General features: G+C 34.6%; 3 protein-coding genes and 2 pseudogenes across 10 annotated transcripts; 3 read left to right on the forward strand and 2 right to left on the reverse strand.

Moving 5' to 3' along the window:
* Positions 1-27,531: 27,531 nt before the first annotated feature.
* Positions 27,532-62,995, reverse strand: LOC113176017 (zinc finger X-chromosomal protein-like). 8 transcript variants are annotated; one of them, XM_077794180.1, is made up of 10 exons: positions 62,882-62,995; positions 60,606-60,754; positions 49,456-49,479; positions 44,736-44,824; positions 39,106-39,663; positions 34,284-34,433; positions 32,715-32,858; positions 32,255-32,407; positions 31,756-31,896; positions 27,532-28,846 (listed from the first exon to the last, which is right to left on the reverse strand). In XM_077794180.1, exons 4-10 carry the CDS (start codon positions 44,794-44,796, stop codon positions 27,663-27,665), a joined length of 2,391 nt encoding a protein of 796 aa, XP_077650306.1. In that variant the 5' UTR covers positions 44,797-44,824; positions 49,456-49,479; positions 60,606-60,754; positions 62,882-62,995; the 3' UTR covers positions 27,532-27,662. The 8 variants fall into 8 exon arrangements, with proteins under 8 accessions (XP_077650306.1, XP_026236190.2, XP_026236189.2 ...); XM_026380405.2 differs by lacking the exon at positions 49,456-49,479 and having other exon boundaries at positions 60,606-60,728; XM_026380404.2 differs by lacking the exon at positions 49,456-49,479.
* A 12,386-nt stretch (positions 62,996-75,381) lies between these two features.
* On the forward strand, positions 75,382-76,894 carry LOC113176019 (dnaJ homolog subfamily C member 2 pseudogene; annotated as a pseudogene).
* A 10,026-nt stretch (positions 76,895-86,920) lies between these two features.
* On the reverse strand, positions 86,921-181,721 carry LOC113176014 (eukaryotic translation initiation factor 2 subunit 3, X-linked-like). The gene is given in 15 exon segments (XM_077794245.1): positions 86,921-87,442; positions 91,628-91,800; positions 101,032-101,201; positions 103,515-103,541; positions 103,544-103,649; positions 104,002-104,096; positions 104,204-104,338; positions 105,355-105,513; positions 107,836-107,930; positions 112,904-113,025; positions 113,115-113,242; positions 114,240-114,303; positions 114,930-115,040; positions 152,669-152,783; positions 181,549-181,721. Coding segments are annotated over 15 exon segments (1,737 nt in total). The 3' UTR covers positions 86,921-87,378.
* LOC113176020 (eukaryotic translation initiation factor 1A, X-chromosomal-like) lies at positions 114,952-233,841 on the forward strand. The gene is made up of 10 exons (XM_026380412.2): positions 114,952-115,297; positions 116,837-116,884; positions 176,620-176,689; positions 217,962-218,231; positions 221,990-222,073; positions 223,141-223,244; positions 224,667-224,717; positions 228,111-228,192; positions 230,487-230,578; positions 232,774-233,841. Exons 4-10 carry the CDS (start codon positions 218,216-218,218, stop codon positions 232,777-232,779), a joined length of 435 nt encoding a protein of 144 aa, XP_026236197.1. The 5' UTR covers positions 114,952-115,297; positions 116,837-116,884; positions 176,620-176,689; positions 217,962-218,215; the 3' UTR covers positions 232,780-233,841.
* LOC113176015 (small ribosomal subunit protein eS4, X isoform-like) lies at positions 208,198-208,929 on the forward strand (annotated as a pseudogene).
* Positions 233,842-288,358: the final 54,517 nt, after the last annotated feature.

Consider the following 288,358-nt stretch of genomic DNA (forward strand, 5'->3'; position numbering starts at 1 on the left):
GTATTATGTGTGCAAACTTGTGTTTTGTGTTTTATGTTTGTATGTATGTATGTCCACATATGAAAAAATGGATCATGAAAAAATGGATCCAAATATTTTTTTTCTTATTCACGTTATTTAAATGGTTTAATTTAAATTGGGTAAACAGCTGTAGAGGATTGTTTCAATATGTGAATAAACAAGGAGTTTAACAGATCTTTTTGTTTACTTTCACCTTTCCTTTTCATTATATTTAATAATTCTATTCAGGATAATGTAAATTGCTCAGAAAATTGTTTTATTTTAGTGCCTGCTGGAATATTTCATATTTTTTTCTTTAGCCATTATTGCCAGAATTCCTGTCTTCATCTCAGGGCTGGTGAAGACAAAACAATCTACAGCTTCAGCAACAGCTATCACTGAACTGCTTGCAGAACTTACCTGGACTATGTATCACCTGTATGCATTGTGAACTATCTGTTGGTGCAGCGACTTGTGGTAGTGTTGGGGTATTTTTGCTGATGGTGTCATCGGTGGTGTTACAATTTTTCCCAAAGGAGTCATCAATTGGCTTTGTGTATCCTCCTCCCTTCTGCTTGTGATGGTTGTTCAGCTAAAATTTGGGAGCCAACAGAGGTGAGGGAAAGAACCTCACCTCCCCCTCCCCACAGCTGGAACAAAGGCCTATACATAGGTGTGGCTGCATGCTGGACTGGTAGTCAATGATGGGTAAGATCCAATTGCAATGGTGCCAACCTAAGACAGGAGGCTAATGCCTTGAGGTCAGCTCATGTGATGACGGGAAGAACCATATGTAGAATTGGACAACCTAAGGCAGGCACAGTCCCTAAGCCACATGCTTGTTGTTTAAACAGAGAGGGGGAAGATGTTGAGAGCCACAGCCAAAGGGGCCCCAGCAAACTTCCAGCTGCTAGCTGATGATTGGCTCACAGCGGCCCCAGCAAACTTCTAGCTGCCAACTAATTGGTTCCTCTGTGGTGATGCTCATTGGGGAACTTTTCAGACTGGAACTCCCCTGCCCTTTCAGACCACAGAGCTGCTCATTGGGGAAGTTTTTTTTGGTTCTGCCCATGCGACCCAGCCAATCAGCGTCAAGAACAGGAGGAGTGGGGGAGGTTGAGAGGCTTGTGGGAAGCCAGTGGTGGCAGTTGGGCTCTGAGGGAATTGCTGAAGAGCTCCTATGGTGTGCCATGTGTGTTCTAAAAATAAAGTTCATTTCTGCTTGATAAATGGCTTGTGATTTATGCCCAGCCAGACTGTGGCACATCTTCCTGAATTAGACATACTGGCGAACATCTATACTGACCATGGTTTTCCCCTCTAATATTAGGGACCTCCTAGTGCTGTAAGGAAAATGGATGATCTTTCTTGCTGCTTCGAGCTGAGGGGGGGGGGGGCAATATGCAGTGAGGCAAGCAGTTTGGAGTCCCATTTTTGAAATTGAGTGGGTCAAAGAGTCCAGGGTAAAAATCTGGTTTAGGAAAAAATAGGTTGTAAATTCACCTGAGAGAAACAAAAAGACATGAGTACTGAAACAAGATTAATACAAAATAGCAGTTGTAGCATCTTAAACCTGTCTGTGAATATTATGAAATTGATAAGTATTCTACCAGGAAGTGTAACACCTGAGAAATTGTCCCCATAACAAGGCCTAACAAAGTCTAAGAAGGTGCCTTTTAAGAGAACATAAATCTTTAACATTTTCAGAGTTATCAAGAACTTTTAGTTAAATTAGTTAATGTCATCTGATTTTTGTAAAATATCTTTATTTTAATGACCTCTATGTTCAGTAGACATCTCTTTGTTACTTAGGACTAGATAATTAGACTATCAAACACTGATTAAGTCTACCAGTGTAGGAGGTTAGGAAGATCTGTAGACCTCAAACGGACTAAAAACTTCTTGTTCTGGCAGGTTCTATTAATAGTTATCAGGCATTCCTGCCTAAGGAATCTTTTCTGTTGTCACCAGTCTTATTTATTTTGGGGAGGGTGCCAACACAAATTTACATCTTATGTAACATTAAGGTAACTGTTTTTTGTTTGTTTTCTTTGTTTTTGTTTTAATGTCTAGGAATGGCTGTGTTTTTGATTTTACTGTTTTTTTTTTTTTTGCTAGGTGTTTAAGATCAAGGTGGTCAAACTGACCTTGTTCTATCTGTTAGTGTCAGCTCAATTCTCTTTGGGTACACTCTTGAGCAGCATTTTAGTTCTTCTAGTGTCATCTGCGTTAGGATGGGTCAAGGTCTTGCTGACCATGTGGCTTTCCTTGGAAGCATCACACATGTCTCCCCTTTCAATGATCCTCCTCTATTGCAGCATGCACACTCATTGGCTTTCTCTTTTCCAGTCATGTCATTAATCTCCCTTATCAGGAGTTTTAAAAGAGTTGTAAAGCTCTTTGCCTCTTCCCTGGATTCAGGCTGACTCAGAGGACAGGAGCCAAATATTGATTTCCATGGACCCTTTATTTTAACCTAAATTTTTAACCCCTGGCCTTAAACATCTAGCAAGTCAGTCTTATCAGTCTTAAACTAAGAGTTCTGGGCTTCAACTTTAATATTTATAACTCTACAGTTATTTTTTTTCCTAAGCTGTACATAACATCATACTTTCATTATACTTATTTATGTGATGTTGAGATTGAACCCAGTGTCTTACACATATAAGGCAAGCACTCTAATGCTGAGTCATAATGCCAGCTTTTTTATAGTTAATCTAATTTCTTTTAATTATTATCTGCCTATAGATGGTGGCTTAATAGCTCAAATTAATTTAAGTTATGTTTTCTTGATGTATTACTTCTGCAAATTTTAATGGCATCAGTTATAAGGAAAATACAAAGTGAAATTAACAAGAGTAAAAACATATTTAACTTGTATATAATCTTGAACTTTGGCTGAGTTATGCATTATATCTCCCATTTGAGATCACAGTAATCTTTACAATAAAGTTAATCTTTGAATATAAGATTACTTTAAATCAACTGAAGTCTGGCCTATTTTGAAGTCATTTGACATGCTGTAAGGTAGGAGGCAGAGCCTTATCTCAGGTAAGGCAGGGCTCTTCACAAATCTTAGGTAAAGTGTTGTAGTTCTGAAGCTGATTTTTGTCTTCTTTTTAGATATCATCTTATAAAGTTTACATATATTGCTTCATGAGTCTGCATGAATGTTTGTTAACTCAGTATGATATTACATCAAAAACATGAATCAAGAAAAAGCTGAGGGTTTTTAACTTTTCTTTCATGTGGAAAAGTGGCAAAATGTTTTATAATATTAACCTTTAAAACAGATCAGACTCTTATCTTTTAATATACCTTTAAATTATTTTCATATCCCAGTTTAAAAGGAAACATAAGGTTTGGTTACAATATATCAAATTATATAAATACATTTCCAATAAAATCTGTTATCCTTGTAAGTTTAAAATTACCATTACAGACAACTTTAGTTTGGAGAACACCAGTTAGATAAAATGTTCTTTTAAATTTAAATTTGTTCTTTTAAATATGTTCATATGAAAGATGAACATATTTAATGTGTATAGAAGAGTAATGTACCACAATTTCATTGATGTTTTTATAGTAACCAAGTTGAGCTTTTAAAGAAAAATGTAAACTCTGTAATGTAGTACAATACTTTAAAGTAAAGTATGTGTGACCAGTGTGAATCTGCAATATGTATATAGGGTAAAAATTAAAGTTCATAATCCGCTTGAATCAAAAGTATGAAATATGATATGTCAAAAACTTTGTAATGTTTTGAACAACCAATAAAAAATTAAAAATAAAAAAATAAAAATAAAATAATATTTGCTGTTTAACCACAGTTGTAAAAAACCTTAAGGTATGTATGTATGTATATGTATATATATATCTTTTAATATTTATCTTTTATTTATAGACCTTTATTATTACTTAATTAGACCAGTTTATTGTTTACTTAGATGTATCATAATTATACTTTATCACAAAATTAGTTTTTTTTTAAACCTGGAAACATTTTTTTACTAAATATATTTTTATATTTAGAAACTTTAATAACTTTAATCTATTGATCTTTCTTTCTTTTATACTTTGAAATAACCCCAAAGGAAGGTCTCCAGTGGGATCGAGAGTTTTGTCCTGCCTCCAGGCACAGAACAGATGAGGCCTCCACAGGCAGGCCTCCAGTGCTGTGGAGGCTTCCAGTGGGACAGAGATGATGTCTCATTCTGCCCCCAGGTACAGAACAGATAATATCACACAGGGAGACCTCCAGTGGGACAGAGATAATGTTTCTTCCTGCTCCCAGGCACAGATGAGGCCCCACAAAGAGGCCTCAAGACAGTGATGACATGTAAATGACTGTGTCCAATCTGACCTTGTTCCCAGAGGAATAGATTCACCAGGTCTGACAGGCTGGCAGAAGGTTTCTCAGAGCCTTCTAGGATGGATTGGAATTTCCCTCAGAGCGAGGCTGAGGAACATCTCTCAGGAGCACCCCTGCCCCCATACTCCAGGACTGAGGTCCAAAGGCCAATCATCAGAAGCAAATTTGGCATGGGGGTAGGAAAGAGAGGAATCTTGGACAAGCCCCCAACTGTTTTAGTTAAAGCATCATCCTGGGGTTTCATAATTGACTTCCAGACCACACATGTATAATCAAATCAAGCCTTTATGGAAGCACATTGGTGCTGACTAAGCAGAACATAAAACTGTTCCCTTGTTCAGCCCCAAACAATTTCATGGGTGCTTTTTTATAAGTCTGAAAACCACAAAAGGGACATTTGGGGGTCTAGCCAATGCAAGAAAGCCAAGTTATAGAAGCAGGAGCGTGCAGTCAGGTGGCAGGAAGCTTAACTAATCACAATTAGCCCAGTCACCCCAGTTACAGAAACAGAGCTCCTAGTTATAGAAAAATGACCCATTAGGTAGTTTCATGTTCTTTAGGGTTTCTATAGCAAAAGAAAAAGAACAACTTGCCCCAGTCATGACCTTTCTATTTGGCATGATTGTTTTACAAAATGGAGTTACTTTTGCTTTACTATCACACTAGTAATCAAAGGGCAGTGAACCTGTTCCTATGTCAAAATAAGTTGTAGTATGCCAGGTAGTTCTTTAAAACTTTAAGAGCAAAAATATACTTTCATCAAAACTATAAATATAATTTATAGACTTAGTTTTCTCAATTGCATATACTTCTAATTTTTCAAAAAATTTAACTAGATCCATTTCCCAATACAGACATAAAACAAAACAAATTTAAAGATATAAACTCATGTTAATTGTGTCATATTATCAGAACCAACTAAAACTGGTGACAAAAAGCAACAAAAACCCTTAGAACACTTTAAAACTTAAATCATATTTCTCAATAAACCAGCTCTCTGATCAAATTTCCTTCTGGCCAGTTACCAAATATCCAACTCCCCCACTATCTGGTGGCAACAGCTTGGCACAGTGACCACTGAGCCAAGAAAATTAGAAAATATAAAATGAGGGGGAAAACATATTAAATACGCCTAAAAAATAGAGGGAGATATATAGCACTGTAGATAAAATTATTCAAAATTACTCAGTGTGACCACTGAGCCAAGAAAATTAGAAAATATAAAATGAGGGGGAAAACATATTAAATACGCCTAAAAAATAGAGGGAAATATATAGCACTGTAGATAAAATTATTCAAATTTACTGTTTCTACTTAACAAACTACAAAAGGAGAGAATATTAAAGATAGACAAAATAGAAGAGTGTAATAAATGAGCAGAAATTGGAAAATTGAGAAAAAATTGTATAAAGTAAATAAAATAAAAACTGATTCATTCAGTAGATAATTAACTTACTAAATCTCTGTAATTCTGATGAATTTTAAGACATATCTTATTGTAAGAATTCAAGACACGACATAACTGTTTCTATAACTAGGAGCTTGTTTCTACAAGCTCTGAAAATACTATAAGGACAATAAAAATAGTGTCAATACCTTTATAAGAATGTTTTTGAGAACATTCATAGACTTGGTTGTTCCACAGAGACCTCAAACTACCACAATGTACCCAAATGAAATAGATAACTCAACTGATCTCTAGATGTTAAAGATATTGAATTCATTATTCATTATTTATCATTTCAAAACAGAAATCACTGGGTCCAGACAATTAAACTGGTTAGTTTTGCCAGACAATTAAAAATAACACTCCAGATTCCAAGTTCTCACCTCATTGAAATACTGCATCTCAGGGAGTGTAAGAGGACTCCTATACAACTGATTTCCACAAAATACTAGTGCTGTGATCCCTGCACAGGGCTCAAAGCCTTAGCATTTCAGTAGGACTCTGGACCCCTAACACCTTAAACCCAAAGTCCAAAGTTCCAGCCCATGCACAGCTCTCAAGCAGCTTAGCAGAATCACCTATCAGCTCCAGAAGAACAGTGGAATTGCCCGGCTCCCCACACTCCCCATACCTCACCAGACACCGGAGTGCTGGAAGCAGACTGACTCCATCTTGGATAACCTTTCTCCCCATATTTGGTGGGAGCAGCTCTCAGATCGAATCTCCATTTGGCCAGATACCAGGTATCCAACTTCCCCCAACCCAGTGGCAATAACTTGGCAAAGTGACCACTGTACAAAAAGCATCTCTCAGATGGGGAGGTGTGCAGTGCAACCAGGGTGACACCCACCTGGTGTGAGCCTGGGTGTGAGAGTTCCCACAGGTGGGAATAGTTAAGTAAGAGGGGATAGGACTGAAGTTTGAAGCCTAACAGAGAACAGAAGCTGAGAAATCTCTAGGCAGGAGAGTAAGACAATACCAGGTGCTCAAGTCAGAAGAGTAGACCCCAAAAGAGACCTGTGAGGTACAGTCTCCCTGCAGGAACTAATGGGTGGCCAGATGCCCTACTCTAGGACCAGTATTCCCATCCATGGTTACCTCCACCATCCAGACACCAGCTTAAAACAGACAATCCCATTTATTGGATGAGATAAGAAGCAGAAAAGATACAGATCTCTAAAATTAGCAACAAACTTGGTGTCTTTCTTCAAGCTTTTTTTCTTTCTTTTTTTTTCTTTTTCTTTCTCTAAATTTTACTATTTTAACATTCTGTACATTTCTAAATATATCTCTATTTGTTTTATGTACTCTACTATCTTCCCATGTACTTGTCTACCCTAAATTACTTCTTGTCTATTCTTTTGTTACTAACCCTTTTCATTAGATTTCTCTTTCACATTTCCTAAGATATATTAACTACAAACCCTCACAACTTTCTTCCTTAGGATTTCATTCTATGATCACTCCCAGTTCATGGTCCACCATCAGAAACTGTAAATCTTTCTACAAAACTACTGATGATATTTTAGATAGCAATTGAATCCAACATCTTTGCCCATTGAGACTAAAGTGTGAATGTCTTAACAACAAAGGTAATATATTGATCATAGGTAATATATTGTGGATACTGGGATTAGTTAACATTGTCCTGCCCCACAAAAGAGAGATCTTGGAACCTACAAAAGCACTACAAATATATAGGGTAAAAACAGTAACACCCTAGATGCACAGAGCTGAAAAGGAAGATACACAAGCAACATGAAGAGACAAGGCAACAGAGTATCGCAAACAAATCAAAACACCTCATAATAATGAGAATCATTGGCAGGCACAGCAGAAAAAAAAAATGACAGAGAAAGAGTTCAGGATATGCCGCAGTCTGGCTGGGCACAAAATCACGAGTCACTCAAGCAGGAACAAACTTTTATTTCCAAAACTCCCGCGAATGCCACGCACGCGGCCTTCTCCCCGGACACACTACACCAACAGGAAATTCCTCCTCTGGAATTCCCTCCTACCGCACTTCCCCAACCAATGGGAACTCTCTGGGAGTCCCATAAGAGCTCCAAAGTAGCAGGCTGAGGCGCACAGCAGGGGTCTAATCTCCAATTGAATGCACTTCTTAACATAATCATTATCATCTCAATGGCTTCCTGGCATCACCTTTCAACCAAAAATGCAATGCATCATTCCTACTTGGCTATGGCTCTCAGCAAGGATATACATGGTTAAAATGTTCTGTGAACTCAAGGAAGATGTAAGAGAGCAAATATAAGCAGTGAAAGATTACTTTGACAAGGAGCTACATAAATGAATCCAAGAAGCAAAAGATGACCTCAACACAGAGAGATTCTAAACAAACAAACAAACAAACAAACAAATCAGAACAGTTCCACACTAAGGCACATTATAATAAAAATGCCCAATATGCAGAATGAGGAGAGAATTTTAAAAGCTATGAGAGAAAGGAATCAGATTTCATATAGGAAAAACCAATTAGTATAATAGCAGATTTTTCAACAGAGACCGTGAAAGTTGGAACATCCTGGAAAGACGAGTATCAAACTCTTGAAAGAAAAATGGTGCCAACCTAGAATCATGTATCCAGCAAAATGAAGCCTTAGATTTGAAGATAAAATAAAAGCTTTCCACAATAAACAAAAGTTAACAGAATTTATAGCTAGAAACCTAGCAACAGAATTCATCTTTGACAAAATATTCCATGAAGAGGAAACAAAAAAACAATAAAAAACAGCAGAGGGATTTGAAAATCTAATCAAAGAAAAAAAAATCAAGTCAAGTTAAAAAACAAAACTAAACAAATATGGCTGAGAATACACACCATGGCTCAATAATAACCCTGAGTGTTAATGGCTTAAACTCAACAATCAAAAGACAGAGGCTAGTAGACTGGATTAAAAAAAAAAAAGACCCAACAATATGCTGCCTTCAGGAGATTCATCTGATAGGAAAAGACATAACACAGACTGAAGATGAAAGCCTGGGAAAAATTCATACCACTCACATGGACTGCGGAAGCAATCAGGGGTTTCCATCCTCATATTAAATTAAGAAGACTTCAAGCCAAAGTTAATCAAAAGGTATAAAGATGGACACTGCATACTTCTTAAAGGAACAAGACATAAATATACCAACAAGACATAAATATATATGTCCCAAACAATGGTGCCACTATGTTCATCAAATTCTTCTCATGTTCAAGAGTCAAATTGACTACAACACAATAATCTTGGGAAACTTTAACAGGCCTCTTTCACCACTGGACAGATTTTCCACACAAAAGTTGAATAAGAAACTATAGAACTCAATAATACAATCAATAATTATACTTAACTGACATATATAGAATATTTCAACTTGCATCAAGTGGATACACTTTCTCCTTCTTAAAATAGGCCATAACATATGCCACAAAGCACAAAGTCCACAAATAAATGACCTCACACTATCCCTCAAAGCCCTAGAAAAAGAACAAATCAGCAGCAAAAGCAGTAGAAGGCAAGAAATAATTAAAATTAGAGTTAGACTCAATAAAATTAAAACAAAAGAAACAATTGAAAAATTGACAAGGCAAAAAGTTGGTTCTTTGAAAAAAAATAAACAAATTGACAGACCTTTAGCCACTCTAATGAAGAGAAGAAGAGAGAAAACTCAACTTACCAACATACCTGATGAAAGAGGTAATACCACAACAGACACTACAAAAATATAGAAGATAATTAAAAATTATTTATAAAACTTGTACTCCAATAAAATAAAAGACATTGAAGACATCAAAAAATTTTCTAAGTCATAGAATTTGCCCAGATTGAATCATAAAGATATACACAATTTAAACAGACCAATATTAACTGATAAAACAGAAGATGCCATAAGAAGCTTACCAACCAAAAAAAGCTCAGTACCGATGGATACACAGCTGAGTTCTACAGAACCTTTAAAGAAGAAAACCAATACTCTACAATTTATTTCAGGAAATAGAAAAAGAGGCAGCACTTCCAAACTCATACTATGAGGTCATTTATCACCCTGATTCCAAAACCACGCAATGACACATCAAATAAAGAAAACTTCAGACTAAAATCTCTAATGAATATAGGTGCAAAAATTCTCAATAAAATTATAGCAAATTTATTACAAACACATATCAAAAAGATTGTGCTCCATGATCAAGTGGAATTCATGCCAGGAATGCAAGGTTGGTTCAACATACAAAAATCAATAAATGTAATTCATCACATCAGTAGACTCAGATAAGAATCATGATGATCTCAATAGATGCAGGAAAAGCATTTGACAAAATACTGCACCCTTTCATGTTTAAAGCACTAGAAAAAGTAGGGATAACAGGAACACATCTCAACATCCTAAATGCTGTCTATGCTAAGCCTCAGGCCAATATTATTCTAAATGGAGAAAAATTAAAGGCATTCTCTCTAAAAACTGGAACCAGTCAGGGATGCCTTATTTACCACTTCTATTCAACATAGTTCTTGAATCACTGGCCAGAGCAATTAGATACACAAAAAAATTTAAAGGGATATGTATAGAAAAAGAAGAACTTAAATTAACACTATTTGCTGATGATATAATTTAAACCTTGGAGACCCAAAAAGCTTCAGCAGAAAACTTCTAGAACTAGTAAATGAATTCAGCAAAGGAGCAGGATATAAAATCAACACCCATAATCAAAGGCATTTCTGTATATCAGCGACAAATCCTCTGAGAAGGAAATGAGAAAAACTACCCGCCACAGTCTGGCTGGGCACAATTTTACGAGCCACTTTTCAAGCAGAAACGAATTTTATTTTTAGAACACACACTCCGCACCACAGGAGCTCTTCAGGAATTCCCTCAGAGACCAACTGCCACCACCAGCTTCCCATAAGCCTTTCAAACCCCGATTTCTCCTGCTCTTGAGGCAGATTGGTTGGGTCTCGTGGGCGGAGCCAAAAGAGTCCCCAAATGAGCAGCTCCGTGGTCTGAAAGGGCAGGGAAACAGCCCAATGAGCATCACCACAGAGGAGCCAATCGGCTGGCAGTTGGAAGTTTGCTGGGGCCACGGTGAGCCAATCAGCTAGAAGTTTGCTGGGGCCTCTTTGGCTGTGGCTCTCAACAACTATCCCATTTACAATAACCTCAAAAATTAAGATACCTGTGAATCAATAAAAGAGATGAAACATCTATACAATGAAAACCACATAAGCCTAACAAAAGAAATCAAAGAAGACCTTAGAAAATGGAAGGATCTATCTTGCTCTTGTATAGGCAGAATCAGTATGAGCAAAATGACAATACTACCAAAAGCACCATACAGATTTAATGCAGTTCTGATTAAAATCCCAATGGCATGACCATATGCTATGCTACAGAACAACAGTAACAAAAACAGCATGGAATTGGCACCAAAGAGACTGGTAGACCTCTACAGAATAGAGGACATGGAGACTAACCCACAAAATTACAATTATCTTAGATAAAGTTGACAAAAACATACATTGGAGAAAAGATAGCCTCTTCAAAAAATGGTGCTGGGAAAATAGGAAATTCACATGCAACAAAATGAAACTTAACCCCTATGTCTCACCATGCAGAAAACTCTACTCAAAGTAGATCAAGGACCTAAGAATTAAACCAGAAACTCAATCTAGTATAAGAAAAAGTAGGCCCTAATCTACCTCATGTGGGATTAGGCCCCAACTTCCTTAATAAGACTTCTATAGTGCAAGAATTAAAACCAAGAATTAATAAATGGGATGGATTCAAACTAAAAGGTTTATTCTCGGCTCAAGTAACAATCTGTGAGGTGAACAGAGAGCCTACATCCTCAGTGCAAATTTTTACCCCTGACATATCAGATAGAGTACTACTCTCTAGGGTATATAAAGAACTCAAAAAGCCAAGCACCAAAAAAACAAATAACCCAATCAACAAATGGGCCAAGGACCTGAACAGACACTTCTCAGAAGAGAATATACACTCAATCAACAAATATGTGAAAATGTTCATCATCTCTAGCAATTAGAGAAATTGTTCTCTAAGATATCCTCTTACTCCAGTCAGAATGGCAGCTCTTATGAAGAAAAATAACAATAAGTGTTGTCGAGGATGTGGGGAAAAAGGTACACTTATACATTGCTGGTGGGTCTGTGAATTGGTACAGCCAATATAGAAAGCAGTATACAGGTTCCTTGGAAATCTGGGAATGGAACCATCATTTGACCCATCTATCCCTCTCCTCTGTCTATATTCAAAAGGCATAAAAACAACATACTCCAGGGACACAGCCACATCAGTGTTTATAGCAGCACAATTCACAATAGTTAAACTGTGAAGCCAATCCATATGCCCTTCAATGGATGAATGGATTAAAAAATATGGCATATTTTCACAATGGGATTTTACTTAGCAATAAAAGAGAATAAAATCATGGCATTTGCATGTAAATGGATGGCATTGGCAAAGACATGCAAAGTAAAGCTAGTAGATCGAAAAAAAAACAAAAAAAAAAAACTAATGCTGAATACAAGGAGGCTGATCCATAGTGGGATAGGGAGGGTGAGCATGGGATGAATTCTAGATAGGGAATATGGGTGGGAGGGAAAAGGAGGGTACAGGGGATTAGCAAGGATGGTGAAAATGTGATAGACATCATTATCCAAAGTACATGAATGAAGACACAAACTGGTGTCAACATAATTTATATGCAGAGAAATAAAAAATTGTGCTATGTAATAAGAATTGTAATTGTATTACTGTTATTTATTTTTTAAAAATATTTTATTTAAAAAATAAAAATAGTCAATTTTATACAATGTCTTTGAAAATACTTTTCACTTATTTTTGAGGTTAGTATAAACTTCATCAAAATAATATAGATGTTATAATTAACTCTCATTAGGAACATATATAAAATATTTAATAATTATTATTAGCTAATTAAATCCAGAATCACAGCAAAATAATAATGTACTATAACCAAATGCAGTTAATGCTAAAAATGCCAATTGGCTTTTTTTGATTAATGAAACTCACTATCTAAACAGTCGAAAGAAACCATACTCTGTAGGAAAAACCCTTCCTGCTTCTTACATATACTTTTTCTGCAATCTTAGCACTTGAATATAACTCTGCAAGAGAGTATATCTCAAATAGGAAGCTACAAAACTTTACTGAGTCAGGCTTGCTGTTTTAGTAACAACTTTCTTATGAGAAATCATCTTGATCATATGAAAAATACCTCAACTCTTCTAGGACAAACTTTTAGACTTAGAACCTCCTATTACTTAAATCTTCTTTTACCTCAACACCAACAGTTAAGAAAAAAAATCAGCATTCTTGAAGGGACATCTCATGTTCAAACTATAGCATCAGTGAACATAAAATTGAAACCTTGACACTGAGTTTATGTGTCAGTTGGTCATAAGATGTTAGAAATAGAGAAAAAAATATTGGCAGGAACTTCTTTCCTATCTGTGTTGGAAAATATGTGGGTGAGATTATTATTCTAATGAAATAACCTATTTGCTTTAGAACAATGTACTAATGTACTAAGCACTAACCAAGTTTTGATTATCCTGTGTTGCTTCTGAGGCTATGAATTGGGCCACTGGATAATTTGCTAAAATGATAAGTTCCAATGTATTTTTTTCTTATATATGTGACTTAGTTATTATCCATTTGTACTTTCAGTCTTTCAGTGTCAGGTATGACTTAAACATTACAATATGGAACTGTTAACTAAATTTCTACCCTGGGAAAAACATTAAAAGTATTCATGTTTAGGCAGATAATACCATAATTCTATAGGTTTAAAGAGAATCAGGAAGCATGAATAAGTTGGATGATTTTGGCTAGATTTTGAGTTTCCATGAAATATAGTTGTTTCATTCTAGAGGTGGAACGAAACAATTAGAAATCACAAGGGCAGCCTATAGTAGTCTACGTAGAATAGTGGTTAGTGGCATTTGCCTTCCAATGAGCAGTCTGAAGTCAGTGATTCTGAAATTTATCCTGTGTCAGAACCATCAAAAAGTTGTTTAAATATTTAATTACATTCTTTTTAAGCCAACAAATTATTCAAAGGAAATAATGATATGACTCCCACAATACCTAACACAGGTGAAAAAGAGGTCCCTAAATGTATCCCAGATATCTCTGTTTCTTTTAGTTTATGGTTCAATAGAACTAAACCTTCAGCTTCTGTGCTGCCTGCAGAGCAAATGGTACCAAGAGTGGTTTCTTTTTCTTTTTTGACCCAAGTATCACAATAATTTTGTATTAAGTATCCCATTATAGGTTATAATGCAAATTATGTTATTCTGAATTGAAATAATAAGATCTATAAATATCTCTCCAGAATGCATTGTTCCATTCTTTTTTAATTCTTTCTTTCTTTCTTTTTTTTTTTTTTTAGGGCTTAACTCTTCATACTTAAATAGAAAAAAGCAATAACTCCTTAATTACTACATTGCAATTTAACTTCCAAAGAATTTTCACATTATATGTCATGTGAGGGAGGTAAGACTGACAAATCCATTCTACATATTTCGTGTTCCTAGACTTGTAAAATCAACTGATGTTAAAAACGTAAACATTAACCCAAACTCTAATATTCTGAATCAGAAACTCTGAGAATCAATGCATGTAATCTGGCTTTCAACCAACTCCTTAAATCAACGATGAAAGACTTGTTAAAACACAAGTAGGAAATTTAAGAGGATCGATTAGAAGAAGGCTACATTTTCAGCTGCTCCCTGAAATGAACAATCAAGCAGTCAGAGTACTGCTTTGCTATAAAGTGAGTGAAAGAGGGATTCCCCTGAAATTCAATATCAGACAGTTTCTTAGAGATTCAGACTTTGGGATTTTGGGATTCATTAAACAAAGAACAAGAAAGAATACACTAGAGCCAAATTGGTTGTAATAGCAATGCTACTTTATCACAGAGAGCAGGGAAAACATGCAAGGAGTAACACAATAAATTTGGAACAGAATAATATGTATGTCAGAAAAGCAGCCTGAACTTAGTTTGTCCTAAGACTGAACAGAAAATTAAGTGTTTAGAGAGTGCTCTATGTTTCTCAACTGACAGAGAATTGAGGCCTGAATCTTGAGAAGGCCACGTTGCAACTTGCTGCTGAGAGCACCAGGAAGTCACAGCAAACATTACCATGCTTTCTCAGTAATCACCTACTCTGTGGCCCAAGGTATATCTGACAGGATATGAGTGAAATAGTTACAAAGAAGATTGTACACAGGGGAACTCAGACAACACAAAAAGGCGAATGCAAATAATTTTCCTTTTGAGTTTGGTGTCTCATGTAGCCAGCTAAAGAGGGTTGACAATCTGAACATGCAGGCATGAATACACTGAGTCTAAACCTGGAAAGATTGAGTTCCCAGGCAGCAGAGTATGGAGAGGATTCATTTTTCCCACCTTGCAAGTAAAATTCTTGGGAGATTCCAAGATCCAAATTACTGTACAGGTTGAAATCTGTGAAGACCTCATCATTCCTTTGAAAATGGGACCTAGCAGTGTGTTTACCTCCAGAGTAGACACCACCCAACAAAGTCCCTAATACCTGATTAGACCTAATCTCCAAACGACCAAAACTGTCATAGAAATCTGAAGCATACTCATCCTGGTATGTGAAGACAAAATTTGATAGTACCTCCCATTCCATCCTATGCCATATAGCAAGAAGGAAAGTTCAGAGATATTTCAGTCAGATTTACTTTTAAGTCATTCCAGTTGGCAGCTTAGTGAGCAACCCAAAAAGATGTGTTAAGAAATCCCTATACTTGCTCTTTTTCCCACAGTACATAGATTAAGAAGAAATGGAATGGACAGTAAAACCTTAGATAGTGACCATTCATCATCATCAACAGTTTGAACACCTTGGAGAGAAGAGGTTTTTCATTTTGGATTAAGATTTTTCCCCCCTATGGTGATGATTGGTTCATGGAAGTATGTATATGTGAACATATACAATTTTTTTTCATTTTTAACATTTTAAAAATGATAATTATCTTTGTCATTTTAGGGTTTGAGTTTTTGGTTTTTTTGTCTCTCCTTTCTTCTTGCACTGACAGTCACATTCTGTTTTCTCTTTCTGTTTTGCTATACTTTTTCCTTCTTTCTTTTATAACCATCACTCACTACATCTCTTTTAAATTCTATGTTCACATTTTCAACATTCTAAACTTTCTTCCACCTTCTTTTCAAAGCTTCCTCTAACTCTATTGTTAACATTTTTCAGAACTATTTTGTTTACCTAAATCCTGTCCCCACTATCCATGTTGTTATTAATACTGCAGATGACACACTGGACAACTGTTGTTTAATGCTAGATCTGAGTTCCTGGTTATTGATTCATTTTGCTTTGGCAAGTGAAGACCTCATCATTGCTGTGAAAATATTAGTATTATCATTTTCTGGTACTTAGTATTGCATGTCAAAGCAGGAACCGGGTATTTATTTTAATGCTGCATATTGTTTGCATCAGTTGTTTCTATTGCTTACTGCCTTCTTTCTAGTGATGTGCTGAGAATCTATAGGGACACTACAGATTCACAGGGTAGAGGCTATATTGCTGAACTACATCCAGCCAGATGGCACAACTTCTCTCTACAAAAACTAACCACACTAAACTTCAGCCATACTTTGATACAAAGAGGACAAAAGCCAAAAATCCCAAATTAATCATGAGGCTCCAAGTAGCAATGGCTGGGGGCCAAAAGGTTCCACTCATGGTCCTTTATACCAATAACACAAACAGAATTAACACAAAGGCTGTGGATACTATGACAAGTTTGCACATAGATCACTTTAGGTCACTTTGGTAAGGAAAGGCTTTGCCTCAAGAAGGCCCATACAGAAGTATGGAAAAGAAATCCCGCCCCCCCCCCCACAAAGTTCCATTTTATATGCAATGTTATCAGAGAGGATTTTCATTTCTTGTCATTTAAACTTCTTATGCTTAATTCACACTTGATTTTTGAGTATTCTAGTGACTTATATTTTTCAGTTTTCTGCATAATATTTTTCACTGCTTATTTTGTATTGTTTAGTGGTTATAAATTCTTTTAACATCTGCTTTTGATAGAGGGTTTTATTTTGTCTTTAGTTCAGAAAGATAGTTTTGCTGAATATTCTTTGGCATCCATTATCTTTCAAAGTTCATATATATTATTCCCATCCAGTCAAGACTTTCAGGGTCTAGTTTGAGAAATCAGTTAAATTCCTAATTTAGCTACTATATTTTTCTTGTAGTTTTTGAAAAGCCTGCACATTCCTTTTTCATTTGCATTTCAGTGCCTCTTTCTATACCACTAATCATGAGATTTAGCTTTTTAATGTTATGCGAGATTTCTTGATTATTCTAGTCAGGGTCTCTGGATTTTTAAAATTGTTGACCTCATATTCATTATGTAGTTGATTGGCATGACCTGTGAATCAATCTTCAAAGGGAGGCAACCTATTGATCAAAATTTTCCAATGAATTTTTAATTTAATGACTATTTCCAGTTTTGTTTAAGTACTAGGATTGACTTCAGGGGCACTTAATTACTGAGCCACATTCCCAGTCCTATTTTACTTTTGAGACTGGGTCTTGCCAAGTTTAGGCCCTTACTAAATTGAGGGGGCTGGCTCTGAATTTGTAATCTTTCCACCTCAGCCTCCAGAGCCATTAGACACTGCGTGCCTGGCTTTAGTTCTTTTCATAATCTACCTCTTCATTGTTATGAGCCCTTTCTCCCTGTATTTTTAAAATTAATTTCTTATATCTTCTTTTAGATCACTGCTTATATTTAAATTTTTGTTTCTAGTTGTAGATGAATACAGTCTTATTTTACTTATTTTATGTGGTGCTGAGGATGGAATTCAGCACCTAATACATGCTAGGCAAGCATTCTACCCCTGAGCCACAACTCCAATCCTTGATCACTGTATATTTTAAGTATGCAACTTCTAGGTTTTTTTTTTTTTTTTTTCCCCAGACATTCCTCATTAGTATATCTGTATCAGTGTTTTAAGTGTTGTGGGCTCTTTGGGGTAGTTTGTTCTTTGTCTACACATCTGCTGGGATAATTATTACTTGGTAAGGTTTTTAATGTTTCATTCTCTTAATAACCCTGGGTTTATGCATATTCAAACAATGCTAATTTCACTAAATGTATTTCCTTCTCTGTTCTCAGAACCATATCACTTTAAGAAAAGACATAAACCCCATTTACCACAATCACTTCAGAGTACATCAGCATACTAATCAACCTGGAGAAAAAAAAACTTGTTTATAATGTTCTCCAGTTGTAAATTTAAAATATTCTGGAATAGATTTAAACTAGTTATTAAAGATCATTAATCAGACAAAACAGAAAATAATACCAACCAGGGCAAAAAGAAAAAAAAAAAGATGAATGGGGAGAAGAAATCTGAGATAGCAACAGGTAATGCAAGAGGAAAAACATAAAAATCTTAGCTATGAAAACAGAACAATTCCATTAAATAATGTTTAAAAACATTAGAAAAAATACAATCAGATAGGTTAAGGGCATAATAAAATTCTATGGCAATAACTAATAAGTTAAAATGAAGAATAATATAAGATCCAAATGAGCTTTAGAGCTATTTATGGTCTCTCTGACAATACCAAGGGGAATAACAACAACACAAAATTTTTCCAACCTTCTTGGTTTGCATTTAGATGCCATCAGTCTTCATGTTTGGATCCTGCTAGGGATGCTTAGGCATAGAAGTTATTTCCCTGGCGGCTATGTATTTCTCATCAGCCTGATCATCAGTCAAGAAGTTGAAATTTCAGGGTTGAAGGGTGCTATGTTGGTCTGTTAGATCTTTCTGGGTGCAAAAGCATAGGATGCAGGAGCTGGTGTTCTGACTGCGGTGGGTAGCTGTGCAACTGCTCCCCTCCACAGGGTACTCTTTAAAGTAGTATAGAACTTGGTAGCTGTTTTGCAAACAGAGGACCTAATCTGAGCTCTTATTCACAATTACAGGCACTGCTCCACTGTACTGTGATTCCCTCAGGATAGTGGTTTGTAAGCACCTTGCTCCCTTATGAAACTTCAAGGTCTGCAAATGCAGTCTATATATGGGCCTTCTGTAATATATAAATTGTCCTGGCTGGTATAGTTCTCACCCATTAATAAAGTAGAAAAATGTTCTTTCCCTCTTTCCTAACCCTAACTCCTTCCCACTAACCCTGCCTATTTCTAAGTATAGAGAGAAGAAATTCTGATTCATATTTTCTGCTCTGGTAACCAAACTGCAAGTCCAATCAAATCTTGAACTGGGCAATATTGAGTTTTACAGTGTTAACTCTTCTATTGATGTTTCCTACTAACTTTTCTTTCTCTGCTTCTTCCTGGTCATGAAAGAATTAAAGGGTGCTATCTAAATGTGTTTCATCATCTTTAGGGCTCTCATCTGCATACATAATACCAGAAATAGAAATATATATTTAGCAGAAAATCAGGACATAGACAAATTTAACATCATTAGTTACCTTCATGTAATTTACACGTACAGATTGCTTCTAACAACAGCAAAACCCACATTTTTCTTAAGAACATATAGAAAATTCATCAAGACAGACATATTTTGTGACATAAAATATTTTTAAAGTTACAAAGAACAGAAATCAGAATGTAACTCCTCTATTAGGCCAAATGAAATTAAGCTAGAAATTAGTAACAGAGCTCACAGAAATTCTTAAAACATATAAAGACTGAAGATCTACAAGCCTAAAAATGGTAAATGGGCCAGAAGAAACATCAGGAGATATTTTTAGATATTCAAATTAAATGAAAATAAAAGCACACATTATCAAAATGTGTAGCATTCATTTTCTTCAGGAAGAAAAGATCACAGGGATTTCCATCATTAAATGAATACAGTAGAAAAAATATCTAAAAATAATAGTTGGAATTTTTTATCTTAAGAAAATAAGAATAAATTAAATTCAAATTAAGCAGATTACAAATAAAAATCAGAATACAAATCAATGAAATTAAAAACCAGCAACTAGTGGAGAAAACCAATGATAATAAGTTGTTTCTCTGAAAGATCAATAAAATTATCAAATCCCTAGTTAAGTTAACTGACAAGAGAATGAGAGATTAATAATAAAAAAATGAAAAGGAACATCATTATAGATCTTGTTAACTTTAAAAGAATAATAAAGCAATACTCTAAAAAACTCTTATCTAGAAACTAGACAACTTTAATGAAATTGACAAAGTCCTCAAAAGACAAAATCTGCCAAACTGCGTGTTAATGGAAAAATAGTCTAATAAACTCATCTACAGCATTAGTCTAATTACTAAAGCCAAATATAACTATAACACAATCTGTCTCATAACATATACAAAATCCTCAGGAAAATATTAGCAAGTTGAATTCAAAGAACTAAAAAAATTACACACAATGACCAAGTGAGATTAATCACAGGTATGCAGATTGGTTCAATATTAGAAAAAGCATCTGACAAAAATCTAAGAATCCTTCATGATAGAAATTCTCAGTAAACAAGAAATAGAGAAAATCTTCTTTAAATTGATAGGGAATACCCACAATACTTAATGGTGCAAAATCTGAAGCATTCCCACTAATATTAGAAACAAGGCAAGTCTGCCTCTCATAAAGTATGTACTTTATGAACATCACCCTGGAAGCCCTAGCTAATGCAATCTCTCACACACATGCACCGTGTGTCCAAAAAAAAAAAAAAAAAAAAAAAGAAAATTACCTAGAAAAATTCATCTTTAATAAAAAATGTGAAATACTTTCCCAGCTTAACAAAAGTTGAGTGAGTCTATTACCATAATATCTGCTTCACAATAACTGATAGAAGTTGAAATCAAAGAACAACAGATAGCAACAGGAAATCCTATGAAGATATAAAGATATCCAGTAAAGGGCTATGAATATATTTCACAGGAAGAGCACTTGCCTCCTATGTACTTTGACCCAGGTGAGATCTTTCTTTTTATTTCCCCTAAGTTAGATCCTGATCACCACAAAAACAAAACAAAATAGAGCTCCTATAAAAGTAAAAATATAGGAAAACAATGATTGGACATAATATAATTTTGTGCTTAAAACTGGTAATTCTAATATAAGATTTAGGCAAGAAAAAGTAAAATTTCAGCTAATTGGTAAAAAAAAAATATGAAGGTAATGCAATAGATAATGAAGTGGGAAGGTTGATGAAGATTACAGATTTTATATTTAACTGAAGTTAAGTTGTATTAGTTTAAAGTAGAATGTTGTAAAACTTGAAATGCTTCATTCATGCCTGGCATGGTGGCACATGTTCTATAATGAAAGCAACTTGGGAGGCTGAGGAAGGAGGATCTTGAGTTCAAACCCAGACTCAGCAACCTAGCCAGGCACTAAGCAACTCTGGAGACTCTGTCACTAAATAAAATACCAAAAAAAGGGCTGGAAATTTGGTTAAATACCCCCGGGGTTAAATCTCCAGTACCAAAATAAAAACAAAACAAATTTCATTCACAAAGAAAATACTCAATATACACAATAATAATAAAGCATGTCACTACACACACAAATACACAAATAAAGAGACTGCATGAATGACAATAGAGTTTAACTATATGGTGACCACAAGATAATCATCACATTTAAAGAAATATACAAACTAAAAATAAAAAAGTGAAAGAGACAATCCTTGCAAAACATAACCAAAAGAGCAGGAATGATAACAACAGGCAAAATAGAGTACACACACACACAAAAAAAAAAAAAAAAAAAAAAAAATGAGAATTATATATTTTCCAATCAGATAAAAAATTAAAAATATTCCTGCATCAAATGTAAGAGCTCCTAAAGAAATGAAAAAATATTAAGAGAATTATAAGAGAGGTAGGCATAGTGGCATACATATATAATAACCAGCAATCTGGGAGACTGAGGCAGGAGGATAAGTACAAAGGTCAGTCTCAGCAACTCAGCAAGGGCCTTAGCAACTCGATTACACCCTGTCTCAATACAAAACAAAAATGGATGAAGATGTGGCTCAGAGGTTAAATACCTCTGGACTCAATACCAAGTACAGGAAAAGAAAAAAGGGGAAAAAAGAAAGTTGAGGATGTAGATGCATGGTAATATGTCCCTGGTTCCATCTGCAGTACTTGCTAAAACAAAACAAGGTATTCCTACAACCATCACCTGAAGAATTGAAGAAATAGCAACACAAAGAGCATATTTGGAGGCTGGGTTACATAGTTCAGTTAGTAAGTGCTTGTATGCACAAGGTCCTGAGTTTAGTCCCTAGCAACACACAAACACACACACACACACACACACACAGTAGTGAAGTTCAGTAGTCCATTTCAAGAATATATACAAAAGCCAGAAAGAAGATCTGAAGAAACAAAAGACATCAAAAATACTAGAAACGAGTTGGATATAAGACATATATAAAGAAAACATTTCATACAGCATTATCCACAAAATATTTTTCTAAAGTACACATGGAACATTTTTTGGACAACATATTTGGTCCCAAATGAGTCGTAATTAAGTGTCTTACCAAATTAAATAAATAAATAAATAAATAATGCAACTAGAAACTGTAACAGAAAGTCCACAGTATGTTAAATAAATGTACTGAAGAGTATACCTTACATAATCAATGCACTTCAGAAGCCAGAGTAAGGCTTGGAGGATAGCTCTGTGCTAGTTATAAATGTCTAACATATACCAGAAGGCTGTGGGTTTGATACATACCACTGTAAAAACACCACCAACCAAAGAATCACAGCAAAATTAGTAACACCTTGGGACAAATAAAACAAAACACAGGTCACATTACACTTGAAAAGTGGCATACAGATCAAGTTTATATGCAAATATGTAAATCCACAACGAAGTACAGAAACCAACAATCTAATTTAATTTACACTTCAAAGAACTAGAACAAGAAATAAACTCAAACTAGCAGAAAGGAGGATAAAATAAAGATCAAACATAAAACGGATAAAAGCAGAAAAAGCAAGAAAATATAGTTGATTTACTAAAAATATTTTTCAAAAATGAAAAATTCTTATTTAAATCAACTTTTAACTGTGTAGATTAGTTTTTTAAATTCCAGAAAAGACAAAAGACAAAATTAAAATAAAAAATTAAACATTTTACCAGTATCACATAAGTAGAACAAAGAGTAACGAATAAATTAGAATGAATAAATTGAAACAATCTATCAAAAGCTAATAATGAAGAAATAGAGAATTAAGATAAGCTAAAACTTAGTTAAGAGGTTCAATCAGTAATCACAGATCTCTTACAGAGAAAAATCCAGGATTAGCAGGCTTTGCTAGAGATTTCTACCAAATATTTTTTAAAAAGAATATAAACATGAATCCTTCTGAAAATATTCCAAAATATTAGAGGCACACTTGAGTTCTTATTCTGAAGCCTGTACTAAAACCTGGAAGAGACACACACACACACACACAAAAGACCAGTCATGTATCCTTATACTGAACAAACAAAAACCCACCACACAAAAATGACCAACCAAATAAGTAAATAATATTTCAACAAAACATTAGCAAACTTCAAGAACAGATCAACCTTAGTATCTTATAAGTCATTAACAGAAAATGAACAAAAAAAGAAAGGCATGATCATCTAAACTAACATGGGAAAAGTTTTTGGTTAAGATTTAACACCCTATAAAAAACACTAAGTCAAAAGCAACTTCAAAACAACAAAAGTCACATTTTTACAAAACATTGCCTAGTATCAAATTTATGATGAAAGTCTGAAATCTTATTCACTAATATCAGGAATAAGGATATTAAATGATATAAGCTAGATAAAGAAAAAAACAAAACAAAAACAAAACAAAAAAAAAAAACAACCACAAATGATTCTACTTGGATGAAAGTTACCAGGACCTGAGGGGACTCCAGTAATGTTATTATTATGGGTGTAGTTCCAGCTTTGCTGGAGATCTTATTTCACAATGATATGAGTATGCTTTAATTACTAAATTGTATGCACTGAAGAAGGATTAAAATGGTAAATTTTAGCTAGGCATGATGGTGCACACCTGCCATCCCAGCCTAGTTTGTGTGAGACTAAGTTCAATTCCCAGTACTACAAGAGGAAATGATTGTTTAAATTTCCCTTTGCAACCACCCTTTTCTTGATATAATAAAACCAACCAATCAACCAAACAACCAACCAGATTTCTGGGCCTACAGTGATTTCTTATTCAGAAGGGACAGAGTAGGTAGGTTCAAGATTTTATACTCTGAACTAGTTTCTAGGTTATAAAAATTTTAATACCACGGTAACATTGGCAATCTCTGGCTCCCACTTCAAAAAGTTACTGCTTTCAAGAATTATACTTTAAAAAACTGACCAATGATATGTCCTTTTTATACAAGTCTTAAAATCTGTAGAAGATAAAAAAGAAACAGACAAAATAATAAGTTGGAAATCATAAATCAGACTGAGAGTGTTAGGTATATTAATATGTATTATTACCATGGTCTTTTCTAACTTCTTGCTCTTGTCAACATAGACATTCATGTTCTCTTACCATTCAATTTAAAATTAGTACTTCAATTATTATGCAAATTTATTCCTACAAAGTGGAGGAATTGTAATACAATCTTTACTTCTAGAGTAAAAAAAAAATTACATTGTGTCATCCAAACTAAAAGGCAGTAGCAAAGCATTGTGAATATTTTTAATATATCACTGACTGTATTTTAAGATATTAACTTTATGTTACATAAATTTTACCTCAAAAATAAGTCCAAGTGTCTCAATCTTTTTTACTTGTTTTTGACTCCTGGTCTAGATATTGATATTTACTATGACAAGCATTTAAAACTATATTTTCATATAGCATATTAAAAATCTTACTAAGGCCTACAAATTGAGCACAAAGGAACAAGGCACAAATGAGATATTCTACAACAGGGTCTTTTTGCTACAGAGATGTTAGTAATAATCACTGATTCAACAGATTCATAAAATTATACCAAGTGTCTTACCAAATTACATTCATACTGAAATAAACTAAAAATGTTCTCAAAAACCCCTTAATAAGAGGAAAATTTATCTCAGAAAAGGGAGATGCTAAAACATGAGTTTTAAGAACAAGTTCCTCATATGGCTTAGTAGTTACTAACCACTCTATCACTTGTAAATTAATAGGATCATCAGTTTTGTATCTAAGTAACAAAAAAATTGAAAACAATTAATAAACATCCTGCATTCCAATACTGGTAAACAGAAAAAGATTAAACTTACCAAAATTGCACACATATTTTCCTCAATAAAAAGTTTTAGTTTAGTACTGATATCAAATACACTAAACATTTATTAACAAGAAAATATTCTCCTTTTTATTTGCTTGTTATTCTCAAGTACACATTTACAATATTGTCACATTTTCTTTTTATGAATTTCTTAAGTATTTTACAATGTGTACTGAGGAAGACATATAATAATTTTTAATAGGCAATTTCATGAAACAATAACTTATGTTGTTGTAAAACTTTGTACCATTTTAGAACATTTAACTGAAACATCAACTTTTTTAGCTTTGCTATCAAATTTAAGAATTAAAACCAGCCTGTAACTAATAACAATATATACCAGTAAGTACAATTTCATGTTTTCTTCATACAAATATATTTTATCATATTCACGTGAACAAAGTATTATTACCTTTTAAAGGTTTCAACATTGTGTTTTAAAAAACAAAAATATGTACGACTCCAGACTATATGAGAAATATGATGTAAAATGTTGTGTTCTTTATCTTTCAGTTTATTTAAAAAACATAAATAACCTAGTTATGTGTATTAATTTTTTATGAAAGTTTTTAAATTCCTAAGTTTAAATTTTCATTTAAATATTTCCTTTTATATTATTTCAGGAAAGTCAAATTCAAAGGAGATTTAAAAGGTTAAGATTCTCACATACCCCAAAAAATAGGGTTTTCAAAAACAGTATAATGGCTAACACTAAAATTGAGTGGAACTATATGTAGAGAAGAAAGAAGGCATAAGAGATTCCAAAATCCATTTCATGGCTTCAGCTGGCATTAAGCTTAAATTCTTAGGGGACTAAAGAATTTGAAATAACAAACATTTATAATCCTATAGATGTAATTTCTGAATGTGGAATGACAAAGAAAGGTGAAAGTTACATCCAGATGGTAACAATGGAATGAAACACCATAATGAAGCCAGGAGGCAGCTTATCAAATGGGGAAAATTTCTTCTCGTCTTCCACAAGGTGCCACTAATGTGTCAACAGCTGACTTAAGGAACCTACATACTACTTTTGTTCTTCAAAATTCATATTAACCAAATTCTAATTAACGGAATTAATTATTACACATGTGCATAAATGTCACTGACTGCCAAAAAAATATATCAACTAAAAACCAAACCTGAAAGAACTGGTGATATCGAAAGGCAACAGATTTTCAATATATACTTAAAATACTTTTTATCTTCTAGTCATTGAAGTCAACATATATTATAAATCTTCAAGACGGCCAACCAAGAAATAAAAAAGCAGGAGGAACTTACAAACTCTTAAGTTGCAATCAGCATTCTCTTATACTACTTCCTCTTGGTCCTACTTTCCTTGCAAAGGGATTGTGAGAAAAAACTAAAATATATATATCTGGATTAACCTTTGAGAAAAAATTTAAGTCTGAAATTTATGATTTGAAAATACTCTATCTAAAAAGACCTTAACTTCCATTTTTTGATTACTGAAGTTAAATAAATACCTTCAGTTTTACTAATGTTCTTATTTTCCCCTTCTAATTCTTTAGCCAAATTTAGTTTCTCTGAATAGCAAGAATTAAAAATGATCTCAATACAACCCTAAATCTTTCATGTTATTATAAATTTAGCAGTTTTCATCACAGATGTAAATTTGGGAATTTTTGCATAAAAGCAATAAGTATCTAAAATTTAGGGTACATTACACACCAAGTTGCAAAAAATTGTAAGGGCCACAATTTACCTCTAAAATACTGCACAATTCAGGCTGCACCAAGTCTCATTTGTAGAACAGGACCATTACAAAACAAAATAGCAAGAAGAAAAGAAACAAGTTAACAAGGCTATGTAAAATTCTTTTGTAAGATTTTTTCCAAAACTTCTTTATGCTGCAAAAAAGATATAAACACTACGAAAAATAAAAGGTCAAAGGTTTCTTGGGAAGCACTTTCTGCCTACTAAGCAAAATAAAAATTAAACAAACCTAAATCAGTGTTCCACAATCAGCAATGCTAGCAGCTCAAATAAAATGTTTCATTGTCAAGTAATCTGAAATGATTTCCATATCACACTAAGAAAGGATAATAGAATAGACTCTCCCACTTTCATCAGCAGATGTCTCTAATGTGAAAAATATGTGTGAAAACCAATGAGTCAGAATCATTATTACATTTAGAGTTACCATCTTAAATTATTTTGTCTTAGCAGAGTACCTTCACGGTGAATAAGGTAAACAAATGAACAGTAAATATTTGAATACTGAAAATCAGTATTGAATTAAGGATCACTTTTTAAAAAGCAACTTGTTTGTTGCCACCTTTCCTCATTTATTAAATAAACTGAACAGAATTCAGAACACTCTAATGAATAAAATGTAAGGAAAAATAGAAGCAAAAATCATGTTTGTACGTAGCATAAATCAATGTATATGGTATTGTATGAGAACAAGAATGATAGACTTTAAAATGGTTTTCCTGTTACATGACCAACATCTGTAGAAAGTCTGTGAACTTATTAGGACAGGCTAACTTCTTTGTGATGTCGCATTATGTGCTGGTTCTTTTCCGAAGGTCTTCGGAAACCTTTCTTGCAGTACTCACAACGATGAGGATAGTCTTTTGTATGAATGGAAATAACATGCCGTTTAAAGCCTGAGGCATCCGTAGTGCTATACTCACAGTACTCACACTGATAGACTTTCCGGCCACTGTGTGTCTTCATATGCTTTTTAAGCTCATTCTGTTGCCTAAATCCCTTTCTACATCTCTTACACCTAAATGGAAGGTCCTTTGTATGAACTGACAGAATATGGCGACTTAGTACAAATGGATCTGCAATTTTAAAGTCACAATGTCTACACTGGTGCATTTTTTTACCCTTGTGGGCAGCCACATGTTTCTTGAGTTCTGAAGGCCTGTGAAAGCCTTTATCACACATGTCACACTTATGGGGATAGTCCTTTGTGTGAACTGAAATTATGTGTCGCTTCAAATCACTTGAATTTGAACTCTTGTGGTCACAATGCAAACATTGGTGTGTTTTGCTTTCTTGATGGATAAGAGCATGTTGCTGCACCTCTTTGGTATCTGAGAAAGTCAGAAGACAAATATCACACCTGAACAGCATCTCTTTACTATGTTTAGTTTTTACGTGCGTTTTTAAGTTAGAAGAGTCTGCAGATCTATATTCACAATACTGGCATTGGTATGGTTTCTCCCCAGTATGAATCCGCATATGTTTTTTGAGCTCTGATGGATGACGAAAACCTTTACCGCATTCCACACAAATATGAGGAAAACTCTTGCTGTGGACTGCCAAAAGATGACGGTTCAATAATCCTTGTTCAGCTGTCTCATATTCACAGAATTTACACTTATGTATTTTGTTGTTTCCTTTTTCCTTATGCACCATTTTGTGAGTAAACAAAGCCCCAGTGTGAGAGAAATGCTTTCCACACTCATCACACTCAATGACTTTCTCTACCTTGTTGGTCAATTTGTGGCTTTCCAGGTGATTATGTAAACTTATCTTTTTGTTGGTAGTGTAATCACAGTCAGTACAGCAATACTTCTTCTTGGCAATGTGTTCAGGATGGTTTTTCATGTGTCTTTTCAAAAAACCTCTTGATTTAAACTTCTTCCCACAAATCATGCAAGGGTAGACAGTCAAGGGATGTCCATCAGGACCAATAATTATTGCTAAGGGAAAAAAATAAAATAAAAGAACATAAGAGATCAAAATCTATCTGTTGTATTTTCTTCAAAACATTAAGTGTTTTCTGAATATTACTGGGCATGGACTCCTACCCTTATGGACATTTCTTTCATTGCTCTTCTACATTAGAAACATTGCAACCTTACAATAATGAGAATGTGGTTTGCTTCTTTATGACCATACTAATCCTAATCCTTCCAGTTTAAAAAATGAACAGATAAATTAAGTAGTGATAAAACTACATCAACTTATAAAGAAATCTGTTAAAAAAGTCATTCATGAATAAAGTTTAGCATTTTTAAATTTATTACAATAGGTGATTAAAACCAGAAATAGTTAATCACAGAGACATATCCCCAGCTCTTTTTGAGATAATGTTTTGTTAAATAGCAAAGTTAAACAGCAAAGACCTTGAACTTGTGATCCTCCTACCTCAACCTCATGAGTGGCTGCCAGTAACCAATCTTTAAAACTTTTCTTTAGGCTGATTCCTCTGGAGCTGCCAGTGGGAGTGCTGCCGCCGCTGTTTATTACAGCTGCTAAAGCAGCTGCAGCCCCTGTTCCTGGGCATCCCTCCTGGGCCCTCAACCTCCCGCTCCGCACGAGCAGCAGTGGAGAGGGGTGTCAGGATGAATGTAGGCACAGCACACAACGAAGTGAACCCCAATATGCAGGTGATGAACAGCCGTGGCATCTGGCTCTCCTATGTGCTCGCCATTGGGCTTCTTCATGTCGTGCTGCTGAGCATCGTCTTCGTGAGAGTACCTGTTGTCTGGACCCTCACCAACCTCATCCACAACATGGGCATGTACATCTTCCTGCACACAGTGAAAGGGACACCCTTCGAGACCCCAGACCAGGGCAAAGTGAGGCTGTTAACCCACTGGGAGCAGATGGACTATGGGGTCCAGTTCATGGCTTCTTGGAAGTTCTTCACCATCACACACATTGTGCTATACTTCCTAACCACCTTCTACACCAAGTACCACCAGATCCATTTCATCCTCAACACTGTGTCTCTGATGAGCGTTGTCATCCCTAAGCTGCCCCAGCTCAATGGAGTCCACATTTTTGGCATCAACAAGTACGGAGGGTGCAGCCCCTTTCCCAGCCTGGGGTGGTAGGTGTTTGCTGTGATGCTGAAGACAAGGAGCCTCTGGACTCTGACGGAGATGGGGATCACTCCTCTGGGCCTAGTTCCCCCCTTGATTCCCCAGTAGCCGACTTGGAGTAGCTTGTAGTGGGTTGGGGTGGGCCCCTGGGCTCTAACCCATTCTAATTTTTTGATTCTTTCCTTTTGCCTTTTGAATAGACTCTATGGGGTGGTCATGGAAGGGGCTGGGCTCCCCGGCTGAACATGGACCTAGATCTCCAGCGTTGGGACAGGAGGCAAGGGAGAAATCCCTGCTTGCTTGTTTACCCTCAGGCAGCCAAAGCACTTTAACGCCTGTGAGGGAGCAGAGGAAGGTACAGCTTTTGGACTGTTTCATTTTGGTTCTTCAGGCTATAGGACGACAATGTATTTTTGTACTTATGGAAACAAGTGTGTGACAGTACCTCACCCCTCTGGGTAGAATGCTGTCTGATCCTAGTCCCAGGCTTTTGGTGGCTCCCCTGCACCCCACTCTGGGTGCTGGGTGGGAACGGGGAGTGTGAGAGGGGAGGTGGTGGTGGGGGGCATACATGGCCTGGTTCTGGAGGCAAAGGGCGAGGGCCCTGCCATCTGATCCCAGTGGAGTTGGAGAGAGGGCAGTGGTGGGTAAGGGTGGGGTAGTAAGCCGAGTCTTAAAAGAATGGGCCTCAGCAGTAGCGGACATGTGTTGTAAAAGGGGAGTGGGCAGAAGCTAGTCCCACCTCCTTCTTACGCAGAGAATGGTCTTGGGGAGAGGTAAGGGAAGTGGCTGGGGGTTTGAAACTCCTGGACTGGTGTGAGGGGCGGGCTTGGGTGGAAGAGGCTGTCATTGTTAGCACAGGTACAGTTTGACACTGACCTCTGTGTGGTGTGAAGGTGTGAGGAAGCTGCAGCAAAAACAGGGGACAGTGGGGCCCTTCCATAGTCCTTCACCTTATGACCTCCCTGTTCAGACTGGTGCCAGGCAGGGCCTTTTGAGGGAAGGTACTCATGGGGTTCTAAAACCACCTCCACTTGGTGGTGGGCTAAAGAGTCAGGCAGGGTGGTGGCTGCAGCCACTGTCTCAGTCCAAGGAGGGAGACAAGAGGGGCTGGCTAGAGAGTAGGCACCTTCTCCTCTCCCCAGTCCTACTGGGAGCATGTTACATTGAAAAGGTTTGAGTCCCCAAGCCCTCTGCTGGGGGGCCTGAGGGAGGAGGAGAGTTCACTCATTCTGTTTTCTGCCTCCTATCCCATCCTCACCCCACACATCACAGGGAACTTTCACCTTAAATCTTTCTAAGCAAAGTGTGAATAGGATTTTTACTCCCTTTGTACAGTATTCTGAGAAACGCAAATAAAGGGCAATATGTTCCTGTTAAAACAAAAACTTTTCTTTAAACATTAAAATTGGTATACAAAATAATATAGCAAAGAATAGCAAAGAGGTTGACATCTTCCCTCCTCCTTTAAGCTGACTATCATTCATATTTGTTCACTTAAAGTTAACTAACATAGTTATGATTTATTTTCACTTATGGTAAATCGCCTGAAACTCTAATTAATTTTCCTTGATATCTGGTCCACAGACTGTTCTTTTATCTAAGGAAAAATTCATGAAAATAATTTGAGTTTTGAAATTATATTTTCAAATTCAATACACAATAGCTTCATGTAGCTGAGCAGCTAATATGGCATTATGACACTCCTGTGGATAAATACTATTTTCCTCTGAGAGCTGCCCAGCAGAGTTTGCTATACTGTGGAATTCATGTGCTCCCACCTGTTTGGTACTGCTTGGAATCAGGTCTTCTCCTTTTCTTTGGTTTTTGTTTAGCTAGTCTGCTAAGGCCAGCAGACTCATCTATGTGCAAGAGGGCACTTGCTGTGCCATTCCGGTTTTCAATTCCATCAGAATTATTACCTAACAATGAGCATTAAAAAACAACATTATAAAGTACTGTGAACTACAAAGAATTTGGAAAAAAAATGATTTAATTATAATGAAAATTAAGTCATGATGCTTAAGAATTAAAGAGATTTGCCATTTCAGGAAATAGTTTTCTGGCCAAGTTTTAAGCAAGACCACAGCATTTTTCCAACAGACTCCCTCTGTTGTCTTCCAAATTATGAAATAATAAGCCATATAAAATAAAGCAATCTGAAAGTTATGAACTTTTCATATGCATGAAATCATAATACCATTAATTCATATTTCTGAAATCTTAACCACAGAATCCATTTCTCATTGTACAAATATTAAAGAACCATTCAATCCTTACCATAAGCTGCTGCCCATGCAATTGGCATGAAGGCTTTCATTTCACTGTCATCTATCTGCTGTTCATGCACAGCAGCAGCTGCTGCTGTAACAGCAGCATCTTCTTCTCCTACAATCACTTCCATATAAACCTCATCAGTGATCTCAGCAACATCTAAATACAAATTAATAAAAATGTTTTATGAGTTTCAACTCATACATGAACAACATATTAGCAGTTTAAATACAGCAGTGAATATTCAACAAATATTGATTGAACATTCCGTGGATTTCACCGTATTTTATTTAAAGCAACAATCTAAGCATACATTAAGAAACACTAATATGATGTTTGGGTTAATGTTAGCATAATAAATTTCTTTAAGTATTGCTGATCAAATACTGGTTGCATTAAAAACAAAACAAAAAAAAAAACCTTTAGAAACATAAAATTACTTCCCACAAAAAGGCCACCTGCTTACTTAAATCTTCATCTTCTTGTTGGGAGTCATTGACAGTCATATAAACCATCTTTTCCCTAGGAACACGAATGGTGCTGTTCTGATCAAGAAGTTCAACTTCATGATCATTTTCAGGCTCACTCTCCACAATGTCTACTGTTCCACCTATTAAGATAAAGACAGCTCCAAGAATTTATTTGAATCCTCATTTGAACAGGCTCTTTTTATATTTTTATGTAACATTAAAATATGTATCTTAACATTTTTCATAGAACAAAAAAAAAAAATACCCACTCCTAAAATAAAAAATAGAGCAATTTTAAACCAAAAAAAACAATGCTGGAAGCATCCTAATACCGGACTTCTAATTATGCTACAGAGTTAATTATACTGCTAAAAGCTGTTTGGTACTGGCATTAAAAAAAAGACAAAGAGCACTGGCACAGAACAGAAAACACAGAGACAAACACACCCATCAAAAGTCATCTGATCCTTGACAAAGGTATCAAATATATACACAGGAGAAAAGACATCCTGTTTGATGTCTGGTGATGGGACAACTGATTTATCCCTACGTATAAGAATGAAAGTAGATCCTGATCTCTCAACTTGCAGAGAAAACTAATCAAAATGGATGAAAGAGCTCAGAATTAGACAAAAACTATTTAACTGCTACAAGAAAATGTAAGTCAAAACTTCAGTTTTTAAGCACAATGACATTCTCAATAGGAATCTTAAAGCTCAAAAAATAATAAATGGTATGATATCAAATTAAAATGCTTCTTCATAGCAAAGGAAACAATTAGAAATGTGAAGAGAGAACTTAAAGCATGGGAAAAAAAAATCTTTGCAAACTACTCTTTTGACAGAGGATTACCATAGTATGCTGACACAAAAAGCTTTACACCAAAAAACTAGATCAAATAATCTAATTAGTATATAGGCAAATGAATTAAACAGACACCTCTCAAGAGAAGAAATACAAATTAACCAACAAATATATTTTAAAAATTTCAATAACATTAGCAAATAGGAAAATGCAAATCAAATCACATGAAGGGACTGGGATTGTGGCTTAGTTGGTAGAGTGCTCAGCCAGGTATCCAATAAGAGATGAGTGAATAAAGAAAAAGTGATACGCATACACAATGGCTTTTTACTTGGCCACAAAGAAAAATGAACTATGACATTTGTAGGAAAATGGATGGAACCTGAGACCAATACATTATGTGGAATAAGTCCAACTCAGAAGGTTAAGGGTCATATATGCAGAAGCTACAGATGACTGAGGAAAAAAATAAGTGAGGATACATCTCATAAAAATCAAAGGAAATCAGTAGAGGGAGTGATCATTGAATAGCACATGGAATGAGAGGGGGAAAATACTGGTGAGTGATACTCGCCAAATTACATTTTTAAATTGTGTGCATGTATGAATATTTAACAATATATTCTATCAATATATACAATATAAAGCACCAATAAAAAATGTGGGGAAAAAGTCTTAAAAAGTATCTTCAAAAAAGATTTCAAATTGTCTTAGTTTTAAATAAAACCACTATGCTGAAGAATCTGAAGCCTTCCTCTTACCTAAGTCATCCTCACCAGGGTCAGCTTTAAAAATGTATACCTTGATGACTTCAGGGCAAGTGCCTTCTACTTTACAAGAATCAATATCTGACTCTGCATTCGTATTCACAGCAGTGGAACCATTATGTTCTATTTTGCCAGCATCATCCACTACAGAGGGAAAAATATATCACAAACAATTAACAATATGCTTACATAAAATATTGCCATTTTTGTACAAATAAAATATAATCTGATTCACGTAAATGTAAATGATTTTAGCTAGACAAGTATTAGAAGCAATGAATACATTTTAAATGACTTCTAGGAGTGGAATAAAATATTAAAAGTATTTCTTATAAATCCAACTTCTGGAATTCACAAACCTTAGTAAACACAGTACCATCTTATACATTCACTACTTCTGAATACAACAAAACATTTAAAAATCAAAATATGATTATCAGAAAGATACATTGCCAGATACAAAGTGAAGAATGTATCTATAATGACTGAACTAAAGCTGTGGTGATAGCAAAGATTAAAATTCAGTCTTATTTTCAACGGTGGCTTATGAACACAGAAGACAAATTTTGGAAGCTTTGAAATATTCTTTCAAATTCCCCATCATGGTCTTTTTTGGGAGAGGGGTTTGTTCTTTCTTTTTTTTTGGAATTGCTAAATGAACCTAGGGCTCTGCGAGTACAAGGCACAACTCTGCTGCTGAGGTATAGGGCAGCTTCCCCTATATCACAGCTCCCCCATCACTATCTTAAGAAGCACAACTAAATTCTATTATCAAAATTCTTACATAGCTTACATTACAGATGAACTTATTCTGAAAATTGACTGAAAAGCATAACTACAGTGACACTTAATTTTAAATTTCTTACTCATTAGGAATAAAAGACCACATGCAAACAATATATTGAATTTTTTCTTTACTAATTTTTTCCCCTACTAATATGATAAAATCTAACTACTTCAGTTTAAATGCAAAAATAGACCTAAAAATACTGAGCCACTAAAAAATTAAGATTTGGTGGTGGTGGATTTTCTGACACACTAACAATACTTATATTTGCAAACCCCATTTTAGCACACATTTGGTAACAATACTGAAATATCGCTTAGGAATATACTAGTTAAATTTTTTGTACAATTTAAAATTTAATGTGTATATGTTTATGCTGAAATTGTACTCTCTAGTGCAAACTCCTAGCCATGTGAGACCAGAAGTAGACTCAGATGTGGAGTTATGGACAATATGTTTTGTAAAATACTACAGTATAAAAAAGAACTGGACCAATGTCAGAGTCCTAGAAATCTTATAATTTTAAGAAGGAAAAGAAAATTCACAAAGGAACCCATGAAGAGAGAGCTGGAGAGGTTGACAGAAGGGTGGGAAAGAAGTTAGAAACCTTGAAGTCTTATTTAAACCTACGTAATAACAGAGCACAAATAGAAATCAAAGAAGAATATACAAGTTAAGGAAACTGTAAATGACCAGGCATCAGAATGTTCTTGAAGACAAGTAGCATACAGAAGCCATATGGAGGTTATTAAAAAAGGTAAGGTGTAAATATTTTATAATTTTTTTCCCAGGAGATTATATATATTTCCCTCCAAGACTAGGAAAGGAACCCAGAGCTTCTTCCAAACTGGGCAAATATTCTACCTCTGATCCATACCTCCACTCCCATAATTCTAGTTCTAAAAAGAAGAAGAAAGAAGTGTGACTAGAATAGGTTATAGGGTCAAGACAATTTAGTAAACTATTGCTCTTTGGGGAAAATATAAAGGCTGATTTAGTGGATGTGGTAAAATTTCGAGGTAAAAATTTTAAAGGAAATTGGAGAAGGTCAAATTAGAGCAAACATAAAGGAAAAAAAAGACTTTATTCTTTTGAGACTAAAGGTCAGAAAGTACATATAAATGAAAATATAACCAAGTTATTTTTGAGGGAATAGCAGTATAAGAATTTGAAATGCAGAAAGCAGGAAAACAGTTTTAACAACATGTATACAACAAGAAGCAAAGGCTAACCGAGTAGGTAAGTGAGGGAGAAAAAGTTTTCTTGAAGTTAAAAAAAAAAAAAAAAAAATCAGCCTTTCTGATTACAAATAAAACATATTACAAATAAAACCTTTAGGTATCCCTCAACCCTCAACTTGTAAACTATCAAAATGCAAATAGTCTTATTACTATGTTTTATAAAAATAATTCGAGGGCAGAAAACAGGAATCACATCCTAATTATGATTGATATGTACCAGGTTTTTTTACTTTTTCTAAGTTAAATATATTTATGCAATCAACTAAAGTTATTTTTCTCGAAGATCTGAAATTCCAAAGTGAGATAGCCAAAATAAATCTAATTTCTCCAGATATCTCATTTCTGAATAATATTAATGCATATGAAGCTGGTCTTTCTTTCAAACTTTATAAACAATGACTGTTAAGAGGTACTACAAAATCAAATTTCTTATATTTACAAGGTCAGGATGGGTGGATGTGCTTATAAAGTTAAAAAGTTTCCAAGTAACTTGAAAATATCTTTTGCAAATCAAAAGTATCTAATAATTTTGGGACCTGAAAAAATGCCAAATATGTAACCAGTAGCCTGAAGTAGAGATCTTTCTGGTAAGTTCTTTTTTAGTATGTAAACATATTTCAAATATAAAACTTACCTGAGGATGACCAAAGCTATTCTAAGAGAAAAAATAAAATTCACAATAAAAATTGCACTTTGAAAAGGTATAGCCCACTAAATATAAAATTATTCTACATATATTTGACTAAAAATAAAATTGTGAGGTGGCCAGTTACTACTCAAAAATGATAATTTTAATAATTCTTATAAAGCTGAATTACACATTTAATTTTTTAATTTCTAAAAAAAACCCCTGTCTTTTAAAAAAAATACAGAAAGCAAAAACTAGAAATTTAGAGGTAGGCCATTACAAAAGAGATGTTAGTTCTAGAAATTAAAGTGGCTTATAACAACTACCTGTACATGACATTTAATAACTACTTTAGTTTTCTAAATATTTCAGTTCACTGTTGAGATATGTGAGATAAAACTTGGGGTGGTGTGTGATCTCTGTAGAGTTAATAAGCTGCTAAGTAAGGGGGAGTAGACAGAGGATTGTCTTTAGAAGTAAGCTTTATTGGGTTAAGTTTAACTTTACTGGGTGATTACATCACTTCTCTGCTTCTGTAGAAAATAAATCACAATTTTACTGAAAAAAAAAAGAGTTGGATTTGCATTCAAACTGCATATTTTCTAAGTTAATATCCTAACCATTAAATATTTTCCATTTTAGTCTTCTAATGAATGACAGGGATTGTCTCCTCATTTTATTTACATTATCTCTGAAAATCATATTTTTGCTAAGGATTAAGAAGTTATTAATGTTTATTTACTACCACCCACCCCAGGAAAATAGTTAATTATCTAATTTCTCTCTTCTGAAGCTCTGAAGCTTAGTCTGTCCTACTGTTTAGTACATATACATTAGTGCTTCTTTTCTCATAAAGTTAAAAAACAAGCAAAACCCAAAATTCCTACAGGAGCACAACTAAAAATGTATTTCAGTGAAAACTTGTCTTGCCTTGAGTACTCTTTCCTTGATATGACATTCTTATGTAAGGAACTATTTTTAAAAAGAAATTGAAGTGAACTCAAATTTAGACAACTTGAACACTGAAAGAAATAACACTATTTAGACATTACACTATGCATAATACAAACAGTAGAAAAAAAATGAGTTGTTTAAAAAAAAAAACAATATACATTATGGACTGATTTAAAATAATGTTTAAAAAAGTAGGTCTCATGCTGGGCATGGTGGCCCACACCTGTAATTCCAGCAGCTCAGGAGGCTGATGCAGGAAGACTGCAAGATGAAAATGAAAGCCAGCTTTAGCAAGTTAGCAAGGCCCCAAGAAATTCAATGAGACCCTGTCTCTAAATAAAAATAAAAAACAAGGGCTGGCCAGGATGTGGCTCAGAGGTGAGTGTCCCTGGGTTTAATCCCTGGTACCAAAAAAAAAAAAAAAAAAAAAAAAAAAAGAAAAAAGGGTAGTATAGAAAATCCCTTTCAAATTTCAAAACAAAACAAAAACCTTTAACCTACACACATGTAAACTAAGAAGTTCAGTAAATCAAAGATGTCACATCCAGTATTGATTACACTTTGGTAAACAAAAATAGAAATTCTTAAAAGCAGCTAAACCAGATAACAGTTATTATATAATATTTCAATAATAATAATAATAGCTGACTTCTCTCAGAATTGAACTTTAAAAAAAATTGAAAAAAATAGCAGGAGTAAAATTAAGACACTTTACTGATGATCAAACCATAGTAATTGAAACTATAAATATTTGCTTAGAGACAGACAACTGTTTACATCAAGGCTACTTGAGACTAATTCTCAGTTCTCATTTGACTTGCCCTGGAAACTTAAGGCAAAAAATACTTTATTCTCATTCCTGAACACAAATTAATATATGCAATTCCTTTCTGAAGTAATGCAGGTAGGTTTATCAAGATTTATCTTAATTTTACAGAAGTTTAAGTGAAAAACCTTCAACTATTATGTAATGAGGGAAAGCATACTTTTAAAAACACCTTTGAATCTGGGCTTGGTGGTGCACACCCATTACCTCAGCTGCTCACAAACCTGAGGCAGGATGATCAAAAGGAAACTTAGCGAGATTCTATGTCAAAAAGGGATGGGGATATAGTTCAGTGCTTGCCTAGCATGTGAGGCCCAGGATTCGATCCTTAGTACCAGAAACAAAAACACCTCTGATAGTCAGCATACACCAAGACTTACAGGAAATCATAAGGTAATCCTCACAGTTGCTTTTGTCATCATCCTGGTGGTCCACAGGAATTCCATTGGCATCTATGACTGCTTCAGAGGCACAATCTGCTACAAATACTTCTGAAACTAAGTTAGTCGTCAGAGGATCAGTGACAATTTCTGCTTCCACTTCACTATCATGAACCACATGTTCAACGTGTCCAACATTGGACATGTGTATAGATTCACTTGTCAAGACGTGTTCTGGCATGGGCATTGAGGTTGAAGTAATCTCAGATGGTAAAATGTCATCGGGAACTGTGCAATGTGCTAAAGAAACTTCTCCGGTTACATCTGAATCAAGTACTTGCTCAGGAATGATGACACTGTCAGATACATCAGCTTCCTCTAAAATATCTGAGCACTGAACATCCTCTATAACAACATCTTCAATGACATCTTGGATTACAACAGAGTCTTGTACATCAGGAACAAAGTTATGCACAGTTATGTCTGAATTAGAAACAAAAACAGTTTCTTGTACTTCCACAACAATTTGATCACCATCCATGTGTGTAGAATTAGTTCCTTAAGAATAAAAATTAAGACAATAAATTTCAGGTGAATAGGTAGGATTAAAAGTCAAATAATTTTTACTAGAAAACAGTCTACCTTCTCTGTGTTCCTCAAACACTAAAATAAACTAAAGAAATTAAGAAGGGATCTATTTCTAATTCATATAACGAGTAAAAATTAATCCAACATTTTTTTTAGAATATAAACATGAGAAATTCCCCATGCCACTGAACCAAAATCTTTTAAGAGATGACTATAATATATACAAGTAGTACAAATCAAAAAATAAATATACCACTGTTCTTCATTATGTTTCCCTTCCACTGCTTCTTTTCTCAACAGATAAAAATTTTCTTCTTTTTACACACACACACATTTTTTTTGTTTACTTTTATTTCTTCTATTCTACAATTTCTCCAGTTTGTTCTTCTACAACATACTATCAGTATCTATTTGGCAACGACAAAACAACACTTTGAATCTAAGCTTTACAAAACAATCATAGTAGGAGTGAAAAGTGAGATAGATCACGAAGCAAGAGAGACAACTGAGAATAAAACTGGTTGGACAAATAAATGAACACAAGTGCAGCTGCCTAGAGATAGTAGAGGTGAGAATAGCTGGGATGGGGCCTACCCCAATTTCGTCAGTTACTGTTTCCATCTTGCCTATTCTCCTATATTCCAGACCAAAAATCCCAGAGTAGTTCCTCAGAAGATAAAATCCTTATATCCATTCTGTAGTTAAGAAGGTAGAAGAGCAAGCCATTGAAAGCCCACAAAGATCAAATGACTTAACCATGATCACAAAATTTGCATAGCATATGCAGCTCAATAAATATTATTCTTTATAAATTCCACAAGTAGAAGTCATATCTTTACCAAATAATGTAACAATAATTATAAAATACACAATACAAAATACTGGGTATTATGGCTCCTAGTCCAGAGAAAGGCAAACATAGGAGACTTGCATGTGAAATACTCAGATGATTGGCACTTTGGGTTTTAACTCAGATTAGGACTGAGTCCAAGCAAGGGCCTAAATGAAAAATTCTGTCAAAGGCAATGGCATCCAAGAAACACAAAGCTTCTACCATCAGATTGCTGCCCTGACACATAGATCAAAGATCAGTATGTCCAAAACCCAATAGGTTATATGAAGTTTTCAAAGTTAGTTAATGCACACTTAAATTATATATATATATATATATATATATATATGTTATAATAATGAAAAATGTTTGCTTTTATTTCTATAAAATTTTTACAAAATGTTTTTTTAATGGTATGAAGCAACAGATCAACGTTATCTCCATTCTGTAGACACAAATGTGAAAGCATTAAGTGGCAAGTAAGTATACTAGCAACAGTCTAAATCAGAGGATAGGGTTATAAAACTAAGTTTTGTGATGAGAGCAAGTACACAAATGAGGACAATAGTACCTGCCATGCGTATCTCACAGTACTGTGGTCATAACTAAATTAAATGGGAATGTATAGAGGTGTCCTGAAAACTGTAATGAGTTTTGTAATCATTATTATGAAATTAAAAATGTAAGTTTTGATATATTAAGCGCCATACTAAAAAATAAACAAATAGTCTAAGTGTTAACCACCTGGACTAAAAATGGCATAGTCCTTTAAACCCTACCTCTTAGTCCAAGTTCCAGGTCTGCATGGGGATAAACTAAGCTATCAAATTAACTGTGAGGTTTTTCTCTAAAGAACATAGTCTCTTTTTTAGGAAAATTAAAAGTCAATGTATTTAACATGTGGGAAGAACACACAAATGTTTGATGAGTAAAAAGAAGACAACAAAAAGAATAGTCCTCAAAATATATCCATATTCCAGTCCTAGATACTGTATATGGTAAAAAAAAAATTCTGCTGTATATTTTAAAGAAATAATCATAACCTTTACCAAACTGAATTATCAAGTGTGAATTAAAAGACTATGCCAAATTGTTTAAGACGCACACATACAGAGAATATAGAAAGTATATTAAAAATCCCTAGGTTTCTTGGTAAAGTAGTACTGTTTTAATATACAAACATAAACCACTTATGATTCAATTAATAAAATCATTAAAACCACAAAGTACGAACAATAAAATCTAGTATGCAACAATTTAAATGTTACATATTCAGAATGCTTGTTAATCTGAAACTATGAACACATTTTGGGGAAAGTCAGAAAAAGTCCATCTACATAGTGTGTAGTCTCCTTTTGGGAATATATAAAACTCAAAAATTGTAGAAGTAGGAACAATTAAAAACAAAGGATCAAAAATTATTTACTGGCAACAAAGAAGAAAGAAATGATATGACCCAATGCCCAAACCAAGAGTGAAGAAAATAGTTCCAACACTACAGATGAAGAGTGAAAAAGCAAAGCCTGGGTTATGTTGTAGCAACTGGTTAACTGGCATAAAGAAAAGGTGGTGTGAATAGTAGATTTTTCTCATTACCCCATCAAATCAACCTGACTTCCTCCTACAAAAATTGTTCACAATATAGCACTAAATCCTACTTTAAACATCACAGCTGTGTCTCAGATCTCATAGACTACCAGTGTAGCTCAGTTCATAAACTAAAATTGACTATTCTGGATAATTTGAGCCCAATCTGATAAAATAAATTGCTTTTAAAAGCAGAGAACTTTACACAAGTGGAATCAGAAAACTGAAGGAGAAGAGTAAGTCAGAGGGATTTCTAAGTATGGGAAAAAACAAATTTGCTATTGCTGAAGTTGCAATACGGAAATCATTAAGAAACACAGGCAGACACAAGAATCAAAGACCTACATTTCAACTGACAGCTATCATAAGAAAATGCCTTCAGTCAACAACCAAAATTAGTTAGAAATTCATCCTCAGAGAACTTGAAAGGAACCTGACTATGTTGACACTTGATTTCAGTCCCATGAAAAAAAAAAAGTAGATGATCCAGCAGGCCTTCATGGAATTCTGACCTACAGAAACTATGAGAAAGTTAATACTGTGTATCAAATGACTATGTTTGTTGGGGCTGGGATTGTTTGTGGCTCAGTGGCAGAGCGCTCACCTAGTATGTGCGAAGCCCTTGATGCCATCCTCAGCACTACAAATAAATAAATAAATAAATAAATAAATAAATAAATAAAGTGGAGGTACTGTGTCCAACTACAATTGAAAAACAAATATTTAAAATAAACATCACACACACACACACACACACACAAGCTTCATTCTTTTGAACATGAATGCTAACAACCAATAGAATCTAGAAGAAAGAATGGATCAAAGTATAGAAATCCTACAGGAACTCAGAATCTGTGTATACTATATTTCCCTATATAAACTCAGAGCAGAAATCTAGTCTTTGAAAAACTGTTTGTAAGGTCTCAAAAGGAAGGGAGAACCAGCTTACTAAAGAGCACAGAAAGAAGTACAAAGATCTTTATTCTGTAATGGCAGACCTTAGAGCAAAATTTTGTCCTATAATTTTATGTCAAGTATAATTTTAAACAATAAACTCAGATATTTAACTCAGGAAATTTCAGCAAAATGTTGAAGATGTGGCCTTGTTTCTTCCTGCTGTTTATAATAAAATTCAAAAAGAAATATTAATTGTGGAGGGCGCCATTAAATAAAGTCAACAGAACTCAACAATTTGGGCAATTCTCTCAGCTTATACAGGTGGGAGAGGTAAAGAGAGAAATTTCATATTAAGATGTGTTTTTAGAAAAAAGATGTTTTATACAGACATTAAACTAATTTAAAAATCATTGTAGATAAGCCTCTTTCTTAATGCAAAAAATATCCATGACACACAAGAACATTTTATTCCAACAGCAATACTGCTACCTACTATTGAAAGGAACAGAGAAAGTACAGTATGAAGACTACAGGATTCCCAAAATTTCAGGGACAGAAAACAGTGTGGAAAAATTATTTGACTACAGTGCCTGCTATATTTGATGAAAAAAATAAATCAGATTCAGAAGGAGCCACAGTCTATAAAAAACTATTATCAGGCCTAGAAATACAGAAGGTGATAAGGCAGATTTCAAAATTTCTTTATGCTGATGACTCCCATTTTACCTTCCATTTCACCCAGTTTGCCTCAAACATCCTAATCTGTCTTATCACTGTATGTCAGAAATAGTTCTTTATAAAACTTTAGTTCTATAGGTCAACAAATGAAGTGGAACTGCATCCTACATGTTTTACTTAATAACTGATGCTGGTTTTGATGTTATTAGATACTTAGCACTTATCTTATTTTGGATTCTATTTTCAAAATAGGAACCCTGGAAAAAGGTCAATGTATTTAACATCTGGGAAGAACACAAAAGTTTGATGAGTAGAAAGGAAACAACAAATAGAACAGTCCCCAAAATATGTCCATATCCCAGTCCTAGATACTGTATATGTTATGTGATATGGTAAAAGAAATTCTGCAGATCTGACTAAGGACATGAACCTAAGATTGGGAGATTATTTTAATGGCTCCAATCTAATCATCTGCACAGTTTTCTGGCTAGAATTAAGGTGATGTGATATATGGACAGACCAGAAAGATTCAAAGTGTAAAAGAAAATATAATCACTATTGCTTAAGTGAGCCACACACAGAGTACAAGAAGGAATAAGGACAGCCTTTAAGAGCAAAAACTTATCCTGGCTGATATACTGTATGGAGGAAGAAATAGGTATCTCTCCCTTATGACAAAAATTAATTTGGTCCAAAGTATACTTCTATTATGCAGAATTCTGATATATATATATATATATATATATATATATGCTTTGTTTTAGTTTAGCGAAACTGTAAAAAATGTACTACTTACTAAGGAAATAAAATTAACACACTTAGAACACTTTTTAACAGTACCTAGAACAACTGGGAAAATTAGAAAAAACTGAAGTTAACAATAATATTTTAATACAGACAGCATAACAAAACTGAGTTGGCTATGAGACTTTGGAAGGATTACAGGGTATAAGAGTATGAATCAATATCAGATTATTTGGGAATTCACCCTCATGACAAATAACTCTAAACCTGGGAGATGAGAAATAGAACAACCCAATATTTATACCTATTCCATCAAAAAATGAGTTTGGTTCTTGGGGTTGCAATTCAAATTCATCTTCATCCATGGCCTTTAATGCTCATTAGTCCCAGCTCCTAAACCAAGGAACAAAGTATACCCAACATTAATTTTTTGTATCACATGTTTTTTGTTTCACATGGTATTTACATTTAGAAATGTCCAAATTATTTGATTTATCAATAATCTATCAAGACAAAAGAAAAAGACACAAAACATTCTAGAGATATATACACCAACTATAGAACAAGGGCAGCTCAAACAGGTGAGAATGTTTTGGGTTTTCAAAATTTATTTTAATTGTGATGTTACATAAAATATACAAAACTTAAGTTTAATGAGTTCTTACATGAATTACTGAGAATATACAGAACATTTCTTACATACACACACACATACACACACACACACACATATACACACAGAGGCCCTGTTGCCTGCAGCAACCCAAGGATTAAGAATCAACACATTTTATGACTATTGAAGTAATTGCTATAAAACTTCATTACATGTTTAAATGTAATAGAATCTCCAATCTTGTGATCACTAAATTATAAAATGGAAATTTAAACTTCCCATTAATTATAAATATTTGAGATCTTTGTAGCCAATGATGTCTCTTAAAATGACCTTCTGATTACAGATGTGTATATATATATATATATATATATATGAATATGTATTATTGTATTTTTGTAATTTATTCTTAAGGTTAAATTTGAAACGGTACCAGCTATAAGGTAGTAAAAATGAATTCACATTTGAGCATAATAAGCTCAAGAGGCTTATCTATAAAAAAAAATGTAGAGAATCAGATGTGACTACATTACTATTGCTGTCCTTGGGAGGGCTTGCTCGCAAATGAGGGGCTCCTTCAAGGTTTAGATAAAGTAACAGTGGACATGCTTGAAAACGAGATGTTTGCTGTCCCTGGGAGAGTCTGCTCGCAAACGAGAGGCTTCTTCAAGGTTTAGATGGGTAACAACAGACATGCTTGAAAACGAGGTGTCTGCTGACCTTGGGAGAACTTGCCTGCAAATGGGATGTTCTGCCAAGTGGGCTAGGAGGGCGCTGAGAAAAATTTTTTATCTGTTCAAAACAAAGAGCAGAGCTCAGCATACTCCAGGCCGAAAGTAGATTAGCCATGAGAAGCGGGTCACTTCTGATTAGAAAGTAAAACTTCTGTGTGCTATGTTTAATTAGCTGAAAGACCTGATTTATTGATGTTGGAAGGCTAGGCAGCCTTCCAGTCTTTGTTCATAATACTATAAAAAGATTGCTTGTACACAATAAAGGACTTTTTTTCTGCTGCTACTTTGCTTGCTCTGCTTCTTCTTCTTTGTTTTCCCATGCTGACCTGCAAGTGAATTACTGCAACAATTGGCGTAGTCGGCAGGATCCAGCACTGAAAGGGTAAGCACCCCGGGTTAAGAAAACGAAAGGGGGACTTTCGGGATTAAAAAAATATATATATATTGAAAGGTAGCGCCCCAGGTTGAAAGAAACTTTAGGGGGACTTTCAGAACTAACAAATATTGAAAGGTAGCGCACCCCAGGTTGAAAGAAACTTTAGGGGGACTTTCAGAACTAACAAGTATTGAAAGGTAGCGCCCCAGGTTGAAAGAAACTTTAGGGGGACTTTCAGAACTAACATGGGATACTCCCCGTCCTTAAAGAAACAAGATGTGGAGTTACTACAAGGATTATTATATTCCATAGGTGTGAAAACATCTAATAAGAGACTCAAGGAGTTATTTAAATTATAGAATGCCATTGTCACTGGTTCCAGTATCAAACTAAGGTCCAGTTAAATTTGGGGGAATAGAAATTGGTTCAAAAAGAGCTCTGTAAGCAGCATCAGGCTGGGAATGTTATTTCTTTGAAGATTTGGACATTGTGTAGCGCTATTACTCAAGCATTACAATTATTAGAAAGCAATAATAAAAAGGGCTCTCTTTGTGAAAGACAAGTTAATACATCAGAATCTGATAATAGGTTAACAAAACGGAGCCCTAAGAAAATATTTGTGATACTATAGATGACACAATTAAAAAAGCAAAGGTCCTCTCTTAAACCTACTGCTCCTTTTAATGCTTCTGTCTTTCCAATGACATAGTATAGAGTTGATGTGTGTAGAGAACAACAATGTTTTTCATTTCCTCTTACTATGACACATGATGATGATGATGATCTTGCAGCTCCTCCTGGTTGTTTTGTTGATCCACAACATTTGTTTCCTATAACTAGACAACAAAACCTTCAAAATCCCCTATGATTGATGTTCACTATACTGCAGTGGAATGCAAGTTTATAAAGGATTTAAAAGCTACAGCCTTTCTATATGGCCCTCAGTCTCCTTTTGTGTTAGATATGTTAGAAAATTTGGGAACTTCTAAATTACTTATTCCTTTGGATTGGGAGGCATTAGCCAAAACAGTTTTGGAGGGATCTCAGTGGTTACAATTGAGAAGTTGATGGGAAGATGAGGCACAAAAACAAGCTGGAGAGAGTGAAATTCAAAATTCCCGGACCTATGGAGGATAAGTTAATGGGGAAAAGTAATTACCGTGCCTTTAGAGACAGGCTCAATATACAGATTCAGATCTTCAACAAGTTTGACAGGTTTTCTTAAGAGCTTAGAGATGTGTTGATACCCGCTGGTCAGGCACAACCTTCCTTTACTAAATCTATACAAGGGGCTACTGAAACTTACACTGACTTTCTTGCAAGACCGCTCATACTTTTGTTATGAAGGCAATGGGTCAAGATCAAATAACAAAGGTATTATTTAGAAACATTAACATTTGAAAGTGCAAATCCTAAATGTAAGCATATTTTGGGGCCATTAAAAGGGCAAAATGCCTCATTGAATAAATATGTGAGAGCTTGTGCTGGAGTGGGAGGAATTGAATATCAAGGTTTCTGTTTTTGCTGCAGCCATGGCTGGAGCCCTTAAACCCAATAAATCAGGAACTTGTTTCTATCGTGGAAAAGCAGGTCATTTTAAAAGGGATTGTAAAAAATAAAATAAAATATATAAGTAAATTTTATGATACTTTGTAATTACTGGCCGGTCATTTTTCTAGGACTCTTACTTTTTCCTAGATTCTGTATTTTTTGAGCTCATAATTTTGACCCTACAGACCTAAGTTAATGTTTTTCTGATCAGTTCTATTTTTGATCAACTGTGGAATATTTAAACATTACAATGAAAATTTCACCTAAAATAGCTACAAGGCCTTTATTGTGTTATGTGTACACATTTGTATTATATGTTGTATGTCTGTTTGTGTGTATGTCCATATGTCATGTACATGATATAAAGATTGATATATGTAAAGAGCGCTCATAAAAATTAAAAAAAAATGGATCCAAATGTTTTTAATTTACTAATTTAAATGGTTCAATTTAAATTGGGTAAACAAAAAATAAGATGTCTTTAACATGTTAATGACTGATGTGCTTTGGTTCTAGGACTTTTCTTCAACAACAACAACAAAAAATGGCTAACACAGTTCATTATACTTGTCTAATGTTTTAATAAAATAAATAAATTAATTAGACATAAGATTATTTGTTTATAAATATTTGTTAAATATCTGATTGATTTACAAGGTTAATATGCTAAATGTTAAATATACCATTAAATGCTTTTAACTCCTTAAATTACATTAGATAATATTATTAATAATTTTTTAAGTTGGTAAATAATATAAATAAATAAATAAATGGTTCTTTATCATCCCTAATATTTAGACACTATATTTTCACAATATGGTAAACTAATGTGATTAATTGTGTACTACAAATAACAAAATATCTCTTATTAAAATGGAATAATTTGCCTAAATTCAAAAATTCACAAGGATTATTTCAAAATATAAATAAAAAAGAGGTTAAAAAAAATTAAAAGGTTCTAGATATGGATTTAATAAAAAAAAATGTGTTTCTGGAAGTAAGTAAATAAAAGGATTTAAACAAGTGATAAAGAAGGTCTATGTATGTTGGCTATATAGTTTTAAGTAAGTGATAAAGAAGGTCTGTGTACATTGGCTATATATGTAAATTTTTAAACAAATAATCTTGAAAAAATTAAGGATTATACAGATATGGTTAAAAAACAACTGTTATTTTGCAATATTCTAATATGTTATTTCTTTAAGAGATAAACTTAATTAATATAAAAACATCAATAGTAATTATGGTACTATACTCTTCTTTGTATATTAAATGTGTTCATATTTTCCAGGTATACAAGTCATTAAGATAAAAGCTTTAAAAAAAAAATTATATCAAGCTGGTGTTCTCCAAAAGGTTGCATGGTAATTTTAGGTTTATAAGAATAACATATTGGAGATTTATTTATATCCTTTAATGTTCTATAACTAGGCCTATTATCAATAAGATATATAAAGTTTTATGTTACTTTTTACACTGAGGTACAATTTAAATGTAATTTTTAAGTTAATGAGAGCCTTATCTACATAAAGGTTAATATTATAAAACACAAAAACATTTTTCTATTTTTCTAAAAAAAGCTAAATCTTTCAGCCTTTCTTTATTTCATGTTTTAGATGTGTTATCATATTGTGTTAGTTTTTACTCAAATAAACAATTTTTTATATAAAATTTATAATATAATATTTAAAAAAATAATAAACTTTAAAACTACAACACTTTACTTAAATTTATAAAGAGCCCTACTTACCTAAGTTAAGACTCTATGTCCCTTCTGAATACATGTAAAAAATAACAACAAAAATAGTAGGCCAAATTTCAGTATATTTTACTCATATTAGAGCACATTCTACACTGCCAGGACCATTAACTAGAAAAAATCAAAATATTGATTAACTATTATTCCCCTTACAAAAAGCTCATCTAAAACATGCTTTACATCATACAAACACTGAAGGACTTTATAATAAATACAAAATAACTGTTCATCATGTGTTTCTTTTAATATTCCTTACTGTCCTCCTGGTGTTAATCCAAGGGGACTCCATCCTAATGCCCTTTAACAAATGGATGTTGTTATAATTCAGTCATTTGGACAACTAAGATATGTACATCATACTATTGACACTAATACTCATTTTCTATGGGCCACAGTTTATCTTAAAAAAGAAAAAAGCTGATGCAATCATTTCTCATTTATTATCTTGTTTTGCTATCATGGGAATTCCTTTAGAACTTAAACTGACAATGCACCTGCATATACCTCACAAAAATTACATTCATTTTTACAAAAGTATGACATTACACATATATTTGGCATACCTTGTAATAGTCAAGGTCAAGCTATTATAGAAACGACAAATCATACGTTAAGAAAAAATATATTAAAAATAAAAAGGGGGGATATGGCTATGGCTTATATACCTCAAAATATACTTCATAAAACTTTACTAAGTTTAAATTTTTTAAATGTCTGGTCAACTTCCAAGGTTCCTGCAGCCCAGCAGCATTTCTCTACATTTAAATCTCAGCCATTATTTCTAAAAATTGGAAATACCTATGTGGAACAGGGATGAAAATAAAGAATGGATTTCTAGGTTGTTGCACCACATGGGAAGGGGGTTTGCTCTTATTTCTGCAGGTAAAACACCTTTCTGGGTACCTTCAAGACTATCAAATTGCAGAATAAGTGACCCATTTGTCAGACAATTTCAGGAGCTGGCAATGCAGAGAAGTTCTACAATGGCAACGAGAACAGCGGACCCCCCCAACATGGGGACAGATAAAAAAGTTGACTCAAGAAGCTGAAAAAAAACTTCAAAAGACAAATCAACCTTTAAATCCTGTTAATCTTTTATTAGCTATGCTTACAGTTATTAATTGCCAGGTAAGTATAGTTTCTGCTCATTCTTTTGCTTATTGGGCCTATGTTCCTAACCCTCCTTTGGTGCGCAGTGTTTCCTGGGGAAAACCTGAAGTTCGTGTATGTACTAATAATACTAATTTTCCCCCTAATGTATGTGGCGGAATTAAAAATATTCCATTCTATAAAAATCTGTATAATATTTCAAATATAACTGTAGCCGTTGAAGGAGTCCCATTGTGTATAGGGGCTCGTTCTTTCTGTTTGCCTCTTAAAGCACATAACAACTCTTTCCTATAATAGTTGGGGAGTTAATTATCATAGTTACCCTACTGCTGTTTTTACTGTCATGATATCTTCCCGAGGATTTAATACCTCTAGTATGTATGTTAATCAATCATGACTATCATCTGAAGAATGTTTTGTCAGAACTCATCTTCCTTTATGTTCAGCTAAATATTTTGAAACCTTTTTAACTCATTTAAAGTGGGAATAATGCCGTGATCATCACCCTAAAACAGTAGTCAGATATCAAAATATCACTATAGTAGATTGGAGTCCTGATCATTCTAAATTTATAGAAAGTTGGTCAAATCGTACTTTAAGATGGCATCAACATAATGAGACAATTAAAATGCAACATTATGCTTTGGTCCCTCCAATGTTACAGCATATAAAGTTTCCCAATATTCAAGGGGATATATGGAAATTATGGGCAGTATCTAGGAAACTCATTGTATGGACTGGAAATTTCACGTTGGATGTATCCCGTTCCTCTCCTTTTGAAGTACATCTACATAATAATCTGACTTATTTTGCTTTTACATGTGTTAAATTCCCTTATTCTCTTATGATTGGAAACTGCGAATGGAATGTAACTTGGGGAACAATATCATGTATAGACTGCTATCTTACTCAATGTGTAAATAGAACTAATTGGGAATTAATAGAAATTAGTAATTATTCTTTAGTCATTGTTAAAGCTCGCACAGAATTGTGGGTACCTGTTAAGTTGACTCATCCTTGCTCTGATTCATTGTCTATTACTCATTTGTACAATGCTGTTCAAGTTTTGTTATATTGCTCTCTACAATTAATAGGAATAGTTATAGCTTCATTCCTTACAGTTGCTTCTGTAACTGCCACTGCTACGATAGCTAGTGTTGCTTTGCATCAAGACATTCAAACTGCAAATTTCATGAGAACATGGCATCAAGATGCTCATTTAATATGACAACAACAAAAGGACTTAAACTCTCAATTAGCTACAGATGTGATCAATTTACAACATACTGTTTCCTGGCTTGGCAATCTAGTGACTATCTTGGCTACCAGAACTGTGATTGGAATTCTTCTCATATTTGTGTGACTCCTATGCCATGTAATACCAGTGATTCCTGGGAAACTGTTAAAAGATGATTAAATGGACATCAAAATTTAACTTTAGAAATTATGAATTTGAAAAAGACTATTATGGACACCTTTAGTAAGACATTACCTGAACTAACAGGATCTGACATTTTACAAAAATTGTCTTCAAGTATTGCTAATTTAAATCCTTTAAGTCATTTTTCTACCTTGTTGTCAGCTTCTTTAGGTAACACTGTAATAATTCTTGTTTTGTGTTTTGTTTTGTATATAGTCTTCCAATGCTGGAAAAATCGAAGGCAATTGAAACATGATACATCCCTTATCGCTTCTGCTATGGCTCATTTACAAAAACAAAAGGAGGGAAATGTAGAGAATCAGATGTGACTGCATTACTATTGCTGTCCTTGGGAGGGCTTGCTTGCAATTGAGGGGCTCCTTCAAGGTTTAGATAAAGTAACAGTGGACATGCTTGAAAACGAGATGTTTGCTGTCCCTGGGAGAGTCTGCTCGCAAACGAGAGGCTTCTTCAAGGTTTAGATGGGTAACAACAGACATGCTTGAAAAGGAGATGTCTGCTGACCTTGGGAGAACTTGCCTGCAAATGGGATGTTCTGCCAAGTGGGCTAGGAGGGTGCTGAGAAAAATTTTTTATCTGTTCAAAACAAAGAGCAGAGCTCAGCATACTCCAGGCCGAAAGTAGATTAGCCATGAGAAGCGGGTCACTTCTGATTAGAAAGTAAAACTTCTGTGTGCTATGTTTAATTAGCTGAAAGACCTGATTTATTGATGTTGGAAGGCTAGGCAGCCTTCCAGTCTTTGTTCATAATACTATAAAAAGATTGCTTGTACACAATAAAGGACTTTTTTTCTGCTGCTACTTTGCTTGCTCTGCTTCTTCTTCTTTGTTTTCCCATGCTGACCTGCAAGTGAATTACTGCAACAAAAAAAGTGCTCAAAACAAAGTTCTGCTTTTTTAAAATATATGAACTTAACAAATGAAATTAAAGAACTTTATAATGTCATTTTCCAAACTTGGCTTAGGCTCAGAAAAAAAAAAAAAAGAGTAAATAAAAATAATGACAAAGAACCTGCATACTTCCTTTGAAGTGATCTATAATTTCTTTTACCTTTGTTTTAAGTACAGAACACACACAACCCTCCTAATTGATTTTCTTAGCTCTTATTTCCTAATTCACTTTTAACTGTGCTACTATATGTAGCTTTATTAACCTTTATTATTTTTGCTGACAATAGTACATAGAACATCATCTCAAAATCACTTCCCTCCTCAAATTATAAAATTCATGACTACAGGGAACAGAAATTAAAATCATCAGCTTCCTGCAAAAAAGTCATAGTTGAAGAATTTGCAGTTCTAAGAAAAATAAGGCATAGAGAAATCTAAGAAATACATTAAATTATTCTTCCATCATTACTGGGCATGGTGATAGAATCCTATAATTCTACTACTTGGGACTTAGGGTGACCATGTCTCAAAACAAAAATAAAAGGGCTAGAAATGTAGCCCTGAGTTCAATCCCTAGTTCTTGGGTGAAAGGCAGGCGACCTCTGCTTTTCAAAACAGCAAAAACATAATTCTAAGTTAAAAGTATAATTATATATATTTTTTTGGAAAACAAGAAAATAATATATTTAAAATTTACAATTTTATAGCTCTTGATCTGTTCCATACTATCTCCTGGGAATACTACAATAAACTACTTCTTTGCCACATTAATTTTTGAAAAGTATACGCTTTTTAAAATTTTATGTGAAATCACTTGTTTGGATTCTGGCTTCCTCAATTAACATTATTACTTTCCAATCCTTCAAACACAAATTTATCCTATATGCTAGGAAAAAATATACACTTAAGCTACTTAAAACTATTGCTAACAGAATTTCTCTTTTTTAAATGAGAGAAATATTATTATGTTGCTCAGGATGGTCTTGAACTAATCAACCTCCTGAACAGCTGGAACTGTAAGCATATACCACCTTGCCTAACTTATAACAGAATTTGGCACATGAGGAAATTATGGTACAAAGCTAAGATGAATAACTGTAAGCATTTATTTTGCAGTCACTAATACATACAGGGAGCAAAGCTAAGGATTCAAGTAACTTGTTAAATTAAGAAGCCAAAAAACAAACCTGGCCCTTTAGTGGGATAAGGTATTAAGAAGAGAGGAAAAAACCTAAAACCTAGTCAACTAGCCAAAGGAGAAAAACTGAACAATATAAATATGAATTCTGAAACAAACAAACAAAAAAAATCATAATTATTTTAAAATGAAACTACTTGTAATAGAATGTATAATCTATGCCAGTATAGGGTAAAAAAAATTAATTTAACAGATCTATTTGGAAACATTAAGTTACTAGTATTAAATCAAAGAGATAAGACTTCACCAATCCTAGTAAAAACTATTTTGAGAAAATTACACTATGTAACCCTTTCAAACAACTTCAAGCCTAAATGGTTTCCTGGGAATTTTTTGCTGCTGCTGTTCAGGTCATTTTAAATCTATAAGAAATCCTAGAGCATTAAAATAAATAAATAGATTTTTTAAAAATTCAGAATTATTTTACACTATTCCAATATGCTAATATTAAGAGTGCTCACAATTTCTTCTATAAAACCAATTATCATTAAAAAGCAAAACATCAAATTTATTCATATCAATCCCAAACTTATTATTTATCAAACCCAAGCCAAGTGCTTGCAAATGTCAACCATTATTTAAAGCAAGAACACAGATCTTGATAAAGTAATATTTTTCAGTAAGAGAAGGAAGAAGGCAATAGACCATATTCAGAGAGGAAACCTAATGACATTCTCAATACATGATGAAAAGCTGGAATTCAACACCTTTTTTTGACAAACACAAAACAATCACTCTATGGCTAAATAATGTGTTCTTAATATAGTAAAAAATATGAGTATGTGTGTATACATATATAAATAGAATCTCATATTAAAATCACTGCCTAATCAACACTATGTCATCATTTAGAATTTTTATCTTACATATGCTATAGTTCTTAAATTTATAGAGTTTAAAATAATCATTCTAACAGAAAGAAAAATGTAACGGAAGAAATTGATGTAGGAAATTGATAAACTTCATTTAACTCATGTGATTACTCTGGGCTCACATTTCTACTCAAAAGCTGTATAACCTTTGTTTCTTTCTAACAATAGTCCTCTGAACAATGAGATCGCCAGTGATGAAGCATGCTTAATAAACATATGTAGAATCTGCTTTCAAGTAAAAGAATATCATGATTCTGATAATCCTGTTTGATGAAAAATATTGTTTTACTTATCCCATTCTCTCCTACCATTCAACTAGGACTACACAAATGTATGCTAAGGAGCTTCTTTTCAAAGTCAGGAATAGGCAATAAATGGACACTCAATGTGGACACTCAATTATCCAATTCTTTTGTAAGCAATAAATTCAATCAAACCAGACTCTGGTTACTCTGAAATTTATTACAACCTTCTGAGGTCAAATTATTCTATCTGATCTTCAGATTGGATAGTAGGCATTACCAACATGTAGTGATAGTAATGGCTGCAATTCTGTCGATAACAATTTTGTTGATAACAAAATAACAAAATTTTGTTGATAACAAAATGATCAATTCACATGACACATTAGCAAACTGTCGGATAAGATCTAATTCATTTGAACTGATGTCAAAATGAACAATTCATTAGTACTATGAACAGTGATAATGCATCAAGACCACTACCTAGGTGTCATTGTTCTTTCAGTTGTGAAATATATTCTGATTTTAAGAGGTATGTATTATTGTCTTGTTATTTTTCAGTAAGATTGCATAATTAGTAGAATTTCTATCACAAACTATAAGAAATGGTGGTTATAACATTTTGAAATTGCTATGCACAATGGCAAAAATACAAAATACAGTCAACAAAGGCTACACAGTGAAATTCAAATTCTGTTCCACCACTTAGATGTTTCAACTGTTTATAAGTTCCTAGCTTACAGATTCACATATTAAAAAAACAAAACACAAAAACTTATCATGGGGAATTGATATACAAATGTTAATATATTAATAAAATCTTAGAATTGAACACATATTGTTATGATAACAATCTTGAAGGTGATGAAAACTGATGTTATGGAAATACAAATAAAAGACTTATTGATTGGGAGGACAGCTGAGTAGGCATGGGTTTAACGTACAGCATAGGGGGAATGGGGACAACAGGACAATGTTTATCAAACCTTTGTTCTACATGGCTAAATACTGAGACCAAAACCAACGTAAAATACACATAAGAGAATCTGATACACCCCATGAGTTGAATTTTATTACTAGTATGGAAAAAGACTTAACTAAAAAGGTTAGAATACTACCCAAATTTTTAGGTTAATGTTCTTAAAAAAAAGTTGTTAAAAAAATTAAATTCTTGTCAATGATATAGAGCCTCATATACAATTTAGTAGGAACTAAGTACAAGGACCGTGAACCATAGCTTGGCCAGCATGAATGAAGCCCTGGATTTCAGCCAATCAAAAGAAAACACATTTATAGGAAGAAAAAAAACAAAAACAAAAACAAAAAACAGACTGTTTATAACTTTGTGGTAGAAAAAGAATTTCTTAAAATTAGAAGCTATAAAAAAAATTAGACATTTCTCTGAATTGTCTTATTCAATAAAACACCCTAAAAACAAGGATAAAGAAAGCCACAGACTAAAAAGATTCCTACAATGTAATCAGTAAATCATTTTTATGCGGAACATAAGAACAATATAATAAATTAACAAACCAAGGGCATATTGGGTCAAGAATAGTTTTGTATAAATATTTATTGAAAAAGCAAAAGACTGAATATACAGGGGCAAGAAGGGCAGGTGGCAAAGTTCAATCTCAACAGTAATCTAACACATGTAACATTCTATCCCTCCAAATTTGGAAAAAACTAAAATTTGTGGCAATGATATAAAGACTCATTTACACAATTTAGTAGGAACTAAGTACAAGCATTATGAAAATGATTTAACAATTCACAGAAAAGTTGACATTAGAAATATACTACAAGAGATGAATTCCACTTGAATCGAGAGGAAAATTACGTATAAAGATGTTCACAGAAGCACTGCTTCAGAGTTGCATACAACCAACCCAATTGAACCTAACAGATTAAACAAACCACATAATATTTATGAACCTGAATAAAACATTAATAGATTAGTGATCTCTCAATTTTTTTCACCTCGGGGCTCTATAAATTTGAAAAACTTAAGAACTCCAGAGTCTCTTGCTTTTTAATTTTTTTAAAATTTGTACTTTTAGTTATACACTACAGCAGAATGTATTTTGACATATCATACAACACTGGTTGTATTTTCTTATATGACCACAGGAAAGATATGCTGGATTCATTCTTCTGTCTTTCCTATTTCCCCTCACCTTCATTCCCCTTTGTCTCCCCTCATCTTCATTCCCCTTTGTCTAATCCAGTGACTTCTCCTCCCCAATTCCCTTTCCTGTTTATTTTGACATAGCATCCACATATCAAAGAGAACATTTAGTCACTGGTTTTTGGGGGACTGGCTTATTTCACTTAACATGATTGTCTCCAGCTCCATTTATCTACTTGCAGATGCCATAACTCCATTTTTGATTAGGGCCGAATAATATTCCATTGTGTATATTTATTACATTTTCTTTATCCATTCATCTGTTGGAGGGCACTTAGGTTGGTTCCATAGTATAGCTATGGGGAACTAAACTATAAAATTGATATGACCACCTCACTTTATCCAACTATGCTATCTCTAAGTTATACTATCATTATTTATTTACCATTAAAAAAATTTAAGCTAAATAATTTTAAAAGATTTATTATTTTTTTCACTTAAAACTAATAAATCACAAAATGAAAGCATAAAACAATATTTATAATGAAAATTTTTTGAAATTAAAAAATTAACTTTATTGCAAATCTCTCTTTTATTTTGGAAAGGAGCATAGGGTGGCGGGGGGTACTGTAGACTGAACTCAGGGATGGATGCTCTCCTGCCTCAGCCTCCAGAGCTGTTAGAATTATAGGTGTACAGTAGGAATCCCAGGTCTGTTTAACATCTTCCTAAGTCAGATGGACTCCTTATTTCCTTCTGTCATTGAGTTTTTGAAAAGTCATTTATCATATAGTCTCAGCAAAACTGCACTGTACACTATATTCAAGGAAGTATCAAAATAAGAAAGGTAAATAACTTTTTAGTATTTTTATGAAAAGTGTGCTGCTCAGACACACTCAGTGACAGCTTCCCAGGGATCCAAATCACATTTCAAGAACAAACTAGATCCATGTCAGTGAAGTAAAAATAATATATAAAATGACATGTACAATATCAACTTTATAGAACATTAAAATACAAATTGTCTTGGGCATACATGGGAATATACTGGTCTGAGGAAAAACAGAAACGGGAAGTAATAAGGCAGCTCTTTAATTGGATCTGCAGGACATTATTTCTTTTAAAAGAAGAGGTAAGAAGTAAATATCAAACAAAATGTTATACTTTGTTACATCAGAGTAGCCGCTTTTCAACATCTTTAAGGTAATATAATTTAAATATTTAGTATATTATTAGTTACTTTAATTTTTAGAATATTTTTAAAATCTTTTTTAAGTTCTTGTTTCAAATATTCCTTTTAATAACCAGGTTTTAAGGCTGGGATGTAGGCAGGTGCAGAGTATTTTACCTAGCATGTCAAAGGACCTATGCTCTTTCTTCACACACACACACACACACACACACACACACACACACAAGATAGGCTTCCAATGTATTATTTACACATCATATCTTATAGCTCTAAGGCACCTATATTGTTAAAACGTTGCTTTGAAAAATAATTTTGTTCCTTTAAGAATGGGCTGCTCACATTCCTGTCTACTGAGATGAAGACATGGTAGAGAAAATAATGTTCCTGAGTTCTGTGATTTGATCATGTGTGGACATAAAATGGATATGATACGTCTTAATATTTATACTATTTAGAACATAGTATCTGACTAGTCAAGGAAGACCCACTCAAACTCCATATATATTTCTCAATTCAAATTATTCAAGTATATTTTCATAAATAATGTTCATGGGCCGAATCATTCTGCTAGAGATACAAAGAGGAATAAATAATTAGGATTTTCAAAGTTTAGGGAAGACCTCAAAAAATACTGGATTATAACAGACTTAATGCTAAAACAATATCTAAATTATTCTATAAGAACAAGCCTGAAAAATTCAGAGTTTAGAGTAGAAACAGATGAAGCACACAGCTGTTTTAGGAACTCTGATGTAAAAGTACTTTTAATGAATATTACTGGGCACATGCCATTTGTAAAATAAATTTGGTATCAGTCAATGGTGCTGTCAATGAGGTAGGGAAGGCAATGTTCAGTAAATAACTTCAGATGCTAAATAAAAGGGTAAAAATGACAACGCACAAAGTAAAGAATGGGAGAACTAGTAACATGAATTAGGATATAAATTTCCTACTTTCATATAGAAGTACACTACTAGTCAAACTCCATATCAAGCATAATCACAAGAGTGGGATCCTAATTAGAATAAATTATATTCCATCTTTGTATTTCAAAATATACTCTTCCGTCAGGTATGCCTAAAATTAACAAATAATAATAATAAAAAAGGGTGTGTGTGTGTGTGTGTGTGTGTGTGTGTGCGCGCGCGTGTGGGGAGAATGGAAAGACTGAAAATAACAGGATAAAGGATTCATTCTCAAGGGATATCCTTCGTTTAAATTGTAAGACCACAGCAGGCAGACAAAACACACAAGGCTTGTGAAGTACGCATTTTTTTGATACTCAAATTAACAACTGTTGAACTGTTTCACAATTTTTGAATTCTATAATTTGGAAAAAAGTGGGACAAAAAAAAAGTATTGGTAGAAGTAAATAGAAACATAAGATTTTTGTTAGGTAAGTATATCTAACAAATGGCAGTAGGACATCACAAATAACAAATGACAAAAGGCATAGAAGAACATAACAGAAAAAAGTAAACTTCAACAGAGGGCAATTTCCCTTCAGCTAAAGGAGCAGAGAGAAAACAGGAATCTAGGTAGAATAAAGGAAAAGCATAAAGTAGAAGGGATCAAGTATTTACATTAGATGTCAGTCATTTCAGTTTGATTAAAGAAAAAAATGTTAGGAATAAGATACTTCAAAGATCTTGAATCAGAAATTTTAGTTTCTAGCATGCACAAATACAAACAATATTAGTGAAAAATAATCTGCATTTTATTTTCTTTTTGTGGTGCTGGGGATTGAACCCAGGGCCTTGTGTATGCCAGGAAAGCACTCTACCAATTGAGCTATATCAGCTCTACACTGCATTTATTAAAATAAGAAAGGAGCACTTGAAAAACACATGAATTTTAAAAACCAACACCTCGCTGGTCCTAAATAACGTCAATAAGGTATTCCACCACTTATTCCAATTATTAAGCTCACCACTTAGGCAAAAAAAAAAACAAAACAAAAAAAAAAACAAACAAACAAACAAAAAAAAAAACCAAACCTATGTTTGTAAACAATTAAATAAAAGTCCAACTATTTCTGATAAAACTCCATTAAAGTTTTACACTTACCTGTCATCTTACGATTGAGTTTAATTTAACCTTAATCTCGGAAATCCACTGTTGCTGCACTGGAACATCTTTTTGCTGCTGTACTGTGCAAAATATAATTCTATCTTCTTTACAGTTCTTTAGCTGTTAAGATATAAAAGCAACTACTTCTACAGTCAACAAACAGAATGCATTAGCAAATTGCTTTAAGACTTCTGCAATGCACTGCTTCTTCTCAACTGTGATTGTTATAATACACCTGAGTATCTCCAGATTCCATCAGTATGCTCATGAAGCATCACTTCTTTGATCTCTTAGTCTAGAAAAATTGAAAACTTGGTTTCCATATCATAAAATTACAGGAAAAAAAAAAGTGTTTTATGTGTTTCCTTGCCCATCTGCATCTAGTACTTTCCTAAGTTAAAGCATCAGATTTGAGGCTTCAGGAATAATAAAAAAGTTATTCTTTTCATATAACCACTTCCGTTAGGACAAGGTTTGCCTGAGAATACTGAAAGCTTACGAAGTTCAGATATTACTTTTCCAACCTGTTCTTAATCTTAAATATTGTTGTAGTTTTTGAACCAGGGTAAATGAAGTTTTGCTTACTATTTTGAGTGCAAAACTTATGAGCAAATGGACATTTGGTGTGAGACTTGAGGATGGACAAGCAGCAGCAACCCAGGAGATTGTATAAAAAGACACATTCTTAACAATTTTTTAAGTAGAGAAAAAACAAGTCAATTTAGTACTAACTCTCATAATTCCTCAACTTTGAAACTGTTCTAGCCACTTGAGCCAGAACTGCTAATAATTACTGTTCAGGTGTGCTACCATTCTGCTACTTTCACAATCACAAGCTTTTCTGGTGGGAAATGTCACCACTTTCCAATCTATATCATGAGGTTTGGCCAAACTAAGATTGCTTAAGACTTTCACTGTTGTAATATTTCTTTTCCTTCTCCAAACTCTGCCTAACAAATCTTACTTATTCTTCAATAAACTTATCAAAACGCCATTGTCCATTTAAAACCTTTCTCCGGTGATTCAAATGGAAACCTCCTCCTCCTCTAAACACCCAACAAGAACTTTCTGCACTCAAGTCTGCAGTGTAAGAACCTTTCTTTTCAATCTTCTATCAACTAACACTGGGCTTTGAGTGTCCAGCGAAACAAAATATTACGCAATCAAAAGTATTTGAGGAGTTAAGACTTTTTAACTAAATATAATACCATTTCAGGCACAGCAAATCACATTTATACATTTAGTTGTCCAATAAGCAAATGTGCCTCTTCTCCAATCTTTTCTAAGCAAAAAAGTAAACTGTACATAAGATTACAAATTATTTAAATACAGTTGTTGGAAAAAGGCTTTACTCCTTTGCTTTCGTGCTGTACAACTTGCCCTTTTCTTCTACAGATCATGACCACCAAACTTTATTTTTTAATATATTCGAAATGCCACTAAAGAGGAAATCCACCTTCTCTATGTCACTCTAATGCTCATTTATGGTTTTACTTTGTGGGGTTTACTGCTGACACCGACCCAAGAACTAAGGTGGCTACATGTGAGACTGGAAAGCCTCTGGAACTTGGGGCAAAGAGCTAACTTGGGCAGAGTAATAGCAGACTGCAGCTGCTCAGCAGAAATGCACTGGAGGCGGGAGGAAGGCTACTGTGCGCCAGAAACCCCACCGCTCAAGAACGCAGCAAGTGTTGAGGGCACAGAAAAGAGCGAGCACGCCCCTGCGTGCGCACACGTCTTCGCACAGGGAATCCGGGGCTATGAGCCAGCAGCCGCAGCCTGCTCTTCCACAACCTAAAGACTATAGCGGAATTTTCTTCCCAGACACCTCCTTCAAGATGGCGCGCCTCCAACCCCTCAACTTGCCCAGTCGTTCCGCGCTGAAGGCCCGAGCCGCCGCCATCTTGCCCCCTCCCCCGCGATATTTACATTGCGAAATCCGCCCAGCCAGTCCGCGGCCTTTACTCCAGGCCTACACCCCTCGCCTCCCAGCCAGGCCTAGTCCCCATGCGGTGCCCGTGGTCCGCAGTAGTGCCCACCAGAGATCCTTTGAACACCGGGCAGCCCCTCCCCAACCTACAACCACTTAAGAGCGCGTCTCCGCTGCCGCTAGGGACAACCAGGAATTGCGGCCTCCGCGTGGCCTGCTCGGGGCCGCGCGCCATTCCGCCCGGCCTAGAGCCTAAGGGCGATTTGCGGGCCGCCGACCAGGCCAGTACCGGGCCGCCACGCGTGCACTAGGCCCCACGGCCAAGGCAACACCCGAGACTCACCAGACCGGCGTACAAGCAATCAGGGACGGTGGCGGGTGCTTCACGACGGCCTTTCTCTAGAGCACTGGGCCGGGCTCTGGCTGCTGGGAAGGGCGGAGGGAGGAGGAGGGGCCGAGCTCGGAGCTGACAAAAAGCGGCCCAGCTACCCGGCTCGGGCCGCCGTCAGCACGTCACGTCACCGCCAGGGAGAGAGACCCAGGAAAATGCGGAAGGGTATATGGACCCCTCCTCCGCCCGGTGGGTCCCACAGGCGCTTCGCGACCCGGGAGCCCAGCAGCCTCGCCGCGGCGAGGTCTCTGGAGGCCTAAGTCACAACGTTCTTTCCCTCTTCCGCGCTCCCTCCCGCTTGCAGCGCGGCACGCGCCCTGGCCTCGACCGCCCATAAAGTCCACGCGGGGGGTCCGCTGAAACCGCGGTATTGCTGGCGATCTAGGCAATCCCCCACCATATCCGTGGTCCGGGGCCTCTCGCCAAAGACTTACCGCTCTGAGCTCCAGTCCTGGCGGCTGTTGCCAGCTTGAATTGTTTGCTGGCCCTCAGACCCATGTTTCCTTCATCCGAGTTCCCTGCCTTCCCTTAAAACTGTTATTAAATTCTTTTTTTTTTTTTTTTTTTTTTGTAAACTACAAGGTTTTCTTAGAAAAAGTCTGGGGAAAGTTGATCAGAAAACAGTGATCAATTCCAAAATCATGTATTTTGTGTTGTAACTTTCAATTTTTCAGGCGCACACTGGAATCCAAACTATTAAAGTTACTAGTAGAAACTTACAACACTGACTTTTAGACAACATCTTGATTTTTGCACTTCACTATAAATCTAAATGTTAGAAAAAGACATTCAAACAACATAAAAATAGGGCCAATAGCATACAGGCGCAAAATATGAATGTAAAGACATGCGTTTTAGTTTTCTACCATACCTTTTTTCAAAATTGGAATTCGTATCCTTACCTTCAGTCATCTTAAAATCATGAAACGTTTTAGAAAAGGAAGCCAACATACTTGAAAAAAAAAAAAAAACTGACATAATTTTCAAAGCACTACTTTGATTTCCCCCCCCAAATTGTAAATATCTTTAGGGAAAATTCTTTCAAACTGAGAATATGTATCACTGAAAGATGATACTTTTCAAATAACTAGTATTCAAGTATTTTCAAAGATCTACTCTTTTTTGGGGGGTGGGTAGGATGGGGATTACTGGGGATTGAACTCAGGGGCACTTGACCATTGAGCTATGTGCCCAGCCCTATTTTGCATTTTATTTGGAAACAGGGTCTTGCAGAGTTGCTTAGTACTGAGACTGGCTTTGAACTCAGGATCCTCCTGCCTCAGCCACTGGAGCCACTGCTCCTGGCCTGAAGATCTACATTTAATGATATAGTGCAATCTCACATAATTCATTAAATTTTAGGAATCCATTCAACAAAAAAAACACAAACACTGTTAAGTTTCTTGTCAGCCCCCTCATGATTATTAGACCATTAAATGATCATTTCTGTAAAGCACCTAGAAACAAAGAAAAGGGTATGGCTTCCTAATTTAAAAGAACAGGAATAGTTCAGACAAGTGATACTTTTTTACAAAGCTTGTGACACACTTTTTTTTTTTTTTTTTTAACCTAAGTCTTGAAAAAGAAGAGATCTTCATTTCAACACAATCTATACATGGGTTATATCCCATTCCTATGTAGCTTTTTCTTTTGGCATCAGGGATTGAAATCAGGAGGGGTGCTGCCACATTCCCAGGCCTTTTTATTTTATTTAGGAAGAGGTTCTCCTTGAAGTGCCTTAGGGCCTTGTTAAATTGCTTGAAGCTAGCTTCTGTCTTAGCCTCATGAGCTGCTGGGATTACAGCTGGTGCCACCATTGTGTTGCTCTGTGTGTATGTGTGTTAATTTGGATTCTTCAACCCAAGGCTTCACACATGGTAGGCAAGTGCTCTACCACTTATACCACCACACAAGACAGCCTAGCTACCTGTGTTTTAAAGAACATTACTGACCTTTAATTTTTTTTTCCAGTGCTAAGCATAAAACCAGGGCCTTGTGCATCTGTATTGATTTCACTGGTAATTGCCTTAGTATTATGAAAGGTGTATAGAATTTATGGAATACATAAGTACCACATGTATACTTGGTGCTTGCCTTGAATCCCATAGAAAGCTAGTTGTGGTAGTGCACGCTTATAATCCCAGCTACTCAGGATGCTGAAGCAGGAGGATTACAAATTGAGGCCAGCCGGGACAATTAGTGGGACCATGTCTCGAAACATTTTTTTTTTTAAACATTATTTATCAAAAATGTGAATATGGTTAAAAGGGACCTAGAATATGGCTAAGTGGTATGGTTAGTATTTGTCTAGAATGCCTGAGGTCCTGGGTTATGGTTAGCATTTGTCTAGAATGCCTGAGGTCCTGGGTTCAATCCTTTATGTAAGGATGAAAAAAAAAATGAATCAAAGAGTGGAAACTTTCTAAAGTGTTTTGTTGTTAAACACAATGAAGAAAGATTTAAACGGGGAGCAGAAGCAGAACATTATAAAATATATATTCAAAGTATATATTTTGAATGCAAAATACCTAACTGCAAAACAAGATGAATTTTTATGTACTTCATGCACATATCTAATGTGTCAGATTATAAACATACTCTGTATTAAGTAGAAATGAAGATTTTGATACTGTTTTAAAGTAACATTACTTGAGTTTTTTTTCCAGAACATGATGGGGGAAATGGTTTTTCTTCTTCACATTACTGAAGGAAAAGAAATTAGTTCTGAAGAAACATACTTCAGTATATGAAATTCATTCTGTTATACACCAAAATTTGACAACATATGAGTTTGTGAGGGCTGCCATAACAATACTCCTGGGTGGCTCAAATGAGAAATTTATTTTCTTTCTCACAATACTAAATGCCAGAAGTCCTTTCTTCCTTGATCTCTCTCTCTACTTTGTTGTAGGAACAAGCCTTCCCACTCTTATTACTTTAATTACTTTGTTATAAACTTCCAAAGAGGACACACTCTAAGTTTACTGGGTTCCAGATGCCACTTGTCTTTGCAGTTTGCCACTCAGTGCATGGGAGGACAGGCATTTCAGTGTATAATATTTTACTCTGGCTCCCTCAAATTCAAGTCCTTTCTCACATGAAAAAATACATTCAGGGCTGGGGATGCAGCTCAAGCAGTAGCGCACTCGCCTGGCATGCGTGCGGCCCGGGTTTGATCCTCAGCACCACATACCAACAAAGATGTTGTGTCCGCCGAGAGCTAATAAATCTTAAAAATTAAAAAAAAAATACGTTCAGTCTATTAGTCCTGAAAAGTCTTTACTCATTATCATAACTCTTAATTTAAAATTCTTATCTAAACCAAGTATGTGTAAATTACTATCCATCCTGAAGTAAATTTAATCTGCAGCAGGCAAAATGGAAAAGTTAGTTTTCCAGGATGCAGTAGCAGTACAGATATACAATAGATACTCTCATTCCTAAGGGGCAAATCAGAAAGAAAGAATTCTTGGGTACCATCTAGATCCAAAATCTACCACAACAGTATTAAAACTAAAATTTTGTCTCTGATTTAAGATTACCTCTTACTTACTTTGGGTCATCTTAAAGAATCTCAAAGATCTGATTTATTTATTTTTTCCTTTTTGTGTATGAGTCAATTCAAAATATCAATGTTTCAAATGGTGTGCTAACTGGATCTATAAATTAGAATCTTGTATATTTTGCAAATTAGTAGCCAGCCACACTCTTGATGTTACTTCAAGTACACAGTTTCCCTTACTATTTAAAGTTTAGAATTTGCTTAAATGAGCTACAATTTTCCAATTCTTAAAGTTCCAGGTCTTTAACAATTTTGACCTCATTTTATCTGCTTTCTGATATTTTACTTTATACAGCAAAAAGAACCTAAGCTTCAACTTCAAAGTATTGTTTGGAAATTTTTTTTCAGCTTATATCCAAGTACATCACACATCACTTCTATCAGAAAACACTAGAACACAAATCAGTAAAGATCTTCACTAAAATTTAACAAGAATTGCTTTTCTTGCAGTGCTTAATAACAGGTTCCTCATGACATCTAAGAAATTCACCAGAAGCTCCTTTAACATCCACTTGTCTACAAGCACTCTCTTTAATAATTTAGGCTTTTCCTGTTGTATGTGGAAGGATGAGTATATAAAATATCTCTCACTATGAATAGAAGTCAAGCTTTTGAAAGTAACTGGTGAATGCTGGGTTATGCTGTCTCTTTCATGTAACCATTTGCTTTCCACTTCTTAATATTGGAGCAAATTTCTAATTTGTTCTTTCATAGAGGACTTCAGTGTTTACATCACCAGCTCTTTAGTTAAAGGGTCTGCATTGACAGATTCAACCCATCAGACTTGAAAAAATTTGAAACAAAAATTCTATCTCTACTAAACAGTATAGATAGAGTACAGGCTTTTTTCTTGTTACTATTCCCTAAATAACAAAGCTGAACAATTGTTTACAGATTAACAGTATTAGGTATAGTAAGTACACTAGAGATAACAGGATAGGATATGTATGGATTTATGCAAATATTGTATTATTTTATACAAGGGACTTAAACATCTGCCGATTTGGGTATCCCCAGGGAACCCTGGAACAAATCTGCTGAAAACAACTTTTCTTATTTTTTGAACACTGCTTTCTGTATATCTATTGCAAACTGTATTTATATTTAGGCAAGGATGTTTCTATGTCTGTAGTCTAGCATACAATCAGTATTTCCCTACATAATTTATGTTTTATTATAGCTTAAAGTTGTTACATGTAAATTTCACAAGATATCCTAATGAACTGGAACACCTCAATGGCTTTATAGATATATTTGAGATAATTAGTAACTTAATCCTTCCTATTGGGTATGTTTCTCTGGAGACCAATAATACAGATTTTTGGTTAACAAGAAGTGAGGTCCAGGCAGGTACAGTGGCACATGCCTGCAATCTTAGTGGCTCAGGAGGTAAGGCAGGGGGATCCAGAGTTCAAAGGCAACCTCAATAAAAGCGAGGCACTAAGCATCTCGGTTGAGACCCTGTCTCTAAATAAAATACAAAATAGGGCTGGGGGTGAGGCTTAATGTCGAGTGCTCCTAAGTTCAATCCCTGGCACCCACATTCCCAAAAAGTGAGGTTCAGCTTAATAAATACTTAAAAAAAAATGTAAAGGCCCGCTTCAGAAGGCTGCTTGGGTGAAGATCAGGAGTTTTAAAATGCTGATGGAAAAAGCCTACATTGCCTATAGAGGGGCACTGGCAGAAATATGGATGTTTAAAGATGTTTCTGGTGAATTCTTGGATGTATCTGAAGAATGAATCATTGGATACTAAAGTAAAAGTGTAATAAACCTGGTTAAAAACTGGCAAAGAACTAGTGAATTTGTTATCAGCTGAAGAGATTTGAGAACTGCAGCCTAGCTACTTTTCTTACAGTAAGTGAAAAGACAAAGACAAAACTTAAAACAAAAAAAAATTTGGAAATAAATTCTAATTTTATTATTTTTTGATAATGTTAATATCTTCATGAATATTACCAATGTATTTAATTAGTTACATTACCCAATATCTTATGATTTCATGAATGAGCTAATTTTCCTTACATATTTTCTCATAATTCTAGTTATTGAACATTCTTAAATGTTAGAGCCCTTGCCTGGTATATATGAGGTCTTGGGTACCACTCTGACCATCTCAAACAAAATAATATTTTATTATTTCTGCACCTTTATTCACATTTTTCTATTTGAGATACTTCTGTTTTCTTTTAGTTCTTGTTCCATGGATTTTTTTTACAAATCTTGGAGCCTGTTTCACCAAAACACTTGACATAAAGTACTTGGGTAACAAACCCAATTTCCTCTTCTTAAGGAAAACATTTATCTTTTTTTTTTTTTTGTGAACGAGGCATACTTGTTTCTTGTTATGCATCAAATTTTTGTAGGTGTGACAAGTACCTAACAAAAATAATTTAGAAGAGGAAAGACTTATTCTGGCTTCATTTTGGAAGTTTATTAAAGTCTATTCTTAACTGGCTCATTTGCTCTGGACATGATATGAGGCAGATAATGGTAGGGAAAAAACTGCTCAATTCATGGCAGCAGGGAAACAGAGGAAGAGACAAAGGGACAAGACTTAGTACCCCAAAGCATGCTCTTAGTGAAATATATCCTCCATCCATGTTCAACCTGCCTATAGTTTGAATCTCATTCCAGGAGCACATTCATTTATCATTACAAGAAAGAATAAATAAATATTAAGGATTAGGCCAGGTGCAGTGACACATGTGTCAGCCATTTAGAAAGCTGAAGCATAAGGATCACCTTAGTCCTCAAGTTCCTGGTCAGCCTAAGCAACAGTCAAGTCTTCTCTCATGAGTAAATAAATAAAACAGTAAGGAGGCATAAAATAATGAAAACTAAATACAATTAAAGAAATTAAAAGGTACTATTTTAAAAGAATATACAAAGTAGACTAACTGCTTTCACTTCAAATATTAGTAGGGCTCATATAAGAAATACAGGAAAACAAAACAAAGATGACACAGATTCAAAACCCCACAGTGAATATTTTAAATTTCTTTATGTTTTTATATTCAAAATTGGCCATTATAAAAATTGAAACAAAGTAAACTTATTAAGTAGAATCAAGCAGAAATATGAGAAATTAAAAAATCAAAAGACTAGGCTGGGGTTGTGACATGGTGGTAGAGTGCTTGCCTTGCATGTGTGGATTTGATCCTCATTACCACATAAAAATAAATAAATATAAAAAGGGTGTTGTGTCCATCTATTACTAAAAACAAAAACAAAAAAAAATCAAGAAAATAGCAACTTTAATTTAAGTTTGAGTATGCCAACCAATTCATTAAAAGCGCTGTTGTCCTTAATGTGAGAACTAGCTCTACCATTCATATGGTAAAAATAAAAAAAATAAATAAATAAAATAGAAACTGTCATATATAACTATGAAAAAAATCATAAATTTAAACAAAGTAACAGAACAACAATTAGAATTATGAACATAAAATTAACTTCAAAAAAAATAAGATACATGAGTAGATTAAAGAAAAAAGTTTATGATTTTCTCAATTTAACATTCATTCCTAATAAAAACTTGTAGTGAAATAGGAACAAAGAGAAAACTTTTCCTTATATTTATTTTTTTAAAAAAATCTAAAAGCTCAGTGGCATAGCTTATAAATTCAATCCAGTACTAAAAGAAAAATTAAAAATACGCCCTAAAATTTTTTTGTTCAAAAAAAATTTAAAACCTATATAAATGGGAAGCCATCCTGTGCTTATGGGCTTAAAAATTAATATTAACACTGTAATGCAGTCTACGTATCCTTAATGTAAAAATCAGAAACTTAAAATCTAAAATTTTCAACACAGACATGAAACTTTAAGTGTAAAATCCTACAATGCACCACCCCTGAAGGGTCAAAATCACAATGATGGACTAAAAATAATGTATAAAATTAGTTTTAGGCTGTGTGTGTGTGTGTGTATAAAATAAATTTCATATCTAGACTTGAGTCCCATATCTAAAATACATTATGAATATTCAACCAATTTCAACACTTCAAACTTTCATATAAAGTTTCATATGAAAAAAATGACTCCTGAAAATAGAATTATCAAATGATAAAATTTAATAATCCTATTTTTGGATACTACTATGGTTCAAACATTTGTCTCCCAGAATACATGTGTTGAAATCTCAATTTCCAAGGTCATACGTTAATGGTATTTGGAGGCAGGACCTTTGGAAGATGATGTCTTAAGCGCTCTGCTCTCCTTAATATATTAATTGATTTTTATGTGAATTTGTTGTAAGAGAAGTTTTCTCTCATTTGTTCTGGTTGGCTGTGATACCCTCCACCATGCCAATTTTGGCAAGAAGGCCTTTACCACACGCTGAACAGATTCTGGCACCATGTCTTTCGATTTCCTACTGTTTTCATTAACAAGAGCTAAATAAACCTCCATTCTCTACTTAGCCTCAGAATTTTATTACAGCAATAAAAAATAAACTGAGAGGCTGGGGTTGTGGCTCAGCAGTAGATGCTCGTCCAGCACGTGTGAGGCCCTGGGTTTGATCCTCAGTATCACATTAAAAATAAGTAGATAAATAAATAAATAATACATAAATAAAGGGGCATGGAGTCCAAATACAACTAAAAAAGTAAAAAAGAAAAAAGAAAGAAATGCATATACCCCAAAACAGAGTACAGAGATATTTCCATCCTATGTCCACAGCAGCACTAGTCAGAATAACCAAGAGGTAGAAGTACTTAAATGTCCCTTGATGAATAAACAGAAAGAAAATTTATACCCTATTTGTAATAGGATATCAATTATATTTATATTTAAATATATATATTTGGATTCATTTATATCAATTATCTGTAGATGTCAAATTTATAGAAACAAAAACAGAAGAATGGTTACCGGCACTTAGAAAAGAAGAAATGGGGACTTGTTTAATGGTCATAATTAAAAATATAGAGACTGCAAAATGTGAAAAGAGGCAGATGAACTTGGAAGCTTGGAATTGAATGATAGTAATGCAATGAACACTAGTAAATAACTAAGGGTGCCCATTTATTTAATAAGACTAACTGGAAACCCAGATTTCATCCCTCCATCTGTGCCAAGACATTTCTCTTATCTTCTACTTTTCTATACCACATTATGTAATACTTCTCCTCCTTGCTATCATGGTGTCATGCTGGCTCCTGCCAGCAATAACAAATTGTCTTATCGCCTTTACTTCCACAGGGTCTCTAGAAGCAACCAAAGAAGCTGAACTTCCATGCTGACTCAAGGGTAATGAAAGGTCCTGCCCTCCCTCTCTGTGGTGTCAATGAAGGCTAAATAAAAGTAAGTAAATAATAAAACTCAAATTCAAATAATATAAATCTAAATATAATAAAAAAGAACAAAATAACAAATGAAAATAAATCAGCCTTCCATCAAAGGATTTACTGATAAAATCTGAACTTTTTATTTATACTGATAAAACCTGAACTTTTATCAGTACGACTGAATGGTAGCACGGCACCACTCCACAGCACTTCCACTATGGTATCAGTGAAGACATGGAGATTGGACTTATATTCCCAAACAGTGGTAACAAGGCATTCACCATCTCAGTATCAATGAAAGGCACCAGTGACTAATTCCTTACCAGGTAAAAATCAACCTTCTTCTTCCTACTCAAGTTTTACTAGGAAACCACTAAAATAGAAAATTCACAATGTTTTGATATTTTCTGTGTATCTTATATTACCATATCATATATTCCACTTGTCCAGATTTCCAATAAAAGTAATTGCATAAAAAATAAAGGCAATATTCAACTCTAATAAATAATCAACAAATCTAATGTTAAGACACAGGTTGCATTTAATAGATTTTTAGGTAGATATAACAAATATTCACACTTGAAATAAACCTTCAGAAATAAAAGATTTTGTATTAAGTATCCATAGAACGAAACTAAATTTTAGTGCTAAAAAAAAAATATAATAGGAAAATAAAACAATAGTGAGACAATGGAAGAATTGGCATAAAGCCCAAGTTTAAAGATCACACACACACACACACACACACACACACACACACACACACATCACATAGTTTGAGAAAAAGTGGAGTGAAAAATGAAAGGGAACAAAAATATCCAATATTTAAGTTGTTAAGATATTAGAATACAAGAAAGAGAAAAGTATTTGAAGAAATGATGACTATAATTTCCCCAAATCTGACGCAATCATAAACTTTTAAAGAAACTCAAATTCAAATAATATAAATCTAAAGAAGTCCACACTAAAACACATGGTTAAGTGTCTCAAAGTTAAAGAAAAATTATTTAAAGCAGTTTAAGAAAAACAACAATTTAAAAAGCAGGTTATTCTTCACAAATTGAAAAAGAATGAAGTGATACAACACTGCAAATTGGATAAGGTTCACAATATCTAAATAGTGGTGGCTAGCACTTACCTCCACAAAGAAGAACCAAAGTTTAGGAGTTTACATACATTTTGAGGTAAATGACCATGAAGAGCATTGGAAATCAGCAGGAGAGAGACTGGAATCTTATAATAAGATGCAACTAGGATGACAGCATAGAAAGAGAACTAAAAATACCCCATCATCTATCACTCTGGCTCTCAGCCAGGGAAGGAGTTTCCCCTTTTTTATAAGATTGAACATAAGAATACCTGCAAACTCTACCAAGTGAGGATTCTGCCAATTATTGGAGAGTTTCACATTCCTCAAAGGCATGCAGCTCATTTCCAGGAGTAACCTGGAATTGGAACAATATCTTAACTTTGGGAATGGATCTCATATTATTTCCTAGCAAATCCCTAGGCTGTTACAGGCAAGAGTTATCATGAAAGTATGCTATTGTCCAAACTGATACTGCTCTAGGGTCTGAAACCCCTTCAGGTCTACTATATTGGCTCAGAGAATTACAACTCTGTGAACTCAGCATAACATAACTACTGACCCCAGTACTACTGGGCGTCTGCACTGCAGGTGACAGACATTATGACAGGTAAGACATGACCTTGAGAGTCAGATCAGGGTACTTGTATTTTGAGATCAAAGGCATGGCCAGTGATACGTGGACTAGCCAACATTAGGACAGCAGATAGCTACCAACATGTTCCTTATTTAGGCATTTGTTGCTGAAAGGACTGAGTGAATGCCACATTTCCGATTGCTGTACTGTATACAATTGAATGCCAGATAGTCTAGATGTCCAGCTACAAACACTGCCTCTTAAAGGGCAGAGGAGGAAAACCCTGGTCCCAGCTAAAACCCCAGCTCCTTCAGCTCCTGAAGAGATATGGAAGAACACCATGATTCCAAATCTCATCCAATTTTCTTAATATATCTGAACTCATGATGCTGACAGGGTTAAGAAAGGGATTCTCTATTTCCTATAACCACCACTCTCCAAGGAACATTTAAGCCAGCACCAGTACTTAATCTGAGGGCAGATGTGGTGAGCCGTTTCTGTGTACTGTGGCTGCCATTACAAGATGGCGCTGGCTCCGCTGTAGTCTGTGACAAACAACTCCTTATCAGAATGAGTTGGCACGCTGTGACTTGGCACCCTATGAGAAAAGTCCACGTGGCAGTTGTGCATTGGGGCTTTATCTGCTTTATTAAGGCTGGGGCACACGGGAGTAGTAGTAGTGGCAGTATGAGTAGTGGCAGTAGGAGTAGTAGTAGTAGTAGTAGTATTAGTAATAATAGTAGAGAGAGAAACAAGCTAAAAGACATGTCAAAACAAGGGCCTGAATAAACTGCTGAAAGAAGATTCCTGAGTTGCATCTTCCTTGCGGGCAAGGGGTCGCGACAGGCAGATGTTTCAAATTCCTTACTATCACAGGCTCTTTACCACTTCCAATAGTCTGTGCTATAACAAAGCTTGCATCAACAGGAACAGAAAAAAAAACCTTCATCATCAAGACAGGGAAACTATTACCACTGCTGAGAGCTTCACACCTGACTGAGCTGCTAGAATTCTGAACAATGAATAGCATGCAAAGACAGTGGGTCTTTGCCAGTATAATATGCACTGTGTCTCAGTCATTAATTACAGTTTAAAAAACTTTCAAAAAACTACTAAAAAGCCCAAACTGAACTAATATCTCCATATACATCTTCAGGAAAAAGATACTATGAAGGCCACCCTGTAAGTGGTAGATAAATGAAACACCAGTGTGAAAATGCTAATTCAGGAGTCTAATAAAGAACTTTATCCAGAATAACATAGTAACTCTCTAGAACATATTCCAAAGAAATGGACAAAATGCCTGACAAAGAAGTTCAAAATTGATTATGAAGCAGCTCAATGAGATTCAAGAAAATCCAGAGAGTTGAATGAAGACAGAATAACAATACATAAGAAATTAAGCAAAAACAACAGGATCTCGAAAAACAACTAAACAGAAATCTTAGAAATGAGCTTACAAATAAGTCAATAAAGCCACAATGGACAACTTCAACAACAGACTTAATCAAACAGAACATACATTTAAAACTGAAAACAAAACTTTTGAGCGTCGCAAATGGTCAGGGCACTGCCATCACCCATGCTCTGACCTCTGTCTCTGCACTCTGTCAAGTTGAACCTGTAGGAAGATAGTTTGAAGTTTTTATTAAGAGGAGAACCAGAAATGTTTCTGCCTCTTTTCAGGAACTGAGGATAAGAAGGAGTTACCATAGGAATCAGTAGATGAGGAATTGCATTGGAAGATTTCCCATGCTGAAAACACTTGATCTGAAAGAATGGAAGAACCAAGATCATTATGCAGTGCTTGGACTTGGCCATGTAAGATACAAAGCTACACAGAGACAGATCAAAGCAGCTCCAAAATGTTCTGCTCTCCACTATAGAGAATGGATATTGAGGTCAGAGGAGAGAAAGCAATGGTCTTAAAACATCACCCACACAAATGGAAACCAGAGGGTGAACCAATAAAAGAAGGAGACAAGGATTACTTCACTTGTATATCTAAAGCTTAGGAAATGTTATCTGATCCAGTGAAAAGACAAGCATTTAACAGTGTAGATTCTACTTTTGGTAACTCAGTTCCTTCTAAAAGTGAAGCAAAGGATAATTTCTTTGAAGTGTTTCCTCCAGTGTTTGAAAGGAATTTCAGATGGTCAAATAAAAAAAAAAATGTCCCTAAACTTGGTGATATGAATTCATCATTTGAAGATGTAGATGCATTTTATTCTTTCTGGTATAATTTTGACTCTTGGAGAGAATTTTCTTATTAGATGAAAAAGAAAAACAGAAGGCAGAATGTCATGATGAGTGAAGATGGATTGAAAAGCAGAATAGAGCAACAAGGGCACAAAGAAAAAAAGAAGAAATGAACAGAATAAGAACATTAGTTGACAATGCCTATAGCTGTGATCCAAGGATAAAAAAAGTTAAGGAAGAATAAAAAGCCAAGAAAGAAACAGAAAAGAAAGCAAAAGCAGAAGTCAAATGGAAGGAACAAGAAGCTAAAGAAAAACAAAGTCAAGCTGAATTAGAAGTGGCTCGGATTGCTAAGGAGAAAGAAGAGGAGGAAGTTAGACAGCAAGCAATATGGGCAAAGAAGGAAAAAGATATCCAGAAAAAAAGCTATTAAAAAAGAGAGGCAAAAACTTCGTAACTCATTCAAGACCTGGAATCACTTTTTCAGATAATGAGGCAGAATGGGATAAAATGATGAAAGAAGTGGAAAAACTTGTGATCGCCTTGAACTAGCAAGCTTACAGTGCTTGAATGAAACACTCACATCATCTACAAAAGAAGTAGGAAAGGCTGCTCTGGAAAAACAGAAGAAATAAATGAACAATTTAGAAAAGAAAGAGAGGAAGCTGAGGCTCATATGCGACAAGCATCGGAAAATGCAGAGAAATCAACTGGTGGAAGTGGAAGTAGCAGTAAAAATTGGTCAGAAGATGATCTGCAATTGCTAATTAAAACTGAATATCTTCCCTGCTGGAACAATTCAAGATGGGAAGTTATTGCTAATTATATGAACATACATTCCTCTTCTGGCATCAAAAAAAAAAAAATGCCAAAGATGTTACTGGCAAAGCAAATAGTCTTCAGAAACTTGACCCTCATCAAAAAGGTGACATAAACAAAAAAGTTTTTAATAAATTTAAAAAAGAACAAGGAGTGGTACCTCAAGCAGATAATGCAACACCTTCAGAATGATTTGAAGTTCCCTGCACAGATTTCAACCCTTGGACAGCAGAAGAACAGAAGCTTTCGCAAGAAGCTTTGAAAAACATACCCAGTCAATACACCTAAAAGATGGGAAAAAAAACAGCAGAAGCAGTTCCTGGCAGGACAAAGAAGGACTGCATGAAACAAATAAAGAGCTCGTCGATATGGTAAAAGCAAAGAAAGCTGTTCAAGAGCAAAGGTTAAATGCAAGTAGAGTCAAGAAATGACATAATGACAATCTTTATTGTGTGCATTTTTATAATATAACTGAAAATACTATATAAATTTTCATTTTAAAAATTATATTTATTGTATCAAAGTTCTCCTTCCAAAATAATTTTTCAGAGCACAAAGATCAACCATTAAAATGATCATCAGGGCCTTATTCTTGTATGATGCAGTATTTGTTTCAAATTTCCAAATTCATTTTTGTATTTTCCTTTAAGGATCAGTAGTTTAAAACTTGCAAATTCTTAGTTTTATAAATATATGTTTAAAATAAAAAAAAAGAAACATGACTTTTCAAGAACCTAGTCAAACAATGAGTGAATGAAGGTGGCATTCAAAATCTTCGGGTTACCATTGAATGATCAACTAGTGGCATTTTTAGAATACACAAAAGAAATGCATTCAACATAGAAAAGCTGTTCAATGCATTAGTAACTGAAAATTTCTGCATTCTTGGAAAAGTTAACTTTTTTTTTTTCTTGGAAGTCCCAAACAGACACAGCAGGAATGATTTTTATTATGATATATTTCAGTTATACTGCCAAAAGTATAAGACAAAAAAGAATTCTGAAATATCAAAGAGAAAAATGCCAAGTAACATTCAAGGAAACTCCCATTAAGTTAATAATAAATAAATATCTTAACAGATATTGTGTAAGGCCAGGAGAAAATAAAATCACAAATTCCTGAAATTTTAACTGCTAATCAGGAATACTATAGCTATTAAGGCTATCTTTCAAAAATGGGTAATAACTCCTGACTTTCTAAGTCAAAGAACCATTAAAGGTATTTGTCACTAACAGATGAGCTTTGCAAATGAAGCTAAAGGGAATTCTATATTAAAAGATAGGGCGGGGGATGTGGCTCAAGCAGTAGGGTGCTTACCTGGCATGCGTGGGGTGCTGGGTTTGATCCTCAGCACCACATAAAAATAAAATAAAGATGTTGTGTCCACTGAAAACTAAAAAATAAATATTAAAAATTCTCTCTGTCTCTCTCATTTTTTTAAAAAAAAGTAAAAGATAACTATCATTATAAAATCCTATGTCAGTATTAGTGGTACTAGAGGAACTGACACACACACACAAGAATCAATCTTCTCAAAGTAGTGAAATATCAAACTTCAATGAAGAATAAAAAAGAACAAATATTTAAACCAATCAGATAAATGTGAACATGACAAATTCAATAAAAACGTACCAATAATAATCCTGAATGTAAATGGACTAAAATTCTCCAATTAAAAAATTCAGCCTGGCAGAAATGAGTTTAAAAGGTGCATGGGTGTACATATCTATGTTAATAAAATATATTATTGCAATAGAAATAGTTTTTTAAATAAATATTTACTTTTTAGTTGTAGTTGGAAACAATATCTTTTATTTTATTTATTTTTACATGGTGCTGAGTCAAAAACCCAGGACCTCGGGCTTGCTAGAGTTGACAACCCCAGACCTAGAAGCAAGTTTTTGGAAAGATAAAAACTAACAAATCTTTAGCTACAAAAACCGAGCAAACAGCTTGTGTGATGGTACACACATGTAATCCCCACAGTGGTTAAGGAGGCTGAGGCAGGAGGATCCTGAGTTCAAAGTCACCTTTAGCAACTTAGTAAGGCTAAACCATAAAATTTTGTTAAAGTTAACAGATTGGCAGTATGTATTAAGGATGAAGCCAAGTACACCATTCCATGAGTGGGTTTCCAAAACAAGAGCAAGTGGATAGAACTGAGAATTACCATGCTAAACTATATAAGCCAGTCCCAAGAAGTCAAGGTTGAATGTTTTCTCTGACATGGGCTAATCCAAAAGTAATAAGGACTAACTTAAAAAAAATTATATTCCATCCTTTTATAATCATTCCAAAATGAATCTAATATATAATAAAAGAACTGATAAAAAAACAACAACACTGTCATCAATATAAGTAAACTGACAGTAAAGGGATGGATTCTGCAGAGAAGATAGAGAGAATAAGAGAAAGAACAGAGATGGAAAAAGAACATTATCAATCAGCATGCATGGATCAAATGCAATTTTCCCTTATTTACCTGCCTCCCCCAAACCTTCCCAACCTCTAGTAATCACTATGCTTTATTCAGGTTGTCTTTTTAGTTTTCACATATATCAGGCAAACAACAGACAACAACAACAAAAAGGAGCAGAATGTTAATAATACAAGATAAAGTTGAATTCAGAACAAAATTAACAGAGAAAAGAGAAAACAAAAAATTATAGAGGTCAATCCTCTAAATGTGTATGTACTGAACAACAAAGTTTTAAAGTTAATTAAGAAAACAGTAAAAGAACAGTAAAGAAAAATAGGCAAAAAATACTTTTAGATCGAAAATAAGAGATGAGTATTCTAAATATTCTTTTCAGGTAGGTTAAAAATTCTCATGTTCATAGATACAATATAGGCTTCTCCTGGTGACTACCACAAAGGGTGAAGATACAGCCAATTTAAGCCAGTATAAGTGCACCATCTAAGACATGAGCCAAGGTAAGCAGCTCCACATCCTAATAAAGACAGAGAAAAATTGCACAACAAGTTACACAGGGTGGGGAAGAAGGAGAGGTTCTCAGGGACAAACAAAGAAGATCAAGTGTTACAGGAAACCAATCGCATGAAAGCTAAAAAAGACAGTAAAATGCCTTTAATGAATATCCTGACCATCATAAAATGATTATGAATCCACTGAATAAATAGCAAAACAGGACTGGTTTACTGACACCTGACTGTCAACAGACAACATAAGGTCCATGATTCTATTCTGGTTGCTTGTAGTAAGATCTTCCGCAAATTCTTTCAAGAGTTAATAGAAAAACCTTTGGTGAGATAGACGCTGCTAGTATAGAACGTTTCTCATTTACTGAGATCAAAAGTATAGCATAATTGAGGACCCACAAAAACTGACGAAGGATATACAGAAAGTAAGAGAGTTTCTACAAATACTACAAACTATCAAACTTCTTTACATTAAGAGATAAAGTTAATTAGCTCCACTGGAGGAAAATAATGAAAACTTCAAGTGCTATCAGATCACAGATTTGCCTCCTAAGGACTTAAACCCTATTGAAACTAAGGGCAAGATTGCCAAAGGCTCAGAGTAGAAGAGGAAGTAACAGAGTGGTAGAAGTAGCTTCTGCCAAACAAAGGAAAGTGCTAGAAGAACAGAAGTTCCTCTAGTGATTCCAGTAGCACTATTAATAGATCTTACCAGTAAGTACCTGCCAAAATAATGGGAAAGGGCTGATTAAAGAAGATAGCAATGCATTACTGCCAACTTTATAAAAATTACAAGTGAGAAAACTAAATGAAATAGACAAGTTCCACAAAGCCATAATTATTATAATAAGCTTAAGAAAAAAATGGGACATTTAAATATTCCTAAATATACCTAGTGGGGTGTTTTCCAAAACCAATAAACAAGTCTTCAATTCTCTGGACACCAAATGATGTTCAAAAATTCAATTTAAGTTTACCATTGTCAAACTCCACAGACTTACATATGCCCACTTAAGACACCAGTTTTAAATCCAGGGCCACTGTAGACTAACAGACTGGCCATAAATTGGTTTTCTACTACTCTTCAAATCCAGTCATTTGCTAGAACAGTCATAACACAACCCAAGAAAATAAACAGCTTTGCTGATTTACTAAGAAATACAATTACAGGACAGCCAAATGAAGGAGACACATAGGATAAAGTATTGCAGGCCTGGGATTGGCACAGGGTTTGCATTCTTGTTTCTGGGCATTTTGCTTTCCCAGGCAGTCCTCCTGGAAGTTTTCCAAGAAAATCCAGCAATCTTTACAAAACTGGAAGCTTTCAAGGTTCCATTTTTTAAGAGTTTTTATAGAGTTCAAATTCTAATCTTCTAATCCCAAAGGTCAACGAGGGGGTGAAAATACTAGCCCTCTAATGACTTGGTCCTTTGGTAACTAACCCCATTAATGACTCTCTAGAAGTCCCAACCAACTTATTAACATAAATTAAGAGGAGCCTACCAATTGAGAAGACCGAGGCAGGAAAATTATCATATCTGAAGCCAGTTAGGATAAGGAAGACCCTGTCTCAAAATTACAAGTAACTCTTACAAATATGAATATGAATCTAAAATACTAGCAATTGGAATCTAGTATCATTTTTAAAAACGCATTATACAGACCTAGTGGGATAAAAGACTAAGCTAAACTGTGTTCACTTCCCCTGATTTATTTGTGGAAGCCTTTGCCTACAACCCCCTCTATCAATAGGCCCATCTTTGAATGACTGTCCTTTAAATATTTAAGTTAAAAAGCTATTAAGCATTCCTTTATCCAGTCAGTATCCTTACAAAGAAAGAACAGGAATGTGCCCACACAGAAAAAGACATTCTAACACGGCAAGATAGCTATCTGCAAATCAAGAAACCTTATGAAAAATCTGACACCTTAAACCTGAATTTTTTTGCTTTAAGAAAATACACGTATGAGGAATTTTGTTGTGAAATAACCAACAAAATAATAAATCCCAAATTGATTAATGTACATCTGAAGAATATAATAAAAATCAAAAGCCACATATTCATGTAAATGGAAGTAGAAACACAGTCAAAAGCTAACACCCATTCATGATTAAAAATATACAACAATAAAGAAAAATCTCTATTAATATGTAATGGCAAAAGACTGGACACTTCCCTTCTAATATTAAATTAGGAAAAAAATATTCTTGAACTTCTATCAACATTGTTTTGGAAATTCTAGGCAAATGGGTGAAAAATAATCAAGCAGACAAAAGTGAAATTTAAAAAAATCTAGATTTCAAAGAATGATGTAAATACATTTAAAAAATCTTACATACAGAAGAGCATAAAGAATCCACTAAATTTCTTATCATAAACAATAACCAATAAACAAGTTCAGAAAGAATAAGAGTTAAATATTTTAAAAATCTAGGGTATTAGATGAAATGAGATATAGGCATGAATAGTGGTAATGGCTATATAACATTATAAATAATTTAAAAGTATTAAACTGTGCAACTGAAAATGGTTAAAATGGGATCTGGGAATGTGGTTCAGTGAAAAACTACTTGCCTAACATACACGAGGTGGTATGTTCAATTCCCAATAGAAAAAGAGTACACACACACACACGCCAAAAAAAAAAAAAAAAAAAAAAAAAAAGGTTAAGATGGCAAATTGTTACTTGAATTTACTACAATTAAAAAAACAAAATAGAAAAAATATATGTCTGTGCATTAGCAATAGATGAATTTCAACATCAAAAGTAACCAAGTAATTTTAGTTAAAACAAACACTGGAAACAACCCAAAACCCACCCTCCTAAAAGTACAAAAACATATGCACTACACGTCTTTTTTTAAAAAAAAATCTTAAAAGATGTAAATATTCTATCTTCATGGATGAGAAAGCAACATTGTTTTAAATGCCAATACTAATTGACCTAACAGATTAAACACAATAATCCCTGATTCCTGCGACAAAAATATTTTAAAATTTATAAGTAATTGCCAGGACTCAAAGGAAATCTTGAAAACAACAAAAGTGAATAAATACTCATGACTATGCATTTGTAAAGAAGTCTTATATATTACTACAAATAATCAACAAAATAATAATGAACAAAAACAAAAATAGGTAAATCAAACATATCCAAATAAAAAACATTGTATTTTGAAGAAAACTATCAAGAAAATGAAAGCAAATCACAGAATGGGAAAAGACATTTGCAAATCAAAACATGTGCATAAGACTTTATCAAATGATATCTTCTAATTCGATACTAAACACATTTTATATAGGCAATGGAATAGCAGTTTTTCCAAAGAAAACATACTAATAACCAAAAGGCAAATTAAGAATGCAGCGTATTGCACAAATAAAAAACTCCATGACATTACTGTTAATCAAGAAAATACAATCAGAATCACAATGGGTTTATAACTTCACACCCACAAAGCAACTAGAATGAAGATAATAAACAAATGCTAAAAAACTCAAAAAGAAATCAGTGTTCTCAAAACTTCTGGAGTGTAAAATAGTACATTTAAGGAGTGTAACATAGATATACTTGCTTTGAAAAGTCTGGTAAATCTTCAAACAATTAAAAGTACTTACCATATGCCCAGGCAATTTGTTTTTTAAAAAGTAAAAACAATCCGAATTTCCTTCAACTGGTGAATAAACAAGTAGTATGTCCATTCAACGAAATATTAGGTCATTAAAAGAAAATGCAAATTACTAAAATTAGGTCAATAATGAAATGATGACAGTCAATGACATCAAAGGGAGAATGAAAGAATAAAATCAACAATTATACCAAATAATTCACAATTTTTCATGAAATAAACACATTTTTGGAAGATACTAAACAAATTCAAACATTTCCAAAAAAGAACAGAAAATGATGAAGAGAGCTAGGAAGGAAAGAAAGAAGGAAGAATAAACACAAATTACCAGGCTTAGTTAATATCTTCTTGAATGAAATAATACTATATTCTACAAGCTCATTCAAAATATTGAAAAGGAAAGTATGGCTCAATTCATATTAATTACCAAGTCAGAGTAATTCTCATACCAAAATAAACTAAAATGATAAAAATGGCAAACTATAGACTAATATTTTAAAAATAAGATATGCACTCAAAACGATATACACTAAGGTTTATTCCAGGAATGAAGCACTAGATTAACATTAATAGAATCAATTGAAATTAATTTTTAATACATCATGGTATATTAAAAACTCAAAATAGCAAAAAGCAAACAATTTAAATTCAGCCAATATTTTTTTTTTATTTACCAACAAGATTACTGATCCTTCTTCCAATATTTAACTTTCTGTATTCTAGTTGTTTTGGGTTTACTTTTTCGAACCCGGGGGCACTTAACCACTGAGCTACATCCTCAATCCTTTTAACTTTTTAAGATACGGTCTTGCTAAATTGCTGAAGATGTCGTTGAACTTATGCCCACGTCTCCTGGATGACTAGAATTACAGGCATGTGCCACCTTGTTAATGAAAGGGTAGATTTGTATATTTGGTTTCTGCATCCAAACTGAACCAACCAACAGATTGAAGATACTTTAAAAAAAAAAGTTGCAAATATACCGAACACAATTTTATTATGTTCATTATTCCCTAAACACAACAAAAATGACTATTTACAAATGCATTCACATTGTAGTAGTAAACAAGAGATGATTTAAAAATATATAGATGGGGATACACTGGCTATATGGAAACCATATGGTGTATCAAATAAGTGAACATTCTCAGATTTTTCTGCATATGTGTAGGGCAAGGGTGTGTTTACCAGAACCAATTCTTTGAAGATCCGGGGGGGTAAACTATAATTCAAATACTACATGTAGATTCAGTATTCCATTTACAAAGGTACATTTTTAGGAAGAAGATGTTTATAAGACTCCAACCTTTGGACAACTTAAGAATAATTAATATATTTTTACAAACCACAGGTATGGATACAGCCATGCTGCAGATAAGGTTGTTTTTTTTTTTGTAAAAGAACATAAGTGTTAACTAGACTTTAGGTACACAGAGAATATAACAAGCATTTTTAAAATATCTTAATTACTTAATATGGACAGAGGAAGGTTAAATACTTCGCATCTCTGCAGTTACACCTCCCAGATAAAAAAAAATCTGTAGTATTTGAAATTTATGTATTTATTAACATTTAAACACAAAACCTGTTATTTATTTTTTACTTCTGAGTTAAAATTCAGTCAGTTACCTTTTAGCTTCAGCTGCCTTGCTTCCTTCCACCTCAGCCTTAAACACTGGTTATTCCTACACCAGAAGCTGGTCATTAATGACAAAAGAGGAATTATCTTCCAAAGCAAGTTTTTACATTTGCAAAAGGAATAAATATATTTAAAAATATGCCCATACTTTAAAATCACTTCCTTCCAAACAACACCCTTCCTCAAGACTTGGAATGCTATCTAGTCATAAGTAAATCTGAGAATAATTTTATTCTCTAGTACCCCATAAACTTCAATTCTATGAGTTTTTATATTTTTGTTGCTGCTGTTGCAGTACTGGCGATAGAAACCAGGGCACTCAATCACTGAGCTATATAACAAAAACCAGAATTAAGTTCTATATAAAAACTAACTGTTATTAGAGAGGAAAGAATATTTTTAAAGGCTCTACCTGTTTGTCTCTACTGTAATCTAAAAAGAACAATTAAAATTAAGTAATTAATATATTGGGGAAAAATGATTTTATTGTAACAAGTACTATGTAAAATATAGTATAAAATGTGGTAGCAAATCTGTAGGCATATTGCTGGCAAAGAACCAATAATACATCACAGGCTACTCCCCAGTTATGCTACAACAAAACTTCATAAAATACTTTTATCCATTATATTACAGGCACATATGAATGTATATTTTCTCTTATCTTCTGCAGAAATAGAAGCCTGAAATGATATAATAGATGGTATGTAAAACTGACTGTAAAAAGGCCAAAGAATGAAAAAAATATACATATGTGCCAGGGAGATGCTAACTAAAATTGTGCTAGTGTAGATACATTCACAGCAGTAAGCTAATAGTAACCCAAAACATTAATATTGGATATTTATTTCATAAAGACATATTTTGTCAATTTATTTTTACAGCCTCAACATATGTAAAAACTAAGACACCCCCCACCAAAGAAAAAACAACACCACACCCCCGTCATAAAGGAATACTCCCAATAATAAAAACCACAAAAAAGAAAAAAAAAAGAATGAAAAGCTTTTAAGGAGTACAAAACTCACTATTTAAATATAAACCAATACAGCCAACACTGGAAAAATGTTAACTTTATGGTTGAAGGTGATTGCTGAGGTTTGAATAATAGTTTTCTTACTAATGAGGTGAGGCAAACTTCCTATCTAATTTGGCTTCAATTTCTTCAATGTAAAATGTAGGAAATAAACCTGCTGGGTCTTTTAGACAAATTACTATACGTAAGTAACTCAGAATAGTGCCAACCATAAAAAAAATAAGTATTCACTTTACTTAACAGCAGAGAGAGTATTTTCTGGGACAGACTGGATTACATGAGTTTTTTATTAAAGTATAATTAATAAGTGAAAATAGTATTTGTGGTGTAAAACAAGGCTTTGATATAAGTGTACATATAAAGTGATTCAATTATACACATTTTCTGTGTGTGTTTGTGTTAGTACAGAAAACTGAAACCAGAGGCCTTCCACCACTGAGCTATGTATGTTCCAGCCCTTTTTTATTTTATTTTTTTATTTTGAGACAACCATCTCAAACTTGTGATCATTCTGTTACAGCTTACTGAGTTGCTGGGATAGTCTTGCACCACCATGTTCATATTAAAAGAAAAGAATTCTTACTATGAATTTTATAGAAGAACTCCTGTGGCCGTGAAGCCTCTGAAATCAAAGGTCTGAATGCATTTGTCTGTCATCCTTAAGATTTTTCACAATATAATCAATATTATAAAATATTCCTATAACCCATTAAATCTATAATATCACAAGCACAAGTTTTCTAAACAATTATTACTGACTAGTTGGATAACCAATGAACTTTTAGGTTTAAAAATGGAATTAACAAAGCACTTGTAATACTGCTTATTTAAAAATATCAATATTTTGCCTTCTAATGGCTTTTTTCCCCAATTTCATTAATTTTAAATGGTTATATGGAAAAAAAAAACCCTACTTCCTTCTTGTTAGCAGAAACATTCTAAGCATATCAATTTAATAAGATTATGACATTATACTAAGGTTAAACATGAACTTATTTAGAAGTATTTTTTGTAATAGTATTTCCAACAGGGAAGAACTGTTGGGGATTAGTAGTAATAAAAAAGAAAAAAATTGAGGGCATCAAGAAACAGGATGAAGAAAGCTGTCATCAGCTCCCTGAAAGCAGACTTCCAGAAAGCTTGGCCAATGTAAATCAGATATCAGGCTCAAAAATTTTTTTTTTATTTGAACCACTCTTATGGAGGTAAAAATAGAGCCAGTGTTCAAGAACACATCTTTTAAAACTTCTACTGGTGCAGTAGTCCTTGAATCCTGGCAATACTCAAACATGAATCATGAGAAATTAAGAAGAAAAACTTTATTTGAAGCAAGTTTACTTACATGTGACACAGCAAAACCTGGCTGTACTAACCAATTTCATTTCAAAGCTGCATTGACATATAAATCTGAAAATGACTGGCAGTAATCAACTTCTACTAAAATGTAGATTACGTCCATTAACATACCAATTTTTATATTTATTAGAGACTAGAGACCCTGCTATTTAAGTGGCATATATTTAGATTTCCTAACAAAAATGAAAATAACCTGACAGCTTCTAAAATAATGAGATGTGAAATAAATTTCCTAGTTTTTGCTTTAAAATGTACCCGTAGGTTGTTTAGAAAATTCTGGTTTCATCAAAACATATTATTTAACTGTAATTCTTCATTCATCATCTATTGTTGGCTTGATGGTCACTCCTCTTGTTATTTGACCCCAACCAATTAAACTGCAAAATGAAAATAAAAGAAATCATAAATCTTAAATCGATCCTATTAGCATTACCATCTAATTGTGACATAACTGTTTTTTGTTTTTTCTTTTTGTCTAATTCTAAATTTAAACTTGCACTTACAAAATCTTCTTGGAAAAGAAATATTCCCCCTATCTCCTTAGGTTCTTAGACCATTACAGATGGGTCCTGTGAGCATAAAAAAGGAGAATGGCAAGTTTCTACAACATTTGTGCCTAAAACAATATACCCACCAATTCAGAGTAGCAAAGAAAAATTCTGAAAGTCTCTTTAGGGAACCACAGAAATACACCAAACACCTCAGCCCAATCTAATAAGGTATATCAATATTTATTCTTTTCTCTTGAAATATGCCAAGTGCTTTGACAACACCTAAAAAGGTTCTAATGATCTTAAGGAAAAATAAAGAAATAGAAGATCATGTAGATCACAAAGAGATTATTCTTAATAGTAAAGGAACACCCTACCATCCTTGATACCATAGTCTGCTCTTGTCCATGCTGGTCTGTTTTTAGTAAAACCAGGTATCAGTTAAAAGCTACAATTCTAAAAACCAAGAAGAAAGTCAGAACTATGAGACTTTCCTAGACTCAAGGACCTGGTTTCCCTAGTAGAAACACCAAATAAGCAATAGTATAATGACTAAAGTAGATCTGTGGGAAATCTATAAAGATCTCTAGTAAGAAGTGAATGATAAGCTAAGAAAAAAATACACCAAAAATAGGAAATTTCATGGCATTTTGTTCACCTTTGCCCAACTACTTCCCAGAAACAATTCTGAGCAATGAAAGTCAATGAATTCCTAATTCCTTTCATAGGATGGAAGAAAAAGAGTCAAACTTCAAAGATTTGGGGCCTAGAGGTAAAGATTACAGAAACAGAAATCTACTACAACAGCTAAATCCAAAGCATCAGCAAGGTCAAACTCTGGTGGAAAATAAAAATATTTAAAAAGGGACATATAGCTGGGCATGTGGTACATGCCTGCATTCCAACTACTTGGGAAGCTGGGGACAGAACAAGTTCATGGTCACCCTGAGTAATATAAGGAGATCTCTGTATCAAAAGAAAAAAAAAAAAAAAGCCAGCCACAAGAGGGCTGGCTGAAATTAATATCTCAGTGGTAGAACATTCACCCAGGATGCAATAGCCCTGTTTTGTATACCTAGCACCACTATCAAAATTTTTTAAAAGTTGCCACATATGTGGTAAAATTAATTGGGAAAAAGCATACATACAAGCCCAAGAAAAACGATGTCTAAAAAGACCTTTAGTCTTCTTTTTGGTATGATTAATGAAGGTCATTCCAGGCATACAGTCTATGAAGACTAGCAAAGACAGTTGATTTTTCAAATGTCCACTTTATAAACATCTCAAGAAAAACCCATTCCAATGACCACAATACATCTCCAAAAACAAAACCCAAAGAACACAGACATCACATTTAACCAAACACAAAATAAACTAGAAAACAATATGTAAATAAAATGTTAATATAAAAACACAGACATTATGAAGAACTAGAAGATAATTCACAGATAAAAATATAATGGCTAAATTGAAATATTTACTACAGGAACTCAATGGTAAAAGTCAATAGAAAGAATCAACAACTTGAAACATTTGATATGAAATGATCAAAGAGCATAGATTTAAAAAAAAAAAGAGTAGAACTCATTTGAATAAAAAATATTTTCAAATTCACCAAACATAAACACATGGGCATACAAGTTAAAAAAAGGTCAAAGAATTCTACATGAAAGACTCAGATCCATGTCAAAACAAATGATTATTATTGCCTGTATTAATAAACAACATATTGAAAACAATAAGAAAAATACAATTCATCATCTAAAAGTGATCCTAAATAAGACTATCAGTGTATTTCTCAGAATAAATCAGAAGTAATAGTATATGATATGTATTAAAAGAAAACTAAGAATTCCACATCTGATAAAGTTGACATTCAAAAATGAAGAGATTAAAATTTTCCAGATAAAAACCAAAGAAAATTCACTAAACACTAGATCTGTCTTTCAAAAAATGCTTAATGGGAGTCCTTCAAACAAAAGACATCAGGATAACTTGAAGTCATATGAAATATGAGTTCTCTAATAAAGAACTTCTATGTAGTATAAAAGCCAATAAAATTAAGAGCTTGTTTTTAAAAAATGTTTTCAGGGTTTGAAAATCCAAAGTATAATTATAAATTTATGTTAATAGATCTACTGTATAAAAGATTTAAAATTAAAGATATCAGTAAACACTAGGGTTTTGGGATCAAACTGGTACATACCCACAAAGGAATGCAAATACATCAAAAGGTTTAACAACAAAAAGACAATGAAATTAAAAATGAGAAAAAAGCTGGAAAATATTTTACAATATTTTAGTACTTTTAAAATTTCTTTGTAGTAAAACACTTAAAATCTATGTATTAAAACACTTAAAAGAACTGTGTGAATGGATTGAAAAACAGAAATTCATACTTTTTAAAATAAAAGAGTCACTTTAGATCTAAAAACACACAGATTATGGTTAAAACAGGGTAACTAAAAAACTCACAAATACATAAAAAATAACTTCTTAAAAAATGGATGAAAAAAGGAATTAATAAAAATTATGAGACAAGAGAAAAATTAAAACAATACCAAATACCAAAACTTATAGGCAACTTCTATTAAAAATGGTATATACTTCTTTAAAAAATTAACAACAGAATTAAAATCTAGCAATTCCACTCCTGGATGAATACAGCAGAAGAACTTAGAGCATAATCTTGGAAGAAATATTTATACAATACATTTATTGTTGAGAGCCACAGCCAAAGGGGCCCCAGCAAACTTCCAGCTGCCAGCAAACTTCCAGCTGCCGGCTGATGATTGGCTCACATTGGCCCCAGCAACATCTAGCTGATTGGCTCCTCTGTGGAGCTGCTCATTGGGCTGTTTCCCTGCCCTTCAGACTGCCAGCTGATGATTGGCTCACAGTGGCCCCAGCAACATCTAGCTGATTGGCTCCTATGCGGTGATGTTCATTGGGCTGTTTCCCTGCCCTTCAGACTGCCAGCTGATGATTGGCTCACAGCGGCCCCAGCAACATCTAGCTGATTGGCTCCTCCACGGAGCTGCTCATTGGGCTGTTTCCCCGCCTTTCAGACCATGGAGCTGCTCATTGGGGGACTTCTTTGGCTCCGCCCACGTGACCCAGCCAATCGGCCTCAAGAGCAGGAGGATTGTGGGAGGTGGAGAGGCTGGGGTGTGGGTGAGAGGCTTGTGGAAGCCAGTGGTGGCGGTTGGGCTCTGAGGGTTTTTCCTGAGGAGCTGTTTTGTTTGGCGTTTGTAGTTCTAAAAATAAAGTTGGTTTCTTTTGACAAGTGGCTCCTGAATTGTGCCCGGCCTGACTTCGGCAATTTATAGCAGTACAATTTACAATAGCCTTAATAGATGCATATGTAGTGTTTGTTGACACATAAATAGGCAAAATATATACAATAATAAATTATTATTCAACTTTAAAAAGGAAAGAAATTCTGACCTACACTACAGCATGGGTAAACCTTGAGGACACTATTCTAAAAGAAATAAGCCAACCATTAAAATATAAATACTGGGTTGGGGTTGTAGCTCATTGGTATAGTGCTTGCCCTGCTTATAGAAAGCACTGGGTTCGATTCTCAGAACCACATAAAAATAAAATAAAAGTATTATGTCCATTCACAACTAAAAAATTTAAATTTATATATTTTCACACACACATACACGCACATACGCATACATATACACTCCATATATGCTACATGACTTAGAGGAAGTAATCAGTATGCTCAAATTAATACACCAACAATGGGGTTGCCAGATGGGGAAAGTAAAGTGATTGTTTAATGACAGATTTGCACTTCTGAAAAATTTAAAAATATTTCTAAAGATAGATGACAAAGATGGAATACACAATAATATAAATAAAATTATTTCAATGAATAATTAAAAATGGTTTAAAAGATTGATATAGTACATATCCAAATATGTAGCTAAAAGTTAAGTCATAAGAACTGCTCAATAACATCAGGAACGTGTGTGTGTGAACATTATCAAAAACAAAGTCCCACAAGAAAATATGCTGATTTTTTGCAACTAAACAGTTGCAAATTCACAGACTTACCGCCAGTGTTTCTCAAATCTTCGGCTAAGGGCAATTTTTTCTCCTACTTCTGTGCACACAGGAATAGTGAGAACTATTTTACCCAAATCAGCCTTAACTGCACTAACTCTTTCTCCTGTAGACATGGATCCTATGTTCACCATAAGCACGTCATTCCTGTACAGCTTCTGTACCTAAAAAAAAAGAAAGAAAGAAGAAAAAAAAAGTTATCATTATTATACTAGAAAAAGAAAATAATTCTGAACAAATTTCAGTATAATGAGATTTGAAGTACATGAATTGTACTGTATCAAAACAAAGCTCTCTGCAGAATTCAACTCAAAGATCTACTTGTAAAATAAGCTATTAAAAATAAAGAATCTAAGCCTGGCACAATGGCCTAAGTCTGTGAGTCCCAGCAGCTCAGGAACCTGAGGCAGGAGAATTGTCAGTTCAAAGCCAGTCTCAGCAAAAGCAAGGTGCAAAGCAATTCAATGAGACCCTATCTCTAATTAAAATACAAAATAGGGCTAGGGATGGGGCTCAGAAATCAAGTGCCCCTGAGTTTAACCCCTGACAACCTCTCCCCAAAAAGAACAAAGAATCTATAAAATTCTAAAGAAATCGTATGACAAAGGTTACAAATTTCTTGACATAATAAGATATGAGTATTACTACAGTTAAGTGAGTTCTAGAGATTAATTTCAACTCATGTTAAAACTTTTTGAGACTCTATAAAATTGGTTAACACATATCATTTAGGTAAAATATCAGTTGCTATTTTAATAGCTTTGTTAACATGGACAACTTAATACTTGAGTTCAGATCAATGTGGTTTTTTATCATTTTATTAGTTCTTTTTAGTTATACCTAATTTTAGAATTCATTTGATATTATAAAAGATGAAATATTATTTTTCTAATTCAGTCTCTAGTTCTCCTTCCCTCTTTCCTCACCCTTTCCCCTTCTCTCTATTCTACTGGTCTTTCTGCTATTTGCTTAGTTGTGTTTTGTTTTGTTTTTTAGGTAATCTCTATGGATTGAAGGATTTACTATAGTGTATGTAGACATGCACATAGAAAAGTTAGGTTGGATTCTCTTCACTGTTCTTCCTAGTCCAATCCCAACTCCTTTACCTCAAAATCATCTCCATTAAATCCACTGATTTTTTAAATTATACAAATTCCATAACTTCATTTTCTTTACAGCTGAGTAATATTTTTGTTGTGTACATATATTTTCTTTATCCTCAGTTGTTGAAAAGCACCTAGGTTGATTTCATAATTTGTTTTTTATAAATTTCACTGCTAAAAATAAACATTGATGTGACTGCTTCACTGTAATATGCAGATTTTAATCCTTTGCATATATACCCGAAGTGGGACAGCTGGGTCTTCTGGTGGTTCCATTCTTAGACTTTTGAGCAATTTCCACTTTCCAGAGAAGTCCACTAACAAGCAGAACCACCAACAATGTGTAAATGGACCTTTCCCCCCATATTCTCACCAATACTTCGTATTATTTGTGTCCTTAATAACTGATGAAATCTCAAGGTAGTTTTTGATTTTTTAACATTTTGCTAAATAAACTTTTTTTTTCTTATAATTTGATTTTTCATAATTTTCATAATTAGAATTACTGAGTTCAATCTCCAGGACAAATAATCAAACCAAAATATACACAATAAAAATAAGTCTAGTAGAAACTGAGGAAACATTAAAAATATGTCCTTTTATTCCACTGGTATCAATTTCTTGCCTCATTGGATTTTTATAATTCTAATTTCCCCTTAACATGCAAAGAATTTAATAACTACATATGTATAGAATTTATATGACAAAGAGAAAAGTACATTCATTTTAAGGTTACCAACAGTGGCAAAAAGATAAAGTTTTAAGTATCTGGCAAATGTCGGTATGATCAAGGGGGAAAAAAGATAATGAAACTTAATAATAGTAATGAGATAGAAGGGAGACTTACTTTAAAAGTTTTGGTGCTGAATATATATAGGTCAATGGGTAGAATAATTGTCTAGCATTCCTGATACATAACAAGTCAAGGAATAAAAAAGGTCTAATATAAAAAAAAGGAAATACAGAATTCAATGCTTATCTTCTCTCACTATTTCTGTACTCAATATTATTATATTTATTTTTATAAAGTATATACAGTGCTTACTTTTAATATTCTCTATGAACAAATCTTAGGAAAAGTATAAAACATAACATAAATATTTTCTCTCTTTTCAAAACGCTTTTATTTGAACCCACATACAGTGGCACTTGTCTGTTACCCTAGCAACTTGAGAGATTGAGGGGGCAGGAGGATCATAAGTTCCAAGTCAGCCTAAGCAACTTAGCAAGACCTTCTCAAACTAAAATAAAAAAGTTCTGGGGATGTAGTACAGTGGGTTCAATTCCCAGTAGCACACAAGAACACAAATTTCTACCACGCGGCCTGTGCAATGGTTTCATTAATGAGGTTCTAGGCATAAAGTTAGTTAGAAGAAATTGAAATAAAACACACAGCAGACTCAGTTACCTTATTTCTATTGCTAGGTCCGAGACGGCTCCCCTCTCTGGTTCGCTCCTCTAGCCGCCCAGCAGGGCAGCAAGGATTACTCAGGGCTAGCAGGAGAGAGAGAGTGAACACGCCGGGGACTAGCCTTTTATTGGGGAACAAGAGATTCAGGGGAGAATTCCATCCAATGAAGGTTGAGTGGGGGGCTGCATTCCAAGCTCAGGGTCAGTGATTGGGTCCCCAGGGTCAGTGGTCAGGCACACCCCCACACAGATGGGCTCTCTCATCAGGAAAGGGCCGGGAAAACTTCGACACAGCCAAAGTGCCTCAGACCCTTAATGGGAGCTACCCAATCACGTGTTAGAATGGCTTCCCACATATCGCCCCTTTATTTTCTTAACAATGAGGCGGTGGTTCACTCTGGAGTTTCTGGATTCTTGATTGGAAGAATCGCCATCCTATGATTACAATACAAAAGAGAATTAACAGCAAAGAGAATAATCCAATAATGTACCAAGCGGAGTGTTTAAGAATATTTCCAGGGTTGAATCCATTTAATTCCTTCAATATTTGGTTAGCCAAAGAAGAAGGATCTGAAAAATCAGCTCTATTATTTTGAATGCCTTGGATATGGTGATGAAGTTCCAGAATATCCAAGCTATTATTACTATTTTGCCAAATACCTAACAAATGGTTTTTAACCTTCTCCCAATCCCAGAGAGAAGCATTGTACTTGGCAGCTGTAACACACACATACTTATAATTAGCATGGCATTTAAGCCTCTCCTTAAATTTTAAGGCTGAAAGTTCATTACCTATGTCTATAACAGTCGCCTCTAAGGCGTTTAATTTAGTCTCAATCCTTTCATCAATATTTACTTGATTACGCAGAGCCTTGGAAGTATTTTGAGCTAAATTATTAAGAAATTTTGCATGCTGAATATTTTGAGACAATGTCAGAGACACAGAGACAGTTGAGGCAATAAATGAGACCAGTGCTAAGACACCAACAATTATGACTCCAATAGCATGTTTAGATCTTGTTAGCTGGGCATGAATTTGCTGCAAGACTTGTAAACCAGCATCAGCATACCATGGCTCTGAAATATTAGCAGGTAATAAAATGAAAGAGGGCTGATGAAGTATCAGCACTCCTTTTCCTCCATTATACCTAGTAATACAATTGGTTAGGTTGCATTTATTACAAGTAACAACATATCTGTCATCCATCCATTTAACTTTTACATTTCCAATAATTAAAACATAAGGAGATTGGACACAAGCTCTTAAGCCATAGCAAGATCCCACTTTACAGCTCTTGCCGACAAATTTTGGTAAAGGTTTATATGTAAAATGTAAATATTCTGAGGCAGCGATTAAATGCCAAATATCTTTTTGAACACCTCCTTCACTATAAGTCAAAATATTACTAACAAATCCTGCAGGTGTCATAGCACAATTTTTTCGTAATTGTCTCATCAGTTTTTGGAGACCATTCTAAAATATACCCTCTATCTTTAGACACCTTATGTCGTACAGGAAAGGCATTTACACAATCCATCCATTTAGGAAAGGTGCCGATCTCAATTGTAAAACTGTTTGGACAGTGGGGTATCGGAGGAGGTTTGGCAGAAATGACTGGCTTGTTATGGGAAAATCCCATCTTAATTACTGATCTAGTATTAGGTTTTAAGTCCCCATAAATAGAATTATTTGTCAGTCTAGGTTTACCAATCGCTGTCTTTTCTTCAAATGATACTTTCAGACAGCCAGCATGTTTATCATGTGACCAACACAAAGGTAATTGGGCACTGTAGCCAGAATAATTAAATCTAGTCACATGATTGGGAGTAATATGAGTATCTGTAAATCCTCCCATCATGAATGAGTCATTAGTAAATACTGGAATAGATTCTCCAGTCCACACAGCTGGGTGTACCAGGGGTGGATCTGGGAAATATGTCCAATAAGTGTCTACTTGATTCCCCTTTACCTGACAGCCCAGTAGGGCAATTACTGTGGCTACCATCAAGACTGGGGTCCTGTTTTTTCCTAGGCGTCGAAGTATTCGGGAAGCCTGGGTTGTTAACTTCTTCACATCTTTCCACGAAATCACCTTTTCGGCTGGTTCAATCTGGTCTTTCTTCATCTTTTTCCGAAATCTCCTCCTTCTGGGTAGTGGCTCCTCTGGGTCGATCCTCAGTCGCTTGAATCTGGGTTCTATCTCTTCCATGTCTGATAGCACGATCAGGCACCCAAATAGGACGGAAAGCACCTTCTGGGAAGATACAAGCATGGCCTTTGCCTTGCATTATCACTGGGTCTGGACCCTTCCACTGACCAGTCTGTAAATCTTTCCACAAAACTCTGCCTAAAGAGCCTGTTACTGAGGGAGACATTTGCCTCTCAGCAGCAGTGTGACCTTCTGAGTCACAGTTTAAAAAATTTAAAACAAACAAGGCATGATTAAGGCTATTTTGGGGAGTCACAATCCTATTCCCCCCTTTTAATTTTTGTAATTGAAGCTTAATAGATAAATGAGCTCATTCCACAATGGCTTGACCTTGGGGGTTATAAGGAATCCCTGTTTTATGATTAATTTTAAACTCTTGACAAAATTGTTGAAAAGAAGAGCTTACGTAAGCTGGAGCATTATCTGTTTTAATCTGCATAGGGCACCCTAAAACGGAAAAAGCTGCTAAGCAATGAGAAATTACATGTTGAGTATTTTCCTTAGTACGTGCTGTGGCAAAAATAAATCTAGAATAAGTGTCCACTATGACTTGCATATAACATTGCTTACCAAATTGAGGAATATGAGTTACATCCACTTGCCATATTTGATTTGGTTTTAATCCACGGGGATTTACCCCTGATGGCAGAGATGGAGTGTGAATAACACACTTAGGGCACTGGCTTACAATCTGACGAGCTTGTTCTTTGGTAATATTAAATTTTTTATGTAAGCTAGAAGCATTTTGATGATGCAAGGAATGGGAAGCTAGTGCACAGTCATATAAAGACATCTGCTGACAAAAAGCTACTAATTTATCAATTTTGTCATTACCTGAAACTAGAGGTAGAGGAAGACTAGTATGGGCACGTATGTGTCCTATGAAACATGGGTACTTTCGCATTAGCACTGTCTTTTGTAAATTATGAAATAATTCAAATAACTCCTGTGATGAAGTATACCCAATAACTGAGGTTTCAATATTTTTGGTAACTCCGACTGCATATAAGCTGTCAGAATAAATATTAATAGGCTCATTTGAAAAGTAATCTAAGGCACAGATCAGAGCTTGAAGCTCTGCTCTTTGGGCAGAAGTATAAGAAGTTTGTATCACCTCTGTGTGAACACGACTGAAAAAACCTGCTTTACCTGAGTTGGAACCATCTGTTAATACCGATAAAGCTCCCTCTATTGGATGAGCTCGTACAATTTTTGGAAAGATAAGTGACATTAATGATGCAAATTGTACAATCTTATCACGAGGATAATGGCTATCTATCTGGCAAGGAAAATCAGCAAAAGCTATCTGCCATGAGCTAGAAGTTTGAAAAAGCCAATTAGTCTGTTGGACAGAAAATTGAATAATTATGATATCAGGCTCAGATCCAATTAATTGTAAAATCCTAGTTCTACCTTTAATTATTAATTGAGCTATAGAATCATGAAAAGGAACTAATGTTTTTTGAGGGGAGTGGGATAAATAAATCTACTCAATAACTCCTAATCTTTGCCATATGGCTCCTGTTGGGGTATGCTCAGTTGGGAATATTAATAAATACACTATTTCTTTAGGATCTATTCTAGTAAGCTGTGCATTTTTAATTGCAACTTCAACTTTTCTTAAGGCTGCCTTAGCTTCCAAAGTTAGCTGGCGTGGAGAGGTTGGAGAGGATTTCCTTGTAATATCTGAAATAAAGGACTTAACTCAGAAGTACTTAGTTTTAAGGATGGCCTCAGCCAATTAATATGTCCTAATAGTTTTTGAAAATCATTAAGGGTATGTAACTCTTTAACTCTTATCTGAAGATTTTGAGGACGGATTGTACGTCCTTGAATTATCTGACCTAGATATTAAAAAGGAGATACCTTTTGAATTTTTTGAGGAGCTATACATAAACCCATTGCTGTAAGCGAAGTCTCTAACTGAGTAAAAATTTCTGAAAGTACCTGTGGATCAGCATGAGCCAATAATATATCATCCATAAAATGAATAATATATGCATCAGGAAAACTATTTCTAATGGGATTTATCGCCTGGTCAACGTATTTTTGGCACAGTGTAGGACTATTATGCATTCCCTGAGGAAGAACCTTCCAGCAATATCTTTTAACAGGTTCCTTAAAATTAATTGCTGGGACAGTGAAAGCAAATCTTTCACAATCTTCAGGATGTAACCTTATAGAGAAAAATCAGTCTTTTAAATCTATTACCATCAAGCTATAATCTAAAGAAATGGCTGTGGGGGAGGGAAGTCCTGGCTGTAAGGATCCCATAGGCTGAATTGCATGATTTATTGCCCTTAAATCCTGTAGTAATCTCCAATTTCCTGACTTTTTCTTAATAACAAAAATAGGTGTGTTCCAAGGACTAAGCGTTGGTTCAATATGACCAGCCTGAAGTTGTTCCTCAACTAATCTGTGAATTATTTTAAGCTTTTCTCCTGAGATGGGCCACTGAGAAATCCATATAGGCTCCTATGTGAGCCACTTAATTTTTTCAGCTGTCTTAGGGATCGGGGAAGTACTCAGGGCCCCCTAGTAAAAATTTTGGTTTGGAGCATTTACTAATCTTTGTCGTGGAGACTGGCTTGTAAACAGATATTCTTCCTGAAAGGTCTCCTTATCATCTCCAGGAAAATACCTCTGGTTAACTTCCTCAAATGACCTTATAGAATTTGGAGTAACTAATAATAATCCCATTTTGGCTAAAATATCTCTTCCCCATAGGTTAGCTGGTAAAGACTCTAACACATAAGGCTTAAATACTCCACTGTTCCCATCGGAATCTTCCCAACGGAGATAGTTGGCACTTTGAGCAGGCTGTGAAACCTGTCCTATTCCCTCTAGGTTAGCTGGTGCTACATGCAAAGGCCAGTTCCTAGGCCAAAATCGATCAGACAGTACCGAGATATCAGCTCCTGTGTCTATTATCCCTAGAAAATTTTTATTATTAATTCTAAGTTTTAATAAAGGGCATTCTTGCTGTAGTAACTGTGATCAGTATACTCTGTCCGGCTGTTTAGAAACTGAATCTACCAGCAGGTGCCTTTCTGAGACACAAGGCAATAATATTAATTGGGCAAAAGTATCCTTTGGGGTGAGCCTTAGGGCATAATTTGATTTTACAGTAACATATAACTGTCCTTTAAATTTTGAATCTATCACACCAGGTATCACCTCGATGGCTTCCTTTAAATTATTATGTCCCCAAATTAAACCTACAGTATTATCAGGAAGCGGCCCGAAAATCCCAGTAGGGATTTGTTCTGGCCCCATTTCAGGATTTAATTCAACTGTCTTTGAAGGTCCTAAGAAAACTGTTTGTGATCTCTGTCCTGATAAAAATCGCGGGCTGCTCTGGTCAGTGCCAGTGACGTCACACTCTGCGACCTCCCTTGGAATTCCCCGTATTGTTGCTCGGCTCCCGCTAGGAGGAAATGATGGTGGTGAGAAGGCGGGCTGATCCGTGCCATCTGAATCTTCCACATGGGGCTGTGAGTTTAAGTTCACATTTCTAACCTTTGGCTTGGCCCTTAGTGCCTTTGTTTTTAAATGGCTTAAGGGAAAGGGAATTAACTTAGCCTCAGGCTGATTCTCCATTTGAATAGACCTAACAGCTCCTTGAATGCCTTTTAAAAGGTCCTCAGGGGGCCTTGTACTCTGGCCCATATATTCAAAAAGACAAACTTCTAGAGCCGTCCATGTTTTCTGTATATTTTCTATGCCTCCAGGTAGTTCATTAGAAAGACAAACTCTCTGTAACCTTCCTAATTTCTCCCAAGTAAGTAAATTTGGAGACTCCTGTTCACAAAACCAAGGACAATATTCACCTACAATCTTTAAGAATTGTAATAACTGAGTTTTCTTTATCTGTTTTCCTTTCTGATTAATTGTACTGTCTAAAATAGTCAGGTACATTTCCTTATCCGTAGAAGTTGAATTTCCCATTTTAATTAATTTAATGTCTCTTTCCTTCAATAACTCTAGGTACTTTTGTGACCCAAATGTCACTTCTTTCTTTATCTTTATTCTTTTCCTTATCTTTATAGCACGCTCCTACTCAGTCTAACTAATCTAGAATGCCCCCCTCTTGGGCGCCAATTCTACTACCATGCGGCCTGCGCAATGGTTTCATTAATGAGGTTCTAGGCATAAAGTTAGTTAGAAGAGATTGAAATAAAACACACAGACTCAGTTACCTTATTTCTATTGCTAGGTCCGAGACAGCTCCCCTCTCTGGTTCCCATCTCTAACCGCCCGGCAAGGCAGGAAGGATTACTCAGGGCTAGCAGGAGAGAGAGAGTGAACACGCCGGGGACTAGCCTTTTATTGGGGAACAAGAGATTCAGGGGAGAATTCCATCCAATGAAGGTTGAGGGGGGGCTGCACTCCAAGGTCAGGGTCAGTGATTGGGTCCCCGGGGTAGGTGGTCAGGCATACCCCCACACAGATGGGCTCTCTCATCAGGAAAGGGTCAGGAAAACTTCGACACAGCCAAAGTGCCTCAGAGCCTTAACGGGAGCCACCAATCACGTGTTAGAATGGCTTCCCACACAAATTAATTTAAAAAGCAAGAATTTTTTACTTGATTTAAAACTGATTACCTTACAAAATTTTAAAAGCTAACACCATACTTTGTGTTTTGAAATAGAAATTTATAAAAAGTACTCACCTTTGCTGCTTTTTTGTCTCCTTCTGTACGCACACCTAGTAGCCATCTAAGTAGAAAGTGGGAAATTTCCAGTTCTGTAAATATCTCAGGTAATGCTACAACTGCACCAAGTACCTGACCCACCATTCTGTCAGCTCGACACAAGGTTGGGTCAATTTTGGTTCCAACTCCTAATAACGATATAAGATTCCACATATTCCTAAACTTTGTTTATTAAGATAACTCCAAAGCTAAAGTTAGTCAAACAAGGACAGCACGGGTTTCATATAACAGCTACATTTTGCTTATACCATCCAACAGCTGCACAATTAAATTTCTCCTCTATCTAAAAAGTCAGATAATTGACAAAATTTTTCCTAAATATTTAATAACCAAGAGTTTCTGATATAAGCTGAGGCAAATAAAACCTGGTTAATCAAAGTAAATTTTACAAAGTAAAATGTAATCAGTAAAGACTTTAAGATAAAAAGTTCATAATGACTAATTTTCAGAAATAATAGTGACATTTTTAAACACTGGTTGGTAGATAAGCAAGGACTGTCACTACACTATTTTATTGTATGTTATCATGCGTTTCAGTAATAGAAAATTAGATTATAAAATTCCCAGAACTTGTATTTAACCATTCATATACATACATACACAGAGAACTCTTCTGTAAGAGCTCAATAGAGAAATAGCCAGGCACAGTGCCACATGCTTATAATCCCTGTGGCTCGGGAGTCTGAGGTAGGAGCATCAAGAGTTCAAAGCCAGCCTTAGCAAAAGCAATGTGCTAATAAGCAACTTAGTTTGATGCTGACTCTAAAGCATCTATGAAATAAAGTTCTGCAAAATGTCAAAGACTCCAGAAATTCTCTTTTCCATAAAAAGTAAAGGAAAAACTGACAAAAATGTGAGATAAACTTTTGAAACTCTGAAAATTAAGCAAAGGCTTTGAGGCAATGTGACAAATGTTCATTAAAACAAAGAGTCATACTAGTTAGAATAGTGAGTTCTGTGACATTAAGATATCCATGAGGGGTTTGAAAAACTGGCATTTTTCTGCAATCCAGAAGGTCAAATGAATGGGTAAGAATGTCATATGATTAGGCACAACCCAAGTAAACCGTAAGCCCTCACCACTAGCTAACCTTAAGGTTGTGTTGGAAATAGACTAACTAAGGCATATGTTAATTGCCTGGTTTAGTGTTGCAAGCTTGCTCCAATGTTAACAAGGACTGAGAAATGCAATAACAAAATGCAATAACAATAAACCATCCAGGAGGGGGCAGAATCTCATATGCGGCCACTGAACTCTATTATTTCACGTATCTTCAATAGAAAATTATCTGAGACCTGCAAGGCAGGAAATATGGTACAAGCTATTTTTAAAATATTTTACCATGCAGATATACAAATGTTAGAATTACTAGGCAAAAGACTTTAAGTCAACATTTGACTTAAAAAAAGTTTGAAACACCAAGCATAAGGAAGATGTTTCACCAAACATACAACACTAAGAGTCTAAGAGCACAAGACAATCAAATAGGTATTCTAGAATTCAAGAGTATAAAAATAAAAAAATTGGCCAGAGTAACTCAATAGCAGATATAAGCAGTAATAAGAATCATCGACCTTAAACGTAGTAAGTTATCGAGTCTTACAAACAGAAGAAAAATGAACAGAACCTCAGAGATCTGTCAATTATACCAATTTAAGTAAAATGAGTTATAGAGGGAAAAGACAATGACAAAAAGAATATTAAGAAGTCATACATAAAAATATTCAGAGTAGAAAAAGGAAAAAAATCTACAAGTTAGAGATTCAACAAACCATAAGCTGAATAAAGAGATTCACAATAAGACACATCATAATGAAATCACTGAAAGCAAGAGAAATGTAATGATTATGCACAGGGGTTCTTTAAGATTAATAGCTAATTTCTCATGAGAAAACAGAAACCAAAATACTACCATAAGAGGTCTCCATAGTTGAGATGCATAAAAATAACTAAAACATTTGGAACAAAAGCCAAATTTCTTTTCATCTAACTTTTTTCTTTAATCCAATGATAAAAAAATAAAAACTCTCTCAGAAAATCTTGCCTTTCCTGAATAATGCTAGTGCTCTAAAGAGAAAAAAACTAAAAACTCCCTAAATTGTTCTCTTCTACAAAGGAGAAGTTATCTCTTAAGTAAAATCCAGCATAAATGACTTCATACAATATACAATATTTCAGCCTGATTCTTTGTAATAATATACATAATAAGCAGCTAAATACCGCGCAGATAATAGTGAAAATTTTAAGTTCTACACATAAAACCCAAATATACTCTTTATGAATACTTACTTTAGAAACATAATATCATGTAATCTAAAATCAAAACTTAAACAATGTGTATTAGGAGTTAAAATTTCTAATTACACAGATGACATATCCTCTTGGATAAAATGACACAAAGCCACTAGTAAAAGTTTATCAATGAAAGAAAAGTTCTTACCAATAAGACCCCCCGGAAGAGCATATTGTGTTCAGCAAAAAGTGAAACAATTTTGGAAAAGATTGGTTCACACATGAGTTTTCCTTCACTATCTTTGGAAATAATACCAGGTCTGACTTCTATCTCCTGGCTCACCTGAAACAGAAGTTGTTGACACATATGGGTAAAAGAATAATTATTTAAATGTATAGTTCCAATAGATAGATAACTAAACTAAAAAGCACTGCTATTCCCAAGAATGTTTTCAAATATCACAACAAAAAGAATAAAAATCCAAACAGTTTATTTTTAAAGCTACAACCACTCAATACACTAATTACCTACAGGAAATATACATGTTAAATATAAGACTTGCTATATTCAAAAAACAATAGTAAACAATACATTTTTCTGGAGAGGAAAAAAAAAAGAAAATTTTTTAGATTTCCTTTTGCCACTATCATTTTCTGGTTAAGAAGAAATAAAAAATTTAGAATTCAGTGTTTACCTTTAACACTCCTTTTAAAATACTACCACCAGCTACACCCCCTTTAAGGTCATCAACCTCACAGCCAGGTTTATTAACATCAAAAGACCTAAGCACTGAGGAAGAGAAAGGAAAACTATTAAATTTCATTCTTCACATAAAAAACAGCCAATAATGTAGAAAAACTAAGTCAATAATTAAAAGACAAGAGATAAATTCTTACCAATAAGCCGAGGTTCTGAAGTAAAGTCTCTTGGAGGCACTGGAATTTTCTTTACTATATACTCACAGACAACTTCAATATTATATTTCAGCTGAGCAGAAATTGGAATAATAGGAGCTCCTTCAGCTACTGTACCTACATGATAAATTCAAATAGAACGAAAGTTGTCAGTTTAACAGAATCCATTCTACATTATGTATTATATAAAACAACTATTAAGTTTATAAAAATAAACATCCCAACATTCAAGTAAGCAAAAATAAAAACAGTTATGTTGTTTAGAAAATCTATGACATTGTTTTTCCATCTAAGAAAAGAAATCATTTTATAATCATTTGATAGCAAGTTCTATCAATATAAATAAGCAGATAGAAGAGATTAAAAAAATATGTCCATTACCAGCAAAGAAATGTAGCCAACTGAAAAAATGGAATCCAAGTTAAAACATTCGGCCTCTCTCAAAACAGATGTGACCTGTGCCTTGTGCTTCTTGAAGATAATCATGACGTTTTCTGACTGAACTATCCTTCTATAGTTCTGCGGCTGACAACCCCAGATTTTAGTAGCTTATCCCCCAGGAAAGACAAAATTATAAATACTCTGCTTATCAGATTATTGGCACATACAATATGTGCCAATACTACTACTTACATGTCACACAGGATAATAAATGAAATGGAAAATACACAATGAGATTTTAGAAACATAATGAAGTATTTTATTTACCACATAATAGGGTAAAAGACTTTTTTCATAAGTAATAAGAATAAGAAATCAAATGTGAGAAACACATCACAGATTCCCGAAAGTAAGGGGGAAGGAGGGAGAAAGAACACTATATAAAGATTAAAGATATCACTGTCAATTCCAATTTTTGAACACATAATCATTGAAAATCAGTGGTGTAAAAAAAAAAGAATGTTTGTTTAAATAATAAAAACAATAATAAATAATAATTTAATAATAAAACAATAATTGAATAATAAAAAATTTTTAATAATAAAATGGGAATGTTTGTATAAATTATTTCTAACTAAAATATCAGGTTGCTATAAGCAACAAAGGTTTTAAGTACTAAGAAGAGAACACAGATGTTCCAACCATTAATTAATACTGGATAATCCATTATATTACAATACCAGGATTCTTACCTTGAACAAATGCAAGGATCTGTTCATACTGTTCTTTAGCTTGACTTTCTTTTACCAAATCAATTTTATTTTGCAGAATCAATATATGTTTCAGCTTCATAATTTCTATGGCAGCTAGGTGTTCAGAAGTCTGAGGTTGAGGACAAGATTCATTACCAGCTAAATGGATGACAAAAAAAAATTTAAACAAAGATAGACAGGATGAATAATAAGAATTAACTGGTATCTAACAGACCTTCACTTGCCCAATTCAAGACCTGTTTTGGTATGCTGTTTAAATTCTTTGCCTTATTTCTTCTGATCCTCCCAGTCTTTTAACTTCCACTTCTAGTAATGACTGCGATCTGCCGCAAGCCCTCGTCAGCAAAGGAAACACGACACAGGATTCTTCCTTCAGCAGTTTATTCAGGCCTTTGTTTTGACATGTCTTTTAGCTTGTTTCTCTCTCTTCTCCCGTGTGCCCCAGACTTAATAATGCAGATAAAGCCCCAATGCACAACTGCCATGTGGACTTTTCTCATAGGGTGCCAAGTCACAGTGTGCCAACTCATTCTGATAAGGAGTTGTTTGTCACAGACTACAGCGGAAACCAGCGACATCTTGTAATGGCGGCCACAGTTCACAGAAACGGCTCACCACAGCGATCCGGGCCTCAAGTTTACCTTCTTAGGGTTTACAGATAGCTTTTGCTCAGTCAAAACATATATTCTGACTTTAATTAGTATTTGGAATATTGTGATCCATTCTACTTTAGGATAGATGATCACTACCATCAGTTTAAACCTTATAAAATCTTTCCTTAAAATACAACTTTTGGGGGGAAACAGGTAGTACCAGAGATTGAACTCAGTCAGGGGGACTCCACCTCTAAGCCCCATCCCCAGCCCTATTTTATATTTTATTTAGGAACAGGGTCTCACTGAGTTGCTTAGCACCTTGCTTTGGCTGATACTGGCTTTGAACTCATGATGCCCTTGCCTCAGATTCGTGAGCAACTGGGATTACAGGTGTGCATCAACACACCTGGCTCAAAACAACTTTAACCAAGAAAATACTTCAAAAGTAATTGAATTTCACTTCTAAAATTAGTTAAAAAGGCTCTGACTTCTGACTTAAAGTAGAAGCTATGATAGGCAAGGAAAAAACAACATGGAAAACGAAAGTACAAGTAATCTTAAAAGCAGATTCAGTTCCAAACAAGTCTTGATATCTCTGAGTGTATGCCTCACTGGTATGCACTCCTTAACCACAGAAACAGATTAAATATTTGTGGTTCCTATTTGTGAGATATTTTGTTACACAGCAATAGAGAGCAGATAGAGCTATTCATTAACAAAAATGGAAAGAAGAAAAAAGAAGTTCAAAAGCAACCACTAATAATTTGTAATAAAATATAGTTTTGTTTTGTAAACTGAAGATCATCTTTCCCAAGTAGCTGTGTTCATTTTCCTGGTACAATATCTGAGATCATGCTTGTAGAAGTCTATTCTTATTTGACCTCTCCCCAAATAGACCTGACCTACCTATGCCTTGTGTTTCTTGAGGTAATCATTATGTCATCTCTATCTGAAGTATCCTTATTTAATCTTGGGATTGAACATACCAAATTTTAGGCTGAGGCTTCCAAGCTATGTGAAGGCTGGCCATGCCAGAAAGAACAACTACGTGATTCAGTGATCAATCACATGATTAGTCATCATTTCTACATAACAGGAAGTCCCACTAAAAAAAATCTAATTAGATAAAGTATATCAATTAGGTTGACAGTATTTTCATATGGAATGTTATAAAAAGAAAACCACATAAGCCTCACATTTAGAACTCTTTTAGATTCTGCCTTATGTGTCTCTTTCCTTGGTTGAATCCTTTTCCTGTAACAAACCAAACTGAATAAAACTGACAGTGAGTAGCATGATTCTTTTAACAAACTTAAGGGTGGTTTTAAGAATCCCCTCAATTTTCAGGTAATTCAAGAGTGAAAGCAACCTTGTGTGGGGCAGTATAGTGCATTCTAACTTTGCATGTGGCTAAATTCCACATAGCCCTCCACAACATTCACAAAGAAAGCACATCCTAAGCCTTGAAAATCTATCTTGACAGCTCTTGTTAGCATTTCACATGAATGAGACTGGAATCTAAATAAACCATTATTCAAGATAAAGTACACAACACACTGAGACAAATAAGCCAACACATACTTTAAAAAAAAAAAGTCTACATAAAAAAATGTACAACCTCATGTCTACTTGTAGATAAAAAAAAAAAAATGCACCACTGATTTCAATATTTTTTTTTTCCTTTTACATACCATGCTTCTTATTTTAAGATAATTAAGGGACATGGTCATGATTTTGGAAAATTAGCTATAAAAATCTCTATTTATGTCACTTTAAGTTCCCCAAGTCCTCAGTTTTCCTTTAATTATTCCATCTCAGGCTGACCACACTTTTTTTTTCTCCAGATTAATCCTGATATATTTACCTGTCAACAGAAGAGCTGCATCCATTACTGCTGCACCATTGAGCATAGTAGCCATCAAAATATCATGACCAGGACAGTCAACAAAGGAAACATGCCTAACAATTGAGACATAATAACCATCTTTTAGACAATTGAAAGACAGAAGTCAGACTTTTTAGATTTACTTTGTTTTAAAAGTAATGAATATTGCTACAAAGTGGCTAAAAAAACCTGGTATTTACACAATTTTGAAATTACAGTTGAAATTAAACTGAAGATCACTGCAAAGCAGATACAACTATGTGCACACATAACTTTTTTTAAAAACTAGGTTCTGATATGCTTAGGTACACTCTCAAATTCAAAACAAAGATGACAGAATATACAACACAGACGTAGTTAACATTTTTTGAACATTTAAACCTAATGAATTATAAAAACTATTTTATTTGCCATCTATGTAAGTTCACCAGGTTTCCTGTCATTTTCCAATTGAAATGTTTCTAACAGTTCCATGTATCTTTTACTTCCTCACTAGACATGTGATTTACAATTATTATGAAAGTGGTAGCTTGTCTTTTGAGCTCTATAAAATGCAATTTTTATTTTTGATAAAATATATCCAATCATCTTCATTTGTGATGTGTACTCTAGAAACTTTTCACCGCGCCCTAAGACTATCCACCATAGTTTCCCTTGAAACGTTTAGTTATATCTAACCCATTTGAGAAAGTACTCAAAAAATGTATATTTTGAAATTAAGCCATTGCTTTTTAGTAAACTTGGAGACTGGTCCAGGACCCAGATCCATCACCTGTAAAATATAAAAATTAGAGGATGCTGAGGATGCTGAAGTCCCTAATATAAAATGGAGAAGAATATTTACATATACATTCCTTACATATACTAATAATCTCTAGACTACTTGCAATACCTAGAAAAATGTAAATGTTATTTAAATAGTTGTTATACTGTACATTTTAGGATATATAGATGAGAAGAAAGTCTGTACATATTCCCTAACTTTTTTCCCCTGGAAGTTTTTGATCTGCAGTTGGTCTGAAGAGATGTAAAACCCTTAGACATTTAAGATCATTCACACTAAAAAAATCTGAACAAAAATATTGAGTATATTCAAAGAATACAGAGAGAGAGAGAGAGAGAGAGAGAGAGAGAGAGAGAGAGAGAGACAGAGCGCATTAAAATGTAAAGTTTAAAAGTAGGCTCTTTTCTGGTTATAAACAATAATTTTTAATCATCTACTGAAGTATTTTTGTACCTCTTTCAAAGATCAGTCAAACACCTGTGTGGTCTCTTTTACATTCTAAATTCTGTTCCACCAATCCTTACCTTCAGTACAATCTTGAGCACTACAGTTACATTTTTTACATCAGAAAGACCAATTCTTCATATTTTATTCTAATTAATTCCTAATTATTTTAGCTATTCTAGTTTGCTTCACTTTCAAAATAAACTTCACAATATTCTTAAGAAAAAAATTAATAAAATTCTGACAGGAATCATACAAATGCTTCTACATAAATTTGAATACCATCAACAACCTCCATTTTTTTGTTACTCAAGTCACGAATACAGTCTGTTTAATTTATGTCTGTTTAATTTTTATCAATTTTAAAATATATTATATAATTTTTAGACCATTTGCACAATGATGCTGGATGATTATTTCTTTTTATTTTTCCCATGTTAGTCAAGATGATGATAGCTTCTCAAGAAAATTTGGTTAAGAATTCTCTGTTTTTAAGAGCTTTAATGTCTATCTTTTGGTGGTAATTTTTATAGTTCAAGTTTTCTGTGTTCCACATCTCCACGTTTTCACGTTTTTTGAGATTTTAAAAGAAGTCATTTTTAAATTTTTCAGAACATGTATTTGTTGCTAATAAACACACATAAAGGCAAATTTTTATTGCTCTTATATTTCACACTTTCAAAAATAAATTTTTTGCAGCAAACACTTTATAATTTTCTATATAATCATCATCTGGAAAAGTTTTTTCAATCAGCATGCTCTACATTTCCTTTGCTTGCCTTATACAAAACATAGAGCACTGTGCATAACACAAATAGGGCAGATATTCTTGTATTTCCTTTAGAAACAACATTCAGTATTTCAACATTTGAAGTCCTGAAGTTTTGCTGTAGAGGTTATCAAGTAGAAGAAACTCCTCCTTATTCCCCATTATCAGCATGTTTTACAAGAATTTCTGCATAAACATTTTATTATGCAATTTATAAGAAAGGTATTTCTTTCTTTCCTTCTTTTTTGATACTCAGGATTGAACCCAGGGACACTTTTCATTAAACTGCAGCCCAAGCCCCTTTTTATTCTGAGACAAGGGCCTTGCAAAGTTACTGAGGCTGGCCTTCAACTTACCTTTTAAGTTGCTGGGATTACTGGCATGTGCCACCAGACTTAGGAAGATGTTTCTTTAGTCTACTGTAATGCTACATTAACAATGAATGATTTTCAGACAATCAATCTTGCATACCTGGAAAAAAAACCCTACTTGATCATATCATGTACTTCTTTTTATAGTACCAAATTTTACAGGCTAATATCTATAAATTTTGGTGTTGATATATATGGTTACTTGAGCAGCAGTATCTTTTTGGGTGGCGGGGAGCATACTGGTCTAGACTTCTTATCAAAGTGATAGTGGCTTCTCAAAAGGTTAGTAAATGTGTTCTTCTACTAAACTTTAGGTTGATAAAGAATGAATCCATTCACCTATAATAATTAATTGTGTAGAATTTTTTCAGTAGTCCCTGTTTTCCTTTAGATGTTAGCTAATGTTTCAATCTTCACAACTCTAACTTGTTTTCCAATTGTTATTTGCTTAAACTCTATCAATTTTGAAACAAAACACCTTTTAGTTCTATTAACATTTTCCAATGTTTACAATTTGTACATTATCACAAAACAGGAATCTTATTACAAACTAAATATAATACAATTATATAAGAATATGGTTACATTAATATTAACTAATAAACTCCAGATTATGATTGTCAATATATTTTGGTGCACTTTTTTAACTTAGCTGAAATATTTTTCAGAATCAAATACTGAGTCTTAATAGGCTAATATTATTGTATTCTTTCTGCTTGCTTTGTGTTAATTTGTTTTTCTTTTTATAAACTTGTTCTTTCGAACTGGAAGATCAGATTATAAATTTTAGGTTTTATTGTTTAAGTAAGCTTTTTAATTTCCTCCTAAGAAGGTTTTGCTGTGCACAACAAATTCTGATATTCTGTATTTTCATCTAGTTCAATATCACTGATGATTACGAAAATGCAAATTAAGATGACACTGAGGTATCAATAATTAAAAGTAACCTCAATCCCTTACTGGGTAGCAATGTAAATGGTACAGATATTCCAGAAAAGTATGAGATATGTTTTCAAAACACTAAACATATACTAATCATACAACTCATTACATTACATATGTAAGTATATGTCGCACAAAATGAAAATTTACATCTCCGAAAAACTTATACCCAATTGTTCTTAGCAGTCTTTTAATAGCACAAATCTGGAAACAACTAAAAAAAATCTACAATAGTTCAGCTATATCTCTGTGGCAGACTACTATTTAACAAGAATAAAATAGTGAAAAATGACAGCAACCAGGGTAGGTGTCCAGGACATTTTATAGAATGAAATGAATAGAAAGGCAATACCAAAAGGTAACAACTATACAATATATGTAATATTTCTGAAACAACAAATGCATAGCTAAGTAACACATTAGTAAAGGAGTAGGTATAGCAAGGGAGAATTGTATGTCTATAAATGAGTAACAAAGAGACCTCTTGGTGGTACAATAGTTCTATATCTGAAAGCAGTGGTAATTTTTAAGTATAAACGTGGTAGTAAAATAATGTATGTCTAAACATACATACATTATGCCAATATCAGGACTCTGATATCAATGGGATAAAAACTTTCCATTAACTCTTTAACTTCACATAAATTTTAACTATTTCAATTTTAAAACTATAAAACAGAGTCCTTCTTAGAAAATGAAAGTATTATATGTTCAAAGATATGTAATTTTAGGTGAATATACTTTTAATAAAAAATATATAAAGCAACATTAAAAATGTGTAGATTTGAGCAATTTTGGTTCAATTTTTGGAACTTTTCTAAAAAAAGCTTAAGATGTTTTTGGAATGCTTCCACGGGGAAAAACTGTGATGAACTGAAGTACAGTAAGCTGCTATTTTAAAACAATAAAACTGTTAATAGAATGAGAAGAGTAATCCAAAAACAATTTGGCAAAGATCTCCAGCACCTTGAAAACCTAAATGAATTTTGAACATAACAAAGGGCAACACAGAAATTTAAAACTAAACAAACTAAGTACACTGTGCACTCAGAACTTGTGTTTAAAAACTGTGTTTGTATAATCATGATCTATACTTTCCTAAGGTGAGACTTATGCTTACATATCACATATAGACATCAGTGTTCTCTTATGAAGAATGAGGATAGGGTATAAATGCAATTACAATCCCCAAAGGCATAGAAAAACAAGTCAATATGCTAAAAAGAAGTAAGACTGGAGACAGAGTTCAATGTTAGAGCACTTGCCTAGTATGTGAAAGCTGCCCCCACCCAAGAAAGAAAGAAAATAAGAGGAAAGGAGGGAAGAAAAAGGGAACAAGAGTTAAGAAGAAAAAACAGAACTTATTAAGAGTATGTGTTTACTGTTCTACAGGAGAAAAAACAAAAACAAAAAAAAACAACATCTAAAACAAAAGAAACCTGGAAAAAGACACCATCAAATCTAATGAATTATTTCTTGTTATGTGATAATACTTCAGAGAATTTGCATTTTTTTTAGTTTATTTGGATTTAAATAATTAACTTTGCACATTAGAAAAAAATTTTTTAATTAATAACTAATGTATACTCTATTTCTTGGCCAAAAATAATGTTGTTCAAGATTTCTCATCTCATTTTGTCAGCTGCATCAGCATAAGTTTAATTTTCAATAGGAGTTAAGCTCCACTATTTCAACAAGTACAGGAAATGAAAAGCTCTTGAGCATAAAAATCATCACCTGACTAGTCTGAAGTTTCCCTTGGTCCCTGGAATATCTGTAGGAAACTCATCAGGTGTACTACTTCCACAAGATCTATAACATTCTAGCCAAAGACAACTTGAGTGGTCAAGTTCATAAATCTGAAAGTTTCAAAGAAAACAGTAAAATTGGTCAACTGTATAATTACAACTAAAGTAAAATGTTTCTCTTTCCACAGAATAATATACACCTTGGCATTAGCATATCCAAGCTTGATGGTAATATTCCTTTCCAGTTCATTTTTGAACCTCACAGTGTGAACACCAGAAATAGCTTTTACAACTATAGATTTCCCATGAGCAACATGACCAATTGTTCCTATGTAAAACAAAAAATATTTAGGCACCTATTACACCAAAATTTCAATAGGATAATCAAAGGTTACAACATAACATAAATCTGTAGTTAACAGTGATTTCACTCTTCCCTTCCACATATTCTCTTTTCTTAATCAATCGTGTTTCAAACATGACTGAAAAACTTAATCTGAATAACTTATTTAAAAAACATATCCATTGTTTACCTATACATTTTAATTTATGTAAGAAAAGATTGCCTTTTTTTAAAATACTCAATGAAATGTATGTAAAATTTTATACACTAAGAAACATTACAGTATTTCCAAAATGTAGTAATAACTATGATGGTCCTAGATTAAAAAACAAAACGAAACAAAAAAAACCCCTCAAATTCTGGGAAACTGAAAATAATCTGTTTAATAACAAACAATGCTGCTAAGAGTAGTATGTTTTCACTTATCACTTTCTAATAATTGAGTCTTATCCTGGTTTTCACTCAATTTTACTTTTCTTATAAAGCACCCAGGATATCATTAGGAAAAGCACTACTGAATTTAAAAGCCTATTTATTCATCAAGCCGTCCTGTTATTTTTCCCCAAACATTATTTTAATAATACTGTGAGCAAACATTCTCACTTCTTAAACAGTTCCTATGTTTGTGTATGGCACACTGCTTTTTCTTGTACCCGTGTTGTTCCACAATAGCTACGTGTTTGTTTTTCTTGTTCCACTACGGATTAGGCCATGAAGACTGAATTCAGGGCCTCAGCTCGCTAGTCAAGCATTCTTACACTGAGATACATCTCAGAATCCAACTGTGCAAGACAAGAATGGAGGGAGGGCATTCTTTACATTTCCCAAGACAAAGGTACTTCGTATATAAAGGCTCAAATGTACTCATTAAATATCTGAATCATTCTACAAAAATAATTTAATCATACTAAATTTTCCTACCAGAAAGCACTCAACTCAGGACTTTCAGAAGTGTAGAATCTACGTAATAAATTGTTCTTACCTATATTGATCGTGGGTTGTCTGCTGATAACTTCATGTGAAAGTGGAGTCAATTTGGTAACGTCCTACAATAAAACATCATGTTAAACCAATGTCCAGAAATCAAATCAGGACTTTTTTTTAAACTTCAGGTTTGGTTTCTACAGCACTACTGCAATCCATACTGTCAAACAACAACAACAACAACAACAACAACAAAACAAAACAAAACAAAAACAGCCTTTCATGTAAAAACAGTCTTTATTTCAGCGAAAGAACTTAGGAATGGAGAGGTAAAGTTCTTCCTGTTTTCGAAACGGACAATGCAAACTGTCACTATAGATCGCAAACTTTAGTAATACTGAAAAAAAAAAAACTCCTTTATATATCTTTATTAAAGTTGAAAAGCTTAATACGTTTAACACACGATTCCTTCCCGGACCTTCGGAGCTCAGAATTCTCAATAAGTGTCATGAATCACTCCGAATTTCGAAGTGTCATGAACCATATCCTAAACCAGACTCCCAGGACTACATAAGGTGCACCAGGCGGCGCCATCAGGGACTATGGTGCATGGTTACACCGCTCCCTCCTAACCCATGTTTCCAACAGCAGACAGTGCCTCGCCCCAACTCCTTCTTCATTTCCCAGCCCACTGTGAATTCCCAAGGGGGGGGGGTGGGAAATCCCGAGGGGGTGGGAAATCCCTCACCAACGTGGCGAGATCCTGCCGAGAAAGGTGCGGCTGCCCCAGAGTCACTCCAACCTCGCCACCCGTCAGATCGCCCCGAGAAGAAGGAAATTGCTCTGTTGCCGCCTGAGACTACGCAGGCCCCTTTAGTGGGGCGGGGAAGTAGATGTGGGAAAGGCCTAGGCTTGGACAAACGCAAGACAAGTTCAACCGTGGCCTCGCTACCCACTCTTTGTCCAGCTTGTATTTACAGATAACCTACAAGGATGTCCTTTTTTTTTTTTTTTTTACGATGCAAAGATTCAGGATCTAGTTGTACAGACTACAAGACTTTTTAGATATTTGTTAAGGCAACACTAAGGGCAGTCCCATAAAAGGCCCCTTGTGAGGTGAGTAATGCAACGGGACATGCGCAGTGGCAAGGGAAAAAGCTGTTTCTTTCCTATTGAGTGGGTGGAAAGAATCTCCCAGAATCTGGAAATCTTTGCCAGGGTGTGAGAATGGAGAGGAGTGCTACAGATATATTTGTCTATTTGAGCAGTTTGTATAGTTTAATAACGCAAGACAGGCGTGGGGACGCTATGTGCTGAGCTAGCCACGCTCAAGTGCCCCTTAATCCCTGGCCTGAGTTGGGGAAGGCGGGCTTTTGGGGATGTTAGCGACAGGATTAAGTTCCTAGTTTATTTTCAGGGAGCCTAAAAGCGGAGGACTGCGGCCTCAATGATCCATGGAGCTACTACACAATGCCTTCAATGGACAGAAGTTAGTTAGAAGATTTTTGTAAAAAAACACTTAAGAAATGACCTCTTAAAGTTAATATAAGCCAGTAAATCTGTATTTTCTTATTTGTGCGTGATTTTGAAAGTAATCTTCCCACATTAAGTTTAAAGAGGCGAAATTATGGTTGAAGAATATGGTTATATACTTGCAGGGTTTTTTGTTTTTTTTTTGTTTTTTTTTTTTAAAGGATATTGGTATTCTGCACATTTTCTATTGAGTTGTAAAAAGCAAATGACAAATCTGGGACTAACCTACGCACGTATTAATTTTTTTTTAATACTTAAAATTCACTTAAGTAGATTTTCATTTTACAGTTGGATTGAATTTTACAGATTAATTTGTCGAACTTACTGGTATTTGTAACTGCTATATTGCCTTACTCAACGCCTTGGTGTGATATCACAATGGGCAGAAGGTGAAACCTATGCAGTGAAGGAGGAGAAATAAGGAATGTCCTCATCTCTGCCCTTTTCAGTGCTTTATTCACTCAAGTCACTCAATTTTACTTTATAGGTCTTAGTCAAGAAAACAAAAATCCTTAATGATAGGCCCTGCAATAGGCATAATTCACAGAAAAAAAATTCTAGGTTAATTAATTTACAGCAAATAATTCTAGATTAATTAATTCTAAGCACTGCAAATACAATCATGACAGGCTAATAACAGACATTCCCTCTGAGCCAAGTTCAAATGTCAGATCAAAAGTCTCAAGTCTTAGGCTTTAAGTCCAGCAGATGCACACTCATTCAGACCAAGGTGATAAGGTCAGGAACCAAGGCAGGCTTCTCCTGGTATGGAGCTGATAGCTAGCTGAGGAGGCAATCCTAGGGAAAAGTCAGGGCTCTTACCAGTATCAAGATGTATAGAGTTTGAGAAAGGTGAGGATGATGGAGAGGATCAGCAATGGATGACAAGTGATGGGATGTGAGTCCAGGTCCTCATCAGGCTCTCCAGCTTGTGTGCCTCAGTATTGGCTGGCTAAATATCTGTTCATTTGCTCATTATTTATATGAAAATTTGGGGCTTTTGATCCCCTTTCAATCCTTATCAGCTCCCACCAGATTTCTCAGTGACATTATTTATCCTGGGGTTAAATCGTCTGGTCTGGTGGTCCCCACCCTAATCTTTTGGCCTTATCCTCTTTTTAGGTAAGGACAGCCTACCAGAGACTTCAATCTGAGCTTCTCAGAGTGGGGGTAAGTGACTTGTTTGTGTCTGAGGGCCATACAAGAGGGCTCTATTAAGTGTGCCTAGTTAGACTGAAGGTTTCAAACTGGAGTTTTTAAAATGGAGTTGCTTAGGCTCAGACCTAAGGCCACCCTTACATATGCCTAACGCTCTCATGTGAGAAATAGAAAGTCAGATCAACCATTTCCAAAATATAGTAAGGGGACTTTAAATATAATCCAGGGGAAATTTCCCACCAGAGGAGAATAAAGGGGGGGGGGGATTAAAAGTATATTTCTTTAAATAACCCAATAGTATATAATAAAACCTAGGTTACATTCAGAAGTTTATGCACTCCCTACATCTCAGCTAATGAAGAATCAGGGAAAGGATCTTGTTCTCTAAGAAATAAAACTGGTTGTGCACACTCTGAGAATTCCTAAACACAAATGACCGAGCCTTGGAACACAGTCAGTAAAGTCACATTTTATACTGTTCAGTTGTGCTTGGGCAGGTGAGCTTTTGTTTCTCACAGTCATGAAGTCAGTGCTGTTTGTTACTGTTGTCACTCTGTTAGTGAACTTTCTGAAATTCAGGTATTATTTGAATCAGGCCTCAACCAAGATGTTCTTGTGTGAAACTCCTTCTGGAAGTTGTTGAAAATAGTTTTTGTTTGTTTTTATTTTTTGATTTTAACTTATTTATTTTCTAGTCATAAATATGTGGTTATGGTTAGAATATGAGTGAAGATTAAAAAATGCTTGAGTCAGCCAAAACTGGTTAGAATCCTAAGTTTCTTTTATATCCTGTATCAATAAATGTCTCTGGAAAGATCACTGTTAGGAACATAGTTTTGAAGCCAGTAAATTGCCACAAACCTTAGATCATTCATCTTTAACCACTCTGAAGACCTAAAAGTGTAGTTCTTGGAACAGAAATTACTCAAATCTTTTAAAATCCCCTTTTCACCATATAAATAGTATGTTTAAAACCTTGCAGTACTTCAACTCCCCTCAATTCTAAGATACCACCACAGTGTGTGCCTGTATGTATACGGTACATCCTCACACACCTGAACTTGATTTCTTTGTTAATTTGTAGTATAGTATTGCGTTTAATTTCACAGAGTACACAGATTACTTTATTTGAATGTTATTATTTTGTTTAAAATAGTCTACATCATTTTAAAGTAAAAACAAGCAGTTTGATTGAAACATTGGCTTATTCATTTACTAATAGTTGATGTGTAGTTATTAATAGTGTTTTTCTGGGTTTTAGAATGCTCCTTAATCATCACATGTCAAAAATCTGATTTCTTTTATGCTTAATTTGTGGTAATCTCTGTAGCTGACTAGTCTAATATATCCCAAATGTTTAGATCTTCAACCCTGATCTTTTTTTATGAGAGCATTATAGTTATACATAGTAATTGGGTTTAGTTTTACAAAATCATACATGAAAGAAATTTTATTTCAATATTCTTTGTGCTCCCTTCCCATCCTTTCTTTTCTACACCATTCTCTTTCATCAATTAATAATTTTTTCCTAATTTACTTTTAATTCCTACCTTCTACTTTTCACACATATGAATGTGAAATTCTCATGGTAAATTTAGATATGCATAAAATAGGGTTTTGTTAAATTTATTTCATACTTCCATCCCCTTTTAAGCCTTTTCCATTTTTCTTATTCTCCTGTTTTTTTTACTCCTGACTTTCCCCCATGTATTTAGGATAGTTGACCCCCTGACACAACTCCATTGTCATCTTTTCTTTAATTTGCTCTGGCTTTCACATTTTAAATAAAACATTTGACCCTTGATTTTCTGAGTCTGGCTTTTAAAAAAATTTTAGCATGATGTTCTCTATTTCTGTTTATTTACTGGAATATGCCATAATTTCATTCTTTTTTATGGCTGAGATATACTCCATTGTTTGTATATATTTTCTTCATTCATTCATCTTTGACAGACATTTGGACTGACTTTATGATTTAATTATTGTTAATTGTGTTTCTGTGAATGTTGAAGTGGCAAATTGCTGTAGCATGCTGATTTTAGTTCTATTGGATAGTACCAAGGGGTGATATAGCTGGGTCTTAAAGTAGTTTGTTGAGAGCCACAGCCAAAGGGGCCCCAGCAAACTTCCAGCTGCCAGCAAACTTCCAGCTGCCGGCTGATGATTGGCTCACAGTGGCCCCAGCAACGTCTAGCTGATTGGCTCCTCTGCAGTCATGTTCACTGGGCTGTTTCCCTGCCCTTCAGACTACGGAACTGCTCATTGGGGGACTTCTTTGGCTCCGCCCACGCGACCTAGCCAATCGGCCTCAAGAGCAGGAGGATTGTGGGAGGTGGTGGTTGGTGTGTGGGAGAGGCTTGTGGAAGCCGGTGGTGGCAGTTGGGCTCTGAGGGTTTTTCCTGAGGAGCTGTTTTGTTTGGCGTTTGTAGTTTTAAAAATAAAGTTGGTTTCTTTTGACAAGTGGCTCCTGAATTGTGCCCAGTCAGACTGCGGCATTAGTTCCATTCCTAGTTTTGAGAAATCTCCATGCTGCTTTCTGTAGTCATTGTAGTAACTTGTAATGTCATTAACATTGCATGAGTGTACGTTTTGGTAGAATTTTTAGAGTCATATAAAAGTAAGCTTTAAGCACTGATCTCATATATTTCCTAAGACTACCCATACAAACATTTCCACTATCTAAACCTTGTGTTTCAGAGGCACATTGCTGAGCATTGTTTTTATTTCTTTCTCCCAATTTATATGTTATAATTTCAATATAGAGATTATTAACATTTAGTCTTATAGATTACAGTCTATTAATTCTTGATACTTTTATTTGTTTTAATAATTGATTCAGTCCTATTTCTCATTTGCTTAACTTCCTTCTAATGATATCTATTTACTCATGAGTTCTAGAGTTTTTTATCTTTTTTCTTTTATTGTTACATTTTAAAAGCATTTTTGAGTGTGTCAGCTTGTTGTTCATGAATTCATTTTGTTTCTGCTCATTTTGGAAAGATTTTGTTTTTTATTTAATTCTGAAAGATAGCATTGATGGGAATAAAAATTTTGTCTGAAAGTCATGTTCAATATTACATACCCTCCTGCATTTTAAAAGTTAGTGCTCATAAATAAAATATAATATTACTTGATGCACTTTGAAATGGGACTGATATTTTTCTCTTGAGGTATTTAAAATTCTATCTTTTTTAAAAGGCAATTATGTTTCATAGGGCAATTCTTTTGTGGTTTTGTCAATGTGGGGTTCTGAGTGCCTCCTACATCTTGATATCCATCTTATTCTCAAAATGTGGGAAAATATCTATTGTTATTTCTCTGAATAGATAATGTAGGCCCTTACCTGCATACCACAATCTTCTTTGATTCCAATGATTCTTACATTTTATCTTTGATGTTTCTTTTATTTCTTCTGGACTCTGATTATGATTATTTATTTTCTTTGATAAGTACAACAAATTTGTGATCCAACATGTAGAGTCTGTCTTCTGCACAGTCTACTCTATTGAAGAAATTTTCAACAGATTTTTTAAAAAATATATTTATGTTTTTAGGTGTAAATGGACACAGCACATGCCTTTGTTTTTATGTGGTGCTGAGGATCGAACCCAGGTCCTGCCCGTGTTAGGTGTTCACTCTACCATGGAGCCACAATCCCAGCCCCAATCAACAGATTTTTTTAATTTGATTTATTATGCCTTCATACCCAAAATCTGATTTCTTTTCTGTATCTGTATCTCTATATTAAACTTTTCATCTGTATCCTGTATTGACTTGCATTATCTTTATTTTTAATTGGTTCTTTTTAGTTATACATAACAGTGATGAATTGATGGACTATATTTTATTCTAATTAGGACTCCACTCTTCTGTATCACTGTGAAGTATTCATATATGAACATAGATTCATTTCACTCTTTCCTTTACCTATGCTCCCTCCCTTCCCTTCATTTCTATTTGTTTAATCCAATGAACTCTTCTTTTTTCCTGCTGTCCCTTGTTGTAGGTTAGCTACCATGTATCAGAGAGAGCATTATATATTTGGTTTTTTTCAGATTGGCTTATTTGCATGACAATTTCCAGACCTGTCCATTTACTAGAAAATGTCATGTAGTCATTCTTATTTATGGCTGAGTAATGAATGCACTGCCACCAAGCATGATTTTAAAAAATGCTCTCAGATTTTCAACATCATCATTTCTAGTCACTGAGGTAAGGGTGGTATCCAGAAAATAATTTGAAATACATTGTCCATCTAAAGCAAAGCTTTAGTAATAGCTAGAGCCCCTGAAAGGAAAATCAGGTATACCTGCTTAAATCAGGTAAGAAAAAGACTGTCAAGTCTGAAAAATCAAGCTATCAGCCAGTCAGAATGGAAATGTTGCTTCTATAGATGCTAAAATTCCAGTTAACTTATCAACTTTGCTTAAAGTCTCTGCCCAAAAGTACATGACATTTCCTTTATAAAAACATTGTTTTGGTAGAATTTTTAGAGTCATATAAAAGTAAGCTTTAAGCACTGATCTCATATATTTCCTAAGACTACCCATACAAACATTTCCACTATCTAAACCTTGTGTTTCAGAGGCACATTTATGAGAACTCATAAACATACACAGACAAGCCAAAACTACCAAAATCTAAGAGTTCATGCTTGATTCTGCATATTCTGAAGATATTGAAAAAAATTTGTAATGACATGTAGAGGCCATTTTAATACACAGAATAAATTACCTTGTTCTTAAATCTTCTGCACTTATTTGCTACTCTCTTGCCCTCCATTACTGGAAACTACTAATGTTTCTTTATATGTATCATTCTTTACCTTTTCAGATGTCATGTAATCAAAATGTCATGTAAACTTCCTTTTCAGAATGGTTTCTTTCACATAATATATTGCATAATATAAAGGACAGCAGAATAAAATAGACATTATTGCTGTGGGTATATACATGACTTCATGACCAATGTGATTCTGCAACCTGTACACTCAGAAAAATGAGAAATTATATCCCATCTGATTCAAATGTATGATATGTCAAGATCATTATACTGTCATGTGTAACTAATTAAAACAAATAAAAAATGGAAAAAAGAAGCAAGAATCAATTTGGGAAAAAAAAGCCAATCTGAGTCATGGAATACACATATTGCTGTCATAGGATTCTTGCATCTTATTACTCTTGTAGCATTCTTTTACTTATACCATCAATTAGCATGCTCTTCATATTTAAATCAGGTTATGATAAAATTAGTGGCTGTTTACAATGAAAAATTGTTGTGTCACTTTGTTAAAAGTTGTAAAAATTAATGGAGAATAAAAGTTTGATTAAAAAACAAATTTAAATTGTCAGTGTCCAAAATAGGGAGGAATATTGGCACGGTGATTTGACTTATATGAAACTGGAGGAGCATGGGAATGTGAAAGAGGTAGCTGTGGTTGAAAGAATCAGGGAAAGGCGTAATGTTACTACACTAGAGATTTGTGGTAGGATGTCCTCCTGGGTATTTTTCACCCAAATCCACCCTCTGATCTCCCCTTGAGTCTTTACTATCTTCTTTTTTAATATTTATTTTTTAGTTTTAGGTGGACACACATTTTATTTTACATTTATGTGGTGCTGAGGATTGAACCCAGTGCCTCCTTTATGCTAAGCAAGTGCTCTACCACTGAGCCACAACCCCTACCCCCTTTTACTACCTTCTTTATCTTTTTTGAGCTTTGATGTTTGCATTTTTCCACATTTTATATTGGTGCATTATAATTGTACATATTGATGAGATTTGTTATTACATATTTGTACATGCATACACTGTAATAACATAATTTTGCCATTATCACTCCTCAGAACTTCTCCCCTACTCCCAACCTTATCTATGCCCCTCCCCACAAAAAGCCTTTATTCTTTTTCTCTACAGATTTTCCTTTAATTTTTAGAACAACCAATTTTCCTTCTTTTTCCTCTCTACCTTTCACATATGAAGAAAAACATTCAACTCTTAACCTTGTGAGTTTGACTTAATTCTCTTAATATGATGTTCTCTAATTTCATCCATTTTCCTAAAAAATAATATAATTTCATTTTTCTTTATGCTGAATAAAACACTATTGTTGATATATACCACATTTTCTTTGTCAATTTAAGAATTTATGGACATCTAGGTAGATTTCATAGTTTGGCTGTTGTCATTTGTGCTGCTATGAACTTGGGTATGCATGTTTCACTTTAGTAAGATGAACTTAATTCTTCATGGTGTACACCAAGAAGTGGTATAGTTAGGTCATATGGTGGTTCCATGCCTGAGTCCTTTGAGAAGCCTCTAAACTGATTTTCATAGTGCTTGAACTAATTTACAGTCCTATCAACATTTATTATTTCCAGGATCTATTATTTTTTATATTCTGAATATCTGCCCTTCTGCCTAATGTGAGATAAATTTTCAGTGTAGTTATTATTTTTATCTAACTATTAATGATGTAGAATATTTTAAAAATATATTTGTTGGCCATTTGTATTTTTTAAGAAGTATCTGTCTAGTTCCTTTGCCCATTTAATGATTATTTAACTTTTTTTGGTGTAAAGTTTTTGAGTTCTTTAATAGTATAGATATTAATCTCTGTCAGAAAAGTAGGTAGCAAAGATATTCTTACATTGTATGGGTTCTCTCTTCACATACTTAATGGTTTCCTTTACTGTGCAGAAGCTTTTGATGCTGTCCTATTTATTATCTCTTGGCATATTTCCTGAGCTTTAGAGATTCTATTGAAAAAGACATTGTGCCTAAAAACTATCTGTTGACTCTACATTATCTTCTAGGAGTTTCATAGTTTCTGGTCTAATTCCATAGCTACATTTTTTTGATAAGAGATTAATATCCAGAATATATATAAAAAACTCAAAAAAAAAAACACTTTACACTAAAAAAGAAAAGAAACCAAATAAATAAATAGTGGAGGGTTTAATTTTTTATTTTTTTAAAAATACTCTTGATATTAACCCTCTGTGACATGAATAGCTAGCAAAGATTTTTTTCACATTCTTTCAGTTTTGTCTTCATTCTGTTCATTGATTTCTTGGCTATGAAGAAGCTTTTAAATTTGAGGTAATCTCATTTGTTGATTATTGCTGCTACTTCATGAAATAGCGGAGACACATTCAGGAACAGCTTACACTAATACCTAGAAATATTTCTTACATATTCCTCTCTGGTAGTTTCTGAGTTTTATTTATGTCTAATTTCAAATTCTATATTTCAATATGATTTTTTAGCATTAATTGTTGAATAGATTGTCTTTCACATCAGATATGCCTGGTTCCTTGTAAAGAATCAAGTGGTTGTTTATATGTGAGACTGTTTCTAGGTCCAAAATGATATCTGTCTTTCTGTTTTTATGCCAATATTATGCTGTTTGTACTATAGTGGCACTATAGTATATTTTAAAATCAGCATATTTTAAATTAAGATCATTTTTATGGTCAAGATTGCTTTGTCTATTTGAGGTCTTTTGTGCTTACATATGAATATTAGAATATTTTTCTAGTTACGTGAAGAATGTTACTAATATTTTGAAGCAATGGATCTGTAGATCAGTATCAGTGAAATAGTCATTTTGAGTGTACTACTTCTCCCAATCTGTCAACATAAGAGGCATTTCCATCTTCTAATGTCTCCTTCAATTTTTTTCTTCAATTTTTTTTAACTTTTTTTTTTTTTGAGAGAGAGAGAGAGAGAGAGAGAGAATATTTAATATTTGTTTTTTAGTTTTTTGGCGGACACAACATCTTTCTTTTGTATGTGGTGCTGGGGATCGAACCCGCGCCACACGCATGCCAGGCGAGCACGCTACTACTTGAGCCATATCCCCAGCCCTTCTTCAATGTTTTATAATTTTTCACTGTAGAGGTTTTTAACCTCTTTGATAAGGTTTATGGTATTTTATTTTTTTCTGGTATTCTAAAATGTGAATTTGTAAAGTTTTTTCTTTGTCAGTGAGTTCATTTTTGGTGTATAGGAAAGCTTACTGATATTTTATATTGATTTCATATTTTACTTCTTTGTTGAACTTATCAATAGTAACAGACTTTTGGTGGACTAGTAAGAGTTTACAAGTTAAAGCACTATATCACCTACAAATAGATAAAATTTTATTTCCCCTTTTTCTATTTTTATCGCTTTTCTTTTCTTTCTTTTTTTTTTTTTTACCTGATTACTATCAGGTTTCCAGTACTGTATTGAATTAGTGATGACAGGGGGCATTAATCTCATTACTGATCTTATAGATAATGTTTTCAGTTTTTTTTTTTTTTCTTTTCAGTATGTTATGGGACAGGCTGTATGGGAAATGACCAAATAGACTCTATTTTACCTGAGACTCCATATCATTTAAGAAATGCTTTCCCCAAGGGGGAGCCCCACCTCTGTACTCATTAATAGTTACCTAGCATAACAAATGTTACATGGAACACAAAACAGCAATTCTTATTCGATGTAAAATTGTTCTTTGGGGTCAATTTTTCTTGAGAAATGTACCTTGTCAGAAATTGTCTAGGCATTAGTAACCATTCTCTAACACGTACTGAAGTAGGATTATTTTGATCCCCTTCGCTTCTGCTTTATTGCTGCTATGCCAATCTGGAAAGCCCCATGGGAAATACCAATATGCCCATTGCATTGTCTCGCTAGCTGCTGAATTCAACTTCTGTACCTGTTGCTTGCAGCTATGTTGACCTGGATATGGTTTTGCCTTTAAATATCTTAAAATGTAGAGGCGTGAGGTTATTCCTTGCAGAAACAGTTATGGGTCCTATGGGGAACAGTCACCAGCCAGCTGGCTAAATAAAGACTTCTCGATTTGGACAAAACTCCTGAAAGTTAAGTGGTGTGTGTGTGTGTGTGTGTGTGTTTGATTTATAATTTTTTTCTGTGTGGTTTTACTTAAGGCTGAATACAGAGAATACCAAAAAATCAGCACTTATTAGGAAACATTAATTTTAAAAAGTGTAATGTATTTACATATATTAACCTCTTGCATATACTTAGATTTACAAATGTAAATTCATTCTGAATATACTTTGAATTTGAGTTCTTTTTCTTTTTATAATTACACCAAGTATGTTTAATTTTCTTTGTATCTAACCTAAAAGCAAGACTCTTGTAAGCTGATCCTAAAACAGTAAATTAGGAATTTATAACAATACTTTAAGGAAAGATAAAGCCATGTGAAAGAAAAAGGCTTCAATACCAGATAAAAGAGAAAATATAAAGAAACAAAAAAAAAAAATCACAGAAGTACCAATTCTACTCTGTTACTTCTAATTCCAGCAACAATTCAACTAGCAATATCTTAGATGCTGTTCTAGAAAATAAAATAATTCATTCTTTCACTACAATTTTTAGACTTCACTCAATGAACAATTATTTAGCAATCAGATTCATTTGTAATAACCTAAGAAATAATTTATACCTACAAAACAATAAGAAAAGAGCCCTTGAAACACACTGCTGAAAGCTGCAATACAGTTTGTGGGCCAGATTTCAATGTACACAATGTTTCCAATCAAAAAGAGTTTTTAATATTCTGTACTGTTTGAATCATGGCTGAGGCATACTCCATAACTGAGGCATACTTCAACCATTCCTATCATCAGAGAATTGTAGATGTAGATGAGACCATGACAAAATGTATGACAGTTCTCTAAATAGCACTGCACGTTAAGTAATTATGATGCAACTGTGACAACACAAATTACAGAACTGTGATTTTTCACTGAAACAGAACTTCAGAATTCTAGTGATAGTTATATATTAAAATTAATTTTCCCTGAAAATTATTTAGTAGAAAATGATTTCTGGCTGCATTTTTGGTCAATAGGATACTTCTAAGATGTACACAAGGGGAAATTAGAAAATAAGTAAATTTAAACTAAATTTTTACAGGTACTAACAAGCAAAGCAATTAACTATAAATCAGAATAACCTTAAAGCAAAGATTTAAATCAGTCAGTTTTGTAGAAAACAGCTTATTTTAAAAGTTTTGTGTTGTCTTAATTTTTAAATTTTGTTTTAATTAGTTAAACATGACAGTAGAATGCATTTATGCACTTTGAAACAAGATATAATTTTATACTTTTCTGAGTGTTGTATAATCATATTGATCATGCAGTCACATATTTACATACAGAAATAATGTCTGTTTCATTCTACTATTTTTCCTATCCTCACATCCCCTCCTCTCCCTTGTCTTCACTTCCCTCTACCTAATCTATGGTAATGCTATTCTTCCCTAGTGCCCCCCCCCAACCTTATTATGAATTAGCATCTGCTTGTTAAAGAAAACATTTGGCTTTTGGTTTTTTGAATTAGCTTATTTGGCTTAGCATGATATTCTCCAATCTCAACCATTTATAGCAAACAGCATAATTTCATTATACTGTAAAGCTGAGTAATATTCCATTGGGGGGAATATATATATATATATATATATATATATATAATATTTTCTTTATCTATTCATCTATTGAAGGACACCTAGGTTGATTCCAAAAGTTCAGTTATTATTAATTGAGATGCTATAAACATTGATGTGGCTGTATTACTTCAGTATGCTGATTTTAAGTTCTTTGTGTATAAACCAAGGAGTAGGATAGCTGGGTCTAATGGTGGTTCCATTCCAAGTTTTCTGAAAAATCTTTATACTACTTACATAGAGTTTGAACAATTTGCAGTCCCACCACCAGCGATGTATAAGCTTTTCCATCACATCTTTTCCAATATTATTGTTGCCTATATTATTGCCATTCTGGCAAGAGTCAGATGAAATCTTAGTGTAGTTTTGATTTGGATTTCTGTAGTTGCTAGAGAGTTGGAAAATATATATATATATTTGTTGATCAGTTGCATTTCTTCTTTTGTGAAGTTTCTGTTCAGATCCTTTGCCCATTTATTGGTTGGGTTATTTGGGTTTTTTTAATCTTATTTTTGTGTGTGTGTGTTTGCTGAGGGCCATTGCCAAGTAGGAATGACGCATCAAAATTTCCTTGCCAGCATACCCCATGCTGCTTAGAGGACATTCGATGGGACATTGCATGTGTGCTTTAGTAAGGTGACCTTGCTCAAAGACCAGGGCGGATCCGGGTTTAGAGCTGATCAGGTTTGAGGAAGTTTCCCGCTCCTTGAGTTTAAGGCGTTTCTGGTTTAAGACAATAGGGGTTTTAGGGAAGTTGGAGGTTGAAGATTATTGCTGCTGGGATTAGGGTGTTCCTGCTGCTTGTTCCCATTGAGTTCTCCTGAGATTCAAATGGGATTTGAACAAAAGCCTCCTGGAGTAGGATTGGGGGCGGTGGATTATTGGAGATTGGACCAGAATGTGTTTGTAGAGGCCGGTGTGAGTTCGGGAATAAAGGATTGCTGTTTGAATCTACAAGGTGTGTGGTGGCTTGTGATTCTGTGCCAAGCCGTGTTTTATATATCCTAGAGATTAATGCTTTATTGCAGATACATGTGGTAAGATTTTTCCCCCAACTGTAGCTCTCCTCTTGTTTTTGATTTTTTCTTTGCTGAGAAAAAGATTTTTAATTTGAATTCATCCCATTTATTGAGCATGAAACACTTTATTTTTCTTTTCTTGTCACTGCCACAGAGCCAATCTGTACTATGCTCTGTTAATCTGAGCAGTCACTTTGCTTTGCTTTGAAATATTTATAGGCTGACAGTGTTCCAAACAGCAGGGAGATTTCTCATGATATCATGAATATGCCATGTTATGTACCAAGTATCTGTGGCATATAATTTTTAATTTATTATGTCTCAGCTTAATGGCTTCATGTAGCCATGTTGTGTCAGGTAAAAAAAAAAGTCCACTTGTTTTCTTCCACTAATTTTCCTATTTCAGTATTCAAGAGTTCTATGTTACACAAATATAACAATACAGTTCAGTAAACTTTTTCTTCAGACTACCTTTTTATGTAACCGACAACCTTTATCAGTTTTTAATAACATGTTTCTTATTTCTTTTTAAGATCTCATCAGAATGATTTTTAATATCTGTAACTTTACCAAAATTCTGATTTTTAAGATTTCCCTAACATACATCTGAAAATTACTCTAGTCTCTGACCATTATTCAGTTCCAAAGCCACTTTCTTGTTCTTATACTTACTGTGGCATCCCACTTAATGGTTTTAATCTGTCATATTGTAGGTAATTATACAAAAATATATAAACTGGGAAGCTTAAAAAAACTCATATTTTTCCCATATTCTCATATGCCAAAATTAGGTTCTAATAAGAGTTCTTTTTTGGGTTATGTTACTAGATCCCCACACAATTAAAAAAATCTCTATTCTTCTTCTTAGAGGAAAATTAATTCTATCAAATTAAGCTTTCATTTTATGACTGAACTTTTATATGATACTACTAGGTGTTAGAAATTCAACATATAAATTTTGCAGGGAGAAACAAAATTCATTTCAGAGCATTGACTTTCTGAAAAGTGCATAGCCCACATAATCAACAGAGTTTATAATAGTTTTTCAGAAACTATAGGAAAATAATAAAATATTTAAAGTTTAAAATAAGAAATTATTATTTTTCTTAAAGAAGAAGAGAGTGTAATTGCCTTTTGACAATTTTTTTTTGAAAACAATCATGAACTCTCAAAAGAAATGAAAGGAAAAAAAACTAGAACTTAAAATTTAACTAATCATATTTACTCATTGACCAATCTTAACAACACTAGAAATGACAAAGCCACACACATTTTACTTCCTGAAACAATATAGGAAGTAATGAGTATAATCTGTAATATATTTGTAGTCAGCTAAAACCATCTTTGAGCATAATTTACTCACTAATTCACTTGGAGGACACAAACATTTTTCATGAAATAATTTTTAAAAAATGCAACCATACAAATTCAGGTTATAGAAAAAAATTTAAAAATTAATAATATTTTTTAACAAATAAATTGCACTTCAAACAAAGTGGAAACCACAGTGAATTAAAGATATATAAACTAAACAAAATGAAGTAATTATAAAAAAATTAGAAAAAAAGTAAATACAAATAAAAAAGACAGGAATTATTGTTAAGCTATTGAGAGTTGTATACATAATATAGTTGTGCTTTAACAAAATAATAATTTTTTAAAGATGCAATGACAATAACAGAAAAAAATGACACCTGCTTGTTTATTTAAAAATTCTGGGAAAAAAAAAATTCTGGGGAAAAAACATATTATTGGATTTAAAGGTTGGAAAATGTTGATGACTGTTGAAGTTCAGAAAAAAAATTAATGGGTGTTACTTATATTATTCTCTCATTTTTAACCTTTATTTTATTTATTTTTATGTAGTACTGAGGGTTGAACCCAGTGCTTCACAAGCACTCCACTGCAGATTTACAACCCTATCCTCTCCATTATTCTCTTAACATAATATATATTAAACTTTTTTAAAAAAAATTTAAAAGTGTGTTGCAGCAAGAAAAAAAAGTGATTTGGTTCTTACTTCAATATGTTTTCCACAAAATATTTTATTTATGTATTTATTATTTTTAAATATATATATTTTTTACCATACCTGATTGGCCAAACAATGTCTGTCTTATTAAAATTTATTCACACAAACTGCTAAGTACACAAAATGATAAAATTTATTCTTCTTTTAAATCTCACGTCTTAACTATAGCAGCCATTTGTAAATTCATGTTTTTATCTTATGTGTGTGTAGCAAAAGTGTTTTCTCATTCTGTGGGCTGTCTTTTCACATTATTGATCATTTTCTTTGCTCAGAAGAAGCTTTTTTCAGGCTATGCTATTTTGCCTTTTATTGTTATGTATACTCAATTAATTACTGATGGGTCATACTAAAATTTTACCCTTAACCAAAATGATCATTTATGTTTTATACCTTACTTTATACCTTGGAAAAACTTTATATCTTCAATATTTGCAGTTCTTCCTCTACTATCAAGTTGTATTAACAAATTTTTTAAGGAACAATTGTTTTTCACATGCCTCATGATAGACAATTCTCTTTGTATTTTTCTCTTCTTCCTTAATTTCTACCATTCCTCTTATAAACGGGTTAAAGGTGTATACAAATAGAGATAAACAAAGAGTAGTAATATCTGTTCTTATTATAATAAATAAACTATTTTACCCCACCTCAAATCTCTCCACAGTGAGCTGAGTAAATTAAAATTGTCCTGGATCTAAAACTATTTTCTACTATTTTAAACATTGTTACAGATTCTCAATATATGACTAAACTTGTTCCTCATATTTTCATAGCTGTTTTATGCCCTCATTTGTATTCCAACTTACTACCTCTTTTTTTAAACCCTTTAAACACTCTTACAGCATTGCACATCTTTTTATTTCTTGCTCATATACCCAGCCACACCAGAATTCCTAAACCTTTGATGGAGGGTAATGCTATGCAGATGAAACTGTGAGATCCCTTTGTCCTTTGTTTTCAGATACTATAGAATTCCATTGATTTTTTTCATCAAAATGCTTAATCATTAATAAAGATGTTTTCTATCTCTTCAGAAAAGTCCCTTGCTATAGTTAACAACTGTTCTCAGTGTATACCCTTTGGGCCATATATGGGAGTCTGTAAATACACAAGGCTTACAGTCTAATACATTTTAACAAATCCATGTTACTTATTTCTCTTCTTTTCATCCATACTTCTTTTCTCATGTTTCTATTGATACTCATTCTAAGCTCATTTGGACTAGTGCCCAAAGTTCTTATAAGCCATCTACTTACATTTCTTATTTACCACTTTGTTTTGCCATCATGGGCAAGCCTATTTCTTTGAAAAAAAAAAAAACAGAAAAGCCCCTACATATACATATCATACTTTTGCACAGTGTTGTGACCAATAAAAGATAATTTTCAATCATAAAATTCCTTATAATTCTACAAGAAAACTTTTGGGTAATTGAGCACACTGTACTCTTAAAACTTGCCTTAAAAAATGAGGGGTGGGATCATTTTTTATCATATTAATAATGCTTTAAATATTGTTTTATTTATAGTCACACTCAACATGCAAAAAAAAAAAGTTTTTACTCACAATTGGTCATCTTATTTTGCTGAGAGCCACAGCCGAGTCAGAATGGCCTCTGGCATTTTGCCAATAGTATTGGTTGAGAGGCAAGCCGTTAAGATGATACTGGATTGATTCGATTGTATATTAGATCTTTACTATCCACCTTGGCCTGCTACTTTGGAGTTCTCGAGTGGATTCCCAGAGAGTTCCCATTGGTTGGGGAAGTGCGGGAGGAGGGATTTCTGGAAGAGGGATTTCCAGATGTTGGTTCCTGGAGGCACCGCGTGGCATGTGGGAGAATTCCCAGGGAGTGGGTGTGGAGTGAGCTGGTGGAGTTCAGAAATAAGGTTTGTTCCTGCTTCAGTGGCTTGTGATTTGTGCCCAGCCAGACTGCGGCATATGGTGGCCCGTGTGGGGAACGCCTGAAGCTCGGAGGTAAGCGAAATTGCTTGCCCCTGAGGAACTGCGAGAGAATGGGTGACCATTTCTAAAAACAATGTGTTCTTGTTTTGATTTGTTTTGTTTTTGTTTCGAGTTGCCTATCCCTAGAAATTTCTCAGGAAAACTGGAAAAAATGGTTGACTCAAGGTTTGAAGTTGTTCACCCCTGAGGAAAAGATAGAAATAGACCACAAATGCATGTGTCAAAAATAGGAAAATTGATACAACAATTTTTTTTTTTCTGTTTTTGTTTCATTCTATTTCATTTTTGTTTTGTGTTATCTTGTTGGGTTGCGTTATCTTTATAGTAGATTAGAAATTAGTAAAAAACAAACTGAAAGAGTGTTAAGTAAGTTGTTAGAGGTCCAGACTATGGTAGAAAACATGTTAGATCAAGCAAAAGAGAAGGTCTCTCGAGTTAGTCAGAAGAAGAAAATTTAAAGGAAGAAAGCTTAGAGGAGAAACACCTATCAGGGGGGAAGCTACAACAGGAGGCTGCTAATAACTCTCTTCTATCACCAGAGGGTGTAATTCAACCAACACTCCACCTATGCAGACAGCTGAGTGGCCCTCAACCCCCATAGTTGATAGATGGGATCCTGAGACAGGACCTCAAAGATTAGCAGGCCCTGTACTCTGAGCAGGCAGGAGGGCAGTGAATTCACCATGCTTTAGATTTCAAAACAGTGAAGTAGTTAAAGGAGGCTGTAACAACCTATGGTCATCAAGCACACTTCACTGTAAGCATGGTTGAATCCATTACCAACTTAGACATGACGCCAGCAGACTGGGCTAGCATGTGTAAATCTGTGCTAAATGGAGGACAATATTTGTTATGGAAGGTTGTCATGAGGAATTTTGCACAGAGACAGCTAGGCAAAATGCAACAGCTGGTTACCCTCAAAGAAATCTAGATATGTTCTTAGGAAACGGACATTATGAGGGTTAATGGCAATAAACTGAATATGATCCTGCTATATATACACAAATTGCTGCGGATGCAGTTAGGGCATGGAAAACTTTACAAGGACTTGGAGATTTACAAGGTCAACTGTCTAAGATAATACAAGGAGATAATGATCCTGAACCTTACCCTGAATTTGTAGATAGGCTTATTCAAACAGCTACCAGAGTTTTTGGGAATACAGAACAAGCAATGCCATTAATAAAACAAATGGCTTGTGAGCAAGCAAATCATTGGTGCATAGAAGTCATTAGACCATGGAAACATGGAGATTTAAACATATATATTAAATTATGTAGAGACATTAATGAACAAGGGCAAGTCTTGGCAGCTGCAGTACAACAGCCTTAAATGCCATGCCAAAAACATGCTACAATTGTGAACAAACAGGACATTTTAAAAGGAATTGCCCCATAGGAGGAGGGTTTAACAAAGCTAGGTATCAATGGAGTAGAAAACCGGGTATTTGCCCATGATGCCGTAGAGGGAGACATTGGGCTAATGAATGCCATTCTCAAACCACCATAGAGGGTGCTACATTATCAAAAAATGGACAAGGACCAGGTGTTTACCCACAATATCGTGGAGAAAGGCATTAGGCTCCATTGCCATAAAATGGACAGGGGGGACCAATGCTCCAGGTTCCACAACCACAAATATACGGGACACTGGAGGAACACAGAAACACCATGGAGGATTTGGCTCCACAGGTGTAGATTGGGCTATGCTGTCTTTAAATTTAGATTCTCGCCCCATGCCGAATCCTCTGGAACCTCTTTCTATAGTACTACTGGAAAATTTATCATGTAGGCTGGGTACTATTAATAACTGTGCTATTCTATCTCCTGGTGAAATTACTGATATACCGTTTGGAGAACTAGCTATAATTTTTATTTCAGCTTTATAATCGGGATCAATTACCCCAGGGATTTATCATAAGTCCTTTTAGAGTAGAAGAACTGCATCCTAACAATAAGTCTACTGTTCCTTTGGGAAGAGGTCCTTTTACTCCTGTGGGAATGATTTGAACTCCCATCTCTGGAGTTAGTACTGTTCTGGCAGAGGTGCAGATGTCCAACCCTGTGCTCCCTCTGGTTTGTCTGATGAGAGAGCTGATGGATAATGTGTCCTGGGCACTACTACCCTGATGGTGTGGCTGGGTTCCTCCATGGTGTTTCCTTCGGATTTAATTCAGTCTAGATACAGGTGCAGAACTTAGCATAATCTCTCATCAAGAATGGCCAAAACACTGGCCATTACAAAAAGCCACTCAAATGCTTCGAGGCCTAGGAGTGGCGACTAATCCCCATAGAAGTGCAATGGTATTAGATTGGAAGGATCCTGAAGGATGTGAAGGAACTATAGAGCCATATGTATTGATCATCTTCCTATAAATTTATGGTGACAAGATTTTCCAGATCAATTAGGTTTGACATTAACAAATAACATCAATCCAACTGCACCCACTATTATGGCTAAACTTGGTTTTAGGAAAGAAAAAAGATTAGGAAAACAAGAACAAGGTATAGCAGCACCAATTCAAATAGATCAATGAATAAATAGACATGGATTAGGTTTTCAGAAGGGGTCACTGAGACAATAAAAATTACTTGGAAATCAGAAAGACCAATATAGGTTCCTCAGTGGCCCCTGACTAAAGAAAAGATACAAGCAGCCCATGACCTGGTCAAACAACAATTAGCGGAGGGACATATACAACCTTCCATATCTCCCTATAATGCATCTCCCTATAATGCTCCCATTTGTGTCATTAAATAGAAATGTGGTAAATGGAGATTATTGCAAGATTTAACAGACATTAATAATGAGATGGTTATTATGGGACATGCTTAATCAGGGATTCCTCAATTGTCTTCCTTTGCAAAAACCTGGTATGCTTTAGTTATAGATATTAAAGATTGTTTTTTTCAATTCCAATTCATCCTGAGGATAGTCCACGTTTTGCATTTACTATCCCTGCACTCTAAATCATGAAAGTCCTGATCGGAGATATGAATGGAAAGTTCTTCAATGGATGGCTAACAGCCCAACTATGTGTCAAATTTATGTTAGATAAAGCAATCCACCCACTTAGAAATCAAAATCCTGAGCTACAAATATTTCACATTATGGATGATGTATTATTAGCACATGAAGATAAAAACACATTGCTAGAATGTTATGTCACACAAACTTATTTAAAAATTATGATCTAGAGATAGCAATAGATAAAGTACAATTAAATTTTCCAATTAATTATTTAGGAGTTATATTATCCTCAACCATGGTCCCTCCACCAAAAATTCAAATACGAGTAGATCAACTCAAATCTCTTAACGACTTTCAAAGTTATTAGGAGACATAAATTGGGTAAGTCCATATCTAGGCATACCAACAGGAGAGATGGGACCTTTATTTGATATCCTAAAAGGTCCATCAGATCCAAATTCATCCCGAATGTTAACGCCTTAAGCAAGAAAGGCATTAAAAATCATTGAAACATATATGGAAAATATGCATTTGGATAGAATTGATATGTTTGTTTTATTATTTATTGTAATACCAACAAAAAATATTCCTACAAGAGTATTTTGGCAAGATGGTCCATTATTATGGATACATTTATGTTATTCTCCTAACACTATTCTTACTAGGTATCCTGAGGCTGTAGGATAATTAATACTCAAAGGAATAAAAGCAGCAAAGGGAGTGTTTGAAATTTCTCCCAATAAAATTATTACTCCATATACTATGGATCAAATTGATGAGTTAGCTAATGAGTTAAATACTTGGGCAATAATCATACACAAATCTAATGTTTCATTTGATAACCACTTACCATCTGATCCTTTATTGTCTTTTCGGTCTTCGCATCCTGTAGTTTTTTCAAAAATGACAAGAAAAACACCTATCATGAATCCTCCAAATATATTCACTGATGAATTTACAAAAATGTTTTAAAATAACTTATTAAGGCAAAAGGATGGAACTGGAAAGGGGTATATACCCCCCAAAGGTAAACTTAAAATAACCCTTTTTACTCTAAACTTTTTAAATTTGGATTCATCAGGCTTAGTGCTGCAGAAAGGCATATGTGTCCAAAAAATGTACATAAGCTCAAGGTACTTTGGAAGGATATTCTAACAGGACAATGGAAAGGTCCTGACCCAGTGATTGTCTGGAGTTGGGGGTCTGTTTGAGTGTTTCCACAAGGAGAACAACAGCCGATTTGGATTTCAGAGAGATTAACTAAGGTCCTGACCCACTGATTGTCTGGATTCAGGGTTCTGCTTGTGTGTTTCCACAGGGAAAACAGCAGACGATTTGGATTCCAGAGAGATTAACCAAAGCGATTTCTACAGACCAAAAAGAAGATGATTTGACTCAAACCCATAACAGCTGATATCCTGAGCTCCAGCTTGGCTATTCTTACATCTGCAACAGTGATTCTCTGACACCTGGAGGCTAATGAATAATGAACACCATTAAGGCCTATTTCAAATGTAAAAAACCTTGAGGCTTGCTTGTGGGAATACCTTTAGACCCATATGCAAGTTATACAAAAATAAGATGGGATATCCAAAAAAGAGTCAAACCCGGGTGGTAGCCAGGATGTCTTTTATCAATATCTATTTTATTATTGCCCTTTCCCACATCATAAAGTTCTATTTTATTTTTTGAGCTCATATAGACCTAGATTAATGTTTTTCTGATGAGATTTATTGTTTGACTGTAGAGTTTTTAAACATTGCAATGGAGATGTCACCTGTGTAAAGCTACAAGGCTTTTACTATTGTCTTATGTGTTGTATGTTATGTGTTCACACTTGTGTTTTGTGATGTATGTCTATATACTTTAAATTGGGTAAACAGCTGTTGAGGATTGTTTTAATAATGTGGACAAAAAAGGAGTTTAACAGATCTGTTTGTTTACTTTCACCTTTCCTGCTGCAGTCTGGCTGGGCACAATTCAGGAGCCACTTGGCAAAAGAAACTAACTTTATTTTTAGAACTACAAATGCCAAACAAACAGCTCCTCAGGAAAAGAAACACTCAGAGCCCAACTGCCACCACCGGCTTCCACAAGCCTCTCACCCACGTAAACCTCACCACCTCCCACAATCCTCCTTGAGGCCGATTGGCTGGGTCACAGGGGCGGAGCCAAAGAAGTCCCCCAATGAGCAGTTCCGTAGTCTGAAGGGCAGGGAAACAGCCCAATGAATATCACCGCAGAGGAGCCAATCAGCTAGATGTTGCTGGGGCCAATGTGAGCCAATCATCAGCTGGCAGTCTGAAGGGCAGGGAAACAGCCCAATGAACAGCACTGCAGAGGAGCCAATCAGCTAGATGTTGCTGGGGCCGCTGAGAGCCAATCATCAGCCGGCAGCTGGAAGTTTGCTGGCAGCTGGAAGTTTGCTGGGCCCGTTTGGCTGTGGCTCTCAACATCTCCCCCTCTCTGTTTAAACAACAAGCATGTGGCTTAGGGACCGTGCCTGCCTTAGGATGTCCAATATGGTCCTTACCCGTCTTCGGATGAGCTGACCTCAGGGCGTCAGCCTCCTGTCTTAGGTTGGTACCATTGTAATTGGATCTTACCCGTCATTGACTACCAGTCCAGTATACAGCCACACGTGTGGGAGGTACCAGTGGGGGGGGGTGAGGTTCTTTGCCTCACCTCTGTTGGCCCCCAAATTTTAGCTGAACGATCATGACAAGCAGAAGGGAGGAAGATATACCAAGCCAACTGATGGCTCCTTTTGGGAAAATTGTACCACCGATGACATCATCAGCAAAAATACTCCAACACTACCACAAGTCGCTGCACCAGCAGATAGTTCACAAAGAATACAAGTGACTTCATAATGCACACAAGTGACACATAGTTTAGGCAAGTTCTGTAAGCGGTTCAGTGATGGCTATTGCAGAAACTGTAGATTAGTTTTATCTTTGTCTTCACCGGCACAGGGATGAAGATAGGAATTCTGGCAATAACGGCTAAAGAAAAAATTATGTAACATTCCAGAAGGTACTAAAAGAAAAAAATTTTCTTAGCAATTTACATTGTCTTCACTGGCACTGGGATGAAGATAGGAATTCTGGCAATAATGGCTAAAGAAAAAATTGTGTAACATTCCAGAAGGCACTAAAAGAAAACAATTTTCTTAACAATTTACATTATCTTCACCGGCACTGGGATGAAGATAGGAATTTTGGCAATAATGGTTAATATTAATAATTGTGTAACATTCCAGAAGGCACTAAAAGAAAACAATTTTCTTAACAATTTACATTATCTTCAAGAGAATTATTAAATATAATGAAAAGGAAAGGTGAAAGTAAACAAACAGATCTCTTAACCTCCTTTTTTCTTCACATATTAAATCAATCCTCAACAGTTGTTTACCCAATTTAAATTAAACCATTTAAATCACGTGAATAAAAAAATTTTTTTTTGGATCCATTTTTTCATGAGCTCTCATCATATATGATATATGGACATACGTACATTCAAACATATAACACAAAACACAAGTGTGCACACATAATATAATACATACAACACATAACATAATAGTAAAGGCCTTATAACTTTTTATAGGTGAAATCTCCATTGCAATGTTTAAAAACTCTATAGTCATAAAAAAAATTTGAACTGATCAGCAAAACATTAACCTAGGTCTGTATGAGCTCAAAAAACAAAATAGAACTTCATGATATGGGAAAGGGCAATAAAAAAACAGATATTGAAAAAAGCATCCTGGTTCTGTCGCAGATGTAAGGATAGCCAAATTGGAGTTTTGGATATCAGCTGTTATTGATTTGAGCGAAATCATCTTCTTTTTGGTCTGTAGAATTCGCTTTAGTTAATCTCTCTGGAATCCAAATTGGCTGCTGTTCTTTCTGTGGAAACACACAAACAGACCCCTGACTCCAGACAATCACTGGCTCAGGATTTTAGTTAATCTCTCCGGATTCCAAATCAGCTGCTGTTCTTCCTGTGGAAACATACAAACAGGCCCCCGACTCCAGACAATCACTGGATCAGGACCTTGGTTAATCTCTCTGGAATCCAAATAGGCTGCTGTTCTTCCTGTGGAAACACACAAACAGACCCCCGACTCCAGACAATTACTGGGTCAGGACCTTTCCATTGTCCTGTTAGAATATCCTTCCAAAGTACCTTGGGCTTATGTACGTTTTTGGACACATATGCCTTTCTGCAGCACTAAGTCCTGATGAATCCAAATTTAAAAAGTTTAGAGTAAAAAGGGTTATTTTAAGTTTATCTTTGGGGAATATATACCCCTTCCCAATTCCCTCTTTTTGCTTTAATAAGTACATTTTAATAGTTTGATGAGCTCTTTCAACTATGCCTTGTCCCTGTGGATTGTATGGGATTCCTGTTATATGAGTAATGCCAAATGATGAGCAAAATTGTTTAAAAGAAGTAGACGTACAACGAGGGGCATTATCTGTTTTTAACTGTTTTGGAATGCCCACAGTGGCAAAATTTTGTAAGCAATGAGCTATAACATCTTTAGTTTTTTCTCCGGCATGAAGGGAGCCCATCAAAAATCCAGAAGAAGTATCAACTGTAACATGCAAATATTTTAATTTTCCAAATTCTGGCAAGTGTGTGACATCCATCTGCCAAATATGGTTAGGTAGCAGTCTTCTAGGATTGACTCCAAGATTAACTTGTGGTAAAAAGGTCACACAATTTTGACATTGTTTTATTATTTGTCTAGCTTGTTCCTTAGTTATTTTAAAACGCTTTTGTAAAGTATTAGCATTGACATGGAACCTTTTATGAAAATTTATAGCTTCTTCTAGTATAGAGAAAATATGTATGTCATGTGTAGTTTTATCTGCTAAATCATTGCCCAAACTAAGGGCTCCAGGCAATCCTGTATGTGCCCTGATATGTCCTATAAGGAATGGATCTTTTCTGTCCCAGATTAAACTTTGTATAGTGGAAAACAAAGAGAAAACAGTAGAAGAAGGGGAAATCCTACCAGCATCTTCAAGGGATAATATAGCATTAACTATATACTGACCATCAGAAAATAAATTAAATACAGAATCTTTAAACATCACAAAAGTTTGTAATAGTGCATTAAGCTGTACCTTTTGAGCTGATTGTTTGGGTACTAAATATGTAAAAGTTCGATCAGGTGTAACTATTGCTGCTGTACCATTATTTGACCCATCAGTGAATATATTTGGAGCATTCATGATAGGTCTTTTTCTTGCCATTTTTGGAAAAATTACAGGATGCAATGACCAAAAAGACAATAAAGGATTAGATGGTAAGTGGTTATCCAATGAAACATTAGATTTGCACATGATTATTGCCCAAGTATTTAACTCATTAGCTAATTCCTCAATTTGATTCATAGTATATGGAGTAATAATTTTATTGGGAGAAATTCCAAACACTGCCTTTGCTGTTTTTATTCCTTTGAGTATTAATTGTCCTACAGCCTCAGGATACCTAGTAAGAATAGTGTTAGAGAATAACATAAATGTATCCATTATAGTGGACCTTCTTGCCAAAATACTCCTGTAGGAATATTTTTTCTTGGTAGTACAATAAATAATGAAGGCAAACTTATATCAATTCTATCCAAATGCATATTTTCCATATATGTTTCAATGATTTTTAATGCCTTTCTTGCTTCAGGCGTTAACATTCGGGGTGAATTTGGATCTGATGGACCTTTTAGGATATCAAATAAAGGTCCCAATTCTCTTGTTGGAATACCTAGATAAGGCCTTATCCAATTTATGTCTCCTAATAACTTTTGAAAGTCGTTAAGTGATTTGAGTTGATCTACTTGTATTTGAATTTTTGGTGGAGGGACCATGGTTGAGGATAATAGAAGTCCCAAATAATTAATTGGAAAATTTAATTGTACTTTATCTATTGCTATCTCTAGATTATAATTTTTAATAAGTTTGTAAGAGTGGCATAACATTCTAGCAAGGTTTTTTTAGCTTTGTGTGCTAATAATATATCATCCATATAGTGAAATATTTGTAGCTCAGGATTTTGATTTCTTATTGGCTGGATTACTTTGTTAACATAAATTTGACACATAGTTGGGATGTTAGCCATCCCTTGAGGTAGTACTTTCCATTCATATCTTTGATCAGGACCTTCATGATTTAGTGAAGAGATAGTAAATGCAAAACATGGACTATCCTCAGGATGAATTGGAATTGAAAAAAAACAATCTTTAATATCTATAACTAAAACACACCAAGTTTTTGGCAAAGCAGACAATTGAGGAATCCCCTATTGAGCAGGTCCCATAATGACCATTTCATTATTAATGGCTCTTAAATCTTGCAATAATCTCCATTTACCAGATTTCTTTTTGATGACAAAAATGGGAGTATTATGGGGAGATACAGAAAGTTGTATATGTCCCTCCGCTAATTGTTGTTTGACCAGATCATGGGCTACTTGTATCTTTTCTTTAGTCAAGGGCCACTGAGGAACCCATACTGGTCTTTCTGATTTCCATGTAATTTTTATTGTCTCAGTGTCCCTTTGTGAAAATCCAACCCATGTCTGTCTGTTCCTAGATTTATTTGTATTGGTGCTGCTATACCTTTTTCTTGTTTTTCTAATCTTTTTCCTTTCCAAAAACCTTGTCTAGCCATAATAGTGGGTGCATTTTGATTGATATTATTCGTTAATGTCAAACCTAATTGATCTAAGACATCTCGTCCCCATAAATTTACAGGAAGATGATCCAATACATATGGCTGTATAGTTCCTTCACATCCTTCAGGATCCTTCCAATCTAATACAATTGCACTTCTATTGGGATTAGTCGCCACTCCTAGGCCTCGAAGTGTTTGAGTGGCTTGTTGTAATGGCCAATGTTTTGGCCATTCTTGATGAGAGATGATGCTAAGGTCTGCACCTGTATCCAGTAGCCCATTAAATTCATGTCCTTGAATATTTAGTTTTAGCATGGGGCGAGAATCTAAATTTAAAGAAAGCATAGCCCAATCTGCACCTGTGGAGCGTAATCCCTTGGAACTTCTTTCTATAGCATGACTGGAAAATTTATCATGTAGGCTTGGTGTTATTAGTAACTGTGCTCTCTATCTCCTGGTGAAATTACTGATATACCCTTTGGAGAACTGGCTATAATTTTTATTTCACCTTCATAATCAGGATCAATTACCCCAGTACTTATCAAAAGTCCTTTTAGAGTAGAAGAGCTGTGTCCCCATAATTAGCCTACTGTTCCTTTGGGAAGAGGTCCTTTCATCCCTGTGGGAATGATTTGAACTCCCATCTCTGGAGTTAGTACTGATTTGGCGGAGGCACAGATGTCCAACCCTGAGCTCCCTCTGGTTTGTCTTATGAGGGATCTGATGTCCTGGGCACTACCCTGATGGGGTTTCTGGGGTTGCTGGTTTCCTCCAGTGCTCCGTATATTTGTGGTTTGGGGCCCTGGAGCATTGGGGCCCCCTGTCCATTTTTTGGCAACGGAGCCTGATGCCTTTGTCCACGATATTGCGGATAAACACCTTGTCCTTGTTCGTTTTTTGATAATGGAGTACCCTCTATGGTGGTTTGAGAACTGCATTCATTAGCCCAATATAATGGAGTACCCTCTATGGTGGTTTGAGAACGGCATTCATTAGCCCAATGTCTCCCTCTACGGCATCATGGGCAAATACCTGATATTCTACTCCTTTGATACCTAGTTTTGTTAAACCCTCCTCCTATGGGGCAATTCCTTTTAAAATGTCCTGTTTGTTCACAATTGTAGCATGTTCTTGGTCTGGAATCTAAAGCCTGTTTTACTGCAGCTGCCACAATTTGCCCTTGTTCATTAATGTCTCTGGCATCTAAAGCCTGTTTTACTGCAGCTGCCATGACTTGCTCTTGTTCATTAATGTCTCTACATAATTTAATATATGTGTTTAAATCTTCCTGTTTCCATGGTCTAATGATATCTCTGCACCAATGATTTGCTTGGTCATAAGCCAGTTGTTTTATTAATGGCATTGCTTGTTTTGTATTCCCAAAAACTCTGGTAGCTGTTTGAATAAGCCTATCTACAAATTCAGCATAAAGTTCATTAGCTCCTTGTATTATCTTAGATAATTGACCTTGTAAACCTCCATGTCCTTGTAAAGTCTTCCATGCCTTAACTGCATCTACAGCAATTTGTAAATATACACCAGGATCATATGCAAGTTGTTGCTGCCGATCCTCATAAGGTCCCTTTCCTAACAACATATCTAGATTTCTCTGAGGATAACCAGCTGTTGCATTTTGCCTAGCCGTCTCCTTGCAAAATTCCTCATTGGCAACCTTCCATAACAGGTATTGTCCTCCAGTTAACACAGCTTTACAAATATTAGCCCAATGTGCTGGTGTCATGTTTAAGTTGGCTGTGGCTCTCAACACTTTCCTTTTCATTATATTTAATAATTCTGTTCAGGATAATGTAAATTGTTCAGAAAATTGTTTTTTTAGTACCTGTTGGAATGTTACATATTTTTTTTTTTTTTAGCCATCATTGCCAGAATTCCTATCTTCATCCCAGTGCCGGTGAAGACAAAGATAAAACCAAACTACAGCTTCTTCAATAGTTATCACAACAAACTGTATAAACTGATGCATCAATGAATAACTCAACAAGTAATGCTCAATCAACGATCGATTTACTTTGGGAGGAAATGGATATATTAATGGATTCCTCTGCTTTGAACTGCTTGCAGAACTTGCCTGGACTATGTATCACTTGTATGCATTATGAACTATCTTTTGATGCAGCGAATTGTGGTAGTGCTGGCGAATTTTTGCAGATGGTGTCATAGGTGGTACAATTTTTCCAAAATTTTTCCATTTGGCTTGTTGTCATGGCATTTTGCATCCTCCTTCCTCCTGCTAGTAACGGTCTAAAATTTGGGGGCCAACAGAGGTGAGGCAAAGAACCTCACTCCCCCACTGGTTCAAAGGCCTATCCACAAGTATGGCTGTATTTTGGACCGGTAGTCAGTGATGGGTATGATCCAACTGCAGTGGTACCAACCTAAGACAGGAGGCTGACGCCTTGAGGTTAGCTCATCTGATGACAGGTAAGGACCATATGTAGTATTGGACAGCCTAACACGTCGGTCCCTAAGCCACATTGCTTGTTGTTTATTCAAACAGAAGGGGGGAGATGCTGAGAGCCACAGCCAAGTTGAAATGGCCCCTGCCATTTTGCCAATAGTATTGGTTGAGAGGCAACCATTAAGATGATGCTGGATTGATTCAGTTGTATATTAGACCTTTACTGTCCGCCTCGGCCTGCTACTTTGGAGTTCTTGCACTACTTTGGAGTTCTCTCGCTACTTTGGAGTTTTTGTGGGGATTCCCGGAGAGTTCCCATTGGTTGGGGAAGTGCAGGAGGAGGGATTTCTTGAAGAAGGATTTCCGGGTTTTGGTTCCTGGAGGAGCCGCGTGGCATGTGGGAGAGTTCCCGGGGAGCGTGTGTGGAGTGTGCTGGTGGAGTTCAGAATTAAAGTTTCTTCCTGCTTCAGTGGCTCGTGATTTGTGCCCAGCCAGACTGCAGCAGCTTTGGATATATATCTTTTTTCCCCCAAATAGCCAATACAAAAAATTTATGTAAACTATAGGGCTCCACTATACCCAGGATGATAAGACCCTATGCCTCTTATCACATAAGTAAAAGGATAGATTGCTGAGATGCTTACACAAACTGGTCCAGATTGGATTCCAGCTCAAAGCATGAGACTGCCAAAGTCTGGCTCCAATGGGGGGAGTGATGGTCCAGAGGGTTCTGAAGGAGGAGTGGTGCCAGCAAAAGAAGAAGAGTTGGGATGACAAGTTGCAAATTATGAGCAGCTTCCAGAAGACATCTCTGCTGCCTCTGAAGGGATCTTTATTTTTATGCCTTTTTCACAGATGTCTTTCCAGGTAGTTAATGAATAGCTTTAAAGCCTCAAACTTTTTTGATTTACATAATTTTCAAGAGTTGCCATCTTTCTGACATACATTGATTACCTAAGATATTGAATATATTGTTCAAAATATTTTCCTATAACCTTAGCCAATCATGATTAAGCTTTTAGGTTTTTATCTCAATCACTAGGTACTAGGCAACATAACTAGACTACATCTCCTCACCTATTATTCACTTCTAACTTTAAAGCACACCTATAATTATTTTATTAACCTTTAACTTTAAAGCATACTTACAATTATTGTAAGATTTCTTACTTCTAAACTAAAATCCCAGTAAAACACACTTAACGTAGTGAAAGTCTATTATTTAAAAGCCTACACTCTTAAGTGCCTCTAAAATATATCTATGTTAATTTTACATTATTTTATTTTTAATTTCCAAGATAATTTTCTTTTTTCATATGACCTATTCAACTGCTTTCTTAAAGAACTTTCTTGATCCTTGGTCAAAGCACATCAATTCTTATGTCTTTGTAATCTTTAACTAAGGGGCATGTTTTATACCTCAATCCATTTGTCATTTATATTAACCATGTGTTTTCCATTTTCATCATAAGTTTCTGTGTAAGGCAAAGGGTCTATTGGTTGGGGGAATGTATTTTTATTAGCTGCTTGTCCTCAAGGGTGATACCATAAGCTACATATGTTTGTTGCAGCAATTGTTTTTCTGTAGCTAGGCTGTTGTACAGGTTGTGGCTTTAGGATGGGATTGGGGGTGGGGCTAGTGTAAATCCTTAACCATGGGATAAATATTTCTTGTTATTTAAACTTGAAGAATAACATTATTGTTTGTATCCTGAGAAATATTGAAACGCACCTCATGGCATGTCTCAATTTTAATCTTGGTCTCATTCTGGGAATTTTCCTGCAAACTAGAGCAGTACATACTTTTATTATTGATAGACTATGCCCTGTTATCCATATCATGAGTATTATAAACAAAACACTTCACATGCCTAATGGTTCTAGATGGTACTACCCTGCTGCAGCATCACTCGCGCTGTGACCCTGTCAGACAGTGGGTGCAGGGTCACCGTCACCATGAGACCTATTTTGAAGATGACCTTAGGTGTGTGCTTAAGCAACTCCATTTTTAAAACTGCAGTTTGAAACCTGAAGTCTCACCAGTCACACTTAATGAAACCTTCCAGTATGGATCTCAGAAAAGTCACTTCCCCTCACTCTGGTAAACAGAGTGAAGCCCCTGGCAGGCTGTCCTCACCAGATAAGAGAGAAAGGGGAGAAGATCAGGGTGGAGACCAAAGACCAGATGTTTCTGACTCCAGGGTAAATGATGTCATGGAGAAATCTGAAGGTAGCTGATAAGGATTGAAAGGGAGGTCAAAAGCCCCCAAATTTAGTATAAATAATAGAGCTAACAAACAGGGATTCAGCCAGCCAAAACAAGGATGCATTCAAGCTGAAGAGCCTGATGAGGATTTAGACTGATATTCCATCACTTATCATTATTTTCCTGATCCTATGCATGATCCTACCGCCCTCAAACTCTACAACTTCATCTGGGCCATTGTGAGAGCTGCAACTTTTCCATACAACCCTCTTCTCAACTGGTCATCCACTGCATTCCAGGAGAAGCCTGCCTCTGTTCCAGACCTGATCACTGCAGTTGATTGAGTATGCATCTGCTGAACATAAAACCTAAGGCTTAAGACTTTTGAACTTAGCACACAGAGGAAATGTCTGTCATTAGCCTCTCAGGGTTAGGTGTCTTTGCAGTGCTTAGAATTAATCTAGAATTGTTTGCAGTGAATTAATTAATCTAGAATTATTTGCTGTGAATTGATTATGTCTATTGCAGTGCCTAGCATTAAGAATCATTGTGTTCTTGATTAAGAACCTATGGAGTAAAATTGTATATAGTAATTTGAGTGAGTAAAGCATTGAAAATTGCAGAAGCATGTGGACATTATTTATTTCTCTTTTTTCGAATATATCACAATTTTGCTCCCTTGTGACACCTATCAATTATGAATGGAAATAGGGAGTTCCCAACTTGATCCCAAGTTTTGTTTAATTATGGATGAGTAGAATCCCACCAAATAAAAGGACTATCATCACTCTCCTTGAAAGGGAAGATACACTAAAAGAGGATCCAAAGCTACTAGACTTCCAATGACTTGGGGAGATACAAAATCATTAACAGCATCAGCTCAACAGCTTTGGCATAAATTGGGTTAAATTGTACTCCAAAAAACGTAGTTACTGCTTTAATTAAATAACTCACACAAAACTCTGTAAATGCTGTGGTTGTAACAATAATCTTATTCTGTTGTTGTAACCCTGCTATGGAACTGAAGAATAAATAAGTCAGTATAGTCAGACTCCTTAACTCCTAAAATCCATTATAATAATACGTTCATTTGGCTAAAATTGTTATACACCTACAAAAATGACTCATGGTACCCATCATTGTCTTAACAGGGTAACAGTATTCTTACCATCCCTAAAGGACTTAAAAGGCCATCATCCTGCATAATGTATTAATAAAAGAAGTATTTCCTTTGAGAAAAACTGTGATGATATAGTGAGGCTTGTCTCTAAGGCAAAATTTGATGCTTTGCCATTTTTCTTAGTTGGTGTCCCTGGACTGGCTGTTGGAGCTTACAGAACCACTATAAAACTGGACTGTGCTCTGGTAAATAATATTAACCATACCTCTATGGCAATTAATATGCTTCATGAACAACAAAGACAATACCATCAATCTATATTTGACAATTGGGCTACAACTTATTGTTATTATTAGATCATAAAAAATGTCAGGACTTAAGTGACAATAGTAATTCTATTTTAAAAAGTTAAATTACTTTAATTTTATCATTGATAAGGTCCAACCATATGATGAATGTTTAGACTGATTTTTTTTGGATGGCTAACTTCATGATTACCCAACTTTACTTGGGTCAAACAATTATTCATAGGTAGATGTTTACTAATACTGGGATTGTGGTGTTGTACTTGCTGTTGTCAACACCTACCTTATTTTTTGCCTCCACCAACATTAAGAAGAAGACAAATATTATTCATCGAAAAGGACTTTAAAAAAAGAGAAAGTGGATCTGTAGGAGTTCTGTGTTTGCCATTGGAGTCCCTTATGACCTCATGGCTGTGGCATGATTGGTGCCCAGTAAAGTTTGTGTGCAAGGGCATAGAATGCCTTCTTGCAATGGTAATGCCCTCCATGCTAGCTGCCCTCCAGCTTCAACCTTAATCTTAGGCAAATAACTCCTGAAAATAAAGAAATTTACTTATTTGGTAACTGCAATGTTTCACCAAGCTCTGGTGCTCCTGGAGCTGCCGATCTAACAGTAACTTCAAACAATGGATCTTTTTGAGAACTGCACAAGCTTCTAACATTGCATACTGTGATTATGAAATTTAACTTCAGAATAAGCAACTTTACTGATACTCTAAATAATAACCTGGTTATTAGTACTAATGACCTAATGTAACTAGTAATATAAATAAATGTGACTGCCTGGAAAAAAGAGCCATTCTGTCACCTTCCTTGCCCATTGTCTTTGTGTCTTCTTTCTTTGAGATTAAACAAACAAACAAACAAACACCATTTGACCCAGCTATCTCACTACTTTGGGTATCCAAAGGACTTTTTGTCAGATATGAGAAAAATTATGCCTGTTTATTTTCTTGCACCAAATGCATGAAAAAATTTTTCATTCTTTTAACTTCAGTCTGTTTGTATCTTGGCTATAGATGACTCTCTTTAAAACAGCATATAGTTCAATTTTTTCCTACTTATTCTACTAATATGCATTTTTTAGTATCCCAGTTCTTTAGGAACAAAGTTGTATAGCACAAAAAATTTGCAAAGGGGGGTGTCTTTAGAACTTCCAGCTAACAGGATTTTGACAAGCATCATACAAAGGCAGCTAGTAGGTTAATAATCTACACGGCATGATATTTCCAGACAGGGAGTAAATTCAGATCCCAACAATAGAATTTATGAGGTTCCATTGAAGTTCCAAAGGGGATTGTTATCTAGTCATGGAAAGCCAGGTATGAGTGAGTTGAAGGCATGGACAGGAATTCCAAAAAAGTTTAGAAATCACAGTAATTTATAGTAAAACAGAAATTAACTTTTCATGGATTTGTGATAAGATGGATCCCAATCTTAAGATAGAATTAGATTGTGTTCATCAGTTTTCTTTACTATTTTTGCTTGTTTATCAAAGTTTTCTTTCATCTTCTAAAATACAAGCCTTAACTTTTTTCTTAGACATTCTTTTGGTGCTTTGAACATTTTGATAATTAATTTTTTTAAAATTTCTTTGGTTTTTAATATACTCAATAATAAATGTAATCCTTTTGGGGGGTCACTGAATTTTTTTTGGGGGGGGGATTTGTTTGTCTATTTTTAATGTTCTCAGAGGCCTTGTCTTGACAAAAGCTTAAATATATTCCTCTATCTCTTTTTTTATAGGTACTTTTTTGAATAGGCATTTTATAAAAAGAAGAATCTTGCTTGATAATAAAAAATATGAATAATCACTTGAAAGAATATTTTTACTACCTTACACCTTCATTCCTAGATAAATATTTGTCAAAATTGCAAGTTAGTTTATACCAAAGAAGCATAAGAACAGTATACTAAAAAGGCATAAGAACATTCATAATAGCTATCTTTATAATAACAAAGAATAAAGCAATATAAAAAAACTTGGAATCCACCCAAACATTCATTAACAATAGATTATGTAAAGAAAAGCCAAAAAACATTCAAAATAGTTATCTTTATAATAATAAAAAAATCCAAAACCAAAAAACCCGGAAACCACACAAATATCCACTAATAGTTGAATAGATAAGTAAATTGTGTTAAATGAATATAATTGGTTACAGTGAAACAATAGAAATGATTAAGCTACTGCTATACATTAATAATATAAACATAAGTACTTTTATGTGTAATTATCTTTTTTTCCCTGAGGCTTTTCTCTGTTTTTAATGTATGGGTAGATGTTAAGGTTGGAGTCTGAGTTCCCTTTTAGATTGTTCCTCCTTGAGTTCTTATTGTTAGTTGGGGATTTTTATCTCCTCTCCTCTTTTTTAAAAAATAATTTTAGAGCATGTTTAGTTTATCAGCATAATCTTTAATCTGTATATTTTCATCCCTCTAGGTTATCAGTACCTCACAAAATGGGAACAAAATAAGCAATTGTAATTATTTTTGCAAAGAGCAAAGAGTAAACAGTGTTAAATTAAATACTCAGATCCTATTATGGTGTCTTCAAAATTAATTACCACCAATAAAGAAAACTGGTGGTAATTCAGCAACTGCCAGCAGTGAAAACAATAATCTTAAAGTAGCTCTGTCTTTGAAGCAAGTAGCAGATGTCAAGTGTTTAGTTCTCAATAGTAATAATTGTGTTAGTATTAGTGGTGGGGGGCAGGAACTACATAAACCAATTTGTTTGTAAAAATGTTAAAGCCAAACTTTGATAGGGGAAAAGAAAATGTGTCAGAAAGTTATAAAATAGTTTTATGATTTCAGGAAGTAAAAAGAGAATGCTAAAGAGTTGTAGCTGGTATTGTTCATACAGAGGCAGTTGTAGCTGGTATTGTTCATACAGAGAATGCTAAAGAGTTGTAGCTGGTATTGTTCATACAGAATAGGTTTTGGGAGAGGAGAGAGAATAATAGAATTTGGCTGTTAACAGAAAAGAGAGAAACAAGAGGAAAAAAAGTCTTAAAAATAATTAAAAATGAAACCAATATGTACAATCCAATGAACCCCAAATTTTAGAAAACATTGATAGAATAATTATATTTTCAAAAAATGTTAAATATGAGAAAGAAAAAAAGACAAATATTTGTTTACACTATATTCATGAAATGATCAGAGCAGTCAGAATAATCAGAATAGGCTCACACATTCACCCACATACATATGTGTGCATGCATATACACTGAAGGAATAAGAGGTATGAAATGATTTAAAGAAAAAGGGGTGGACATTGTTGTCTTCTTCCTGTTTTTGTGTTGCCAAATTACCAGTTAGAGAAGCCTAATATTAAAGCTATTCGATATAAGATTCAATTTTCCTTAGTACCAGTATGAAATGAAATTGGTAAAGATGTATAGTCAGTTTGCATTTTGACTCTCTGATAATTTTGGTGCACTCACAGTGTTGGAGGAGATACAGATGAGGATAGCAGGAGAATGAGGTTAAGAAATTAATTCTATAAAATTGTCCCACTGTGTTGAATCCCACATGATTTCTTTTCCAAGAAGCCATTTACCTGCACTTCTGTCTGTTCTAATTGAACAGGCTATATAACTTTCCTCAGCAAATTGTCTGTTCACTATGGGACAAATGTAGGCATAAGATAATGTCAATGGAAGGAACCCAAGAGATTTTTTTGTGACATATCCTGAAACTCTGAGAAATAAAAGCAATCTTTTCTAACCATAAAATCTGTAAGACTGTATAATTGGAAATCTATTTAGAGCTGGGTGTGATGGTGCAAATCTGTAATACCATAGATTCAGGAGACTGAGGCAGGAGCATCATCAGTTCAAAGCCAATTCAAAACAGCAAAAGTAAGGCTGTTGAGAGCCACAGCAAAAGGGGCCCCAGCAAACTTCCATCTGCCAGCAAACTTCCAGCTGCCAGCTGATGATTGGCTCACAGTGGCCCCAGCAACATCTAGCTGATTGGCTCCTCCACGGGGCTGCTCATTGGGGGACTTCTTTGGCTCCACCTACGCAACCCAGCCAATCGGCCTCAAGAGCAGGAGGATTGTGGGAGGTGGTGAGGTGGTGTGGGGGAGAGGCTTGTGGAAGCTGGTGGTGGCAGTTGGGCTCTGAGGGTTTTTTCCTGAGGAACTGTTTAGCTTGGCGTTTGTAGTTCTAAAAATAAAGTTAGTTTCTTTTGACAAGTGGCTCCTGAATTGTGCCCAGCCAGTCTGCAGCATAAGGCAATAGGCAACACAGTGAGATCCTGTTTATAAATTACAAAATAAAAACTATAGCTGGGGATATGTCTTAGTGGCCAAATGCCCCTTTGTTTAATCACAGGCCCCCCCTGCCAAAAGAAAATCAAATTAAAGCCAGTTAGCATGGGCTAAGGAAACTTAGAGATGTCATGTTAGAGACTTAAAAATATGAAAGTCAAGGTAGGGACATTTCTTTGGATTCTCTGGGACCTCAACAAAACTGTAAGGCAAGAAGGGCATGTTGTTACTCTCTTCTCCAAGAGGACATACATTCTCTCTCTTAAGACTGTCCCCTTCCCTTGTCCTATCCCTTTAATAAACTCATTCTTGTTACTCTGAGTGACATACCTGAAATCTTTCATATTTGGTCCCCAAAATCAGGGTTTGAAGTGGGGACTTCATAGTGATTAATTTCTCAGAAGGCTCTATCTCTATAACACCAGGGTACCATTTCTGCAGCATTCTGTGGGAGAAGATCCAATAGATCATGCAGATATTTAGGCCTTAGGTCTAATAAGGATTTGTTGAGTACTTCCTTCTTTGAAGCACTAACTTGACCTAACCCAACCTTAAGGTTAGACTTTATCTGAGTGTTGCATAGAGTTGTTATCAGGAGTCTCCCAAGAAATCCAATTATATGTGAAGGTGGCTGGTAATTCTCTACTCGCTGCTTTTTCAGGAGAAAAGCTTCCAAAGGTAAGTCCTTGAGTGTATTCAACCCCTTCTAATCAGACTCATGGCCAACTTTAACTGCCAGGGGCAAATGCTTTTTAACTCAAAATCCCTAGTACAGAAACTATTTTGGTTTTTCTTATATTTAGTCAGGTTTTGCTTTAAGTTCCTTTATAGTCTCCTTCTGGGATTTTATGGCTGTGTGTTGCTTTTCTTATCTTTTTCTTCTAAAAATAACAGGCAGTATGCTTATCCAGAGATGGCTTCCATCTCAGCTCTAAGACACCAATTAATACACAGATTAGCTTATTTAACATCCAAATGTAATTGTCAAGGACCTACATTGTTTGGGTAGCCTAATGGGTTAGATCATCTTATATGCAGTGTTTTCTGTCTCAGGTTTCTCCAAAGCAAGATATGCCACAGTGCAGCTTATTTTAAAATCCCCTCCCTATTTTTGGTGGAAGTCTTTCTGATGGCCACCAGCATTGGGTTTCTGTTTTTTAAATTTTATCTATCTATCTATCTATCTATCTATCTACCTACCTACCTACCTATCTATCTATATATCTATTTATCTATCTATCTATCTATTTATTTTAAACCTATGTTTCTGAGACCCAAAATCCTTTTGAGTGTCCCATATTAGATTTTAGTGAAATATTTTTTTCACATATCTCACTAAAGAAGCTGTTTACAAACTGCTTTCATCTTATGATTTGTCACAGCTTGGAATACAGCTATTGTCTACTTCATTATCTTCTCTTTTGCCCATTTATTTATTCTTTTCTCTTTATGTGTGAAGTCTTTTAAGCTCTTTATTCGACAGATAAAAGAACTCCAAAGCCCCTCATCTTCAGACTCCTTCAAACCTAATTCCTAGATCCATACTTGGATCAAAGTCATTCAAGACACATTAACATACCTAAACATGAGAGGCCCCTTGTTAGATCCCAAGAACTGTTTTCTTTGTGCCTCCCTGGAAGGGTCCCTCCTGGCCACAGTCCCCCTCAATTTCTCCTCATATGATCTCTCCTTCACCAGCATTAAAATGCAACCTGCCCTTTATGGGAACCTACTTCTGGTAACACCAATTTCTTTTTCTTGCCCTGATGGTTCTGCATTAGCCTTTCATAATATACCTAACACTACAGATGCTCACATTGCTTCCACATATAAATACACAAACCCTGGAGACTTTCTTTGGTGTAACAGAACCTTAGTGACATACATCTCTGACAATATAATCACTCCCCTTTTCATTGTCCAAATAACACCCCCAACTGACTTTATATAGCAAGGCATAGATTGGGCTTTTACTCCCTCACCCTAATTCCCCACAGAGCAACCACACAGCCTTTCTGCCTGTTTTAATAGGAATATCCTTAGCCACATCTAAAACAGTGGCTGGAGTCTCAGGAGGCACTGCTGTAGATGTGGCTTCAAACAGCTCTTGATACTACATCAGAGTCACTCTCCTCCCTTTAGACAGATCACCTCACTAGCTTAGGTGTTTCTCCAAAACTGACAAGTTGTAGACTTATTGACAGCCAAAAATGGAGGTACTTGTGTTTTTCTGAGGGAAGAATATTGCTTATTATGTGAATGACTCAGGCCTAGTAGAACAAAATGTTAACAAACTCACTAAACTTGCAGCTCAATTGCCTAAAACTACTTCCCAAATTGATTTTCTGGGATTTTTCCAAAATTCCTGATTCACCTGGTTTCTCCCCCTCATAGGTCCACTAATAGGCATACTGCTTTTTTGCATTTTCCTTCCATACATTATAAAATTTCTCTATAATCAAGTGAACAAAATTTCTAACCAAACATTTAATCTTCTCAGGGATTATAACTACTTCAAAACCTTTATGACTCTACCTCCCCCTGTGAAGCCCTCACCTGATGTTGACAATGCAAAGACAATGACCAGTGAACAGCAAGAGATGATGCTTTTGGCTTGTCATCATGAATTTTTGAGCCTTTCTGCCCTCTTAAGCCTCCTCATGGTCCTTGACCTTTTCTCTGCTAGTCCCCATAATGTGAAACTTCTACCCAAACTAACTTTAGTTTAATTATTATCCCATCATTGCTCATTCTGGCCCTCTTTAGGTACTGGTGACACCATGTGGAAATGCTTTTGATATTTCTTTGAGTTTCTATGATAGGATCAATGGCTGATACCAAAGATCTCTACTACTCAAAAATGTTTTGATGCTGTTGACAACCTATGGCTTCAAGAAACCTTTATGGACTTTGCCCACACTGAGATAACTGTCTATAGCCACTGGATGTTATCCCTAGCTGCCCTGATATTGCCAAGACTGTCCCCAAAGATTACCCACTCTCCCATGTAGGCCCCACACAGCCCCCTCTCAGCATGAAATAGCTAGAGGAACTATGATAACTCCCATGCCACTTAGAAAAACAGAAAGGGAGAAATGTTATATTCAAGAAAGGCTGAATAACGTTAGATGGGGGGTAAAACTGAGTACCCAACCCTTACTCTTCACTAGCCCTTCCTTCTCAGGATGGTTATTTGGCATCTTTTCTCTTTACTTCCTCTTGTTTTTTTTTTTTATTTAAAGCCTGTGCCTACCCCATACCCAATCTGCTTGAAGGCAGAAGATGACACTCTTAGCAACTACTATGTGAACCAATCACTGTACACCAACAAGGCAGCTTGCAGACCCAGAGACCCAGAGACCCTATTAGACATAAGTAGCACAACAAACCTTTTCCTGATGGGCTCTCTCTTCTCTTTCTCTCTCTCTCTCTCTCTCTCTCTCTCTCTCTCTCTCTCTCTCTCTCTCTCCTCCCTTTCTCCAATCAAACATTGCACAATAAAGATCTCTTGGTCTTTCCAAGTGTGGTATTTTTCCTTTCAGTAATCAAGTTATATACTTAATAGAAAACCTGGATACGTGTTTTCCATGCATCATTTGTTGAGAAGACTCTCTCTCAATACATGTTTTTAGCATCTTTGTTAGTATCAGATGATAGTAACTGTATAAATTTTTGCATGTGTTCTCTTCTATTCCATTGGTCTTCATATTTGGTTTTGTTAGAAGAGGTGTTTTTTTAATTAATGTTTATATCTTGTTAGCAATAAATATGCAATCATAATCTTAACAAATACAAAATGAGCTTCTTTACTTCTACTAATTAATTTTGGCTTGACATCCATTTTGCATGAAATAGAATAGCTACCTTTGCTTGCTCTGGTCTGTAATTTGCCATAGTAATTTTTTTCATCTTTCACCTTCAGTTTGTGGATGTCTTTACAAGCTGAGTTTCTTGAAAACTATACACACACACACACACACACACACACACACACACAAAATATTTAAACTAAAAAAAAATTTCCTGTGAAATGATAAGGTCTGGTTGCCCATTAGCCCTGTAGATAGTATAAAAAGAGTTGTTTTATTTCACTAACCCATAGTTATTTGTGGTACACCTCCTTCCCCAAACTTTAAAGGGATTACTTCTATGTGAGCAGAAATCATATTTCTTTTTATTTTAATCCATGTATAACATGCAACCATCTCCTGGGGAGATGGCCTGCATTGTACTTCCACGGTGAGAGATAGAAATGGTAAAGACAGGGTGATGGGAAACTAATAAACAATGACTTTAGTGGTATAATATGACAAAAAAATACAAAATAAAAATTCATTCAGAAAAGTCAATTGCAAAAGAAAAAAGAAAAACTCAACCACAATTGTAGCAAGGAAAAAAATCCTGAGAAAATGATGCTCTGATTTAAATGAGTCCCATTGTTTTCAAAAGATCAAGTTTTCAAGAAAAATTAAAAGAATGCAAAGAGCAAGGCAGCATAGCACTCTTATCAAAGTGTGGGATTGGGGAGAAATAGAAACTGCTTTTGAAGAAACCCAGAAATTGAATCAAGCAGAAAAGAAATTTTACATTGGCTATCTTAAATATGATTAAGAAATTACAGGAAGGAGTGAACAAAAACTGGAAAAAAATGTTTCACAATGTTTTCCCATATGCAAAAGGAAAGTGGATAAAAATGATTAACATAAAATAGGAATTGTTTATATAAAGTACAATAATTGAAATAAAAATTAGATAGAAATGTTAACCAGTACATGTGAATTGTCAAAAAACAAACAAATAAACTACAACAAAACAAAAAACAGAATTAATCTTATGCCAGCTAGAAAGTACAGAGGAAAGATTGGTGTTATTTTGTAGAATGTGGTATCATATTTTTTGGTCTTAGTTTCAGTTATCATATGCAAATTTTTCGGTCACCATGTGCCACTTTTGAAGAAAAATTTTAATATTTTTTAAATCACAATATAAAATACATTTTAAATAAAACTGACCAGTACAGAAATAGTAATTAAAGTTATTTCTAGGTACTCTTCTAGAAACAAAATTCCCACTACTCAGAATATGCACAATATACATACAGGCCTACAACTATTTATTCAAGGGTGAGAAGCAGAAATCTTTTTAAATACAACATATTTTAAAAGAGTTTGAAGATAATTATGTACTAAAAAATAATTAAAAGTAATTTGACGTAGTAATCAATATGTAGCAATTGTCTGTGAGGTTTGTTATGTGCACAGATACACGAAAATATGAAGATATACATGGAAGATCTCTGACATAATTTTGCAGTTTATGTATTAATTTATTTTAAAAGTCCCAAAATCTATGACCACCTAAATTTGGTCATCTGCATGCTTTTGATATTAATTCTCTTGTTACTTCCAAAGTGTTTCTCAGGCTGGTCATTGGTAATACTGCTGTAGGCATAAATATGGATTACTAGCACTCTGAGTAGAAGAAATTGTTGTTGTTGATGTTTTAATTCAAGTTTATCTCTCCAATTATAAGATATTTAGTAATTCTGGATCTCTCCTATTAAATGCCATGAGTACTCTCTAGTACCCTGTAATATTCAAGAAAACATGTTAGCGCATAAATTTAAATATTCTAGGAAGTGTGACTATGGCACTCATTGACAGTCAATCTTACATAAAGACAAAAATATAACCATATAATTTTCTCAGATTTCTGTAAACCTGAGAATGACCATTGCATTTTGAACAAAAAGATATCTAGAATGTAGCTGGGGAGCAAGAAATTAAAACTAGATATGAGTTCATATGTGGTAGCTCTATGTTTGGAAGACTGGATAAAACAAAACAGAAAAAAAATTTGCTATTCCCAAATATGAAATAGCATCATGTATACCAGGACCTACATTTGGAATTTTAGAAAAATTGTTTAGAAAGTTATTTCTAGCTTTTTTTTTTCAACAATCGAAAATGACACTTTAATGGATATATTTTTTCACACTGTTTTAATAGTGATTTAGGATGTTTAAATTCTAAAATTATAAAAAATGGATATGGCTTAACCCAGTTACTAATCTTAATATTGCATATAGATATGTTTTCAGAAATATCAATGTATTAAATTATTGAATTTTATTTCTTTCTTTCTTATTTATGCATTTTGTAGGTCAGAGTAATTTTCATTAAATCAGAGTTAATTAATTCAGAGTCATTTCATTAACATCAATTTGTAAAATTCTCTACTAAGGACCAATTATTATTTTCTATATTTAACATATATCAAATAAGGCAATAAATATTTCTACTTACACTGATATATCTCTAAATAACAAACTGACATTCTGTAAAAATTATGTAGGAATACAATGGTTAAGTAAAAAACAAGTGTATTGAAGATCTCAAGTTCCACCAGTAAAATATAATAAAGAAATTAAAAATATAATTATACAAAAAATTTCAGACAATGTTTGTAACAGTGCTACTCTAACCAGCAAAATGAAAGCTTATTACTGAGGTGCATAGTAGTTAACAGGTCCCCTTTCAGACATAGATTATTATTTTTTCCTCTTTGATGCAAACTTGCCAGGTAAACTGCTTAATAACGCAAATGTGGTAGGCCAGCAAGATGGCAGAACCAAGGAAAACACAATATCTTACCAGCACTCTGAAAGTTAATTAAATAAAATTATTTTAATAAAAATAAAAACTCTGAACAGGCAAACAAACTAAGATCTGAAGACTGAGGGAAATGTTGAGAACTGAGTGAGGTAATTAACAATCAGATGAAAACAACAACATATATATATATATATATATATATATATATATATATATATATTTCATATATATATTCATATATATATTAATGAAAGCAACAGATGGTGGCATCAACTGACAACAATTAACTCAGTATAGAAGGGGATGCTCCTCTTTAATGAAACTAAAAAAAAAATATTCCAACATTTAAGAAAATGATACAGATGATACAGCTATCCAAAAAATTCATAATCTGAAAAAAGAATAATCTCAGAAATGACAAGTTGAATAGGCTAGGGAAAGCCTCAATACTTCCCAGTTAAAGAGAGAAGCAATGATAGTTAATATATTTTATTTAGACTTCCCCAGAAGAAGACTAGTAATCTCTGAAATTTATCTGTTTTTAAAATGTTTATCTTTTTTTTCTTTCTTTTCTTGTTAGTTCCATCATGTTTTTGACCTCACTCTTAGTATTCTTGCTTTTAGGAAACCTAAAATTAAACAGCCACTAGGGACTACCTTTTAGTAGTCAGAAGTCTCCATGCTTTAAGTGAGTTTAGCCAGAAGAGTGAAAAACACATCTGGAGAAATTCAGAGTGATGATAGAATCTGCCAAGATTTTAGCTTTCAAAGTGAAAAAAAAAAAGCACTTTCACTTGAACTTAGCAGCTTTGAGTTCTATAATTTAAAAATTGGCTAATGTGGGGAAAGTGATGAGAGTTGGAAAAAAAGCAGTGAACTATGTGCCAACCCCACCCCCTGCAAAAAAGGATAGTAGAGTAAATCAGATATTTTTACCCAAGTTACATATATAATTATATGACCAGTGTGATTCTATATCATATACAAACTGAAGAATGAGAAATTATACTGTATTATATGATGTATCAAAGTGTATTGTACTGTATATATTACTAATTAAAACAAACAAAAAATTTAAGAAAAAAAACAAGTAATGGAAAAAGAAAAAAAAACAGCAATGCATTCACCAACGGTATGTGAAGGCAAAATTTTTTTAGCATTGCAAGCTAAGTGCCTAGAATTCTCAACACATATATGTTTTGTTCTAAGTTGATTACCATGTTTTATTTAAAAAACTGCTGTACTAATGATATTGTGGATCTAATGAACAGCCATAGGAGAAAAAGGAGTGGGTGGGTAAACAAAGCTGCCAAAGTAAGTTATTAATATGAATAAGACTCACATCTTCATACAAGATATAAATTGCACAGTTTGTATATTGGCAATTCATTAATGTATAATGCATTTATTTCAGATTATGGGGAAATATATAACTCATTCAGCAGGTTTCAAAATATATAACTCATTCAGCAGATTTCATGCTGAGAGCCCTCTGTGGACTGTGTATGAAACAAACTGACATTGTAGCCAGTGAATAGAAATATCTTATATCTAGGAATTTCCAGTGGCAATCCTGATAATTAAAACCACCCAGATATATGTGAGTTCTATTGGCTCCACCAGGTTCCATACAGCACTGGAAATGGGGCGAGCTCTTGTAGCCACCTAACCACATATACTCCCAGAGATGAGTGTTACTTCCCAAGGTGTTAATCAATGTGTTGACTGAAAGATACAGTGAAGGAATACTCCACCTGCTGAAACCTTATTCCTACCTTTGATGCTGTCCCTTAAGTGAGGAATTGGAGCCATTTTCTATCTGTTCATCTCCAGCTCCTTTGTGAATTAGACTTATCAGACACTTCCTGCATTTCAAAATCAATTCTGAATTTATCTCTTATTTCTTCACTACTTCAGATTTTAATTTTCTGAAGTGGCCTATTCTCTCTGGCAGGAAGAATTGCCCTGGCATGGGTATTATCATCTTCTGATAGCTTCATGCTGACAGTAAATTCTGAAGAGCATAGAAATGCAGCTTTGGAAAAAGAGCTCTTAGTAAGTTGGTGTGATACTGAAGGATAAGATGTAAAGACAAATCTTTGACAAGTATCAAAATGAAGGAACAAGAGATGGGACAAATACAATGGTCTTATAACTCAGTTTAATGTGAGTTGTTGCTGGGTTGTGAGATTTATGCAATGGTATAATCTGTGCAAAGGAGAACTGCAGTATGCCAAAAATTGCCTGTAAAAAGATTGTAATTTACACTTAATTTCTCAGACAGAAAGTGTTGATCAGATTCTAGTTTTATTTAATATGACTTTCATCAGCACTGTTGATTATCAAGTCTACTTATGAAAGCCAATGGTAATGAGAAATTATAATTTATGGTAATTCTAATACAGATAATAGAAAAATTAAATGGCTTATATAATTTTCAATAATAAAACAATGTCTAAGGAAATACAGTTTTACTCTTGGAATTCATGTATGACTAAAACCACAGTGTTGAATGGACTTAGTGCTAGGTGCAGAACAGGCTGAACTATGTTATCTGCAGTGCAGGCTGAACAAATGTTAGCTGCAGGATGGCCCATGCTCTCAAACCCCCCTCTGTCTGGTCCTTTATCACCTGTTTGCATCAAAGCTGAATATTCAACCCCTTTCAAGGATGAACACTCAACCCCCACTCAAGGCTGAACACTCAATCTTGTGCCAACAAGGCAGCTTGCAGACCCAGAAACCCCATTAGATTTGAGATATAAAAACTCCCTCCTGCTGGGCCCCCTCTCTCTCTTGCTCCCTTGTTCTCTTGCTCTGTCTCTCTCTCTTGATCTCTCCATCTCCCTTGTGTGCATGCTCTCCTCCCTCTCTCTCTCTCTCTCTCTCCTCCTCCTCCTCCTCCTCCTCCTCCTCCTCCGTTGCACTGCTGCAAAGAGATCTCTTGGTCGATCCAAGTGTTGTGGTCACTTTACTTTCACTTAGGACTTTCAGTAGACTTAAAATTGTGTGGAACAAAAAACTGAATATCCAGCCCTGTTCATTTAAGGTAGTTTTCAAGGTCACTTTGCTTTCCTAGCTAAGAATGGTTTGATTATTCTAGCTGTCTTGTTTACCAAAATGAATTCTATAATTACTTTTTGAAAAATCTCTATGAAGATAGTCATTGGAACTTTTATAAAAATTCAATTTAATTGCATTAAATCTGCATAGCATGTTTGAAAGTATGGCCATTTAGATAATATTAATTCTACCTATCCAGGAACATGGGAGATCTTTCCATCTCCTAAGGGCTTCTTCAATTTCTTTCTTTAGTGTTATATTGTTTTCATTGTAGAGGTCTTTCATCTTTTTTGTTAAATTGATCCTCATATATTTTATTTTTTGAGGCTATTTTAAATAGTTTTCCTAATTTCTCTTTTGGTTGATTTATCACTAATGTGTAAGAATGTAATTGATTTATGGCTGTTAATTTAAAATCCTGATATTTTGTGAATTTATTTATGAGTTCTAGAAATGTTCTGGTAAGGTTTTAGGGTCTTCTAAATACAGAATTTTCATCAACAAATAGGGAAAACTTGAGTTCTCATTTTCCTATTTTTATACCTTTAATTTCTTCATCTAATTGCTGTGTCTAGAGTTTTAAGAACAATGTTGAATAGAAGTGGTAGAAGAGGGCATCCTTGTATTGTTCCAGTTTTTAGAAGAAAGATTTTTAACATTTTTTCATTTTGAAAAATATTTAGCATATATAGTTTTTAACAATATTGAGGTATATTTACATTATCCCTAATTTTTCAAGTGTTTTGAACAAAAATTGTTACTGTAATTTATCAAATGCTTTTTCTGTATTTATTGAGATAATCACATAATTTTTCTTTAAGTCTATTTTTGTGGTAAAGAATGATTATTGATTTGTGTATTTTAAATTCATTTCTGACCCAAATTCACATCCCTGAAAAGAATCCCACTTGATCATGGTGCACTAGATTTTAAATATGTATTTGTATGTAATTTGCCAGAATTTTATTAAATATTTTGCATCTATATTCTGAAGTTTTCTTTCCTTGGCATGTCTTTGCCTGGTTTTGGTATTATAATGATATCAGTTTCATAGAATTAGTTTGGAAGTGTTTACTCTTTTTATATTTTATGGAGCCTGTAAAGAAGATAGAGAGAGAGAGAGAGAGAGAGAGAGAGAGAGAGAGAAAATAGACACAGAGACAAGATGCAAAGGCAGAAGAAATAGCTGTCCATCTAAACAGCCATAATCGTTTGTCTCAATAAGTTACATTTTTCATTAGTGGCATAACTGCATTATTATTTATTATATCAATAAGTTTGCTTATTCTCAGTTACATTCTAAAGTTACAATATACAATGTTAGGAGATGGTGTGCAACTCTCAAGAATGTCCCTTGTATGAAGTTACCATTAGTTGGGCAGGTCCAGGAGTACTGGAGCTTGGTGAAACATTGTGATTATCTGGCAAGCAACTTCATTTATTCCCAGGAGTTATGTGCCTGAGATCAAAGGTGAAGTTGATAAGACTGTAGCAGAGAGCCTCATGCAGGGCATTATCACAGCAGCTAGACATTGCACATGTATTAGTTATCTTACTAGTTTCAAGGAGAAACCACAGGACATTCTAAGCATGGGAAACAGTGTTACAGTTACCCGCCCCCCTCCCCACCAGGAGTTTGCTCACCAGACAAACACTTCCCTGTATATTTCCATGATCAGGAACCATTTGAAGAATATAGGTGTTAGTTCTTTTTTGAAGGTCTGGTAGAACCTGGTTTGGCTTTTCTTAGTTGGTAGGCATTTTGTGATAAAAACCCACCAATGATTTCATTGCTTGAAATTGATATTTTAAAATTCTCTGTTCTCCTTATTCACTATAGAAAGAAATTTGTCATGTCTAGAAATTTGTAGATGTCTTCAAGGTTTTCTATTTTATTAGAGTATAAATTTTCAAAATAGTTTCTGATTATCAACTGTTTTTCGGTAATGCTTACCATGATATTTTCTTTTTGATCCCAAATTTTAATAATTTAACTTTTCTCTTTCTTTCTATTTGTTATCTTGGTGAAGGGTTTATCATCTTATTTATTTATTCAAAAAACAAAGTTTTTGTTTTGTCAATTTTTGAAAACATTTTTTGTTTTTATTCCAATTTCATTGGTTTCAGCATTGATTTCAATAATTTCCTGTTTTCCCCTACTTTTGTTTTTTTTTTTTTTTGAGCCTTGAAATGTAATATGTAGTTATTTGGTGATTTTTTTTTATTCTTTTATAAAATCAGCTCAATGATTTGGAACAGTGAATTCCTGGAGGTGGAGTTTATTCTTAAGTGTGGTTCAAGTTTTCTGATGAATACCAATTGATTTTATGTCAGTGCATCTCCAGGGCTCACCAGTTACTGGTTCATGATGGAGAATTGCACCTAGGATATTTTCTGAGTTCTCTGATGTGGTGGAAGAGCCTATTCTTAATCCACTATGTCACCTGTAGTCCCCATGTTTTCTGGTCTCAGATTTAGACTCCAAATTCCATCTCTTCCACCACCATTCTTTTGAATTCTCATCTAGGCATATCTCTTCCATGGTCCTGTAAGCCACCAAATTGGAGGAGGAGGAGAACAGGGTGGGTTTCCATGACCAGTATTCCCCTGTGTATACCTCTTTTCACTTTTGATTTTTCTCCTGGTCTGTATGTCATGAAGCATGGGTTTGCCAATCTTGTGTTTCAGGACAAAATCAGGTTATCCAAGAATCAGCTTCCCTAGATGCTGGTCCCTATGCCTCAGCAGTAAAATGTTTCCTTCCTCTGTTTGGTTCAAACATGCCTGCGCTAGGAGAAATGTAGTTTCTTTCCTACACAAGAATATTGTAAGGCACACCTTTCAGTTTAGTTGGGCAGTGTCTTAGATCTCTAAATTTTCTGTACACAGACACACTTGAAGCCTAAAACAAATTATGGATTTCTTTAATTTCCTTAATATTCTACTTGGCTCATGGAAGAACAGCTCTTGCTCGTGTCTGGCTGTGGCAGCAGCTAAGGCATGGGAAGTTTTCTCTATTATTTTAATCTAATAAAACCTTTATCTACTTTGTCCTTGATCTACTTTGAATGTCAAGGATTAAATTACAATAAAGCCCCTCCACCTTTTATTTGTTCATTGACTTTTCTAAGAAGTTGCTTATCTGCTTTCTTAGTTTCATGCCATGGAGCAGCCAGGAAAGTGACCATCTCTATTTTTTCATCTTAACCATGCCCCTCTCATTTTACGTCTTTTTCTCTCCTTTCTTTCCTAATCCTAACCCTAAATTTTTCCTTTTTCCTCACCAGTTTCCTCTTTTTTTTTTCTCCTTGGAGTCTTTATTTTTATTATTTGAAAATTTTGTTCTAATTAATTATACATGAGAGTAGAATGCATTTTGACACATGCCACAGTCTGGCTGGGCACAATTCAGGAGCCACTTGTCAAAAGAAACTAACTTTATTTTTAGAACTACAAACGCCAAACAAAACAGCTCCTCAGGAAAAAACCCTCAGAGCCCAACTGCCACCACCGGCTTCCACAAGCCTCTCCCCCACACAAACCTCACCACCTCCCACAATCCTCCTGCTCTTGAGGCCGATTGGCTGGGTCGCCTGGGCGGAGCCAAAGAAGTCCCCCAATGAGCAGCTCCGTGGTCTGAAAGGGCAGGGCAGCCCAATGAGAAGCTCCATGGAGGAGCCAATCAACTAGATGTTGCTGGGGCCGCTGTGAGCCAATCATCAGCTGGCAGTCTGAAGGGCAGGGAAACAGCCCAATGAACATCACCGCAGAGGAGCCAATCAGCTAGATGTTGCTGGGGCCACTGTGAGCCAATCATCAGCTGGCAGCTGGAAGTTTGCTGGCAGCTGGAAGTTTGCTGGGTCCCCTTTGGCTGTGGCTCTCAACAGACACATCATACATAAATGGACAATAACTTCTTATTCTTCTGCTTATACATGATGTAGAATCACACTGGTCTTATAATCATATATGCATGTAGCATAATAATACCTGATTTATTCTGCAATTCTATTTACCCCCTACTCCATTTCCTCTTTTACTCCCCTCTATTTTCCCATATTTTGAATTAGCATCTGCATACCAGAGAAAATATTCAGCATTTGGTTTATTGAGGTAATAAATTTTGCAGTCATATTTTTTGCTTTTTATTTCAAGGTATCTGAGGTTACATATTTATTTGCACATCTAATGAAATGAGTTCTTCTTCCTGTTTCCCTGGAAGTACTTACTGAGTGGATGCTGTATTTTGTCAAATATTTTTTTTGCACCAATTGAAACAATCATGTAATTTTTGTTTTTTAAGTCTATATATGTGGGTAACATTATTGACCAGAAGAAAAACTAATGTAGAAAGAGATATACAAAGAGAGATACTGGTCAGGGAAATCAGCATGGCTCTTCCCTTCCTCCTCCAGGCTGGCCACTTGCAGGATCACCTGAGAGAGGTGTGCTTGTCCAGAAATTTTTTAAAAAAATGGATGGATATTCTTGGCTCTTATTTTTCTAAATAAATTTCATGAGTGCTTTTTCTATTTTTTTTTTAATTAAGAATGCATTTGGAATTTTAATAGGAATTGCATTAAATTCCTTCAAGGAAACCCACTTGGTTCATCCATTTACCTGGAAATGCTAAAATGTCATTCTTCTTTATGTCTGAGTAATATTCCATCATATATGCATGCATATATTTCATTTGTCCATTTGTCTGTTTAAGGGCACCTAGACTCGTTCCATAGTTTTACTATTGTAAATTCAACTGCTAAGAACACTGCTGTGGCTCTGTCACTGTAGTATGCTGATTTTAACTTCTTTATAATACTTTTCTAATTTTTATTATTTTTAATTTTCTAATTAATTATACTTACCAGAAGCAGTTTCTTCTCAGCTGGTTCTGAATTATTTCTCATATTTCTTTTTGATCAAAGGAATTATAGAAATAATTTACAATGTAAAATGATATATGTTCTTAAAATACCACTATTTCTAGTAGTTACAATTCATTCAAACTGATATTGAAGATATTTGAATAAAAACACTTGGTACCAAGTGGATGAGCATAAGCTAAGACATGCCCAGGTTGGAACTTGTGCAGAAACTTTATGACATTTATCAGTAAATAGATGGTTATGAACAATATCATCCTAAATAAAATACTCCAATCCTCAAAAAACAAAGTTTGAATATTTTCACTGATATTTGGAAGCTAAACCACAATTAAAATCAGGAAGGGGTAGAAGAAAATTCAGTAGATTAGACAAAGGAGAACAAGAGGTAGGGAAAGGAAAGAAATAGGAAACATAATAGAATAAGTCTAACAAGTTACCTATGAACACATATGAAATTACCTAAGTAATACTACCCCCAAAATTAGGTCCTAGTTTTTATAAGATATATTTTCTGCATTTATAATTTTATCAAAATGGATTCTACTGAAGAATCAAAAAACAAACTCTCTCTCTCTCTCTCTCTCTCTCTCTCTCTCTCTCTCTCTCTCTCTCTCTTTCTCTCCCCCCCCTCCCTCCCTCTTCAGGAGTTGCAATTTTTGAGAATTTGTTAATGGCAAATTCAGTTTTGTTCTTTTCAGGAGTTGTTACTTTCCAGATAAAATGGTCAACCTCACATTTGTACAACTAAGAATCACTCTCAGTGCTAGGCAACAGGAGTATGGAAATTGAAAGTTCTAAACAGAAACAACAAGGGTATAATGCTTTATTTCTCATTTATCTTTTCCTCTTCATTAGAACATTTTCCTTGCCAAAACTGTCATAGGATTAAATGTCTTAATCTTTTATAAATCCAGGTTAAAAAAATGTTAAGTATGCATACCAGTCTTAAAATGTAAATACCACAGTACATCAAGTATAAGATAGCTGTAAAAATTGTGTCTCAGAGAGGTTCCATACTTACATTCTCTGTGATTTCCAGAGACATAGCTCATTGCATTTAATGGTGGAAATTTTTCTTTAGTACCATCATATCACTGTATAGTATGAAGGAAGACATGAGAAACAGATTTGTAGAGAGTGTTCTCTCCTGACATTAGAACCTGAAGGCACTGGCTGCTCACTCAGTATTACCTTGAGATAAGTTTGCAATTTTCTATGACCCTACATGGCTGTGGACAGTGTGGTCTCTGGAGAGAGATAAGATTTTTATCCTACTAATTTTTGTTTTTCAATATTGATGAAAGGCTCTTCTTATGTCCTGAATTATTTTTTTCTATGTAGATGTGATTTTTATTTTGTTTAATTTGTATTAATTGATGAATTAATTGTGTTCTGTATGATACTTTTATGAAAGCAAGAAAAGTGAACTTATAAAATCCAACTTTCCCTTATTCACTCTCCTTCCTACACACTATGCCAAATCCTTTTTAGCAATATTCTACATTTAGGTTGACTTTTATAGCTTCCACATGTGAGCTAGAGAATATAATAATTTTGTTTATCTGTTTATTTCTTAATTACTTAATTTACTTAACAAAATGTCCTTTATTTCTTCTCATATCACTGTAAATGAAAAATGTAATCTTTTTTTGTGTCTGACTAATAATCCCTTGTTATATTACCATATTTATTTTTATTCATTCATCTGTTGACAAATACCTAGGTTCTTTACTTAAATTATTGTTCTTTTTTACTTATTATTTTATTGAATCATTTTTATTTGCTATAGATGAAATAGTTTCTCATATTTCTCTAAAACACATTTTTATGTCTTTCCTATTTTAAAATATTCCCTTTTTACCAGAATTTATTTTCTTATTTATTTATTTATTTATTTATTTATTTATTTATGACAGTTGAATAATTTTGGCCCATCAATTCTATTAGTTGTATAATTATACATGTACATAGGATGATAATGTCTAATTCATTCTCTTAGCCTTCCTACCCCCATACTCACTTCTCCCCTTACTCACCTCTACCTAAAGTAACTTTTTTCTTCCCTAGCTCTTCCCTGCCCCTTATTGCGAATTACCACCTGAATAGCAAAGAAAACATTCAGCCTTTGTTTTTCTGTAATTGGCATATTATTTGTAATTGGTTTATTATGATAATTTCCAGCTTCATCTATTTGCTGGCAAAGACAGCAATATTATTTCTTTCATGGAAATATTGCTCAGCCTTTTTAAGGCTGAACAATATTCCAAGATATATATTATATTTCCTGCATTCATTCATCTGTTGAAGGGAACTTAGTTTGTTTCCATAGTTTAACTATTGTGAATTGAACTGCTATAAACATTGATGGGGCTGCATCAATGTAGTATGTTGATTTAGATACTTTGGGTATAAACAAAGAAGTATGAACCTGGTTCAAATAATGATTTCATTCCAAGTTTTCTGAGAACCCTCCATATTGTTTTCCATAATGGTTGCATCAGTTTGTAGTCCCACCAGCAATATATAACTATAGTTCTCCCCCCTCTGCTCCATTGTTAGCAGCATTTATTGTTATTTGTATTTTTGATTATTGCCATTCTGACTGGAGTGAGATGGAATCTCAGCGTAGTTTTGATTTGCATTTCTCTAATTGTAGAGATACTGAAATTCTAAAAATATATTTATTGTTCAGTTTGATCAACAAATATATAAATATATATATATATATATATATATATATATATATATATATATATATATATAATAAGTATTTCTTTTGTGAAATGCCATTTCTATTCCTTAGGCCATTTACTAATTGGGTTATTTGTGGGTTTTTTTTTTTTTTGGTTTTGTTTTGTTTTGTTTTTTTCTTTGATGTTAAATTTTTTCAGTTCTTTTTATTTGCTGAAGATTAGTGTTCTATCTTAGCTGTAGGTAGTAAAGATTTCTCAAATTCCATAACCTCTTTATATTATTGTTTTCTCTGTCAAGAAGAACATTTTTAGTCCTATTTATTGATTCTTGATTTTACTTTCACACTGTTGGAGTTTTTAGTCCTCGTTCCCTCCCTGACCTTCAGGAGAGATAGGGAAAACATGCCCTGGCCAGGACAAGCCAAGAAAGGAGAGGGCCGACTAACTGCCAGCATGTAGCTCTCCCTCACCTGAGGACAATCAGATGTGTCAGGGAGGCCAGTCAAAACAGGAGCTCGGTTATTGAGGAAGCACACACAGCTAACATAAGGAAAAGTAGCCAATCAGAATAAAGATCAGCAGGGTGGGGAGGGTTCACGTGTACACCCATCCTACAGACAATAATGGGTGACATGAGCTGTCCACGAGGGCAGAAGGATTCTGAGCCTATCCTAGAGATGGTTCAATTTTTCATCACAACCCACAGCAATGCCTTCTGGCTGATCACCAGGTGCCATCTTAGCCACATGGGCAGCCCCAAGACTGGGAAATGGTAGTAGCCAGCAAGTTAGGTTTCCTCTTTTCTGATGCAACATGTCCTGTTGAGAGCCACAGCCAAAGGGGCCCAGCAAACTTCCAGCTGCCAGCAAACTTCCAGCTGCCAGCTGATGATTGGCTCACAGTGGCCCCAGCAACATCTAGCTGATTGGCTCCTCTGCGGTGATGTTCATTGGGCTGTTTCCCTGCCCTTCAGACTGCCAGCTGATGATTGGCTCACAGCGGCCCCAGCAACATCCAGCTGATTGGCTCCTCTGCGGTGATGTTCATTGGGCTGTTTCCCTGCCCTTCAGACTGCCAGCTGATGATTGGCTCACAGCGGCCCCAGCAACATCTAGTTGATTGGCTCCTCCATGGAGCTTCTCATTGGGCTGCCCTGCCCTTTCAGACCACGGAGCTGCTCATTGGGGGACTTCTTTGGCTCCGCCCATGCGACCCAGCCAATCGGCCTCAAGAGCAGGAGGATGTGGGAGGTGGTGAGGTTTGTGTGGGGGAGAGGCTTGTGGAAGCCGGTGGTGGCAGTTGGGCTCTGAGGGTTTTTTCCTGAGGAGCTGTTTTGTTTGGCGTTTGTAGTTCTAAAAATAAAGTTAGTTTCTTTTGACAAGTGGCTCCTGAATTGTGCCCAGCCAGACTGCGGCAATGTCCCACATGCTACATCATGCCTTACACACACTTGAGGAGTTTTGTTAAGGAATTCATGTCTTAGGCCCTCATGGTAAAGATTTGGGATTACTTTATTATCTATTAGGTCATGGTCTGTTTTAGTGCCTAAATGTTTGATCCACTTTGATTTAAATTTTATGCAAGATAAGGGATAGGGGTTTAATTTTATTTTGTTACACTTGAATTTTCCATTTTCTCAGCATCATTTGTTGAAGACACTATTTTTTCTCAAGATAATGGTTTTGGTGTGTTTTTCTAGTATGAGATAACTGTATTTGTGTGGGTTTGTCTTTATTTTTTCTATTCCATAACATTGGTTTATTTGTCTGTTTTTGTGCCAATACTATGCAGATAAATTTTATTATTATATTTTTATTTCTATAAAGAGTGTCATAGGGATTTTAATGGGAATTGCATTAAATTTGTATACCACTTTGGATAGTATGGCAATTTTGACAATATTAATTGTGCTTATCAAAGAGTATGAGAGTTCTTTCTATCTTCTCAGGTCTTCTTCATTAAAAAAAAATGTTTTATAACTTTCATTGCAGAGAACTTTCATCTTTTTTATTAGATTGATTCCAATTTTTTTGTTTGACTTATGAGTATGATTCTGCTACTTTGCTGAATTCATTTGTTAGTTCTAGAAGCTTTCTGGTGAAATTTTTCTGGATCTTCTATATATAGAATCATGTCATCAGGAAATAGTGATAATTTGAGATCTTCATCCCATATTTGTATATGTTTGTTATATTTCTTCTCTTTAATTTCTCTAATTAGAAGTTTCAGAACTATGTGGTAATAGAGGGTATTCTTGCCTTGCTTCAATTCCTAGAGGAAATGTTTTTAATTTTTCTCCATTTGAATTATGTTGGCTCTGGGTTTAGCATACACAGCTTTTATGATGTTGAGGTATGTTCCTGCTATCCCTAGTTTTTCTAGGATTTTGAACATGTAGGGGTGCTGTATTTTGTCACATGCTTTTTCTGCATCTATTGAGATTACCATATAAATCTTGTCTGTAAGTGTACTGATATGATGATTCGTGTTCATATATTTCTGTAATTGAACCATCCTTGCATCTCTAGGATGAACCCCACTCAAACATGGTGCACTATCTTTTAATATGTTTTTGTATGGGATTTTGCCATATTTTATTGAGAATTTTTGCCTTCCTATTCATCAGGGATATTAGTCTGAAGTTTTATTTCCTTGAGGTGTCTTTGTGTGGTTTTGGTATCAAAAGGGTGATAGTAGCTTCATAAAATAAGTATGGACAAGTGGGTGGGTTTTTTCTGTTTTATGAAATACTTGGAGAACTTTTGAGTTTTTTTTTTTTAAGTTCTTGTAAAACTCAGCAAAGAGTCCACCTATCCTAGGCTTTTCTTGGTTGGTAGGCATCTTTGATATTATCTTCTATTTTATTGTTTGAAATTGAACTGTTTAAATAATGTATGTCCTCCTGATTTAGATTTGATAGATCATAAGTCTCTAGAAATTTGATGATTTCTTAAAGATCTTCTATTTAATGAAATATAAGTTTTCAAAATAGTTTCTAGTTATCTTTTGTATTTCAGTAGGGTTCATTTTGATATTTATCATCATACATTTTAGTAATGTAAGCTTTCTTTCTATCTCTTCATCTGTGTAACACTTCATCTGCATCTGCATCTTCTTTTAAGAAATGTCTGTTCAGAATTTTTTTGATCAAGTTGTTTTACTTAGTATTAAGTATTAGGAGTTGTTTTATATATTGTGATGCTAATTTCCTGTTGAAAGAATAGCTGATAGAATTTTTCTCCAAATCTGTACATTATTTATTCACATTATCTTTCTCTTTGTCATAAACAGTGTCTTAAATTTAAAAACCTCTCATATACTTGATTTTATATCTTGAATTCAAAGGTCTATTAAGGTTTCTGTACAGGCATATAGCAGTGTTTACCTTATGTTACTTCAAGTGGTTTTAATATTTTTAGTTTAATTCCCAGGTCTCTGTTTAAGTTGCTTTTTATTTAGAGAGAAAGAGAGCGAGTTTCATTATGCTACCAATACATATCAGTTTTTGCAGAACTATTTGTTTAAAAGGCTAGTGTTCTCCATGATGTATTTTTCTCAAGATCAAGTAATTTTAGTTAAGTAAATTTTTGTGTCTTCTACTCTAAAGTTTGTCATTTTTCTTTTAATGTCAATATTATTATTTTTGTTTTTTATAGTTCTATAGTATAATTTGAAATCAGGAATTCTGATGTCTTCAGCATTGCTCTTCTTAACTTGCATTGCTTTGTTTACTCTGGGTCTTCTATTTTTCCAAATGGATTTTAGTACTTTTTATATACTCATGTAAAGATCTTCTATTTAATTTTTTTTTAAAATAAATGACAGTGTAATGAGTTATAATTCTTATTACATAAATACCACAGCTATTTATATCTCTGGTTGTATATAAAGTATGTTGATACCAATTCATGTCTTCATATTTGTACTTTGGGTAATGATGTCCATCATATTTCATCATCCTTGCTAACCCCCTGCCTCCTCCCTACCCTCCCAACCCTCTGCCCTATCTAGGGTTTGTCTATTTCTCCCATGCTCCCCCCTGCCTACCCCACTATGAGTCAGCCTCCTTATGTCAGAGAAAACGTTTGGCATTTGTTTTTTTGGGGGGATTGGGTGATTTCACAATGCATTATCTTCTCCAATGCAATCCATTTATCTGCAAATGCCATAATTTTATTCTCTTTTATTGCTGAGTAATATTTCATTGTGTATATATGCCACATTTTTGATCCATTTGTTTACTGAAGGGCATCTAGATTTGCTCCACAGTTTAGCTATTGTGTGAATTGTGCTGATATAAACATGGATGTGGCTGAGTCCCTGTAATATGCTGTTTTTAAGTCCTTTAGGTATATTTCGAGAAGAGGGAGAGCTGGGTCAAATGGTAATTTCATTCTCAGTATTCCAAAGTCTCAATACTGATTTCTATATTGGCTGCACCAATTTGCAGTTCCACCAGCAATGCATGAGTGTACCTTTTTTCCCCACATCCTCACCAATACTTATTGTTGTTCGTATGCATAATAGCAGCTATTCTAACTGCAGTGAGATGATATCTTAGAGAAGTTTATTTGCATTTATCTAATTGTTAGTAATGATAAACAATTTTCCTTATATTTATTGATTGATTGTATATTCTTTTCTAGGGATTAGTACTCTGATGTGTGAGAGGTAAAAATTTGTTCCCAGGATGTAGGCTCTCTATTCACCTCACAGATTGTTTCTTTTGCTGAGAAGAAACATTTTATCTTGAATCCATCCCATTTATTGTTTCTTAGTTTTAATTCTTGTGACAGATTGTCGAGATTAGGGCCTATTTTTCTTCCATTAGACTCAGAGTCTCTGGTCTAGCCCAAGATCTTTGATCCACTTTGAGTTTTGTGCATGGTGAGAGTTAGGGGTTTAATAACATTTTGTTGCATATGGATTTCCAGTTTTCCCAGAACCATTTTTAAAAGAGGCTATCTTTTCTCCAATGCATGTTCTTAGCACCTTTGTCTAATATGATTCTAATTTTATAGATTAGTCTCTGTGTCTTCTAGTCTGTACCACTCGTCTACCAGTCTGTTTCAATGCCAATACCATGATGTTTTTGTTACTATTGCTCTGAAGTAAAATTTAAGGTCTGGTATAGTGATGCCACCTGCTTCACTTTTCCTGCTAAAGATTGCTTCAACTATTATGGGTCTCTTATTATTTCAGATAAATTTCATTATTGTTTTTTGTATGTCTATGAGAAATGCCAGTAGGATTTTGATAATATTAATTCTGCCTATCCAAGAAGAATAGATCTCTCCATCTTCTAAGATCTTCTTTGATTTCTTTTTTAGGCTCCTATAGTTTTCATTTTATACATTTTTTACCTCTTTCATTAACTTAGATCCCAAATTTTATTGGGTTGGAGGCTATTGTAAATGGATTAGTTTTATCATTTATTTCTTAGAGGATTTGTCACTGATATACTGAAATGGCTTTGATTTATTGGTGTTGATTTTATATCTTGCTACTTTGCTGAATTCATTTACTAGTTCTAGAAGTTTTCTGGTGGAGCTTTTTGGGCCTTCTAGGTAAAGAATCATATCATCAGCAAATAGTGCTAATTTAAGTTCTTTACCTATACATATCCTTTTAATTTTTTTCATCTGTCTAATTGTTCTGGCCAGTGGTTCCAGAACTGTTAAATAGAAGTGGTGAAATAGGGCATCCCTGTCTTGTTTCAGTTTTTAGAGGATTGCCTTTTATTTTTCTCCATTTAAAATGTTGGACCTGAGGCTTCTCATAGACAGCTTTCAGTATATAGAGATATGTTCCTGTTACTCCTAATTTTTCTAGTGTTTTGAACATAAAAGAGTGCTGTATTTTGTCAAATGACTTTTCTGCATCTATTGAGACAATAATATGATTTTTTAAATTTTGAGTCTATTGATTGTCATTCCTTTTGTTGAACCAACCTTGCATTCTTGGGATCAATCCCACTTGATCATCGTGCATGATCTTTTTTATATGTTTTTATATTTGATTTGCCAGAATTTTATTGAGAATTTTTTTGCATTTTGTTCACTAGAGTTAAGGTTTTAAAGTTTTCTTTCTTGATATGTCTTTGCCTGGTTTTGGTGTCAGAGTAATATTGGCCTCATAGAATGAGTTTGGAAGTTCTGTCTCTTTCTGTATTTCCTGAAATAAATTGAAGAGTATTGGTAATAGTTCTTTTGTAAAGATATTGTAGAATTCATCTGTGTATTCACCTGCTCCTGGGCTTTTCTTTGTTTGTAGGCTTCTGGAAATGTCTTCTATTTCATCATTTCATATTGGTCTTAATTTGTGTATATCTTTAATTTGTGTATATCTTCCTAATTCTACTAGGCAAATCACATGACTTAGCAAATTTGTCAATGCCTTCAATGTCTTCTGTTTTTATTGTTGTATGAGTTTTCAAAATAATTTCTAATTATCCTCCGTATTCCTGTAGTGTCTGTTGTGATATTAACTTTTTCATCACATATGCTGATAATTTGAGTTTTCTCTCTCCTCTTCATTAGCATAGCTAAAAGTCTGTTGATTTTGTTTATTTTTTTAAAAGAACCATTTTTTTGTCTTGTCAAATTTTTCAATTGTTTCTTTTGTTTCAATTTCATTAAGTTTACCTCTAATTTTAATTATTTCTTGCCTTATAATTTGATGCTGTTTTGTTCTTTTATTTGTTGACTTTTTCTTCTTTTAAGGAATAAACTACATGTAATGAATTTTCCCCTTAGTACTGCTTTCATAGTGTCCCAGAGAGTTTGATATGTTGTGTCTATGTCCTCATTTACTTCTAAGAATCTCTTAATCTCCTCCTTGATGTTTTCTGTAACCCATTGCTCATTCATTAGCATATTATTTAGTCTCCAGATGTTGAAGTGGATTTAATTTTTTTTTAATTTTATCATTGAGTTCTAATTTTATTTTATTATAATCTGATAAAATGCATGATAGTTTCTCTACTGTTTTGTATTTGCTAAGAGTTTCTTTTTCATCTATTTTAGAGAAGGATGCATGTGCTGCTGAGAAGAAAGGGTATATATTTGATACATGTTGGAATATTTTACATGTCAGGTAAGTCTAAATTATTGATTGTTTTATTGAGTTCTATAGATTCTTTATTTAATTTTTGTTTGGAAGATGTATCCAGTGGTGAGAAAAGTGTGTTAAAGTCACCCAAGATTATTGTATTGTGGTCAATTTGACTGTTAAACTTGAGTAGAATTTGTTTGATGAACATAGCTGTCCCATTGTTTGGGACATATATGTTTATGACTGTTGTGTCTTGTTGGCTTATGATTCCCTTGAGCAGTAGTAATGTCCATCTTTATCCCTTTTGATCAACTTTGGGTTGTAGTCTACTTAATTTGATATGAGGATGAAAACCCCTGCTTGCTTCTGCAAACTGTGTGAGTGGTATGATTTTTCCCAACATTCACCTTCAGTCTGTTTGTGTCTTTTCCTATCAGATGAGTCTCCTGGAGGCAATATATTATGTTGGTCTTTTTTGTTGTTGTTTGTTTTTTAATCCAGTCTGTTATTCTTATGTTTTTTGATTGGTAAGTTTAAGTCATTAACATTCAGGTTTATTATTGAGACATGATTTCTATTTCCAGCGATATTTGTTTATTTTTGTTACTTAACTTGACTTAATTTTCTTCTTTGATTAGTTTTGTTTGTTTTTTTTTTAGAATACTACCACCCTCTGCTAATTTTCTTTCTTTCTTTCTTTCTTTCTTTCTTTCTTTCTTTCTTTCTTTCTTTCCTTCCTTCCTTCTTTCCTCCCCCCCCCCTCTCTCTCCTTTCTTTCTTTTCTCCTCTCCATGGAATATTTTGCCATGAATATTTTGTAGTTCCAGTTTTCTAGTTACAAATTATTTTGTTTATATGGAAACTTTTATTTCATCTTCAAGTCTAAAGCTTCATTTTGCTGTATAAAAATTCTTGGTTGGTGCCCATTTTCTTTCAGAGCTTTATAAATATGTTGTTCCAGGATCTTCTAGCTTTCAGGGCCTATGTTGAAAAATATGCCATTATTCTACTTGTTTTTCTTTATATGTAATCTGATTTTTTTCTCTCATTGGTTTTATAATTTTCTTCTTTTTCTGTATGTTGGGCATTTTTATTTTAATGTGTCTTTGTGCAATTTTGTTGTGATTTTTTTACATTTGATATTTTGTAGGCTTCTTGACTTTAGATTTCCAATTCATTCCTCATTGTTGGAAATTTTTCTGATAGTATTTTATTGAATATTTATTCATTTGGTTTGGACTTCTGTTTTCCTCTATTCCAGTAACTCTTAAATTTGGTCTCTATATGCTATTCCATAATGTTCTACTCTTGGTTTCTTACCATTATTACTGTGTGGTCTATGTTCTATTCAAGATTATATATTTTACCTTCATTATCAGATGTCCTGTCTTTCAAGTAGTCTACTGTCTTGTTGATGCTTTCATTTGAGCTTTTAATTTGGTTTATTTTTTTTCATGTCAAGAATTTCTGTTTTTGTTTTGTTGTTTAGAATCTCTATCTTCCTGTTGAGATGATCTTTTGCTTCCTTCATTTGTTTACATAGCTCCTTGTTGAAGTGATCTTTTACTGCCTGTATTTTCTCTCTTATATCTCCTTGAGTTCACAGAACTTTTTAACCATGTATATCCTAAACTCTTTCTCTATCATTTTTTTTTTCCTCTGTGGCTGCCAATGAGTCTAATGATGTGATTTCTTGATTTTATATTTTTATTTTTTTCTGATATGGGAATAAATCTCTCTCTCTCTCTCTCTCTCTCTCTCTCTCTCTCTCTCCCCTCCCCCCTTAGTGTATTGAAGGGTTTATCAGCCCTGTTTCCTCTTGAAAATAACCAACAATTTTTGCATTGATCCCTTATATTAATTTCCAATTTTATTAATTTGGTCTTAATCTTAATTATTTTCTGACTTTTACTGATTTTGTAATTAGTTTGTGACTGCTTTTCTATAGCATTGAGTAATAACATTAGAGTATTTATTTGGAATCTATCCTGTTTTAAAATCTAAATAATCTTCTCCATCACCTGAGGATCCAATGTTGCCTAGTCTCTCAGGTTCAGTATCAAAATTCAACCATTTTTTCATATTCATGGCAAGCTTATATCTCTTAGATGTTTCTGAAATAATCTGCTCCAGAAAGGAGGAACAGAAGCCTAGTGGGTTTCCCCATCCTGTATTTCTGTGGATCTGTGTCCACATTTAATTTTCTCCTTATCTCTTGGGGGAAACTATGTCTAACAGGCTTGTATTTTTTACCAAGCTTGGTTTGTCAGGAATTTGTTCTCCTAGCTGCTGGTTCCCATGCCAAGGCTGAAAAATGGTTCTTTCCTCTGTTCTCTTTGGGAAGTTGGAAGAAATTTAGCTTCTTTTCTGCCTGATTATATTATGCAGCATGCCTTTCAAGTTAAGCAATGTCTTTCATCTCTGATCTCTTCATAATCAGTTACATCTCAAGATTCCTAGAAATGTGGTTCCTTTAATTGCTTCATCTGTCCACTTAATTAATTGGGAGCACCACTACAGCAGGTGCCAGCAGGATGGAAGAGGTGCTGGTTTTTTTCTCTTTATTTTAATATACCCAACCTTTTCAGTTTCTGATCTGCTTTTCCTGTTTATAATTAATTTTCTGTAAAATCTCTCCCTTTTTGTTTTACCCACCTTTCTGAGAAGCTGCCTTTCTGCTTTCTTAGTTTTATATCATGGACCAGCCAGGAAAGTGACCTTCTATATACAGCCACCTGCCTGTAAATCTCATTTTTATTATTAAAATCCTGTATATGGGGTCCAATAAAATTTTTTCACCCACATAATAAATTTTATATATAATAGACTAATTATGACAATAATTGCCTTAATATTAAAATAAGCTTCCTTTAAAAATTTTTGTCATTGTAAATATTTTTGTCAATACAGGCTATTTTGTCATATTATACATATATGCAGTATAATTTATACTGATTAGGATCCCATTTTTGATTGTACATTATATGGAGTATATACACTGGTGGTGTATATATGAACATTAAAAAGTTATATCAGATTCTATTGTCTTTCCTCTTTCCAATCTCCCTCCAGTTTCTTTATTCTGTTTTTGTATAGTTCACTGTAAAACACAAAAGAAAATCAGCTCTGACTCACAACATTTGTGGGATGATCATAAGCAGCCATTTTCTTTACATCTCAAAAATGATTTTTTTTTATAAATTTAAATATCTAAAAAAAAAAGAAAAGAAGAAAAAGAAAATAAATCCTCTGCTAAAACTATTTGTATTTTGTAGAGTAATTTATTTTCTCAAATCACAACACCAGAATTGATTAGAAGGCATGATTGAGAAATGGATTGAATATGGAATTTGTAGTATAGTCATTTCATCTTTTTCTGTTTGCTCCAAAGCAAAATGCCATGTAGAACTGCACTGAACAATTCACTTACAATATTTTGTTTCAATAAAAGAAATATTATCTACAAAGAAAATTTAAAAGGGGGCTGGGGTTATGGCTCAACGGTAGAACATTTTCCTCACATGTGCAAGGCACTGGGTTTGATCCTCCCACCACATATAAATAAATAAAATAAAGTTATAAAAAAATAAAGAAAGAAAAGTAAAGAAAAATATCTTCAGGAAAAACTAAAAAATCCAGTATGATTTTTAGGCCCATGGATCAATTACACATTATTTGAACATTTTTAGGTTTTCAGAGTACTAACATGTCTTTATCTGTTCCCTTTTTAAAAATCAAACCTTTATAAATTATGCAAAGTTGATATTACTCTGTCTTGAATATAAGTAAATACAAAATAAAACATTTGATGTTAAAGAGAATGTAAACTTATACAATTAAAGTTATTTTATATATTATACCAGTCATGTAACAGAGAATACTAACTTGCCCAGAAATGTTATTTTTTAAATTTAGGGGAATGTATAAAGTAAGGTAAAAAAGCAAAATATAGGCACAACTCCAAATCCACTGATATTTTTGTCACAAACATGAATTCACTTAACATGGGTTAAAAGTATTAAATAAAAACAAAAAATCACCTGAACAGCACATGTACAGGATTTTCTCTTGTCATCGTATTCTTAAGAGTAGAATATGACAGCTGCTTACATAGCATGCACATTATATTAGGAATTTTAAATATTTAACAGATCAATAAAAAGCCCATGAAAAGGTACATCACATTTCTCATGACTAAACACTCAAGATCACTCTGGGGGAACTGGGATACATGAAATAACCACACAAGAGGCAGATATACCTTTTTTCAGGGAGTCCTGTGATGGCTCCTCTGATCTTAACAGTCCACAAAAAGAGAGAACATGAACCCAAGCTAAACCCTTTTATGGAGGAGAAGCCATTCAAATGAGGCAAGGGATCAGGTTTCAGGGGGTTGAGTTTAGCTTCTTGATGACTGCTGTAAGCAGGTTGACTGACATCTAGGAAGGCCACACCCAAAAGCAGAGTAAAATAAAGGGACACACAAAGAACGTTTTCATGGAACATTCTATCCCAAAGAGAGAAAAGGGGTAGTATCACAAAGGAACAGGTGAGCATAGCTCAATACATGGGGTGACATGTGTATGTCTGAAAATTCATCCTCAACCTCTGGGACAAGGGCAATGTCCAGGTCATTACAAGATATAGTGACAGTCAAAACCTCTTCAGCTCAAGGAAGGAGAATGCAAATCATTCAGACTGACCCCCACAAAGGTACATATAATATATCAAAATACTATATTTGATTTTTATATACAGTTAAGTATCCATGAATTTTGATATTTGGCAACCATTCCCCACTTAACACTGAGGGATAATTATGTAATTTTAAAATGAATAAAAAATGGGTCACCCAAAGTCTTTTCACCAGTTGCAGCTGCCAGCCTCATCAATGTAATCACCCAAAGGTTTGTTCTTTGGCTGCCAGTAACCCAAGTTTTTCCTCTGGGTGCTTCTCAGCAACCACTGCCAACCTACCACTGATCTGCACACAAGCCACCACTACCTCTGCAACTGCCACCAAGAGGTCTGCTGCCAGATGTCTGTGGGTTAGATTATTCACAGCTACCTTCATTTTTGGCTGTCAGCCAATGCCTGGGTGGCCAGAGTGCCAGCCAGTTTGTCTCCACAATTTCAAGACACAGCTGCCTCTGTTCTGGAGACAATGGTGGGGACCTGGAAATCCAGTGCATTTAGGTTAGGCTCTGTCTGTAGTCTTCCTGTAGGGCTTGAAAATGACCACTATCCTGGAGGTTCTTCTCTGGGTCACTCCTCTATGGATGTGTGAGTGCATCCATTGTGGTCTCTATGTAGTGAATAGCATTGAGATCTTGGGACTGCAACATGGTTGATTATGAAGTATCTGAAATCCAGATCTGTGGGATAGTGGCCAGGTGTGCTTGGGCCCAACTTGGTCTGGATGTCTTGTGAAAAGTTAGGAAAAAATGACAACAAAAAAATCTTTGAATGCAGACTAATATTTCAATTAAATTTCTTCTTATTTTTCTTCTTTAGCATCTCTACCATATTTGAATTTGGGTATTTTTTAATGCATCATTTTTTTGAGAACTGTGATAGATAAGTGTTATTTTTTGTTTTTCTTTGTATATATTTTTAAGTCTTGCTAGTCTGTTTTCCTGGATTCCAATTCTATGTTTTCTTCTGCTTGTAGACAATCTCCATCAATTTTTTTCTCCTCTCTTTCTATAGATTTTTACTCTGGCTTCTTATTCTTACCTCATGAACATCATATTCTATGCTTTTTGGCTCTCTGTTTTCCAGAGAGGAGGTCCACAGAACAGGGTAGTAGAGGAGAGAATGGCTGCAGAGTTTCTAATCAAGATCTCCAGAGAACAAGCTGAAAGCAGGTCTAATTTTGTTGCACAGTTATCACATATATACATACTCAGGCAGTAGCTAAGAATATTATAGGCAGCCACCAATACTATTTCCATCAACTGTCCTTGCAGTGACCAAAAGAGAAGAGGGTCATGGAGCAAGCGCAGGCACTGCAACACATGGCCACATACCCAGGTCTGTGGTCTTCCACTCACCTGCCTATCACAAGGGAAGTGGCCTGTCACTCAGAAGCTCTTAGCATTTGCCATTTATGCAATACTTCATGAACTTGTCCCCACATCTTCTCCCTCTGACTGTGCTTCAAAGACTTCAGCCAGTACTGTTGTTTTTCATTCAGTGACCTTTACATGGTTTCATAAGAATCTTAACACATAAGAAAAAAAAATCACTATTATAAACAGTAGGTCCAGGATAATAGCATTATAAGAATTAGGTAATTTGGTTATCAGATTTTTCCTATGTTTAATTAATCCCTGGAAGAAAGAAGAGATTGTCAAAATAGACACTTAGTCTCATTGATTCTGATAATTGCCTTAATAAAATTATGCATAGTAATAACATAGTTAGTATCCTAAGGACCATTAATATACTGAGAAAAATTGGAGAAGGGAAAGGTAATATCTTGAGATACAGCATATTGGGTGACAAAACAAGTGAGCCTTTTCAACATAAACAGAATATCTAGTTGTTCCCACTGAAGGTCTAGTTCTTGATGAATGAATAAAATAGTGGCTCAGGACAGTTTATTTAAGTCATTTTTTTTTGCCTTTAATTTATTTTATTTAATTTTTTTACCATACGATTTATTTTTATATTTTTAGTCATACATGACATCAGAATGTACTTTGATATATAATACATACATGAAATGTACATACATTAATCATATTGTCTATTTTATTCTGCTGCCCTTCCTATCCTCCCTACTCCTCCCCTCCTCTCCCATCCTTTCTCTCTATCCAGTCTAATGTGACACACTTTTTTTTCTTTTTCTCATCACAACATCATATATGTATTCTGTATAACAATGAGGTTCTCCTCCCATCTTCTGTGCAACTCCCCTTCTTCCTCTTTTTCCCCTCCCACCTCTCTTCCCTATTTAGTGGCAGTCTTCTCATGCTCTTCCTCCCTATCCCATTTTGAGTCACCCCCCTTATATCAGAGAAGACATTTGGCATTTGTATTTAGGGATTGGCTAACTTCACTTAGCATAATCTGCTTTAATGCCATCCATTTGCCTGCAAATGCCATGGTCTTGTTATTTTTTAGTGTTGAGTAATATTCCATTGTGTATAATGCCACATTTAAGAATTAATCCATTCTTCTATTGAAAGGCATATAGGTTGGTTTCACATTCTAGCTATTGTGAATTGTGTTGCTATAAACATTGATGTGGCTGTGTCCCTGTAGTATGCTCTTTTTAGGTCTTTTGGGTGTAGTCTGAGAAGGGGAATAGCTGGGTCAAATGTTGGTTCCATTCCCAGCTTTCCAAGGAATCTCCATATTGCTTTCCAAATTGGCTGCACCAACTTGCAGTCCCACCAGCAATGTATGAGTGTACATTTTCCCCAACATCCTTGCCAGCACTTATTGTTGTTTGACTTCATAATGTTTGCCATTCTTACTGGAATGAGGTGGTATTTTAGAGTAGTTTTAATCTGCATTTCTCTGATTGCTAGAGATGGTGAGCATTTTTTCATGTATTTGTTGATTGATTGTATATCCTCTTCTGAGAAGTTTCTTTTCAAGTCGGCCCATTTGTTGATTGGGTTATTTGCTTTTTTGTTGTTTAACTTTTTGAGTCCTTTGTATACTCTAGAAATTAGAGCTCTACCTGATGTTTGAGGAGTAAAAATTTGTTCCCAGGATGTAGGCTGCCTATTCACCTCACATCTTATTGCTCTTGCTGAGAAAAAAAAAACTTTTTAGTTTGAATTCATCCCATTTGTTGATTCTTGGTTTTAACTCTTGTGCTATAGGTGTCTTATTAAGAAATTTGGGGCCTGCCCCCACTTGATGAAGATTAGGGCCAACTTTATCTTCTATTAGACACAGAGTCTCTGGTCTGATTCCTAGCTCCTTGATCCATTTTGAGTTGACTTTTGTGCATGGTGAGAGAAAGGGATTCAATTTAATTTTGTTGCATATGGATTTCCAGTTCTCCCAGCACCTTTTGTTGAAGATGCTATCCTTTCTCCATTGCATGGTTTTAGCACCTTTGTCTAATATGAGGTAGTTGTAATTTTGTGGATTTGTCTCTGTGTCCTCTATTTTGTACCATTGGTCTACCAGCCTGTTTTGATGCCAGTACCATGCTGTTTTATTACTATTGCTCTATAATATAGTTTAAAATCTGGAATTGTGATACCACCAATTTCACTCTTCCTGCTTAGAATTACTTTAGCTATTATGGGTCTCTTATTTTTCCAGATGAATTTCATGATTGCGTTTTCTATTTCTGCAAGGAATGTCATTGGGATTTTGATGGGAATTGCATTGAATCTGTAAAGTGCTTTTGGTAATATGGCCATCTTAATAATATTAATTTTACCAATCCATGAGCAAGGTAAATCCTTCCATCTTTTAAGGTTTTCTTCTATTTCTCTCTTCAGAGTTCTGTAGTTTTCATTGTATAGCTCTTTCACCTCTTTTTTTAAGTTGATTCCCAGGTATTTTATTTATTTTATTTTTTTGAGGATATTGTGAATGAGTAGTTGTCCTAATTTCCATTTCAGAGAATTTGTCACTGATATACAGGAATGCCTTTGATTTATTGGTATTGATTTTATATCCTGCCTCTTTGCTGAACTCATTTACTAGTTCTAGAAGTTTCTTGTTTGAATTTTTTGGGTCTGCTAGGTATAGGATCATGTCATCAGAAAATAGTGCTAATTTAAGTTCTTCTTTTCCTATATTTATGCCTTAATTTCTTTTATCTGTCTAATTGCTCTGGTAGTGTTTCAAGAACTATGTTGAATAGAATTGGTGAGAGAGGGCATCCCTGTCTTGTTCCAGATTTTAAAGAAAATGCCTTCAATTATTCTCCATTTAGAATGATGCTGACCTGAGGCTTAGCGTATATAGCTTTTACCATGTTGAGGTAAGTTCCTGTTATCCCTAATTTTTCTAGACTTTTGAACATAAAGGGATGTATTTTGTCGAATGCTTTTTCAGCATCTATCAAGATGATCATATGGTTCTTATCTTTAAGTCTATTGATGTGGTGAATTACATTTATTAATTTCCATATATTGAAATATGAATGAATCCCAGTTGGTCATGGTGCACGATCTTTTTAATACATTTTTATTCGATTTGCCAGAATTTTATTGAGGATTTTTGCATCTAAATTCATTAGGGATATTGGTTTGAAGTTTTCTTTCTTTGAAGCATTTTTATCTGGTTTTGGAATCAGAGTGATGTTGGTCTCATAGAATGAATTTGGAAGTATTCCCTCTTTTTCTATCTCCTGAAATAGATTGTAGAGTATTGGTATTAGTTCTTCTTTAGAGTTCTTGTAACACTCTGCTGTACATCCATCTGATCCTGGGCTTTTCTTTTTCTTTTTTTCTTTTTTCTTTTTTTTTTTTTTGTGATGGCTTCTTCTAATTCCTTACTTGATATTGGTCTGTTTAGGTTATTTATATCATCCTGATTCAATCTGGGTAGCTCATATGCCTTAAGGAATTTATCATGCCTTCAGTATCCTCTATTTTATTACAGTATAGGGTTTCAAAATAATTTTTAATTATCTTCTGTATTTCTGAAGTGTCTGTTGTGATGTTGCCTTTTTTTCATCAAGTAAGCTAGTAATTTGAGTTCTCTCTCTTCTTCTCTTTGTTAGTGTGGCTAGTGGTCTATCAATCTTATTTATTTTTTCAAAGAATCAACTTTTAGTTTTGACAACTTTTTGATTGTTTCTTTTGTTTTGATTTCATTGATTTCAGCTCTAATTTTAATTATTTCTTTCCTTCTACTGTGTTTGCTGCTGATTTGTTCTTCTTTTTCTAAGGTTTTGAGGAGTACTTTGAGGTCATTTATTTGTTGGCTTTTCCTTCTTTTAAGGAATGAACTCCATGAAATGAATTTTCCTCTTAGTACTGCTTTCATAGTGTCCCAGAGATTTTGATATGTTGTGTCTGAGTTTTAATTTACCTCTAAGAATTTTTTAACTTCCTCTTTGATGTCTTCTGTAACCCTTTGTTCATTCAGTAGCATATTGGTTATTCTCCCATGTGATGTAGGTTTTTTTCTTTCTTATTTTATTATTGATTTCCAATTTCATTGTATTATAATCAGATAAAATGCATGGTAGTGTCTCTACTTCTTTGTATTTGCTAAGATTTTTCCTGTGACATAATATATGGTCTATTTTTGAGGAGGATCCATGTGCTGCTGAGAAGAAAATGTATCCACTTGATGTTGGGTGGTTTATTCTGTATATGTCATTTAAGTCTAAGTTATTATTGTATTATTGAGCTCTATGGTTTCTTTATTCAACTTTTTTTTTGGAAGATCTGTCTAGTGATGAGGGAGGTGTGTTAAAATCTCCATTGATTATTGTGTTTTGGTCTATTTGACTTTTGAACTTCAGAAGAATTTGTTTGATGAACATAGCTTCACCATTGTTTGGGACATATATTATATTAATGATCATAAGACTTATGATGTATGGTTCCCTTGAGCAGTATGTAGTTTCCTTGTTTATCTCTTTTGATTAACTTTGGCTTGAAGTCTATTTTATTTGATACAAGTATGGACACCCCTGCTTGCTTCCAAGGTCCATATGAGTGGTTTGATTTTTCCCAACCTTTCACCTTCAGTCTGTGTATGTCTTTTCCTATCAGATGAGTCTCCTGTAGGCAGCATATTGTTGGATCTTTTTTGTAATCCAGTCTACTAGCCTATGTCTTTTGATTGGTGCATTTAAGTCATTAACATTTAGGGTTACTATTGAGATATGGTTTGTACTTCCAGCCATATTTGTTACTTAACATGATTTGTTTTTCCTCTATGATTAGTTTTTCCTTTATTGTACTACCTCCTGCTGTTGATTTTCATTGTTATTTTTCATTTCCTCTTCCTTTAATGTTTTGCCAAGGATGTTTTGAAGAGCTGGTTTTCTAGCTAAAAATTCTTTTAACTTTTGTTTATCATGGAAGATTTTTATTTCATCTTCAATCCTGAAGCTTAATTTGGCTGGATACATGATTCTTGGTTGGAACCCTTTTTCCTTCAGCGTTTGAAATATGTTGTTCCAGAATCTCTGTTTCAGAGTCTGTGTTGAAAGATCAGACATTATCCTGATTGATTTACCCCTAAATGTAATCTGCTTCCTCTCTCTTGTGGCTTTTAAGATTCTCTCCTCATTCTATATGTTGGTCATCTTTATTATTGTGTGTCTTGATGTGGATCTTTTATGATTTTATACATTAGATGTCCTGTAGACTTCTAGTATTTGGATTTCTTTTTTATTCTTTAAGTCTGGGAAGTTTTCTAGTATTATTTCATTGAATATATTGCTCATTCCTTTGGTTTGGATCTCTATACCCTCTTGTATTCCAATAACTCTTAAGTTTGGTCTCTTTATGTTGTCCCATGATTCTTGGATGTTCTGCTCATAATTTCTTAACATTCTTGCTGAGCTGTCTATGTTCTTTTCAAGTTGAAAAACTTTGTCTTTGTTGTCTGATATTCTATCTTCTAAGTGTTCTACTCTGCCTGTAATACTCTTATTTGAGTTTTTAATTTGGTTTATTGTTTCCTGCATTTCCAGGATTTCTGTTTTTTGTTTTTTGTTTTTTTAATATACACTATCTCCCTGAAGAATTCATCTTTTGCTTCTTGGATTTTTTTATGTAATTCATTGTCAAAGTGATCTTTCATTGTCTGAATGAAATTATTTAACTAATAATTGAAACCAATTATTATATATTAGTTAAATATATAGTCATTAGTTTTATATTTGGTGGCATTAGAAAACTGAATTTCAGATGAAGCATGTTATACTTAGAGGGAAAGAAGTGAGGGTATGAAGTTAAACTAACTTAGCCACATTGGGGAAATCTAACTAATAGACTGAAAATTTATGGAAGAATGTATAGACTCAATCTCCTATCTATATTTAGATAGTTACCCTATGTATATATAGTAAAAGTTAGGGGATTGAAAGTGGGATAGAAGGAATACAAATGAAGAAAAGAAAAATAAATAACAAGGAAGAAAAGAGTAAAAAGGAAGAAGGAAAAAGAAAGTAAGAAAGAAATAAGGAAAAAATGGGGAGAAGGTGGGGTATATGCAATTCCTCTATATTATATTATTTTGGTGATTCAGTTCTTCATGCACAGTTCTTGGTTTCTCATATGTTGAGGTTGTGAAAGAGAGAACAAAAGACAGAAAGACAAAAAAATAGTCTCTCAGAATTCTATTTTCCTTTCTTCCAGTAGGTGGCATTGTCTATTCCTAGCTTGAGCCTCTGTGTTTAGGGTGGTGTATATAGCCAGAGTAAAAGGATATGAGTTTCCACCTGTATCCTCCCTACTCTAGCCTCTGAGGTAGAAACCATGTGCCTGTACAGTTGTTTTGCATTGATAGCTACACCCCCTAAAAGCTTGTGGGAAATATTTTGAGTTATCAAAGCTAAGGTTGGGGGAGTTTGAAACCGGGTACCTGGATCAGTGGCAGAACTGTGCTGGTAGCCACGCCCCCTTTGATGGGTTTTCAGGGTTGATGGACTTCCTCCTCCGGTCTGGCCTGGCCTGGTGCAGGGCTTCCTCCTCTGGTCTGGCTTGTTGCTGGGCTTCCTCCTCTGGTCTGGTCTCATTTAAGTCATTTTCAATGACAAATTCTTCTGCAATGGCAATATGACAAATTGTTCACAATCTGAGCTGTCTACATACTATGAGTGAGCAAAACAGCAGCAGTGGCTGTGGTGGCAATGGCAGCTACCAGGGCAATAATTCTAGTGATGATGAAGCTAATTGCAGGCCCTGTCAGGTGCAAGATCTCATTCAGAAGATTCTCCATATCCATGTGCCATGGATTGCTCCACACTCTGGACAGGTTTACTGGAAGCCAGATTGCTGGGGTACTGTGAGGATAAATATATGCTTAGCTTTCATAGCAGGGGTTAGAAAATTTGTGAGCCAGGAAGATGTATTGACTGTATAAAGGATCTCTGTATGAATGATATTTATGTCATCAGTATCATTGATTATTAGCATGACAAAAGGTGGCATAACACAAGCTCATGCATAGTATCACAAATATCACAAATGTCCCAAATGTCACAAATGAAAAATAATGGTCAGGGTCTGAACTCAATACAGTATGAAACCAGCAACAGAAATTTCAAGAATTATGGGATAACATGAAAAGACCAAATGTAAGTTGTTGGGATAGATGAAAGAGTGGTGATACAAACCAAAAGAATGAACAGGTTTTTTTGAATGACTGGCAACAGAAAGATTTCCAAATTTAAGAATAAAATTGAAAATCAAACAAAAGATTCTTATAGGACCCAAATGAAAAAAAAATGAGAGCACACCCACACCAAGAAGTATTGTAATGACAATGAGAATAAGAATAAAATTTTAAAAGTGGTGTGAGAAAAAAATCAAATTACCTATAAGAGGAAATCATTTGGATCTCAGCTGATTTCTCATCCCAGACATTCAATGCTAGAAGGTGTAGAAATGTATTTCTAGCTCTAAAGGAAAATGGATGTGGAGACCAACCACACCAGCTTACATGGGATCTAGGATCTCAGTAAGCCTGGTTTACCCCTCCTCCAGTGGGGCAGACACTGCCAAGCATAGCTTTTGGCACAGAACTGCCCCTTCCTACCAGCAGACTACCACAAAGAGTCAAGCCCAATGGCTGAGATCTACCCACACTTTCCTCTGAAGGGCCCAGATGGACAGCAGGTTGGGTCCACTCATTTCCTGGTGTGGCAGACAACCAGAGAGTAGCCTCTGGTGCAGGACCACCCCTTCTGACCAGTGCACTACCATGAGAGCCTAGATTAAGCCCAGAAAGCTCACAACAGCCCACTTGTGAACCAGGATTTCAGGAGGTCTAGTTCATCCTACCCTTATTGGGGCAAACACTGCCAGAGCCTAGCCTTTCACACAGGATTACCCCTTCCTACAAGCAGACTACCATGGGAGGTCAAGCCCATTGGCCTAGATCCACCCACTCCAACTTACTCAGGTCTCAGACACAGGATGCATTATCCACTGAGGGACACAAGCAGGGTCTGGAAGACCAACATCAAGGTGAGGTACAGACAATCTGCACAGATACTACAAGAATATAGGGAAGAAAGTGTAATATCTTAGACCCACACTGCAAGAAAGGAAGACACATAAACAACATGAAAAAACAAGGGAAGAAAGTGCTCCCAAACAAACCAGGACACAATAATAACAGAACTTATGAATAGTGAAGTTGATGACATGTCAGAGAAGGAGTTCAGAAGCTTCATAATTCAAATGGTCTGTGAATTAAAGAATGACCTCAATGAGCAAATACAAGCAAAAATTGATCACTCCAACAATGAGATCAGAGAGCAAATACAGTAGGAAAAGATTAGTTCAAAAGAGAAGTATAAACTCTGAAAAAAATTCAGAAATTCTTGAAATGAAGGATACAATAAATCATATAAAAATCAATAGAAAACATAACCAAAATACTAAATCACTTAGAAGAAAGAATGTCAGAATATGAAGACAAAGTATACAGTATGGAAAATAAAGTTCAGACATTCCCATTCTCAGTAGCATAATTCATGAAAAGTACATGGTTTCACTAATGTTGGGGATGTGATGGAGGGAGAAAAGAGAGAGAAAATTTAAAAAATATCAAAAGAAGATACAAGGTTTATTTTTGTTGGAGATCTGTATCTTTCCTGCTTCCCTTCTCATCCAATAGGTATGGTTGCCTGTTGACTGGTATCTCCACCCTCAGGATGGTCAAGGTTATTATGGTGGGAGGGTTGGTCTTGGGGGCTGAGCTCCTGGAGGTGGAGTAAACACTTGCCCTTCCCCTATGGATCTCCTTTGGGTCCCACTCTTGTGATGTGGGCGCTTGGTCTTATCTCCTTATATTGCCAGTAGACCTCACAATTCCTGGTCTCTAATTTAGTCTCTAAACTCTATCTCAGTCTCTAAACTCCTTCCTTTTATACTTCCCAATCAAAAATCTTTATTTCTGTAGGTCTTGTAGGCTTTGCTCTGAGGGTTGCATAATAGTCACTATTTTTGTATTGGACTGTTCAGGACCAGGTTTGGGGGGGCAACATACTGGCTGCATAGCTGCAAGTATTGTGCTAGGTTAGTGGCTGCCAGGGAGAGGGGGTAGTTGAGTACTATAGATAATTCTAAGCCCCAGCCAGTGTCCCAAGTTAGGACAAACATGGCAACAATAGTGTCCCAAGATGGAAGCAGCTGCTTTCACTGATGAATGCTTCTCTAAAATAGATCATATACTATGTCAGGTCAGGTAGGGCTGGGCTGTGGCACTGGGCTGTGTATTCAGAGATGCAGCTCTGTGGCATGCAATTTTCTGGCTGGTGGCTGTTACCAGAACCTGTGCTGTGTCTCCAGGTGCAGGCTACTGTGCATAGGAAACTTTAACAGTGGTTACAGTGTCCAAATATGAAGGCTACTCAGAGAGACCCATATTGGTAGATGGAGGTCCTCATGGGAGTGGGGCTGGAGGTTTTGTGCATGGACAGTGGCCAGGTATCCTATGTGAGAGCAGCAACTGGGATTTCTGTGCAAGTGGACTGCCAGGAGTCCTTCCCACGTGCTCATGCCAGTGGTCCTTCTTGTGCACCTCTGTGGGTGAGTGACCAAGTCCTGCACTGATGCTGAGGCCTGGAGGCCTCTGCAGGTACAGAAGTGGTGATTTGTGCGTGGAAGCAACTGTTGAGGATCCTCTAATAACTTACAGAGAAACAGTATTCTCACTACTTGAATCCCAGGTCATGGAGAGATACAGAATGAAGCCTCTCTCTAGCCCACCATATTGGATCCTCCTATCTGTATCATCAATTGATGTATCAATTCTATACCTATCTAGTCTTATAATGATATCATATTTCATAACTTTCTTCCTCAAGGAACAACATGTTATATCAATAAATAGCACTCAAAAATAATTTTAAATATTTAACAGTGTGCATATATGCATTGAGAAATAAGCCAAAATTTACAGAAACATCTCTTATTATTGCTTGTTATTATCTCTAACCTTACAAAGCCCTGAGTGGTGCACAGAATATACTGTGAATCCCCACTTTCACACCAGAAATCCCATGAGTCATGTTAAAAATGAATGCCTACTTTGCATTCCATTCTGTTTTTTTAAAATCTAAAATGCATTAATTGTTGCACGTGATCTACTATGAAGAAAATTTAGAATTCCTGAATAAGTAGATGACCACTAGATGTTAGACACACAGAACTTATCAAGAGGAATAACCCCCAGCACAATACTAAGGCACAGATAATACATAACTTATTTTTGCTAATAAAACATGACTGCCTGTTAGCTTATTGAACTAAGTGAGGAACACATGGACTCAGCTTTATCAAGACCATATCAAAGAAACCAGGCATGAGAGCTCATTAGGAACACCAGACCAATAGATGTTGCAACCATCTCACCCGTAAGAGGAGGGACACTTGAGACTATGGCATGGAAACAGTGACCTGTCACCTATCCTGGGTCACCTGATATAAGTGTCAATGTCTCTTTCCAGGTGATTCTCCAGGCTACAATTCTCTAGGCCTGATTTCAGCACAGCATGGTGTCCCTGAAACCCTGTTAATTATTGCCACAGTCTGGCTGGGCACAATTCAGGAACCACTTGACAAAGAAAATGAACTTTATTTTTAGAACACACACACCTCACCACACAGCTCTTCAGGAAAACCCTCAGAGCCCAACTACCACCACCAGCTTCCCACAAGCCTCTCAACATCCCCCACTCCTCCTGCTCTTGAGGCTGAATGGCTGGGTCACATGGGCAGAGCCAAAAAAAGTCCCCCAATGAGCAGCTCCGTGGTATGAAAGGGCAGGGAAACAACCCAATAAGTATCACCGCATAGGAGCCAATCAGTTGGCAGCTAGAAGTGTTGAGAGCCACAGCCAAAGGGGCCCCAGCAAACTTCCAGCTGCCAGCAAACTTCCAGCTGCTGGCTGATGATTGGCTCACAGCGGCCCCAGAAACATCTAGCTGATTGGCTCCTCTGCGGTGATGTTCATTGGGCTGTTTCCCTGCCCTTTCAGACCACGGAGCTGCTCATTGGGGGACTTCTTTGGCTCTGCCCACACGACCCAGCCAATCGGCCTCAAGAGCAGGAGGATATTGGGAGGTGGAGAGGCTTGTGTGGGTGAGAGGCTTGTGGGAAGCTGGTGGTGGCAGTTGGGCTCTGAGGGTTTTTACTGAGGAGCTGTTTTGTTTGGCGTGTGTGGTTCTAAAAATAAAGTTAGTTTCTTTTGACAAGTGGCTCCTGAATTGTGCCCAGCTGGTATGTTTTTTTTTTTCTTTTCTTTTTTAAAAATTTTCTTTTCAAATGTTGTTAAGAGGGAGAGTATATGTACTTTTCTGTTTCTTCTTTCTTTCTCTGTTGTTCCTTCACCCTTTCTCTATCCTAATATGGATTTGGGGTCAGGGAACTCTGACCTTATTTTCTCTTGTAATCAAGCTTTACTTTTTTTCTATGTCTCAGAATTTGTAACATTAGGGTTAAGAGTGTTTTTTTTTTTTTTTTTTTTTTTTACTCACATCTCAGATCTGAGTCACCTTTCACTGTCTTCTTTCTGGGTTATGTGTGGATCAGAAAACATTTCTTGCTCCTTTGTGTAATCTTCTGAATCCTAAGAGTATAGACTTTTTTGCATTATATTTATTTGTGAGAATGTGTTATTGAAATCACCAAGGGTTATTGTTTAGGGACCTAGATTTTCTTTTATTTTAAAAAGAGTTTGTAATATAAAATTGGATATATCAAGAATTGCTGTGTAAGGCTTCTATATTTGGGATTGGGGTCTCTGATGGCTTCATGACTGTGGCATGCTTGGTGGCTAGGAAATTTCTATGCAGAGACAAAGAATGCCTGCTGCTAGGAAAATTTCTATGCAAAGACATGGGATGATTAGAAAATGCTACATGAGAAAGCTCCATGTTAAATTCTCACCAGGTTCAACCTTGATCTCAGATACACAGTTCCTGAAATGAAGAAACATTCTTGTTAGACAACCACAATGTTTCCCCAAACTCCACTGTGCCTAAACCTGTCCACAAAAAAAGTACCTTTAAACAATGGACTTTCTTGAAAGCTACACAAAGCTCCTAACATTGCACTTTGCAACTGTATAATAAGCTGCATAATATTGCTAATCTGTAACCTGCCTAATGACACAATGAACATAATGTACTACTGATACCAGTGACCTACTATCACCTATTGATATAAATAAAGCCGGCAGTTTGGCCATTCTGCCTTTGCATCTTGTCTCTATGTCTCTTTTTATTTTCCTTACATTGGTGCATATATATATTTATAATTATACATTTTGGTGGGTTGTTACTTTTACCAATATACAATACTTTTTTTTTGTCTTCTGATTATGTTTGGCCACTTAATGTTTTGTTAGATATGAAGATAACTATATTCATTTTTGCTTTTATATTTGATTTACATAGAATATAATTGCCTATGCTTTCACTTTCCAAGTGTGTATTTCTTTTCCAGTTAATATATCTCTTGCAAGATACATATAATTGTGTCTTGTTTTTGAATCCAACTCACAGTTTGTGTTCTAATTGGAGAATCATGACCATTTACATTCAGAGTTATTCTGGAAAGTTATGTGCTAATTTCTTATTTTTCTAATATTTATACTAATTCTCATTTGTTTATATACTCTTTTAATTAGATCTATTATTTCCCATGCTATGTTGGTTGTATATTATTTCCTATTCCATGTGTAAAATTACATTGCATGCCTTCTGCAATGCTAATTTAATGATCATGAATTTCTTTAATTTGTGCTTATCTGGAATGTCTTTATTTCTTGTTTGATTATGAAGGATAACTTTGATGAATTTATTAATCTGTATTGCCAGTTTTTTCCTTCCATAACTTAAAATAATGAGTATATGATATCCTGGTCTATAGAGTATTTGTTGAAAAAGAGCTGTTATTATCATGGTTTTGCCTTTTTATATGACTTCATACTTCTGGCTTTCAGCTTTTAATACATTTTTTCTTTTTTCCATTTTAAATATAATATATTTACATTATATTATTGTGATTATAAACCTTATTTTAAATATATTTGTAATAATAATAAATATTACTGTAATTATAAACCTTATAATAAACCTTATATTGTTATAAGGTTTTTTTCCCAGTCTTACTTATTTGAAGTTTTAAATGCCTCCAGTACCTGAATGTTCAATAGTTTCTCAAAATTAGAGAAAATTTCTGTTATTATTTCATTAAATATATTTTCTTTGTCATTAGCCTGTATCTCTACTCCTTCCTAAAGATCCATCTGTCCTAAGTTAAGTAGTTTCTCCATGGGTCTTAAAGTTGGTGGATGCTCTGAGAGCATCAACATGACAACACCCAGTTGTTCTCAGCCCAGCAGCCAGATCCTTCTTTGGTAGAGTCAGTGGCTGTGTATGTGCCTATGAAAAGTAAGCTCAGCTCTTATGAAAGCTTCAGCTCTTCTTCCTCTGCTATTGGTAGGTATGATTTTGTGGTACTCAGCTAATGATAACTGTTGAATAGTCTACTGTGGGCCTGACTCAGTACACTCACTGATTAGGTGTTCTCCAGTTGCTGACATGTAAAGGAGCTGAAATTAGACAAGATCATGGCTTAACCAAAAGCTTTTGTTGTTTGTTGTCATGTGACATCAAGTGAATATCAAAATTAAAGGTATTTATTCTTCTATTCCTGATCTGACATCATGCATGTCTTTGCACAAATTTTAAACAAGTTGTTTATTTTGCTGAGATTGTAGTCACTTCTAGTATTCCTGGTACTAGGTTTAAAATCTAAGGCCTGGTCTTAATTTTCTCCTGCTCCCAAAAATCTCTCTGTGATGTACTGCTTAGAACTGGGAGAAAGATAAAGTTTTCATTTTGCCTTTTCAATGTGTCCTTTCATTTTGTTAAATTAAAATCAGGCACTTGTCTCTCACCTTATTGCCTTATCTCTTAGTGAAGATAGTTTTATATGTGAACAAATGACTTAGTGTTTCTTTGTATGATAGGTTTTTTCAATGTAAAATATTAATCTATTTGCTGATACATTTGACTTTAGATACATTATTTTATCTCTGAAGTCTGTGTATATTTCACTGGTTGTGTCGTCTGCTTTTATGCCAATACTGTGATTTTTAATGATATAGCTTTATAGCATTTTTTGAGAAATGTAAAGACTATTCTGCAAAAGCTTCTTTAGATTTTGAGTTTTGTATTTCTATGCAAATTTTAGATTGTTTTCTATTTTTGGAAAAATGTCACTGTATTTTGATCGAAATTTTACTGAATCTATTGATTATTTTGGGAAGTAGGGACATTTTAACAATGTTCATTATTCTAAACATGAATAGAAGATCTATTTTCTTAGAGAGACAAAGAGAGAATTCTCTTTATTCTCTTTCATAAAACTTTTATAGTTTGATTTCCTGTTGAGAGCCACAGCCAAAGTGGCCCCAGCAAACTTCCAGCTAATTGGCTCCTCTATGGTGATGCTCTCTGGGCTGTTTCCCTGCCCTTTCAGACCACAGAGCTGCTCATTGGGAGGCTCTTTTGGCTCTGTCCACGTGACCCAGCCAATCAACCTCAAGAGCAGAGGAGTGGGGTTGAGAGGCTGACTGGAAGCCAGTGGTGGCAGTTGGGCTCTGAGGGAATTTCTGAAGAGCTCCTGTGTTTCGGTGTGAGTCTCTAAAAATAAAGTTTGTTTCTGTTTGACAAGTGGCTCCTGAATTGTGTCCAGCCAGAATTCGGCATTTGGTGGCCCGCACGGGGAATGACTGAGGGGAGAACAGCAGCTGATTTGGATTCCAGAGAGACTAACTAAAGCGATTTCTATAGACCAAAAAGAAGATGACTTGGCTCAAATCCATAACAGCTGATATCCAGAACTCCAGTTTGGCTATCCTTACATCTGCGACAGTAGTTCTCCCACACCTGGAGGCTAATGAAACCAGGATGCTTTTTTCAGGATCTATTTTATTATTGCCCTTTCCCACATTATGAAGTTCTATTTTGTTTTTTGAGCTCATACAAACCTAGGTTAATGTTTTGCTGATAAGTTCTATTTTTTGACTGTAGAGTTTTTAAACATTGCAATGGAGATTTCACCTGTAAAAAGTTACAAAGCCTTTACTATTATGTTATGTGTTGTATGTATTATATTATGTGAGCACACTTGTGTTTTGTGTTGTATGTTTGTATGTGCATATGTCCATATATCAAATATGATGAGTGCTCATGAAAAAATGGATTCAAATATTTTTTTCTTATTCACGTGATTTAAATGGTTTAATTTAAATGGTTTAATTTAAATTAGATAAACAGCTGTTGAGGATTGTTTTAATATATGAACAAAAAAGGAGGTTAACAGATCCGTTTGTTTACTTTCACCTTTCCTTTTTATTATATTTAATAATTCTATTCAGGATAATATAAATTGCTCAGAAAATTGCTTTCTTTTATTGCCTGCTGGAATGTTACATAATTTTTTCTTTAGCCATCATGGCAGAATTCCTACCTTCATCCCAGTGCCAGTAAAGACAAAGATAAAACCAAACTACAGCTTCTGCAATAGCTATCACTGAACTGCTTGCAGAACTTGCCTGGACTATGTATCATTTGTTTGCATTGTGAACTATCTGTTGGTGCAGCGACTTGTGGTAGTGCTGGGGTATTTTTGCTGATGTTGTCATCGGTGGTACAATTTTTCCAAAAGGAGACATCAATTGGCTTGCTGTATCCTCCTCCCTTCTGCTTGTGATGGTCGTTTAGCTAAAATTTGGTATAAAGGCCTATCCACAGGCGTGGCTGTATGCTGGATGGGTAGTCAATGACGGGTAAGATCCAATTGCAATGGTACCAACCTAAGATAGAGGCTGATGCCTTGAGGTCAGCTCATCTGATGATGGATAAGGACCATGTGTAGTATTGGACAGCCTAAGACAGACACGGTCCCTAAGCCACATGCTTGTTTTTAATTAAACAGAGAGGGGGAGATGTTGAGAGTCACAGCTGAAGCGGCCCCAGCAAACTTCCAGCTGATTGGCTCACCATGGCCCCAACAAACTTCCAGCTGATTGGCTCCTCTGCGGTGATGCTCATTGGGCTGTTTCCACACCCTTTCAGACCACGGAGCTGCTCATTGGGGGACTCTTTTGACTCCGCTCACGTGACCCAGCCAATTGGCCTCAAGAGCAGGAGGAGTGGGGGTTGAGAGGCTGGCCGGAAGCCAGTGGTGGCAGTTGGGCTCTGAAGGAATTCCTGAAAAGCTCGTGTGGTGCGGCGTGTGTGTTTTAAAAAATAAAGTTTGTTTCTGCTTGACAAGTGGCTCGTGAATTGTGTCCATCCAGACTGTGGCAATTTCCATTTATTCTCAATGTGTATTTCCATTTATTCTCAATACACATTGAGAATAAATGGACATAATAGCTCTGTATTTATGTGCCATTGCTTGTTTTGTTATTAGGTAATGCTAGCATTATATAAAGAGTTTGGAAGACTATTTTGCTCTACTGTTTTTAAAATAACTTTAGAATTGTTATTAGGTCTTTTTAAAAATGTTTCATAAAATTAATCAGTGAATCCCTGGCATTTGAATTTTCTCTGGAGAATTCTGTTACTTATTAAATCTCACCTATTGTTATTGGTTCATTTAGTTTTTCTGTGTCTCATGATAACTTGGTAAAGTGAATATGTTTAGAAGTTTAAATTTATTAAATTTGTTGAGATAGTGTTCATAATAATTTCTAATTATTTTGTGTCATTTTATGTTTTAAAAAGCATTTAATATTTTTATTTATTTGAAACTTCCATAACTCTAATATTTTCTAATTTTATCTTTTAAGAAAACAACTCTTCATTTCATTGATCTTATGAAATAGATTAGTCTCTATTTAATTTGTCTCCATTTATTATTTCTTCCTTCTGTGAAATGGATTTGTTTTGGTCTTATAATTCTACATCTGTATGTTTTAAAATAACTTGTTAATTTAGCATTTTTTTGTATTTTTTATGTAGGCATTTCTCTCTTTTTTTAAAAAAAATATTTATTTTGTAGTTGTAGTTGGACACAACACCTTTATTTCACTTGTTTATTTTTGTATGTGGTGTTGAGGATCGATCCCAGGGTCTCGCAAGTGCGAGGCAAGCGCTCTATCGCTGAGCCACAACCCAAGCCCCGCATTAATTTTTTAATTTTTTTGTTTAGTGAAATATGACAGTAGAATGCATTTTGTTACTTCATACATAAATGGAAAACAACTTCTCATTCTTTTGATTGTACATGATGTAGAATCACACTGGTTATGTAGTCCTATGTGCACATAGGGTAATAATGTCCAATTCGTTCTACTATCATTTCTATGCCCTCTGCCTAATCCAAAGTACCTCTTATTCTTCTCTAACCCCCATCCTTATTGTGCATTAGTATCCACATGGCAGGAAAAATAGTGTTTTGGGATTGGCTTATTTCATTTAGTGTGCTATTCTCCTTACCCATCCATTATTAGCAAATGTCATAATTGCATTCTTTAAGGCTAAGTGATATTCCAGTGTGTGTTTGTGTGTGTGTGTGTGTGTGTGTGTGTGTGTGTGTGTTTGTACATGACATTTTCTTTTTTCCATTCATCTGTTGAAGGGTATCTAGGTTTGTTCCATAGTTCCATATAACTATAATATATGATGAGTGGTATAATTGGGTCAACTAGTGGTTACATTTCAAGTTTTCTGAGGAATCTCTAACCTGCTTTCAGAGGGTTGCATCAACTTGCAGTCCCACTAGCTGTATGAGTGAACCTTTTCCCCCCACATCCTCACAGTATGTAGGCCTTTCTCTTTCTTCCTTCTTTCTTTCCTTCCTTCTTTCCTTCCTTCCTCCCTCCCTCCTTTCTTTCCTTCCTTCCTTCCTTCCTTCCTTCCTTCTTTCCTTTCTCTCTCTCTCTCTCTCTCTCTCTCTCTCTCTCTCTCTCTCTCTCTCTCTTACCAGGTATTGAACTTAGGGGCGTTCAGCCAGCAAGCAACTAAACCACATCCCCAGCTTTATTTTGTATGTTATTTAGATGAGTTGCTTAGGGCTTTGCCTTTGCTGAAGCTGGATTTGAACTCTCGATCCTCCTGTCTCAGTGTCATGAGCTGCTGGATTACAGGCATATCACAGTACACTCAGAGGCATTAATTACTATTAAAACTCATATTATAATTGTTTCTGCTACATCAATAGTTTCCAGTAAATTTTGTATTGCTATTTTTATTTGTCTAACAAATTTTAAAATGTTATTTCTCATTTCTCCACGTACTCCCCTGCCAGGAACATGGGGTTGTTTTATTGTCACATATTTTTAAGACTATAAGTTTATATCTGTTATTAAATGTTCATTCTATGCTATTGTGCTCAAAGAAAATAATTATCATTTTATTTATTTATTTATTTTTAAAATTTGTGAGCCTTGTTTTTTACCCATGTGTCCTGCTTGGAGAACAGTTAAGTTTCTGGCCTTATACTGATTCTCCCAATTTTTTGGAACCAGACATTTAAAGAGGAAAAAAGAAAATTACTCTGGGCCATAATGTCCATATAAATATTTTCCATACAAAAAAAGTGACTTTCTAGGACTAGGCTAAGTTAGTATTATCTATGGGAAATTAATTTTATATATGAACACTAAATTTCTTGTTTGCTGGACAGATCAAGCTAAGAAAGTGATATTTCTCTTGCTGTAGCTTATAAAATCCCTATCCCAGTAGTAACTCATGTGCAATTAAGGGCACTGTGAAGAATATTAAGTGCCACAATTCTACCAGCTTCCACTGGGCAAGAAATTATGGGGTTAGAAATAGTAATTTAAATGGTAACATCTTGAGTGATATTCACAGTATGTGGTGAAGAATTATGAAGAATGGAGGTGCTGTCTACTCACAATATGTCCCTGGGACTTCCTTTTAAACATTTTTCGGGAAAGTCATAATTGTTACTATTCCAGATTTTTTTTTAAGTTTTTTATTTGGTCTTAGATATACATGACATAAAATGTATTTTGACATATCATACATACATGGAGTATAACTTCACACTCTGTGGCTGTATATGATGAGGAGTTAACACTGGTCATGCATTCATGTATAAGAATGTAATTTCCAATTCATTCTCCTATCTTTATTATTCCCATCATTTCCCTTCATTCCTCTTTATCTAATCCAATGAAATTCTATTCTCCACCCACTGCCTTTATTGTGGGTTAGCATCTATATATCAGAGAGAACCTTTCACCATTAGTTTCTTGGAATTGGCTTATTTCACTTAACATGACAGTCTCCAGTTCCACCTATTTACTGGCAAATGCCATAGTTTTATTCTTGTTTAATGCTAAGTAATATTCCATACATACACATACCACATTTTCTTTGGTCCCTTGCTGTCTGTACCTCTCACTTTGCATAATTTGGCTATGAGCAATATAACAGCTTGTGATATACCAGGGAAAATGTTTTTGTGTCATTGAAAAGAATGTGTATAGAACTGGTGGAGAGCATATTGAATGCATGTCTAAGAGAGTGCAGTTTAAATCTCATATGTCTCTGATTTTCTATTAAAAATGCAAATCAGTCAGTGGGAATGTATCACTATAGTTATAATGAAAACAGTTTAAAATTTCTCAAAATTACCATACAATCCAGAAATAATTATACTAAGTATATATCCAAAGAAATAAATCTTGATATTTACATGATAATTGCTCTCATGTTTATAATAGCACCATTTATGATGCTCTAGAAGACAATAAATGTAAGTGTAACTCAATGAGTAAGTAGGTAAAGATAATGAGAAGTACTATCCAGATAAAAGGACTGAAGTTCTGCCTTTGTCTTAATATTTATAATCTTAAAAACCTTATGTTAATGAGGTAAATGAGGCAAAAAATATAAATACTACAAGAACTTAATCACATATGGAGTCTAAAAAAGTAAACTTATAAATGTATAGACTAGAATAGTTGTACCGGAAAATAGGATAGCTTGGGAGGTGAGGAGACCATTTATCTTTTAAAATATAAATAATCAATGTTATTTGGAGGAATATATTTCAAAAAATATAATACACAAAAAAGTTACTGCAGGTAATAATGTTGCATAGTGCCTTGGAAAATGTAAAAAGTGAAAAATCAACTATGATGCAATTTACATGTGAAATAATTGATTTTAACATTTTATGCATACTTGAAATATGGTACACACAATAAAATATTCATATTATCTGTCCATCTAAATAAATAGACAACTAAACTAGCAAAACAAAAAGAAGTTATTGTTTAAGTTCAAGAAAAATCATATCAAATAAGCATTTTGTCTGAATTGAAAAATTAGTCATGTCTTATGGGGAAATATTGTGTGAATAATACTCAGCATATCTTAGGAATGCTCTGAAACTTTTTAAACGTTGACTTTATTAGAAAGATTAAAAAAACAACTCAAATGAGCACAAATGAGGATGATTTGAGATTTATCTAGTATATTAATAAAATGAAGTATCATGGTGAAATTAGTTATGTAGTTACTTATTTGCTTATTTTCAAAATTTTGAATAAAAAGTAGTACACAAGAGTATAGATTTACTATGATATTATTAATAGAACAATATTTATATTTTACATGCTTAAATATGCAGATTATTGTATATTTAAGACATTCTTAAAATATGACAATAAATGATACTGGGAAAAAAAGAAATTGAAAACTGTGATAATAGATGATTTTTTTTCTGTGGTATATTGACTGCTATCATACTGGTGGCATTTGCATATGTTGCCTATTTTTAAAAAATATTAAAATTTAATTGCATAAAGTAATTTAAAAAACTTTTTAATAAATATATTGTAAGCAATACTTTAAATAAAAAGGTCACTTATTGTACATGTGTACAATGTATTTATTCTGCATAGTTAAAAAAATTTAACCTATAAAAAACATCTTTTCACTTTTGTCATCTCTCTTCAGTTTCTGGTAATACCATTCTATTCTCTAGGTCTCTGAATTCATCTTTTTTAGATACCTCATATAAAAGACACCATGCAATATTTTTGTAGCTATGCTTGGCTTATTTTACCTAAGATAATGTAACTCCAGGTTTATTTATGTTTTCACAAATTACAAAATTTTATGCCATTTCTTTTCCCAGGTCCCCTTTACTGTGCTTTCTTAATGTCTGTGATGCACAATTTTACTAGTCTCCCTCTGTTTATTTACTTTTTAGATTGTAATAGGTCATTTCTTCCTTTCTTTCAAAATGTAGATCATGTGAAACATGTCTTTGAATATGGGTTTATTCATATGACATGATGTCTTTGTCTTCTACATACTTTCCTGAAAGTGACATGATTTTATTTTTTATAGCTGAATAAACATCAGAATGTATTTTGTGTGTGTGTGTATGTGTGTGTGTGTACTTTTCTTTCTTTCCCCATTTCCCTTACCCTGATATCCTTCCTGTATTCTACTGCACTTTAGATTGATTGATTGCTTGATTGATTGATTGATTTAAAATGGTGCTCTAAAGGTATACATGAAATATGAAGCTCACTACAGTATTTTCATATATCTACATAGCATAATAGGTCAATTTTACAACATAGTTACTCCATTGTCCCTTCGTTTTTTCCTCTACCTATTGATCTATATTCTATTTTCCTGTGATCCTTTCTTTTCTCCACTTATTTTGTTCCAGCTTCTTCATATCAGAGAAAATATTTGGTGCTTGACTTTCTGAGTCTGTCTTATCCACTTAGCATTATGTTCCATCTATTTACCACCAAATGCCATAATTTTATTATTTCTTATGGCTGAGTAAAATTACATACTGAAAATATATTGCATTATCTTTATTTATTCATCTTTTGATAGCCACCTGTTCTGGTTGTAAAGATTGTCAATATAGTGTAAATTGAGCTGCTATCAACATTAATGGGGCATCATCAATATAATATGCTGATTTTATCAAGGAGTGGGATATTGTCATTCCATTCTTAATCTTTTGGAGAATCTCCATACTGATTTTCAGTCCTATCTAACATATGAGTGTGCCTCTTTCTCGATATTTACATCAATTTTTATTATTTGTATTATTAATGATTGCCATTCTAGCTAGAGAAAGAAAAATGTCTTGTGTATTTTTATTTGCATTTCTTTGCTAGGAGGTGTTGAACATTTTTTTTCATCATTTCTTGGCCAACCATGTTTCTTCTTTTAAGAAATATCTGTTCAGGTTTTTTGTTAGGGAGGTTAAGTTTTTGTGTTGTTTTACATGTTATTGATATTGATTAGTTGGCAAAAAGTTTCTTCTATTCTACTTCCTCTTCACATTTGAGTTACCTTTGATGTACAGTAATTTGCTACTCTACCAGTTATTAATTCTGCATTTTATTTCTTGTGTTTTATAAGTCTTATTGAAGAAGTTGGTTCCTGCAACAATATTTATGAGTGTTGGGACCATTTTTTTTCTTAGCAGTTGCAAAGCTCTGGTTTAATTCCTAGTTTTTTGATCCACTTGATTTGTGCATAATGAAAAATGGGCATCTAGAGTTCCCACCTGTTGGCACAGAGAATTGCTTGCTAACATAATAAAATCAAGCAACTCATCACTCATGGTCATTTTTTTTTATCATATCTCTAGTTCTGTGTTCCTAAGAACACATACCCTTTTTCATCTTATCTCTAGTTGTTTTTTTGTTTTATGAACACCACCATTGTTTATTTCTCTTAGTAGTAAAAGGAGTCAGACTTTATTTTAGATAAAGTCCCTTGACCCTCTGCTTCAGAACAACTTTGTCTCTGCATCTTTCATCCAGGACTCAGCACCTGAAGAAAATACCATAACAACATATAAAGATTATTAAAAATAAGTAAATAAATAAAATGATGGCAATAAATCTGCCCCCATAAAGGACAAAATGGCTACCTGAACCTTTGATTTCAATGCCCACACTGACTGTCAGAATCTACTCCTAAAGACCACAAAAGTATAGGCCTGTTTTTTGTTGACTTACAAAGTCTGAGATTGTTTTAATTTCTTTTTTTAAAATTTTTTATTAGTTGCTCAAAACATTACAATGATCTTGACATATCATACATTTGATTCAAATGGGGTATGTAATCTTATTTCTAAAGGGTGTAATTAAGACATCTGCAACTCTTGCTTCCTACCATGAGAATCTAATATCTGACGAAGGGTTATAAAAATCTTTGTTTCCAATTTACTTTTATGTTCATGGGTACGCATTTATGCATTTTATGTTATGTGCTTTGTGTCTATGAAGCCAAAATTAACCTACAGATAAATGAACACTCAAAAAGTAAAAATAAAAAGGATCCAAATCTCTTGGAGTTTATTATTATTACTATTATTACAACATATTGGAGTTTATTATTATTACTATTATTTCTGGATACCTCCGTATTGATTGGAAGCCCAGGGCATATCTCCATAATTGGTATAACACTTGCTTTGATCCAAACCTCCAGTTTCTCTGATCCAATTGTTTATAGCCATGACTCCATAAAATAGGCAGAGAAATACTCTCAGCCTCAATCAGTTTCTCGGGAGGGCCTATCCAGGTTACCATCTGGAGATTGTGCCTCCCTGTTTTTCCACTTAGAATGTGAAGAGGCTCCTATGCTAGGTCCTCAAATACATCTACCCCATATTTTTACCAAACCCTACGGACTTGGTAAAAGTTGCACTATTCATTCAAATGTGTTTCTGTCAGGCTCTCTCCAGGTTGGCCATGATGAAAACCTACTTACTATAGGTGACAAATATATCCAAGCTGCCTGTACCGAAACAGCCAATGCCATGTCTGAATCCCTCTTAGTTCTTCAGAGAAAGACTCATGCCTTTCTATCAATCTCACAAACCTGGGAAGATTACCAAGCACTAACGTCGTTAAAACAATCTCTGCAATAATTGTTTTGACACAAAGACTTTGTTGCAAGTTCATATGGCTATAGTGTCTCCATACTGGTCCTTGCTTTTGCTGCTATTTTGGGTGTGTACATCACTCAGTAAATTCAGAATGCTTTCAATGTAAATACAGTTGTCCAAAATCTTACCTAAGCCTTTATACTGTAGAGTAACATGATGTAGACTAAAAAAAAAAAAAAAAAAAAAAAAAAAAAATCTTTTCTCATGACTGCCACTAATGGAGTCCACAATGAAGTTTTGGGGAAACCTAGTAGATGCTATAGTCTTCCAAGGTATACTTACTTGGAATTGATGGTGCAAACATGTATGTGTAACCCCTGCCTATGGAACAAATCAGTTCACATCTACAAAAACATTAAAAAGCATTCACATTTTCTAAGTTTTCCAATTTCTTTTTTTAGAGTTCTATGGTTTTCGTTGTAGAGGTCTTTTTCACCAATCATTGTAGATTGATTCCCAAGGTTTTTTGTTTGTTTGTTTGTTTGTTTGGGCTATTAGGAATAAGGTAGTTCTTCAACAAATGGTGCTAAAATAACTGGAAATCCATTGTAGCAAAATGAAACTAAATCCCTATGTATTACACTGCACAAAATTCAACTCAAAGTGGATCAAAGATTTAGTTACTAGAATAGAGACCCTGCACTAATAGAAGGAAAGGTAGGCCCAAATCTTCACCATCTCAGCTGAGAAAATGACTTCCTTAACAAGACTCCTAGAGCACAAGAAGTAAAATCAAGAATTAATTAACAGGATGGAATCAACTTAATATGTTTCTCCACACTAAAACAAACAATCAGTAATGTGAAGAGAGAGCCTACAAAATGGGAGAAAATTTTTAGCACTTGCACCTCTACAAAAACTTAACACCAAAACAACAACAACAACAACAACAACAACAAATAACCCAATTAATAAATGGGCTAAGGAACTGAAAAGACCACTTCACAAAAGAAATACAATCAACAAATATATGAAAAAATGTTCAATATCTCTAGCAATTAGACAAATGCAAATCAAAACCACTGTAAGATTCTCACTCCAGTCAGAATGGCAATTACCAAGAATACAAGCAATAGTAAATGTTGATGATAATGTGGTGGAAAAAATACACTCATAAATTACATTGTTGGTAGGGCTGCAAATTGGTACAACCTTTAGCAAAAACATTATGGAGATTCCTCAGAAAACTTGGTATGGAATCTCCATTTGACTCAGCTATCTCACTGCTACTTTTTACCCAAATGACTGAAAATCAGCATACTAGACTCATGCAGCCACATCAATGCTTATAGCATCTCAATTCACAAAAGCTAAGCTATGGAACCAACCTAGATGCCCTTAAACTGATGAATGCATAAATAAAATATAGTATAGTTTTTCCATGCCTAGATCAGCCATGGCTCCTGGTTCCAAGAAGCAATAGCAGCTCCAAAGCACTGGATGATGAATAAATTGACTGGTGTGTTTGCTCCTCATCCATCCACTGGTCCCCACAAAATAACATTCTCCACAAGCTGAGAGAATGTCTTCCTTTCATCATTTTTCTAAGGAACAGACTTAAGTGTGCCCTGACCAGAGATGAAGTAAAAAAGATTTACATGCAGCGCTTCATCAAGATTGATGGCAAAATCCAAACCAATATAACCTACCCCACCAGTTTTATGGATGTCTTCAGCATTGATGAATGGAGAGAATTTTGTTCTGATCTAATGACACCAAGGGTCATTTTGCTGTTCATCACATTACACCTGAGGAAGCCAAGTACAAGTTGTGCAAAGTAAGAAAGATATTTGTGGGCACAAAAGGAATCCCTCTTCTGGTGATGCATGATGCTCGAACCATTTGATACCCTGATCTCCTAATGAAGATGAATACCATTTAGATTGATTTGAAGACTGTCAAGTTTATTGATTTCATCAAGTTTGACACTGGTAACCTGTGTATGGTGACCGGAGGTGCTAGCTTGGGAAGAACTGGTGTGATTACCAACAGAGAGAGACATCCTGGTTCTTTTGACGTGGTTCATGTGAAAGATGCCAATGGCTCTCCAACATTTTTGTTATTGGCAAAGGCAATAAACCATGGATTCCTTTTCCCTGAGGAAAAGGAATTTGACTCATCATTGCTGAAGAGAGAGGCATTAGACTGGCTGCCAAACAGAACAGTGGGTGAAATAAATGGTCTCTAGGTGATATGCCTAGAGAGTAGAGGTCTTTGTACTTAATTAAAGAAAATATAGCAGGATTAAAAAAAAACAAAAATATATATACACAATGCAATGTTACTTAACCTTAAGGAAGAATGAAATAATGGCATTTGCCAATAAAGAGATGGAGGTGGAGAATAATATCAAGCAAAATAAGACAATCCCAAAGAACCAAAGGCCAAATGCTAATTCACAGTAGAAGTTGGGGGATGGTTAGGGAAGAATAGAGATACTATGGATTAGGCAGAGGAGAATAACAGGAGGGGAGCGTATATGGGGATAAGAAGAATAGTAGAATAAATCAGACATTATGACCTATTATATACAACTACACAACTGGCATGATTCTACATTATATACAACCAGAAAAATGAGATGTGTAGGATGTGGCAAAATGTACTCTACTGTTATGTAGAACTAATTGGAACAATTACAAAAAATGAATGGGGGGGGGATACCTACAAAACTGCCTTAAAACTAATATCACTATGGTCATTGTCCACCTCCAAAATCAAATCCAGATAACTATTCTGGCCTCTCAACAAAAAATCTCCACCAATTTGATTGTCTAGAATTTACAATAACATTCAGGCTTCATGGATCCCCCAAAGATGGCTTACAAGCATCAACTGCAAAATGATATTCTTTGCCAAAATCCTAATTTGTGTCCTTTCTCTTCTCTGTTCAGTTCATAAAGTCAGAATAAACACTGCCCAAGACATTTGGAGATACCACCAGATGTGGTTCACTCAACAGCTTTGAAAAGTAAAAGAAATAGAGATGTGTGGAGGCCCTGGGGATGTTTGAAGTTCACTCAGGACACTAGGCAAGAGAAACAGAAAACTGCTGATGTTTGGAATCAGAGTGTCCTAAAGACAGTATTCTCTGTCCAGGTTAACTAAAAGTGCCTTGGGAAAGAAAAGGAAGCACAGATTGCTTCCCTCAGTTATTTGCAAAAATGTTATGGTCATTCCCTTTTAAATTTATCTAGAGTTCCTGCCTGTTGGCATAGACAACTGCTTGATAAAGTAATAAACTCTAGCATTCAGCACTCATGGTTACTTTAATCATATCTCTGGTTCATGTTCCTGAGAACACACTTCTTTTTTCATCTTATCTCTGGGTTTTTTTTTTTTTTTTGTGTGTGTGTGTGTGTGTGAACACTATACCATTGTTCATTCCTCTGTATAGAAGGAACAGGTCAGCCTGGCACTTCACTTCATCTTGGCTTTTTCCTTTCCATCTTTTATTTGCTACATCCAGGGTTTAGCTCATCTAGCCCAGCAGGGTATTATAGTGTAATCAATCTCCCTGTAGCTTCTTTGGTGGTCTGTAATTAGTGTTTTTGGACACAGCATGAACCAGGTCGGATTTGGAGAGATTCATTCTCTCTGAACCACATAAGACTGGGGACATTAGCAGTTCAGCCTGGTGTGTCCAGATCCTACTTTATTACTCTTAAAATGAAAGTGGTTGCCTCATTGGGTATTTTGTGTTTCCTCAGGCACTGTTGATATTGGTTTGTTATTTGAATGGTTTTTGGCTTCTTTAGTAGTGGTTATGGTCCAAAGCATTTGTCGTTATTAGACACTGGAAAACGTCCAGGTATTCAATGGGGAAAGTAGTAGGCAGGAATTAACGCAACAGGAACCATATGAAATGGTAAATGAGGAGTATTGGTAACTGAGTGTGCATCTTTCTTTTGTGTTGGTACTCAAGAGTATCAGAAGACAGACTCCCTAAATACTTGACTTCTCCCAATGAGATCTCCACTCTTTTCTATGTCCTCATCCTCTGTTTCTTATATGCATGAATTTGCTTATTGTTCATATTTCATAAAAATGCAATCACAAAATGTGACCTTTTGTGGAGGATTTCTTTTACTTAAAAGCATTTTAAAGTTACAGCATGTACAGCATTTCAATATTTTCATTCATGTTGTATATACAGCAGAAATTCATTTTTTTTAGCTGAGTAATATTTCCTTGTGAGCATACCATACTTCTAAAGAAATCAAATCATCCATTTATACACAGGGTTTTTTTTCTATCTTTTAGCTATTGTGAATGATACTGTTACAAATATTTCTGTGTAAGACTTTGTTAGTGTTAGAAGAGGATTTTTCAAATATATACGTATTTTTCACAGAGGATGAAGAAAGATAGGGCATTTTAGAATGAAATGATGAAAAAGTTTAAAGGTAGATAGCAATAATGGTTCTAAAACAATGTGAAGGTAAAACTGTTCTTTCATTGTGCAATGTAAAATAGTTTAACATGTGAGTTTTGTAAAAACTGTCTTCCTAGTTTTTTGAGTGTTTTTAGCATAGAATTTATTTGGTTATGTAAACATTTTTCCTAAATCAACCAGGGTGATTCATGTCATTTCCCTTCATTCTGATAATGTGGTGTGTTATGTTGACATTTCTCAGTTGAACCATGTAAAATAATGTCACTGATTATTGTGTGTATGATTCTATAATATGCTAGTGAATTCATTCATAGTATTTTTTATTATTGATAAATAAAAAACTACATTCTTACAGAGTACAAAGTGATGTTTTGGTACATTTATACAATATACATTATCAACTCTGGATGCATAGAATATTCATTATCTGAATCAATTAGTATTTATTTGTGATGAAACACTTAAAATCATCTCTTTTAGCTATTTTGAATCATGTGACACCAGATTTTAATTATAATCACTCATGATGTAATGGAAAATTAGCTCACATTCCACGTGGTTTCTCCTCACTTTTTCCTTATTTTCTCCCTTCTCCAGCCTGTGATAACTATATGGCTCACTAGTTTCTAGATTCTACCTAGGAGTGAGATCCTGTAATACCCGCATTTGTGTGTCTTATTTCATGCAATATTATGATCTCCAGATGCTCCCATTCTGATGCAAATGATGAATTTTGTCCTTGTTAAGCCTGAGCTGTTTTCTGTTGTATACAAATTTTACATTTTCTTTACTCATTAATCCATTGATGGATACCTTGTTTGATTTCTTATCATGATTATTGTAAATGGACTAGATCCCTATCTCTTGCTACATACAAAAATCATTATGAAAATGATTTGGTATTTAAATGTGGAATATGAAACTATAAAACTACCAAAAGAAAATGTATGGAAATATTTTATGACATTGGGAAGTATCATCAGTATTTTCAAGGACTTTTTCACATATCTTTATAGGAATGTTGATCTATAGTTTTCTTTTCTATTAATGTGTTTGGTAACAGAGTGATGCTGACTTTTATAAATAAATTTGAAATGCTTCATTTTTTTATTGTTTGAAAAGGTTTAGGATAATAGGTATCAGTTATTTTTAAATTATTTTTAAGGTAGAATTCAACCATGTAGTTATCTGGTCCTCTGCTTCATATGGTAGAGAAGTTTTAAAATTCTATTCATATATTTGTTCATTTTCTTCCACATTTTTTGGACTGATTTATAGTTGTACATACTGATGGGATCTATGTTACATATTTGTGCATGTACATAATACACAGTATAACAAAATTATTTGGCTACTCTCAATCCTCAGCATTTCCCTATCCCTCTCCACATCCTACCCTTTGGTCCCTTTCTTCTGATTTCCCTTTGATTTTTCATGAGATACTTTCCCAATTTTCTCCTCTCTACCTTGCATATATGAGAAAAAACACACAACACTTGACTTTATGATTTGGGCTTTGTTTTTAATTGAAATAAAATTCATATGACTAAGTCTGGCATTCTAAACTATTTTAAAATGTATTATCCAGTGTTTTTTATTATCCACACTATGTAGCCACTATCAATATCTAGTTCTAGAACATTTCATCACCTCTCAAATTAACTCTGAACTTGTTCACAGTCATTCTCTGCCCCTCCGCCCCTGACTAATACTAATCTACATTTTGTCTTTGGAATTGCCAACTCTGCACATTCTGTGTAGGTGGAAGTCTATTACAAATAGTCTTCTGTGTGTTGCTTCTCTTACTAAGTGTAACACTTTCAAGGTTTATTCATTTTGAAGCATATAGCATAACCTTTTCATAATCAAATAGAATCCCATTGTATAGCTACACCACATTTTATTATCCTTTCCTGGATTGATGGACATCTGGACAGTTTTCACTTTCAGCTAAGCAATGCTGCTTAGAACATTTATAAACATTTCTGAACTCTCTTTTGTGGAAACATGTTTTCAATTTTCTTGGATATATACCTTAGAACAAAATTGTAGGATTGTGTGGTATTTCTCTTAAACTTCCTAAGGAACTGCCAAATGGCTTTTCATGTCAGCTGCACCATTTTACAGCACTGGATGAGGGTTCCAATTTCTATATGTCACTACCAAACTTAGTTTTTTCCTTTTTTTTAAAAAAAATATATATTCTAGTGGGGGTAATATTTATTTTTATTTTTACTTCCATATGACTAATGATTTTGAACATTTTTTCATGTGCTTATTGGCCATATTATGTCTTTTTTTGAGAACTATTTAAATTCTTTGCCCATTTTTAAGTTGGGTCATTGGTCTTTTTGTTGTTGAGTTGTTAGGTTCCTTTATATATTCTGGGTTCTAGACTCATCAGATATATAACTTGCAAACACCTTCTCTCATTATGGAGCAGGTTTATTCATTCTCTGGACAGTGTCCCTTCATGCATAAACACATTTTAATTTGTTAAAGCCCAGTTTATCTACCTTTTGCTTTTGTTGCTTTTGCTTTTGTGGTCATACTGAAGACATTTACCTAATACAAGGATTTTGACTTATTTTGCTTAATCTGATAGTCTCTAGTTCCACCCATTTTTCGGCCAATAACATGATTTCATTTTTCTTTTAAGACTGAACAAAAACTCTATTGTGTATATACACCACATTTTTTTTATCCATTTATGACTAATGGATACCTAAGCTGGTTCTATAGTTTAACTATTATAAATTGTGGTGTTTTAAACATAGATATGCATGTATCACTGTAGTAAGATGACCATAATTCTTCAGGAGCACTCTTTTTAAGTCATTTTTGGTTATTTGTTTCTACAAATATCGTCCATTTTATCCAAGTTATATAATTTGATAGCACACACTTAATGTTCTAATTCGTCTATTTCTGGAAGTCTGGTGATTGCTGGGACCCTAGCAAACTTTCAGACTGCCAGCTGATGGGTGATAATTTTCCAAATGTTCATATCTGCTTTTTTTAATTTGTGTTTTCTCTGATTCTTTATTAAAAAATGTTGGCCTTATTTTTTTTAATCTTTTTAAGAATCACTTTGGATTTAGTTGATTATTCTGTTTTTTAATCTTTATTATTATTATTATTATTATTATTATTCATTCTAATTTTTTAATATACGTATATTTTTATTACATTGACTTAACTCTTTTATATTTAGCACACATAACTCTATTGCATCCTTTGCTGTGGAGATTTAATTTGATGAAATCCCATACTTTCACTTGGCTTTTGTTGCCTGTGAAGAGAATGGTATCTATAATAAGAAATTTCATTTGAAAGTTGCAATGAGAAACATGATAGGCAAGTAAAGTGATGGATTTACTAATTAGCCTAATTAAATCATTCCAAGAGATAAACATATAGTGAAATATCACATTACACCCCCAAAATATATGCAATTGTTATTTGTCAATTTAAAATAAAATAGAAAAAGAATAGAGATATTAAGTGTTAGCATGGATATTGAAAATTCCTTATATACTATGGGTGAAAATATAGATTGTGATTTATCTTGTGAAAAGAAGTATGAAAGTTCTGTACCACTACCTTTTTTCCCCCTGAATTTAGAATGTTCCCATTATTATAAACACTTTTTTCTTGACACTCTCCTTCATTGTAGTCCTACAAAATTCTTAAAAAATTTGCATTTTTGGCTTCTTCCTTCAAATAGCTAAGATTTCTTCTTTTATATTGGTGACCTTTTTTATTAAACTAGAAAGCCTTGAAAAAGAAAATCCACACATTCCTACAATATTTCTACAATCCTAACATCTTGATCATACATTATATTCTCCCATTTGTTACAAAAAATATAAAATAAAAAAATCTGTTCTGGGGCAACACTTTTTTGTGATACTACATCCAATTCCAAATCATTTTATGAAAGATGTCACCAAAGTTATTGGTTTATCTTTCCTAAGTGATCAGTCAGTACATCTTGCTAGAATATTGTTGTCAGTGCATAACAAGCTATAATTTTCCATCTTTAAAAAGTTTTCTTAAAATAGATATCTTCAAAATAGCATTACAGAGGATCAAAGGCAAAAAAAAATCCTGAAAACCTAGCCAAAATTGTAAAAATCTTTACTCTAGAAGATACTGAAGGGTTAGAGCCACTTCTTAACTAGAAAAATTATGGTAGGAAAATTTTGGTGGCATTTTAATTTAATTTAATTTTTCTCCTTTACTGCTTCCTTTGCCCTCATAGCAGAAGGATTGTATTACCAATATGGATGCCAGATTCTGGATGAGCAGAATAACACATTTACAAGAAATTTTTGTCTTTTGAAAAATAGTCTGAGATTCTCTGAATGACTGATAGTAGGACTTTCCATGGATATACCTAGCATCAACAATCTCAGGATAGGGAAGCCATTACACAGGTATTGTGCCCTAAAACAATGAAATTTTAAAAATGAAAATATTACTTCTTCCTGAGCTAAATAAAACCAGTTTTGACTATAATAGACAATAATAGACATGCTGAAAATGTGAGAAGAAAAGTAAGAAGTGAGCTACATTGAGGAATATGGCTTTGGAAATATCTTACATCTACTAGGAAATATAGAAAAATTATGCACATAAACAGAATAATAGTTCTATTCAAAACAAATAAATAACAACAAACACTTTAAATCCTACAAACTTTTACTTCTCTCTGATATTCAGTTTCAAAAGATAAAATAAAATGAAATCTTTGATGGATCTACAAAACATTTTTCAAATACTTAATGGTCTTTTGTGTAAATGCCAGGTCTACAAAAATTGGACAAATATGTACAAAGTTTTTCTTTTATAACCAGAATTTTAAGGACTTCTCTGCCAAATCACATGCTAAAAAACAGTGAGATTCCATTTTGAGTGTGTAGTCTCTTTACTAGATTGTATATCAATCACATTCTGATATATTGCATATTTGAGAGTAAAAGTAATGTCTTTGTCTACTATCTTCATGGAGAAGATTTTAGAGTTCAGAGAAAATTATGTTCTTAATTGTAATTCTCCAAAACTAGATTGTGAAAGGGGGGAAGATTTTACATTAAAATAATCTAAACCACCAGTAAAAATTGTAATATTACTACTCAATTATAAGATCTATGACTGTTGAGTTTAAGACTATCTCTTTCTTCTCTTTTTCCTTTTTATGTGAGTTTAGCATCTACTATTTATCAAATTTGTGCTATATGCAAGTAATTGTTAGAGAGCTGGCACCTTCTGAGAAACTGAGGCAGAGTGAAGAATCCCCTTCAAACCCTGTTATTTCTGATCATGTCAGAAAATATTTCAGATATGGCACTCAGAATAACCAGAATGAGTTTATTGAAGAGATAGGAAAGGGAAAGATATACTCTCACAGGAGAAAATGGGTGTACTGAGAGAGGATAGGAACAGTGTATCTCTTGTGCCCTCCAGTTTTATTGGGGCTCCAGAGAAGTTTCCAGGATGGCTTCCTGAAGTCCACCTCTTGACTTCTGACTGACAGCTGGGTGACATTAGACTTCCAAAATCCCAGTGTCATGGTCACTGTAGATCACCTAGGCCCAAATTGTTTGATTCTAATTGAATTTTTAACCATATATTTTTATAGATTCTATGGTTATGAGGAAAAATCCTTATGTCACTAAATCTTATGATCTGTGTCCCAAAAGATTTCTGGTTTCCTTCTATTAATATCATCTTGATTCTGCACTTCTTGCACAGATAATAGGGGGTTTGTAAAAAAAAATTTGACATATCCTATCCACTTAGGCCAGGTAGGGCTAAAGGTAAATTGCTTTTTGACAAAGAAAGCACGTGGGACCATTTTAGAACTATTCTCTTAATTTTCTGTCCCTGCCATCTTCATGTGTCTTTCACCTAACACAATGATAAGCATGTTCTTGACCCAAAAATATTTATAGAGGTGATCCACTGGTCATCAATGACAAGTCCTCCTTCTGTACATGTTGAAGTTTGATCATTAGAGAAGCTTCCTGAAGCAAGTATATAAAGCAGGGTTTATTTAAAAAGGGGTCACATAAACTTTTCCCTCCAGGGAGAAGGGGGTTGTAATTCATATCCTGGTACCCCAAGAAGGGAGGTGTTTTGCCCTTTTTAGATGTCCTGGGCTTCCTTGTTCTCTGACTTTTTTTTACCATCATCTTTCTCCTTCCTGCATAGTGATTTATATGTAGTAATGAGAGTTGAATCCAGTGCTCACACATGCTAAGCTAGCTACTAATGAGCTGGAACTACAGCATTGATCTGCTGTTCTGTATAGTTTTTTTTTTTTTTGGGGGGGGGTGGGCAAAAGCATAGCATATTTTGCTGTTGTGTAAACTAGGATTCATTATCTAACATCCCCTTCCCAGTCATTTGCTCTCACTACATTCCCTTACTATTCTCTTCAGCCTCTGAAACATCACCAGTCTGGTCTGTGCTTCTATGAGATGAACATCATACATGTTAGGGGAATCAAGCAATATTTGTCTTTCTATGCTAGGCTTATTATTTCATTTAACATAATGATTTCCAGTTTCATAGGTTCGACAAGACGATTTCATTCTTTTCATGGCTAAATAAATACTCCATTGTACACTGATTTGTTAAGTTTCAGTTGCACATTTTACTGACATCTGTTTTCGTGTAGCAGCAGATATCCAGATCCTGCCTATTCTACCCGGACTCCCGTTATTACTGCTTGCAAGGCAGGTACACATTTCATTCATCCTCCCTCAAGTTGTACTCCAATACCTTTTGTATTTATTCACAGGTATCAGTCAGTCGACCACGCCCATGCAGTAACGCGAAGTGGAGGAGGGGTAAAAGAGGACCCTACAGGCCACCGGAGTCTAGGTAGCTCCGTCGCCATTTGCTGTTTCGTCATAGTGTACTGTTGTGATTTACGGGAGAGCTCCGGTGGGTAGACATTTGTTTACTCAACCTGCGACTGATAGATATTTCCAGCTTTCTCAAGGGGAAAGGAGTTGGCAGCGACCATCGGTAAAAGTTGTCGCTGTTACCGCCATGCCTAAGAATAAAGGTAATGAGATGAGATTACCAAACTGCGGCTCTATTTAGGCTTGGTAGTTTTCCCCTATAATTTCGGGTCTGATGCCGGTAGTGTAGGCAGGGTCAGTTCTTACTTTTCACTCACGGAAATGCCTGCATCTCAGCTCTCCAGAGGGCGAGGAAGTCGCTCCTATTTCTCAGTTTGGCCGCCTTGGTATGGAGCCGGCGCCATTTTTCTAGGACCCCCCAGCGGGAAAATGTGGCCTTTTGCCGGTGGTTAGCGATAGACCGCGGCTCTTCGGGAACTTGTCGAAAAGGACGGTGGGACCCTTAAACATTTTAAGGTTTGCTTTAGTGATTCATTTTAGCCCAGCCCTTTACAGAGTTTAACCAACTTCCAACTTTTCCTTACCCCCCCCCCATCCCCGAACTTGGCTATATTGAGAATAAACACGAATACGGACCATTCACATTATTTCTTTATTTATTGCTTAAATGTTCACAAACTAGAGGTGAGAATGAATTTACTGGGAATTTCCAAAATAGGGGCCTAACCTTTGTAGAGATGAAAGAACACACATTACAGAAATTCGTTACTGAAATTCTTTTTATAGAATTAAGGTTTTTAATGCCCTTGATTTCTTTAAGAAAACTCTAGATACAAACAGAGAAACTGGTTTCATGGTAATGGTGGTTTTAAATAGCAATGACAGCTCACCAGAAAAGTGATTGATTGTTTTGTGGGGACCTGGACAACTTCTCCTTTTTACTTCACAGGGGGCGGCAGGCATTTTACTGTATTTCTTTTTGTAGCTATTGATACTTGGTAGCGATTCTATCTCTTTTGTTTACCGTGCACTGATCCACAGGCATTTCACCTTATTTTCTGCAAAACCATTTTGTAGCATAGTTTTATTGCCAATTGGAATGAGGGAAGAAGTAACTCCTTCAGGCATTACACCTTCACTTCTCTGAAACCAACTGATTGATCATTTTTGTAGCAGTACTTTTACTGCCAATTATTTGGGGTGTGGAAAGAAGTACATCTTTTTCTACTACAAAAGTATGAGTTTTTTCGTTGACCTATATAATCCCTAGTTACCTCTCAGATTATAACACATATAATCCCTAGTTAACAAATATCTCCAGAATTTGGTTCTCACTTTTTATTTCTAGTGATGAAAAGTTGAAGCCCAAACTAGGTTATAAATTCTGAAGGAAAAAATAGCTCACTTACACAATTAGTAACTGTTGGACAAATATTTATTCTCTATCCACATGCCTCACTTAAACTTTAGGGAAAAAAAAAAATGGTTCTCCTTTCATTCTTGTGGGTTAGGACTTTTTAACAAAAGAACATATCTGAATTAAGGAAGACATATATATATATTTTGGATTAAGTTTATAAAACAAATATTTTATAGTAGAATAAACTGAACTTTAATTGTTTTATGCACAGTTTTAATATTATCTAAAGAGAATTTAAATATTTTATAGTAGAATGAGCTGAGCTTTGGTTTATTCACAGTTTTTATATTGTCTGAGAGAATTTAAAAATGCACTTTTACTTGGAAAAAATCCAGGGTAAATAGATAATTTAGTAAATTTATAACGAATTATATAATGTTTTAGAAACATTAAAAAAAAATATATATATATATATATATACATTGAACTCCTGGAGAACCATACCACTGAACATAAGCATTACAGGATAGGTTCAAAAGTCTGTGTGAACCCTTTCTAAATTTCTTCCTCTTATTCTGCAGATATGTACCACACTTTCATTCCTGCACATGTAAATAAATCTGTAATCTTCTAGTTTTCTTGACAGATTGGTATTTCTTAAGATCCTGGATTTTAGAAGATGTTACTCACTGATGTAGAAATGAAATTTATTATTCTCACACTTGACAATTTAGCTAGGCCTGATGGCAAAGCTGAGAAAATAGAATAGAGGGGGAAAGAATAAAAAGAATAGAATTAAATAATAAACTAGATAAAAATAGCTAAGTAGTAGCATTCCCAGTAACAATTTCCTTTTTAAAAGTAAAATTTTGCAGTTTTGCAGTATTGGCTTGGTGAGAGCTGTCTAACTATAATGGGCTGAATGTTGAATGGATTTTGATTTCAGCCCATTCTTACTCCACAGTTTCCTCTAGAAATTTTACAAACCATTCCCCACATCAAGAAAATGGGTATCCTTTGGCTTACTCTTATAAGCTAAGATGCACTGGACTTTTTATATAAAGTATTTTCATGCCAAATTATGTCCAAGTAGATTTTTGAATTGCCATTCTTCTAAAAGATATATTCATGTTTATTCATATAAAAAAAGTTTGGTATATAACTCAACAATCCATTCCCTAATGTAGCTTATAGTGATATTTGAAGTTCTGGCATGATTGATGCTAATAATATAGAACATTTTTTTCATTTCTAGTAAGTTAGTTTTGGTGTGTCCTGTCAATACCTCAGATACTGAATTGATTGAGAACAGAAATTGTAGAAGTTTACCTATGTTTTGTAGCAGCACAGAGCATTGGGGGAACTGTTGCAAGAGTGAGTTGGTGCATTTGAGAATTAGATGTCTTTGTAGTGATAATTCACATATTCTATTTTGGGATTTTTTTTTTTTAATTCCAACCATTGGTCTTTTATTACTGCTACTCAACCTTTCTTCCATTTTTTGGAAATGACTGCTATTGTAGATTTTGGAATGGGAATAAAATATTTTGGAGAAGTATCCCAATTCTGTGACTACTTAATTGAAAATCTAATGAAGAAATAAATTATAAAATATATACTTATGTGTTTGACCTTATTAATATGTTAAAATTCAGAGAAAAAATAGTGAAATTTGATTATAAATCTTTAGCATGGTAAGGTTTTGGTGAAAATATAGGGTGATGGAGAACTTGATTTTCTCTTTCTTTGCTGGTGAGTCTTAAGCTAGTATAATTTATGAAAAACCTAAGAAAGTAGATACAAAACTTTTTATCCTCAATTACTACTTCTCTACATCCATCTGCTGTACATTGTAGAATGGAATTTAATGCAGCATAATTTAATAAAAGGGAAACAGTAAAGGATGCCAGAATAAGGAAAAAATGTATTTTAAGGATTAAAATGTTGGATCCACATCTATACTTATTGACATGAAAAGATATGCAGGACAAATTATTGAGTGGAGTTAAATATACTATAATAAAGAATGGATCCAGGAATGATGTTGCATCTCTTGAGGCTGAGACAGGAGGATCATAGATGCAAAGCTAGCCTCAGCAACTTATTCAGGCTCTGAGAAATTCAGCAAGATTTTGACTCAAACAAACAAACAAACAAACAAACAAAGGTCTGGGGCATATGGCTCATTTTTTGAGAGAAAAAGAGAGAAAGAAACGATGGTTGTTTATTTTGGAAGTTTACACAGTATTAATGTTTTTCCCTGGGCTATATCTTTTTCTATGTACTTTAATATATATACTTTTATTTTAGAAAATAAATATCTAAACAACATGTTCAAGAAAGGTAAGGCATTGATGGTAGGAATATTTGGTATTGGATATAAATGAATATCCAATTATATCAATCAAATTATAAATCTGATTGATAAAATTAGGTTAGCTTTTTAAAATATTATTTATTGTTCTGTTAATATGCTAAAGAGATATGCATTTAACTTTTCTTGATTTTTAAAAACATTTTAAAAGCGCTTGGTTTTAGAATTTAGCTAACAGACATTATGCATATAATTATGGTTAATTTTTTTTACTTACCTTTATTTAGGTAAAGGAGGTAAAAATAGACGCAGAGGTAAAAATGAAAATGAATCTGAAAAAAGAGAGTTGGTTTTTAAAGAGGATGGTCAAGGTAAGACTTTTTAACTTATGCTCCTTTTATTTATTTATTTGTTTTATTATTTCTTACATACATGACAATAGTGGAATGCATTACAGTTATGATTATCCATTCACAGCACAATTTTTTGTAACTCTGTATATAAAATATGTTCGTACCAAATTATGTCATTACACATGAGCTCTCTTATTATTGTTATTTTTTTGTACAATTCTTAATACACCATTATTCCACCATTTATCATATAATACACCATTATACCACCATTTATCATATCTCTGTTTGTATATAAGGTATGTTGACACCAATTCACATCTTCATATATGTATTTTGTATGATTATGAGGGTCTCCTTCCACCATCCTTGCTATTCCCCTTCTCCCTCCCTTTCCCTCCCACCCCTATTCCCTATCTAGAGGTAGTCTTCCTTCCATGCATTGATTCTGTTTTAATTTTTTTAAGCCAAAGCCGTCTTAATCATAATCCTGAGTAGTAGTCCTTGTGCCTCCATTTTGCTCTTCTTCATTTCTCCTAATAATTAAACTGTTAATTCCTCCCTAAGTTTGAGGGAAAGGAGAATAAAAATATGACTGTGTCCATATGGGACAGTATCTATTTTGAAATGAGCCACCTTGTATTTAGAAGAACAACAAGCAGTAATAAAGGCAATAGGTAATTGATTTATTCAAAATAAATATATTAACTAAAACATTTGTAATATAGAGATGACTCTTCATGGAATGGACAATTGTGTTTGGGCGCAAACTACTTGATTAGTTCTTTATTACTCTAAAAGAAATTATCACATAAAAGCATGACTAGGATAGGTTTAGAAATTGTCAATTAAATATATATAATTTTTTTTTTATTTCTTGGGATAAAATTAGAATTTGTGTCACCTTATAAAAGGGCTTTCAGGGTAGACATTTTACTATTCAAACCATATTCATTAAAAAAGATAAAGTTTGATTCAAATGTAGCAGTACAAATAATGTTTTATTGTCTATTCTAAATTTTACCTATTACACTACTAAATTGAAATGAATGTTGAATGATATATCATCTTTTTTTCTTCCTCAGAGTATGCTCAGGTAATCAAAATGTTGGGAAATGGACGATTAGAAGCAATGTGTTTTGATGGTATTAAGAGGTTATGCCATATTAGAGGAAAGTTGAGAAAAAAGGTAAGTATGTAGATTTATTTACTTCAAGATTCAGTTGATTATAAAAACATTTTAATATGAAAGCAAATTCAGTTTCAAAAAGATATTTATAGAACCGAGCTGTGATTTATATGACATTTAAATAAGAATATCTTTGATCTTTATCATTTGCTTCACTTAATATTATATTTCTGCTGGATATCTACAGTAGATATAATATATCACAGTAGATATAATAATAAGGGAGAAAATAATCTGACAAATCTAATTCATAAAACAAATGGTCTAGACTCCATGAAAAATAACATGGAGATTAAAAGAGACTATAGAAATGGATAATTAATGGATCATGTTCCTTAATAGATTTTGTATTAGGGGAAATAATCATAAGTGGTCCTAGGGAAATTTGAATATGGAATATGTTAGATAACAGATTCCTTATCATAGCCCATTAAGACAGTTTTTAAATTATTTGATTAATTATTTATTTGAGATTGCCCCATGTTATAAGAAGAAGTCATTAAAAATTCATCTTTTAAGGCCATGGCTAATTAGCCTTTATGCTTCTCATACTATTAGATATTGTTATTTTGTATTAGGGGATTTCAGTAATCTGTTTATAAAAAAATATTTTTGGGTCTGTTATTCATTCTTTAACAAATTAATGGCACTTTTAAGGCTTATTCTTTTGAGGCTCCTGTAACAAAATACTACAGCCTGGGTGACTTATGAATAGTAATTTATTCCAGTTCTGAAGACTATTTTTGTTTAGAGGTGGTTTAAAATATGGTGATTTTAAAAGATGGCCTGCTTTCTGATTGATAGTACTTTCTGAGTCTTGATATGGAACCATGAAGCATTCTAGGACCCATTTAATAAAAGCATTAATACTATTCATGAGAATTCTGCTCTCCTGACCTAAACAACTCCCCCAGACTCCCATCTCCTGTCACTTTCATATTGAATGTTAGGATTTTAATATATGCATGTAAGAGACACGCATTCAGACAAGAGGAGGTCATTTTTATGTAGATTGATTTCTGAATGGCTACATTTATGTAGATAGTAATTCTTTCGTATTTTGGATAACTAAATATTTTAAGATAGTTTTTGATGTTTAGTCATTTCCCTTGATGGATGATCTTTTCTTTGAAGTTTTAAGCTCTTAAGTAATTGAAATAAAATTTCATATTTTAGTAGGCTACATGTAGAGTATTGTACTATAGTTTTATCTTACCTTTGCATTTTTTTTAAAATAATACTTGGGATGGAATCCAGATCCTTGTGCATGCTAGGGCAGTGCTCTAACATTAATCTTTGGTCCCCTAATTTTTGATAGTTTACAAAGTGGGTGAATAAAATATTTTTTGTGGGATGATTCATTTAAATTGGTTCTTTTAAAATTATTTATATTTTTTAAATGTCAGTAAATTATCTTTACAGGTTTGGATAAATTCCTCAGACATCATATTGGTTGGCCTTCGAGATTATCAGGTAAAAATTATATTCAAATTTGTACTCTGTGCTGGGTGACGCACCACACCTATAATCCCAGTGAACATGGAGGCTGAGGCTAAAGGATCACAAGTTCAAACCATCCTCCACAACTTAGCAAGGCCCTGAGTAACTTAGAGAGACTCTCTCTCAAAATAAAAAATAAAAGGGTTGGGGATGTAGCTCAGTGGTTAATCTCTCCTGGGATCAATCCCTAGTACCAAAAATATAAAAATAAAACAAATTTGTTCTGTGCCCTTGTTATTTAATAAATCATTAATATTTCCTATATAATACTGTTTCTACTTTTAGCCAGTTTCAGTACATACTTGACACCATTCTGTCATCAACACTTAAGGACTACAATATTTTTACACTTATTAAGAGACAATAGTATTTTTCTAATTCAAAATAATTCCCAAAGTTGATGGTACATGTATAAGAAAAGTGATTCAACACAATTTTTAATTTCTATTATTATTTTAAATATAATATGTTGTAAATAGTCTCTTTGTGTAGAACAGTACTATGGATGGATCATTATATCCCAATTCATTTGATGGCTTTTTGCTACATATTCTAGTTTTTACAGATGGTGATTCCCAAGGGCCAGTCTGTGAAATAGTAGTAACACAGGCTGACGTTTTATCTGCTCCCTAGAGAAATAAGAAGATAGCTAGGTGTGATGTTTTTGATGAAGCTCAATTGTCCATTTTCTTTCTAAAATATTTCTAGAATATTCTTCAATTAAATTTTCTAAAATAAGTATGATACTGTGTAAGTATGGTAGTGTTCTTTTTTAATTAATGTGTTTACTTTTTAATTTTTTTTTTTTAATTGAGTGGAAGGAGTCTCACAGTGTTGTCCAGTCTGGCTTTGAATTTCTGTTCTCAGTCGATCCTTCTGCTTCAGGCTCTGGGACTACAGGTGTGTGCGAACACACACAGTTTCATCATTTTATTTTGAAATCTATAGTTCTTGCAATTGAAGTCTGGAAGAGCAAGTCAGCTTTTTGTTTATGTGATGAGGCAGAAACCCCATAGCAGAAAGGCTTGGTGGGTGATAGCTGCTCAGCTTATGGCAGTCTGAGGGGAGAGAGAAAGAGGCAGAGAAAAAAAAAATTAAGAGTCCAGGATAAAATACAGGCAAAGGGCTTACTTCAAAGGATATAGTCTCTTCAACTAGGCCCCACCTCCTATGGTTTTTAACACCTCCCAGTAGTCCTTTCAATTTTGAGTCCATCAATCATGTATCCATCAATACATGTGGGTAATGATAAAGGATGGGAAGTTATCATCTGTCACTGCCTTGCCTAGTACTATGGAGAAAATATTTATTGAAGAAGGTAGAGCCCTAATGATCCAAAAGTCTCACCTTGAACATTCCTACATTGGAGACCAAACCTTCAACACATGAGCCTTTGAGAAATATTCTTTTCATATTATTAGGAGGGGTTTTCGTAAATGTCTCTTAGGTCTAGTTGACTTATGGTATTTCATTCTCTCTTGTTTGTCTGTTTTAGTTTGTTTGAAAGTGGCATTCTGAAGTCATTCAACTTCTTATCTCCTGAATTACTATTGTTTTAAATAATTTACGCATTTTTTGAAATATCATTTGTAGGACATTAGTCTTTTAATTTCCTTAAATATTTTTAAACATGATTTATTTTATTCTTAAACATATTTCTTCAAACATGTTTATAACAGTTTGTTTGTCAAGTACAACTTCAGGGCTTTCTTAGAAGGAGTTTGTACCGACTGCTGCTTTTTTTGTTGTGGGCCTCTTTTGTGTTTTCTTTTTTTTTTTTTTCCCTTCATTATTCAAAGATGTACATTTCAAATACAATATAGCAATTATGGAAATAATGTATTTATATATATCTTACAGTTTAAAAAATTCTGGTTTTTCCTGTATTGCCAGTGAATCTCTGTGATTATTTTAGTGGCCTTTCTTTGGATGGTTGTTAGATAAATTGTAAATCAGCAACATACACTTACTGCCATCTACCAGTCTAACTGATCATATTCTTCAAAATGGGTACATGTGAACATTTTAAAACTGGTTTTCTGGGGTTTGCATTACAGACACTTACTCAGGGGAGCTGTTAAGAATATAATTTTTTGGACTGTCCCCCAGGTTTATTGTTTTCTTTAAGAAAGTAATTAAATTAATTATCAGAATTAAATAATTCTGATAGGAGTACATTTTAAAAAACATTTCCACTACCACTGGAGAGAGCCAGTAGTTTGAGAGACAGAGTAACCAGAGAATTCAAAAAAGGTTTTTTTAGCAACATGTGGGTAATGTTAAAAGATGGGAAGTTAACATCTGTCACTGCTTTGTCTGGTACTATGGAGAAAATGTTTATGTAGAACTTTTTGGGAATGTTATCTCCTCCTCAAGCAGGTGGATGCCTAGAATAGTTTGTTAATATGGAAAAATGACCTATTCTGGAATGTAAGTTGTGAGCACTTAACTTGTGTAGTGGTGACCACCAAGTCATCACAGACCTGTAAATCTAAAAGAATATTTTTCAGAGGCTTTTGGATTCTGTCCCAGCCAGTCTCCGATTTTCTACTTTGTATTTGCCTGACAATTAATATTTTTATTATTATTTTTATTTTTATTTTTTTGTACCAGGGATTGAACTCAGAAGCAATTAGCCACTGAGCTACATCCCAAACCTTTATTGTATTTTATTTAGATACAGGGTCTCCCTAAGTTGCTGAGGGTGGCTTTGAACTCACAGTCTTCCTGCCTCAGTGCCTCCTGAGCTGCTCGAATTACAGGCATGTGCTGCTGCTCCCGACTGACAATTAATCATAAACTTTTTCATAATCTAGGAATGAACAGGACACAAGAAAGGTCCAGTGCACTTTAGTTGATTCTTTAGTCATTAAGATATGAATCAGAGTATAGGGAGAAAATAGTTATGTTTTAAAATGGTGAAGAAGAAAGTGAGGAGGAAAAAAACTTTAAACTTGGAGGCAGTTTTATGCTGGTATTCTTTTCTTTGGTCATATTATTTGCAGTTTTGATTGCTATATTTGACCTAAAATATGTATGTTGCAATTTTTTTCTTTTTTTTACTTCTAATCAGAAGATTATTTAAAAATACTGAGTTTGCCTGTTCTGCTTTTATGAGGATGAAATTGGTGTGTATGTTTTGGAATGTATGGAACCTTTTTTCTTTAGTTTAACCCAAAATTTTTTGGGAGGGATGCAGGAAGAGTGGGTATGAGTGTAGTGTGTAGAAGAAAAGCAGAGAATTTTTAACAAAATTCTTAATGATTTTTTTCTTAATGTTATTTGAAAGTAATTTATGTATAATTTGAAAACAACTGATGATATTTTGCTGTAACCAGTTTTAAAAGTGACTTGTTTAATTCTAAGGATAATAAAGCTGATGTAATTTTAAAGTACAATGCAGATGAAGCTAGAAGTCTGAAGGCATATGGAGAACTTCCAGAGCATGGTAATGTCTATATTGTTGTATTCTCAGTCATTTATTGGTGTTTAGGTAAAATAATTTTGGTAGATTTGTTTGTTTTACACATTATTGTGTGTAAGTGTATGTAAACCTAACAAAATTAGTAAGTATGCCTGTCTGTACTTTATCAATATTTTAGGAAAAATAAGAAGTCTCTCATGTTTTTTTTAAATTAATTTTATTTTTTAAATACATGACAGTGGAATGTACAATTCTTATTTCACATGTAGAGCACAATTTTTCATATTTTTGTTTGCATATAAAATATGTTCATACCATTTTATGTCTATATACATCTCTTGTTCTTTTGATAAAGAATTTTCCAACCTTTGGATGTATAGCTGTCAAGGAATACATTTGTTAGATTTTTATGTTTTTTGTTTAGTGTGTACTACATTTGTTCATCTTGACAAAATGATAAAAGCATTGGCTATAATTTGCTCCAAATCAGGTCCTAGTGCTTATTCTTTCCCTCTTCTTCTCCCTCCTCATGTTTTCCTGTTATACAGATCTATCTTTCTTTTTATTGGATTATGGAGGCTTTTATTTTTGTTTTTAATTAGTGCATTATGTGGAATATAATTTGCTTCATTCACTTCAGTTCCTAATGCTTCTTCTTTCCTTCTTCTCCATTCCTATTACTCTTCCTCTACTGATCTTTCTTCTATTATTTGTTTTTGAGTTGGTGTGTTCTAGATATTTGTAAGGTGAAATTCACCAATATAGTTGTATGTAATATCATAACTTCATTCCATATTTCTAACCTTTTCCTGTTCTTTCTGTTTTGCTTTGTTTTAACAATTTTCAAGAGACTGGCAATTTTTGTATAAATGAAGGCAGCAATTATAATAGTAGCTTTTAAGTTTTAGAAAACAAATATTTTATTATTAGAATTGTTACTTAGGGTATTTAGAACAAAAGTATTTATTTCCTTTTTGAAAGAAATAAAATATTTTCACAGGAAAAAAAATAACTTGAAAAGTCTGAAGTTACCCATAACATATTACTAGTAAAGAGAAAATGCACTAATTTATATGTCTACATGCTTTACTTGGTAGCTACATGCCTTTTTATTCCACTGCAGTTTTATCATAAGAATACTAAGGTTTTTTACAGAAGCATGGAGATCCTGATTAATTATTAGCTTTTTAAGGAGTGCTGAATTATCTAGGAATCTGACTAGCAGCTTCTTTTTTGCTTTACTTCTTAGAAATAAGCATGATTAGCCCAAGTCTCTGTGATTTGGTACATCCTTTTTAAAGATGTTGAAATAGTTGTTCTGATCCAAGGAGGACTTTAAAGATGCCATGAGGATGGTGTTAGCCTGTGCTCAAATCATTTGTTGTTGTTGTTTTAATTCTTTTTAATTATACAAGACAACGGAATGTATTTTGGCAAATTATATGTACAGAGAATACAACTTATTCTACTTAGGATCCCACTTTTGTGATTGTACATGTGATTGTACATAATTCGGAATTACCCTTATTATATATTCAAATACAAGGCTGGGAAAGTTATCTTTGATTAATTCTACTGTCTTTCCTATTCCGTTTCCCACTCCCTTCCCTTTGTTTCCCTTTGTCTAATTCAATGGATTTTTATTATTTACCTCTCCACCCTCCCCTGTTTGGGTTAGTATCCATAAACCAGAGAGAACATTTAGCCTTTGGGTTTTTTGGAAATTGGCTTATTTCACTTATCATGATAATTTCCAGTTCCATCCACTTACTAGCAAATGCCATTATTTCATAATGATTTATGGCTTTTTCCATTATGTACATATACCACATTTTCTTTATCTATTCATCTGCTGAAGAATATCTAGGTTGTTTCCATAGCTTAGCTATTGTGAGTTGGAGCTGCTGTATACCCAAAAGACTTAGAAACACTGCAGTGGTACAACTACATCAAACCATTTGAAGCATACATTGAAAGTGTTTAGCTATTGAGTTAGAGTAATTGGAGTCTGCCTACTTTTCTAAAAACTGTTTTGAACGAAAGAAAAATGTAGCCCATATTCTGTTTGTTGTAATTATTTTGTAATGAGTGAACATCTGGGGAATTTTATTGTTAATTTGCTGTTTATAGGACAGCTGCTAGAAGTTTAATAATTTTTAGTAAAGAAATATCAGTTGAATTGGAATATATTTTAAAACTTCTTTTTATAATTTTAAGTCTTCTCCTGTAGTTCAGTATTTATATCAGGCCTTTTCTTTAGTAAGTAGCTTGCTTAAATATTGTTTTGATTATATAATGAGTTCATTGGTTATCTTTAGCTAAAATTAACGAAACAGATACTTTTGGTCCTGGAGATGATGATGAAATTCAGTTTGATGATATTGGAGATGATGATGAAGATATTGATGATGTAAGTAGATGATTTTATAGATTTCTTCATTTTATTGATGAATTGTGTTATTTAATTACCTTGTTTTTTCTAAATATTTTCATTTAGCCAAGAATATTGAATACTTAAATTCAGGTGTGTTTGGGGACTTGACCATGAGTTTATTAAATAATAGGCAGAAATAACGTAGTTCAATTGTATTTTCTTTGGAAAGCTTTATCAATCCTTTAGAATACGTCTTTCTTTAAAATTAGTATTAATTTGGGCAGAAGTATTCCAAAATCATAACATGTTGAAAGTTATGAAAATAAATAATTATTATGAATTGCAGTAGTTTTGAAAACATGGCATTTCATAAATAAAATACTAATTTGTTAAAAGACTTAATGCAGCACTGAAATTACAACAGACTTTAAAAGTCTTGTTAAAATAAAAGCCTATTGCCAGAACATATAGTGGAATTTTATTATTTAATTTGTCAGCACTGTTAGTAAAATCCTTCATTTGAAGTTAGAGTGTGATTATTTGGGGGAAGGGCATTGTTTTTCCTAGTAATAAAGTAGTGAGTCACATACCTTACTGTTTTTATTATATCTAAGTAAAATTTGTCCTCTTTTTTTTAGTGTGTGTGTGAGGGAAAGTATTTTTTTTTTTAAATAAATGGAATAGTGATTTAGTAATATGGCTTACACTTCAGTCAGGCTCTTTTTAAAAAGTATTCCTATAATGTAAATGTAGTTCAGAAACTACCTGAGTATACAAATAACTATGAGAAGTAATGAATTTGGGGCATTAAGGTGAAATTTTAGAGTACCTGGAGTAATTGTTTTGAAAGTTTGTACAACATAATTACCAGACATTTTAAAAACTGCAAAGGCCAATCTTTGGAAAAAGTTGAGCTTGAGTAGTCCTGACATTCATCCCCATTTATAATATCTATAAACTCGCCACCCAGATTCTATAGTTGACATTTCTCTATACTTAACCACACTCATTCTTCTATCCATCCAACATCCCCACTTTGTTTTGATGCATTTCCAAAGCAGTTAGATTAATTGTACCATGAATTAAAATGAGAGTATGTATCTGTATAAACATTTTTATATTTATATTGTGTGTTTTTAAGCAAACACTAATGTGTAAATCTTTAAGTGTACCCAAAAATAGGGCGGGTGAGGTGGGTGGGGGAGGATGAGAAACAGTTATTGTAACATTTCCTTATATATCTTTCTTTGGGGACTCTATGCCAAAGGATTCTTATAACTAAAACAATATTAGTATATATTTAATATGGCAAAAAACCTATACTTTTGATTTAGGGCAGACTTGAATAATTTGACTGCCAGTGAGATTTAGCAACTTTTTAGAAAATTAAGGAACTTTCTAATTCAGGTATGTTTGGAGATTTGGCCATGAGTTTATTAAATAGTAGGCAGAAACAAGGTAGTTAAATTGTCTAGACTTTGGGAAGTTATGCATGAAAACACTGATGATAAACTTAGGGTCCAAGCAGGGTTAATATTTCTTCATGAAAAAAAAAGCCTTATAAGCCAAGAGACTTGAGGTAGAGATTGCAAGTTCCAAGCCATGCTGGCCAATTTAGCCATAGTCTTATATCAAAACAAACAGGCTAGGAGTATAGCTCATTATATAGATGCCAGGTTTAATCCCCAAATTGCAAACAACAAAGTCTTTTTATGAGTTTGTAATAAGGGCCTTCCTTTGGAACTGCTGATAGGGAAACAGATGGTAAAGGTAATGATTTTTAAAGGAATTTACTGTTTTGAAATTTGTAAATTTCTTTCTCTTTTTATTTTTTAACCTGGGAATCTTACTACTTGTAGAGTCATTTTTCTAGAAAGATTTACATCTGTTGTAGTGTTAACTTCTGTAATTAAAATAGATCTTAAACGGGGGGGGGGAGAGAATTTGGTTTAGACATAGTTCCATTTTGAAAAGAATTGTGCTTTTCCATTTCTATGCCAACTTTCAAAATAAAAGAATAAAGAAATGTCAAACTTTATTAAAGATATTTTGTGTGGCATTTAACAATGTAAAAAAGACAAAAAGTATACTGGCAACAGACAGGACTAAGGAAAAACCTGGTATACAGAATATGTGCCATAGTGATTGTCTAGATAACCTTAAAATGGTCTTAAAAATAGTAGAATGCTATAGGAATTATTTCATGGATCTTATGTTGTTTTTACTTATAGATCTAATCTGAAAGTGATTCTGAGGATTGTTCCACTGTTGAAATCTCAGCTGTCACCTGCTAAGAAGAATAAAATTTCATTTAGAATGAGTAAAATTTATTAAAGCAGATCCATTTATTTTCATTTTTTTAAAAATATTATATTTTGTTAAAACTAGAGTAATCTTAAATAACATGTTACTAACACTTCATTTTTTAGATGTAACTGAATTTAGAAGTAAAGGCTCAAACAACTTTGCCTTGTTAAAACCAAAGTAAGGAAGAAATGCCTTCCCATTTATGACTACTTTATTTCTAGTAAATGAATGTTTTTAATTATTTGCCATTTATATATAGTAGATTATAGTAAGCCCTAATTCCAACTGATGTTTACAGCATTTTTTTTTGTATGGTTTAGTTAACCAGATATTCTCTTGAGATTTTTATCACATTTTTAAGGAAAAAAGAAATCTGCATTTGAAATCAGAAAAAATAGGGCTATTTTTCTTATTTATCAAAATATATTTTTATTCTTAATGTCTTCTGTATTTCTTTATTTATGTTGCCACCATCCAAAGTAAGCTTTCCCAAATTGCAATTTAAAACATGGGAACAATTTTGAGTTCAAAAGATTAGCAGTTTCAAATGGAACACCCGGTGATAACCATTTTTCTTCATGTTAGAAATATTGATATGACTTGACAGTGTTTATTTAATTTTTACTTTTTTAAGATCATACAAATAGAAAATGAAAAATGAATGAAAATACATTGTTCTAATATTTACCTACCAAATTTTCCAAAAAAGGAAACTTTTGCTGTTACATAATAGTTTTTTACTTTGCAAGTAAGTCATATAAAATGATGACTTACTTTCTTTTTTTTGCCCCACAGTCATACATTGTAGCCCACATTTTGAGACTTAATGGGTAATTAAATTGCATTGTGCAAATGGAAAACTAATTTTATAACATTCTATAAACTAAGCCTTTCTTAAGCTAACCTTAGATTAAGAGGAAAAGAACTACAACTTATTGAAAAGATGGTTTCTGTTTTCTGTATGGAAGAACCATGGCATTAAAAATATAATAAAGAGTTATATTGAATGTATGTTTGTTGGCCTTTCTTGATGTTACTAATGTAATTTGTCATATACACTGACACTGTTAGTGTCAGATTATATCATAATCTTTCTTTTAAATTACCAATATAGTAAAATGAAATCAAACTTGTGGTAGTTTATCTTCTTTAGCCACAGTTAAATCTTATACTACTTTCAGAGATTCAACAGTTGGTGTTACCTTTATTACATTTTTTTCTCCTTTAAAATTTTTCAGTAGTGAAAATTAATATAAAGGATCAACAGGCTCACATGGATTTTATGACACAAATGTAACAGCTATGACAGACAAGAAACTTACATATGGCTTCATTTTATGTTGCCATAAATGCTTAAGTGTGGAAAATTTAGGTATAAAATTTTAGGCTAGAACCTAAGGATAAGATAGAAAAGTGCCCCCATGGTATTTAATGGTTCTTACCTATCAAATTTCATAACACGAATATAAGTAGATATATCTTGAGACCAAAAGCTGGATTTTAAATACTATTAAGCAGTTTTAAAGTGTTTACCTATTGATGATGTTCATGAGTAATGAAAATTCTGTGACATTTATCCTACTACATAAGTGTATTGCTAAATGTCTTCTTTCGATACATGTCCTTGTTCTCTAAAATTTAGAATTCTACTTGTGTAAAACAGTTCATGATAAAATATAAAACTGCTCAGACATTTTTCCCCAACTGACTTCTAACAAATATAATTTTTCTAAAGATTTTTTTTTCTTCCAAAGGACAAGGAGGGTTGCAATCCGTGTTTTATGATAATTTGTTTCTTTTTTTTTTTTCTTGCTTTTACATTCGGAAGGTACTTCGTCCTGGAAAGCCTGTAGTTCACATTAAACATTAGATATGTTATTGCTCATATGCAGCATTACTTGGAGGAATTACTTTGATAATATTATTAAAAGTATTAATTTTATATTTTATTTAATTATGTTTCAGATTAATGGATTAAATAGGAAAGTAGGTTCTTGTTACTGATTTCTGCAATATAATAATATTAGTCTAGAAAGTAAGTAAATATATTTAAAAGCAAAAAAAAAATAGCACTTACACTGACATTGATTAACTTTACTGCTAAGAGAATATGTAATGAATTCAGTATGGTTACATTCTTCATGCAGTATTTATTATATAGATTATACACATGTTGTAGTATTCAGATAGCTAAATAAGATAATAAATATGTAAAAAAGGGTTGCCAGCTTTTAATTATTTGACTGTTCGCATTTAAATTTGCAGCTTCCTAAGTTCTGAAGCCTTAAAAAGAGGTTGTAAATTTTGTATTTTATTAAGAAATGACCAATAATTTTCTTGACATTTATTTGGAATAGTGGCTATAAATATATATTTTTTTCTTAAGATATCTGTGACCAATGGTTTAATTTAATCCCAAGGATCTCAAGGATATATTCAAATATATGTTATCATTCAAATGTCAGTGAACATGTTTTGAGTATACCACATATCTAGGTTTATTGTTAACACATATATTTATTTTGTGTTAACATTTTGACAATATTTAACATTGCTTGATGTATAAGATAAATTTTTCCTTCTTCAATTAGAGTAAGCATTTAAATTATACTATTTCAGATCTCAAAATTCACTGCTTTGTGTTTTAGAACTACTTAAATCATTACTTAGTTTATCCTTGCTTTTCTTTTTATCCAAAACATACAAATAAAATCTAACTTAAGTTCTGTATAAATTTGATAAGTCCTTAAGAATACCAAGTTTGAATTCACTGAGGCATTTGTAGAGAGCATATTGAATTTTGTGTTCACTTTCTGTTAGCTACCCACCCATATTTATATCCCTATTCAATTCATGAAATGAATTTTAGACTTTATAATTAGACTGTCTATAACCAAATCCCCATTTGCTATCTGCTAACATGATGACATGGGTAAACTAACTTGTCAGGATAGTTAACCTCATTTTTATGCTAAATTGATAAAACATGCCTTGTTTCCATGCAGTATAAACCAATAAAAGGTAATATAGTTGGTATATAATGAAACAGTTACTGCAAGGTAAAGCAGTACTCAATAATAGAAAAACAAATTTTAATCATTCTGTAATTGTTTAACATTCTATTAAAAAAAGAAAAATTAATAATATGTAATTAATGTATAAGAAAAGAAAAAAAGGAAAACCATACATATTAGCATAGTAATTTAAAGCATTAAACATTGAGAACTAAATATTTTATTTTGTAAAATATTTGTCAAGTGTTAGTTTGGAAATGGGATGTTCTGCAAAATCTTTTAATGCAACAGTGTATTCAGAGGGATGATTAAATTAAGAGAGCTATAACCTGATCAGTCCATTCTAATGTGAGTGGAATGGTTGTGTGGAAATGTAGATGGGGCATGGCGGGAGATGGGTCACTGGAGGCTTGCACTGGAAGGATTCTTCTTTCCTGAACTCTCTTACCCCTTCTCTCTGCTTCTCAGCCTCCATAGGTAAACAGTACTTCTCCACAATACTCATCTGATGATTTTGGATCTAGAGAAATGGATCTGCCCACCATGAACTGGGTCTCTGAAACTCTGAGCCAAAATAAACTTCACCTCCTCCAAGTTGTTCTTGTAAGGTATTTTAATCATAGCAATGAAAAGCTGCCCAACACAGAAATTGGTATCGAGAAATTGGATTGATGCTATGACTGTTCCAGCTGTGGTTGAGAAGGCTTTGGTTATAATTTGTGGGAGGAGTCTGGAAAAGATGGAGGCTGAATATAGAATACCATAAGAAAAGCTTAATAAGCAATTCTGATGGAAGGTCAGAAGACAAAAATGCCAATAGGAATTCCCACTGCTCGAGTTGTCACGGGGATATGAGAACTATTGTGAATCAGACTAGAGGCTACATGTGTTCTCCAAATAACTTTTCTATATTTTGCTCATGTTCAACTTATTTTTTGTGAGGCTGAATTTTAAAAGTGATGAACTAATTCAAGAGAAAGTTTCAAGGCATTACAGCATTAAGGCAGTATGGATATATTGCCAGTAGCTTTTAGTGAGCTTTACTCAGAAGTAGATAGCAGTGATGAAAATTAAAAGTGAAACCAAGAAAGTTGTGCTTGAAGAAAGACTTTGCATAAAGACAGTAGGAAAGATGCCTCCAGAAAATATTAGAAATTCTCAGGACAACACCCATTGCAGGTTCTAGTATACAAAAAAGAAAATTCCTTTCAGAAGAGATAATAGTTCCTTGTTTCCAAAGGGGAGCCTAAGAAGTTGTTTCACCAGGCTCAGCTCTCCAGGCACTTAGAAGCTGCTGAAGCCCCTTTTCCAGAAAACTCAGATGCTGTGGGAGCTTGGGGCAGAATTTGGCATCATCCTCATGGTGCCAATTATGCAGAATTATGGAATTTAAGGTTAGATATTTCCATTGAAGTTTCAGTGGGTGACCATGCAAAGTGTAGTAGTGTTGGAGCCCCACAGGGTAATATTTGAAGCTGTAAAGGTGAAGCCACGTCTGGAATAGAGACCCCAGGAATTGATGTCAGTAAAGTGAACTGTGCTGAGAAAAACTGCTGGCTGCAAAAGAGCCCATGTATGCTGCCACTGGCAAGAACAAAGCGGTGGGACTGCTCAAACCCTTTGGAGAAAACAACTTATTTGCTTCAAATGCCATGGGTGGAACTAACAAGACCTGTTTGCCTGGCTACATTTTGGTCTTTTTGTCCCCATCCCTTCTTCTATGTCATTATTATTTATATTTGAAAAGAGATGCTTGCTCTATTCCCTGTCTATTGGATAAATGTAGCTTGCTTTTGATATTCAGAGAGATTCACAGTCAGGAGTTTGCCTTGAGTCTCAGAAAAAGACTTTGTAATCTGGGACAATAGTGAACTGCAGAGACTGGAACTCTTGGAGTAGGGCCAAAATACATTCTGCATTTTGAAATGGACAAGAGCTTTTGGGGACTGGAGATGGAAAGTTAGGTTTGAAAATGAAGTGTCTGCCCAAAGCTCCTATGTTAATTTTGGTCAGAGATAATTATAGTTCAAACTATACCTTACATTCTTGCCATATAACTCAGCATAGTTTCTATGCATTGGCAAATTATCAAACATACTTCTGAATTTGGACCATCTACCATTTTATAAGTTGAACTTTTTATGTTCAAGAATCTTTGTAACATGATTCATTTTCTTGGTGTCACATTCTCTGTGATATCTCCATTCCTTTGTCATAGCATTTTCCTCATTGATTTCGATAAGTTTACTACTAAATTCTTTGAATAAGTACAAAAATATAACTGCTTAACATCAATGTGTTACCATTTTGTTTGTTTCTTTTCTGCAGCTTTATGTCCAGGCCTGCTTTTGTGAAAGAAATGAGCCCATGTTGATCACTGTTAGACAGGAGGTATACAACTATACTTGATCCCAATTTATGAGCTGACTGATTTACATGCATTTTGACAGACTAAGAAGGTGATTGGTCACCAGTTATAATGTACAAAGTTGTTGAACTTATAACAGTGATAAGTGAAATTTGAACTGAATTATTAGGAGACTGGTACTTAGGTAACTACATAGTGTGTGTGGGGTTTTTTTTTTGTGTGTGTATGTGTTACAAAAAAAGGTTTGTTCTTGATATTGCTTCAGAAATGTTGAAAAGATTACATGAGTGCACAATTTCTGCATCGAGTGTTGTCCTTTTACAGTTATGTCAAGTATGGATATCACTATCATATCTTTTATCATTTTTTAAAAAAATATTTATTTTTTAGTTGTAAGTTGGACATAATACCTTCATTTGTCTATGTTTTATTTGGTGCTCAGGATCAACTCAGGGCCTCCTGTGCACTAGGCGTGTGCTCTACCACTGAACCACAACCCCAGCCCTTATCATTTCTTTTATATGTGGTCTTTTATTTCTATACTAGAATATGAACAGTTTGTATATTTATTTAACAAAAATTTCAAACTTAACATGATAATAAGTAAAGATGGAGTTCTCAAAGTTGCTTAAAGATGTTTTGAAAAATGACTGAGAATGTACAGCTGCTACATGTTCTTCTATACAAGTTTACAGTTTTAATATGGATACTTTTGCTTACTAGTCATTAAAGACATGTGCTATAGTTCATGAATACTATTTAGGCCTTAGTAGAATGTTTTCTTCCCCCATCACCTTTGGAATAATGGTAAAGAAACCAGATGCAAACTACTTGAATTAGAAAATTAAATCTCACCAATGGACTGTTCTTTGGTGTGTCACTCTGAAGGGAATCTAGGGGAGTAAATAAAGGCATTTCTGTGGGAAGACATCTATTCAGAATTACTACAAGTTATCAAAATAACCTTTTAAAGCATTTTTTGATGTGTAAAATGCTGTCTGATATAAATTTTTTTGCTTCTAAATTTCACAATTTAAAAAAAATAGTCTTTTTCTATATGTATTTTGCCCAGTTCAAATTTTAATACTGGAGGATTAGAATGTGGAAACAATATAAATAAATATAATTTTATGATTTATTTATTCATGTTTTTTAAAAATAGTTTTAGCTTTTTTTTTTTTAGAGTGGGGGAGAGAGAGAGAGAGAGGGAGAGAATTTTTAATATTTATTTTTTAGTTCTCGGCGGACACAACATCTTTGTTTGTATGTGGTGCTGAGGATCAAACCCGGGCTGCATGCATGCCAGGCGAGCGCGCTACGGCTTGAGCCACATCCCCAGCCCTTATTTATGTATTTTATATATTTATATTGCTGCTTTACGCAATTGGGTTATTAGGTATAGAATTAGTGGAAGAGCCCATTGTGGGTTTTATGCTTTAACCTGCTTGGCAACAAAAAGAGATTTTTATCCTTGAAGTAAAAAGGATACATACTAGCATAGTTTGTTTCATTGAAAACGTATTAAGCATACATAATTATATATAATGAACTGTAAATTGGATTTTAATGACATCCTTATTAATTTTTATAACAAATAGGTTTTATTTTTTATTTATATATGATAGCAGAATGCAATACAATTCTTATTACATATGTAGAGCACAATTTTTCATATCTCTGGTTGTAAACCTAGTATATTCACACCAATTTATATCTTCATAACTAAGCTTTGGATAATAATGATCATAACATTCCACCATCATTAATTGCCCCATCCCTTCCCCTTCAACCCCTCTGCCCTATCTAGAGTTCATCTGTTCCTCCCATGCTCCCTCTCCCTGTCCCATTATGAATCAGCCTTCTTTTGAATCAAAAAAAACCAAAACATTCTGCATTTGTTTTTTTGGGGATTGGCTAACTTCACTTAGCATTATCTTCTCCATCCATTTACCTGCAAATGCCATGATTCTATTCTCTTTTATTACTGAATAATATTTCATTGAGTATATATGCTACATTTTTTTATTCCATGATCTATTGAAGGGCGTCTAGCTATTGTGAATTGTGGTGCTATAAACTTTGATGTGGCTGAGTCCCTGTAGTACGCTGGTTTTTAAGTCAATTTTGAGTATAGACCCAAGAGAAGGACAGGTGGGTCAAATGGTAGTTCTATTCCCAATTTTCCTAGAAATTTCCATACTGCTTTCCTTATTGGCTGCACCAATTTGCAGTCCCACCTGCAGTGTATGAGTATACCTTTTTTCCTGCATCCTCACCAACACTTATTGTTGTCTATCTTCATGATAGCTGCCATTCTGCCTGGAGTGAGATGAATTCTTAGAGTGGTTTTGATTTGCATTTCTCTAATTGCTAGTGATGATTAATATTTTTCATGTATTTGTTGATTTGATTGTACATCATCTTCTGAGAAGTGTCTCTTCAGGTCCTTGGCCCGTTTACTGATTGGGTTGTTTCCAAAGACATTCCTCATAGAAATAGAAAAAAAAAACCCAAAAAACATGAAATTCATCTGGAAAAATAAGAGACCCAGAAGAGCTAAAGCAATCCTTAGCAGGAAGACTGAAGCAGATGGCATCACTATACCGGACCTTAAACTATACTACAGAGCAATAGTAACAAAAACGGTATGGTTTTGAAATCAAAACACACTTGTAGAACAATGGTACAGAATAGAGGACACAAGAGACTAACCCACAAAGTTAGTTATATTAGACAAAGGTGCCAAAAACATGCATTGGAGAAAAGATAGCCTTTTCAACAAATGGTGCTGGGAAAACTGGAAATCCATATGCAACAAAATGAAATTAAACCCCTATTTCTCACCTTGCACAAAACTCAACTCAAAGTGGCTTGAGGACTTAGGAATTAAATCAGAGACCCTGCATCTAATAGAAGAAAAAGTAAGCCCTAATCTCCATCATGTAGGATTAGGTCCCAACTTCCTTAATAAGACTCGGGTGCAAGAATTAAAATTAAGAATCAATAAATGGGATGGAATCAAACATCTTTCTCAGCAAAAGAAACAGTCTGTGAGGTGAACAGAGAGTCTACATCTTGGGAGTAAATCTTTACCCTCTCACACATGAGATAGAGCCCTAATCACTAGGGTATATAAAGAACTCAAAAAGCTAAGCAACAAAAAACAAATAAAAATAACCTAATCATTAAATGGGCCTAGGTTTTATTTTACTAGTAACTCATTGTACATAATTGAGCATTGAATAAAATAATTCCCCTTAAAAAATAGCATTTTGCCACAGAAAATAAACTTTCAGAAAACCAAAACACCCAAGAATTTCAGTTATCACTTTTAAAAAAAATTTTTTTTTATTTTTTTCCTAGTTCCACAAGCCATTTGTTCAGCCAGTCAAGGGAACTGATTTGTTATGTGACTTCTCAAAAAAAAATTTTTTTGTGTTTAAAAATTTCCCTGACACAAATAGCCACACAAGCATAAAATAAGGCTTATGTCTGTATCTTGGTCTTGGATATTCCCATTACATCCTGAATTTTGTATGTACTTTATAAAGTACATCATTTTCATTAACTTTTATGTAATCTCATTCAAAGCTTCATTTATTATTATCTAGCTGATAAAACTCAAGCTTGAAAGGCAGAATGCTCCTGAATTTTAGTCTCATGCATTGATTTTTGCATTGTTTTGTACCTTCTTTGGTCTCTGAGCTACTGAAAAATTAGAACAAGTAATGATTTTCTTTTCCCACATCCAAGCTCTTAACAAGGCATGTATAAAGCAATAGTCCACTAATTACCTGTGCTTAATAAGTGGAAATAGATTGATACATTTTAAAAGGAAATTACATGTTTCAAGGAATAACAATTTTCATTTACTGCTCTATTCCTATGCCCAAAACCAGAAAGGGACTTAAGAACACTCTAACTAGAATCTTTTAGCTAAATATGATTTGGAGTTCCAATTTAATACACAATATAAAGAATACTCATTAACTTGCAATAATATTGCTAGTATGCAGAAACTCAAAATTATTTAATTTATAATAGTAGTCCTTCCATGAAGGTTTTTTAAAAGATAATATAAATAAAATCTTTAATTCTCAGTTAAAATCACTTTGTGGAAACTAAAAATTTGAAATTAAGAAACATTCCAAAGTAATTCAATGAGTGACTTTCAGTCATAATCTAGTTATAAAAATTTTATATTACTATATTAAATATACCTAAATGGGACTTGGTGTGATAATTCAATATATGAGTATGGTATGGACTGATCAAATTGAAACATACTTCTTTACCTGTACCTCTAAAAACCCAGTAACATCCTAGTGCCTACTAAATTATTAGAATTTTTTCAAGTTTCCACATATAAGAGATAATATTAGTATTTGTTTTTCTGCATCTAGCTTACTTAATGTCCCCTAATATATTGCAAATAATGATTTTATTTTTATATATTACTGAATTTTCCATTGTAAACATATAACATTGTCTTTTCATCCGTTAATGAGTATCTTGACTCATTCCATAGTTACTTTGAATAGTGCTATAATAAATGAGTCTGCAGGTATTTTCAGCAAGCTGATTTGATTTTCCTGGTAGGAATAGAATAACTAGGTTATATTGTAGATCAGTTTTTAGTTTTATGTCATTTCCATAGTGTCCTTAGTGGCTATACTAATTTATATACTCAACCAAAATGAATAAGAGAAAGAACAAATAAATTTTTTAAGTTAGTGTTATATTTTCCCTGTATCCTCATCAGCATTTGTGGGTCTTATATCTTGTTGAGCTTTTGTTGTCTTTGTAATAGCTATTCTAACCAGAGAGAAACAGTATTTCATTATACTTTTGATTTACATTTGTATGATAATTATAACACTGAGAATTTCTTCTTTATAAATGTGTTGGTCATTTGTATTCTCAGAAAAATATATGTTCATATCATTTGCCCAATTTTTAAGTGAATAGCTTTATTTATTTTTTTTTTGAGTACTTTATTCTGGATGCTAATTCTCTATCAGATGAATACCTAGCAAATATCTTCTCCCATTTGGTAGATACTCTCTTCATTATGTTGATTGTTTCTTTTGCTATGTAGCTTTTTAGCTTGACATACTCCTATGGTGTGTTTCACGTGATTTTATATATATATATATATATATATATATATATATATATATATATATATATATTTGCTAGGTATTTGTATATTGGTCTATAGATCTCTTTTTTATATATATATAAAATCATTGTCTGCACCAGGGACAATGTTGCCCTCTAGTAGTTTCATAATTCCAGATCTTACTGAGGACTTTGGCCCTTTTAATTTAAATTTTATATAGGGTGAGATACAGAAGTCAAGTTTCAATCTTCTGTATATGAATATTCAGTTTTCACTGCACCATTTATTGAAGAGGTTATCCTCTCTCAATGTATGTTTTTGACATCTTTGTTGAGAATCACTTGACTTTAGATGTGTGGATTTGTCATTGGATTTTCTATTATGTTCCATTGTCTATGTGCCTATTTTTATATCAGTATCATTTTATTTTGGTAAATCTGACTGTAATTTATCTTTAAATCAGGTATTGTGATGCCTCAAGCTTTGCTCTCTTTTGCTCAAGATTTCTTTGGCTAAATGGGGGTCCTTTGTGCCTCCACATGAATTTTAAAATTGATATTTCTAGTTCGGTGAAAAGTAGTTTGTTGAAAATTACATTGAATCTATAAATTATTTTGGAACTATGGACATTTTAACAATATTAATTTTTAAAAGTATAAACTTTTTTGTCTCTTCAGTTTTTTTCATTGTTGTAATTTTGACTGTAGACATCTGCCACTGTTTTAGTTAAAGTTAGTGTGTGTGTATGTGTGTGTATTACAAATGGCATTGCCTTTGTGATTTCTTTCTCAGCTAATATACTACTGGTGTTTGGAAAAGCTAGTATTTTATGTCCTGCTACCTTATTAAGTTCTATCAGGTATTTTGTAGTTGTTTCAACTTTTTGATGTAGTCTTTTGATTATTCTATATATTAGATTTTATTATTTCCCAGTAGGATGTTTTGACTTTCTGCCTTTCTAATTGTATGTCTTTTTTTTTTTTCTTGACTTGCCTAAATGCTCTAGCTGAAACTCTTATTACTGAATTGAGTAACAATAGTGGACACTTTAAGTTCTTTCCTGATCTTAGAACTATTTACTTTGGTTTTTCCTCATTAAATATCATGTTGACTGTGAATTTCTTGAATGGTCTTTATTATGTTGAGATATGATTCTTAATTTTATTCATGCTTTCATCATAAAGTGATATTATCTTTTTAAAAATTTCTTCTAATTAGTTATCCATGGCAGCAGAATGTACTTGAATACATCCTACATAAGTGGAATATAATTTCTCGTTCTTCTCATTGTACCTGATGTAGATTACCTGGGCACATAATCATATGTGCACATGGGGTAATAATGTCTGATTCATTCTACCATCGTTCCTGTGATATTGTCTCTTATCAAATATTTTTTTTGCCTCTAGAGGTGAGTATATGGTTATTATCTTTATTTTGTTGATGTGAGGTATTACATTTATTGATTTGCTTACATTGAACAGTCCTTGTTTCCTTCAAATTAACTGACTTAATATAGTGAAAGATCTTTGTAAAGTTCTGTTGAATCTAATTTTTTTAGTGTTTGAAAATTTTTGCATCTTGGTTAATTTTGTATATTGGTCTATAGATCTCTTTTTCTTCCTTAGTCTATTTCTTTATATACTCCTACGTTTTTGTATGGATTTGGTAATTGGATAATGTTGACCTCAAAGAATGAGTTTTGAAGGGTTCCAGTCTTTTAGATCCATGAAATAGTTTTCAAATAATTAACGTGAATTCCTCTTTAAAGCTTAGTAAAATTCAATGTCAAAGCCATCCAAACTTGAGGGATTCTTTAGAGAAATTTTATTATTCATATAGTTCATTACTTGTTATTAGTATACACAAATTCCCTGCCTCCTTTTTCAGTTTTATTATTTATATATTTCCAGAAATTTGTTTATTTCTCTTACAATTCCTTCCTATTCTTTGTATTTTTGTGAAAATACCTCCTTTTTTGCTTTGGATTTTACTACTGTTGTGTTCTCTTTTTTTCCTCAAAGAACAAATTTTGTTTTCAGTGATCATTTGTGAGGTTCATTTTAATCTCACTTTTTTTTCCTGTTCTGGTCTTTATTGTTTCAATTCCTTTCAATAATTTGGGTTGCTCTTTGTTTTCAGAGTTCTTGAAATGCATTATTAGTTCGTTTTGAAATCTTTTTTTCTGATATAATCCCTTATTGCCTATGAATATTTTACTGCTTTTTCCATCCCACAGTTTTCGCTATGTTGGTTTCATTTTCATTTGTTTTAATAAATTATTCATTTTTCTTTCTGAATTCCTAATAAGACACTAATCATTCAAAAGTGTGTAGCTTAGTTTGTGTACTTGTATAATTTCTAAACTTTCTCTTTATTAACATAGTTTCATTCTACTACTTTTCTTACAAAATTACTTTCTTCTGAAAGATGTGTTGTGTGGTATCACTTTGTTTGGGAATATTGCCTTTACTTCTAACTGGGCACCACAGAACAATTTCCCTGTAGCCTATTTGGCAATGATTATTAATTTTGGAACCTATGTCCCTATAGACCATGCAAGATTGGGGACTCTTTAGTAGTTCAGGCAACACTGTAGATGGGTATGTAGGGTACATATTGAATGACTACTCCTTCATTAAGAATGGTGGCCCTTATTGGGTGGTGGGAGTTTCAGGCACTAATGATCTTTGTTCAGTAATTTATAAGATTCTCTGCTGCATGGTTGTGGTAAAGGGCCTGAAATAATTTTCTTCTGACCAAATACTGCAAGCCCAGTCACTTCATTAAGAGAGGCAATGGCAAAAATTCTTTTTCTTCTGATACTTAAACCCAGTCCTGACATCAGTGCATAATCAATATACTAGAGCAACTGACCGTGGGACCCTAATTGGATGATGGCATGCGAATAGTGGTGTTCCTCTCTACTGCCACTGTGGTTATGTCTACCCAGAACTGTGGCCTCACCCCATCCTGCTGTGTGAACCTGGATAGTTGAATGTCTCCTCCAGTACATTATCAGCTGAAGTGTCTGTGGGTATAAGAAGGAACAGCTGGAGATAAGCAAATTTTGCCTGGATCTCCTTTGGTTGCATGGCCTGAGACAGGGTAAGAGCACAGTGGTTTTTCTCAAGGCCATCTCAGCATGTTCCTCTGACTGGTCACTAGTGGAGCCAAGGAATTCTTTATCCCACCTTGTGTGGCACAGGGATGAATGTCCCCCAGAGCAGAAGAAGCCTTATGGGCATCTACCTTCAGTCCCAGCATTAGTGTGTACCAGCTTGTGACTTGACAAGCCCCTGGACATATAGAGTAATATCCTGATCTGAGTTTTTGAGGGCAAGCAAAAACTTTTTCTCTCCATTTTGCTACATCCATTTCCAGTTCACCTAGTGAGGTTGAGCCAGAGTCATCTGGTTGGATAAGATGGATGAAGTACAGAAACCAATGATCTCACAATACAATGTGAGATCTTTGAAAATCCAGAGATATGAAGTCAAAGCATTTCTGTTATCCAGAGCAGTCCAAATTCAGATAATAGTTCCCTTCTTATAATAATGACTGCTAGCTATATATAGCACCTTAAGAGTTTTCTGGGAGATGATGTGAAATTCTTTTCTGAAGAAAGGCTACTACACATTTCAAATTACTAGAATTAGGCTGCAAATCAGCCAGTAATAAATCTTTAAAATAGAATTGCTGGCATCCATGCTTACAGATTTTCCTTTTATTTTCTTTTCATCTTTGCAATGTCAGAGGAAAGATTCTGTTTCCCTGAGCTGTGAAGCTGGAGTGGCAGTAGCTAGTGTATTTCATTTTTCTTACTATTTATTTTCTCACATCTCTGAATCTTATAATGTTTCTGTTTTTCTCCCACTAATGTCCTATGTTCTCCCAGGATCACTGGTTAGCTGTGATCTGTTGGTGTGACTAAATGTACGAGAAAATTATAGAGAGGAATGATTTATTTCTGGCTCATTGTTTTATACAAGCATGGAATATATCTTATTCTGATTAGGGTTCCAGTCTTGTGGATATAGACAATGTTGAGATTAATTAAAGTGTATTTATATATGTACATGTAAAAGGTATGTCATATTTATGCCACTGTCTTTTCTATTTCTATTCCCTTCCCTTTCCTTTATGTTCCTTTGTCTAATCTACTGACTTTCTATTCTTTCCTCCCCAACCCCTTGTTGTGTATTAGCATCCACATATTAGAGAGAATATTCAACCTTTGGTTTTGGGGGATTGGCTTATTTTAGGTAATAGTATCCTTAATTTGTATGTTTTTCAGTATTATTAAAAACTCATGTTCCTTTCTCTTTACCTCTAAGAATTCTCATGCAAAGTCTGTTCTTGGGTTGGAAGATCCTCTGTGTTATTTCTTTCCTTGCTTCCTGGAAATTTGTCTATATTTTCCTTTGAGAAATTGAATATGTCTTTGGGATCTTTAACCTTCCTATAATTTTATATTTGTATATGTTTTTATAATTTATGGAAGTTTTATGTTATCTCTTTTTATTGGTGCATTACAGTCATATGTAGTAATAGAATTCATTATGCCATCTTTTTAGCTCCATCTGTTTTTGCTGTTCTTTTTAGATATATATGACAGTTGAGTGTATTATGACATATATACATAAAGTGTGATTAATTCTAATTGGGATCTCATTCTTCTGGTTGTACATAATGTAGAGTTATACTGGTCATGTATTTATGTATGAATATAGGAAATAGGAAAGCTAAGTTTGTTTTATTCTACTGTCTTTCTTTCTTATTCCAACCCATTATGCCATATTTGTACATACAAATAACATAAACTGATCAATCATATTCCCTAATACTTATTCCCTTAATCTCCCCTTTCCTCCACCAGATGTGCTGCTGTTCTTAACTGATCTCCCTTATATTATTATTATTCCAATTTTATATAAAAGTAGGATTTATTGTGATATAATTGCATATGGACATAGCATAATTTGGAACATTTTGTTTCCCAACACTTCCCTTATAACTCCTCCATCCTCTGTTCCCTTTATCTTCTCTACTTGCATTCCCTCAATTCTTGAGATTTCCCCCGGCTTTTAATTAAAATTAAATTACCCTTTCCCCCTTTCATATCAGAGAATACTTTCATTCTTTGAATTTCTGAGGCCAGCTTTAACATGCTGTTTCATGTCCCATCCATTTACAAGCATGTAACATAATTTTTAGCAAGTAAAATAACAGTATGTGTATATAACATATACATATTTATATATTATTTATATACAAATATTTATATGCATATTTCCAAGACTATGCTGTCTTTTAATAATTGCTTTGTCTTCTGGGTCTCTTATTTTTCTAAATGAATTTCATATTGCTTTTTTTTTAATTCTATGAAGAATATACATATTATATAATGTACATTACATTTTCTTTATTCGTCTGTTAATGGGCAGCTATTCTATAATTTGTTCTATAACTTGGCTATTATGAAGTGTACCACTATAAACATTGATGTGCCTATATGACTATGGTATACTCCCTTTAGTTTTTTGGAATAAATACCAATGAGTAAGAAGACTGGGCCATATGGTGATTCAAATTCTAGTATTTTGAGGAATATCAATTATTGCTTTCCAAAGTGATCATACCAATTTACAGTCCCAACAACAATGTATGAAAGTACATTTTCCCCCACATCCTACCAGCAATTTTTATAATTTGTATTCTTAATGCTTACCATTCGAAATAGTGTACATTGAAATTTTATACTTTTGATTTGCATCTAGGAGTCTTAAGAAGTCAGTTTCTAAGCCAACATTTTGAAGATATGGGCAAATTAGATGCGGGGCATCTGTGTGTCTATATGTATATATATATATATATGGTTTTCCCCAAAACAGTCATCTCACCGTATTCAAGCTACCATATTTTAGTGTTCACTCTTCACAACAAAGTTTAATGTATGTTCACCAAAGATGTAGTGGTTTTTAAATTAGTGAAATTAGTGTCACTGATTATTACTTCAAGCACTAACTACTATGGTCTAATTTTAATTTCTAGTCATCTGAATATTATGCAAATAATATATGGAGTAAAACTTTTGGCAATATTATCAGTCTTTCCTCTTCCCAAACCAAAATATACTGACTATTTTCCTGCCTCTTCTAAAATGTATTTTCTATCTTCTGGTTTGACTGGCAAGACTTCCCTAAGAGATCCTGCAGTTTGCTTACCCCTTCTTCCCTTACATATAGCAGAGCTTCCCAATTGTTGTGCTAAAATGAAGGACAGCAAAAAAAAAGCAGCATTTACACCAGATAATCTATACTATATAATATGCACTTACACACATCCCAGTGTCACAGGATAGGCCCTGATTCACCCTCCAGATGGCTAGGATATACAGACAACAGAGATTTCAGGCTGGAACCCACTACCAGTAATTTCAAAATATTTTCATATTGAAATTAAGCAGAGGAAGCTTGAAATCAATGACCTACAGAGGGAATCCTGATTTCTTATTCTGATACAATTTCAATGGTCTCCCTAAACCCATATGCAATTTATTATCATTATTAGCACTCCCTACTTACAAAGTGCAATTGTATAAATGTACTAAATATTATACACAAATAAATGTTTCACAAAAAAGTCTGTCTTAAAAATAAATGAGAAGGAGACGACTGGTGGATAACTTTTGAGAGCATGCATTTAGCACAAACAAAAACCTGGGTTTACTGCCCAGAATCAAATTTTAAAAAGAAAAGGAAATAAAAGAAAGAAGTTAGATTAAGCTGGGTAATTAATAAACCTGAGGACAAGAAAGGGAAAAAAAAAAGAATCATGAGAGCATAAATTAACTCAGGATATGGGAAAAATATTATAGAGTTAACTACAAAATAAAGGGAGAATGGGAGGAAAGGAGGAAATAGAGAATCAACAAATACAAAAAGTAGAGAAGTCAGCCTGCCTTGAACATCTGTCCCCATCTCCCCAATTTCTTTATATTCTCCAAAGTGCATCACATGACAGTTTTAACATAATTGGTCACAAAGCAGTGGAGCCCTCCAAAATATCCTTGCCGTCTCTGAGAATCTGAAGAAGGACACTGAACCTTCTTAGGCATTCTTTAAGAGCAAAACATAATTCCAGTATTCTGGCCAAAAAGGAATACTGCAGATTTCTGGTATAAATGTAGTTTTTCCTGCTTCCCTCATATGTACAACTAAAATCTTTAAATTAATATAAAACAGAAGACTCTGAAAGGTGGAGTGATGAGATAAACCAATGAAGGCAAGAAATTAAATCCTGCTGAATGATGAAGTGGATTTTTGTACTTCAGACTTAGTTCTGAAGAAGCTACAAACAAAAAATGTAAACAAACATAGAAAAATGCTCCCTAAAGTCTATTTTCTCTATATTTAGAAACAGGAAATGGGTAGTTTACTGAAACCACACTTTTATAAAATACTTTACTTGAGCAGAATACCTCAAAGACAAAGAAATATGGATGCATCTTACCCAAGCCAACAAAGGCCAAGTGGCAAATTCTATTGCACCAGACAGTAATAAAGTACCCCAATCCTATGCAGGTGTGGCCTAATAGTTGGAGCTTGCCTACTCTTTCATCAGTGATGAGGATTCCTCTTTCAGATGTCTATGAAGACAAGAAGCAAACCTGGAATTTTGCTCTCCTCCTGGCAGCATAGTCTTTTCCCTTTGCAGAGTGATAATAGACAAAACTAGCAAAAGAAGGTTACAGTAAGGCCCAGAGTCTTGTAATAATATCCCAAATATCTAAATTTCAAATGAAAGTCACTCATCTTTCCAAGAAATAAAAACCTTCAACCTGAATGAAAAAAATAATAATAATTAGTGCCCTCACAGAAATGCCAGATATAAAATTCATCTGACAAAGATTTTAAAACTGCCTTTGTGGAAGGGTTAAAATGAGTAGTTAAGAGGAAGCATGAAATGAAAAAGTATAAAGCATAAAAATCAAGTTTCAGTGGAAATACTTAAGAAATTTTATCTTTGTAATATGTTGAAATTTTAGACTGTAATGAAAAGTTTAGGCAATACTGATGATGTGATCCTAAACAGGTGCAGCAGAACTTCACAAAGAGTACGAAAATAACTACAGTCCAAAATCCATCATTACTGAAGATGCAAAAACTCTAAAGAAAATATTATAAATAGAATTAAGACACATACTTACCATGGTCAATAAGATTTCAGCCATACAAATGGTTCAGTGTTTAAAAATAAAAATAATATGCCATGTTAATAGGTTAGAGAAAAAAAAATCAGCCAGTTCAGAAAAAGTTTGACAACATGCAACATGATGATTACAAACTCTTTAATAAAATGCAAAAAAGAAGTGATTTTTCTTAATAAATAGCTATGAAAAGAAAAAAAACTTACAAGCTAAAATATAAGATACTGAATATTTTAATACAAGGCAACAATTTCAACATTACCACTGTTCTCTAACAACGACCATAATTCTAAATTCTAGTCAGGGCACTATGCTAAGAAGCACATATGAAATGCATAGAGATTAGAAAAGGAAAATAAAATGGTTTCTATGTTAAAAATGACAAGATTGCCTACACATAAAATTCTAAAGAATCTCAAGAAGCTCATAAAATAAAAAAGTGAGTTCTTAAAAGTTCACAGGATACAGGATCAACATAAATAATTTGAACTTCTATAAATAATGTGACTACTAAAATTAAAAAATGCTATTTATAGTCACTTAACAATGATTTTAAATCTGTCAAAGTATGTACAAGACATGTTTGCTGACATACTCAACATATTACAAAGATAATTGCTTCTAATTAGGCTTGATATACTTGCTTGATGCAATTTATAACGAAATTTCAGCAAGATATAGACAACACCAGCAACTGAATAACAAAACAGAAAGACACCGTGAGTAGAAACAGAAAACTTCAAAACATACTTACTTGATTACAACTAAGTGAATCTTGACCAAAATGCAAATGCAATCAATCCATGATAGTGTTTAAATACAAGCAGAAAAGTGATCATTCACAGGCAAAACTAAGAAAAAAAACCTCAATACGCATATACCTCATACAACTAAGAAAAATGCAACATGATTTTCAACACAAGACCTGATGTAATAATGTGATTTCGATAATTTACCTTTAAATTAACAACCATGTTAGCATTTCATAAAATAATATTACCTATATCATATTTTCTTTTGTGTGCTGAGGTGAATAAATGGGTCAGTGTTAAAAACATCTAACTCATAAATAATGGCACTTGTTATAATAAAGACATTCCAAGTAAACCTCAGTATTATGTCACTTATTTTTCTATTATTAACGAAGAATGTATATACTTTTTTGTGGCTGTTCTCTTAACTTTCAAATACTAGTAACTCATTGCAAGAACAATTTATAAGTAATCAGCTTTCTAATTTTTAGTGAAGTTGGTATTTTCTTTGACATTGAAATATATGTAAATATGCTTATATGTTAAAAAGAATAGATCAAGAGATTAGTACTGGATTCTAAAGATAAACAGAACTAAAGACATGAAGTTATGAAGTTTATTCAGCAGCAATATTAATGTTGAGAAATTAGTTGCCACGTGATTAGATAATTGCACATTGAATAAGTTAGAAAACTACTTTCTACATATTATCAAAGTACAAGAAAATACAAAGCCTGGTGTTGTCACAAGAACTGCTTAATGGTAAGATGTTCTGATAACTAAAAGTAGTTTTAATAGCACTTCATTCCTTAGAACTCCTGAATAAGACTAAAGATTACTACAGTAGGCCAGGCATAGTAATCTACACCTATTATCCCAGCAATTTGAGGCAGGAGTATAAATTTGAGGCCAGCTTCATCAGCTTTAGGGAGGCCCTAGGAAACTTAGCAAGACTCTGTCTCAAAACCAAAAATGAAAAGGAATGGGGATATAGTTCACTCATTAAGCATCCTGGCTTAAATACCCAATGTTCAAAAAAGAAAAGTATAGCAGTTGTTAAATTTTAACACTGTTCTATTTCTTTGCCAAACTATTATTCCAGAATATAATTGATCATAAAAGTATAAAATTTTAAAATGGTCAGTCAAGGATAAATGTCAAGTATCAAGGATAAATGTCACATATATGTACTGATCATTGGAATTTTTGGACAAATTACAATGTCATGTGTCCCTACTATACTACCTAAATAGCAATGAGAGCCTGGATGTTAATTCTCCATTAAAATATGGACCAAAACATGTTATGTTAATCCTTGCAGTTAGACCCATTAGATGAGACTTCCAAATATGAGTGTAACATCGGAAATGCACTGTATAAAGCATTCATGGTTAAGGATATAGCAAATAGGATCCGGGACTTTTCCCATCTTTAGCTGTTCTTCCACCCATTTTCTCTGGGATAGAATTGAAGCTTTTGTCATTTAAAAGCCCAGGCCTCAGCCAGAGAGAAGCCAGAAGGGAAAATAGGGAGAACACAAAAGGAACTCATACCTGACTAGCTTATGACCACTCACTCTAATAGGTCAGCTGACCCCAATACAATGAGCCCCAGAAGCTCTCCCCTGTCCTATGGTAAATGAATCCTATAATTCCAGACCCTTGCTTTTTAGCCCATCACCATTTTCTGTCCTGAAAGTGAGTCACATCAGGTTTTTGAATAATTTGTTCCTTTGGTCTCTGTCATTTGTACTTATACTTGGTGCTTCACAGGAGCAGTGATAAGGGAGAGGCACTTTTGGCACCATCAGAAATGACTAAAATGTTCCTCAATTTTAAGATCTTGAGAGTGTCATCAGTGAGAGTTAAGAGTGCTGACAGATTTTTTTATTTGATTAAAAAAAACCCTCCTCTTTTTTTTTGATATATATTTTTTAGTTGTCAATGGATCTTTTATTTTATTTAAATGTGATGCTGAGGATCGAATCTAGGGCCTCACACATGTCAGGAAATGCTTTACCACTGAGCTACACCTCTAACCCTGATTAGTTTTATATTACTGTTTTGGCACTGATGCCAGCCATGGATCCAAGGATATCTCTTGGAGCACAGATTTCTGCACAAACCCTCCAGGCTCTTGACAATCACTGCAAGAATTTCAGGACAAATGAGGCTTCATAGCAGAAGAGGTTTAATGCAAAAGCAAACACAAAGGGAGTGTGAGTATATTTGAGAGCTGAGCTGTCCCACAAAGAGGTGAGCAGTGATTTCTATTGTTTAAGGGAGTTTATGTCCACAAGCAGGGATTGAATCCAGATGAAATTCTCTGGAATTAGAAGGTGGTAATGAACTCTGCTCAGCTTCTTTAGCATCTAATTGTAGGATATGTGTGAGTATGTATGGTAATAGGCCTTAATGAGCAGAAGGGCAAAGTTCAGATTTTCCTGGCATGCCTGCTTGGGAAGCAGCTGGAGCTGGCTCAAGGAGGTGGCCACCTAGTGGTTGGATATACTGATACTTTGTTCAGTCAGATGCTAGAAGGATGCATCTGCTTAGACAAGCTGCCACTGCATTAGCTACAGAATGCCTATGTTTGAGCCCAAACACCCACTGCCTGGGCCCAGCTCCTAAGCTATCTGCATAAGCTGTTTTTGTACCTAGTTTAAGCTGTTTTTGTACCTAGTTTCTCCTATTCCTTAACCCAGCATTATTCCAGGTATGTCAGAAGGCTACATCTCAAGTCTTTCAACAATTCTGTGAGAGTTGTCCAATTTTATTTCTTCTAAAACACATCTCCAGTTAAGACAAATTTGTGACCATGACTCCAAGGACACAGGAAAAAATAACAAAATCAGAAACTTCCTGTATGCTCATTATTAATCATAAGTCACCGTCCATGCACTTGATCCCCAAAGAGGCCACTCTATTTCTGACTTCACTAAAGACTAGTTTTGTTTTAAATGACAGCAAAATTTATTCTTGTAAATGCACGCAACTTACATGTACATACTGGAAGTTTTTTAATGCATGAACTTAAACCACGCTTCAAAAATCAAGATTGAAAATATGTTCATAGTTATTCTAAGGGGCCACTCTCAGTTACTCATCCTAAACCCAATTTAATACTATTCTGTCCTCTGAGCTTCAAGTTAAGTTTTTATGTTCCTAATATCACATGAATGAGAGCCTCCTTTGGATTTAGTTTCCCTTCATCTAAAACACTTTAGCAGTACTTTCATGTTACTCAGTGAATAGCAGTGCTTTCTTCTTATTGCTGTGTAGTCTATTTATTACTTTCCTTTTTCTGTTTATTACTTTCCATTCCTTTAGACTCTCTCTTCATATTTTCCTATATATTATGAGATCTATATAACAGTATTCAGAACACACACACTTACGTAGTTACATTACATAGACATCTTAATTCTTTGAGTGTTGTACACTTATAGTAGATATGGTTGATTTTTTTTCTTTGACATCAGAAGCTATTGAAGATTGAAATGTAGGTATTACAAATGCCTGTTGGAACAAAGCATTGCCTCAAAACCATTTTCAGGTATACATGAAGTGCAAATCACTTCCTTAATATTAAAATGCTATTATTTTGCCCTTTTTACTATGCTGACATTTGCACAAAGATACAAAAACATTTCCAGGCTTCCAACAAAATGTGGATCAAGACAGTAGTGCTAAAGTGTCATTATATACTTTATTAAATAAAGATAATAAAATAGATGGAAGCAAGTATTTCATTTAAGAATTCAAAAATGTAAAAAAGTAAACAATAAAAAGTGATTGGGAAAAAAAGGAGGGTGCATGGGGGTAGATATCTCTAATCCCAGGCATGCAGAAGGCTGAGGCAGGACCACTGAAAATCAAGGAAAATGTTGGCCCGTCATTTAGAAGACCCCCATCTCAAAATTTTAAAAAAATATACAAAAAGGGTGGAAGATGCAGTTCACTGGTTGAGTACTTGCCTAGAAAGCATGAGGCTCTAGATAAGTAATTGAATAAGGAAGGAAGGACAGGAGAGAGGGATTGGGCGAAAGGAAAATGTTCCTGACATACAAGCAGAACACTTTGTGAAGACTGGAGTTATATTGCCACAAGCCAAGGAAATACCAATGCTAGAAGAAAGCCTCTTACAACAGATCCTTCTCTACACATTCAGAAAGAAGCACTGCCAACACCTCAATTTTGGACTTTTGATCTACAGAACTAAATATAACATTTTTATCTTTTGAGACATCCATTTCATGGTCTTTGTTATGAAAACCCAAAGTAAACTAACATACACTCAACTTTGATGCACAACATTGGCCAACTTCTGATTCTGCTGTTCCACACTCCAAACATCACCATTCAGTTCCTCAAGTATGGCATTATCTAAAGGGACTCTTTGCTGTCTAGCTTGATAATATATTTTGCTTCTTCATGGACACAGCCTTGTTTATTTTAGTTGATTTTTTAAATAAAACTATTTTCTATACCAGAGATTATGTTGTGGGTGGCTCATCTCACAATAAGTAAAACAAGAAAAAAACAAAACAAGAAAAAAACAAAACAAGAATAGGAAGAGTAAGGTTAAACTGGGAATGCAGATTTTTCTGCATAGACAGAACAGTTATGCATCTTGATTACTTCCTTCCTTCCTCTCTCTTCCCTGCTTACTCTTTCTTTTTTTCTCTTACTCTTCTTTTGTGTGTGCTGGGTATACACTGGTCAGAAAAACTTGGGATACACAAAGGAGAGAGAAATCCATACAAAAATATTTTCTAACATGCTAGACTTGTAACATGAACATAGACATGGGTGTGAGTTATTTTTGCCTTCTGTGAATGAGATGGTTCTGGTGTTATATTTTGTCTGTAAGCTGTGAAAAAAAAAACATGAAAATGGTCAGTTCTAAGCCTTGCTCTGCCATTCTTCCTCAAAGAAATGAGAAGAAATTGAATAATCAAGCAGATAAAATACAACAGAGCAGGAGTGGCCATATTGAGTTTGGGTAGAGAAAATAGACTGGAAGACAATCACTGCCATAAAAGAAAAAGAAAACAGTATAACCATCAATGTTTACATTAAATTGAAGAACTCAATAATTTAACTTATATCTCATGGAAGTAAAAATACAACATCAGTATTCCAAGGTTGTCCGAAGGAGGAAAAAAATATATACTGACGCACAAATAGGCACAGCAACATGTTTTTGCTGACATGAAGCTATGCATTTTAAGAATTTCGTTCAGAGGGTAAAATTTTAGTACGAGTCCTTTAGCACTTTGTTTTATTTTAGTGATTTAAAAAAAAGAATTGCAAAGATATCCCTCATTTCAGCCAGTTGTTTTTTTAGTACCGGAATATTGACTTTGCACTTTTGAGATTCTTTCATGAAAGGTATGAGGGTAAATTAAGTAATTAAAAATATTAAGAGCTTCAAGTGTGAAAAAAAGAGAAACAGTTTAGTCTCTTAAGTTTTGCCTCATCCTTGCTTCCTTTTCTCTATGGAATTTTCTTCTTGAAAAGATGATTTTCTCAGCTATTCTATGCACTGAAATGTCTGGCTCAGACTAAAGTCAACCAATAGGTTTAGATGTCACAGCCACAATCCCATGAGCTTTAATATTTCTTCCTTTCAATGTTTTGCTTAGTGGGGAGACTTAAGATTTGACAACCAGGATATGGGTGACCTAAGTTTTCCAGTTCAACAATGAATACCAGGTACATAGGCAATGCAGGAACAATACTGATGGTTAAAAAAAAAAATGTCAATTGAACAGATAATCCCAATCTGGGAGCACCAAATAAGACAACTAGCCTAGATTCTTTTAAAATATAAACAGTGAGGGACTTATAGGATAAAGAAGTCTAAAAGAATGATTTACTGGATGTTATAGTGCAGCTCTGTAATTGCAATGACCCAGAAACCTGAAACAGAAGACTGGTGAGTTTAAGGACAGCTGGGAAACTGAGGGTGACCCTGACTCAAACTAAAAAATTATTTGGGGAATGCAGATGAGTTTGTTGTTCAGTGGTGAAGCAATTCCAGGAGAGAGAGAGAGAGAGAGAGAGAGAGAGAGAGAGAGAGAGAGAGAGAGAGAGAGATATTGAGATTTTCTTAAATAAATATGGCTGGGGAAGTATTTCAGGGGTATAATGTGGGGCTCAACCTTAGATGTGGAAAACTGGGTAAAATATGTTTTTTCCTTAGCATCTCTGACATGAGGGCAAATGCTGAGTATACACTGGTCAGAAAAACTTGGGATACATGAAGGAGAGAGAAATCTATATGAAAATCTTTCTAACATGCTAGTTTAAGGTTATTTGGACACCTCTAGGTGTCATACAAAATTTTACATAGCTAAACTATAGCCGAGGTTTATATGCACAAGAGTAGGGCTGACAGATGCAGTCCCAAGAGTGGCATCATCACTTACTACTCATCATCAAGAACCCAGAAGATCATCTGGCAACCTCTTACCTTTACTAGAAGAGGCTAACGTGTTTTGGTGTCTCTAATGAAGATAAAGATGCAGACAAAATTAAAAATGAGTACTGTGATACTACATATCAATGATGTATTAGCTGAAAGAGAAATTAGGGAAACTATCCCATTCACAATAGCCTCAAAAACAAACCAACAAAAACAAATAAAAAAACCCCCTTGCAAATCAATCTAACAAAACCATGAAAACCAGAGAACTCTAAAGGAAAATTTTGAAGAAGACCTTAGAAGATAGAAAGACCTCTTAGGCTCTTAGATATGCAGAATTGATATTGTCAAAATGTCCTTATTACCAAAAGCACTATACAGATTTCATGTAATTCCTATTGAAATTCCAATTTCTATTTCTTCATAGAAATAGAAACAGCAGTCATGAAATTCATTTGGATGGAGGCCCAGAACAGCTAAAGCAATCCTCATCAGGAAAAGTGAAGCAGGAGGCATCAGAATATCAGAACTACAGAGCTATAGTAGCAAACCAACATGGTACTGGCCCCCAAACAGGCATGAAGGCCAACAGAACAGAATAGAAGATATAGAATCATACTAACAAATATCAGTTATCTCATACTAGACAAAGGAGCCATAAATACATATTAAAAAAAAAAGACAGCCTCTTTAATAAATGGAGCCGGGAAAACTGGAAATCCTTAAGCAGTAGAATGAAATTAAACCCCCATCTTGCACCGTGTGCAAAACTCAAAATGGATTAAGGACCTACTTATTAGACCAAAGATCCTGTGCTTACCAGAAAAAAAAAAAATGTAGGCTCACCTCTGTGTAATGTTGGCTTAGGAACTGACCCCCCACCAATAAGACTTGTAAAGTGAAAGAAGTAAAACCAAAATTAATAATTGGGATAGTGTCAAACTAAAAAGCTTCTTCACAGCAAAAGAAACAGTAAAAAGAGAGCCTTCAGAACAGGAGAAAATCTTAGCCATCTGCTCCTCAGGTCTAGCATTGATCTCCGGGATCTACAAAGAACTCAAAAAACTAAGACCACAAAAACAAACAACCCAGTTAGCAAATGGTCAAAAGAACTGAAGAAGCACTTCACAGAAGAAATACAAATGGCCAAGAAATACATGAAAAAAAATGTTCAACATCTCTTGCAATTATAGAAATGCAAATTAAAACACTGAGATACCAACTTACTAGAGTCCAAATGGCAATTACCAAGAATACAAGTGAAAATAAATGCTGGCAAGGATGTGGGGGAAAAGGTACATTGTGGTGGGAATGAAAATTTGTGCAAAGCCTACAGAGATTCCTATGGAAACTTTTAACGGAACCACCATTTGACTCAGTCATCCCACTGCTCAGTTTATACCCAAAGGATTTAAAATCAGCATACTACAGTGACACAATCACATCAATGTTTATAGCAGCTCATTTAAGATTTCCAAATATTTTAGATTTGGGGAAAATCTAGTTAAACTATGGAACCAACCTAGATGCCCTTCAACAGATGAATGGACTAAGAAAATGTGGTATAGACACATAATGGAACATTATTCAGCCATAAATAAGAATAAAGTTATATCACTTGCCAATAAATGGATGGAACTGGAGACTACCATGCTAAGTCAATCTCTAAAAACCAAGGACCGAATGTCTTCTTTGATATGTAGGGGGAAGGAGGAAAAAATAGAAGTTCATTGTGTTAGACAAATAAGGGAAGGGAAGAGGGGATAGGAATAGGAAAGACATAAAATGAATTGGTCATAACTTTTCTATGTTCATATATGAATACACAACCAGTGAAACTCCATAACATGTACAATCACAAAAATGGGATCCTAATAAGTTATATTCCATGTATGTATAATATGTCAAAATACACTCTACTATCATATATACCTAAAAGAACATTTTTTTTTAAGTATGCTAGCCAAATATGGTGCTGCAAGCCTATAATTCCATTTGCTCAGGAGGCTGAGGCAGGAGGAAGGCAAGTTCAAAGCCAGCCTCAGCAATTTAGTGAGGCCCTAACCAACTCAGTGAGACCCTGTCTCTAAATAAAAATACAAGGAAGGAGTGGGGATGTGGTTCAATGGTTTAGTGACCCTGAATTCGATCCCCAGGAGATCAACAAAAGTCAACTGTGGTCCAGGCATGGTGATGCCTGCCTGTAATCCCAGCAGCTCTGGAGGTTGAGGTGGGAGGATCTCAAGTTCAAGGCAGCCTCAGCAACAGGAAGGTGCTAAGCAACTTAGTGAGCCTCTCTCTCTAAATAAAATACAAAATAGGGCTGGGGTGGGGCTCAGTGGTCGAGGGCCCCTGAGTTCAATCCCTGGTACCAAAAAACAACAAAAACAAAAACAAAAACAAAAAACAAAAAACTAAAGTATGCTAACATCTAATACACTAGATTTTGAGAAAGTTATATCCTTTTGTATCATCATGGTTCATGTGTACAGTCAGTGCTTGTGGTGGGGAATTATCTATCTATATACATGTGTGTGTGTGCATGTGTGTGTGTGTGTATTTATTTTAAAATGTTTTTTTTTCTTTTTAACGTGTACCTTTCATTTTTATTTTATTTTTAAAGTTGTAGATGTATATAATATCTTTATTTCGGTTTTGTTTTGCTTTTTATGTGATGCCAGGGATCAAACCCATTGCCTCACCATGGTGGTCAAGCACTCTACTTCTGAGCCAAAACCCTGGCCAATATAATATATTTTTAATAGACAGTTTTCTTACATAGTTAATGATTCACACTTCATCTTTAGCTCTTGAAAATACATTTGTTCCATATCTTCATTGACAATTTTTTATTTTGTCTCTGAGTTGTGATTTTTTTGAATTTCTCTTATTTCCAGAGATGGTGATTTTTATAATTATTGATGAAATATGTATGTTTTGTTCAGTATTATTTCCACTCTCTTCCCTTCTTTCTTATTGGGGCTCCCTATATGTTCCTTTCTATAAAAAGAGCCAGGCATGGATTTGTCATCCCAGTGGGTCGGGAGGCTGAGGCAGGATGATGGTGACTTCAAAGCCAGCCTCAGCAATGATAAGGAGCTAAGCAACCCTGCCTCTAAATAAAACACAAAATAGGGCTGGGAATGTGGCTTATGGTTGAATGCCCTGAGTTCAGTCTCCAGTACCAAAAAAAAAAAAAAAAAAAAAAAAAAAAAAAAAAAAAAGGTTTTTGCTATATGTGAGGTGATTTGTTTCTCCCAATCTGTCATTTCATTTTGTATTTTTAATGGTACCATTTGATGAATATAAATCTTATTATACTGAGCCAGCCCTATTTTGTATTTTATTTGTAGACAGAGTATCACTGAGTTGCTTGGTGCCTTGCTGTTGCCAACGCTGGTTTTTAAACTCTCGATCCTTCTATCTCAGACTCCAGAGCCTCTGGGAGGTATGCACCACAGCGCCTGGCCATTTTCTGCATCTTGTTCTGATGAAGTTTATTCTTCTCTACTCTGGTTTCTTCTCTGTCTCAGAAGGCCAAGTCTTAACAGCTTCAATCAGTCTTCACTTTCTCCCAGACAAATATAGACACTACCAAAGACAGGCACTACATACCTCTTTCTTGTCAGACCCTTGCGTTTTCTGAAACATGTATTTCTGGGTGGGTAGAAGTCCTCTTCTAACACTTCACCCTCTTGATGGCCTCTACAGGTTGTACTGTCAAATCAATAAGAAAAAAAACAGAAGGCAAAAAGCAGCCTTCTTTACCTTCTTTAAAACAACTTACAGTTAGATACATTTAAGTACTTATGCAACTTAATGAACTATAATTTAACTTTTCTTTCACTTAACTCCACAGGTTTGGTCATCCCATGTTCCCTGGGCCCAGGAAGCATCAAGAGTAAAGGAGACCTCCAAAGTGTGACAGCCTGGTCTTCTTTTACGGGAGTTCTTTCAGTTCTGCAAAAGTTAAGGAATGTAGCAGGTATGACTCTCAGGAGTGCTTGTATAAATTTGTAAAAAAAATCTCCCCCTTCACCGCAGCCCAACAGACCTTTTGGGCATATAAACCATCTAACATCTCTAGGGGTTCAGTCCCTTATCTCTTTATGATCTCTTAGAATAGGCTTTTGCTTTTCACCTTCTTTAAAACTGGTTCCTGATGTGCTGTCCCACCTCCTTTTCTCCTACCTGTTTTCCCCTAATCCTCACCTCCGGATTTTAAACAGTGAACAATATACTCCATCAAGAGAGGGGAGATTCTTGTGACCGTTGACTTTTGCAACAATTTCATATGGGGTATATCCTAGGGGTCTGTAATAGTGCTTGAAGAGCATTAAGCTTGGAGGAATGGTTGTTAATTATGGATCAGAGAGCAGAGTTCAAAGTCAAGTGCAAGCACACACTGTAATCCACCTGTAATCAAGAGGCTGAAGCAAGAGGATAGCAGGTTCAAATCCAGTCTCAACAACTTAACAAGACGCTGTGTCAAAATAAAACATAAAAGATCTGGAGATGAGGCTCAGAGGTTAAAGGTACAATTCCAAATCCCAGGGGTGTATGTGTGTGTGTGTGTGTGTGTGTGTGTGTGTGTGTGTGTGTATCTCGATCCACAGTGAAAGACATGTAGGGGACCATTTGACCCACAGTTTCTAAAGAAGATATCCTATCTTTTTTGTTAAGGTACTTTATGAAAGAATTCAGGTAGACAAGTTCTGTGCACATTTCTGCTTACTGAAATCCAGATGAATGCTGCAGCCCACCTGCAAAGAATAAGCAAATAGCCCCTACCACACAACAAACACTGTAGCTCTGAGCCATTCTCTTATGACCAAGGAGTAAATATAGTCATACTCACATACACACCCAGGTAGTTTGTTGACCATGCTTCAGTACTCTAACTGGCTTTAAGTACCTCTTGGGGTGGTGGCCTAGAAACAATACCAAACTCTCATAGAATTTCAGCTCCATTGGGTTGAGTGACTTGAGTTCAATTCCCAGTACCGGAAAAAAAAAAAAAAAAAAAAAAAAAAGGTTTTGTCTCATCTGACATCAAAAAATAATTTAAAAAAAATGCTAGTATTTGCTAACTACTGATTCTGAGGAGAAAGCCCATTTTGAAAGAAGGAAAAAATAAACCCCGCAAAATTTCCAAATTATGGAAGCCCTCACATCATTCTTTATTGTCCTTACTGAGTTTAAAGGTGTCAAGATAAGCCAACTGGAGGAAAAGCCAGTCCCTGGCTGCATAGTCAAGAATGATTTCTCTTCTGAGGCAGACTCCAGAACTATTTATTGTGATGCTAAGAGCAAGTCTGGGGGAACACCAGCTCAGACTTCAGGGCAGCATTCCTCTCCTACCTCTGTCCACCAGATTCAGCTTCATTGAGTAAAACAGGAAAACTTCCTTTCTGCCAAAAATGGAAGTCCCCAATAAGGAAGGACCACAAGAGTGGAATAATGAGTCTTGGGGACACAGATGGAGCTTCACTAAATGTGCCCTACAACCACAAGATGCCAAGAACGCAAAGGAATCTCCCTTTCCAGAGAAATTCTGCTCTGCGATCCTGATCCAGAGGAAGTTAGAGGAAGGAGAGTTGTAGTTTTGGTTTTCCACCTCTGAAATTTTATGTCTTCTAGTAGAAATGCACTAGAATCCATTGCCCACCTTGTAGTTGTTGTCTTTTTCTCGCTTCAAGATACTTCCTTATGCTTGACGTGTGAAAGATTTCCAGGAACACACATCCCAAAAGTTGCTTACTCAGAGAGAAAATTGCACATTCACTCATGATAAATATAAAAATAGCATACATATTTTGTCGATCATTCTTTTTTTTTAACTTACTGGAGGTAAAGGAGATAGAAGAAGAGAGGGAGAGGGAGAAAGACTTAGATGATGCTTTCAAGGTTTATTTAAGTTCTGTTGTGTGTCAATACTTCTTCTTATGCCTAAATCACTCTGTATTATTTTGTTAAAAATGTTTTTCTTCTTTTATAAGTTCATGTGACATTTATGAGATTAACGGTTAACCAATATAAAGTGTATGGCTTCGTACCATCTACTAATGTAAAATTACCTTGAGCATTTTTTTCATGTGCTTCTTGTCTGTTTGAGCATCTTAAAATTACACATCAAGCATAAGGAAGTCTGTGACGCTCCCCCTCATTTCTTTATGGGCTATTGAATAGTGCTGGAAAAGTAGGGGTTTGATTTAAACAGTGAATTTGTTCTCTAAGACCTCGAATATGTTGAGAGCCACAGCCAAAGGGGCCCCAGAAAACTTCCAGCTGCCAGCAAACTCCCAGCTGCCGGCTGATGATTGGCTCACAGTGGCCCCAGCAACATCTAGCTGATTGGCTCCTCTGCGGCGATGTTCATTGGGCTGTTTCCCTGCCCTTCAAGCTGCCAGCTGATGATTGGCTCACAGTGACCCCAGCAACATCTAGCTGATTGGCTCCTCTGCAGTCATGTTCATTGGGCTGTTTCCCTGCCCTTCAGGCTACGGAACTGCTCATTGGGGGACTTCTTTGGCTCCGCCCACGCGACCCAGCCAATCGGCCTCAAGAGCAGGAGGATTGTGGGAGGTGGTGTGGTTTGTGTGGGGAGAGGCTTCTGGAAGCCAGTGGTGGCAGTTGGGCTCTGAGGGTTTTTCCTGAGGAGCTGTTTTGTTTGGCGTTTGTAGTTTTAAAAATAAAGTTTGTTTCTTTTGACAAGTGGCTCCTGAATTGTGCCCAGTCAGACTGCGGCATTTGGTGGCTCGCACGGGGAGCGACTGAGGGTAAGTAAACTGCTCGCCCCTGAGGGCAGGGCGAGAGGATGGGTAGCCATTCTAAGTTTACTCTTTTGTTTTGCTTCATTTTTGTTTTAAGTTGCCTATCCCTGGAGATGAGTGAGACGGAAGAAAAACCGCTCACATTTGAGGAAAAACTATTTGCGTTTGAGGAACAGATAGGGAGAAAGGTCGGATGGACATTTCAGTCCCTGGAGATGAGTGAGATGGAAGAAAAACCGCTCACAACTGAGGAAAAACTATTTGCGTCTGAGGAACAGATAGGGAGAAAGGACGGATGCACATGTCAGGAGGATAGAAAGGCTATAATGAAATTTTGTTATTCCATTTTTATTGGATTCTGTCTCGGTTTGGTTTGGTGTTATCTTGCTGGGTTGTATTATAGTAGAAATACGGGATCAGCAATTAGTAAAAAACAAACCGAAAGAGTGTTAAGTAAATTGTTAGACGAAGGAGGCATCTCAGTAAAATCAAGAATACTCAGGGCATACGTTGATACAATACAAAAATATAGCCCATGGCTTTTTAAGGAGGAGTTGTTAGATATATCACAATGGAACCATCATGGTGAAGATTTAAAAAGAATAGAAAAGTACAACCCAGGGACTCTGCCAGTTGGCACATTGACATTGTGGGCGAACGTATCTGGTTTGCTTAGTCCAAAGCCTTCAGATCAGACAAAGGTAGAGGAAGGAGAAGACATATTGATTCAAGTAAAAGAGGTCTCTCAAGTTAGTCAGAATGAGGAAAAGATTCAAGTACAAGAGAAGGTCTTTCAAGCTAGTGAGACAGAGGAAGGAAGTTTAGAGCAGAAAAAGCCATCAGGGGAAAAGTTACAACAGGAGACTGCTAATAACATCTTTCTATCAGAGAGCGAAAGTCTCCAACCAACAGCACCACCTCTACAGGAGACTGCTACTAACAGCATTCTATCACCAGAGGGCATAAGTGTCCAATCAACAGCACCACCTCCATATGCTAAGAGACTCCCAACCCCCGCAGTTGATCCTTGGGATCCTGAGACAGGATCTCAAGTATGCCCTGTATTTGAGGTAGGAGGGCAGCGAATTCACCAGGGTTTATTTTACAAAACAGTGAAGGAGCTAAAAGAGGCTGTAACAACCTACGGTCCTCAAGCACCCTTCACTGTAAGCTTGATCGAATCCATTACCAACTTAAACATGACGCCAGCAGATTGGGCTAATATGTGTAAAGCTGTGCTAACTGGAGGACAATACCTGTTATGGAAGGTTGCTAATGAGGAATTTTGCAAGGAGACAGCTATGGGAAATGCAGCAGCTGGTTATCCTCAGAGAAATCTAGATATGTTGTTAGGAAAGGGACCTTATGAGGATCGGCAGCAACAACTTGCATATGATCCTGGTGTATACGCACAAATTGCTATAGATGCACTTAAGGCATGGAAGACTTTACAAGAACATGGAGGTTTACAAGGTCAGTTATCTAAGATAATACAAGGAGCTAATGAACCTTATGCTGAATTTGTAGATAGGCTTATTCAAACAGCTACCAGAGTTTTTGGGAATACAGAACAAGCAATGCCATTAATAAAACAACTGGCTTATGACCAAGCGAATCGTTGGTGCAGAGATATCATTAGACCATGGAAACAGGAAGATTTAAACAAATATATTAAATTGTGTAGAGACATTAATGAACAAGAGCAAGTCATGGCAGCTGCAGTAAAACAGGCTTTAGATGCCAGAGACATTAATGAACAAGGGCAAATTGTGGCAGCTGCAGTAAAACAGGCTTTAGATGCCAGAGACATTAATGAACAAGGGCAAATTGTGGCAGCTGCAGTAAAACAGGCTTTAGATGCCGGGCTAAGAACATGCTACAATTGTCAACAAGCAGGACATTTTAAAAGGAATTGCCCCATAGGAGGAGGGTTTAACAATACTAGGTATCAAAGGAATAGAATACCGGGTATTTGTCCACGATGCCGTAGAGGGAGACATTGGGCTAATGAATGCCGTTCTCAAACCACCATAGAGGGTACTCCATTATCAAAAAACGAACAAGGACAAGGTTTTTATCCACAATATCGTGGACAAAGGCATCGGGCTCCGTTGCCAAAAAACGGACAGGGGGCCCCAATGCTCCGGGGCCCCAAACCACAAATATACGGAGCTCTGGAGGAACCCAGCAACCCCAGCAACCCCATCAGGGTAGTGCCCAGGGCATCAGATCCCTCATCAGACAAACCAGAGGGAGCGCAGGGTTGGACATCTGCGCCTCTGCCAGAGCAGTACTAACTCCAGAGATGGGAGTTCAAATCATTCCCACAGGGGTGAAAGGACCTCTTCCCAAAGGAACAGTAGGCTTATTATTGGGACGCAGCTCTTCTACTCTAAAAGGACTTTTGATAAGTCCTGGGGTAATTGATCCCGATTATGAAGGTGAAATAAAAATTATAGCCAGTTCTCCAAAGGGTATATCAGTAATTTCACCAGGAGATAGAATAGCACAATTACTAATAATACCAAGCCTACATGATAAATTTTCCAGTCATGTTGTAGAAAGAGGTTCCAAGGGATTAGGCTCCACAGGTGTAGATTGGGCTATGCTTTCTTTAAATTTAGATTCTCGCCCCATGCTAAAACTAAATATTCAAGGACATGAATTTAATGGGCTACTAGATACAGGTGCAGACCTTAGCATTATCTCTCGTCAAGAATGGCCAAAACATTGGCCATTACAACAAGCCACTCAAACGCTTCGAGGCCTAGGAGTGGCGAATAATCCCGATAAAAGTGCAATGGTATTAGATTGGAAGGATCCTGAAGGATGTGAAGGAACTATACAGCCATATGTATTGGATCATCTTCCTGTAAATTTATGGGGACGAGATGTCTTAGATCAATTAGGTTTGACATTAACAAATAATATCAATCAAAATGCACCCACTATTATGGCTAGACAAGGTTTTAGGAAAGGAAAAAGATTAGAAAAACAAGAACAAGGTATAGCAGCACCAATACAAATAAATCAAGGAACAGACAGACATGGGTTGGATTTTCACAAAGGGCCACTGAGACAATAAAAATTACCTGGAAATCAGAAAGACCAGTATGGGTCCCTCAGTGGCCCTTGACTAAAGAAAAGATACAAGTAGCCCATGATCTGGTCAAACAACAATTAGTGGAAGGACATATACAATCTTCTGTATCTCCCCATAATACTCCCATTTTTGTCATCAAAAAGAAATCTGGTAAATGGAGATTATTGCAAGATTTAAGAGCCATTAATAATGAAATGGTCATTATGGGACCTGCTCAATCGGGGATTCCTCAATTGTCTGCTTTGCCAAAAACTTGGTATGTTTTAGTTATAGATATTAAAGATTGTTTTTTTTCAATTCCAATTCATCCTGAGGATAGTCCACGTTTTGCATTTACTATTCCTGCACTAAATCATGAAGGTCCTGATCAGAGATATGAATGGAAAGTACTCCCTCAAGGGATGGCTAACAGCCCAACTATGTGTCAAATTTATGTTAACAAAGTAATCCAGCCACTTAGAAATCAAAATTCTGAGCTACAAATATTTCACTATATGGATGATATATTATTAGCACACAAAGCTAAAAAAACATTGCTAGAATGTTATGCCACACTTACAAACTTATTAAAAAATTATAATCTAGAGATAGCAATAGATAAAGTACAATTAAATTTTCTAATTAATTATTTGGGAGTTCTATTATCCTCAACCATGGTCCGTCCACCAAAAATTCAAATACGAGTAGATCAACTCAAATCACTTAATGACTTTCAAAAGTTATTAGGAGACATAAATTGGATAAGGCCATAACTAGGCATACCAACAGGAGAGTTGGGACCTTTATTTGATATCCTAAAAGGTCCATCAGATCCAAATTCACCCCGCATGTTAATGCCTGAAGCAAGAAAGGCATTAACAATCATTGAAACATATATGGAAAATATGCATTTGGATAGAATTGATATAAGTTTGCCTTTATTATTTATTGTACTACCAACAAAAAAATTCCTACAGGAGTATTTTGGCAAGAAGGTGCATTATTATGGATACATTTATGTCATTCTCCTAACACTATTCTTACTAGGTATCCTGAGGCTGTAGGACAATTAATACTCAAAGGAATAAAAACAGCAAAGGCAGTGTTTGGAATTTCTCCTAATAAAATTATTACTCCATATACTATGAATCAAATTGATGAATTAGCTTATGAGTTAAATACTTGGGCAATAATCATGTGCAAATCTAATGTTTCATTTGATAACCACTTACCATCTAATCCTTTATTGTCTTTTTGGTCATTGCATCCTGTAATTTTTCCAAAAATGACAAGAAAAACACCTATCATGAATGCTCCAAATATATTCACTGATGGGTCAAATAATGGTACAGCAGCAATAGTTACACCTGATCGAACTTTTACATTTTTAGTACCCAAACAATCAGCTCAAAAGGTAGAGCTTAATGCAGTATTACAAACTTTTGTGATGTTTAAAGATTCTGTATTTAATTTATTTTCTGATAGTCAGTATATAGTTAATGCTATAGTATCCCTTGAAGATGCTGGTAGGATTTCCCCTTCTTCTACTGTTTTCTCTTTGTTTTCCACTATACAAAGTTTAATCTGGGACAGAAAAGATCCATTCTTTATAGGACATATCAGGGCACATACAGGATTGCCTGGAGCCCTTAGTTTGGGCAATGATTTAGCAGATAAAACTACACATGACGTACATATTTTCTCTATACTAGAAGAAGCTATAAATTTTCATAAAAGGTTCCATGTCAATGCTAATACTTTACAAAAGCGTTTTAAAATAACTAAGGAACAAGCTAGACAAATAATAAAACAATGTCAAAATTGTGTGACCTTTTTACCACAAGTTAATCTTGGAGTCAATCCTAGAGGACTGATACCTAACCATATTTGGCAGATGGACGTCACACACATGCCAGAATTTGGAAAATTAAAATATTTGCATGTTACAGTTGATACTTCTTCTGGATTTTTGATGGGCTCCCTTCATGCCGGAGAAAAAACGAAAGATGTTATAGCTCATTGCTTACAAAATTTTGCTACTGTGGGCATTCCAAAACAGTTAAAAACAGATAATGCCCCTCGTTGTACGTCTACTTCTTTTAAACAATTTTGTTCATCATTTGGCATTACTCATATAACAGGAATCCCATACAATCCACAGGGACAAGGCATAGTTGAAAGAGCTCATCAAACTATTAAAATGTACTTATTAAAGCAAAAAGACGGAATTGGGAAGGGGTATATATTCCCCAAAGATAAACTTAAAATAACCCTTTTTACTCTAAACTTTTTAAATTTGGATTCATCAGGACTTAGTGCTGCAGAAAGGCATATGTGTCCAAAAAATGTACATAAGCCCAAGGTACTTTGGAAAGATATTCTAACAGGACAGTGGAAAGGTCCTGACCCAGTAATTGTCTGGAGTCGGGGGTCTGTTTGTGTGTTTCCACAGGAAGAACAGCAGCCGATTTGGATTCCGGAGAGATTAACTAAAGCAATTTCTACAGACCAAAAAGAAGATGATTTGGCTCAAATCCATAACAGCTGATATCCAAAACTCCAATTTGGCTATCCTTACATCTGCAACAGAACCAGGATGCTTTTTTCAATATCTATTTTATTCTATTTTGTTTTTTGAGCTCATATAGACCTAGGTTAATGTTTTGCTGATCAGTTCTATATATATTTTTTTTTACTATAGAGTTTTTAAACATTGCAATGGAGATTTCACCTGTAAAAAGTTATAAGGCCTTTACTATTATGTTATGTGTTGTATGTATTATATTATGTGTGCACACTTGTGTTTTGTGTTATATGTTTGAATGTACATATGTCCATATATCATATATGATGAGCGCTCATAAAAAAAAAAAAGGATCCAAAAATTTTTTTTTATTCACGTGATTTAAATGGTTTAATTTAAATTGGGTAAATAACTGTTAAGAATTGTTTTAATATGTAAACAAAAAAAGGCTAACAGATCTGTTTGTTTACTTTCACCTATCCTTTTCATTATATTTAATAATTCTTTTCAAGATAATGTAAATTGTTAAGAAAATTGTTTTCTTTTAGTGCCTTCTAGAATGTTACACAATTATTAATATTAACCATTATTGTCAAAATTCTTATCTTCATCCCAGTGCCGGTGGAGATAATGTAAATTGTTAAGAAAATTGTTTTCTTTTAGTGCCTTCTGGAATGTTACACAATGTTTTCTTTAGCTATTATTGCCAGAATTTCTATCTTCATCCCAGTGCCAGTGAAGACAATGTAAATTGTTAAGAAAATTGTTTTCTTTTAGTACCTTCTAGAATGTTATATAATTTTTTCTTTAGCCATTATTGCCAGAATTCCTATCTTCATCCCTGTGCCGGTGAAGACAAAGATAAAACTAATCTACAGTCTCTGCAATAGCCATCACTGAACCGCTTAACTCACTTGTATGCATTGTGAACTATCTGTTGGTGCAGCGACTTGTGGTAGTGTTGGAGTATTTTTGCTGATGATGTCATCGGTGGTACAATTTTTCCAACAAGAGCTGTCAATTGGCTTGGTATATCTTCCTCTCTTCTGCTTGTCATGATCGTTCAGCTATTTGGGGGCCAACAGAGGTGAGGCAAAGAACCTCACCCCCCCCACTGGTACCTCTCCACAGGTGTGGCTGTATACTGGACCGGTAGTCAATGACGGGTAAGATCCAATTACAATGGTACCAACCTAAGACAGGAGGCTGACGCCCTGAGGTCAGCTCATCCGAAGACGGGTAAGGACCATATGTAGTATTGGACAACCTAAGGCAGGCACGGTCCCTAAGCCACATGCTTGTTGTTTAAACAGAGAGGGGGAGATGTTGAGAGCCACAGCCAAAGGGGCCCCAGAAAACTTCCAGCTGCCAGCAAACTCCCAGCTGCCGGCTGATGATTGGCTCACAGTGACCCCAGCAACATCTAGCTGATTGGCTCCTCTGCAGTCATGTTCATTGGGCTGTTTCCCTGCCCTTCAGACTACGGAACTGCTCATTGGGGGACTTCTTTGGCTCCGCCCACGCGACCCAGCCAATCGGCCTCAAGAGCAGGAGGATTGTGGGAGGTGGTGTGGTTTGTGTGGGGAGAGGCTTCTGGAAGCCAGTGGTGGCAGTTGGGCTCTGAGGGTTTTTCCTGAGGAGCTGTTTTGTTTGGCGTTTGTAGTTTTAAAAATAAAGTTTGTTTCTTTTGACAAGTGGCTCCTGAATTGTGCCCAGTCAGACTGCGGCACGAATAGACAGTTTTTCCCCCACTCTATCACTGTTTGATTCATTTTGACAACCACAGAAAAATTTCTTTTTCATAATATATATATATATATATATATATATATATTGTTTTTGTATATATGTATATATTTGTGTATGTGTATTTTTCTTTTCTCTTCTTTCCCTCCCTTTTTCCGTTTCTTTCTTGCTTTCTTTCTTTTGCAGCTCTGCTAGCAGAACCCAGTGCACAATAAAACAAGTGTCTACCACAGAGTTATACCTCACCCCCAAAATAAAATATTTATCTAAATAGGATCAACTGCTGACTTCCTGTATTTCAATTCTGTCCATTTTGTGCCACAGGTTATCTCTTTTTCTCTTTGAGCAGCAGATAATTTTAAGCTTGCTGCTTTTCATTAGTCTATCCTTTTCATCAGTCTTTTCATCAGGTATTCATTGTTCTTTTAATGGCAGGAGTGCTTTGGGGATTGTTAAACTTATACAGTGTGAAGACCTTCCCCCTGAAAGACAGAGATCAAATTACAAGTACAAAATTATATGAAGTATAAACAATGAAAATAGAAAAAAGGAAAAATAATAAAATATCTTTTCATAATCTGGGGAAGCCAGGTGTGCCTATAATCTCAGTGATGATAGTGTGAAGGAGGAGGATCACAAGTTCAAGGCCAGCATCAAAACTTATTAAGACCCTGTCTCAAAGTAAAAAACATAAAAAAGGGTGGAAAAGAGACTTAGTGGTTATGTGACCCTTGGTTCAATCCCCAGCATCAAAATCAAATAAACATACAAACAAAAACCAGGGAGATGTGTAAATCTGGTGTTTATATGATTCTGAGTATATGAATTGCACTTGCTGTTACAAAATCTGACATTTCTGTTCTTGGAAACTTTCTTTCCCTGCTGTGGTTCCTACATTTAGCTCCATGTACCTACCCACTGCCAAGCTCTCAGGCCCTAACTCCAGCCATTTGCATTTCAATACATCCAGAGACATCACAATGCAGGCAGTAAGGCTTTTGATATCTACACTTATTTCTTTTATCCTGAAAGCAGGCTTGAGGTTTCTGGGAACAGGGATGTATTCATCTTACTAATGACAGTAGCCATACCTGTTCCCCTTGTCACAACTCTTGTCTTTCCTGGGATGAAGTGATGAGAGGCACACCCATGTCATCTCATTCATATGTCTGTGCTGTATATGGAAATTTGATTCATTTGACTTATATGTACATTTACACTGTGTTCTGCATCTCCTTGGAGAGAGGAAAAAAAAAACAACTTAATCTTCCATCTAAACAGTTTCTCCTCAAGTATTATTTCCCAGGAGAAGAGAAGAGAGGCATCTCAGAATTTAAATCCTCTGGAATGTTTTCATAGTCTCAAGCTTCACCTACTTTCTGAAGTATAACCACATACTTCCATGGAAGTTAGATTACAGAGAGCCATACATTGAGGCATCTTTTAGTTTCAAGACTTGTGTTTTCAACAGTTATTAGTAAAACTTCTTCAGAGTGCTCTAATCCTGCAAGAAACCCAAGTTGGATCCAGATTCCTACAATATGATATCCCTAGTATGATTTACTATCTCAGCACTAATTTGTTGTTGTTGTTGTTGTTGTTTCCAGGGATTAAACTTAGGGCACTTGATCACTAAGCCACATCCCAGCCCTATTTTGTATTTTATTTAGAGACAAGATCTCACTGAGTTACTTAGCGCATCCCTGTTGCTGAAGCTGGCTTTGAACTCACAATGCTTCTGCCTCAGTCTCCTGAGCTGCTGAGATTTTCGACGTGTGCCACCATGCCCAGCTTATCTCAGCACTTCCACTTGTCTTTCCCAATGGAAGGGTGAGACATTTCAAAGAACTTTTGAAGCCACCCACAAGACAGCAGTTTCCCACTCCTCATTAGGCTGAGGTGGGAAGATTGCTTGAGCCCTGGATTTTGAAGAACATAGGGAGAACCCTTATCTCAAAGAGAAAAAAACAGACAGAAAATATAATGAAAGCAAGCAATTTCTCAAGTCTGAAAATGTCAGCATTTCACCGTTATTTTTTAATGTTTTTTGATTTGGCATGGAAATCTTGGCTGGAAATTGCTTTCCCTCAAAATACCAAAAGCTGTTTCATTGATCGAGCTGCTATTGAGAAGTCCTAGCACTTCCAATAGTGCCAGTGATTTCGGTCCCAAGTCTCTGCCCATGCTTCTAGCACTTTCTCTGTATTCCACAGAAAGAAATACTTTGAGGAAGTCTATTTCATCTTGTTGGACCTGGTCATGAGAAGAATTTTTTTGAATATATGAACTCATGTTCCATTCAGGACATTTTTTGATAACTCTTTCCTTCCAATCTTCTTCTCTGTTTTTGGTTTTCTTCTTTTTTCTTAAGTTTGCCTGTTGGTTTGAACTTCTATCATCTCAAATCTCTTCTCATATTAAAAGTGAAACACACATTAAAAGATGTTCCTGATTTGATGAGACATGTATCCATGAATATTCTTGTAGATTATATGTAATGTAGTGTGGGTGTGCCATAAATTTCCACATTCTTTGCTGCATTTGGGAGATAAAGGTAAAATGTGATTGACACTGACATGCTCACCGTTCCTTGTGAATATTTAGGTTCTTTCTATCATTCCCTGTTTTTTTCCCCAAAAACAAACAAACAAAAACTCCTTAAGCTTGTATAAGTCTGTGTATACTTTTCACTGGTTCCTGTTAGGGGTTCTGTGTTTGGGACTGGGGTCCTGGATGACTTCATGGCTGTGGCATGCTTGGTGCCTGGGAAAGTTTCTGTGCAAAGGCATAGGATGCCCGGTTGCTATGGTAATGCCCTCCATTATAGAGTTTTATCAGCTTGGACCTTAATCTTAGGCACAAAACTCCTGGGAATACAGGAACTTGCTTGCTTGATAACTATAATGTTTCACCAAGCTCCAGTGCTCCTGGAGCTCCCCACCTAATGGACCTTCTTGAGAACTGCACATTGTAACTATGAAATGTAACTGCAGAATAAGCAACCTTACTGATAGTCTAAACAATAATGTGGTTATTGGTACTAATGACCTAATGTGACCTATTGGTATAAATAAACGTGACCACTTGGACAAAGAGCCCCTCTGCCACCTTCCCTGCCTCTGCACCTTGTCTCTGTCTACTCTTTATTATTATTCTTTACAGATTCCCTTGGTGAAGTTCTATTGTGTGTATATTGATGCGTCAGTTAGATTTGAAGAATTGGTACAAGACAAAGTTTTGAAAACACACTGCATTCACGGATTTGAAAGTCTACATACAGGTCTGACCATCAAGAAACACCTTCCCAAAATATTCGATCAAGTGCGACCAGAGTATAAAATACTCTGGAAAATACAAGTCTCACATGATTTTTTTCCTCAATTATATTATAAACAAAGCTTTCTATTTACTATTCCCATATTTAGGCTTTCTCATTCCAAAGAACACTTCAAATGTTTGGAATGACAAACAGCATAGTTAAGGTGAAAATATTGAGAAGTAAATGCTTAGTGATGTTCATGACAAATCCATGGAAAAAAAGCAGCAGTGTGATATGTACAATAGAGAGCTCTAATGTAAGCAAATATGACAAAATTCTAAGTGAGAGTTTGACAAGGAAAACAAACAAATACACAAACAAAAAATTACAGCAATAACAAAACAAAGACAAAAAAAACCATAAAAACCCAACAAACTCCAGCATGTTTGGATATAATTTTGTTATTCTTAAGTCTGTTCAACTGAAAACAATGAGATCATGTTTATTGCTTTTTAAGAAGCATCTTGGTATCATAAGTACGGACAGTGTGGTGTTTGTGTCATTCATCATAGAGCCAAATAAAACAGCATGCTCACACACACATACCCATATAGAACAATGAATTTATGACTCTTCATTCCTTAATTAATCTTCTTCAATAAGTAGTGTATAGTATTATCTTTTATTTATAGACTGTGAAGCTCAAAGGACTTACAAAATATAGGGCCCAATTTTATTTTGGACAATTGATTATTGCTTTATCCTAGAGGGGTCAAAATTAAAATTCTGAAAAGAAAATGGGGGATGTAGAATTTCAATCTCCAGTACTGTGAAATGAAGGAAGGAAAGCAGGATGGGAAGGTTGTAAGTAGAATTATGTCATATGACCTGACAATCCCACTACTGAGTTTATAATCAAAGGATAAAATCAGGATGTCAGAGAGAAATCTGTGCTGGCTTATTTGTTCCAGCACTATTCACAAAGAGCCAAACTATGGATTATGACATTAGTGTGACTTAGTGACTGACAAGATAAAGGAAATATGGTATCTCGCCCACTATGTGCACAGATGAGAAAAACTGGCTTTAAAACAGCTGGCTGCAATATTAAGCTAAGAAAGTGGCAAAAAATTTCTCAACACAGACATGAGTTTTTCAGATGGAGGAACAGCTCTGCAAACTTAAGGGTCAGCTTCCACACTGGAAAGAGCGCTAGAAAGAGAGCATGAACACAGAATCCCTTTATTTTATAGCATGGGCATTAGAGAGGCATACGTTTTCAAGGGTGGAGTCTTGCTTTGTGAAGTCTTGTGGTCAGCAGATTGATTGACATCTTGGTGAGTCACATCCATCTCAGGTGCTGTGTGGGATCTTAGGCAGAGCTAGAGGGGTAGGCACACCTGCATCATGCATTCAGTCCCTGACAGAGAGTTCACAGAGCCAGGCCTATTTCCTCAAAAGACTAGTATGTGAACACAATCCACACACAGCCCACAGATAGCTAGTGACAACATATACAGAGTGGAATGGTGCCTTGCCTTCAAAAATGAGAAAATTCTATTCATGTGATTAAATCTGGAGCATATAACATTTATGGAAACTGTAAAGAAAATAAAAATACCATATGATCTTACTTAGATGAGGAATCCAAAATCTTAGATTTATATAGCTAAAGAGTAAAAATGTTTTGGGGTGTGTGTGCTTCAGGAAGGGAGTACAAGGGGAAGATATGGTCAAGAAATACAGACTTCCATTTAGAAAAGAGGAATAATTCTTAGAGTTTGATATCTAACAACATGAATGTAGTTAATACTGTAATTTCAAATTTGCTAAAATAACAGATTAAAAATATTCTCATCACACACACAACACACACACACACACACACACACACAAAGCGTGTGTTATGATAGATATGTTAATTAACCTAGGTAATGATTTCACAATGTACACATAATTCAAAACATCATATCATAATAATATATATGATTGTTGTTCAATTTAATACATTTAATTTTTAAAATTTAAAATTTTAAATAACATGTTGGCTATCAGAGGCTGGTTGATGGGGTTGGGGAGATTTGGTTAAAAGATATAAATTTTAGTTAGGAGGAAAAAATTCCAAGAGATTATTGTAAAACATGGTAACCATAGTTAATAAAAATATGCGATATTGCAATTGAAAATTACTAAGCAATTAGATTTTTACTCAAAAAGTGCAAGCATTTGGTGTAAGGCATATTGTAAGTGTTTTGATGTACTACATTTTAGAGCATAATATTATACAAAATTTTTACTTTTCAATTAAAAATCTTATTGATATCTATGAGCTCAACTCTGTATTTACTCTCAGATTCAGAGAAGAAATCAGCTACTGTAAAGCACTAAAGTAGATCAATCCAATCTCTCCAAAGAATATGCCACCCAACAAAGCCTCTGAGGCCCAATTAGATCTAGGCCCCACCTCCTGGTACTCCTTTTCTGTAACTCTTCATAAACTTTACCCTGGGAGTGGACCAATCTGGTCTGAATGAGCAAATCTCCAATTAACACTACTTCCTAACCCATCCCATCTCCTCCTGGTGACAAGAAAAGCTTAGTCTTGTATCAAACAGCTTCAACCATAGACTACTCCAACTGACAGAGGGCAGGAAGGGGTTAGCAACTCCCATCTCTTGCTCTACCATTACACAACTCAAGAAGAACTGAAGAGAAATACTACTGAACGTATGCATTGATCATCCAATACGGTCAACTATTTTGACCACCTCAGTGGAGAATATTCATTCCTTCATTCTTTGATAAGATATTGGATTTAATTTTTTATTTTAATTATATATATATATTTTTTTTTTCTATTGTGTGTGTGTGTTTCTGTGTGTGCATGTATATGTGCACATGCACATGAATTCTAGCTGTCCCGAATGGATTAGGGACATTTGTATGCATGCACTTATTTTCTTTTCTCCCATTTTTTAGTATTTTAAAAATGTAATTTTTTTTTCTAGCATTGGTTATGAGGGTCCTGGGATTTGGGATCTTATATTTTGTTTTGGGTTTATATCATTTTCATTTATTTCCCTTATTTCTGATTCTTTCTGCTAATGGCCAAATTATACTATTCTCTCTCCCTTTCTCCCCCTACCTTGCTGCTTCTATATTTCCCTTCCCTGTCTATAAACAGCACCTACTACATCTCTTTTCCTTTTTCCCTAATTAACTGCATTTTTACCATGTTTCAGAACAAATTGATTCATATAACTCCTGCCCCCACCATTCTTGCTAATGTAATCATTACTGCTGTGGATAACATATTTGACACCTGTTGTTTGCTTCAAGGCCAGATCTAGTTCATGATATTGTTTATATAGATGACATTTGCTGAACATATGGTACTTGGTGGTACAGGTCATGCTAGAAACTCTGTATTTAATTTCATTTCATTTAATTTAATTTAGTATTGTTTCTTGATTACAATGATTGTTACAATTATTTATGTTGCCACATTCTGTGAGGTGCGGCAAACCTACAGGGACAGTAAATGCACAGGGACAGTAAAAGCGCTCAGGTTAGAGATTCTGATGCTGAACTAATCATTCTCTGGCATTACTCCAAATTCAATTGATGACATGACTGAGACTCTGAAAATGTGAGAAAAAAGGCAAAGAAATCTCCCCCTAAGACTCACAATCCCCCAACACAGGATCCCAGGGCTAGTGATGTAGATGAAAACCCAGAGAAAGAGTATAAGATACTTATTTATAATTTATATTTTCAATAAACATTTAATAAACTAAAAGAAGGTCTAAGAAGGAATTAAGACAGCAAGTAAAGTAGAGGAAAGCAAGGAGGTGAAAAAGAACCAAGCATAACTGCTAGACAGGAAGGACATACCAAACTGAAAATTCACTTGAAGGCACCACTAACACATTAGATTGCTTAGAAAATAGAGCCCCCGTGCTTGAAGACAGAACTTCAGACTTTGAAGACAGACTATATAGACCTGAGTACATAGAATGCAATAAAGGGAAAACAGTATAGAACATGACCATAATATACAAGGACTTTGAAACAATGTTAAAGGAACAAATTTGAGAATTGTTGGGATAGAAGAGAACATGGAGAAATAAACTGAAGTCATAAAGAACATTTTCTAAGAGATAGTTACAGAAAACTTTTCATATATTAAATTGAGATAGACATTTACAACCTGGGGACTTACAGAACCCCCAGTAGACCTATTCAAATGAGCAGCTCATCAAGACAAATCATAATCAAAATGCCTAACACAGAAAATAAGAAAAGAATATTAAAAGTTGCAATAAATTAATGCCAGGTCACATTTAGGGGTAAAACAATATGACTCAGTTCTGATTTCTCAGCTCAGATCCTAAAATTAAGGAGGGCCTGGAGTGAGATATTCCAAGCCCCCAAAGAAAACAACTATCAGCCAAGGTAGCTATATGCAGCAAAGCTCCGTTTCAAATTGAGGGGAAATAACAACTTTCCAAACAAGAATAAACTAGAAGAATCATGAGCACCAAGCTAACACTACAAATATTCAAAGATAAACTTCATACAGAGTAACTCCAAAAAAAAATTACAAATGTCTCCCAAATAGAAGATGATTCACTAAATGAGACTCAAAACAGGATAAAATATACCAGAAAGAAAAATAAAATGGTAGGAAACCGTTAAAATATAACCATACAGGAGCTGAATGTCTCAATCCCCAATTAGAAGACAGAGATTAGCAGAATGGATGAAACAAACAAACAAGATCCAACTATATGTTGTTTTCAAGAGACTCAGAGGCAAAGACACACAGAGGCTGAAGATATAAGAATGGAAAAATATATTCCATGTATGTGGTTCAAGAAAAAGACAGAAGTACTGGCTCTCATATTCGATATTCAGATGTCAAGCAAAAGTGAATCAGAAGAGACAAATAAGGCCACTACATCCTAATAAGGAGGGGAAATCCAACAAATGATAGTAAACATTTATGCCCCAAATGTCAGTGCACTCAATTTCATGGAAAAAAAGAATGCCTCATGACATTAAATTCCACAGAGATACCAGCACAATGATACTGGGTAATTTCAACACACCCTTATCACTAACAGATAGGTCATCAAATCAGTAAAGGTATCTCAAATCTAAATAGCACTATAAATCAAATGGGCTTAAAAGACATTTTTAGACTATCCCACCTCAAAACAGCAGCATTAACCTTTAAGCTTTAAGTTTATCCAAGACTGCACATGAAACTTTTTCCAAGGGAGGTTGTATTCTAGGCCACAAAGCAAATCTTAGTAAATACAAAAACAAAAACAAACAAACAAAAAACTGTACAACCCTATGTATCCTAACAGATTATACTGGAATGAAACTAGGAATCAACAGAAGAATAAAAACCACATAAGCAAACAGAAATTGAACAGTGTTCTCTGAATGAATAGTGGATCAAGAGAGAATAGAAAACAACAAATTCTTAGAAACAAATGAGTACAGAGATACAACAGAAAATCTCAGGGACAGTATGAAAGCAGTTCTAAGAGAAATATTGATAGCACTGAGTCATGGCATTGAAAAATTGGGGCTATCCCAAATAAACAATGGAGCAGAGGCTCCATCTCAAGGTCTTAGAAAATGAACAAACCAGCCCCCAAAACAATAGGAGACAGAAAATAATTACAATCGGAGCCAAAATCAATGAAATTAAGAATAAGAAAACAATACACAGAAAAAAGCCAATGAAGAGCTGGTCCTTTGAAAAGACAAATAAGGTTGCCAAACTAACTGAAGGAACTAGTGAGAAAACACAAATCAAGAAGATCAGAGGTGAAAAAGGAAATATCATCATAGACCCTTCTAAAAATCCAGAGGATTTTCAAAATCTATTTTGAGAATTTATACTTCAACAAACTGGAAAAATCTGAAGGACTGTCCACACAGAACTTTCCCAAACTGAATCAGAAAGTTATACAACACCTAAACAGACCAATATCAAGTAATGAAATTGAGCCAGCAATTAAAAGCCTTCCAACAAAGAAAAGGTGAGTACAATGTATTCTCAGTTGAGTCCTACCAGACCTTGAAAGAAGAACCAACATCAGTTTTTCTCAAATTATTCTATGAAACTGAAACAGAGGGAACACTCCCAAAAACAGTTTATGAGGCCAGTACAACTCTGATGCCAAATGCAGACAAAGAAGCATATGGAAAAGAAAACTACATACATTCCTAATGAACATTACATTCCTAATGAACAGAGATGCAAAAATATTTACTCATAATATTAGAAATCCTCATTTAAAAATACATCAGGGCCAGGTATGGTGGTGCAGGCCTGTAATCCCAGTGGCTCTGGAGGCTGAGGCAAGAGGATTGCGAGTTCAAAGCCAGCCTCAGTAATTTAGTGAGGCCTTAAGCAACTCAGTGAGACCCTGTCTCTAAATAAAATACAAAATAGGGCTGGGGGTATGGCTCAGTGGCCGAGTGACCCTAATCACTGGTAACAAATAAATAAAAACATATCAAAAAAGATAATACACCAGGACCAAGTAGGTTTTTATTCAAGGGATGGAAGTTTGGTTCAATATATGAAAATTAAATAAATCTCCACTTAAACAGAATTAATTACAATAAATGTAGAATAAGCCTTTGATAAAATACTAGAGCCATTCATGAGGAAGGAAGGAAGGAAGGAAGGAAGGAAGGAAGGAAGGAAGGAAGGAAGGGAGGGAGGGAGGGAGGGAGGGAGGGAGGGAGGGAGGAAGCCAATTTAAAAAAATACGGGGAAGCTAGGGATGAAAAATACTATAAAGGCCATTTATGACAACCACAAAGCCACCCTCATACTAACTGGTGAAAAACTAAAGTCATTTCCCCTAAAATCAAGACCAAAAAAAAGGTTCTTCACTCTTACCACTCTTATTCAGTATAGTCCTCAAAATATCATAGGCCAGAGTGATCAGGCAAGAACAGGAAATCAAATGGATACAAGTAGGAAAAGAAAAAAACAAATATCTCTGTTTTCTAAGAATATGACTCTATACTTACAGCCCTCAAAAAAACTCCACCAGAATACTTCCAGAGCTTGCAAATTAGTTGAGCAAAGGAGCAGTGTATCAAGTTCAACACCCATAAGTCAACAGTTTTTCTATACTATAACAGTGAATCAGGCATAAAGCTTCAGAAATATTTTGTACTTGGGACTTGAACTGAGTTAAAGAGGCTTTACAGTGAAAATTATAGAACCCTGAAGAAAAAAAAATTGATGAAGATGAAAAGATGTCTCATGTTGTTGTATATTATTGTATATATTATATATCATTGTGTATATATTGTATATATTTTCAAAATGTCCATACTCTCAAACCCATTATAGAGATTCAGTGCAATTCTTATCAGAAAACTAATGACATTCTACAAACAACTCATAAAAATAGTCCTAAAATTAATTTGAATAAATAACACCCTGACTAGCCAAAATAGTCAAGACAAAGAGAGATGCACAAGGCACCTCAATACCTGATTTCAAATTATACTCCAGAGCCATAGTAATAAAACTAGCATGGTATTGGCATCACAATAGACATTAAATCCAATGGAACATAATAGAAGACAGAGGTATGTCCACAAATTTATCAACTTATACTTGATGGAGATCCCAAAAATAAATATATTAGAAAAAGCCAGGCTTATAAACAAATGGTGCTGGGAAATGGATATACATATGTGAAAGAATGAAACTAGATTCCTATTATTTTCCCTGGACAAAAGTGAAAAACAAAGACTTAGGAATTAGTTTGGAAACTTTGCAACTGTTACAAGAAAACCTAAGGTCAAGACCTCATCATATTCGTGCAGGCACTGACTTCCTTAACAATACCTCTAAAACTCAGAATATAAAATCAAGAATTAATAAGTGAAATGCCATCAAATTGAGAAGCTTCTGGACCACAAAGGAAGCAGTGAAAAACATAAATACCCTAAAGAATAAAAGAGAGGGGCTGGAACTGTGGCTCAGATGTTGAGCACTCATCTAGCATGTGTAAGGCACTGTGTTTGATCCTCAGCACCAAATAAAAGAAAAAAAAAAGAAAGAAAAAGAAAAAGGCTGGGGCTGGGGATGTGGCTCAAGCGGTAGCGCGCTCACCTGGCATGCGTGCGGCCGGGGTTCAATCCTCAGCACCACATACAAACAAAGATGTTGTGTCCCCCGAGAACTAAAAAATAAATATTGGGGCTGGGGATGTGGCTCAAGCGGTAGCGCGCTCGCCTGGCATGCGTGCGGCCGGGGTTCAATCCTCAGCACCACATACAAACAAAGATGTGGTGTCCCCCGAGAACTAAAAAATAAATATTGGGGCTGGGGATGTGGCTCAAGCGGTAGCGCGCTCGCCTGGCATGCGTGCGGCCCGGGTTCGATCCCCAGCACCACATACCAACAAAGATGTTGTGTCCGCCGAGAACTAAGAAAAAATAAATAAATAAATAAATATTAAAATTCTCTCTCTCTCTCTCTCTGTCCCCCTCTCTCTCTCACTCTCTCTTAAAAAAAAAAAAAAGGCATTGTGTCCATACCATGAGAAAAAAAAAAAAAAAAAAGAAAGAAAGAGAAAATTTTTGCCAACAAGTCCCCTGATAGGGTCTTTATGTAGATAGCTCAAAAAGCCTGATACAAAAAAAAGAAAAAAGAAAGAAAGAAAGAAAAAGAAAAGGAAAGAAAAGAAAAAGAAAAGGCAAAATCAAACAAAACAAAAGCAACCCACATAATTCAGTTAATAAATGGGCAAACATCTAATAAGGCATTTCTCAAACAAACCCCCAAATGCTCAACTAAGATAGAAAAAAAGTACATGAGTACAATTACTCTGGAAAACAGTTTGAAGATTCGTCAAAAAATTTGAAAAATAAAAAATAAATAAAATAAATAGGACTGGAACCACCATATAACCGAGTTCTCCCAAAATTTTAGTTCTTTGGTATTAACCCAAAGAACTAAAATCAGCATATCATCATAATATAACCACTTCAATGTTTATAGGAGTACAATTTACAAAAGCCAAATTAAGGGATCAGTCCAGAAGCCCATTGACAGATGAATGAATTAGGAAAATGGGTGGATCAATAAAACAGTGGAGTTTTATTCAGCCATAAAGAAGAATGAAATTATAGCACATTTCTGGTAAATGGTTAGAAATAGAGAACATCATGCTAAGTGAAATAAGCCAGATTCAGAAAAGCAAAGGTCAAATGATTTTTCTCTCATGAGTGGGAAGCTACTGCAAAATGAGGTGAAAGGGAAGGTAGGATCAGATATCATAAATATATTGGATAGATCAGAGGAATAGAAGGAGACCAAAGAGTAAGGGGGCAAGAAAAGAGGAAAGGTTGAATGAATTTAAGAAAATTATGCTATGTGCACGTATAATTATACCATATAATTTCACCTATACATATATATGGAAAGCACCGATCAAGGATGAATAATGGATGAGCACAGGGAGAATCACTAAACTGGGGAAGAGTTGCGTGGGTAGAAGGAGGAAGAATGGGGTTGAAAATGGAGTGGGTCACATTCCATGCATGTATGATTTTTTTCAGGACAAACCCAGTCACTGTGTGCAACTGTCATGTTCTAATTAAAAAGAAAAAGTTTCATGGAATTATATCTCTTTTTTCCCTATCTTCTAGGACTTACTTTTCTGACTAAAATATAATGTGTTTTGAGAAAGTACCATCAGCAGCCAAAAATAAAACAGATTCAGCTATTTTTGGATGAAATACTCTCCAAATGTCTGTTAAGTCCACTTGATCTTAATGTTTTTAAGTGTCTTTTATCCTTGCTGCAATTTGTGTCTGGAAGTCTTGCTTATTTGTAAGAGAACTGTATTGAATTCACTTTGTGTTCAAGTGATCTATATGAGTCTTTATAAATGGCATTTATTTTGTGAAATTATGGGCACCAATATTTGGGCATGAATATTTTCTATTGTTATATGTTCTTGTTAGATTTTTCTCTTTCCCAGTGTCTAGCAACCTTCTTTGTCTTTTATGACTGATTTTGGTTTGAAGTTTGCTTTTCCCATTTACATTTACATAAAATAATATTTTCTATCCTTTTGTTTTTAGTCAGTGGGTAACTTTGCCTGTGAGGTATGCTGTATTTCTTACAGAGAACACATAGGTTGGACTTGTTCTTTAATCAAATCTGTCTATGTCTTTTAATTGGAGAGTTGGGAACAAATACATTCAGAGTCATTATAGAAAGATGTCTATTATTTCCTGCCATCCTGATTTATTTCTAACAGTTGATTTGATCCTAATTCTCATTTACTTAATGACTCTTCTAATGGCAATTTCTCTCTCCCTTGCTTTCTTTTTTGTTGATAATCTTCTTCCGTGTGTAGGATCACTTTAACTGTTTTTTTTCCGAATGCTGACTTAGTGGCCATTAATTTCTTTACTTCATGCTTGTAACTTGGGAGCTATTTTTGTTTGTTTTGTTTTGTTTTTGTTTTTGCTTTTCCTCTTCTGAGATTCTGAAGATGGTTTAATTAGACATGACAATCTTATTGAAGAATCATTTTATTTCAGGGATTGAAATACAACATTCCAAATCATCCTGGACTTTACCATTTCTTCTACAAAATCTGTTATTCTTACTCATTGCATTTCTCTCTTGCAGCTTTTTATTTAATTATTTTTTATTTTTCTTTAATTTTATTTTTCATTGATTTAGGCTTTGGCAATTAAGTCATAATTTGTCAAGGAACGGATCTTTGTTGGTCTTATTTATTTGTGTTCTGTGTGCCTCCACTATCTTGCTGTTCCTGTTCATTCCTCAGGTTTTAAAATTTTTCCATTTTTCTAACTGCATATGTCGTCAATGACCCCAATCTTTGCATCATCCTTTAACTTTTTACCACTGTGACCATAGTACTTGATGAATATGACTTTGAAGAGAGAAGATGTATTTTGACTCATGATTTCAGACATTCAATCCACCGTCAGCTGGTTCCAAGTCATTCATCATAGAAGAATGGCATGGTCAGCTCCTAGCAACTGTGGTGGGGAGGTGGGGAAGAAGAATGGGCTTCAGAGAAGATAATCCCTTTCAAGGTATACCCGCAGTGACCTGCTTCCTCAAATTGGGTTCCACTTCCCAGTAATCCATTTTACTAAGAGTATTTTACTCCACTGAAGAGGTCAGAGTCAACCATTGTCTAAAAGTCTCTTCTCTGGACTTTGATGCATTGGGGTCAGTGCTTTAAACATATTGGGTTTGGTGGGGAATTCCAGATCCAAACCACAGCAATCAGTATCTATGTTTCTTCCTCAATACCTATGAATGTTAAGTTATAACTCTGTTAATCTGTAATGCTTTATTTTATTTTATTAGTTGTAGATGGACACAATACCTTTATGCATTTATTTATTTTTTTAATGTGGTGCTGAGGATCGAACCCAGTGCCTCACACTTGCTAGTTGAGCGCTCTAACACTGAGCCACAACCCCAGCACCCAAAATAGGACTGGGGATGTGACTCAGTAGTGAAAGTACAGGTGCTAATTCCAGGATAAAACTCTTTCCTCTTCTCTGTTCCAGTAACCATAACCATTGAGCCCCTTCTTTCTGGCCTTTCAATATTATAATTTCAGGACATTTTCTCTCTCACCTACCCTTCCTATTATTACAGAGCTGGGGCCTTTCAGGAACCTGAGGTGCTAAACCTGAGGCATGGAGACCCCTGAGCACTGACCTTAACTTCTGGGTTCTTGTGATAAAGTCAGAAAGATTTACACATGTCACTCAGAGTTGCTGGCATGAGTTTATTAGAAGTGATAGGGAAGGGAACACACATGCCTCTCCTGCACTCAAGTTTCATTGGGGGTCCTGGACAAGTTCCAGAGAGTTGTACCCTGGTCCACCTATTTATTCTGTCTCCAAGATGACATCAGACTTTTAAGTCCCCAGTGCTATAGCCATGGTAGGTCACCTTGGCCCATGCTGACTGATTCCATTTGGAATCTTTTCTTACAGATGTTATGATTGCAGGCAGGCTGCTGTGGCCCATGCCTGTAATTACAGCAGCCCAGGAGGCTGAGGCAGGAAGATTGTGTGTTCAAAGCCAGCGTCAGCTAAAGTGAGGTACTGAGCAACTCAGGGAGACCCTGACTCTAAATAAAATACAAAATAGGACTGGGGATGTGGCTC

Source organism: Urocitellus parryii, chromosome Y (genome assembly GCF_045843805.1).
Source record: "Urocitellus parryii isolate mUroPar1 chromosome Y, mUroPar1.hap1, whole genome shotgun sequence".
Classification (NCBI taxonomy): Eukaryota; Metazoa; Chordata; class Mammalia; order Rodentia; family Sciuridae; genus Urocitellus; species Urocitellus parryii.

What these genes read in the sequence shown, in the direction of transcription:
- LOC113176017 (XM_026380407.2), bottom strand. Translation starts at nt 44,796, where the DNA reads ATGGATGAAGATGAATTTGAATTGCAACCCCAAGAACCAAACTCATTT. An exon ending in GGATTACCTTATGATTTCCT is followed by an intron (nt 34,434 to 39,105) that starts GTAAGTCTTGGT and finishes TTCCCTCTGTAG; the next exon opens with TGGATGATGCTGGCAAAATA. An exon ending in ACAAGAAGATGAAGATTTAA is followed by an intron (nt 32,408 to 32,714) that starts GTAAGCAGGTGG and finishes ATTTGTATTTAG; the next exon opens with ATGTTGCTGAGATCACTGAT.
- LOC113176020 (XM_026380412.2), top strand. An exon ending in TTTTAAAGAGGATGGTCAAG is followed by an intron (nt 222,074 to 223,140) that starts GTAAGACTTTTT and finishes TTTCTTCCTCAG; the next exon opens with AGTATGCTCAGGTAATCAAA. An exon ending in TTGGCCTTCGAGATTATCAG is followed by an intron (nt 224,718 to 228,110) that starts GTAAAAATTATA and finishes TTTAATTCTAAG; the next exon opens with GATAATAAAGCTGATGTAAT.